Raw genomic sequence first — 288,358 nt, forward strand, 5'->3', positions numbered from 1 at the left:
CAAGTGTGAGACGCCCTGTTTTTTACATCCAATGCACTCTGCATACCTGCACATGCTCAATGAACGCCTTGATCGCCTGGCATCCATCTTGGACTAGGCACACCTAGCCATTAATTTTGCATTAAAGATCCCTTTATAAGCTGCTTAGTTCGTGGTAATTACCTTAGGTGGGGTTCTTCCTCACCTGTTTGTTTTAGTATAATGGCGATGTCATCCTCCATCCAGCAAGATCTGGAAAATGAAGAGTATTCCGAATCTCGCTGGGAAGATGCTCCCATCATTGTGCTGTAGAGAGATTTAGCATGCTCATAAATAAAGTGTAACCAAATGTCCTGCATGAATTAATTGGTAACATGGTACAACACTCACAATGAAAACTCTTTCCAGTAGTGTTCCAAGACAGTATATGAGGGACAGAGGCTCCACCTACCTGGAAAGGAAACATGCTGTAAAGCCAAAAGGTTATAAAGAGGGCCTTCTGTTGTCAAAAGCGGTCTAAATCTATAAGCAAAACAACACTAAGCAAGAGTGGGAACACTGCTGTTCTGGAAGACTACAGAAAATTAAGTTAGTTACGTTTACCGCTGGATTTCATCTGTTGGCTTCCAGGACAGCATGAGAGGATAAGTAAGATCTTACCAGAACAGAGAGGGACCACAGCCTAAACTACCTTTCAGAGATTTTATTGTCGTTTTTCAGAGAAACAAATTGAAGCAATATGGTCACACAGTGTAGATGGCCTATGCAGTGGAAGATTGAACATGGCTATGCGGATAACACATAGCGCATAGCTGGGCCAAATTCAAGTACAAGACAACTGGGGAAAAAAACCTGCAAATCAGGCAGGTGGAGGTGGAGGAGCGAGGGTTGTGTTTGAGAATGGCGAGTTATATAATGTGACCATGTGCCATGTCCTGTAAAATTTTTAAGATTGAGGCAATATCTGGAGACAATGCCATAATGTGGTTTTCAGAACCCTTTGATGACTAGAAATAAGAGTACTAATCACTTGGTCAGAAAGCTTCTGAGGAGAAGCTACTTGGCCTAAGCTGCTCATTACCAAGTTTGAACCAGAGAGTGAAGCACTGCTCTCTCTGGAAAAAATCTGGCTGGAGCACTGGCTAGGAGTAGAATGGAGAACCAAGGTCTCATTTGTGGAGCAATTCGATTTGGATATAAATTCTCTAGGTAGAATTTTCGAAGAACCCGTAGATGCAGTTTAAATGGGTGAATGCGATTGAAGTTCAAGGGATTTGTGAGAGCATCTATGCCAACTGCACAATCTTTTGGGCTGAGAGATAAAGGTTCCTCTTGGGATTGTTCTGTCAGGTGAACAGGTGTATTTGGCGAAAACTCAAAATTTCTGTGATCACCATGAAGACTCTTGGGTTTGGCAACCATTCTGCCTCCTGTAAGTGTTGATGACTCAAAAAATGAATCTGCCAGGTAACTAGAGAAACCCTTTGGATGGGTAGCAGAGAACTCTGATTATTTTCTGCCCAATGAAGCATATCATCGCCCCACTGCCTGCAAGGAAGGACATTTGGTGCCTCTCTTTGATACAAGTCCCCTATGTACGCCATTGCAGTGGAATTGCATGAAAAGACTAGAAGGGGATGCCCCCCAACTTCCTCTGTAAAATAGTTCAGAGCTCTTCACACTCTCCACTCTCTCCAATTGCACGACTGCCTGGAGTGGTGACACTCAAACTTGGCAAGTTTTTGATTAAATAAGGCATTCTTTTTTTGCATCATTTAGCCATTTCTGTGATATCTCAAGGTTCAGCTACAATTAGTCCTGAGACTGAGCAACAACTAGCAGATTGCCTAGATACAGTACAACTGTGATTTGAACCACATCAGAGAATATGTTTGAAGATGAAAAGAGTCTGAAAGGGAGAATTGAGAAAGTTTAATCTATTCGCCCAGCTTCACTGCTAGGCATAGAAACTTCTGTGAGCAGACTTCTATAGGTACAGGTTGATTCGTTTCTCTCAGAACAGAATAGTCAGCGCAGCAGGAATGATGGCCCTCCAGGTGATTCAGTCCATATGAGGCTCAGAGTAGACATCTCTTCAATCTTGTCAATATATTACACTGGAAATATCTGCCACTGACGACCTCCACCGCATGCATTAAAACAGCCTTGCTGCCCTATTCAATTTATACTAGTACTAGAAAACAAGCAGGAGGTGCATCAGCCTACTGCATTACTATAGGACTCTTTATTGGTACAATAAAAAAAAGCCACTATACTCACAAAATAAATAAGGTCAAGTGCATGGAACAGCACTCTTCCACAGAGCTACCCAAAGCCCCAATACTGCAACCAATATATAGGAGTATAACCAAGCCCAAATTTCAAAATCCCACCCTTAAATTAGAGTGAGGGGTCAAAACATGACACAGCACTTGATGGAATTAACTCTTGCATGGGAACCATCCTGGACATTTCAGACTAATGATATTAGTATGAATACAAAATCTTTAATGAATATACACCAACATAAGCCAAATCCACAGAGTAGTCTATAAATACACATTATTACACATAACATAAATATATATATATATCAGTAGTGGCCATGATGGTAATGGCCCCAGTGTCTCAAAAGATAAATCCAAAAGCAAATCTAAGTGTGTGTGCCGAAGGCTAAAAATTATTGAAAAAAATATTACATTTAGGAGAGGGCCATCGGCTATTGTCAATGAAGGACTACATATGATTGACAGTGGGCCTCCAGAGAACAACAGAGTAACCAAGGGGTCAAAAAACTAGTAGAAATTACATGACCCAGACCAAATCATAACCCTAAATGAACCTCCAGATCTTCATTGAAGCCTGCTGAAAAGAAAAACCCCAGGTGGTAATTAAAGAAAGTCTCTCTATTACAGAAGTCTCTGGTGTCGTCTACCCAAAACAGGGGATTTTCCAGAATGGCCTTAATGCCAAATAACCTCAAACCCATTGGATCCTTCCCATGATGTTCCTGAAAATGTTGAGGGATGGAATGTTTGCCTCTTCCTTTCAAGATGTTACACTTATGTACACCAAACCTAGTTCTAAGCAACTGGAGGTACAGCCCACGTGCAACAACCTACAAGGGCATATGAGACCATAAATAACATACAGTATTGGGACCCACAATTGATAAATTGCTTGATGGCAGAAGTGGACCCATCAGATCCAGTGACCTCCCTTTTGCAGTGCCACATGAATTTACACAAACCACAATTGGTGGTACTATTGCCTATAGCTGCCAACTTGGTCAAACACAGTGCACCATAAATTAGGTCCACTTTCTGAGGTCTTAAACGACTGGGAGTAATATAGCTATGCAAGTCGCGGGATTTTCTGAATACCTGCTGAAGTATTGGGGTTTAGTTAGCTCTGAGGAAGAGGGCATAGCCTTTGAAATACATAAGCTGTGTTCTTGCTGATGGACATGCCTCTGGTGGTGTTGTTACATGCACTTGACCGTATTTCCTTTGTGAGTGAATTGGCATTTTTATTGTACTAATAAAGAATCCTACAGTAATGCACTAGGCTGGTGTACCTCCTTCGTATACTTGTTTTTGATCAATTTTCCAGAAATCCAAGATTACCATGAATTTTCTTGCCGAATTGATCTTACTCTATAGATCAAGTCTGTGTGAATTTTTTTGTACCTTATGAACTTGTTTAGGGGACTGAGGTTGAGGATCAATGGGAACTTTCCTGATGGATCTTGACTGAACATAGTAGAAACTCCTGCCCTGCCCTGAATGAGATGAAAGAAGAGAAAGCACTTTTGACTTCTCTGCTTGCCAAAAACCTTTATAGGGGAGTGCTGTCAAATTCCAGCCTTTAGCATGATCCCCAAGTTAAACTGATTGGCAGTCACTTGCTTCAATTGTGGAAGTCTCCTATCCTTTCTCCCAAAAGGGAGCCAAGACCTCCTCTGTGTGAATAGAGACTGGAGGGTCAAGAAACACTACTCCACTAGCCCCAGTAAGGACTAAGGAAGGGCAGAAAAGAAGCGTGGGTAAGAAAACCACCAGAAATCCAACAACATGTCTCTTCAGCCGAAAACACAAAAAAAATGGTGAGGATGATAGAAGGACAACCTTTTACTTTACAGTGCGTTTTCTGTTCTGGTTGGAGGAGCCTCTGTCTTTTATATGCTGTCTTGGAGGGTGACTGGGAAAAAAATACAGGTATATAAAATATATTTAAAATATATCACACAAACAATCTCACACAAAATCAAGTCAGAATTTAAGTCCATGAAACATCTTTATTTAAAAAAAAAAAAAAATCAACATAGAATTTATCTGGGGTTGTTTAACAGCTCAATTTTAAGCCTCAAAATTACAAGTTGAATTTATTCCCCAATATCAATCTGCTGTCTCTTCAGCAAGAACAACTGACTGTGTCTCCCTTAAAGAACAAGTGTACAGTAAAGCAAAATAAGTTCCCAGACCCTCTCCCCATCTTGCTGATGGGAATGGCCTCCCACGGTGTTTACAGCCTCTCTGCAGAACACTTGTCCCTGCTACCTGTGCAGTTTTTTTTTTAACCACTTAAGGACCCTCCACTGTATATGTACGTCCTCTTTTTAAACATGGATATCTCAGTAACGGCAGCAGCTGCTGCCACAACTGAGATATCCATGTTTTCAGCGGGCGGCCGTGTAAACGATAACGGCGGTCTCCGCGGCGGATTCGCCGTTATCGGTGGCGGGAGAGGGCCCCCCCCTCCCGCCGCTTTTCCGCGCCCTCCGCCGCTTACCGGAGCCGTCGGTAGCGGCGGAGGAGATCCGATGCTGCCGCCTGGAGAGTGAGGACTTGAGTGAGGGCAAGATGGCCCCCACCCGTCCTCATAGCTCTGCTGGGCGGAAGTGACGTCAAAACGTCAGTCCCGCCCAGCCTCTTAAAGAGACAATTTTTTTTCTGTCATTTTTTTAAATGACAAATTTTCCTTTTTTTTTTGCATTTAAGCCTAAATATGAGATCTGAGGTCTTTTTGACCCCAGATCTCATATTTAAGAGGACCTGTCATGCTTTTTTCTATTACAAGGGATGTTTACATTCCTTGTAATAGGAATAAAAGTGATCATTTTTTTTTTTTTTATATTTTAGTGTAAAAAATAAAAAAATCAATAAAATTAAATAAGAAAACAAAAAAAAATTTTTTTTAAAGCGCCCCGTCCTGACGAGCTCGCGCGCAGAAGCGAACGCATACGCGAGTAGCGCCCGCATATGAAAACGGTGTTCAAATCACACAAGTGAGGTATCGCCGCGATCGTTAGAGCGAGAGCAATAATTATAGCCCTAGAGCTACTCTGTAGCTCAAAAAATGCAACTTATAGAATTTTTTAAACGTCGCCTATCTAGATTTTTAAGGGTAAAAGTTTGACGCCATGCCACGAGCGGGCGCAATTTTAAAGCGTGACATGTTGGGTATCATTTTACTCGGCGTAACATTATCTTTCACAATATATAAAAAAATTGGGCCAAATTTATTGTTGTCTTATTTTTTAATTAAAAAAAGTGAATTTTTTCCAAAAAAAGTGCGCTTGTAAGACTGCTGCACAAATACGGTGTGACAAAAAGTATTGCGATGACCGCCATTTTATTCTCTAGGGTGTTAGAAAAAAAAAATATATAATGTTTGGGGGTTTTAAGTAATTTTCTAGCAGAAAAAACTGTTTTAGTCTTGCAAACACCAAATCTGGTTAAAGATTTGAATGGACCCTGATTCCAAAGCAGGCCAGATGCAGCCTCTGAACTGACATGTGTACTGCTTAATTGAAGGCCATGGTATTTTGATGACGTACTTCTGCATCACAATCCCTTAAAAAATTTAATAAACTGTATCTCCACAGCTTGGCATGATGCTAAATGTGGTCTGCAATTTGTAAACAGTACTGACAAGGATGTATGAAACATATTAGGGGCAGAATGCTAGCATAAAAGCTTTAGGATAATGGGGAGATCTGGGTTTGTGTACTACAGTTTTCCAAAAAAAAACGAAAGATTAGACAGTTCACTTTACTTGGAGAATGCTTTAATATTCTGCAAACTCTCTAAAACTGACTGCAAAATGGGGAACTGTGGTGCACTTCCCAGTTATGCCTTTCCACTTCCACTTCCACCTACATTCTGTCATAGCCCTGTGTGTCAGTACACTTGAAAATGAGCAGAGGTGGAACCATCTTTCCACAAGCGAAGGGTTTCCACAGCTACAGAACGGCAGAGGGGGCAAGTTTTCTCTCTATCAAACCATAGGCAGAGGCACTCCTCACAGAACACATGCTGAAAGAAAAACAAAGAATAATTTCAAGCGATTGTAAACTCATATTTAAAAAAACAAACATGTCATTCTTAATTGTTCTGTGCAATGGTGCTCCTGGCTCCTCCCCCTGCCGAATGCCCACCATAGCAAGCCACTTGCTTTGGTGGCACTCATGCAGGATAAATCCCGAGTCACACTCTGTGTGTTCACTGGCACACAGAGCGTGGCTCGACCCCGAGCCATGCTGTAATTGACAGCAGCGGGGGTCAATGGCTCCCGTTGCTGTCTCCAAGCCTATGAAGAGGGAGAAAGCAGAGAGACCAGGTGCTCTTGTGCACAGCACTGGACCGAGATTGAGCTCAGGTTAATTTTAGGAAAAAGGGGGGGGGGGTGTTGTGATCAGAAGATTTTTTACCTTAATGCAGTTAATAAAACACTTTAAATAATGTTTACCTCTGTGTTCATGTGTGCAAGGTATGGAGCATAACACTTGTGGTAGCCTGTGCTCACTAAAGGTGGTATTGGAAGAGGCACATAAAGGGTTAGGCGATACTATGACAGATGGGCCACTATAGTGACGCATAGCCATGTGTAAGAGGATACAGCAGCATTTAAAATGGGCAGCCTAGAAGTGGCAATTCCTTCTCAGTGACTGCAGTTGAATTTGGAGAGAACAAAAACACATTAACTTTTTATCTGGTAGATAATAACACAAGCACTAGAATGTACTATATTAAACTCTGTCCCAACTGCCACCTGTGCCTGTTAGCTTGGTGTACATTAACTTTGTTTTGCATAAGTATCCACCTCCAATTTACATATATTGTAGAGCGATGATGTCATCCCTATATTCTACCTTTCTGTATGCATCTCCATTGCCAACACTGCAAATAAAAAGAGCCCTGACTGGCTCAAATTATCAACCCCCCCTCTACTGGTCTTAGTACTGCTGTGCATGGTCTTACAGGAGGCAAATATCAAGATATCAATATAATATTAGCAGCATCTAAAATACATGTAATGGTTTATTTTTAATGAGAACACAGCAAGAATAAATATGCTTTATCTGCATGAGCATAAAAAAAAATAATCATATTACCTGGCATATTAGGATTATGGGATCTTTAAAATCTGCCTGGCAAATAGCACATATATCCCCAGCTTCACTACATTGCTGGCTGCTGGCACGAACACCATATTTCTGTATTGGAGGGCAGAAAATATAGGAACGCATACTTTATTAAATACACATACATAAAATCATGAATAAGCTCAGAACTATACAATTTTAAGCATAACAAAAATGGGACATTATCTATATTGAAATGCCACTACACAATGTGCATTATTCAGCTGCACTATCCTATCATTAGTCGTGTCAAAGGCATCCTCCTGATTTACTGTGGATCTAGCTGTATGGCCTAAGGACAACAGTCATTTTACCCTTAAAGGCATTACCTACAGTGGATGTAAAAAGTCTACACACCCCAGTTAAAAATGTCAGGTTTCTGTGATGTAAAAAAAAGAGACAAAGATAAATAATTTCAGACCTTTTTCCACCGTTAATGTGACCTATAAACTGTACAACTCAGTTGAACAACAAACTGAAATCGTTTACGTGTACACCCTTAAACTAATACTTTGATGAAGCACCTTTTGACTTTATTACAGCACTCAGTCTTTTTCAGTCTATCAGCATGGCACATCTTGACTTGGCAAAATTTGCCAACACTTCTTTACAAAAACAAATCTGTCAGATTGCAAGGACATCTCCTGTGCACAGCCGTCTTCAGATCACCCCACAGATTTTCAATGGGATTCAGGTCTGGGCTCTGACTGGTCCATTCCAAAACTTTAATCTTCTTCTGTTGAAGCCATTCCTTTGTTGATTTGGATGTATGCTTTGGGTCGTTGTCGTGCTGAAAGATGAAGTTCCTCTTCATGTTCAGTTTTCTAGCAGAAGCCCGAAGGTTTTGTGCCAATATTGACTGATATTTGGAACTGTTCATAATTCCCTCTACCTTGACTAAGGCCCCTGTTCCAGCTGAAGAAAAACAGCCTCAAAGTATGATGCTGTCACCACCGTGCTTCACTATGGGTATGGTGTTCTTTTGGTCAGTGTTTTTGCACCAAACATATCTTTTGGAATTATGGCCAAAAAGTTCAACCTTGGTTTCATCAGACCACAACACATTTTCCTACATGCCTTTGGGAGACTTCAGATGTGGTTTTTCAAAATTTAGTTGGGCTTGGATGTTTTTCTTCATAAGAAAAGGCTTCCTTCTTGCCACTCTACCCCATAGTCCAGACATATGAAGAATACGGGAGATTGTTGTCACATGTACCACACAGCCAGTACTTGCCAGATATTCCTGCAGCTCCTTTAATGTTGCTGTAGGCCTCTTGACAGCCTCCCTGGATAGTTTTCTTCATGTCTTTTCATCAATTTTGGAGGGATGTCCAGTTCTTGGCAATGTCTCTGTTGTGCCATATTTTCTCCACTTGATGATGACTGTCTTTACTGTGTTTCATGGTATATCTAATGCCTTGGAAATTCTTTTGTGCCTTTCCCCTGACTGATATATTTTAACAATGAGATCTCTCTAAAGCTTTGGAAGCTCTCTGCGGACCATGGCTTTTGCTGTAGGATGCAACTAAGTAAATGTCAGGAAAGACCTACTAGAACAGCTAAAATTTGGGGTCAATATGAGGCACTTTAAATGATGCCAGGTGTGTACTGACTCCTATTTAACATGAGTTTGAATGTGATTGCTTAATTCTGAACACAGCTACATCCCTACTTATGCAATCACATGTTTTTATTATTTTACCCTCCCACCCCCTAAAAGATTTCAGTTTGTTTTTCAATTGAGTTGTATAGTTTATAGGTCAAGGTGGAAAAAGTTCTGAAATTAATTATCTTTGTCTCTTTTTTTTACATCATAGAAACCTGACAATTTAATAGGGGTGTGCAGACTCTTTATATCCACTGTACATAATAAAACAGTTATACAGTGCTAACTGCTCAGTTCATTAATTTAGGAATTAATAACTTTTTTGAAGCAAAGCTGTCATTACCTAAAAGTAGTAAAACTGGCATCGCAAATGGAATATAGGTACTTTCAAAAGTTCTTTGAGTGGAGTTTTGGTTCCAAATAAAAATTACCCCACCCTAAACTTAACCCAACTGTAAAGCATCCCCTTAAAAGGTATTAAAAACCTAACAATAAACTTCTTCCCCTTTGGTTTCTTAAATATACTGCTGAAAGCATTCTACAGTATCGGATAATTGTAAAAACCTGACCAAAATATAGCGAGTTTTTAACGTCATGTGCACTCTGCAGTGTTACATCAGTTTAAGAATTCCAGCCCAGGTTTTCTCAATTAACTACAGAACACCACCCTTCTATGTTATGAGGAGAGTGGGATGTATTTCATAGTCCCAACAAACTTTTGTCCCAGGGTGACAACACTGCTCTTCCATAGATACAGTACAGTAAGCATTGTCACCCTATGACAGAATCAGAAGTAATCTGCACACTTGATCCAGGACATTGTCCAAAAGCATTTAAATGGGATGTATTCAGGTAAATATGAAATATTACATTTGAAAGTTATGTAGTCTTTTATCGAGCCACCCGGTGGTGATTAGGTCTGCCTTTCTCAACCGAGTTCGTAAGGGGTGCTGCAGCATCCTGGTTGAGAAAGAGTATGAGCTCCAACTACTTTGACCAAACTGTACATCAGTACAGCGGGAGCTCAATCATGGGTAATGTTGGCCATACATGGCTTGTTTTTTTTCCTATTCAGCCAACCCGTTGAGCAAAAAAAACTGAACAGGTTTTCCCATCCACACATTTGAGGTGAATCTTTCTACATGTCACTGTATGCTGACAGCAGGTATCTTCGCCATCAAAATACTCTGATGAGCGCTCCAGTCAAGCGAAAATATCCCAAAAAGCCTGTTTATGTATAAGTAGATTGATAGATTGACTTCTCATGAACGGAACAATCATACATGGTTTGAAATGTGACAGATTTCTGCTGAACTAGCCAAATTTCGATCCATGTCTGGCCAGCTTAACCACTTCCCACCCCGCCTATATTCATATGACGTCCTCGGGCCTCCCGGCCTATACGTCACTTGTGTGCCGATGCGCGGCCACGATGTCTGCTAGGTACCCACGATCGGCAGTTACAGAGCCAGGGATGTGGATCTCTGTATGTAAACAGAGATCCACGTCCAGTCAGGGAGAGGAGACCGATGGTGTGTCCCTTGTACATTGAAGAACCTCTTTAATCTGTGGAGTTGTGTACTAAAAAATTTCGGCCCCCTAAAACTATTACCTATTGACTGACACAAGGACACTGCATGAGCTGTGCAGACAGAAAAGCAGTTTTGGGCAGAAAATATGTGAATGTCATACTTTTAAATGTTGCCAAACATGAAATATACAGAGAATTTGTATGAACGTACACTTGAAAATCTACTAGTGGAAGGCCAGCTTTAATCCTGTTATGGGCTGACAACACACAGCATTTTTGTGGACTGAGCGGTGTTAGCCCTTCCTAGTTTTCTTTTGCTAAACTAATTAATCCTCACATTCTTACATCCTTAAAGCTAATCACTCTGTAGTTGAAAAATAAAAGCTAGGAGGGCTGACTACTCTCATTGAGATAACACAGAAAGTGTGTACAAAACACAAGACAGCTTGAAACTTAAAGTGGTTGTAAACCTTATGCCCGGTACACACACGATAGGAATTTCTGATAAAAAAAGTCTGATGGAATTTTTTCATCAGAAATTCCTATCGTGTGTGGGCCCCATACAGTTTGGAAATAGAACATGTTTTATTTTTTTCAGATGGAAAAAAATCCCATGGGAAATTCCAATCGTATGTGTGGAACTCCGACGGAGACAACAACCATGTATTCTCAGAATCAAGTCGACGCATGCTCGGAAGCATTGAAATAAATTTTTCTCGGCTCATTGTAGTGTTTTACGTCACCGCGTTTTGAACGGTCGGAATTTAATCTGACAGTGTGTATGCAAGACTGATGGAAGACAACGTGAACGGAATTCTGACAGAAAATTCCATCAGATTTTAGCCCATAGGAAATCCCTATGGTGTGTGCAGGGCATTAGACATGAAATATGAACAAAACATATCCTTCTGTAGTGTGTGCTTGTCTTAATCCCGAGCACCAAGTGTCATTTCTGTCTGCTACCTCGTTCCTCTGCTATCAGCATGAGTCTCTTCTGACAAGTTTACCTGACGCCAAGAGAAAAATGGTGGCGGGAGGGATCTCCAGCTGATTGACAGTCTCAGCTCTGTTCCTGTGTGCTGTGTGAAGGGGGTGTGTCCCCTCTCTCCAATCAGCTCTCAGGAGCACTCCTCACTGATGTAATTTCAGCTCTCTGCTTTTTAGAGCTGAGAGATCCGGTTTAAATTCTGCACTTTGAATGGCTGTAGGGGAAAGACTTCCGTAGATAAACAGGTACAACATATGAAAGAGGATTTGTTTTATCTCTGTGTATCACCTGAGGCCAGTCACTTCACTGGGTATATGTGAGAGTTCACAACCACTTTAAGAAATGATTAGCAGATATTTTTGTTCCACTTCTTTCTTGAACAGATAGCACAAAATAATTTCACTGGTGAGCATATAAAACAAGTGAACTGCCAGGGTTTGCATACATTTTAATGTATAGTAAATTAAATAGCCAAACAAAGAGCAAAACCTCTCTGTAATAGCTGAGACAAGATGGTAGACCCAGTGATAAATCTCACTGCCAAAATCCCTGACATCTTCTGAAAGAAAATCTAACCACTTTGTTCAAAGCTAAAATATCCATTTCATTGGTCACAATCTTTATTGGTCAATGGAATAATATTTATATTATTAATAAGGGTACCTGCGGATGGCACAGTATTCTCAATGCTTTCCTCAGGCCTCCAATTCGCCCACAGATGTCAAAGGACTGAAATAAAAGCATGAATTAATTGATCACATGTAATCAATTACGGTTTAATATTGTTCATCCTAGTATAATGCCTACTATATATATTTAGATACAAACACAATTTAAACATCACTTGCAATAATCAGACAGTGTAAAGTATTCTGATCTCAGAACTGGATGCAAAGAAAACCAAATCCTTTGGCAAGTAAAACCTCCCCTCATATGTATTTCATGTGTGTTTTAAGTTGTTTGCATGAAGATTCGTTTTAGGGCCCGTTCACACTAGAATGCTGTGCAAGAAACCGGCACTCCATACCTGTTTCCATGCATCACATTCAAACTGTACTGCCCTTGCGATCTGCAGCGGATGTCAGTGCAAAGTTAATGACGTAAATGCAGTGTGTTTGCCCACACCAGATCGCATGATACAAAAGTACCATGCAATCTGGTTGCAGTGCATTTCCAAAAATAGTGCATGCAATGGGTTGAAATTGCACAGAACTTCATGCAAATCACACAGTAGCACACAGCGTGATCCTGTGCTATTCACGTGCTAGTGTGAATGGGCTTTTGAAGGATTGCTATTTACTTATTACAAATGGAATTTTTTTTACTGCAGAAATAAAAGGTCAGATGCAAAATAGTCAGTGTAGACAGTGGACAGTCCCTGCTGTCAGAATACTATGTCACCTTGACTAGTGAAGCGTCTCCCCACAGGGATGTAGTCCCAAGGGAGGAGGTGAGCACGCTGACCCAGCCAGAACGGCTCGGATGATGGGGGCAAGCTTACTGAGGAGGAACAGGAAGTGAGAAATTCAGACAAAGAAAAAAACATTTAGAAGGGAAATTGAAGAAAAAGGTAAGTGAACCAACAAATGCACTAGCTTAAAGGAACCTATTTAGAAAATAAAAAAACAAACCTTTACAACCCCTTTAAGTTGGCCAATGGCGGATTCAAATTCAGCTGGTTCAGCAGGGACTGGGCAATTTTCGATTTGTGTGTGGCTGTCCCCACGGACAAATGGAAAGACTTACATTAACCATTGGCTGCAGCCGTGGATCAGTGTATTCTGACAGTGATGACTCCTACAGTCAGAATACACTGTCCCAGAAGAGGTTGTTCTTCCATCCACCTCATTTGTGGGGATGGATGGACATACTGTATTTGTTTCCGCCAATTGGTCTCACAAAAAAAATAAAAAAATCTACCTAGCTTTACTAATAGTACAGGTCACAATTCACTGTACAGCACCCACATCAATCCTTACTGGCTAACAAAGTAAATGCATAGGCTAAAGGAGACCTACTCTGGAAGAAGAATATAGGCTGTCACTGTGATATCTCACTCCAAATTGCTAGTCTCTTGTCATCCTGATCTCATCAACTGAATATTTTCTAAAACAATGGCATGAAACAAGCATAGTGATCAGGGGTTCAAACTTCGCTGGGTGCAGGCTTCATTTTTCTGGGTTAGTGACCCCGAAAGTACCGAAATTGGATGCAGACAACCAGCATTTGCAATGTTTTCCTTTAAAGTGTACGTGTAGCTAATGGTTTTTGGGGTGTGGGAGGATTAGAACCCCTATCAAATTGTATTGCTTTCTGTGTGTATCTTCTCTGTTTGTCCTGGTGACCATTGTCATGAAGACAGAAAGTGATGGGAAATCAAAAATCTTATAGTCGTCTCCAGAACAAAAGTGAGGAGAAATTTTCCAAAGGGGATGTCTGTTTGGATGACATTTGTCTGAGCGGGATTTCCTTTCACTTCCTGTTACATCTTTGAGACAGGAAGTGGAGATAAATCTCTCCAGTGGGAAAGCCAGCAAACAAAATAAACTGACAGGGTCTATCCAAAACTACAAAAGCTTTGAATAAACATACATTTTTAAGAGTTCCTAAGGCCCCGTACACACGACCGAACATGTCTGCTGAAACTGGTTCGCGGACCAGTTTCAGCAGACATGTTCGGTCGTGTGGAGGCCCGAGCGGACAGGATTCCAGCGTACATTTTCCCGCCGGGCCTTTTTCCAGCGGGCAAATATTTCCAAACTTGTTTAGAAACAGCCCGCTGAAATCCTGTCCGCTCGGACATGTTCGGTCGTCTGTACAGACCTACCGTACATGTCCGAGCGCCCGCTATCCCTCGCATGCGTCGAATGACTTCGACGCATGCGTGGAAGCATTGAACTGGCAGGGCCGCCCACGTCGCCGCCACGCCCCGCGTATTGTTTACGCGCGGATTTCTGTATTTTTTAGTGGTGAGTACAGCCATCATACAGAAATCCCCGGGCAGACATGTACGGTGAAAACGGTCCGGCGGACCGGTTTCATCGTACATGTTTGCTCGTCTGTACGCGGCCTTAGACAAACACAGAATTACATTTTCTCCATAAGGTGCTGGCCAGCAGTACTACAAGTTCCTAACCTTCAGGTAGAGTGAGGGTTGGATGGTTTATTATTAGTTTGAGTATTCACAGTACATGATCTGAGAAACAAAGCAGCCTATCCAGCCCCCAGGAATCCCTGCAAGTTATTTTGCATTTATCAAGTTTTTATATACTAAGAATACACACAAGTTGCTGTCAAGTACCTTCTCTGGGGGAGGGGTACTTAGAAAATGTGCCACTCTCCTATTCCAGCTTGTGTGTTTAACATGTGTGAGATAGCCTCAGCCTTTCAGCCTTTCAGCACTCCACAAGCCACGCCCTCTGACATTTTTTGCCCCACCCCCTAGTCTATGACCAAGCCCCTGTGAGTAGGGCGAAACATGTTAGCGGGCATGGCTTGTGGAGTGGTGCAAGGCTGAGGCTATCTCACACATGTTAACCACACAGGCTGGATTGCGAGAGCAGTAATTTTTCTAAGTATGCTACACACTACCAGCGGAACTATACACATTCCCCTGCTTTGCTTAGAGTGGCACTACAAGTATTAGCAGCTCTCTGGGAGAGGGGCATTTGGAACATTTACCACAATGGACTGGAAAGAGTACAACTCACCTTACAAAGACTATATAGGATTATAAGGATGCTTCCTAAGAAGTAGGCGCTTGAAGGATCGTCCCCTATGATATATTTATACCACAGCTGGATGGGCACCAGGGAACGGACCAGCTGGCTCAGCTCTTCAATCAGTAGGTAAAACTTGCCCTGCGGAGACACAGTTAAACACTTAATGCCACAGAGACTAGGCAGACTCAAACACAGAGGCTTTCATTACTTCATGTGGTGTTATGAATCTTTTGAGACTAAGTAATGAGACATTACAACACTCAGAGGTCCAGAACATTTAATCTACGGTTAGCTAAAGATAATTAGAAGTGAAATTATACAGCAAGTAAACAAAAAAAGGGGTCCGCAGTGCAGTTAGTACCACACAAATGATCACTACTTTCACACTCCTTTAGTCTGTGTGACTTATACCAAACGTGCAGGATTTAACATCTGTATTAAATGAACATTAGTATCATAGTAATAATAATTATATTAACTACAACTGCAAAAATAACTGCAACATTTATTCAGTAAGAAAAATGTCAGAAAGTAGTTGACGTATTCATCTAAAAAATACTGTAAGAAACCATTAACTTTTAGAACTACAAAACAGTCTATTGCCGCGTACAGATGACCGTTTTTCATGAAGAGAAAATGCAATTTTTTTAATTGGTCGTTAACCACTTAACCCCCGGACCTTATTGCTGCCCAAAGACCAGAGTACTTTTTGCGATTCGGGACTGCATCGCTTTAACAGACAATTGCGCGGTCGTGCGACGTGGCTCCCAAACAAAATTGGCGTTTATTGATTGGATTGCGCAAAAGTTATAGCGTTTACAAAATAGGGGGTATTTTTATGTCATTTTTATTAATATATTTTTTTTACTAGTAATGGCGGCGATCAGCGATTTTTTTTCGGTATTGCGACATTATGGCGGACACTTCGGACACTTTTGACACATTTTGGGACCATTGGCATTTTTATAGCGATCAGTGCTATAAAAATGCATTGGATTACTATAAAAATGCCACTGGCAGTGAAGGGGTTAACACTAGGGGGCGGGGAAGGGGTTAAGTATGTCCCTTGTGTGTTCTTACTGTGGGGGGGGGGGGTGGCCTCACTAGGGGAAACACTGATCTTCTGTTCATACATTGTATGAACAGAAGATCAGCGTTTCCCCCGCTGACAGGACCGGGAGCTGGGTGTTTACACACACAGCTCCAGGTCCCCGCTCTGTAACGAGCGATCGCGTGTGCCCGGCGGCAATCGCGCCCACCGGGCAAACGCAAGGGAGTCGGGGGCGAGCGGGGGGCGAGCGTGCGCGCCCCTAGTGGCGGCTGAGAGAGAGGACGTTATACTACGTGCTCTCGCCCAGCAGAGCCAACTTGCCGACGTAGAACGGCGGTGCGCGGTCGGCAAGTGGTTAAAAACGGTCGTGTGTAGGCTCCAGAGCATTTTTCTCAACGAGAAAAATGGCCATTAAAAATTTAGAACCTGTTCTATCCTTTCTCGTAGTTTTTCACGTCTTTGTTTTTCTCATCGTGAAAAACGGTCGTGTGTACGCTTTAACGACGGGAAAAAAAAACACGCATGGTCAGAAGCAAGTTATGAGAAGAAAAATGGGTGGCGCTATTCGAATGGAACTTCCCCTTTATAGTGCCGTCGTACATGTTGTTCGTCACCGTGCTTTGCTTGAGCATTTTTTTATCACGATCGTGTGTATGCAGGGCAGGCTTGAGAGGAATCGCGTCGAGAAAAACGCCGGTTTTTCCATGACAATAAAAAAACGGTCGTGTGTACGCGGCATATGGGTTTCATTCAAATGAACATTAAACTGGCCAAATATAGGTTGCCAAAAACATGACTGCAATATGAATGGCCTAAAGTATAGAACCCTTTATAGGCAATTGGTGCCAGGCCACACTACAGTTTTAATTACAGGAGTAGCAATTCCTTCTTACACCCATTTCATATTATTTCATTTTAATATCATCTATGAACACAGTGAATAAACAGGCCTGTATCTAGTAAAGAAGGGCTGTAGGTCCCAAGAAACAGACCAGTATGCAGTGGTTACCTTGACCCAAGTTTCTGCGCGTGTTTTTTTTTAAATGACGCTGCACCCCTATTGATCCCTTAATGTGATGGGTCTACTCACTGACCAACAGGAAGGCTTATGTAGAAGAAGGGGGTTGAGATAAGGTCATATGTTATAGAAAACATTTGAGCTTTGCATGACATTTTACCTAATTAGATAGATTGATATACTAGCCAATTTTACTAAAGCTCCAAGCTAAAAGGTAGCTTCTCTGTAAGCTTTTTTTCCCCAACAAAATCTGAATTTCAACTGCCAGGGTTTGTGAATTTAAAGTGGTTAAAGGCAGAAGGTTTTCTATCTTAATGCATTTTATACATTAAGATAAAAAAACTTTTGTATGCAGCAGGCCCCCTCATACTTACCTTCCTCCAGCGATGTTGCACGTGTGCCTTGGCCAATCCAGGACTCTCCCTCCTGATTGGCTGAGACATCAGCAGTGCCATTGGCTCCCACTGCTGTCAAAGTCAATTATCCAATTAGGAGAGGGGGCGTGGTCGAAACTCTGCTCCATGTCTGAATGGACCCACAAAGCTGCAGCTTGGCTTGGGTGCCCCCATAGCAAGCTGCTTGCTGTGGGGGCACTTGACAAAAAGGAGGGACCAAGAGAGCCAGTGAGGGAACAGAGAAGAGGAGGCTTGGGTCTGCTCTGTGCAAATCCATTGCACAGAGCAGGCAAGTATAACATGCTTGTTATGTTTAAATTTAAAAAAATTAGACTTTACAATCACTTTAAGTTTAGAGATGCTCTGCACTTAAAACCAACTAAAGTGAGCCCATAAATAAAATAGAGGAATCAGGAAATGCTTTCACACACCTGCTATTATCTCCAGTGTGTAACTGGAGCCCCAAAATACTGGGTGACATATTATACTAATATTGAATTTACTCCATGAAAATAGTGCTTGGACCTGCTCCCTCCTAGAAACAAAGGACATGGGATGCTAGGGTCTAAGTGTAAATTTTTTGGGCATCATATTGATATTTGCATAATGCAGTGGCCCAACAATGTATTTGTTCCAAGAACTGGAAGTCTTGTACTGGTTGTTCTTGGCCCGAGTCTCCCAGTAGGAACTACTGTGCATATTATACTAGACCAGGGATTTTCAAACTACGGGCCCCCAGCTGTTGCAGAACTACATGTCCCATGAGGCATTGTAAAATCACAGACATGACTAGGCATTATGGCAATTGCAGTTCCTGAACAACTGGGGGGCCATAGTTTGGAGACCCTTGCCCTAGAATAGTACCCCCATCACTTAATGGTACCATGCCTGAGCACAAACCCTATAACACTAACCTGTCCCCTAAACGAAGGTCTAGATCACAGCACACTCACCTTGTCCTGGGGCAAGAGCCTCTGTGTTGGTAGTAAAGGTCCCAAAACTAAAGTATAAAGCAGTGGTCTCCAGACTGCGGCCCGGGGGCTAGATGTGGCCCATTGCTTGCCTTTATCGGACCCTATTTCACCAACTGACACCAATGATGGGGCACCATTCCCCCCACTGACACCATAAATGCGGCACTATTCTTCCATTGATGCCAACAATAGGGCACCATTTCTCCTATTAAAACCAACTATAAGGGCACTAATGTTGGGGCATTTACTACTTCCACTAGCTACTCATGGGGTGTTCTAAAAAGAAAGTAAAGTATATCCAAGATACCTCCAATATATTCCATTCTAGTTTATTTGTCTCTTTGGAGTATAAGTACATTTTAGGGTAGACCAATCCTTGGTTGAAAAAAAGTCAGATTTGTGTGGAAAAAAAATGAAAGAAAAAAAGCTATGTGTAACTGCCGTGAGAGTGAAGGAATTAAAACTCTCCCTGGCTACCAGCATATGATCACAGCCATTTGACAGTCTAATAAATTATTATAACCATTTAATAATTAAATAATGTTTTACCAGAACATACTAGCAGAAAACAATGAAAATAATGATGGGGGATTAATAAAGTAACAGTAGGTAGGACTACGATGATGTTATGCTTTTCCAACTGATGCTATCCTATCTGGAACGTCTCCAAAACATAAGGAATGGAAGTATAATTATTGGGGAAGTCAAGGAAAAAAAAAACTGGCACTAAGCAATTTGATTCACCTGCGTACTGAGGCACCTTTTGGGTTTAAAGAATCTTGTTCTGTAGGTTTTTACAGGATGCATCCTAATATTGGCCTCTGGTTTATGTTGCTAGTTAACTAATGATGGCACCAATTACCGAAGAGCATGTGTGCCTGGTATGCATGCGGGCATCAGCTCATTAGGATCTTAGGAAACTGGCACCAGAGGTACCTCAATCTTTCTGGTACAGGGACATGTGCTATCACATTGTGTAGAGTATTGCAGACACTGCTGTGCTGCAGATGAAAAGACCAGAGAGTGTGCTACGCTGATTAACGACTCAGATGTGGATTATAGCCTTCTCTGTCCGCTCTATCCCCTGAGGTCTTTGTAAGAGGAGGAGAGAGTGTGTGTTTGTGCATGTGTTTAGAGGCTGAGGGAGGGAGGAAGGTGAGATCATACTGCATGTCTTATGTTTTACAGTCCCGCTGCTAGGAATAAGTCTCATTGCTCAGAGCTTTGGCATTCTTATGATCTCATAGCCCTCCAGTGGGCTGACGGTGAAGCAAATTTTCATCTGCTTACTGCACCTCTCTACCGTTGTTTTCATTTACACTATACCCTACAGGTACAGGATCAACACAATAATACAATAAGAATAAGATTCACACAAACTGCTACTGCTAATACCTTTCTTAGATGAAAAAATAAATAAATGGAATGTAAATAACTTTGTTTAAGCGATACACATTACAGAAAAACTTCCACAATCCAATAAAAAAGGTAAAAACATTGTAATAAACAAATATACTTGAAGGCACGTTTATTTTGGCAATTTACAAAACAAATTATATTTCGTTTAAAATTCTACCTAATTTAGATTTTTTCTGCCTTGTAGTCACATAAGGAGGGTACTGATACAGCGTTTGACTAATTTGAAGGCCACATACATTAATTTCATGCTCTGAAGCCCCAAACCGTGAATGTATGATTAGGAGTTACAAGTGGATCAGTCCTGGGTTCAAAGCTAAGAATTCCATGAAAAATTACAATTAGTTGTAGTAACATGCTAGCCATAGAATCAACTATAGACATCAGGGAAATAGATTTAAGAGAACCAGTCAATTCTTGCCTAACCAATAGCATACAAACTTCCTAGCATACTCTTCTACACAGGAGCAAGGCTGTAATATAGTTGATTATTTCAGGGGTGACTTCCTCGAGACACATTTAAACTCAACAGCAATTCTTTAAAAATATAGGGGCAAATCCACAAAAACGTAGCCTAACTTTTACCATTTAAGTTACACTGGCGGAAAATCTCCACCTAAGTGCCCGATCCACAAAGCACTTACCTAGAAATTTTCGGCCGTGTAACTTAAATGTCTCCGGCGCAAGGCGGTCCTCTTCTGCAGGGGGCGATGACAATTTAAATGAGGCGCGCTCCCGCGCCGGCCGTACTGCGCATGCTCGTGACGTAATTTTCCCGACGGGAAGCGCGCAAAATTACGTTACGCCGGGCTTTGTGGATTGCGACGGGACAATAAAGTTGCGTCGGGTAAAAAAAAAGTTACGCGCTGAAAAATAAAATTCAAAATTTAAAAAAAATAGCGGCGATCGAAAAAAAGGTCTGTTTTTACATGGTGTAACTAGTTTACACTTTGTAAAAGCATCCCTAATTTTATGTATGCAAACGTAAACTTACGCAGAAAAAACAAAGCTGAAAAGCTTTGTGGATCTCCGTAAGTCCTCATTTGCATACGCAAAGCGGCATTTCGACGCGAAATGCCCCCAGCGGCGGATGCGGTACTGCATCCTAAGATCCGACAGTGTAAGTCTCTTACAGATGTCAGATCTTCTGCCTATCTTTGGAAAACTGCTTCTGAGGATCAGTTCCAAAGATAGGCACAGGGATACGCAGGCGGAACAGCAGTTCCGCCTGCGTATCCCTTTTGAGGATTTGGCCCATAATATGTAAAGAACAGCACAGTGGCTTTCACTTCTGTCTTCCTTGCCTTGTAAAAAATCACTGGCAGGGCACCATCTATATAGAGTTTCCATGTTGCCCCCTATGCTTGCCTGGGTATTCTCCAGCAATTCTTTAAAAATATAGGCCCGGATTCACAGAGAGCGGGCGCACATTACGCCGCCGTAGCGCAAATAATATACGCTACGCCGACGCCGAGCGCAGAAAGGCAAGCATGGAATTCACAAAGCCAATGCTGCCAAAACTGCGCTGGGTTTCGAAGGCGTAAGTCGGCGTAGGTGGAAGTAGGCGTGAGCCATGCAAATGAGGCGTGACCCCATGCAAATGATGGTCCGAGCGCCAGACAAGTACGTTCAACGAACTGCGCATGCGTTGTGCCGTGGACGCATCCCCCTGCGCATGCTCACAACCACGTCGGAACAACTGCCTAAGATACGCCGGATCACTGCCTACGCCATGAACATATCCTACGCCCAGCCAGACTCATGTCCAACGTAAACTACGTAAAATACGTCGGCTTGTATTCCTTGGTGCAGACCTTTGCATGTCTGTTGCTGAGTTACACCTCCTTTATGGGGCTTAACTTTACGCCGGACGTACAACTTACGCGCACATCATGTAGCCACGAACTTACGTTTGTGAATCGCCGTATTTCCCTCATTTGCATATTTGAATAGAATATCAATGGGAGCGCCACATGCGTCCAGCCTAAATATGCGCCCACGCTACGCCGGCAAGTTATGTCGGCTGGATGAAGCCTATTTTTAGGCGTATCTTAGTTTGTGGGTCCGGCGCACAGATACAACGGCGCATATTTGCACTTACGTGGCATATCTTGAGATACGTTGGCGCAAGTGCTTTGTGAATTCGGGCCATAATGTGTAAAGGGCAGCACAGTGGCTTTCACTTTTGTCTTCAAGTACTGGGGTTTAAATTCTGGGTAGGACTCGATCTACATAAAGTTTCTATGTTCTTGCCATGCTTGCCGGGGTTTCCTCCAGGTACTCCAGTTTCCTCCCACACTCTGAAGACAGGCTGGTATCTAAATTGGGCCTAGTATGTGCACGTGAGATAGGAACCTTAGATTATAAGCTCTGCATAAATTGTTGGCCCGTGGCTACAGGCCCATGAGCCGAAACAACATTACTTGCAGGTGCATTTCTGTGGCCGGGATAACCATAGTATTAAAATGCTGTATGCAGTTATGCACAGGTTTACACCGCTATTTGCATAAACATGTGCCTCTGCACAGGCGTACAGCCTGAATACAGCTATTCATTACTATGGCTGGCTGTATGTGACAGCTGTGCATCCCGTACACAGAAATACACCTGCAATTTAAGCTGTATGCCAAATTTGCCCGTGTACACAAGCCCTTAAACTGATGCAGCGTGAAGATGCCTGTATGTACCTGCAGCAAATTTCAGTGCCACTGCTTTTATCAAATGCCAGTCCATAATGGTATAAGATACATGTTGCTGTGCTAAGACAGTGATGATATACAAAATGTGCTAAATTAAAAAGTGCATATCAAGTGAAATAATACAAACGTTTTTATACGTGAATATATTAAAGTCCAAATGTGCGTCTTGAAAGAAAACACCACTTTGATGTTAAACAAAAGCCGTGCTAAATCTGCGGGGCCTACACATGCGACGTTGCCACACCTTCTTGGTTCTGGAATCTCTGCTGTACAGCTTGGAGCTGTGATTTTTCAATGCGCATATCTGGTTTTTTACCATGTGAGTAGAATTTGTGCTGAGTGCCTTCATTAAAGATTCATTATAGATTTTAGCCAATTCCTCCGCTTTGATTCCATGTGGATATTCAGTAATACATGGTCATCTATGATTTCACCTATCCTGGAGAGTAAGCCAGTCTGATGTATTGGTGTTAATTGCTGTGAATTGGATTCTACTCTAAGGAAAGTTTTTACTATAGGTAAAACAGACTCTGTATTGGAGATATTTCAGTCTGGTAAGAGTGCATTCTCTATAATGGTGATGGTTCATGTGGTGATCACAGTAATGGATTAAGCACGGCTTTCATTAAATATCACTGTGGGGTTTTCTTTTAAGACACACATTTGGATTTTAATATGTTCACTTGTATAACCTTTTGTATTATTTCACTTAATATGGACTTTTTCATTTATCTCATTTTGTATATCACGGTTTCAGGATGCCAATATACATGCTATTTATTTGTTATAGTTTGTCTTACTATCACCATCTTCCTCTACAGCCAGAGGCGTCTCTAGGGGGGGGGCAGAGGGGGCCCTGACCCCCCCAACATTATGCTGTGCCCCACCATGTGCCCCCCCAAAAAAAAAACATTTTTTTTTTTTTTTTTTTTTTTGCTTTTTTTTTTTTTTTTTTCGGGTCGCCGCTGGAGTAACAGTCTCTCCTGAGAGGGAGAGCGTCCCCAGTCAGCTCTGCGGGGCATTCCTCCCCCCTCCCTCTGCTCGCTGACACTGCATAATGCGAGCGTTCACACAACCACAGCCGCCCGATCTGCTCCTTCACCTGCATCGTCATTGGCACGGAGAAGAGCGAGTTGCAGAAAGGACTCCATGAGCACTGTGGGGGAGGGGGGCCCAAGCCTTCATCTCAGTTACTGAAAAAACAGACTGATTTCTCCCGTCCTTAGGACAGGAGAACCAGCCTGTAAATTCCGAGAGTGGTGACTGCAAGCTGAGCCAAGTGTCAGTCTATGACACTCTCTTACAGCCCAGCGAGTCTAGCCACCCCCCCCCCCCCCACTCTCCTCACATACGAGCAGGGAGGAATAAAGCTCCTCCTCCTTCTCCTTTCAGTCCCGCCCACACTATCTCGGTGTGCTGTATCTGAAGAGAGGGGATGTGTGTTCAGGAAATATGAAAATCAGCAGCATGTGTGTGAATGATGCCTGAGATTCTAGCCTGGACCGTGGGTATGTGTGTGCACTGCAGACTGCAGTACACTGTAATCACTGAACTGCATTATCTCTATCCCTTCTCTCCCCCATCTGTCTCCCTCCCCCTCTCCTGTTCTTTCAAGACATTCACAATTTACTTTCTGTAACGGTCACCACCGTTTACGATATTCCAATCCATCGCCCCACGACAGGTTATCCGACAGTCCGACAGACATCAGACACGACCCATTTCATTTCCCAGAATAAACGAGACAAAACAAGCTCTGGTACTGGCTCCAAAATGAATGAATGAATCCTTTAATGGTAACTCAGCTTTGTTATATACAGTACAAGCATGTTACAGTTAATCACAGGGACAAAGACACACTCCACCCACACATCACACAATGGGGGGCTTCATACACATTCTTTTAGATAATAACATTACGATGAGTTAATTACTACTTATTACCCAGACGGTCTGGCTCCGCATTTAGAGGGGTTAATTACTACAGCTTGACAAGTCACATTCCACACCTTAACAGTGTCATTAGCATACACAATGAACAGGTCTTAGGAGCAGACCTAATTAGCACAATGGACACAAAACAGTATTAGCATCACACAAAGGAATGTCTAGGAGCAGACTCAATTAACACCTCAAAAGCATGTGTCCCCCCATTGAATGAAAACACTCTATTGACCTGTCGGAGTCAGACTTTAACAACTTGTAATATTTCAAGATATCCTGCAATACATGAATTATCAGTAATGTCCCATCTCATGTAATTTATAATTATCATTTCTCAGTCACCCTATGCCCAAAAGGGGCACAGGATGACCCTAGACCCAAGAGTCATTAGTGACACTGGCACAGGAGTACCCCCCATCCTTCAAAAGTCTCTGGGTGTCACGGGCCATTCTGTTACACTTTCACTTTCGGTTAGGCAGGTAATATACAATGCAAATTTTTTTCCTACATCCACAGATTGCAGGAAAGAAACTTGCATGATTCCCCCATCAACACAAACAGTGCTGAAGGCAATATCCCTCCTGCCCAGCAATTGTATTCTATACAGCAACCACTGGTGATAATCATAAGAGAATCTGCTCATTAATGGTTCAAATCTCAGCCAGTTCCTGCTGAACCAGCTGAGATTTAAACTGTCTATGGCTGGTCTTAGCTCTTAGGCAGCCCATACATTGATCACTTTTTTTCATTCAACTATTAGGTTGAATAAAAAAAAAAAGAAATGATCCAATTCCCCCATCTACACATTATAGGTGGATGGGGGAATCGTCCCAGTGTGGACCAGTGCTGGAACAACCAGAGTTACTGTCCTGTCCCGGCTATTCACAGCGCTGGTCTCTGTCTCCATGGCAGCGGCGGCAGGACATTGGAACCCAGAGCTGGTTACTTTATGGGGCTGATGTACAGGAGGGCCAGCACAATTTGTTGTTAGAGATGGGCTGGGCATGTTCAAAATTCCACATGCCAGAGCCTGCCAGGAAGCCCACACTGCACAGCGCTAATCACAGGCAGTGAGACATTTCCCGGTCCGCAGCTGCACAGATCAGGAAATGTCTCACTGCCTGTGATTAGCGCTGTGGAGTGTCGGCTTCCTGGCGGGATCGGGCATGTGGGATTTCAAACACACCCGAGCCCATCTCTATTGGTTGTAGACAGTTGAGCTCCCTGCAGGTTGCTTAGCAGCAGTGGCGCTTCTCTGACATGCTGATCGTGATGCAATCCAGGTGATGCTCTTAGTCAAATCCTAGTGTTAAATATCAGAGATTTTATTGATCAAAGCCCACACTTTACAGGCATAGAGCCTACATGGCTGCGGAACATACGTTTGAGTATATATATATATATGTGGTTGTACTCCTGATGCTAATAAATACTGTGTTTATTAGATCTGACTGGGAGCATCACCTGGATCACATGCCGATCAGCATGTCAACAGAGAAGGTTATACAGCATTACTGCTGCTAGGTGACCAGCTGGGGGCTCAGCTCTCTATAACCAATAGTGCCAGCCTTCCCCTGCATGCACCAATAATGTCACCAGCACTAGGTCCTAATAGACTGCCGCCCCTGCCAAGGAGACAGACGCCAGACCAGCGCTGTCAATAGCAGGGACAGGACAGCTGGGGAACCCCACAGTGGCAGAACACCAGGCCCCGGTGGCAAGACAACCTTTGCAACCCTGAAAGTTCTCCCACTGCTTTGGACCCTTATATTTTCTTGGTGTGCTGGTGACATATATCTCGTGTTTTCATATATATACTGTATATATATAAAATTGCATTTTATAGTTGGCCCCCCTACTTTTTTCCCTGTCCCCCCATGTGCCCCCCCTAAATATGAAAGCTGGAGACGCCACTGTCTACAGCAACACATTTTCTACCTTTGTTTTTTTGCGCTTTAACCACTTAAGGACCGCCTCCTGCACATATACGAATAGCACGGCCGGGCAGAGGCACGTACAAGTACATCGCCTTTAAGAGCCCAGCCATGGGTCGCCCGCGCACGCAACCCGGTCCGAAGCTCCGCGGCCGCGGGACCCGATCTCCGCCGATGTCCCGCGATCGGTCTCAGGAGCTGATATAGGGAAAGACGATCAATGACATCACAAGTCCAGCCCCGCCCCCCTACAGTTAGAAACACATATGAGGTCACACTTAACCCATAAAGCGCCCCCTAGTGGTTAACTCCTAAACTGCAATTGTCATTTTCACAGTAATCAATGGATTTTTATAGCACTTTTTGCTGTGAAAATGACAATGGTCCCAAAAATGTGTCAAAATTGTCCGATGTGTCCGCCATAATGTCGCAGTCACGAAAAAAAAACGCTGATCGCCGCCATTAGTAGTAAAAAAAAAAAAATATTAATAAAAATGCCATAAAACTATCCCCTATTTTGTAAACACTATACATTTTGCGCAAACCAATCGTTAAACGCTTATTGCATTTTTTTTTTTTTACCAAAAATAGGTAGAAGAATATGTATCGGCCTAAACTGAGGAAAATTTTTTTTTTTTTTATATTTTTTGGGGATATTTATTATAGCAAAAAGTCAAAAATATTGAATTTTTTTCAAAATTGTCGCTCTATTCTTATTTATAGTGCAGAAAAAAAAACGCAGAGGTGATCAAATACCACCAAAAGAAAGCTATATTTGTGGGGAAAAAAAAGGACGCCAATTTATTTTGGGAGCCACGTCGCACGACCGCGCAATTTTCAGTTAAAGTGACGCAGTGCCGAATCACAAAAAGGGGCAAGGTCCTTAACTACTTGCCGACCGCCCACCGCCGTTATACGTCCTCACTTTAGAGATGAATATCTCGGTAACGGCAGCAGCTGCTGCCACAATCGAGATATTCATCTCTTCTGTGGGCGGCCGTGTTAACGATAATGGCGGTCTCCGCGGCGAATTCGCCGCGAGATCGCCGTTATCGGTGGCGGGAGAGGGCCCCCCCCCCTCCCGCCGCTGTCCCGCGCCCTCCGCCGCTTACCGGAGCCGTCGGTAGCGGCGGAGGAGATCGCGACCATCCGGCAGCTGAGCGGGGACGAGACTGAAGGAAAAATCTCCTTCGCCCGTCCCCATAGCTCCGCTGGGCGGAAGTGACGTCAAAACGTCAGTCCCGCCCAGCGTCTTAAAGAAACATTTTTTTTTTTTGTCATTTGAAAAAATTACATTTCCAAATTTTTTTTTTTTTTTTGGCATTTAAGCCCAAATATGAGATCTGAGGTCTTTTTGACCCCAGATCTCATATTTAAGAGGACCTGTCATGCTTTTTTCTATTACAAGTGATAATTTTTTTTTTTTTTTTTTTTCAGTGTTAAAAATTCTAAAATAAATCAAAATAAATGCGAAAAGCAAAAAAAAATTTTTTTAAAGCGCCCCGTCCCGACGAGCTCGCGCGTAGAAGCGAACGTATACGCGAGTAGCGCCGACATATGAAAACGGTATTCAAACCACACAAGTGAGGTATCGCCGCGATCGTTAGAGCGAGAGCATTAATTTTAGCCTTAGGCCTACTCTGTAACTCAAAAAATGCAACCTGTAGAATTTTTTAAACGTCGCCTATCAAGATTTTTAAGGGTAAAAGTTTGACGCCATGCCACGAGCGGGCGCAATTTTTAAGCGTGACATGTTGGGTATCATTTTACTCGGCGTAACATTATCTTTCACAATATATAAAAAAATTGGGCCAAATTTATTGTTGTCTTATTTTTTCATTTAAAAAAGTGAATTTTTTCCAAAAAAAGTGCGCTTGTAAGACCGCTGCGCAAATACGGTGTGACAAAAAGTATTGCAATGACTTCCATTTTATTCTCTAGGGTGTTAGAAAAAAAATATATATAATGTTTGGGGGTTTTAAGTAATTTTCTAGCAAAAAAAAAATGGTTTTGTCTCGTAAACACCGACTCTGAAAAACAGGCCCGGGGCTAAAGTGGTTAACCTGCATATTGGTCCGGGTCTTAAGTGGTTAAATCCGTCAGCAACTTTAATTTCTTGTTAAGGAGACAAAGTCCCTCTTAAAAGGACGCAAATTAACAAAAGACACCAACACCAACCAACCTCCTTGAGGTTAAAAAATACAAGATAATAATGATGTTGTGGTAACTTGACACACAAAACTAAAAAAATTTTTAAAAATATAAGATCTTGATTAAAAAAAAAAGAAAAAAAGATCACTATAAAAATAAATTCTAAACATTATTTTGGAGATTTGGAAAAAAATTTAAAGATTCAGGAGATCACGAGAAATAATAAAGAAATCAGTTTGCCAGAACTCTGTGTGAATATCAGCAGCAAAACAACTTCATTACTCTAGCATTATAAAGAAAAAGAGAATGCGCTGCATTAAAAGATTCAAAAAATGTGACGAATGTGCTATCTCCATTACGAACACTAGTTTTACAAGACTGATCGCTTCCGTTTCGTACTTGATTCAGAGCATGCAAGGAATTTTGTGCTTTGGAATTGTTCAGACAGCAAATGTCAATGGAGCCTACACATGGTTGTAAATTCTGACAACAAGCTCCCATCGAACACTTGTGTACGCGGCATTATTATGGGAAAAAGGTACCTTCACTGATGCTTTATCACCAAGGTTTGTTTCCACAAAGACCCAAAATTTTCTAAATCCAATTGTTATTGGCACAAGAAGTGAGGTGAAATCTTCTGAACAGGGGCACAGACAGCAAAACAAATGTTACAGGGGTGTTAACTTACAAACACATTCAACTTAAAGGTGTTGTAAAGGTTTGTTTTTTATTTTCTATATAGGTTCCTTTAAGATAGTGCATTGTTGGTTCACTTACCTTTTCCTTCCATTTCCCTTCTAAAATTGTTTTTCTTTGTTTTCTTTGTCTGAATTTCTCACTTCCTGTTTCTCCCCAGTAAGCTTGCCCCCATCATTGGAGCTGTTCTGGCTGGGGGCTAGTCAGCCAGAACAGCTTACTGAGGAGGAACAGGAAGTGAGAAATTCAGACAAAGAAAACAAAGAAAAAAAAACATTTAGAAGGGAAATCAAAGGAAAAGGTAAGTGAACCAACAATGCACTAGCTTAAAGGAACCCATTTAGAAAATAGGATTGTTTTTTGCCTAGAAGATAGATCACGATTCTTGCGGTGTAACATTATCTTTCACATTAAAACAAAAAAAAAATTGGGCTAACTTTACGTTTTTCTTTTTTATTAATTGAAGTGTATTTTTCCCCCAAAAATTACATTTGAAAGACCGCTGGGCAAATACAGTGTGACATAAAATATATATAATGTTTGGGGTTCCATGTAATTTTCTATCCAAAAATATTGATTTTGACTTAAATAAGTGTCAGAAAAAGATTTGGACTTTAACCACTTCCCGACCGCCGCATGTATATGTGCGTCCACAGAATGGCACGTACAGGCAAATGGGCGTACATGTACGTCCTTGCCTTCTAGCGGGTGGGGGGTCCGATCGGGACCCCCCCCGCTACATGCGGCGGTCGGATTCCCGCGGGGAGCGATCCGGGACGACGGCGCGGCTATTCGTTTATAGCCACTCCCCGGAGCTGAAGAACGGGGAGAGCCGTATGTAAACACGGCTTCCCCGTGCTTCACTATGGCGCTGCATCGATCGAGTGATCCCTTTTATAGGGAGACTCGATCGATGACGTCAGTCCTACAGCCACACCCCCCTACAGTTGTAAACACACACTAAGTGAACCCTAACTCCTACAGCGCCCCCTGTGGTTAACTCCCAAACTGCAACTGTCATTTTCACAATAAAGAATGCAATTTAAATGCATTTTTTGCTGTGAAAATGACAATGGTCCCAAAAATGTGTCAAAATTGTCCGAAGTGTCAGCCATAATGTCGCAGTCACGAAAAAAATCGCTGATCGCCGCCATTAGTAGTAAAAACATTTTTTTTTATAAAAATGCAATAAAACTATCCCCTATTTTGTAAACGCTATAAATTTTGCGCAAACCAATCGATAAACGGCTATTGCGATTTTTTTTTTACCAAAAATAGGTAGAAGAATACGTATCGGCCTAAACTGAGGAAAAAAACATTTTTTATATATGTTTTTGGGAGATATTTATTATAGCAAAAAGTAAAAAATATAGAATTTTTTTTCAAAATTGTCGCTCTATTTTTGTTTATAGCGCAAAAAATAAAAACCGCAGAGGTGATCAAATACCACCAAAAGAAAGCTCTATTTGTGGGGAAAAAAGGACGCCAATTTTGTTTGGGAGCCACGTCGCACGACTGCGCAATTGTCTGTTAAAGCGACGCAGTGCCGAATCGCAAAACCTGGCCTGGGCATATAGCTGCCTAAAGGTCTGGGGCTTAAGTGGTTAAACTTCCTGGGCCAGATTCACAGAAGAAATACGCCGGCGTATCTTCAAATTTGCCACGTCGTATCTTTAGTTTGTATCCTCAAACCAAGATACGACGGCTTTTGGCATCGATCCGACAGGCGTACGGCTTCGTACGCCTTCGGATCGTAGGTGTAATACTCTGGCGCGCGCTGGGTGGAGTTCGCGTCGTTTTAGCTGTTTACGGCGATCCACGAAGGTACGCGCGTTAGTCTCATTCTCTTACGTCGTCGCTAGTCGGCTTTTCCCGTCGTAAAGTTACACCTTCTATTTAGGTGGTGTAAAAATAGACTAGCCATGTTAAAGTATGGCCGTCGTTCCCGCTTTGAATTTCAATTTTTTTTTGCGTAAGTCGCCCGGGAATATGAAAGGACGTAACGCACGTCGCCGTTAAAAAAACACGTCGGGGCGCCGTAATTTCGCGCCTTTGCGGCGGGAAATTTCAAAACGGAGCATGTGCAGAACGTTCGGCGCGGGAACGCGCCTAATTTAAATGATACACGCCCTATTTGAATTAGGCGGGCTTGCACCGGACGGATTTACGCTACGCCGCCGCAAGTTTACAGGCAAGTGCTTTGTGAATCAAGTACTTGTGTCATGGTCTTACCTCTCTCCTGTCTCCTTCGTTTGACATGTGCTGGCGGCCATCTTGGTTTCTAGGTCTCTTGTAGCCTCCCACCCTGCGGCTCCTCCTTCCCACTGGGAGGAGCTGGATACCTGGCTCACATATATAGGAGGTCTGTGACTTCAGTTCCTTGCTTGGTCCCCCTGTGTGCACATGCTTCTAAGACTGCTGCTGCTTCTGGTTCTGATCCTGGCTTCGTCTGACTTCTCTGCTGGTTCCTGATCCTGGCCTCGTCTGACTTCCCTGCTGGTTCCTGATCCTGGCTTCGTCTGACTTCCCTGCTGGTTCCTGATCCTGGCTTCGTCTGACTACCCTTCTGGTTCCTGACCTCTGGTTTCACCATCCGTTGGACTTTTGCTTTACAGCTTGATTTTCAATAAAGCCTTCTTATTTTCACTTATCTCTTGTTGTACGTCTGATTCATGGTTCCGTAACATTAGGACCAAGCCATGAATTTTGACGGTACAGAGCCATCCTCGCTACCCACGCTGGTTGCCAGACTTGTTCAGCTGGAGTCCCTGATGAGTCAGTTCGCCGTGGCGTTGCAGACCCTGCTTGAACGCACGGCTCATTTCGCTCCCGTTGCCGATGGGTCGGTCGTCGCTCCTGGGTCCGCTCCTACGGCCGATCCGACTGTTGCGCCAGAGTCTACCTCGACACCTGTTGTTGCGCCTGCGGTGTTTCGGGGTATGTCCGGTTCTGCCCCCCTTCCACAGCGATTTGGGGGAGAGCCAACTCAGTGCCGAGGTTTCCTTAACCAAGTGGGCATTTATTTCGAGTTACTGCCACATGCCTTTCCCACTGAGAGATCAAAGGTGGGGTTCTTGATCTCGCTGCTCTCGGACAAGGCCTTGGCCTGGGCCAGTCCCTTATGGGAGAACAACAATCCGGTGGTTGCCGAGTTTTCCGGTTTTGTTGCTTCTCTTCGGAAGGTATTCGATGTGCCGGCTCGCGCCGCCTCTGCTGCGAAGCTCCTTATGTCCGTCAGACAGGGTTCACGATCCGTAGCCGAATACGCCATTGAGTTTCGTACCCTGGCAGCAGAGGTAGGTTGGAATAATGAGGCCCTGGTCGCTGCTTTCTCTCATGGCCTCTCGGATGCCTTGAAGGATGAGGTTGCAGCTAAGGATCTACCAGTGGAGCTCGAGGCTCTTATTTCTTTCCTGATTTTGATTGACACCAGACTCAGGGAGAGACCTTCCTTTAAGGTGAGCCTGCGGAGGCCTCCTAACAGTTTGGCGCCTACGTTTGCTGTCCCACCCGTGCCTCCCTCTCCTCCCACGCCTCCTGGTGTTGACTTGTCTGGGGGTGAACCCTCGCAGCTGGGGTTTGCTCGCTTGTCCGAGGGGGAGAGGGTACTCCAGAGACGCGAGGGCCGATGCATGTACTGTGGTCTCGATGGGCATTTTCGGTTGGCATGTCCGAACCGTCCGGGAAACGCTCGCACCTGAGATCCTGTCGGGGGCAGATCTTGGGTGGAGTCTCCTCGTCCCCGGTTTCCCGTGTTGATAAACCACTGATCACTGTTGTCCTCTCCTGGGTCGGGGGCTCGGTGACGACCCAGGCGTTGGTGGACTCTGGTGCTGGTGGTTTTTTCATTGATAGTGAGTTCGCTGCCGCCAATTCCATTCCTCTACAGGCTCGAGGTTCCCCGCTGGCTCTAGAGGCGATAGACGGCAGACCCCTCCAACCGTCACACGTGACTCATGAGACCCTTCCAGTGGGGGTAGCCATTGGTGCCGCTCACAGAGAGTCGGTCTGCTTCCAAGTTATTTCGTCTCCACACTACTCGGTGGTCTTGGGGTACCCCTGGCTCCAGAAGCATAATCCGACTTTTGACTGGAGATCGGCCGAGATCCTCTCATGGTCACCACAGTGTGGGGCTAAGTGCATCCATGGGTCTGTCAAGTTGCTGTGTACTTCCTCGGACTCTCTGTTGCCTCCTGAATATGAGGAGTACCGGGATGTATTCGATAAGGTACGCGCAGTTGCCCTACCTCCGCACCGCCCATATGATTGTGCCATTGAGTTACAACCTGGTGCCGTTCCTCCTCGCGGCAAGGTCTATCCACTGTCGGTTGCGGAGAATGAGGCCATGGAGGAGTACGTGATGGAGGCGCTGTCCCGTGGTCACATTCGCAAATCCTCGTCCCCGGCAGGGGCTGGATTTTTCTTTGTGAAAAAGAAGGGCGGTGAGTTGAGGCCTTGTATCGATTACAGGGGTCTCAATCGCATCACGATCAAGAACGCTTACCCGATACCCTTGATTTCTGAGCTGTTCGATCGCCTTAAAGGGGCCACGGTCTTTACCAAACTTGACCTGAGGGCGGCATATAACCTGGTAAGGATCAAGGCGGGCGATGAGTGGAAGACCGCCTTTAACACCAGGACCGGTCATTATGAATCCTTGGTTATGCCCTTTGGGTTGTGCAATGCGCCCGCAGTCTTTCAGGAATTCATCAACGATGTTTTCCGTGACCTGTTGCAGCAGTGTGTGGTGGTCTATTTGGATGACATCTTGGTATATTCTGAATCCAGGGAGGCCCACATTCTGGATGTCAAACGAGTGTTGCAACGGTTACGAGAGAACAAGCTGTTCGGTAAGCTTGAGAAATGCGAATTTCACCGATCCCAGGTAACCTTCCTAGGTTACATCATTTCCGCTGAGGGGTTCTCCATGGATCCTGAGAAGGTTTCGGCTGTCTTACAGTGGCCTCAGCCCAGTGGTCTTCGTTCCTTGCAGCGTTTTTTGGGCTTCGCCAATTATTATCGGAAGTTCATCAGGGACTTCTCCATGCTGGCCAAGCCTCTCACGGATCTGACCAGGAAGGGCAGTAATTCCCAGGTCTGGCCGCTCGAGGCCATCCGGGCTTTTGAGGCCCTAAAATCCGCCTTTGTGTCAGCTCCGATTCTGTCTCATCCCAACCCTGGGTTGCCCTTTGTCCTCGAGGTGGACGCGTCCGAGACGGGAGTAGGCGCCCTTCTGTCTCAGCGTAGGACACCAGAGGGTCCGCTGCTTCCTTGTGGGTTTTACTCCCGGAAACTGTCACCCGCGGAGTGCAACTATCAGATTGGTGACAGGGAGTTATTGGCCATAGTGCAGGCTCTCAAAGAGTGGAGGCACTTGCTCGAGGGCTCGGTGGTTCCGGTTCTCATCCTGACGGACCACAAGAATCTGACCTACCTTTCTGAGGCCAAGAGATTGACACCACGTCAGGCCAGATGGGCTCTGTTCTTGTCACGTTTTAATTACGTGGTCTCCTACCTACCTGGTTCCAAGAACATCAGGGCGGATGCCTTATCACGGCAGTACTCCGAGCTGTCCAGGGAGGAATCTATACCGACTTCGGTCATACCTCCGAATCAGATCCTGGCCGCCATTCGCACCAGCCTGACCTCTCCCCTTGGTGTGCAGATTTTGGCGGCTCAGTCTGGTGCTCCCTCTGGGACACCCAACGGCAGATGTTTTGTGCCTGAGGAGTTGCGCACTCGGTTGTTGCGAACCTACCATAACTCCAAGACCGCGGGGCATCCTGGTAAGAATCAGCTGTCCTGGGCTGTTTCACGCCTGTTCTGGTGGCCTTCCCTACGTTCCGACATCGCCGCATATGTAGCGGCATGCTCCGTTTGTGCCCAAAGTAAGTCCCCTCGGCACCTTCCGTTGGGCCTGCTGCAACCCATAGCCACCGGGGAGCGCCCATGGTCACACCTGGGGATGGATTTCATTGTGGACCTCCCTGCATCCCGAGGCCATACGGTCATTCTCATGATTGTGGATCGGTTTTCCAAAATGTGCCACTGTGTTCCTCTCAAGAAGTTACCCTCTGCACAAGAGTTGGCCACGATTTTTGCCCGGGAGGTCTTCCGGTTGCACGGTTTGCCCAAAGAGATAGTGTCGGATCGGGGGAGTCAGTTTGTGTCCAGGTTCTGGCGCGCCTTTTGCTCCCAGTTGGGGATTCATCTCTCCTTCTCCTCGGCCTACCACCCTCAGTCCAATGGGGCCGCAGAACGATCCAATCAGGCCTTGGAGCAATTCCTTCGTTGCTATGTCTCCGATCACCAGGACAATTGGGTTGACCTCCTGCCTTGGGCTGAGTTTGCCAGGAACACGGCTGTGAACTCTTCCTCTGGGACGTCTCCCTTCATGGCCAATTATGGGTTCCAACCTGCCGTGTTACCGGAGGCATTCTCTCCCCAGGATATTCCGGCTGTGGAGGATCACCTTTCTGCTCTACGTGCTTCTTGGGTACAGATCCAGAGGTCCCTTGAGGTCTCTGCGCAGCGCCAGAAACTCCAGGCTGATCGCAGACGAGCGCCTGCTCCTTCCTACCAGGTCGGAGACCGTGTATGGTTGTCCACCCGCAACCTCAACCTTCGAGTGCCCACTCCCAAGCTGGCTCCTCGCTTTGTTGGTCCCTTCCGAGTGCTTCGCAGGGTAAACCCGGTAGCCTATGCCCTTGCGCTTCCACCTGGCATGCGGATCTCCAACGTGTTTCATGTCTCCCTGTTGAAGCCACTGGTGTGCAATCGCTTCACTACCTCGGTTCCTCGGCCTCGTCCGGTCCAAGTGGGCAATCACGAGGAGTATGAGGTGAGCAATATCCTGGACTCACGCCTGGTCCGCGGTCGGGTGCAGTTTTTGGTCCACTGGCGTGGTTATGGTCCTGAGGAGCGTTCCTGGGTTCCCTCCGCAGATGTCCATGCTCCTGCCTTGCTCCGAGCCTTCCACGCACGCTTCCCTCAGAAACCGTTTTTTGCACCGCGGAGGAGGGGCCCTTGAGGGGGAGGTACTGTCATGGTCTTACCTCTCTCCTGTCTCCTTCGTTTGACATGTGCTGGCGGCCATCTTGGTTTCTAGGTCTCTTGTAGCCTCCCACCCTGCGGCTCCTCCTTCCCACTGGGAGGAGCTGGATACCTGGCTCACATATATAGGAGGTCTGTGACTTCAGTTCCTTGCTTGGTCCCCCTGTGTGCACATGCTTCTAAGACTGCTGCTGCTTCTGGTTCTGATCCTGGCTTCGTCTGACTTCTCTGCTGGTTCCTGATCCTGGCCTCGTCTGACTTCCCTGCTGGTTCCTGATCCTGGCTTCGTCTGACTTCCCTGCTGGTTCCTGATCCTGGCTTCGTCTGACTACCCTTCTGGTTCCTGACCTCTGGTTTCACCATCCGTTGGACTTTTGCTTTACAGCTTGATTTTCAATAAAGCCTTCTTATTTTCACTTATCTCTTGTTGTACGTCTGGTTCATGGTTCCGTAACAACTTGCCCGTAAAACTTGAAGCGGTGTAACGTAAATGCGATACGTTATGCCGCCACAATTCTACATGAATCTGGCCCCCTGCATTTACACATAGAAGTTTGATCTAAGAAGGAAGTGTTAGTTACAATGTTTCATGTTGTTAAAAACTTGGCAGACTGCCCAGATTTTTTTTCTTTATACACACAAGTTTTTCCATTTGCCCTAAGAAGGAAGCATTAGTTACAATGTTTCCTGTTAAAAACTTGGCAGACTGCCTGGATATTTTCTTTTGACAGCTGTGAAAGAATCGACAAACTGCATTGGAATATTTTCTTTTGACAGCTGATAAGTCTCTCCACTTGTTATGAGAAAGAATTGGCAAATTCTGCATTGGAGATCGTCGGGGGGGTAGAATCGAGATCACGATTTTTATAACGATTAATTGTGCAGCTCTAATTCAGATTGACAGCTGAATATGTTAGAAAGTTATAGGCGTCTAGATTTAGAGACAAAAAAGTTGTAGTCTTGTAAAATTATACTACAAAACATTTTATATAGTAATAATATTAATGTGTACAGAGTTCTCCTTTAAAATACTAGTCTTCAGACAAGGCGAAGTTCAATCAGTTTAAAGCATGGTTACATCTTTAAACAAAACAAGACAGCAAAACTGCTTATGATGGCTAGATATACAAAAAACACATTAAATATGTTATGAGATGTTACATATAGATAGGAACCACTCAAAGCAAAACAGGTAATCCTTGATCCAGTGGGATTATGAGACACTGTGGAGTATGAGAGGGCAGATATGCAGCAAAGTCTGAAGAAAATGTAAATGCATTAGGGATTGTAACAGCCTGTGATACTGCACTGCCAGTAGTAGACTAATCCCAAGTCACATCAATCATATCCATGACTAAAGTTAAAGGGTTGAAATTTGCAATGCACCAATCCACTGAGCACTCTGGTTGCTATCTCCGAGCAGCAGCATTAGGTAATTTGCTCCATATAGAAACCAGTCTCGACTCACACTCTCCCTCTATTGGACTTACTGCGGCAGCTCTTTTTTTCTCCTTTAAAAATCAATATTTATTGTATAATTTTCGTTGTACATGGTTCCTGCATCTTCAGCCAAAAGAAACCTGATTAGTAAGAACCAATATTTTAAAAGGCGTTTTAGAATGTTGTAAAAATAGCAATAACTTGTAAAAGGGTTTTCTTTTGTTTACTATTACCTAACTAGTCATGATGTGATCACTTCCAGTACAAGGCTGGACCATGATGGAAAATGCATAATGCTTTACTTTCAACGAAAGCTTTTAGCCATTGTCATAATGTGCAGAGAGAAACAAAATCCTGCAAATGGTCAAAATAAAGTTTACTTCTCTTCTTAATAATTCAAGAATAGATACATTTTAGAGGCTCTTTCCACTGAGCAGTCATATTAATTATCTATGAAAATGTATATAGGAGTAAGACTTTAAAACCACACCAAGTCCAAATGCACAATCTAAAACAAACAGACGTATACTAGAAGAACTGTATGATGGTCAGTGGTTAAAACACTAATGCTTAATGCTAGTTGTATTGGTAAGGCATTTTAGGTAAATCTACAAGCTGCTACATCGTGTACAGCGTTGCTGGAGTAGAACAAATATGTACAGAATACATACAGTACCTCCCAACTTTTTTAGATGGGAATGAGGGTCACCTATCAGCAAAAGTATGCAGGCATAGGACACACCCCTTGCCACGCCCCTTAAAGGAGAATTGTATAAAAACAAGATTGGGTAAGCCCACAAGTGCTTTTTTAACTGACTATTGCTTTATATTGGCTTTTGGAATTTACAAATGCAGCAACTTAGAAAAAAGATGAAAGGTTTGATGCTGGAAAACACTTTTTGATAGATAAAAAGTGAATTTTATATACATCTATATAAATCAGACAAAAATGAGGGACAAATGAGGAGGAATGAGGGACAAAGGGACATTGCTCCAAATAAGTCCCTCGAAATCCGAGGCTAGTTGGGAGTTATACAGTATGTACTGATAAAAAGTCTGAAATGCTTAGACATAGTAAAGGAACTAAGGCCCCTTTCAAATAACTGTCCGATCAGGTCTGTCTGAAAAACTGACAGGCAGACCCAATCTGACGGTCCATTCACCCCTATGGCCTGCAGGTGTAAATCGACTTGTTTCCATTTACCGGTACTTCCTCCTATCTCTGATCTGATCCGGTCCACTAAAAACAAACGTACAAACTAAAGTGGATTCATTCTCCTCCATGAAGGTGGATCATATCGGAGTGTAGACGACTTTAAGAGTGGAATAGAGGGTCTGACCAGGACCCTCTTTTAAAATATCATTCAGTTCCAGTTTGTAAATGTTGAACACATATTTAAATAGGAGTGTTCATTGCCACTTTAAATAAGCTGCTAGATGGCTTCAGAACCTTTTCAAAACGTACTGAAACCTGCTAGCTACTTGTTTAAAGCAGCAATCAACTCTCCTATTAGGATCTGTGCTCAACATTTACAAACTGGAGTTGAATGTAACTTTAAAAGCTTCAACAAAGCTTGCTAAAAGCTCTGCAAATGCTTTGCCAAAGCTTGCTGTTCACACGGCTTGAATACAATTTGAAGTCTGTATGCTCCCTACACCCCCCTAAAAATGAGTGTCACCACTTTCGATATTCTTCAAAGTCCATTATAAAAGATAAAAGAAAAAAAACAGAATAGACATCACAGAAAAATGTGGGAAAGAGAAATCAGAACCTATAAACAGAAGGCAGTCTAATGAATATTTTGCTTTTCCTGGCCTGAGTTGTATTTCTGGGGGTGTGTGTACTGTAGTATGGTGTAGTAGTTTAGGCAGCGTGGATACTGTAGTTCTATGGGGCAGTTCTTGTAGTGCACTTATGGTGCTAAAGAAAGCTACTTATAGTCTCCATCAGCAGCCTGTGTGACAGGATGATGATGTAGAAGCACAAGTTGGGGACAGTTTTGTCACCCTATAACAGGGAATGTTTTTCATAAAAACTGCTCATTTAAAAATATTGAAAATTACTTGCAATTTTCTTTTCTTTTAAAGTGTATTTGAGATTTTATTAAATGATTTATTAAAAAACTTAATGTAAAAGAAAAACCTATTGATATGAACATCAACAGTATAAAAAACATCTTAATAACTTTTAGAGATCAGACTTGATCACAAATGTAGCATATAAGCTACGCACCTTTTGTAAAGATGGGGATGGGTGAAACAAATGTATTTAAGCTCTGCATTATTTATTTTTATCATAAGCATTACTAAATATGTACAGACTACTTTATAATTATGTTTTATGTACCTTTTGGGTGTTATGAATCAGCCATGATTCTATCAGGCTCCCTAAAACCAAATCCAAGCCATCAAGTTTTGCTAATAACAGGGAATGACTTTGCAAGTCATCTGTCACCAGTGTACAAAAAAATAGAAATTTATTCCAAAAGACTAAGTGATCATCATCCCTCCCATCAGAGCAAATCAAGATGTAGCAGAGGAAACAATTGCTGTGTAAACAAAACATGGTCAGCTGGCAGCTCTGTGGAAGACTACTTATTAATCAAAACGTTGGCTAAAGGGACACCAGAATCACCATGCAGAAACCTGGAAGCTTTCAACCTTTAATCATCAAACAGCATCTGTGACTGTACAGGGCTCTCGGCTAGTGGCACCCAATAAGTTGGTATTGTGATCGAGTGCCGACCAGATGTGTTTATGTGGCTAAAATGGATATACCTCTATTATTTCGCTACTAAATTGTCTGCTTAGTAATTCAATGAGCCATTTTCTCCTGGTGTGAATATGCCCTCTGTGTTCCAATGAGCCGAGGCATAGAGCCCCCACAGACCCATGGCCAGCTGAAAAGATCAGTGTCCGCGTGTGGGTTACCAGCTGCAGATAAGGATGTCACTTGAAATTGGCCTAAAGAGTGAACAAAAGGATTCAACAATGAATTTGGAAACTGCAAGGGGAAAAAAGTGTACAGCATGGGGCACTCTGTTAGATTGTTCCAGGAAACACAGGCTTGAAATAGAAAACTGGTCCAAAGCGAGCTGAATAACTGCTGAACGCATAGCTGTTACATGTGTCAGTATTGTATGAATAGATGTAAAAGTTGTTGCCTATTCCAAACTGTAATTGATCGTAGGAAAACAGAATTTGATGTTACAAGACAACCAGTTCCTAGACACATAACTAAAATATATATCTACTGCATAAAAAACTATTTTATAGACAATCCTTGTCTACGCCTACTCTAAATAAATGAGAACTCATGGTGAACAGAATAAAAGCAATGCTTTTCCCGCCAATCTCATATAAAGTAAAGTCTGCTTTGTAATTTATAACTAGGGTTGCACTGATACCAGTATCGTTATCAGCAGGGCAGCCATCAGAAATTTTGGGCCTCCGTACAGAGCTTTAGGCCTGGGCCCCCCGGGGCCTGACCACCAACATTTCCCAGGGCCCACCCACTGGCTGTTCCACCGAATCCACCTACTGGCCATCCCCCGAGTTGTTTGGTGTGGTGTGATACATTCATTAATATATCCCCCATCCACATCCAACATCACCCATCCCTCTCCAGGATGCTGGGCATGGATGGGGATACACTGTGGAGACTGGGAGAGATGGACGATGCTGGATGTGGATGGGGGTACATTGTGGAGAGGGATGGATAATGCTAGGCGGGGACGGGCATACATTGTGGAGAGAGGGATGGGTGATGCTGTGCATGGATGGGGATGGGGATACACTGTTGAGACTGGAGGGATGGGTGATGCTGGGCGTGAATGGGGGTACACTGTGGAGACTGGAGGGATGGGTGATGCTGGATGTGGATGGGGGTACACTGTGGAGACTGGAGGGATGGGTGATGCTGGGCATGGATGGGGGTACATTGTGGAGAGAGGGATGGATAATGCTAGGTGGGATGGGGATACATTGGGATACATTGTGGAGAGAGGGATGGATAATGCTAGGCGGCGATGAGGATACACTGTGGAGTGGGATGGGTGATGCTGGGCGTTGGAGTTGCATTGTGAAAATGGATGATGATGAAAGTTACATATTGAAGAGGCACTCCACAATGTAACTAATCTCCATCCAGAGTACCCCATAATGGCGGCCCTGGTTATCGTGCCCATACTAAGCATTTGCACGAGTACACAAATGCTTCGATATCTGAAACCGAACAGGAATTCGCATGTCATTCTTTGCAGTGTTATTCGAGCCCATTAATTTTGTATGGTCTCAAATCGCACCGCAAAGGTATCGGTAATCGGTACTTGAGCACAAGTATCAGTACTTGTACTCACTAATCATAAAACAGTATTGGTGCAACCCTATTTTTAACTACAGGTAAGCTTATAATAAAGCTTACCTGTAATGTTCGCTGAAACTGACCTCTGCTCCAGTAATGCGACGTCTACAAGCACCCTTGAAAAAAAAAAACATCCTCTCCACTGAAAGCTTCTTCCAGGTGCAGGGTCTTCATCCGTCTTGATTGGCTAACAGATGATAGCTTAACTTCAGTCTATGCACACAGGAGTTATTCCACCGAGGCGAGAATGTACAATGTAGCAGACTGGGAACAGTCCTCCCAGGACGCGCAGTGACGTCACCACGTTGAGGAGGAAGGGCTCCTTGTACTTGCCGGCCGGCATTTCATTCATTACAATGCTGTTTTTATCGCAATGTTTGTGAGTACATTTCCTTTGTACTTTTAATAAATGTTTTTTACTTAACTGAATTACGCTATGGTGCATCCGTTTTCTTATTCTATCATTGGGCACTTTGGAGAGTATCACACACCGAGTTCCTGAGAGCTGCTTCTCCCCTGGGATTCCGAGATTTAAAGGCCGCTGCTGGGTTATAGCCAAACGCACAGTTTGCTTGCCCTCTGGTAAGCGGCTTGATTTATCGGTGAAGGGATCACTTCAGTTATATGGTTTACCTGTCACTGTGGTGGTGTGGCGTATCTGCATGAGTGTACCCAACAGAGGACCCATATTTACCGTTTATATTGAAGATTGCTATTTATGGACTAATTCAATGTATAAGTGTCTATATATATAGACTTTTTTCCAACAGTGTTTATCTAATGTGGCACAGCTTTATTTCTTCCAATACACCTGTGTGTATGGACATTAAAGCGGAGCACAGTCCAAAAATGGAAGCTTTGCTTGTTTGCCGCCTGGTTTTTACAGGTACCCGCTCCCACTTACAGCTGATCTCGCTGCCGCAAAGTCACCCAGAAGTTTGGCCCCCCTCCTCCTTCCCTCACCGTGGGACATTCACAAAGAGCAGCACACATGGACAGTAGGGAAGCGCTTGTGAAGCCGCAAGGCTTCAATGCCAGTTTCCCTTTTAAGAAATGGCGACGGCAGCACCTGAGAGACAACTGGAAAATCAGCTGGGGTGAAGACATTGCTAGATTCATGGACTGGTAAGTGTCCGAATATTAAAAGTCTGCAGCTACAGTATTTGTAGCTGCTGACTTGAATTTTTTTTCTGACGGAGCCTGGAGCTCCTCTTTAAAAATAGTTACAAACAGCTTAGGGCTCATGCACACAGACATAGAAAATGTACTTAGGTGCTAGATCTTACAATTCAAAGTTATCAGGAAAATCCAGGGTAAAATGGCACATAAGAGATTATACACATAAACAAGCACACAGTGTTTTCAAACATAGGATGTTTTTCTTGTTTTTACAACTACAATGGATTTACGCATATACGAATGCATTCCCAGCATTAAAGTAAAAAATATCCAAGTATTTAGTATCGCACACTGACACCCCCCTTATACTTACCTAGGTCCTCACTCGATCCAGTGCTGTGCCTGCCTCTAGCAGCTCTCTTTGTGCATTCACAGGTCAGAGAGGCAGCAGCGGGAGCCATTGGCTCTTGCTGTTGCAAATCAAATCCTGTGAGGAGGAAGTGAGGGGCAGGTGTTCTTGCACAAGTTGACCTCCAGTTTTATTTTTGGATAAGGGCCTTTTCACATGGATACATTTTTTTTGCATCTTTACCTTGCAAGAAAAAACGTAAGAAAAAGGTTTCCCTTTAAATCCTATGGGACTCTTCACACCACTGCGCTACGGGTGCGTCATGTTTTAGAAAATCCTGCATGCTGCATCTTTGGTGCAAGTTTCAAAACCGCACCAAAAAACAGAGCTCACCAAATCAATGGAAAACGCAGCAAAAATCTATTTTTCACAGGTGCAGGAAACCAAAAAAACGCTCCAGAAACGCACTGCAAATGCATCTGAAACAGAGCAAGATTGCAACAAAAATATTAATGCTTTTTTTTTTACCACATTTTTGCTACAGAGCAGTGTGAAAGTACCCCAATACAACACGTAGACCCTTAAAAGGGGTTGTAAAGGTAAAAAATTGTTTTTTTCATAAATAGCTTCCTTTACCTTAGTGCAGTCCTCCTTCACTTACCTCATCCTTCCATTTTGCTTTTAAAATGTCCTTATTTCTTCTGAGAAATCCTCACTTCCTGTTCTTCTGTCTGTAACTACACATAGTAATGCAAGGCTTTTTCCTTGGGTGGAGTGTCGTGCTTGTCCCCTCCCTTGAGGGTGGAGGGGGGATCAGGAGAGTCAGGACGCTCTCTATGTTGCAGAAAGGAGCTGTGTGTTAGTGGGCGTCCTGACTCTCCTGCTCTTTCCCTCCCCCCTCAAGGGAGGGGACAAGCACGACACTCCACACCAGGGAGAAAGCCTCACATTACTGTGTGGAGTTACAGACAGAAGAACAGGAAGTGAGGATTTCTCAGAAGAAATAAGGACATTTAAAAGCAAAATCGAAGGATGAGGTAAGTGAAGGAGGACTGCACTAAGGTAAAGGAAGCTATTTACCTTTACAACCCCTTTAAAGCGGTAGTAAACCCGTAGATTTTTTTTTTTAAACCTGTTAGGCCGGGTACTCACGACCAAACATGTATGGTGAAAGCGGTCCGTCGGACCGTTTTCACCATACATGTCTGCCAGAGGGCTTCTGTACGATGGTTGTACACACCATCGTACAGAAGTCCGCGCGTAAACAATACGCGGGGCGTGTCCGCGGTGTCGCCGCGTCGATGACGCGGTGTCGCCGCGACAATGACGCGGCGACGTGGGCGGCCCGCCTTTAAAATGCTTCCACGCATGCGTCGAAGTCATTCGACGCATGCGAGGGACGGCGGGCGTCTGGACATGTACGGTAGGTCTGTACTGACGACCGTACATGTCCGAGCGGGCAGAATTCCAGCGGGCTGTTTTAAAACAAGTCCAGGAATATTTGTCTGCTGGGAAAAGGCCCGGCGGGCAAATGTTTGCTGGAATTCGGCCCGCTCGCGCCCACACACGACCAAACATGTCTGCTGAAACTGGCCTGCGGGCCAGTTTCAGCAGACATGTTTGCTCGTGAGTATGGGGCCTAAGGCAAAAGGCATTAGCTCATTATCAAATACTTGCCTTAGAATGAGGCGTTGGCTGAAGTCAGCAGCTGCATGCAAGGGGAATATTTCCTAAACCGCACAGGTTTAGTAGATATTATTTTTACCTACAGGCAAGCCTTATTATAGGCTTACCTGTAGCTTAAAGTGAAAAAACGGTATACAACCACTCATATGGGCCTGCATGTCCATGTCTTGAGGGAAAGACTGACTAGGTTGGGTTTAGAAGATGATTTAGAAAACAAAAAGCCGCGCCATTGTTTTCTATGTTTATTTGTGTACTTCACACGATAGCTGCTGCCTTGAGGTTCATTGGGTTGTAGCGCAGTTTTTTGTTTATTATTTAGAAGATGCTTATTCTTCCGAGTAGTCCGGAGTACCATCTGAAGTTCTATTACTCCCATTGACAGACATTCATCACATGATGCTGACATACTTGCAACGATCGATCATTAAATGCCTACAGTACCTCTAGAGATGATACAACCCTGTGATGTCTTGTACACTGTAGCAGCTGGCTGCACTGCACAAGAGATGTGTGCATATTTTCAGATCCACGATAAGTTTACAATAAGGTTATTTATCCAAGTATACAAAGATTTCCAAAAACTCTGCCTAATACAACCCCAGGAAATCCATCAAAGAATACTGAACTGCTGAGAGTTAATATTGCCTCCCATCGTAGTAGCTCAGTCCTGCGCAGATTTCTTAAAAAGACAAATCCGTCATGCGAGACAAAGCCTTGGTGGGGATCTGGGGGTGTCTTTTTTTCCTATCATCCACAAGCAAGTTGACAAGGATTAATGACTGCTCCCATTTGTAGGTAGAACTGGTGGAGGGGGCTTGTGGAGCAACTCTCAACCTTTTCCGATGAAGCAATTTATCTCAGGAGAGATCATTTCTGTCTGTTCAGCTACAGCATATTAATTTTGTCTATAAACAAGGAAAGATGCTAGAGAAAAAAGGGGGGGGGGGGGGGTCGCATAGTTTGGAACAGGGCCAGGGACAAATGAAGACCTGCTTTCATTGTACTCCTTACGAGCCAAAGTTAATTGATCTGCCAATGGTAAACTGGGAATATTCGACCAATCAAAACAGATAATCAGCGAACTTCACAGGGGCTAGTCCTACTTACAAGTTCTACTTCTTTCAGGAAGCATAAAACAACGCAGAGTATAGTACAACGGCTTGAGATATCAAATACAACGTACTCACATACTTACTCTGTCACTGCTTTCAGAGCCCTTTCACACTGCCAGTGCCCGAAAAACACTGGTCAAGTGCTGCTAAGACCCCTTTCACACTGGGGAGTTTTTCAGGCGCTTTGGCATTAAATAAAGCTTCCTCAATGGGAAGGGGGCTTTAGGAGTGGTGTATTCAACGCTCCTAAAGTGCTGAAAAGAAGCTGCTTGCAGGACTTTTTTTGAAGCCCTGCCAGCGCAGCGCCTCAGTGAAAAAAGCACTCAGGCTTTCACATTGGGATTGCAGATGCCAGCTTCTTTCAAGCGCTTTTTTTTAACACTAAATCGGCTGAAAAAACGCCCCAGTATGAAAGGGGTCTTAAGAAGAAAATAAACAGAAGCAATGTAATAAACTAACCAGCAATTAGGCAACAAAGGAAAGCAATCAGCAGGATAATAAAGTTCTTGAGAGAACACTGCGCTAGAATCTGAGATTCTTCTCAGTTTACAATAATCTTCTGTGTAATCCACCCTGGCCAGCATAAATTATAAGGGCTTATTAAGACGTGTGGCAGTCTTCGCGGTTGACAAGCGGCTGGGATGAGTTGCCGCTTTACCGCTTGCTTTAATCCTCAAAATGAACCTTGTATCAGGGGCGGATACAGAGTCTAGTCTCAGGAGGGGCACTACCAGATTTTTCTTTTTTTGGGGGCGATTTATCAGGGAAATGACTGGTGTTAGTGCTTCAATGATCACAGCACCATGGTTGTTATGGTATCAGGATGATTGAAGCGCATTATTTCTATTACTACATTGTAATATAAAATTAAATAGTTCAACTCACCATAATCAGTGGGAATCCCGAGTGTGTCACTTGCCATGCCACCTGCCACCAGATGCAGCTTGTCACTTGCCACAAGTTGTGGAATGTCACTTGCCTGCCACCAGATGCAGATTGTCACTTGCAATGTCACCTGCCACAAGTTGCGGATTGTCACTTGCCACGTCACCTGCCACATGTTGCGGGTTGTCACTTGCCACATCACCTGCCACATGTTGCGGGTTGTCACTTGCCACATCACCTGCCACATGTTGCAGATTGTCACTTGCCACGTCACCTGCCACAAGTTGTGGATTGTCACTTGCCACGGATTGTCACTTGCCACATCAAATGTCACATGTTGCTGATTGTCACTTGCCATGTCACCTGCCACAAGTTGCGGAATGCCACTTGCCTGCCACAAGTTGCAGATTGTCACTTGCCACCTCACCTTGCCTCACCTTGCGGATTGTCATGTGCTAAGGTGGCGTTTTGCTTGTCAGAGTCAGGCAGCAGGGAGATGATGTAATCTCTCTGCTGCCTGCATATTAAGGGCGGAAGTTACTGCAGGGATGATGGCAGGCGCGGGGCGGAGAGAGATGATGTCATCTCTCTGCTCCCCCGGCCGCCGGCTTGTTGATTGGCCAGCCGCCCGCTCACCCACAGAGCCGACCAGCTGACCACCCGACTCTCACTCGCCACCTGCCCACACACACCGTGGCACCCGGCATCCCACTTTACTGTTTGTAATTGCATTGACTCAGTACGGTGCAACCCCGGTTATGTAAAAAGACTTGTGTTGTTTGCCTACATTTATACCGCCTGTTATTTTGCTTTTTGCTTTTGCACACTGCATTTTTTTTTTTACAAGGGCTCTGCATTCAGAAAAGCAATAATTCTTGGAATTTTAAAGTAATCTTCATGCCTATAAAAAGGTATAAATGTTTGTAAAAACTAAAAAAAAAAAAAAAAAAAAAAAGCTCAGGCAGTGAAATGGAAAAAGCACCCACACAAGCTGCAATCCAATAACAGTAAGTACACTGAGAAAGAAACACACACCAGCAGCTCTTACTAAAAGCTGGTAACCAACAAGGCCCTGTGATCATACCAGACACAGTGATCACATGATCAGGAAGTATGCTGATTGCTTCCAAATTGCTAGTTGATAAAGGGAGGTGTGAATGAATATTTCACAGCTAGGACAGTACTGAACACTTTTAGCTTTCAAAATGGAATGCAGATTAATGGTCCCCGGTTATGGGGAGCTGTACAGAGGAGCATGTATTTGCAGACTACGGATGGAAAGGGATTAATATTTTAAAATGTACATCAACATTAACAGACTGATAACCACTGGCCCTGACAAACTTAACATATAGCCAATTTATGAAATAGAGTAGTACAAGTCGTGTACACAAAACATTAGGATCTGCATTTACCTTGGATTTCACCGCTATAACAATCCTAGGGAGAGCGAGGATCAGACATTTTAAGGACACTGTTATGTATTTTAGAACAAAGTCCGAGATGCCAACTATCCACATGAGCTCAAAGAAGTCCATGCCCTCCAAATTGGGTTTCAGAAAGATAAGACTGTAAAGGAAACAAACAAATCAATCCTTAGTACACATATACTGTAGTGAGAATGTATAGCGAAATTTAGTAATTACTTACACTTTATTCTTACACTTGATTTACATGACTGTTATATATAGAATTCAAACATTTCTCCCTGATCCTGAAGTCATATCAAGACCGAAGATGCTAAAAGAGCCTACAGCACATGCTGGGACATTTCTGCAATTGCTAGAATTTTTTTTACAAAAATTAGAAAAAACAAATTATGGAAGCTAGAGCAAAGCGCAGCAATGTACACTCAAGGGATGTGGAGCACTCACCATTGCCCAGTATCTTATTGGTAAGAGAATGACATCATCCCCTGCACCACAGAAGTCCACAGAGAGGCAAGTACATAACCCCCCCCCCCCCCCCACTATAGAGGTTTTTTCTTGTTCAAGTAATTTATTGAAAGATAACAAGGTAACAGGTATAATACAGACTTCTGAGGCAACCCAGACAGAAGGGTTCATAAAATAGCATAAGTTCAGTAGGGATGCCACCCAAAGGAGACAATTAAACAATTACAAAGCCAGTCAGAGGTACAATATGACTTTGAGCGTATTAGAGTTGTCAAGGTTAACCACCATCATCCAACCAAACCATGCTGTAGCATAGTGGAGGGCTATAGTGTCCAGGTAATGCAGTTACACAATTGAGGCCACTACAGTTGTAGATAGTGTAAAGAGCATGATAAAGGTGGCTACAGGACCTGGAAATTGTGAGGTGACTAAAGGAATCACTGTGTGCACGTCGGGTCCATGGGCACCTTAACGTGGTGTACAACATAACATCTAGGGAAGCATGCAACTCAAAATGGGGGAGACCCGCAAGGTGTATATGGCAGAGAAAGAAGGAGAACAAATAGTGACAGGACGCAGAGAAGGGAAATGTTGGGAAAGGGTAGGGAAGAGGAAGGGGTCCCCAGGGGGAGGAGCAAATGAGGAAACACAAAGGGAAACTCCAAAAAGGTACATGCGCATACGTGGGTCATAGAGATAGTAGCGTTTCGTCAAAGTGGACCGATGGTTTCCACAATTGTTCATACTTATTCACCCTATCCGAAAGGACTGCCTCGACCCTAGTATGTATTATGGTCTACAGGTGTTTTTTTTAATGTTTATGCTGCTTTTCAGCCAGAGGAAGGGTGGTCCCAATTTAAAAAGCGTAGGACTGCTTGAGGCGTCAGCTTTTATCTATAAATTGAACTGGACACATTCTGTATGTAAGTAGTAACAATGGCAGTTCCTCCCCTAACAACCAATCATCTATCATGGCTATTTACAGGTAATAGTTTATAGACTTCAAACAGTCCTCTGCCCTTCCACAGAACATTATTGAGCAAACTACTGTATCTCTGAGAAGAAGAGCAAATTGTTACATTCATTTATTTTATATTTGGTGTTGTATGATTATAACAGGTCCACTTTAATAATTAAAGCAAAAGCTTATTGTTAGCCATAAAGGGGGGAAAAAGTTGGATGTCCCTGAATGCCTTGGTTTGCAGTTCATGACATCATCCACAAATAAGCCAATTAGAGCATTACAATGTGAGAAGGATACCCTCCAGGGATTTCTTGCCTCTGAAAATTGCCCATTACTCTTACACTTGTAATCAAAGTTGTTGTAAAAGACTAAACTATCCTATTTGACAAGATTTAGTCTCAGGTATATTGCACACTCCATTGCACAATAACCTGTCAAATGAGACAATGAAATTGCCTGCATCTGTTCCACGGCTTAGATATTAAACGGAGGGGATCAGAAGCAGTGAGGAGACAACTAAATGAATTGTCAGTGTGATTGTCTGTCTGTGAAGCAGAACAAAACATAATGCATGTTCAACACCGTTAATAGAGGCCAATCTTACCCTAGCGTCTCTCACAAACAAAGGATAAAAAGCATATTTAAGTTATAACTTTTAGTGGTAAATAGAATTGTTAAGGGAGTTCGACTACCCAGCAAACCTCCTAACAAGGACAACAAAAAATAATTCCATGCAAGTGAAGAGTTTTGTGAAATTAGCCTAAAATTGTAGCAGATACTGAAAAGATTTTACTTTAGCGTGTTAAAGCTGTGCTGGAAACAATTTTGTAAACTTTTTTTTTTTAAAGCAGAACTTTTAGTAATATTACACATCCGTACAAGAAAATTCCTGACCCTTCAATACAGCAAGAGTATAAGACTTTATTTACAAGAAGGGTCAACCGCCCCCCTAAAGGCTGCAATAGCAGAAATGGTGTGGTCGCTATGCATTTACTTTGTGCCTGCCGCAACGTCTACCCGACATGTACTGATTAGTGGAGGGCAAGCCCGCTGAACACTACACACTCAAGCAAATAGGGAAGCCACCGCAAACGCCCCACAACCGCATGCAATGCACATTTGCGCCACATTTGTTGCCAATAACGTGTCTTAAACAGATGGTCAGGAGGCATCACATCGCTTTTTTAATGCCCATTAGTAGCCTCTGAAGTGCGATCCGCATGCGGTTTGGGCTTTAGAAAGGAAAATGTAGATGCACATCTAAACCTACCCCGTTATTAAAAACTGCCTTAGAGCTTCAGTCAGGTGACTGTGCTTAGGCTTAAAGTATATGTCAACCCAAAGCTCTGTTTCACATAGGCTTCAGCTTGAATAAGAGCAATGTGAACAGCAAGCTGACAAAGCATTTGCAGAGCTTTCAGCTAGCTTTGTTGAAGCTTTTAAAGTACCAGTCAACTCCTGTTAGTAAATGTTGAACCAAGCTCTTAATGGGAGTGCTGATTTTCATTTCAAACAAGTTGCTATCAGGCCTTCAACAAGCTGAAGCCTGCTAGCAGTTTGTTTAAAGTTGCACTCCCAGTAGTAAGGATGAGCTTATTCGCATAGTGTTCGTATAGTACACTTGCAGAGCCCGTCAGGAAGTCTGCACGGGGCTGCGCTAATCACAGCCAGGGAGACATTTCCGATCTCTGCAGCCGAGCATCGGGACAATGTCTCCCTGGCTGTGATTAGCTCAGCGCCGCGCAGAATTTCTGGCGGGCTCTGCACGTGTACTATGCGAACACGCTGGAGTTCATCCTTACCTAGTAGGATATGTGTTCAACAGCGGAGTTGAATGTTACTTAACCTTCCCGTCCGGCCTATAGCAGACTGACGGTCGGGCGGGAGCTTTCTCCTGAGTGGATGTCCAAGCAGAAGGTGCCGTGCAGCCTCCGGATACAGCTGAGAAATAATCAGAGTACCAGCTCGCTGCAGGTAACATGTAACAAATCACAGCAGATCACATGACAGTTGTAAACAATGGATGGCTTCCTTTCATTCCATCCACTGTTTACAATTGTGTTGCTAGCTGTGATTGGTCAATGTAATCCCATGGTACAGACATGGCCAGTGGTACATGCACCACCCTGACCACTTTTATCAGAAAGACCGGCACCAGAGAGAAAAAATTATACTGTAAAGTAATTATGTATTTTTCCAGGTATGTGGTCGGCAAGTGGTTTCACTATAAAGGAAATTACAACCAGAGCTGCTATGGAAGTATAGAGTTCAACACATGGCCCTGATCTGCCTGGAGAGAAGCTGGGGATGGCCTGCAAACATAGCAGCTGTGGTAGCCTACATTGACAAGCCAGGCAAATGTATGCCGTGCAAACCTGGTTGATGGGTGCAGGGTGTGTGTGCTAATGAGGTCAGCTGGTAAACTGCATCCTGTGTCTTACTGGTTTTCACATCTCAAATCTATATACCAGGAAGTCATGGTTGTGCTCTCAACCAAACTATCAAACCATGGAAATTGCTGGTGTCATAACTAATCACATGTGCAGCATCATGGCAGTTGAAGATTAATGACGTGCCAACCAGGGGTATATCCAAATGACGGCTACAGCGTCCTCTCAGAATTGCGCTCCCTGAGCCTTGCACACGGGAGTGTCTGTGCTCGGCGGGTTCTCGGGACCCGGCGCATCACGGATTGGGGTAAAGGGCCAATCCCAGCGATCACTGTCAACAAACCGGCGTAATGTCCGGTTCTCTCCTCACACTGATCATGTGAGCAAAGGAGGGAAAAGCTGCAGGTTGGGGCTGCTTGAGTTTTTTTTTAACATATTGCAAGTGCCCAGCAGTAAAAGGGCCAATCCCAGCAGTCCTTTACCATGTGATCACGCTATCCAATGATGGAGCAATCACTGCCAACAAATCGGCGTCATGGCCGGTTCTCTCCTCTCCTCATACCGATCGTGTGAGCAGAGCAGGGAGAAGCTGCAGCGTGAGGCTGCTTGATTTTTTTTTATATATATTGCAAGTGCCCAACAGTGCCATATCTGGGCACCATTAATGCACATCTGTGTGCCAGAAGTTCTCTACAGTGCCCCATCAGTTCACATCTGTGCCTCTTGTGTACCCCCATCGTTCCTCATCAGTGCACATCTGTGCTCTACAGTGCTCAATCAGGTGCCACTATCCACATTAGTGCCAATACATTGCCCATCGGTAAGTGCTCATCAGTTGCACCCTATCATTGGATTCTCATCAGCACCCGTTAGTGCCGTAAAAATGTGTAAAAAAATGCGTTCATTTTCTTTCCACAATTTCGAAAAACTTGTGCAAAAAAAATGACATGATCAAAAGACTCATTATGCCTCATAGAATATATGTTGGGGTGTTTTCTTTCCAAAATGGGGTCATTTTGTGGCCATTTCCATTGTCCAGGTGCTCCAGGGCTTTTAAAAGTGTGATAGGTTGTCAGAAAATGATGTGTCATTTATGTCCCTAGAATGCCTGACGGTGCTCCCTGCATAGTGGGCCTCTGTATGTGGCCAGGCTGTGTAAAAGTCTCACACACGTGGTATCGCAATAATCAGGAGTAGCAGCAGAGTGTGTAGTTGTAAGTATGCATATGCCATGTGAGAGAAATAACCTGTTAACCGCTAGCCGACCAGCCGCCGCAGTTTTACAGCGGCAGGAATACGACATTTGAAGCCCATGTCCAGGATCCGTCTGTGTGTGGTGGCTCTTGATGCACTGACTCCAGCCTCAGTCCACTCCTTGTGAATGTCCCCAACACTTTTGAATGGCCTTTTCCTGATAATCCTCTCCAGGCTGTGGTCATCCCTGCTGCTTGCGCACCTTTTTCTTCCACACTTTTCCCTTCCACATAACTTTCTATTAATGTGCTTTAGGAAAATCAAACTTTGTTTGCAATTACCTTTTGAGGCTTTCCCTTCTTATGGAGGGTGTCGATGTTTTTTTGCACAACTGTCAGGTCAGCAGTCTTTTGCATGATTGCGATTCCTACTGAACCAGACTGAAAGACCATTTAAAGGCTCGGGACCCTTTGCAGGTTGTATGGCTTATAGCTGATTAGAGTGGGACACTTTGAGCCTAGAATATTGTATCTTTTCACAATATTCTTATTTTCTGAGATTGTAAAATTTGGGGTTTCATGAGTTGTAAGCCATAATCATCACAATTATGACAAATCAGAACTTGAACTATCTTGCTTTGCATGTAATGAGTCTATATCATATTAGTTTCCTTTTCAGTTGCATTAGTGAAATAAATGAACTTTTGCACAGTATTCAAATTATTCAAGTATCACCTGTAAAAGGCAGGCTTGATCCACCTGCTGGCTTGTAATACATTTTTGATAATTTTTTAGGCATTTTACCAAGGGACCCCTGAAGAAACCTCAAGGCATCCTGGTTGAAAAAGGCTGATCTAATAAACTGAATCATCAATCCTTTCCCTTTCCTATGCAGTTCCACACAATGCACTAATTCACACTCTCTCTTTGGTGGCCTTTATTAAATAGGCAACATAATTTCATCCCCAGCCTGTAACAATAGCACAATAAAATGTAAACATGCTTAGAACTATTGCACTACCACATAAGAATAAGCAGGGGGCATCGAAGTACTAAGCTGCTGAAAGAAAAAAAGAAGAAGAAAAAGGCCTTTTTTTTCTTTTTTTTCTAATATTTAATGTTGGTAATGAATTGAGATAATATGTGCAATGGAATTACAGCCAATAGCTTTCACAGTTTTGTTTATTTTAAAGTTGAACTTCTGTTTGTCAAAAAGCTGTATATTTGTTTGTTTATGAAACTTGGTTTTATTTATAAAGACGTTATATAACACAAGGCTAAATCTGCATCTGTAGTGCATGTTCAAACCTTAAAGTGATTGTAAACGCTAATAAAAAAATGATGAAAAAAAATAGGAAACATATTATACTTGCCTCCTCTGTGCAGTGGTTTTGCACAGAGCAGCCTGGAATGTGCCTCTTCTCAGGTCCCTCTTTGCTGCTCCTGGCCCCTCCCTCCTGTCGAGTGCCCCCACAGCAAGCAGCTTGCTTTGGGGACAACCGAGCGGAGCTGCAGCTCTGTGTGCCCATTCAGACGTGGAGCTGCCGCTTGGCCCCACCCCCTCTCTCCTGATTGGCTAACTGACTTTGATTGACAGCCGTGGGAGCCAATGGTGCCACTGCTGTGTCTCAGCCAATCAAGGGGGAGAGTCCTGGATGGCCGAGGGACTCGTGGACATTGCTGCACAGAGATTGGGCTCAGGTAAGTATTAGGGGGTGCTGGGGAGGCTGATGCACACAGAGGGCTTTTTATCTTAATGCAAAAAATGCATTAAGATAAACAAACCTTCTGCCTTTACAACTCCTTTAATACCCTAAATAACAACATGTTACTAGATTTTTACTCCAGGAGTATATACCGTAATCAGTTTGGAAATTCTAGAGAAAGGCTTAAATTTAACTAAACCCATTTGATTTTAGATGACTAAAATGTACTAGAGATTTTAAAGATTTTAAAGTATGACTAAATCTAAAACAATTCAGATGACCAAAATACAACTAAAACTAAAAATGGCATTCTAGTCAAAAGACCATGACTAAAACTAAATAAAAATTTGACTTCACAATTGGCACTGGATTGACAAGAAGTGTTAGAAAAAAAATATATATTAATACAGGCACCACAATTAAGGACTAGCAAGTCACAGTATATTAGTGTTCTTGGATTTAGAAATAAGTTACAATATCTTTCACAATGTCAGGAAGTACGGTATATTATTTAATTATCAAAGAGTCCCAGATTTACCTTGATTAATTTGTACTTCAAGAGAACTGCCTGCTCTGTTTATTTTGTTGTCCTAATGAAAGGTCTCCTTACATTTTTCATCTATGTTTTATCATCAAAGTATTGGATGTACCAAGACAGTGAGTGATCACCACATGTCGCTGAACCTGCAATGAAAGGCGCCACAAACTCCCAGACTGGGCGCCTTGACACTTCTGTCCCAGTTACAACGTTAGAAAAGAACAGAGGCGACCTTCACTGAATGTTGAACAATCTGTACAACATTTGTCTGACAGTTGTGTTCTTAATCTCCCCTGACTGAGCTTTGACTCTGGACTCATCCTTCCTCTGAATACAGCTCCCCACAAGACACTTACTATACCACCCTGAAATAAACTTGTACAAAAATCATGAAACAAGGAAAAAGAAAATCAAAGGATGAAAAAACAAAAACAAAATAATGGAAATACTCACACAATATGGGACTAAATGACAACCTAAAAAAAAAAGTGAAAATAAAATAAAGCATGTGTAAGAAATAAACAAACAAAAATGGCAAATTGTTTAAACAGCATTTCATTAAATAAAACTTTCTGAAGGAACAACAGTCAGTTCTTGCAGATGTTTTAGTGCACATTAACAAGAATTTAATTTTTTTTTTACGAAATGATATTGGACGATTTAAAAAAAATAAATAGGATTTTTTGTACTCACTGTAAAATCTTTTTCTCTGACGTCCACGGACAGACACAGCTCCTTAAATCTTGACAAGTGGGTTATATTCCCTGTTTACAGGAGAGGACTAGGCAGAAACATGTTATATAATTAAATACATGTTACTTTAACAGAGTTGAACAGCCCCGCCCAGGGGGGCGGTCTCTCCAGACATAACCCTCCTCCCTGCAGTATGCAGCCTCAATTCGTAAAACAAGCAGTACAAACCTAAAAAGGAGGGGAGGGTGCGGTGTCCATCCATGGACGTCAGAGAAAGGGATTTTACGGCGAGTACAAAGAATCCTATTTTCTCTTATCGTCTATGGACGGACACAGCTCCTTAAATCTTGACAAGTGGGACATCCCCAAGCAGTATCAAAAACGAGGGGTGGGAACAGTATCAGTAAAAACAATTTTAACTTCACCCCAAAACAAGCAGAGCTCCTCAACAGAGGAGGTGCAACAGTAAACAGCCGCCTGCAAAACCTAGCGGCTGAAGAAGCATCAGAAGATGCACTCACAGCAACCATGTAAAATCTGAAAAAAGTGTGAACGGACGACCAAGTCGCCGCCCCACACACCTGTGAGACAGGCGCATAATGTCGGAAAGCCCAGGAAGCACCAATTGCCCTGGTCGAAAGAGCAGTGACCAGAAAAGGGGCGCCCGCCCCCTAAGAGCATAGGTCTGTATGACAGCCTGCCTGATCCACCGAGAAATGGTGGTCGACGAGAACGCCAGGCCCTTTTGTGGACCAGACATCGACACAAAAGGAGCGTCAGATCTCCGAAACGGAGCCGTAGGAGGCAGGTACACCCGCAAAGCGCGTACCACGTCTAAAGTAGGAAACTCAACCTCCTTAGGATGCGCCGGCGGAGGACAAAAGGTTGGAAGAACAAAGTTCTCATTCAGGCGAAAGGCCGAAACCACCTTCGGAAGCACCACCACGTAATCCTAATGGAGGATCAAGCATGGCGACTTGCAAGGCAAGACCACCAACTCAGAAACCCTTCTAACAGAAGTAATGGCCACTAAAAATGTCACCTTTCGAGATAGTGTCAAGAGAGGAATCTCTCTGATGTTTCCAAAAGGGAAGGTTCCTGAAGAACCAAGAGCACCAGAGTCCAAACTCATGGGGGAAGAGGTGAACCAAGAGGGGGGATATACGACAAACCCCTAGCACAAAAAGGTACACTGTACAAAGGTACAGTGGCCTTTTGCGGAATGAGCCGCAAAAGGCCACTGACAAAAAACACAGCCAAGGCTGAAATCTGCCCCCAAACGTTGCTTAAGGCAATTTTTAGATCCATTCCAAGCTGTAAAAACAGCAGCACCCTGGAAACCAAGTACGTCCGTGGACGTCACCCCATCTCTTCGCACAAAGACACTTAGACCTTCTAGGTGCGATGTTAAATCCTCCTGGAAGGAGACTACCTTGCTTTCAGCATGTGTGAGATGACCGAGACGGACAGACCCCGGTCTCTTAAAGTCTGGCTTCCAAAAGCCATGTCGTGCAAGCCAGCGACTGTACCACAGGAGGAAGTATGGGAACTTGAGACAGAAGGTCCTCCCGCCCTGGCACCCGCCAGGGTACATCGACCACCAGGCGCCCGAGATCGGTGTACCAAGGACGCCGAGGCCAATCTGGAGCGATTAGAATCATCGGGATCCCCTCGGCCTCCACTCTGAAGCAGCTGAGGAAGCAACTACAATAGAGGAAAGACATAAAGTAGCCGATACAGACCCCACAGGACCACCAACGCGTCTGACGCGTCCGTACAGAGATCACTAGACCTGGCCACGAACTCCGACACCTTGTGGTTGACCCTTCAAACTAGGACATTGATCGGTAGACAGGAGTCCACTAGAGTCCAGTGACCCTGGGCATATGGTACCACCTCGAAGGAGGCTACCAACAGGCCCAGGACTCGCATGAAAAACGGAGAAATGACCGATTGCATGAAGCCAACACCCTCACTGCAGACGGTCGAGTTTGCAATTTCTCCAGGGGAAGAAAAACCTTTGCCACTGAGGAGTCCGGATCAACCCTAGGAACTCCAAAACGCTGAATCAGAACCAGGACCGACTTCAAAATGTTTAACACCCACCCAAAATTGGGTCCACAATGGCTATAGACACATCCTCCACTAATTCTGAGCCAGAAGCTGCTCTCAGAAAAAGGGCGTCTAAGCAGCCCATGATGGCAAAGCCTCGCTGTCCCAGCAAAGCTAGGATAAGTGCGAGCACCCTGGTAAAAACTCTTGGTGCTGACGCTAGATCAAAAGGAAAAGCCACAAACTGACAGTGGACCTCCCCAACTGCGAAGCACAGAATCTCTGTAATTTGCGCAAAATGGGACATGCATGTATGCGTCCTTGATGTCCAAGGATGCCAGAAAGTCCCCCGTTGACAATGGCATTTCAGGCCCTTGAAGCCCAAAATCGGACGGATACCGTCCATCTTTGGAACCGAGAACAGAGTCGGATAGAATCCCTCAAACCTCTAGTCCTGCAGGACAGGTAAAAAATTACCCCGCAGCTTAGCAAGCCCCACACTGCCTCAGGGCAGACCGACGAGCCGCAAGACTTGAGGAAAAAAATCTGTTCGGTGGATAGGAAGGAACCCTATCTAATACTCCGAAGAGACCACCCCGCAGACCCACTGGTCGGCGAGCAGGGAGGTTCACCGAGCTGTAAATCTCCAATGCCGTGCCCCCACCCAAGATACGGACAGGGGGAGGCTACATACATTGGTGGGATAGGGTGCCGGCGTGTTCAGCTTACGCACCCAGGGACATTTCAGTCCCCCCAGTTGAGCCTTTAGTCGGCCCAGGAGGGTCAACCCACAGGCCCTGACTGATGCAAAAATACTGCTTCTGAGCGGGGACTAAACTCTCCTTAAAAGGGGTAAAACCCCAGGCGCTGAGGAACTAAAAAGACTGCTGCGGCATTTCCCATTTCTTATAAATGAACTAGTCAAAGAAAAAAATAAGAAAAAGTTTTCACAGAGCGGTCTGATTTGCACAAAAAAGACCGAGCCCTCAGAGGAAACCTCCGTTGCACAGACAGCATAAACTGTGAGGCAATTCGTGAGGAAACCTGTGCTACGTACCGTAGGGACCAGCACTAGTGCAATAGTAACCTGCACCATAGCGCGGCTACAACAAAATGGCCGCCAATGGGATTTTCAATAGTAACTGAAAACCACCCAAAAAATGGCGACAGCGCTGCAAAAATGGCGGCAAAACGCAGCATTTTGAACAGTGAAAGCCCAAAGAGGCTAAACAGTGTCCAAACTCCTCATTGAAAAAGACCCCAGCAGAAAAAAGAAACACAGGCCAGACGTACCGCAGTCCCCTCAGTAAGGTGCCCCCCCCTCCCGACAGCAGTAATGTAATGCAGCAGAGGGAAAAGGAGCAGGGAAGGGAGGATAGGAGGACCACCGAACCCCAGGAATGCCCAGCCATACCAACCCACCGAAGCGGGAGAGACTGTACTTACCCGTCCAAACTAGGACTCACTGACGCATTCCTGACAGGCCTACAACCGCAATGGAGGTAGCTGTCGGCCCGGTCCACTGTGAGTGAGACAACACCACAGCCCAGTCATGTGTGGACCTCGGAGCAAAGCTCACCGGCCACCCCAGGAGTCATGGGGTATGTCGTGGCAGACCCAGCCTCTTTTGCAAAGGTCTGCTCATGCTCGCTGGCCGGACTGAGTAGACTACAAGGATCTATATATCCAGCCTGTCTCTCAGCCGACAGTTGATAGAAGATTCTTCAAGAAAAAAAAAAATGTTCCTCAGGGCGCTGGGCCCAAAGGGAGCCATACGTCCTTCTCCTTTGCTAGGCAGAACGAAACTGAGGCTGCATACTGCAGGGAGGAGGGTTATGTCTGGAGGGACCACCCCCTGGGCGGGGCTGTTCAACTCTGTTAAAGTAACATGTATTTAATTATACCCCCCTTTTTCACTCTTTGGCTGGTAATGACCTTGTCCATGTTGTCCATGGTCTCTTACCTCCACTGCTTGAGTGGCATTCCACCACTCAGATCCCCCCCCCCCCCCACCAGTCAATTTTTTTCATTTCTTTAATCACACAGTTCCCCCATGCCCCACCCACTCACCCCTTCATTCATCACCCAGTACACATATTTTGTCCTTATTCACACTAGGAATGCTTGAGAAGCCTGGACCCGCTGGGCCCCCCTGCCCATTTTGAGCGTTGCCGCCAGGCGCACCCCTTCGGCTCCCACCCCTGATGCCCTCGGATTGCCTATGGCTCTTGACAGTGTGTCTTTTTGTGCACACTCATCTGTAAGTTATCTGGTCCTAGACGACCCCTTTGCTTTGGGGGGGGGGGGGTTAACCACCATCTCTTCTTTACCGTGACCTAGCTAACTTACTTAGACCCATTCTCCTCTGCAGATACTTGACACGTCTGCTCCTGAAGAGCGGTTGAAAGCCGTGAAACGCATCGAGCTATCAGACACCGTATATCCCAAGTTACACATTTACCCAAAATGATGTGCCTATTTTATGTTTACCATGATAGGGAATAGAAAGACTATGGATTGTGCAGATGCTATTCTTGTTATGTTTATACCTAATCATGAATACTGGTGGATCCTCTGAATTTTACCATATCATTAATATGCATAAACAGGTTAGTACCAGATATTGCTAGCTTGGAAACCGGCACCTCTTATGAGGTGCATTTCTTTGTATGCCCAATATGTTTATTGTATGATATCATTCAATATTTTATATTCCACCATTGTATCCATTTTTGGCATCATGGGTTTCATTCAAAGTCCCACCCCTCTTTTTTGTTTGCAACCTTGCTGCTTCTGCTGCAATTTTGCTTCCGCCACTAATTATCCAACATGTTTCTGCCTAGTCCTCTCCTGTAAACAGGGAACATAACCCACTTGTCAAGATTTAAGGAGCTGTGTCCGTCCATGGACGATAAGAGAAAAAAAAAGGTACACAAATTACAGATATAGAAAAACATAAAAATCAAAAGATATTTTGTACTATGACCAACTTCTTGTTAAAAAAAAGAAAAACCTTCAACCCTATAGCCACGTTGACTTTGAAAAGAGCATACACAACACATCCTTTAACCACTTGTCGACCAGCTGCCGTCATTATACTGTGGCAGGTCGGCATGATCCCACGAGCCGTCGTAGCTGTACGTCGGCTCCTTTAAGCGGGATAGCAGGTGCCCGCTGCACTGCGGGGGTTGCTGATGTGCATGATCGGCGGTCGCGATGACTGCCCGCCACGCACAATCACCGGCATAAGAGGCAGAACAGGGACGTGTGGGTGTGTAAACACACAACCCTGTTCTGAGAGGAGAGGCAAATCGTGAGTTCCTACTAGCTAGACTGGAGGAAACACAATCTGTCATTTCCTCCAGTCACTCCCATCCTCTTACAGTTAGAACACTCAGGAGGGAACACACTTAACCCCTTGATTGCCCCCTAGTGGTTAACCCCTTTCCTGCCAGTGGCATTTACACAGTAATCAGTGCATTTTTATAGCACTGATCTCTGTATAATTGTCAATGGTCCTAAAAATGTGTCAAAAGTGTCTGATGTGTCCGCCATAATGTCGCAGTCCCGATAAAAATCGCAGACCGCCACCATTACTAGTAAAAAAGATAACAAAAATGCCATAAATCACGCCTACAGGTTTCTACTGGATGGAAAAATGACAGTATCAGGATCAAAAGGTATGCTGGGTAATGTGGTGCATTATCCCAGGCAAAGCATTTAGATTTAAATGTTCAGAATGACTGACAGGATTCATTAGCAGCAGTGTGATCCACAAAGAACACTGAAGAGTTGTGCAAAAATGTATCACATCAATGGGTAACTCCACACCAAACACATTTCAATCTGCAGAGTACATGTACATGTTTGTACATCTTTCCTTTATAATAATTTAATAAAATAAAACCTAGCTGCGCTAAATAATGTAAATCTTGTATAAAGCATCAACACAAATAATAGGGATTAATAAGATATTTTACATCAGTGTTCCCCAACCCCCGTCCCACTACCGGGCTGCGGCACTTCTGCAGCCGGGCCGCGAGCAGGCGGCATGAGAGCGCCCCACATGCGGACCGCGGCACTCTGCCATTCGGACCATAAGGAGACTTTTCTTCCTCCTGCGTCGCTCATAGAGCCGACAGCGGGAGGCGCAACAATTCTGGGTGGGGGATGAAACCGAGGACTGTAATGTGTGGGGGATGGAACCGAGGACTGTAATGTGTGGGGGGGGGGGGAGGCTGAGGACTGTAATGGGGGGGGGATGCTGAGGACTGTAATGTGTGGTGGGGGGGAGGCTGAAGACTGTAATGTGTGTGGGGGGGAGGAGGCTGAGGACTGTAATGTGTGTGGGGGGGGGGGAGGCTAAGGACTGTAATGTGTGGGGGGGAAGGCTGAGGACTGTAATGTGGGGGGGGGGGGAAGGCTGAGGACTGTAATGTGTGGGGGGGAAGGCTGAGGACTGTAATGTGGGGGGGGGGAGGCTGAGGACTGTAATGTGTGTGGGGGGGGAAGGCTGAGGACTGTAATGTGTGGGGGGGGGAGGCGGAGGACTGTAATGTGGGGGGGGGGGAGGCTGAGGACTGTAATGTGTGAGGGGGGGAAGGCTGAGGACTGTAATGTTTGGGGGGGACTGAGGACTGTAATGTGTGGGGGGGGGACTGAGGACTGTAATGTTTGGGGGGGACTGAGGACTGTAATGTGTGGGGGGGACTGAGGACTGTAATGTTTGGGGGGGACTAAGGACTGTAATGTGTGGGGGGACTGAGGACTGTAATGTTTGGGGGGGAGGCTAAGGACTGTAATGTGTGGGCGGGGGGGAGGCTGAGGACTGTAATGTGTGGGGGGGACTGAGGACTGTAATGTGTGGGGGGGACTGAGGACTGTAATGTGGGGTTATGATATAAATAGGGGCAGATGACAGTACTGTCAATGGGGGAGCCCAGAGTATGACAACACTACCAGTGACAGGGTGAGTGTGAGCAGGGCCTAGTGGGGGCACTAGATTCTTCTGTTGGGGCCTTACCACATCTGGTGGCAGGCAGCATGGCAAGTGACAATCCGCATCTGGTGGCAGGCAGTGTGGCAAGTGACAGACTCAAAGCTCCCACTGATTCTGCATTATGGTGGGTTTAACTTTATTTATTACTACAATGTAATAAATAGAAATAATGCACTGACACATTGCCCGCGAAAAATCGCTTACCCCCAGCATGCCATCCCCAACCTCCCCCCAACCGGGCCTTGGAGAAATTGTATCCATGCAGCCGGTCCCCGGTGCCAAAAAGGTTGGGGACCACTGTTTTACATGATTGTTAATCAACTTAAAGAGGAATTCTGCCCACCCACATACTGTAGCTGCTGACATTTAACATTAGGACACTAACCTGTCCTGGAGTCAAGCAATGTCGGCACTGCAGCCGATGTTTACGTCGGGTGCTGCCGCTACTGCTGGTAAGGGAACCCGGCAGTGTAGCCTCTCAGCTTCAGGACGGGGTCCCTACTGCGCATGCGCAAAGCGTTCTCTCACTGGCCCTGCAGAAAAGGAGGGGGCAAGGGGCCGAGCTGCTGACGTACTTTGCCACAGCCCGGTCTCCCAGAAGTTTTTCACATTATACAAAACAATTGGGCTATCTTTACCATTTTTTTTTTAATTCATTAAAGAGTATTTTTTTAAAGATGTGTATGGGTAGAGACGCATGGTGTAATGAGACGCTTAGTTATGCATTGCAACAGCACAGAGCTGTTGCAGTGCCTTGGATTTAAAAAAAAAACTCTGTACATAGGTGGTGCACTGGAGCACCCATCAAATGTGAGTATAACACACACGTTTTAATAAAGCCATGTTTTAAACAGTTTAAGCGCTATATGGGTCTCCTTCTCTTTTTCATATATCGGTTAAACAATGTCATTTGAAGACACACACAGACAGATTGGAAGGAGGCAATATATCTGATTAGTCCTGGGAGACTAAAAAGTCTTGTCCAACTGAACTTATCTGGGAAGTCACACTAATTGAGGTGAGCACACACCTGATGGGGGAGCACTGGGGTGCAAGTTTGGCACATGCATGAATAAGAAGATTCAAATACATTTTTATAAGATATCACTTTGCACTGAAGCACTTTACATGATTTAAGAATTTGGACTTTTGATTATCAAGGTTTCACACTGTGTGTGTGTGTGTATATATATATATATATATATATATATATATATATATATATATATATATATATATATATATATTACGGTGAGGAAAATAAGTATTTGAACACCCTGCTATTTTGCAAGTTCTCCCACTTGGAAATAATGGAGGGGTCTGAAATTGTAATCGTAGGTGCATGTCCACTGTGAGAGACATAATCAAAAAAAAAAATTCCAGAAATCACAATTTATGATTGTTTAACTATTTATTTGTATGATACAGCTGCAAATAAGTATTTGAACACCTGTCTATCAGTTGGAATTCTGACCCTCAAAGACCTGTTAGTCTGCCTTTAAAATGTCCACCTCCACTCCATTTATTATCCTAAATTAGATGCACCTGTTTGAGGTCATTAGCTGCATAAAGACACCTGTCCACCCCATACAATCAGTAAGAATCCAACTACTAACATGGCCAAGACCAAAGAGCTGTCCAAAGACACTAGAGACAAAATTGTACACCTCCACAAGGCTGGAAAGGGCTACGGGGAAATTGCCAAGCAGCTTGGTGAAAAAAGGTCCACTGTTGGAGCAATCATTAGAAAATGGAAGCTAAACATGACTGTCAATCTCCCTCGGACTGGGGCTCCATGTAAAATCTCACCTCGTGGGGTCTCAATGATCCTAAGAAAGGTGAGAAATCAGCCCAGGACTACACGGGAGGAGCTGGTCAATGACCTGAAAAGAGCTGGGACCACCGTTTCCAAGGTTACTGTTGGTAATACACTAAGACGTCATGGTTTGAAATCATGCATGGCACGGAAGGTTCCCCTGCTTAAACCAGCACATGTCAAGGCCCATCTTAAGTTTGCCAATGACCATTTGGATGATCCAGAGGAGTCATGGGAGAAAGTCATGTGGTCAGATGAGACCAAAATAGAACTTTTTGGTCATAATTCCACTAACCGTGTTTGGAGGAAGAAGAATGATGAGTACCATCCCAAGAACACCATCCCTACTGTGAAGCATGGGGGTGGTAGCATCATGCTTTGGGGGTGTTTTTCTGCACATGGGACAGGGCGACTGCACTGTATTAAGGAGAGGATGACCGGGGCCAAGTATTGCAAGATTTTGGGCAACAACCTCCTTCCCTCAGTTAGAGCTTTGAAGATGGGTCGAGGCTGGGTCTTCCAACATGACAATGACCCGAAGCACACAGCCAGGATAACCAAGGAGTGGCTCTGTAAGAAGCATATCAAGGTTCTGGCATGGCCTAGCCAGTCTCCAGACCTAAACCCAATAGAGAATCTTTGGAGGGAGCTCAAACTCCGTGTTTCTCAGCGACAGCCCAGAAACCTGACTGATCTAGAGAAGATCTGTGTGGAGGAGTGGGCCAAAATCCCTCCTCCAGTGTTTGCAAACCTGGTGAAAAACTACAAGAAACGTTTGACCTCTGTAATTGCAAACAAAGGCTACTGTACCAAATATTAACATTGATTTTCTCAGGTGTTCAAATACTTATTTGCAGCTGTATCATACAAATAAATAGTTAAAAAAATCATACATTGTGATTTCTGTTTTTTTTTTTTTTTGATTAAGTCTCTCACAGTGGACATCACAGTGGCACCTACGATAACAATTTCAGACCCCTCCATGATTTCCAAGTGGGAGAACTTGCAAAATAGCAGGGTGTTCAAATACTTATTTTCATCACTGTATATGCACTGATAAGCACTCTATTTGCCAAGTTGATTACCAATCATGTTAAATATCTTATAAATCACTATTATTTGTGTTTATGATTTACACAAGATTATCGACATTCCTCATTGGACAAAACGCGTAGGGTGGAGCCTGAGATCTGGTTTCACGATGCTACACGTGCAGACCACGGCCATCTTGTGGGTTGGAAACATCTAATTGATCATACCATGTGACACACTCATTTTAATTGTTTTAAATGCGAGTATTCTGAAATTCTTTTGGAATAAAACGTTACACTGGCTTAATATGCTACACCATGAGGAGTTGTATTCTCTTATTTTAATGCACGATACCTGTGGACCTTCCATGAGGGTTATACAAGATCAAGCTTCATGTTGCCTTAGTGAAGAAATTACCAGTTTGTCGATAAACATTATGCCTGTTTGACCACCTAAAACCTAGCGGTCCATACTTTGGGGTAAGAGGCCCGGTGTGTTGATGTTATTTGGAGGATATCATTATTCACTTCAGTCTGTCTGACTATAAACCTCAGGTGATTTCAATAAGAAATATGGACTTTTGTGCCAGTGTTTACGGACACATTTGAACTTTTTAGATTTATTTATAGCGCTGCATTTACCTTTTCTTTTATGTTTTTATCGTCACCAACAATTTCATGCTAGCTGCTCCCTAGAACCCAAGTGCAGTGAATATTCTCCATCTCTACAAGATTAACATTATTTAGCGCAGATGTTTTATTTTATTTATATATGTTTTTTTCAACATTTATATTGTGTGTGTGTGTTACCAGTTTCCTAATTGGTTCTTTAATCTTAGCTGCTCGCAAGATTTTATTTAATATTCCTTTATTATAAGCAGTTCTATATCAAATAAACTAAAGCAGCCAATAGATTGTGCAATTTTATTTCCTTCCACCTTGGGTGGAAAAAAAGAAAATTGCATGTTTCCCCCTGCGCTATTGTATTCTGCTGGTGGTAAGCCTTCCCTGCCGGCAGAACACGGTGATATACCACAATGATAATGACAGAACACAATGATATAACCACCCACAGTGGTAACATGAAAAAAAACAGACAGGCTGGTTGTACTGAAGTCAACTGATGAATCAACTTCAGTAAAACTAGCCTACCCATGGATTGAATCTTGGCCGGTGCAGCAGGCATCAACTGAGATTTGAACCATCTATGACTGGCTTTAGTTTTTTTGCATTAATCTTTATAGTCAGAGAGGATTGTTTTCCTGAAATTACCTTCACACTACACATTAACACGAGCAACAAGATGGATTAGGCTAAATACAGTGACAAACATATTCAGTAGTACAATGTGCATTAGAAATCCATACTGACCAATCAGATTTTGGTTCACTGAAATGAGATCAGTGAAAGATGATTTCTGGTGCATTAACAGGTACAGTAGTTGCACATTGCCCTACTGAATAAGCTAGTATATGTTTGTCCCAGGTAAGTTTTGAGGAAAAGCCAAAACATGATGGGATAGAGAATCATCCACAAGTTTAGGAATTTACCTTATAGGCCCCCTATGGCATCATCAGATGACTCAAACTTTGGTTGATTCCTGCTGAGTTGGTCATACAAGCACCACAACTGAACCAGGTGGAGAATTATTGGCTAAATAAAATCTGCATTCCATCAGAAGCAGCCACTATTCAGCAGCTGCGGATATCTGAATGCAATGGATATTCCTCCTTCCACGCTTTTCCTCCATCTCTCATAGTCTGAATGGCAAAAATTCGAGCAGCTTATGTCAAGCTACAAACAAGGAATCTACATTATTGATTGAAGTATAGTACACAGTCCATGTACTTCCCCTGCACCCCTGAACCTTTCTTTGTAGTTTAAAGATGGGATGCTTATGCGTTTCAAATTAAATAGACAGTCAGCCCCGGAGCTCAATAGACAGTAACTCATTTACAGGCCAAAGAGCAGGCTGGACGCCCAAAATGTGACATACTGTAGGAAGCTACAATGCTGAACCAGGAAATAAGTGCCGGTTTACGCAAGAATCTGCATTCCTGTGCGATTCAGTGCAATGCGTTTTTCAGCCCATTCATTGAATTGACTAAAATTGTACTGGGTCGCACCAAAAAGTAGTGCATGCACTACTTTTAAAAACTCAATATAACTGGATTGCAGTGTGGGCCGTAGTGTGTCACCTACTTTGCTGTGGATCATGGCAAAGGTGTGTTAACCACAACAGTGGCTGACCATACAAATATTTTAACATGCAAAACAGTAAATATATACATATTTCAAATGTAGCCATTTTCCCGGTTTCCTTTCCAGCATATTATGTATGCTATGTGATGTCATTTTTTGCAGCAGATTTCCAAATTGTTTATAGAAAAATAAATATAAAAATGTGTGATTGATAGATATACACACACACACACACACACACACACACACACACACACACACACACACACACACACAGTATATCCTATTGCAACACTGCAATTCATTTGGGAATGCTACAAGTGATGGGATAAGGGGATTATTCACCTGAAATACAGTTGTTGGGAGCGAAAGCTATATAGAAGGTAAAATGTGTTCCCCATCAAGAATACAATAATCCAAAACACTGTGACAACAGAGCGCTTCTCCTGAAGAGATAAAAAAAACATAACTAGTGAAATGACTGATTAATGGCTCAATGGCTACAGATATTTATTAAAGTGTATAACTGGCCAAAATACAAAAATATAAATCAGTACATCTCTACAATACAGGCACATCTCCAGGGCAGTCTTATCAAGCGGGCACCCCTGGGCACTGCCCAGGGACCCCAAACGCAATTGGGGCCCCATCATTTTCAGGTTCATCGCTCCAATTTTCTAGGATAGTCCTGGGCACCTTCATTCCGGGACACTACATTGTCCCGGAATGAAACTGACAGAGCAAACCCCGGCATAGCGCTGGCTCTGCGTCCATCCTTAGTGGCCACTGGTCGCTACAGCCGCCTAGCGTCTAGCAACGAGTGACATCACGGCCACGAATCCTGCACACCATTCAAAGCGGAGGAGGACAGCCCCTTGCCTAGTGCTTCCACCTCTCCATCCCACAATCAGCCAGTCTGCTTTTTCAGAGCTCCCCAGCCTGCCTGCATTATGCTGCCCTAGCAGCGGCAGTGAGAAGAAGAGGGGAGAGAGCCGAAACATGGCCAGAAGTGCTGCATGATACATGGAAGCAGCCCAGGGCAGAGGAGATGGAAGCCCTGCATGTTAGGTCCGGGCTTGCCGCAATTTCCCCTCCCTCTTTCTGAACTCTCAGGGATCTGTGGTGGGAGGACAGGCAGCAGCGCCGCTCTCCTCGAGGTGAGGTCACCACCTCCATTGAATTTTATTGTATACAGAGGGAAACAGGTGTGCGGGGGGAGGTACAGAGGGGAACAGATTTGGGGGGGTGCAGACGAGAACTAATATGTGTGTGGGGGAGGGGGTACAGAGGGGGGTACAGAAGAGAACAGATTGGGGGGGGGGGGGGGATTTGAGGTGTGGAGGTTCAAATTCAGCTGTGTAAAAAAAAAAAAAAAAAAATGCAGATATTTTTGCAGTTAAAAAAAAAAGTGCATTTATTACCCTAGCCTGTCTGTATGGTACCCTAGCCTGTCCGTATGGTACCCTAGCCTGTCCGTATGGTACCCTAGCCTGTCCGTATGGTACCCTAGCCTGTCCGTATGGTACCCTAGCCTGTCCGTATGGTATGGTACCCTAGCCTGTCCGTATCGTATGGTACCCTAGCCTGTCCGTATCGTATGGTACCCTAGCCTGTCCGTATAGTACCCTAGCCCAGGGCTCGACAATATCCAGGCGCCCGGTCGCAATTGCGACAATAAATTGTGACCTGGCGCCCGCCGGTAATTGAGGCCGCGGCTTTGCTCCGCTGCGATCGCACGGCGGGGGAGGTGGGGGCGCACGGAGGCACAGGATCCTGTGTCTCCGTGCGCGATCGCGGCGGGCCCACGATGGCCGCGGCTTTGCAGCCTTGTGAAGGCCCAAGCTTACTTCTGTGACCTGGCGCCATCTGGTGGTGGCCGTTGGCATTACAAGTAAAACAGCAGTTCTTAAAGTGTTTTTTCACTGTTTTCACTGCCATCTCCTTCCCTCTAATTAGAACCCCCAAACATTATATATATTTTTTTATCCTAACACCCTAGAGAATAAAACTGCAATCGTTGCAATACTTTCTGTCACAACGTATTTGCGCAGCGGTCTTACAAGCTCACTTTTTTGGGGAAAAAAAATGTAATTAAAAAATAAGACAACAGTAAAGTTAGCCCAATTTTTTTTTTATATTGTGAAAGATAATGTTACGCTGAGTAAATTCATACCCAACATGTCACGATTCAAAAATGCGTCCGCTCGTGGAATACCGTCAAACTTTTACCCTTTAAAATCTCCATAGGCGACGTTTAAAAAATTATACAGGTTGCATGTTTTGAGTTACAGAGGAAGTCTAGAGCTAGAATTATTGCTCTCGCTCTAACGATCGCGGCGATACCTCACATGTGTGGTTTGAATACCATTTACATATACGGGCGCTACTCAGGTATGTGTTCGCTTCTGCGCACGAGCTTGGCGGGACGGGGCGCATTTCTGGCTCCTAACTTTTTTAGCTGGCTCCTAGATTCCAAGCAAATTTGTCAACCCCTGCCCTAGCCTGTCCGTATGGTAACCTAGCCTGTCTGTATGGTACCCTAGCCTGTCCGTATTGTATGGTACCCTAGCCTGTCCGTATCGTATGGTACCCTAGCCTGTCCGTATCGTATGGTACCCTAGCCTGTCCGTATCGTATGGTACCCTAGCCTATCCGTATCGTATGGTACCCTAGCCTGTCCGTATCGTATGGTACCCTAGCCCACCGTACACATAGACAGGGATAAGGGGTGGAGCCAATGGGGTGGCAAAATGAGTGTGTGCAAAAATTGGGACAGGCTTGTAGGGGCCCCAGAGCATTACTATGCCCAGGGGCCCATGATACTGTAAAATGGCCCTGCACATCTCCCCATGTATTTTTAACTTTTAGGGCTTGTTCTCATATGTGCCAGGCCACATTGGGTTGTGAGCCCCAAAAGGAAATTTAGGCGCACAGTGGATTTCTGGCAGGATCAAGGAGTATTTTTTTGTATTTGTAGCCTTTTTAAAGAAATAAAACCTAGGGGAATGTGCAAATATTGCAGAAATGTACTGATTTTTCTTGGCCAGGCATGTACCTTAAATCAAAAAGAATTTTAAAAGAATTAAAATTAATTCATACAATTTGTCAACAACATAAACAGAGATAATGCATCATTTAAAGCAGTTACTGACTGACTTTTTTGGAGAGATTTTCAAATCCTTTGGTCAGTTTTTTCTGTTTGTGTTCCAATGGGGCAATTGTCCATCTATTTTTGTCCAGGAAACACCAGAGGAAGTGAGTGGAAATCTCCCCAAAGTGAGAGGAAATCATCTTTCAGTCAGTTGTCATAGAAACTGGGAAGATTTACTGTTCTGGTGACATCTGTAAAAGCCGATTCACACAGCAGCACGACTTTGGGGGCGACTCTGCAAGGCGATCTCAAGACGACTTGAGAGGCAAAATTACTTCTGTATTGAAGTCAATGCAAGTTGCCCCCAAAGTCAAACAAGAACCTTTTTCTAAGTCGGAGCAACTTGCGTTGTTCCTATTAGAACCGTTCCATTGAATATAGCGGACCGCGACTTGTCAGGCGGCTGAGTCGCCTGATAGGTCGCCCCTGTGTGAACCGGCTCTAACACTTTTAATTTGACATCGCTTTCATGGTGACAACAGACACCAGGATATATACAGTACAGAGAATAGATTTCCTTAGTGTGGACACAAAACACTAAAAAAAACTAACACAGGCTTCAGAAATTAAAGTGGTTCTAAAGGCAGAACGTTTTGTTTACCTTAAAGTGGTTCTAAAGCCTACATATTTTTTACCTTAATGCGTTCCATGCAATACGGTATAAAATGTTTAGGTATCAGCATCCCCCCCCCCACCCTTTTCCAATAGTTACCTGAGCCCTCACTCAGAATTGTGCACTTCTGCAACTCTTCTCTCCCCTCACTTCTGGGTCTTGCTAGCTTTGCTGGGTCACCGGGAGCCCTTGGCTCCCAGTGCTGTCAATCAAAGCCAGTATGGAGGGAATGGGGCCAAGTCCTGCTATTTGTGGGAGCGAGCCTGCACGAGCCCCCCCATCGGAAGTGGCTTCCCATGGGGGGCTCTGGACAGAGAGGAGGGGACAGGAGTGCCAGCAGGGGACCCAAGAAGAGAAGGTTTTCCGTCGCTCTGTGCAATTCCATTTCACAGAGCAGGCAAGTATAGACATGTTTGGTATTTAAAAACAAAACATTTACCTTTACAATCACTTTAATGCATGTGTCAAACACAAGTCCTGCGGACTAAATCTGGCCTTCCAGGCCATTTCATGTAGCCCTCACACCTTTCCCGCAGCTGTCGTACCCCCCTTATCTCTTCCCCCACCTTGTCTGAGCAGTCGGCCGCAGAGAGGGGGGCAGAACTCCTTCTACATATGCTGTGCCTCTCTGTGCAGTCGCAGCAAACCCCCATCTTTGCCTCCTTTGGTCATAGCATTCAGCAGACTCCAGCAGTTGACTCTAGCCCTCCAGGTATTCCTCCAGACCATGCACTTTATGCTCCCCAGCTCCTCCCCCCAACTTCTTTTAGGCAGCAGCACAAGGTAAGGGGGTGCACTGTGATGTAGGGGAGGGTGGGGGGCTCTTGGCATCAAATGTTAAAGGGTTGTGTGCTCTGGATTTCTAGTCTTAGATACAACTGGCCATTTGAAGACAACCATAATGCTGATGTGGTCCTGGAGTTTTTACCCTTCCCCCTCCCCACAGTTTTAAAACCGCCCCGCTTGCAGCGCTTTAGCTCTAATGCTCAGTGCTTTACATTGTGAAAGTAGCCTTAGTTGGGCTGCTGCACACAGAAGGATTTTTATTTTAATGCATGAACATAAAAAACATTCTACCTTTAGAACTACTTTAAATTTATCCTGCACATATGCCTACTGTAAAGTAAATAAAAAAGTACTGCCGGTTATTGGAAATAGGGTGGCCACACAAAGAAGCACCTATCCCTGAGAACTACAGATGGTGACAGATCTGCTGTGCTCATTCTGACCATTGTACTACTGTTTATTTACTTCCCGACTTGGCCTATACAGTTCTGATACTTACAAATGCCAGTTACCACCCAGTAACGAAACCTAAACGATTTGATCACTGCAGGCAATGATTAAATCAATTACATCACTTGCAAATAACAGGCTGTATGTGGCCACTCCGAATCTATGCTGTACTAGAAATTCTCCATATAAACAGAATTGTGCTTAATTATATTTACTCCTGTATTTAAATAGGTTATCATATATGTAAATAGGAACCATATCAAAAAAGATCTCAGTACAAGATTTCCAGGGGCTCAAGCATTCAAAGTTAAGGTACAATATTCCCTTTATTAGACCGTGTTGGTTAGATGATTTCCTTACCTTTAGGGACACCTGGTGTTTGACAGAAGAATTAGCATAGGCAAAAGTACTGGCCATTCCGATGCAAACAGCTATGCCTGGAGGGTTACATTATTACAGAAGTTAGTTAGGTAAAATATCAATAGATTTTAATTTAGAGTTGGGCATATCTTTAGCCAAGCAGTCAATGTGCCAAAACGCTGCTACTTTTCTGTGGCATTGTAGCCATCACTAATGCTTTTAAGTGTGTCCTGCTTTCTGTATATGACCTAGTGGCTTTAACTAAAAAAAATAAAAAAATAAAATATATACTGGTAGATATAAAGTGCCACCTATATGCTCGACTGCCACACCAGCTCCTACACTTTCTGGGGGGTGCCCACATTCTCCTTACCCTCCCCCATATATTCCTACTGACCCACCATTATGATGGACGGTCTTAATGGCTCTGAGAAATGTTTGGGAGGCAGGAGACAGGCAAGCTTTGACCTTCCCAGGGGGTTTTGAAGCTTTTCCTGATCAGAACAGCCCGGCATATGGGCATTGCAGAGCCACCAAAACCTTCTGCAGTACTTTACTTGTCAGCAGCTTTTTTTTATTTTTTTTGTTCACAGTTCATGTGACAAGAGAGTCACTTTGCATGTATTTGCAAATGTGTGCAAACAAAGCCCCCTGTTTTTAATGCAAACTGTTAGGCAGGGCAGTTTTGGTTGTTTTGCAGACTGGCTGGTAAGTGTACCGGGAAATCTTTTGCTTGTTTGTGATGCGCATTTCCTTTCCATGTGCACCTTTCTGCAAAGACTAGTTATAGGTAAGGGTGGTTGCTATTTTGTTTTGTTCACTTTAAAGAGTGGATACTGGTTCCTAAAACCTAGATTCAATTGCCCATGTTAGCTAATTATTAAGTAGGAAGATGGCTGACCAGTAACACACTATTTACTATGGAAAATTTTACAGGGCCTCAGATGTCTGACAGAACTCTCTGCGTTGCCTATAGCAAGCAAAAAAATAATGTACAAAGTACTGGACATGGGCAACATAAACAGTTACTCTTACAGACTTTATTGAAAAAATAACATATACAGTAGGGAAAATACTTACGGTATTTGATCCCCTGCAGATTTTGTAAATTTGCCCAAAGAAATGAAGGGTCTATCATTTTTTTATCATAGGCGTATTTTAACCACTTAAGCCCCAGACCATTATGCAGCTTAAAGACCAGGCCACGTTTTGCAATTCGGCACTACTTCGCTTTAACTGACAATTGCGCGGTCGTGCGATGTGGCTCCCAAACAAAACTGGCGTCCTTTTTTCCCACAAATAGAGCTTTCTTTTTGTGGTATTTGAGCACCTCTGCGTTTTTTATTTTTTGCTCTATAAACAAAAATACATTTTTGCTATAATAAATATCCCCAAAAATATATAAAAACATGTTTTTCCCTCAGTTTAGGCCGATATGTATTCTTCTACATATTTTTGGTAAAAAAAAAAAAAAAAAAAAAATTTGGTTTTGATTGGTTTTTATAGCGTATACCAAATAGGGGATAGTTTTATTGCATTTTTTTAATAATTTTTGTTTTCTAGTAATGGCGGCGATCAGCGATTTTTATCGTGACTGTGACATTATGGCGGACACATCAGACACTTTTGACACTATTTTGGGACCATTGTCATTTTTACAGCGAACAGTGCTATAAAAATGCACTGTTACTGTAAAAATGACACTGGCAGTGAAGAGGTTAAGCAGGAGGGGGCGCTGTAGGGGTTAAGTGTGCCCTAATATAACAGGGAACAGACGATCAGTGACAGGCTCACTAGGAAGCACGGGGAGAGGTTTGTTTACATCTACCTCTCCCCGTTCTTCCTCTTTGTGACCCGATCGCGGGACACCAGCGGCGATTGGGTCTGCTGTTCCCGCGGGGACGATCACGGAGAAGAGGACCGGGTCGCGATCTCACGACCCATGGATGGGATCTTAAAGGGGACGTGTACGCCCTTGTGCCCAGCCGTGCCATTTTATCGACGTATATCGTCGTGCGGCGGTCCCCAAGAGGTTAAATGACGACACAGAATATCAACCAAAAATCCAGAAAAACACATGATGTTATAAATTGAGTTGCAGTTTAGTGAGTAAAATAAGTATTTGATCCTCTACTCACCAACAATAATTCTGTCTCCCACAGACTGGCTACAGTATGTGCTCATGTGGTACACAGACTAGTCCTCTCAATTTAAGAAGGTGATCCGAATGAAAAATTGTATATAAGACACCAATCCACAGAATTTCTTTCTTCCATTCAAACTAACCATCAGGGGCAAAACCAAAGAGCGACTGTCAAAGGACATCAGGGACAAGATTGTAGACCTGCACAAGGCTGCAATGGGCTACAAGACCATCAGCAAGAAGCTTGGAGAGAAGGAGACAACTGTTGGAGCCAAACCTTGCAAATGGATAAAATACAAAATACCCATCACTCCCACTTGGTCTGGAGCACAATGCAAAAGTTCACTTCATGGGGTAAAGATGATCATGAGAAAAGTGAGGGATCATCTCAGAACTACAAAGGGGCAGCCTGTGAATAATTTCAAGGCAGTTGGGACCACAGTCACCAAACAAACCATTGGTAACACAATACGCCATCATGGATTGAAATCGTGCAGCGCACGCAAGGTCCCCCTCTTTAAAAAGGCACATCTACAGGCCCATCTAAAGTTTGCCAATGAACATCTAAACGATTCAGAGAAGGATGGGGAGAAAGTGCTGTGATCAGATGAGACCAAAATTGAGCTCTTTGGCATTAACGCAACTCGACATTGTGACGGTATCGGTATGATATCCCCGTCAACGTTCCCTTCTTCCCATAACGAAAATCACCCCAATATTCCACGAGGAGGGATATCCCTGGAATCGCCCAGAAAGCCACACATGAGACAAGCTTACTGCTTGAACAACACAGACTTTAATGTTATAACACACAGCTTATATGTCATTTCCAAAACTGTTACAATGACAAATCTCCGCCCCCCTCACACTGGGGCTTCCATACAGATGAGTAGGTAGACACGACGGGGCCGATGCTGAAACACATTTTCTTTAGACAATGACATCAATGACGCTGAGCACTAGCTGTACTGAATACATCAACCAGACCGCTCGACCCCGCATATAGAGAGATAATTACCACAATGAAGCAATCAGAATAATTAACACAAGCCACTTAAACCCAGCTCTCCTTCACACAACACAATAGATCAATTAACCTTTAGAAATAGTGAGGGGACATTAGCACATCAATAACCTGGCTAGCAGGGAGCAGTAAACTGAGACATAGGCAAATGTATCACAGACATGTTTGGAGGAAGACAAATGCTGACTACGACCCTCAAGAACACCATCCCTACAGTGAAACACAGAGGTGGAAACATGATGCCTTGGGGCTGTTTCTCTGCTAAAGGTACAGGCCGACTGTGCTGCTCTGAGGGGCCAATGGATGGGATCCATGTATTGTAAAATCTTTGACGAGAACCTTCTTCCTTCAGCCAGAACACTGAAAATGGGTCGTTGATGACAATGACCCAAAAAATACCAAGGCAACAAAGGAGCGGCTCAAGAAGAAGCACATTCAAGTCATGGAGTGGCCAACCAGTCCCCAGACCTTAATCCTATAGAAAATTTATGGAGGGAGCAGAAACTTCGAGTTGCTGTCATGGTCTTACCTCTTGCTGGCTTCTTTCATCTGACATGTGCTGGCGGCCATATTGGTTTCTGGGCTTCTTATAACTTACCACACCCTGCGGCTCCTCCTTCCCACTGGGAGGAGCTGGATGCCTTGCATATATATAGGAGGTATGTTGCTTCATTTCCCTGCTTGGTCCTCTTGTATTCACATGCTCCTGAGATTGTGCTGCTGCTTTTGGTTACCGACCCAGCTTCCACGGACTATCCTTCTGGCTCCCGATCCCTGCCTTCGTTCAGACTACCCTTCTGGCTCCTGATCCCTGGCTTCGTTCGGACTATCCTTCTGGCTCCTGATCCCTGGTTCCGGTGGAAGACTCTGCACTGTTTGATCATCCGTTTGGACTTTTACCTTGCTGTTTGGTTTTCAATAAAGCCTTCCTATTTCATTTATCTGTTGTTGTACGTCTGATTCATGCTTCCGTGACATTAGGACCAAGCCATGAATTCTGACGGTACAGGGCCACCTTCGCTACCCATGCTGGTTGCCAGATTGGATCAGCAGGATCACCTGCTGGGTCAGTTCGCTCAGGCGTTGCAAACCCTGCATGCACGCACGGCTCATCTCGCTCCCATTGCCGATAGGCCGGTTGTCGCTCCTGGGTCCGCTCCTACTGCCGCTCCGGTTGTTGCGCCAGAGTCTACCCCGACACCTGTTGTTGCGCCTGCGGTGTTTCAGGGTATGACTGGTTCTGCCCCCCTTCCGCAGCGCTTCGGGGGAGAGCCAACTCAGTGCCGAGGTTTCCTCAACCAAGTGGGCATTTATTTCGAGTTGCTGCCACATGCCTTTCCCACTGAGAGATCAAAGGTGGGCTTCTTGATCTCGCTGCTCTCGGACAAGGCCTTGGCCTGGGCAAGCCCCTTATGGGAGAACAACAATCCGGTGGTTGCCGAGTTTTCCGGTTTTGTTGCTTCTCTTCGGAAGGTGTTCGATGTACCGGCTCGCTCTGCCTCTGCTGCAAAGCTCCTTATGTCCGCCAGACAGGGTTCACGATCGGTAGCCGAATACGCCATTGAGTTTCGTGCCCTGGCAGCAGAGGTGGGCTGGAATAATGAGGCTCTGGTCGCTGCCTTCTTCCATGGTCTCTCGGATGCCTTGAAGGATGAGGTTGCGGCTAAGGACCTACCAGTGGAGCTTGAGGCTCTTATTTCTTTCCTGATATTGATTGACACCAGACTCAGGGAGAGACCTTCCTTTAAGGAGAGTCTGCGGAGGCCTGCGGAGGCCTCCTAACAGATTGGCGCCTACGTTTGCTGTCCCACCCGTGCCTCCCTCTCCTCCCACGCCTCCTGGGGTTGACTTGTCTGGGGGTGAACCCATGCAGCTGGGGTTTGCTCGCCTGTCCGAGGGGGAGAGGGCACTCCGGAGACGCGAGGGCCGATGCATGTTTCCCCGCTGGTTCTCGAGGCGATAGACGGCAGACCCCTCCAGTCGTCGCACGTGACTCATGAGACCCTTCCGGTGGGGATAGCCATTGGGGCCGTTCACAGGGAGTCGGCCTGCCTTCAGGTCATTTTGTCTCCACACTACTCGGTGATCTTGGGGTACCCCTGGCTCCAGAAGCATAATCTGACTTTCGATTGGAGATCGGCCGAGATCCTCTCGTGGTCACCACAGTGTGGGGCTAGTTGCATCCATGGGCCTGTCAAGTTGTTGTGTACCTCCTTGGACTCTGTGTTGCCTCCTGAATACGAGGGGTACCGGGATGTATTCGATAAGGTGTGCGCTGTTGCCCTGCCTCCGCACCGCCCATACGATTGTGCCATAGATTTACAACCTGGTGCCGTTCCTCCTCGTGGCAGGGTCTATCCACTGTCGGTTGCGGAGAATGAGGCCATGGAGGAGTATGTGAAGGAGGCGCTTTCCCGTGGGCACATTCGCAAATCCTCGTCCCCGGCAGGGGCTGGATTTTTCTTTGTAAAAAAGAAGGGCGGAGAGTTGAGGCCTTGCATCGACTATAGGGGCATTAATCGCATCACGATCAAGAACGCATACCCAATACCGTTGATTTCCGAGTTGTTTGATCGCCTGAAAGGGGCCACAGTCTTTACCAAACTCGATCTGAGGGCGGCATATAACCTTGTAAGGATCAAGGCTGGTGACGAGTGGAAGACCGCGTTCAACACCAGGACTGGTCATTATGAATCCCTGGTTATGCCTTTTGGGTTGTGCAATGCGCCCGCAGTCTTTCAGGAATTCATCAACGATGTTTTCTGTGACCTGTTGCAGCAGTGTGTGGTGGTCTATTTGGATGACATCTTGGTATATTCTGGATCCATGGAGGCCCACATTCTGGATGTCAAGCGAGTGTTGCAACGGTTACGAGAGAACAAGCTTTTCGGTAAGCTTGAGAAATGCGAATTTCACCGGTCCCAGGTAACCTTCTTAGGTTACATCATTTCCGCGGAGGGGTTCTCTATGGACCCTGAGAAGGTTTCGGCAGTCTTAAAGTGGCCCCAGCCCAGTGGTCTTCGTTCCCTGCAGCGCTTTTTGGGCTTCGCCAATTATTATCGGAAGTTCATCAGGGACTTCTCCATGCTGGCCAAACCTCTCACGGATCTGACCAGGAAGGGCAATAATTCCCAGGTCTGGCCGGCCGAGGCCATCCGGGCTTTTGAGGCTCTAAAATCTGCCTTTGTGTCGGCTCCAATACTGTCTCATCCCAACCCTGGGTTGCCCTTTGTTCTCGAGGTGGATGCGTCTGAGACGGGAGTAGGCGCCCTTCTGTCTCAGCGTCGGACAGCAGAAGGTCCTCTGCTTCCCTGTGGGTTTTACTCCCGGAAACTGTCTCCCGCGGAGTGCAACTACCAGATTGGTGACAGAGAGTTGTTGGCCATCGTGCAGGCTCTCAAAGAGTGGAGGCACTTGCTCGAGGGTTCGCTGGTTCCGGTTCTCATCCTAACGGACCACAAGAATCTGACTTACCTTTCTGAGGCCAAGAGATTGACACCCCGTCAGGCCAGATGGGCTCTGTTCCTGTCACGTTTTAATTATGTGGTCTCCTATCTACCTGGTTCCAAGAACGTCAGGGCGGATGCCTTATCACGTCAATACTCCGAGCTGTCCAGGGAGGAATCGAGACCGACTTCGGTCATACCTCCTAATCAGATCCTGGCCGCCATTCGCACCAGCCTGACCTCTCCCCTTGGAGAGCAGATTTTGGCGGCCCAATCTGGTGCTCCCTCTGGGAGGCCCGACGGCAGATGTTTCGTGCCTGAGGAGTTGCGCACTCGGTTGTTGCGTACCTACCATAACTCCAAGACCGCGGGGCATCCTGGTAAGAATCAGCTGTCCTGGGCTGTTTCACGTTTGTTCTGGTGGCCTTCTCTACGTGCTGACATTGCCGCATATGTAGCAGCATGCTCTGTTTGTGCCCAGAGTAAGTCCCCTCGGCACCTTCCGTTGGGTCTCCTACATCGCATTGCCACTGGGGATCGCCCATGGTCACACCTCGGGATGGACTTCATTGTGGACCTTCCTGCATCCCGAGGCCATACGGTCATCCTCATGATTGTGGATCGGTTTTCCAAAATGTGCCACTGTGTTCCTCTCAAGAAATTACCCTCTGCACAAGAGTTGGCCACGGTTTTCGCCAGGGAGGTCTTCCGGTTGCACGGTTTGCCCAAGGTGATAGTGTCAGATCGGGGAAGTCAGTTTGTGTCCAGGTTCTGGCGCGCCTTTTGTTCCCAGTTGGGGATTCTGCTCTCCTTCTCCTCGGCCTACCACCCTCAGTCCAATGGGGCCGCAGAACGGTCCAATCAGGCCCTGGAGCAATTTCTTCGTTGCTATGTCTCCGATCATCAAGACAATTGGGTTGACCTTTTGCCATGGGCTGAGTTTGCCAGGAACACGGCGGTTAACTCTTCCTCTGGGACGTCTCCCTTCATGGCCAATTATGGGTTCCAACCTGCCGTGTTACCGGAATCATTCTCTCCCCAAGATATTCCGGCTGTGGAGGATCACCTTTCCGCTCTACGTGCTTCTTGGGTACAGATCCAGAGGTCCCTTGAGGTCTCTGCGCAGCGCCAGAAACTCCAGGCTGATCGCAGACGGGCGCCTGCTCCTTCCTACCAGGTCGGAGACAGTGTATGGTTGTCCACTCGCAACCTCAACCTTCGAGTGCCCACTCCTAAACTGGCTCCTCGCTTTGTTGGTCCCTTCCGAGTGCTTCGCAGGGTGAACCCGGTTGCCTATGCCCTTGCGCTCCCACCTGGCATGCGGGTCTCCAATGTGTTTCACGTTTCCCTGTTGAAACCACTGGTGTGCAATCGCTTCACCTCCTCGGTTCCTCGGCCTCGTCTGGTCCAGGTGGGCGATCATGAGGAGTATGAGGTGAGCAATATCCTGGACTCACGCTTGGTCTGTGGTCGGGTGCAGTTTTTGGTCCACTGGCGTGGTTATGGTCCAGAGGAGCGTTCCTGGGTTCCCTCCGCAGATGTCCATGCTCCTGCCTTGCTCCGAGCCTTCCACGCGCGCTTCCCTCAGAAACCGTTTTTGCGCCGCGGAGGAGGGGCCCTTGAGGGGGAAGTACTGTCATGGTCTTACCTCTTGCTGGCTTCTTTCATCTGACATGTGCTGGCGGCCATATTGGTTTCTGGGCTTCTTATAACTTACCACACCCTGCGGCTCCTCCTTCCCACTGGGAGGAGCTGGATGCCTTGCATATATATAGGAGGTATGTTGCTTCATTTCCCTGCTTGGTCCTCTTGTATTCACATGCTCCTGAGATTGTGCTGCTGCTTTTGGTTACCGACCCAGCTTCCACGGACTATCCTTCTGGCTCCCGATCCCTGCCTTCGTTCAGACTACCCTTCTGGCTCCTGATCCCTGGCTTCGTTCGGACTATCCTTCTGGCTCCTGATCCCTGGTTCCGGTGGAAGACTCTGCACTGTTTGATCATCCGTTTGGACTTTTACCTTGCTGTTTGGTTTTCAATAAAGCCTTCCTATTTCATTTATCTGTTGTACGTCTGATTCATGCTTCCGTGACAGTTGCCAAGCGACAGCCAAGAAACCTTAAGGATTTATAGAAGATCTGTAAAGAAGAGTGGACAAAAATCCCTCCTGAGATGTGTGCAAACCTGGTAACCAACTACAAGAAACGTCTTACCTCTGTGCTTGCCAACAAGGGTTTCTCCACCAAGTAAAAAGTCATGTTTTGCTTGGGGATCAAATACGTATTTTACTTACTGACCTGCTATTGAATTTATAACATTTGTATCATATGTTTTTTCTGGACTTTTGGTCAATATTCTGTCTCTATCATTTAAAATACACCTATGATAAAAAAATATAGACCCTTCATTTCTTGGCGAGTGGATCAAATAATAATTTCCCAGCTGTAGGTTTTCTTTCCATATAGTCTGCTATCTGAATCATGTAATTAAGTTCTATTCTCGAGCGCCCCATTGCAGATCCTGTGCGTCTATTGACACAGACAGCGGGACTCGGCCCCGCCCCCCACGTCATTGGATTTAATTGACAGCAGCGGAAGCCAATTGCTGCGCTGCCATCAATCTATCCAATCAGAACCCGAGCCACCGGCTGGAGCTGGTGTGCTCGTCCCTGTCACTGAAAAGACCAGGTTCAGGTAAGTACAAGGGAGGCTCTGGGGGGGCAGTTGCATCAAAGGAGGTTTTTCACCTTAATGCATAGAATGTGTTAAGGTGAAAAACCTTGAGGGTTTACAACCCCTTTAAGTTAGTTTGTATAAAAATGAAACAGCATTTTGTAGTAATGCTACTTGCATTAGTAGCAAGAATTATAAAAAAAAAAAAAAAAGCAGGTTCAAATTTCAATAAAATTTGATTATGCAAAAAATAGGGAGCCCGGCAATGTAGGTTTTTGTTAGAAGAATGTTAGTAATTGTACACTATATATTTGCTTCAGTAATTTTTTTTAGGTTTAAATTTCACAAAACAGTAGAAAAATGTGCATTGTGACAAACATCAATGGCTGTGTAAATGGTCTTTAACCACTTCCCGACCTCATGTACATATACGTCAGCAGAATGGCACGGACAGGCACATGTACGTACCTGTACGTCCTCTGCTAGACGTGGGTGGGGGGTCCGATCAGGACCCCCCCCCCCGGTACATGCGGAGGTCGGGTCCGCTCGGGGAGCGATCCGGGACGACGGCGCGGCTATTTGTTTTTAGCCGCTCCGTCGCGATCGCTCCACGGAGCTTAAGAACGGGGAGGGCTTCCCCGTGCTTCACTGTGGCGGAGCATCGATCGAGTGATCCCTTTATAGGGGAGACTCGATCGATGTTGTCAATCCTACAGCCACACCCCCCTACACTAGTAAACACACACTAGGTGATCCCTAAATGTTACAGCGCCCCCTGTGTTTAACTCCCAAACTGCAACTGTCATTTTCACAATAAAGAATGCAATTTAAATGCATTTTTTGCTGTGAAAATGACAATGGTCCCAAAAATGTGTCAAAATTGTCCGAAGTGTCCGCCATAATGTCGCAGTCACGAAAAAAATCGCTGATCGCCGCCATTAGTAGTAAAAAAAAATAAAAAAAAAAAATGCAAAAAAACTATCCCCTATTTTGTAAACGCTATCAATTTTGCGCAAACCAACCGATAAACGATTATTGCGTTTTTTTTTTACCAAAAATAGGTAGAAGAATATGTATCGGCCTAAACTGAGGGAAAAAAAAAAATTATATATGTTTTTGGGGGATATTTATTACAGCAAAAAGTCAAAAATATTGCATTTTTTTCAAAATTGTCGCTCTATTTTGGTTTATAGCGCAAAAAATTACAACCGCAGAGGTGATCAAATACCACCAAAAGAAAGCTCTATTTGTGGGGAAAAAAGGACGCCAATTTTGTTTGGGAGCCACGTCGCACGACCGCGCAATTGTCTGTTAAAGCGACGCAGTCCCGAACTGTAAAAACCCCTTGGGTCTTTAGGCAGCAATATGATCCGGGGCTTAAGTGGTTAAAAGGCCAATTAAGTCCTCCTTGCACTGTGCTTCATTTTGTATAATGCCATGGAGTGTTTATTTCTCAGCCCAATGCAGGCAAGGCTTGGATGGCCTCTGAAATGGCCCTCGTCATGAGCCTTAACCACTTAAGAACCGGACCAATATGCAGCTAAATGACCCAAGGGGTTTTTATAATTCGGCACTGCGTCGCTTTAACAGACAATTGCGAAGTCGTGCGACGTGGCTCCCAAACAAAATTGGCGTCCTTTTTTCCCCACAAATAGAGCTTTCTTTTGGTGGTATTTGATCACCTCTGCGGTTTTTATTTTTTTGCGCTATAAACAAAAATAGAGCGACAATTTTGAAAAAAATGAAATATTTTTTACTTTTTGCTATAATAAATATCCCCCAAAAACATATCTAAAAATGTTTTTTTCCTCAGTTTAGGCCGATACGTATTCTTCTACCTATTTTTGGTAAAAAAAAAAAAATCGCAATAAGCGTTTATCGATTGGTTTGCGCAAAATTTATAGCGTTTACAAAATAGGGGATAGTTTTATTGCATTTTTATTATTTTTTACTACTAATGGCGGCGATCAGCGATTTTTTTCGTGACTGCGACATTATGGTGGACACTTCGGACAATTTTGACACATTTTTGGGACCACTGTCATTTTCACAGCAAAAAATGCATTTAAATTGCATTGTTTATTGTGAAAATGACAGTTGCAGTTTGGAAATTAACCACAGGGGGCGCTGTAGGAGTTAGTGTTCACTTTGTGTGTGTTTACTACTGTAGGGGGGGTGGGGCTGTAGGACTGACGTCATCGATCGAGTCTCCCTTATATAAGGGATGACTCGATCGATACGCCGCCACAGTGAAGCACGGGGAAGCCGTGTTTACATACGGCTCTCCCCGTTCTTCAGCTCCGGGGAGCGATCGCGAGGGGGCGGCTAGAAACGAATAGCCACGCCCTCGTCCCGGATCGCTCCTGAAGCCACGAGAACCGCCGCATGTACGGGTCCTGATCGGACCCCCGTCTAGGCAGGCACGTACAGGTACGTTGATGTGCCTGTCCGTGCCATTCTGCCAACGTATATCTACATGAGGCAGTCGGGAAGTGGTTAAAAACATGATTGGACATACTTTTGTGTTACAACATATCAGTAGTACACTTACCAAGCTTATGTTGAAAGCAGACTTTGGCTAGTAGGATAAGGATGAAAGGAAGCCCTTTCTGTAACCATGAGACAATGGCCCTAAGTTCAGACAAGGCTGGTGCTGGCGTGCCTGGTTCCTCACTGTTCTCCTCTCGGTGACGTTCCCCAGTAGCTGCATGCAGCAGTGATGACCGGGAATGTGAATGTTGGAAGTGATGCTGCTGGTGATGAGCCGGCGGTTGTGGCTGCTGTCGGTGATGAGGATGGTGGTGATGATGATGAGTGAAGTTGCTGGTTTCAGAGCGACCACTTGCTTCCTCTCTGAGTGGTGGAGACATTTGTATAAATACCTCACCCCCTCCTGCTGAGGATCCCAGTACTAAACCAGACTGCACTGTGATTGGCCCAGGCTGAAGACCAGCTAGACTTGAGAAGAGATGCTGAGATGATGTTGGGTCCTGCTTTAATCCATTAAACACACCATCTTCCATACTGGTGTCAGAGCTCAAGTTTTGACTTCGACTCCTACATAATTATAGAATGAAACAGAAACAGGGTATAATGTTAATAAGCTTGTAAACTAATGCATATATTACCGTTGCTCAACACATATCCCAACAGTACATACATAGACACAAATGGCTTATATATTTTGCTAGCTATTGTGGTCATATCTCTCTTTGTTCTATAGTTAGCCATTGTTGTGTAGTTGTCCCTACTGAAGAAACTAAAAGTGAGATTAGAGAGTGCCACAAAACAGGATTCAGTTCAGTAAATTTACACCAAACAGTAATCAAAAGGCCAATACATTTCGGGGACTCAAATCTTTTTCTTCTTTGGGGTCAGGAAACAGAAGTAGCTTAAAACGAAAACTTTAGTGAAGGAACTGTATCTGTTCTAAAACTATAGTCCAGTTATACAATGATTCTGACTATAAAAAAATAAAAGCAAACATTAAATTCAATAAAAAATAGAAAATCACCTCTAAAATAAAATAATGAAAGATGATCCGCACAATCACTATTGCTCTTAGTATATTAAAAAGCATACAGCACTATACTGTCTTTAGTGAAAAAAAACTCAATGTACCGTATTTATCGGCGTATACCGCGCACTATTTTGCCCTGAAAATCAGGGCAAAATCGTGGATGCGCGATATACGCCGATACCCACGCCGAGTTTGAATACTGCGCTGACATATACTGAGCGCAGTACACTCGTGTATAGTCGGGCAGTCTCGGCTACACTCGCGCTCACGTCCTGTACGTCCAGGACGTCAGCGCGAGCATTGCCGACTATACGCGAGTGTACTGCGCTCGGTATATGCCGGCGCAGTATTTAAACTCGGCGCGGGAAACGAGCGAGGAGGACGCCGGACCCGACGAAGAGGACACCCGAAGCCACAGACGGACGCCGGACCCAACGAGGCCGCCGATGGACGCCGTGCAAGACACCAAAACTGTAAGTACAAAAATCTTTTTTTCACAGGAATTTCGGGGCAACTTTAGGGGTGCGCGCTATACGCGGGAGCGCGCTATACCCCAATAAATACGGTAATCAGTTAAAAAAATTTTTTAAAGACAACTAATCATAAATTCATTTGACATTGGTATTGATGTAACCAGCAGGAATATCTGTACTATTGTGAAGATCTTCTGACAATAAGTCTAAAACCCATATGTTACAAATTATTCCTATACTTAAAGCAGCAAAAAATTCCCTAACTGATATTATTGATATATAATAATAAAATGCACTCGGTACCTTGTGTGCTGGCAGTGCATTTAACACTGTACTTGAGTTACAAAATCAGCTACAATATTATATACACTGACTTGAAAAAGTATTCATACCCCTTGAAATTTTACACATTTTGTAATTTTACAACCAAAAACGTCAATGTATTTTATTGGGATGTTATGTGATAGACCAACACAAAATGGCACATAATTGTGAAGTGGTAGGAAAATGACAAATGGATTTCAAATACATATGTGTAAAGTGTGGTGTGAATTTGTATTCATTTGGAATCAATACTTTGTAGAACCTCCTTTCACTGCAATTACAGCTGCAAGTCTTTTTGGGGAACCCATGGTTGCAGGAAAGAAATGTCCACTGCTTTAGTGTCAACTATGTCAAGGCAAACCGGCAGAAAAATGTGTTACCAGAAATGAGCAACAGTGAGCAGTTACCTTTCCGGAGGAGGGTTATCTGTCAGGCTGCTGTGTCTTCTCTGCATTGTCCTCAGGACCTTAAAACAATACATTAAGGTGTACTGTCTATAGTAAAAGGGAAGCAGTAGGTGAAATTCTTGCTCGTAGAATTAGAAAACATGAGTGGTCTTCAAGTAGGTGAGACTGTAGTTTGCATTCAGGGACAAAGTAGCAGAACCTCTTCAGAGATGACCATCCAACATTCTGGACATGATAACTAAAAAAGAAAAAAAGAAATAACTATAGCATGTAATACAGAGTTGGACATATTGCAACCTTCTTTGAAGACCAGCATTGTGGGGGTTAAAATGTGTTTTGGTGACTTTACTATTATGATACACCATCTATATCATTAAACAACTCTGTTCTGTTTTGCTCTGTTGCAATGTTTTTTATAACACTGTAACACTGCGTCAGTACAGTCTTCTGGGCTATAGGCTTCTTCTTTACTTGTCACATTGGACTTGATGAATGAACTTTGATAACGTATACCACAGGGCTCAAAATTTCAAGTCCTGAGCTACTAGCCAGGCCTCAAGGCGTACTCGCCACCAGTTGCCCCGCTCAACCCCTACCATGTCCCACCCCCTAATCCCGCCCCTAGAAACGCCCTCATAAATCTCATGAAATGACACTTAAATGTTTTATGCAGAATTAAGTTATAAAAATAAATATTAACAAAAGCTTTATCCGTGCCCAAAAATGCAGCCTGCCCATGTCTACCAATGCAACATGTGTCCCCAGTGCAGAAAAGTGTCCCCAGTGCAGCAAAATGTCCCCAATGCAGAAAGGAGTTCCCCCTCACATTGCAGCCAGGAGTTCCCCCCCCACATTGCAGTCAGGAGTCCCCCCCCCCACATTGCAGTCAGGAGTCCCCCCCCCACATTGCAGCCAGGAGTTCCCCCCCACATTGCAGCCAGGAGTCCCCCCCCCCACATTGCAGCCAGGAGTCCCCCCCCCACATTGCAGCCAGGAGTCCCCCCCCCACATTGCAGCCAGGAGTTCCCCCCCACATTGCAGCCAGGAGTCCCCCCCCCACATTGCAGCCAGGAGTTCCCCCCCCCACACTGCAGCCAGGAGTCCCCCCCCCCACATTGCAGCCAGGAGTTCCCCCCCACATTGCAGCCAGGAGTTCCCCCCCACATTGCAGCCTTCCTGTACTGGGTAAGGGAGTGGAGCCGCTGCCGCCTGTTTTTTCAAAGCGTGGGGAACATAACAGCTTTCAATTCAATAACTGTGTTCCCCGCCGCGAGCCGTCATATACAGCCCCCCCCCCCCTGTCCGGGAAACTTTGATAGACAGATCACCCGTCCAATCCTGGGATGGGTGATCTGTCTATCAAAGTGCCCGGACAAGGGGGGGCTGTATATGGCGGCTAGCAGCGGGGAACACATATTTGAATTGAAAGCTGTTATGTTCCCCGCGCTTTTGAACAACCAGGCGGTGGCGGCTCCTCTCCTCGCTCGCCCCCAGGCAGCCCACACTAAATTTTGAGGGCTGGCATACCGTACACTGTACGAGTCAATTCCGAATTTATAAGGTGTGTTGTAGAGATGCCGCTATGTCTGCTATCTCTCAGAAAAAGTAGGGGGATGTGTGTTTTTATTGGAGTTTTTTTCCTTTTTTTTAACCTTTAACCACTTCAGCCCCGGAAGATTTGGCTGCCCAATGACCGGGCCATTTTTTGCGATACGGCACTGTTTAACTGACAGTTGCGCGGTCCTACGACCCAAACAAAATTGATGTTGTTTCTTCCCCACAAATAGAGCTTTCTTTTGGTGGTATTTGGTCACTTCTGCGGTTTTTATTTTTTGCGCTATAAACAAAAAAAAAGAGTGTCAATTTAAAAAAAAAAAAAAAAAAACACAATATTTTTCAGTAAATATCCCAATTTTTTTTTTTAAATACCTTTTTCCTCAGTTTAGGCCGATATGTATTCTTCTACATATTTTGGTAAAAAAAAATTGCAATAAGCGTGTATTGATTGGTTTGCGCAAAAGTTATAGCATCTACAAACCATGGGAAAGATTTATGGTGTTTTTTTTTTACTAGTAATGGCGGTGATCTGCGATTTTTGGCAGTATTGCGTTGTTGTAGCGGACGGATTGGACACTTTTGACAATTTTTTGGGGACAATTGACATTTACAGAGTGATCAGTGCTATAAATGTCACTGGCAGGGAACGGGGTTAACACTAGGGGCGATCAAGGGGTTAAATGTGTACCCTATTGTGTTTTCTAACTGTAAGGCCCCGTACACACGACCAAACATGTATGCTGAAACTGGTCCGCGGACCAGTTTCAGCATACATGTTCGGTCGTGTGTAGGCGCGAGCGGGCCGAATTCCAGCAAACATTTGCCCGCCGGGCCTTTTCCCAGCAGACAAATATTCCTGGACGTGTTTTTAAAACCGTCCGCTGGAATCCTGCCCGCTCGGACATGTACGGTCGTCAGTACAGACCTACCGTACATGTCCGAGCGCCCGCCGTCCCTCGCATGCGTCGAATGACTTTGACGCATGCGTGGAAGCATTTAACTGGCAGGCCCGCCCACGTCGCCGCGTCATCGTCGGACACGCCCCGCGTATTGTTTACGCGCGGACTTCTGTACGATGGTTAGTACAGCCATCGTACAGAAGCCCTCTGGCAGACATGTACGGTGAAAACGGTCCGACGGACCGGTTTCATCGTACATGTTTGCTGGTTAGTACCCGGCCTAAGGGGGATGAGACTAACTAGGAGATTTGACAGATCATGTTTTCCCTGCCGTGCCCTCTGGTGGCTCTCCTGGGCGAAGCCGTATATATACGGGATTTCCCCCAGGAGAGCCATTCTGACGCAGTATATCTGCGTGAACCAGTCGGGAACGGGTTAAAGATTCACATGCCCAACCCCCCCAAAAGATGATTTTTTTTGTTTCGTTTTTAACAGCAAATGACTAATGCCATACGGGACATGCACAAGTACATGCGCAGCATGAGAATACTGCAAGATCTTGCAGCTTAGTATGAGATCTCCCTGAAAGCACTAGTGACATTGCCTTCCCATTGGGAATCCATTGTGTGGCCAGGGCCACATCACTAGTGCCTTCAGGGGAAGCATGAACTGGAAGCAAAGAAGGGTAAGTAAACCAAAAAAAAAAAATTTTTTTTCAGTGATGCATGCTGATGTGAAATTTAGAAACAGAGGCAAAGGTTCACTTTAAGTGTAATTAAACCCCAAATATTTTTTTTATATATTTCAACTTATCACTCCTGTGATGTGATGCCCGCACTCGTTTTTTTTTTTTTTTTAAAGATTTCTTGGCCATACTTCTCCTATGGATCACAGGAGTGCAGTTTGTTTTGCTGCAACCCATTTTCAGCCTGCTCCCGGCTGATGTCACATAGCTGGTCCAGGCTCTGAAAAGACCTCAACCATATGGTCGAGACCCACCCAGAACCCTGGACTGGTACCTGGAACAACCTCCCAGTGATCCACCCCCACCTGCCCCCTTCACAGCCCAGCACTCCAGCGAGCAATGGAGGGGACAGCAGAGAGCTGCTGACTGATAGTCCCAGGTGAGTATAAGTGTTTTTTTTTTTTTAGAAAGCTATCACTTTCTTTTTGTCACCTGGTGATCTGGCCACACACTTCCGGTATTGGGTGGCTACACTCTATAGAGGGGCAGCATAGCCACCCTTGCATCGCAGTACTCTCAAATTGTGGACACTGTAGCTTCAGATGGACTTTACATAAGTGACTAACAAGCCTAACTCCAGCTACCCCTTTATAAGCAGTTACAACAACATTTTGTTCCTTTTGGGATAAAGTTTTTACATAAATAAATAAATACATACATACAAGCTGACCACTATAGGCACCCCTGCTAGTGTTAAAATGGAACTAAACCATCCTATCTATTTCAGCCAAGGAAGCTGCCATCTTAGCTTCCGTTTGATCTGCAACTGCCATTATGCTGCACATGTGATCAGTTAGGACACCAGACATTTGATCATTTAAAGGTCCTTTCACACTAGCGGACCGTTCGTCTGCTCATTACAAGTCCGTTAACAGACTTGTAATGAATCCCTATGGGATCGCGTCCGTTAGCGGATGGAGCATCCGCTAGCGTCCGCGTTCGTCGGGACCTGCTTTTCCGAACGGAAGAAACCCTATTTTTCTTCCGTTCGGCGGGACGGACCGGATGCAGACGGACAGACGGTCCGTCTGCATCCGGTCCCCCATAGGGGACAGCGGAGCAGAGACAGGGCGGTCCCTGCACTGTGTGCGGGGACCGCCCTATCCGCCGACAGCTCAGCGGGGATCCCCGCTGAGCTTTGGCGGACACACGGAGCGGACCCAGAAACGGTTTGGTTGAGAGAACAAGCAGATGTGACAGTTAGTATTCCCAGCATGCCAGGAAATCAACTGTGTTTTGAACAGGCTTACCTTTAGGGTACTGTAAATATCCCCTAAACGTGCGCCGTTTAGAAGATATTCAACTTGTAGTGCGCCGATAATGTCATTGGTGCATGCACTGTGAAGAAACGGTCCTCCATGCCCTTTCTTCCCAAGAAAGTGCTGTGACTGGTGGCTCCGGGGCGCATGCGTGGAAGTGACGTTAGGCAGCTCTGGCCAGCCACAGCCCCCCCCAGAAGGAAGAGGGGCGAAGATGGATACGGCCACCAGCAGGGTTAGCACAGGCTTTGTTTGCAGGTAACTGCCACATAATGGGCTAGTATGCAATGCATACTAGCCCATTGTGCTTTTACTTTGCAGGGAACAAAAGAGGAAGTAAAACCCATCAGGGTTTACTTCCTCTTTAAATTGATGGGTTTAGTTCCACTTTAATGTCTCAACCCTTTAACTGCCACTTTGTCTAGACAGCTTGTTCTGTTAAAGGAAGTTTAGAAATAACAGACTTACTGGACATCTGGATCACCAGGTGAAAGAAAAGAAAAAGGGTTTGGGGCATACATTTTTAATTTTTTTTTCTAATTTCTAATGTAGAAATATAAGTTCAGCGCTGGACAGGTCCTTGAACTACTGTATATGTAAACTGAAATGCTGTGGTATCTGACACCAAGCTATCAAGTAGCAGATCCTTTAGGTCCTGTAAGTTGGGAGGTGGGACCTCCATGAGACGAGATCTGGGGAACTTGGAGGCCAAGTCAAAACCTTGAACTTGTGTTCCTCAAACCAACCATTTTTGCAGTGTGCATTGTCATACCTCAAAGGGGCCACTGCTAGCAGGGAATACCGTTTCCATGAAGGTGTGTACTTGGTCACCAATAATATTAAAGGGGTTGTAAAGGTAAATGTTTTTTCACCTTATGGCCCTTTCACACGGGGCGGATCAGTAATGATCCGCCTCCGTGTGTCCGTCAGCTCAGCGGGGATCCTCTGTAAAATCCCTGCTGACCTGGCGGCTGACAGGGTGGTCCCCGCACACTGTGCAGGGACCGCCCTGCCTTTTCTCTGCTCTCCCCTATGGGGGGATCGGATGAACACGTGTGTCCGTGTTCATCCGATCCGCAGACGGAAGAAAAAAAAGGATTTTCTTCCGTCCGCAAAATCGGATCTTTGCCGAGGCGGGTGATTACGGGTGTCAGCGGATGTTCATCAGCAATCACATAGGGACCAATGTATGTCCAGTTTTCATCCGCAAACGGATGAATGAAAATGCGGACATACGGTCCGCACATCCGACGGTACCGCCCCCCCGAACCCCTGTTTTACTTACCTGACCCCTCAAAAGTCCTGCGCGCGTCCACATGATCCTCTTCGGTTCCTAGCCTGGCCATTGATTCGCTAGGCTGGACGGATTGATAGCAGCGCAGCCATTGGCCCCGGGGGGGGGGGGGGGCGAGTGATACAGTCGACGTCTATGCCCGCCGCTATATCACGGGAGTGCGCTCGCAAAAGCTTTCCACCATGCTCGCTCGCATGTAGGTGGAAAGCTTATGCGAGGAGGAGCCGAGAGAGCTGCCGAGGGACCCCAGAAGACCGGATTCGGGGACACTCTGTGAAAAACTAGCTGCACAGTGGAGGTAAGTATAACATGTTTGTTATTTAAAAAAAAAAAAAGTTTGCCTTTAAGGTAGGTGGCGTGTGTCAAATAATATTTAAATGAACGTCAGGACCCAAAGTTTCCCAGCAGAACATTGCCCAAAGCATCACTGGTTTGCCTTCTTCCCATAGTACATCCTGGTGCCATCTCTTCCCCAGGTAAGTGACACACACACCCGGCCCTCCACATCATGTAATAGAAAACATGATTCCTCAGACCAGGCCACCTTCTTCCATTGCTCTGTGGTCCAGTTCTGCTGCCCATTGTAGGTGCTTTTCACTGTGCACACGGGTCCATATGGGCACCACGACCGGTCTGCAGCTACGCAGCCCCATACACATCAAACTGTGATGCAAATTTTTTTTTCTGCTTTCAACACACAACTTCATGGACAACATGTTCACTTGCTGCCTAAAGCGGTTGTATACCCTCGGAAATTTTGTTTTACCCCTGTAAGGCAAAAGGCATAATGAGCTAGTATGCACCGCATACTAGCTCATTATGCAATACTTACCTTAGAACGAGGAGTCGGTAACTCACCTGTTCCACGTCGAGGTAGCTGACATGGTTGCCTCGGCGTGTGTTCCGAGTGGCTGTAGCCACAATGTCAACACTCCCACAAGATTTCTTTCCGGCAAGGTCCGGCGTCTGCCAGGCTTTCATCCGAGAATCCCCTGTGCACATGCGCCGCTGCAGTCAGCGGATCATTGTGAGGGGAATATCTCCTAAACCATACAGGTTTAGGAGATTTTTTTTTACCTACAGGTAAGCCATATTATAGGGTTACCTGCAGGTAAAAGTAAAAAAAAAATGACTATACAACCACTTTAATACATACCAACCACTTTCAGATGCCATAGTAATGACAATCAATATTATTTACTTTACCTGTCAGTGGTCATAATGGTATGGCTGATTGGTATAATGGACACACTGCCCTGGAGACATTGCATCCTAATATTTTATATGACAGTAAATCAGACCAGGGCAGTACATGCAAGTGTGCAATGACACATACATGGGCAGACTGCTATGCATTATTTAGACTGCCCAGTCTACCTCATTGGGGTTTATTTACTAAAACTGGACAGCGCAAAATCTGGCGCAGCTGTGCATGGTAGCCAATCAGCTTCCAGGTTGTTGTTTTTTTTGTCAAGCGCTTAAAGGGTCGCTAAAGGAATTTTTTCTTTTTATCTAAATAGCTTCCTTTACCTTACTGCAGTCCTGGTTTCATGTCCTCATTGTTTGTTTTTGCTTTGATGTTGATGTAATTCTGCTCTGTTCTCCACACTTCCTGGTTGTCTGGCTCCTTATAACCACAGTACTGGGAGCTTTTCACGATGGTCTAGGCCAGGCATCACTAAATGGCGGCCCGCGGTCCGTGTCCGGCCCGAGCTGCTGCTCTTTCCGGACCGCGGCGATCTCGCCATTTAGCTGCCGCTTTTGTCCCCAGCCTTCTCCGCTATTTGTTAGCAGAGAAGAGGAGCAGACGGCGGGAGGCGGGACAATCCCGGACCGTGGGCGGGACCCAAGAGGTAGCTGCCTGTCATGTTAGATGGAGGTGATTGGTTGCTAGGAGGCGGTCCTAGCAGCCAATCACCAGTTCGCCGGAAAGTCAACCCGACAGCTCCCGCGCCTTCAGTCCACGACTGTCCCGCCTCCCACCCTCCGCTCTGTGAAAGGTAGGAGTGGAGAGGGAAGGGAGGAAAATGTATGAAAATGTTAAGGATGGGGAGCGGGGCAGTGCTGTGTGTGTGTGTGGAGGGGGGGTCATGTAAAGGGGGCAGTACTGTGTGGGGGGGTATGTGATGGGGGCAGTACTGTGTGGGGGGGTATGTGATGGGGGCAGTACTGTGTGTGGGGGGGGATATGTGATGGGGCAATACTGTGTGGGGGGATATGTGATGGGGCAATACTGTGTGGGGGGATATGTGATGGGGCAATACTGTATGGGGGGGATCTGTGATGGGGTAATACTGTGTGGGGGGATCTGTGATGGGGTCATGTAAAGGGGCAATACTGTGGGGGGGGGGATATGTGATGGGGTAATGCTGTGTGGGGGATATGTGATGGGGCAATACTGTGTGGGGGGATATGTGATGGGGTAATACTGTGTGGGGGGATATGTGATGGGGTAATACTGTGTGGGGGGATATGTGATGGGGTAATACTGTGTGGGGGGATATGTGATGGGGTAATACTGTGTGGGGGGATATGTGATGGGGTAATACTGTGTGGGGGGGATATGTGATGGGGCAATACTGTGTGGGGGGGATATGTGATGGGGCAATACTGTGTGGGGGGGATATGTGATGGGGCAATACTGTGTGGGGGGGATATGTGATGGGGCAATACTGTGTGGGGGGGCAATACTGTGTGGGGGGGATATGTGATGGGGCAATACTGTGTGGGGGGGATATGTGAAGGGGCAATACTGTGTGGGGGGGTAATACTGTGTGGGGGGCATATGTGATGGGGCAATACTGTGTGGGGGGCATATGTGATGGGGCAATACTGTGTAGGGGGGTAATACTGTGTGGGGGGATATGTGAAGGGGGGTAATACCGTGTGGGGTGATATGTGAAGGGGGACAGGGCTGTGGTGGGGGAGATGTGAAGGGAACAAGCAGCTGCGCACAAAATGAGGTGCTGCACAGAAGACGTGAATGCACTAAAATGCAAAGTGCAATTTTCTGCACATGGAAATCGCATGGTACAAACGCATCATGCAGTTTCCATGTGGCTGCCTTTTTAAAAAGATGCCAGGACCTTTTCCCAGCAGAAACACAGGCGCAGCAGCCCATTCAAACGAATGGTGTGTCGTGCCTGCACCCCTGGGCTGCGATGTAAAGTATCGGGTTAATCGCACAAAACTGCGATGCGGACCTCGGCTGGAAGAAAATTTTACTAATCGGACCTCCATGAATTTTAATTCAATACCCCTGGTCTAGGCTGTCATTACTGTGTGTCTAAAACTTCCCAGAACCAATCAGATTCATTTTAAAAACAAAACACTGCCCTGGATTTTTTTGTTTTTGTTCTGTGTGTCTCTCTAGTTCACAGAAACATTAAGCCAGTTTAAAAGTGAAAGTGAAACTAGAGGCACATTATATGATTGATTTTTATCTAGTTTTAATCATTTTTAAAAGGAATCAGTTAACTTTTATGTCTCTATACCCTGTAAACAGTCATTTCAGCAAAAAAAAAAGTTTCCTTTAGTGACCCTTTAAGCCTCCATTCACACTAGGCGTTTCATATCGCGGCAATTCGCAAGATGCGTGTCGCCCAAAAGAAGTTCCGGAAGATCTTCTGGGTGATACGAGTCCCATGATTCTGTTTGCCCGATTTTGCCACGAGACAATTGTGGCAAAACTGCACAACGATTAGGATGCCATTAAGAAGTAATCGCAAACGCGTTTTACTGCGATTTGGATTATGGCGATTCCATACGCCTAGGAGCGAATGAAGCCTTACTGAACAACCTGAAGTTAGAAGCTGATTGGCTACCATGCACAGCTGCACCAGATTTTGCATTCTCCAGTTTAAAGCGGGGGTTCACCCTAAAAAAACTGTAGACTGTTCTATCCAGCATACTGCTGACATCAACAGTATGCTGGATTTTTTTTTTCGGTCTGTACTTACCTTTTTCCGTCGTTTTCACTCGGCTTACGGGTTCTCGCTCCCCCGGGGAGTAGGCGTTCCTAAGCTCTGCATAGATGATTGACGTGCGCGTCATCACTTTACAACGCCTGCGCACTCAGCTCTACACGGCAGGCACAGGCGCTGTATAGTGCCGTAAAGAGCCGAGTCCCCGTCAGATATTTTCGGAAGGCGATGACGCGCACGTCAATCATCTATGCAGAGCTCCCTGTCGGGGAAAAGGAGTGACACGCCCACAAGGAAGAAGACCCGCAAGTGCGGCTGAAGACAGGTAAGTGTACACATAAAAAAAAAAATGACAATGCTACAAGCCTTTATTAAGGCTACAGATGGGTTAGCCAAAAAGTTAATTTTAGGGTGAACCCCCACTTTAACCACTTAAGGACCGCCTCCTGCAGATATACGTCGGCAGAATGGCACAGCTGAGCACAAGCACATACCTGTATGTCCTCTTTAAGTGCCCAGCCGTGGGTCGTGGATGCGCGCCCGCGACCCGGTCCAAAGTTCCGCTCCGCTGGAGTCCCGCGATCGGTCCCCGGAGCTGAAGAACAGGGAGAGGTGTGTGTAAACACAGATTCCCCGTTCTTCACTGTGGCGCTGTCATCGATCGTATGTTCACTGATATAGGGAAACACGATCAATGACGTCACACGTCCAGCCCCGTCCCCCTACAGTTAGAAACACAGATGAGGTCACACTTAACCCATTCAGCGCCCCCTAGTGGTTAACTCCCAAACTGCAACTGTCATTTTCACAGTAAACAATGCACTTTAATAGCATTTTTTGCTGTGAAAATGACAATGGTCCCAAAAATGTGTCAAAATTGTCCGATGTGTCCGCCATAATGTTGCAGTCACGAAAAAAATCGCTGATCGCCGCCATTAGTAGCAAAAAAAATAAAATATATAAAAATGCAATAAAACTATCCCCTATTTTGTAAACACTATACATTTTGCACAAACCAATCAATAAACGCTTATTGCAATTTAAAATAGGTAGAAGAATACGTATCGGCCTAAACTGAGGGAATTTTTTTTTTTTATATTTTTTTGGGGGATATTTATTACAGCAAAAAAGAAAAAATATTGCATTTTTTTCAAAATTGTTGCTATATTTTTGTTTATAGCGCAAAAAATAAAAACCGCAGAGGTGATCAAATGTCCACCAAAAGAAAGCTCTATTTGTGGGAAAAAAAGAAGGCAATTTTGTTTGGGAGCCACGTCGCACGACCGCGCAATGGTCATTTAAAGCGACGCAGTGCCGTTTCGCAAAAACTGGCCAGGTCCTTTACTTGCCTAAAGGTCCGGGTCTTAAGTAAATCCCCCCCCATTGTGTTCTAAGACTGCATGAAATCAGAGCAGGGCTGTACTGTACATGTAGGGTGACAAATACGTGGGCAGACTGCTATTTATTCTATGTAGCCTGCCCACTGCTATAATAATACCAGGCTGTACAGGCAGCATCCAGTGCCAGCCACACACTTCCATTCATACAGTAGTCCAGTGTCTCCCATTGTCAAACAATAGAACGGAGCCTCCTGTCACTCTCACCTTATCTCTGGCCGCACCTCACGGATGACACCGCCCACTGCCGAGCCGGCGAATGACTTCCGGGTCATTGGTGGACGGCGTGGGGAAGGAAGCGCCTGTTACCATGGAGACGGGGTCCTGCACAGGAAGTGTACTGTGCCCTCCATGGAGTTCCGGGGCAGACTGGTGCGCACAACAAATGTTCCCGTGACTGCAGATGAGATGAGGATGTTGAACGCAGTGTGACCCGGAGTATAGAATAGAGGCATCGCCCCCCTCGAGATATGTCCTATGTGTTCCTCCATGACTATGGTCTGTAGATACACTTCCCCCGTCCCCTGATACGTGCACATTGCCGGGACTCTGCCACTGGAATGGTCAACCTACTGTCTATGGTGTGGAGGAAGATCTTACGGAAGAGATGGGTTCTGGGGGTTGTCTTTGGACTGTCTCTCATTTATTTTCTCACCAGCACCTTTAAGCAGGTGGGTGGGGATTGTATTATGACAGCTCCACTCAAAGCTGACATTTCATTCATGACTATTTATATAGCACATTTTATATTGTATATCCTCCATGTTCCCATCGCACACGTTCCTGGAGAAAGATCAGGGGCCCTCAAAGGGCCAGTTTGTTGTGCTTCTGACTTTAGCGGGGCCAGACCATGGCCAGTGGGGGTAGAAAATGTCTCGTCTTTGTTATTGGGGGATATATTAGTGCCCCATCGTTGGTGTCGGCGGGAAGAATAGTGTCCCATTGTTGATGTCGGTGGGAAGAATAGTGTCCCATTGTTGATGTCGGTGGGAAGAATAGTGTCCCATTGTTGATGTCGGTGGGAAGAATAGTGTCCCATTGTTGATGTCGGTGGGAAGAATAGTGTCCCATTGTTGGTGTCGGCGGGAAGAATAGTGTCCCATTGTTGATGTCGGTGGGAAGAATAGTGTCCCAATGTTGGTGTCGGTGGGAAGAATAGTGTCCCATTGTTGATGTCGGTGGGAAGAATAGTGTCCCATTGTTGATGTCGGTGGGAAGAATAGTGTCCCATTGTTGATGTCGGTGGGAAGAATAGTGTCCCAATGTTGGTGTCGGTGGGAAGAATAGTGTCCCATTGTTGATGTCGGCGGGAAGAATAGTGTCCCAACGTTGGTGTCGGCGGGAAGAATAGTGTCCCAACATTGGTGTCGGCGGGAAGAATAGTGTCCCATTGTTGGTGTCGGCGGGAAGAATAGTGTCCCAACGTTGGTGTCGGCGGGAAGAATAGTGTCCCATTGTTGGTGTCGGTGGGAAGAATAGTGTCCCATTGTTGGTGTCGGCGGGAAGAATAGTGTCCCAACGTTGGTGTCGGCGGGAAGAATAGTGTCCCAACGTTGGTGTCGGCGGGAAGAATAGTGTCCCATTGTTGATGTCGGTGGGAAGAATAGTGTCCCATTGTTGATGTCGGTGGGAAGAATAGTGTCCCATTGTTGATGTCGGTGGGAAGAATAGTGTCCCATTGTTGATGTCGGTGGGAAGAATAGTGTCCCATTGTTGATGTCGGTGGGAAGAATAGTGTCCCATTGTTGATGTCGGTGGGAAGAATAGTGTCCCATTGTTGATGTCGGTGGGAAGAATAGTGTCCCATTGTTGATGTCGGTGGGAAGAATAGTGTCCCATTGTTGATGTCGGTGGGAAGAATAGTGTCCCATTGTTGATGTCGGTGGGAAGAATAGTGTCCCATCGTTGATGTCGGTGGGAAGAATAGTGTCCCATCGTTGGGGTCATTGGGAAGAATAGTGTCCCATCCTTGGGGTCACTGCAAGTTTTGGAGATCGATAATCACTGTACCTTATAGGCTTACCTGCAGGTACAACTTAACAAAATAATTTTACTACCACTTTAGGTCCTGCTAGATCACTTCATGTTTTCCCCTTTTGCAGGTATAACTATGTAAAACATAAAAAATAAGTGCCTATACTGTTTAAAATCCAGTAATGCACTGTTTCACCCTGCTCTGCACATGCTCAGTTGCTCTCCATTTTTTGGCATTGTGCCGAAAATCAAAGCCAGTAGAGTCTGATCTGCTGATAGCCTAAAGATTTACTGCTGTTTAGGGGCTCTGGTCTTTAGGAAAATGACAGCAAGAAGAGACAGGAGCAATAGAGGCAATTTACAGCACACACTAATTGTGGTAGCATAAATATTAAAGGGATTGTAAAGGCAGACATTTTTTTTTATCTTTATGCATTAAGATAAAAAAAGCCTTCTGCGTGTAGCAGCCCCCCTAACACTTACCTGAGGTCCCTCCCTGTCCACCAATGTTTCAACCGTCCGAGATTTTCCTTCTGCATTGGCTGAGACACAGCAGCAGCAGCAGTGCCATTGGCTCCCGCTGCTGTCAATCAGTCGTGTTGCTAATCAGGGGAGAGAGGGGGCAGGACCGGGTCAGGGCTCCGTGTCTGGAAACAGGGAGGGAGCTGTGACTTAGCTTAGGTGCCCCCATAGCAAGCTGCTTGCTGTGGGGGAACTGAACAGGAGGGAATGGCCAGGATCATAGAAGAGGGACCCGAGAAGAGGAGGATCCGGGCTGCTCTGTACAAATTCACTGCAACAGAGCAGGTAAGTATAACATGTTTGTTATTTTTATAGGAAAAAAACAAGACTTTACGATGACTTTAATGTAGAATGTATGTTTCTTGCTAAAGAACATTATTATTTTATCAAGTTGTTGTGGGTAATGTTCAGTTGTAATTGAACAATACAGTAAGTTTCTTTGTCATTGCCCTCCTTTTTGTTTTTTTAACACCATTCTTCTACATGTTACATTAGGCTGACTGCTGGCAGTTCCTGCCGCATTGGCGTAGAGATGATGGTGTCTTGTTTAACTCTCCCCTAGCTTTCTCAGAAGGACCAGTTCATAGGTGGAGGTGGACCATCTACTGATAGTACGGCATGTAATTGCACATAAGCGCAGTCCAATAACAAAAAAAAAAAAAATTACAATATAAACCCCTGTTTTTCTGTAACCATGATGCAATCCCCTACTAAAAGTCACCAAAACACTTTTTATCCCTTAAATGTGTTCCATCCATCTTTAATTTTATCTCTGGCCTCATCTGTTTTTTTGTCAAGATGTCCCTTAACAATGACTTCATGATCAGATATGTATATACAGCAGTCAATGTGAATAACCTCACACATCCATCCCGAGGTGCAGCAAGATAATCTAATGTCATTCTGTGTTACAAGACCTCTTTCCCAAGCTGAGCTAATTTCTCGCTATATCAGTGGCAGTAAAGTTAAATATCTTATCTAAGATTCTTATGTAATTATTTTATTGATGATCAGGGGTATGACACGCTTGCTGTATATTAACCACTTCCGGACCGCCGCGTGTACATTTACGTCGGCAGAATGGCACGGACAGGCACATCAACGTACCTGTACGTGCCTGCCTAGACGTGGGTCCGATCGGGACCCCCCCATACATGCGGCGGTTCCCGTGGCTTCAGGAGCAATCCGGGACGAGGGCGCGGCTATTAGTTTCTAGCCACCCCCTCGCGATCGATCCCCGGAGCTGAAGAACGGGGAGAGCCGTATGTAAACACGGCTTCCCGTGCTTCACTGTGGCGGCTGCATCGATCGAGTGATCCCTTTTATAGGGAGACACGATCGATGACGTCAGACCTACAGCCACACCCCCCTACAGTTGTAAACACACACTAGGTGAACCCTAACTCCTACAGCGCCCCCTGTGGTTAACTCCCAAACTGCAACTGTCATTTTCACAATAAACAATGCAATTTAAATGCATTTTTGCTGTGAAAATGACAATGGTCCCAAAAATGTGTCAAAATTGTCCGTAGTGTCCGCTATAATGTCGCAGTCACGAAAAAAATCGCTGATCGCCGCCATTAGTAGTACAAAAAAAAATATTACTAAAACTATCCCCTATTTTGTAAACGCTATAAATTTTGTGCAAACCAATCGATAAACGCTTATTGCGAATTTTTTTTTTTTTTACCAAAAATAGGTAGAAGAATACGTATCGGCCTAAACTGAGGGAAAAAAAATGTTTTTGGGGGATATTTATTATAGCAAAAAGTAAAAAATATTGAATTTTTTTCAAAATTGGCGCTCTATTTTTGTTTATAGCGCAAAAAATAAAAACCGCAGAGGTGATCAAATACCACCAAAAGAAAGCTCTATTTGTGGGGAAAAAGGGACGCCAATTTTGTTTGGGAGCCACGTCGCACGACCGCACAATTGTCTGTTAAAGCGACGCAGTGCCGAATTGTAAAAACCCCTTGGGTCATTTAGCAGCATATTGGTCCGGTCCTTAAGTGGTTAAATGCTTCCATTACCTCTTTCATTACTTCTCCTGTAAAGTCGGTACCCCCGCCGCTCTCGGGAGTTTCAGGAGCTCGATATCTGCAAACTACTTTACTCTGAATTTTCTTTGCTGTCGTTTTTGCATTGGCCTTGGCCTAACCTGAGGACATGTCAACGCAAACTAAAGCATACTACTAGGTGTCTATCCTAGGCATACTTTTAAAAGGGAAATCTGTCTTGAGAAACATCTTTTGGGGAACCTGGACAGGCCTTCCTACTATTTACAGAACACAAGTGAGACATGGACAGCAAATCTTCTCAATCCAGCTGCAATCCAATAAGAACGTGCCACTAATGTCTTTTTGCGAAGTGACTGATGTATTGTGCCAGTTATTCTAAAACTGGGTATAAATTCCTGGGTAGGCACCACTTGTTCTCAGTGCTCCACATGACCTGCTAATTTTGAATCGTTTATCTTTCTCATCCTCAGGCGCTTGGTTCTGCAACTGATTTAAAGTGGAACTTCACCCAAAAGGGGAACTTCTGCATTTCTCTACCCCCCTCAATTTTAGAATCAGTTTTTTTTGGGTGGAGCGGGTACCTGATTTTGACAGGTACTTGCTCCTACTTCCGGTCAGATCACCGCAGTGGAAGTTTGCCCCCCCCCCCATGCAGCCTCTTGAGAGACGTTGAGGTCCCAGGAGACTGGGGGGGGGGCATTCATGGGGTCTCAGCATTGCTTATGCAGTGACAGCTGGCTGTGAAGCCGCAAGGCGTTACAGTTGGCTGCCCACAGTTATGATTCCGGCGCCTTGGCCAGAAGACCAGCAAAGAGCTGGGTCGGGTGAGGACATTGCTGGCTACAGTGAGGGGTAAAAAAAAGTATTTGATCCCCTGCTGATTTTGTATGTTTTGCCACTGATAGAAATGATCGGTCTAATATTTTAATGGTAGATTTATTTTACTAGTGTGAGAGAGAGAATAACAACAAAAAAAATCCAGAAAAATGCATTTCAAAAAAGTTATAAATTGATTTGCATTTTAATGAATGAAATAAGTATTTGACCCCTTCACAAAACATGAGTTAGTACAGAGGTCAGACGTTTCTTATAGTTGGCCACCAGGTTTGCACACATCTCAGGGGGATTTTGTCCCACTCCTCTTTGCAGATCCTCTCCAAGTCCTTACGATTTTGAGGATGACGTTTGGTAACTCGAACCTTCAGCTCTTTCCACATATTTTCTATGGGATTAAGCCCTGGTTCACACTGGGTACGATTTGGAACGATTTGAGATGCGATTTGACATGTCAAATCGCATCTCAAATCGGCGGCAATTGTCGGCAATGGCACTGTCCTAATCAGTGCGACGCCGCATCTGCGATTTCAAAAAGTAGTTCCTGTACTACTTTTTTGCGATTTCGGGCCGCGATTTACATTAAATTGCGGCCGAAATCGCGGCAAAATCGCAGCCGCAAAATCGCGGTAAAATCGCACATTTTACCGCGATTTTGAATACGCAGCAGTGTGAACCTAGGCTAAGGTCTGGAGACTGTCTAGGCCTCTCCAGGACCTTTTAATGTGTTTTTTCTTGAGTCACTCCTTTGTTGCCTTGGCTGTGTTTTGAGTCATTGTCATGCTGGAATACCCATCCATGACCTATTTTCAATGCCTTGGCTGGGGGAAGAAGGTTCTCACCAAAGATTTGATGGTACATGGCCCCATCCATCGTCCATTTGATGTGGTGAAGTTGTCCTGTCATAATGTTTCCACCTCCATGTTTGACGGTGTGGATGGTGTTCCTGGGGTCAAACGCCGCATTCCTCCTCCTGCAAACACGGCGAGTTGAGTTGATGCCAAAGAGCTTGATTTTGGTCTCATTTGACCACCGCACTTTCACCCAGTTCTCCTCTTAATTATTCAGATGTTCAGACAGGATTCTCTTGTGTGGTTTTGGGCTGATTCCTCACTGTTCTCATGATCATTGAAACTCCATGAGATGAGATCTTGCATGGAGCCCCAGACCGAGGCAGATTGACAGTTGTTTTGTGTTTCTTCGATTTGTGAATAATCGCACCAACTGTTGTCACCCTCTCATCAAGCTGCTTGGCGATGGTCCTGTAGCCCATTCCAGCCTTGTGTAGGTCTACAATCTGTCACTGACATCCTTGGGCAGCTCTCTGGTCTTGGCCATGGTGGAAAGATTGGAATCTGATTGATTTGCTTCTGTTGACAGGTGTCTTTTTTTTATACAGGTAACAAGCTGAGATTAGGAGCACTGCCATTCAGGCTGGGTTCACACTACTACACTACTTTCATCCTACTTTGCTCTGCTACATTGGTCCTACATTTATCCTACATTGGTCCTACATCCATCCTACTTTCATGAACAGGATACTACTTTGGTCCGACTTCAATGATATTCAATGGGCCTGAAGTAGGATCAATGTAGGACCAAAAGTAGTACAGGGAGCATTTTCAAAGTCGGACTGACTTGTGTAGGACGCTACAAGACGCTCTCATAGGGAAACATTGAACACAGAGCAAAGTAGGATGAAAGTAGTGTAGTAGTGTGAACCCAGCCTAATAGAGTGCTCCTTATTTCAGCTTGTTACCTGTATAGAAGACACCTGGGAGCCAGAAATCTTTCTAAATTTGATCAGGGATCAAATGCTTATTTCACTTAATAAAATGCAACTCCATTTATAACTTTTTTTTTTTAATTAAATGTTTCTGGATATTTTTGTTATCCTGTCTCTCACTGTTAAAATAAACTTACCATTAAAATTATTGACTGATCATTTCTTTGTCAGTGGGCAAACGTACAAAATCAGCAGGGGGTCAAATACTTTTTTTTTTTTAGGGCTATGTAAATTAAAGATTAATTCCTTGATTAATCGTAAAAAAAATTTGATCGATCAAAATTCTTTAATCCGGGACTAGTGGTGTAACGTGATCCGAAGGGGTCACCATATGTGGATCGGCACACCACGTGATCCACGGAGCTCCGCTGCTGCCTCGGCCATAGAAAAGGCCGCGGCTTCGGCCTAGCTCCCAGAACGCCGGCCATCTTGGTCCACCCGGCGGCGGCCTAGGTGAGCCTAGAGTGGCGCGCTGACGTCATCACCCGGCCTCAACTGCTCATGTTCGGCCGGCTTCTCTAGTAAGACTAAGCAAGCACTAATCTTCCTATACAGTGGGGGGAGATGTCTGTGGATATTACAGTGGGGGGGAGATGTCTGTGGATATTACAGTGGGGGGATATTGCAGTCGGGGGAGATTTCTGTGGATATTACAGTGGGGGGAAGATTTCTGTGGATATTATTGTAGGGACTGTATGGTGGTGGTCCGAAAAATGTATGTGCGTTATAATTAATCAAAATTACTCGATTTAATCAATTTAAAAAAAAAGATTAATCAAATGCGAACATTTTAATCAGTAACAGCCCTACTTTTTTTTTTCCTCGCTGTAAATGTTTTTTTTAAGTCCGCAGCTACAGTATTTTTAGCCGCTTACGTTTAAATTTTTGTTTACAGGTTGAAGATCCTCTAAGGCAGGGATATGCAATTAGCGGACCTCCAGCTGTGGAAAAACTACAAGTCCCATTATGCCTCAGCCTCTGGGTTCATGCTTGTGGCTGTCAGTCTTGCTATGCCTCATGGGAATTGTAGTTCTGCAACAGCTGGAGGTGCGCTGATTGCATATGCCTACTCTACGGTTTTTATATCCCACTTCTCTTGCTTAAGGGAATCTTTCCCTGCTACCTAGGTGACCCCTAAATTGGATGTAACTTCATGTGTCATAAGGGCAGAATTCTTAGCTGCTTGATCTACTGATCCGATTTCCTCTGGCTGGCATGTCAGTTCTGCCGGTTTTTTCGAAATGCTTCAAATGGCTGCTCTGTATGTTTTGCATGTCTCGCTGGTTTCCCAGCGCTAGTCAGAAAGTTCTGGGCTTTCCATATGGGCCCAAAATCACAAGCTATTCCAAAAGCACATCTTCTCTCTGTATAAATGTTTCCTGTAATGCAGATGTTGGAGGCAGGTATTTCACTTGGTAAAGAGTAAGGATTGGGCACTATAGGAGTGTCTCCATCGAACATGTTGATGATGGCTCTTAAACCATTCACCATGCGATACGTTATTTGACAACCCTCATCTGACTTCTTTTCAATTGGAAACAAGGGTGTATTGCTGGGGTCTCCAATGGCCATCCAGTTGTTCAGGAACTACTATTCCCATCATGCCTATTCATGTCTTTGAATGTCAGTTTTGCAATGCCTCAGGGGACATGCAGTCCTGCAACAGCTGGAGGGCTGCATTTTGGAGATTCCTGGTGTATTGGCTTGAGATTTATTAGGCACAAAAGCCACAGCTTCTTTCACCTGAGTGATCTGACCTTTTATCCCCTCAGGTTGAGCCAAGCTCTGTAAGTACTGTATAATATGCTGGAGACTGGCTTCTAATTTTACCTTTATCATTACTGGGATACAATCCAGTAGTCCTACATCAGATTACTTGGAGACCCATAAATCAATTGGTATCTCCTCTAGTTCTGGTCGGAAAGGCAGAATTGAGTCTGAAGTTAAAAGTACTCCACAGGCAGAATTTAAAACTTCTCCCGACCGACTACTGACAACCTGTAGGCTTGTAGTCTATGTTAAATTTTGGCACAGATTGTCCGCTTCTTAATTATTAGTGGAAACTATGGCCCGGATTAACAGAGAACGGGTGCACATTACGCTGCCGTAGCGCATCTCAATGTACGCTACGCCGACGCAGCGCAGATAGGCAAGCATGGAATTCAGGAAGCCAGTGCTACCAAAGTTGCTTCGGCGTGGCGTAGATTTCGAAGGCGTAGGTGGAAGTGAGCTTGCCCCATGCAAAGCCATGCAAATGAGGCGTGACCGCATGCAAATGATGGTTTGAGAGCCAGACAAGTACGTTGAACGAACTGCGCATGCGTCGTGTCGTGGACGCATCCCGGTGCGCATGCTCATAACCACGTCGGAACAACTACCTAAGATACGCCGGATCACTGCCTACACCATGAATGTAATCTACGCCCTTCCAGACACTTGTCCAACGTAAACGACGTAAAAACCACCGGCTTCTGTTCCCTGATGCAGACCTTTACATGTCTGCTACTGAGTTACACCTCCTTTATGGGGCTTAACTTTATGCCGGACGTACAACTTACGCGCACCTCTCGTAGCCTGCGTCGGGCGTACGCAGGTTCGTGAATCGCCGTATTTTCCTCATTTGCATATTTTAATGGCTAATCAATGGCAGCGCCACCATGCGGCCAGCGTAAATGTGCGCTCACCCTACGCTGGCGTAGGCAGGTTACGTCGGCGGGATTAAGCCTGTTTTTAGGCGTATCTTAGTTTGTGGGTACGGCGCACAGATACGACGGCGCATATTTGCACTTACGCGGCGTATCTGGAGATACGTCGGCGCAAGTGCTTTGTGAATCCGGGCCTACGTGTTTGTCCCAGCCTGAGTTTAAGTGGCTTGGACAGTTAGGCCTATGCCAGAGATAACTTTTTCTAATAATACATTTGGAGGCAAATCGTCTTTATTAAAAACAGATCGGGGCTGTAATTTTTGTAGTAATACTTTTACTCTGGCCTCAGGACCATTATCTCCTTTAATAAATGGCTTGTCATTTTCCTATGCCTGTTCCCAAGTCTTTTATTAAGAATCTGATAAATGTCACTAACTGAAGCTTCTAGTACAGCACGAGGGCTAGCCATGCATTATACAATTTTCCTTTAGATTTACCAAAACCATAGAATATGAGGCCAAATCTAAACACTTTCAATTTGTATGCAATCAGGCAGGGCCTTGCACTACATAGTTGAAGGTAAATCTAAAGGAAATTGAACAAGAAAATTGTATAATGTATAGCCAGGTTAAAATGCTTTGCCAAGGTTTTTGCTAGGGATGCACTGATACCATTTTTTTAACTAAGAGTACCGATACTTTTCTGCAGGTACTCGCCGATGCCTATCGCCTAGGAAGAGGGGGTGGTTTGGGAGGTGGCGGGGGGGTGATTGTTCAGGAGTTGGGTGACGGCAGGGTGGGAGGGGTAAGTGAGGGCAAGATAGTGAAGGGTGGGGTGAAATGGAGATTGTGGGGTGGGAGCGTTGGGATGGCTGTGATCTCTGGGGGGGAAGAGGATGGGGATAGGAGAGTTATTGGGAGACATGGGGGCAGAGGTGACAACTGGTAGAGGGAAGGAGAAGGCAACAAGCATACGTGACTAAGCATGGTACAGGAGACAGTCAGTGACTGCAGGCATGGTACAGGAGACAGTCAGTGACTGCAGGCATGGTACAGGAGGCAGTCAGTGACTGCAGGCGATGGTACAGGAGGCAGTCAGTGACTGCAGGCGATGGTACAGGAGGCAGTCAGTGACTGCAGGCGATGGTACAGGAGGCAGTCAGTGACTGCAGGCGATGGTACAGGAGGCAGTCAGTGACTGCAGGCGATGGTACAGGAGGCAGTCAGTGACTGCAGGCGATGGTACAGGAGGCAGTCAGTGACTGCAGGCGATGGTACAGGAGGCAGTCAGTGACTGCAGGCGATGGTACAGGAGGCAGTCAGTGACTGCAGGCGATGGTACAGGAGGCAGTCAGTGACTGCAGGCGATGGTACAGGAGGCAGTCAGTGACTGCAGGCGATGGTACAGGAGGCTGTCTCCTGTACCATGCCTGCAGTCACTGACTGTCTCCTGTACCAGACAAAAGTCTTTCCCGGCGGGAAAAAAGAGAACTATTTTTTTTTTTTTTTTTTTTTTTTGTCCGGTGGTTTTTGGGGCAGTTTTCCCGCCTGAAAACCATCTCCTCACAGTTTTCCAGTCAGGAAAACTGATCGTGTGTACGAGGCATTAGGGCCAATGAAAGGAAATGCAGAAGTCTTTTCCTGTTTCAGCCTGTGAAGGAGGACACAAACACATTCTCGCACACACACGTTGCCAAACCAGGAAGGTCAGAGAGTGGCCACAAAGGAAAGACAGAAGTTTAAGCAAGCCTAAAAACAGCTTTCTTGGACAGCATTTACCAGTCTGCATTCCCAATTCTCTCCTGATCAAGGCACGGCTCCTTCTGCCTTGTCAAAATGTTGTAGATATTTCTGGTTGAGACACTGAAAATATAACAACTTTGCAATTGCGTGAGAACAGATAAACAGAATTTTTTTAAAGAATAAGCTCTGCCAAATGATCTGTTCTGCTCATTTGTTTTTTTACTAAAGGAAGAAGATGTTATTAAAAACTAGCAAATCGGACAATATTCTATTTCAGAAGTCAGAAGCTATCTCTAAAAGCAGTGTTAAACACAAAAACAAACATTTATTATCAATTCTTAGATGCAATCCTTAGAGGCTGCATTAGTTTTTACAGTTTGTTTCTGTGCATTTTTTATTGTGAACCAGCTCTGAACAGGTACACCTTTTCTTGTAATTAACAGCCCTAGTAATCTTGTTGGTCTCCTGCATCTAGCACATATATAGACTTTGAAGTTGATTTACTAAAGGCAAATAGACTGTAGACTTTGCAAAGTGCAGTTGCTCCAGAGCTACAGTAAGTAAATGAGCAGAAGCTCTGCTATCTTCCATCATCCAATCATGTGCAAGCAAAAATGCTTTTTTTATTCTATTTTCCTTGCACGTGATTGGTTATTCTTTGCAAAGTGAACCTTTGCCTCATTTACTAAGCTCTGGCGCAACTGCACTTTACAAACTGCACAGTCTGTTTTGCCTTTAGAAAATCAAGCCCTGTATGTATATCCTTGATGACTGAAAATCTCAGTCCCTGTGGGACCAAAGTCTGCTCAGAAACATTTTTTGTGGCTTTAATCTCTTTAAAATGAAAGTAAAAAAAAATAGAATTGTGCTTGAATATGTTTAATTTGATTATCTCACTATAGACGATAGGAATTACTTATTCTCTCCCTGCCATATGCAATTGGGCTCACAATTAAAAAATCTTGCCTGGCATCCGTTATAGAGCAGTTCCTGATTCTGTAGTGCATTCTGCAGAGTGCTCCCAAACTCCCAAGTGCAGCAATTTAGATGCGCTTTACTATTTTTACTTCTGTTTTCTACATAGAGGTCAGAATAAAGCCTTTATCGGGAGGCATAGAAAGAATTCGCTGGATATAACCAACACATTTCAACTGACATTTACATGGTTCCAACCACATACCTTGACTAGACATACGGTATTGTTTTGCAGTTGCCCTGTGAATCATTCAGTGTGACAGTCCAATTCTGAGTGGACCATGCTCTAATACAGGGGTTGACAAATTTGCTTGGAATCTAGGAGCCAGCTAAAAAAGTTAGGAGCCAGAAAACGCGCCCTGTCCCGACGAGCTTGCGCGCAGAAGCGAACACATACGTGAGCAGCGCCCGCATATGTAAACGGTGTTCAAACCACACATGCAAGGTATTGCCGCGATTGGTAGAGCGAGAGCAATAATTCTAGCCCTAGACCTCCTCTGTAACTCAAAACATGCAACCTGTAGGGTTATTTAAACGTCGCCTATGGAGATTTTAAAGGGTAAAAGTTTGACGCCATTCCACGAGCGGACGTAATTTTGAAGCGTGACATGTTGGGTATCAATTTACTCGGCGTAACATTATCTTTCATAATATTAAAAAAAATGGGGATAACTTTACTGTTGTCTTATTTTTTAATTAAAAAAAGTGTAATTTTTTCCCAAAAAAAGTGCGCTTGTAAGACCGCTGCACAAATACGGCGTGACAAAGTATTGCAACGATCGCCACTTTATTCTCTAGGGTATTAGGATAAAAAATATATATAATGTTTGGGGGTTCTAATTAGAGGGAAGAAGATGGCAGTGAAAATAGTGAAAAATTACATTATAATTGCTGTTTGACTTGTAATGCTTAACTTGTAATACCAACGGCCACCACCAGATGGCGCCAGCTTACACATCTGGTGGTAATAACTTGTAATACCAACGGCTCACCACCAGATGGCCCCCCTTTTAAGCCAAGTCGCCAGGACCCTATTTCTAGTCGCCCTGGCGACCGGGATTTGTCGAGCCCTGCTCTAATATATAAACTGGAATACATTGGGTTGGATTAAAAGGTTTTGTGGGCTCAATTTATTAGAAATAAAAACTGTTGTGGGACACCAAAGATTCAGTCTCAGCCTATGGGGGTTGATTTACAAGCTGAAATCCCTGGCAGTGGGGCTGCATGGTAAACTTCTAATTTTCTAAGGTTTCAGAGAGCCGAGATATACTCACCTAATCCCCACAACACAACACTGGTTCCTTTGACTACTGTGCCCCTCCCTGCGATCCAGCAGCCTTGTGCGGTGACCTGTTCCTGACATCATCACCGCCATAGACCAGCTCAGGATGTAAAGATGTTACGAACAGTCCACTACTGGACACGGGGGAGTGAATTTTTCCGGAAGATCGAAGGATCGGGTGAGTATAGGCTATGTGCACACCCCTAGACAAAACAAGCTGTTAACCCAGGGAGTTGGACTTTATACTGAAAAACAGAAAGAGAATGAAAATGTTAGTAAAAATGAAGCACATCTTTTATTGATTTTGGTGATATTTCCAGTTTGTAATAGGTTTCCTTTCTCCATGGTTAATGAATTAGTCCCAAAACTTTTCAGATTCTGCAAAGAATACTTGAGAGCAGACAGCAAATAAATAGAGGCGTATGAGGTTTTAGATTACATGCATGCTGTTCATTCTCTGTCCCTATACTTGCCCCCTATTCACGCATGGCATTATACTGACTCTCGCTGACAAATATTGCAACTTATTATTCTCACCGACAAATTAAGTGCTAAAATTCTGTATTCAGCCTATGTTAACAAGAATAGCCATTTCTTTATATACAGAGATGGAAAACTACTGTATGAAAGACCATTACTAAAACCAATCATTTAAATTGGAAGAGCCCCTGTGCCTCCCCTGAGACTTCTGGAACTCTGGGAGCTATGAAGGGCATGTTTGCTACATTCTGTTCAGATTCCTGGCACCCGTCCAGTTCCCTGTGATGGACGCATAAGCTTCAGCAGATTCCATCGTACTCTGTGCTCCCTCTGTCCCAAGTGTTCCAATTGACTTTTTTAAGACAAATATAAATATGCAATATTAAAAATAGAGTTGCTCTCTTTATAAACATCCCCCGTATTTTTGTGCAGTATTGCTTTAAATGTTATTTTATTCCTCCCTCAGGAAGAAAGAACAGTGAGAGACCGAACACTTCTTGAGATGAGAGATGAAGAGCAAAGCATTCATTGGAAAATTCAGTTCAACCTGGGAAACAGCAGCCGGGTCAGAGATCAATGTCGGAACTCTGTGCAAGGAAAACGACTTATTACAGATGACTTGGGTAAGTCTTAACCTTCCTATCCTTTACAACCACGGAAGCTGCCATCTTGGCCTCTGTTTGATCTGCGGTTGCCATGATGCTGCACATGTGATCTTTTATGACACCGCACATTTGATGGCTTGACAGTTCGGTTGAGACTAGGGCCGAAACAACGAATCGATTATTAAAATTGTCAACTATTTTCATAATCGATTAGTTGGCCTGCATACAGAATGCATTATTTGTTTACATATCAGGAAATACAATGCAGCACGCATACAGCTCAGTACACCATCCATACATGTCAGTAAGTGTCTGTCTGAGCATGCCATAACCACGCAGTTGCAGCTGCACTGCACACTGTTACGAGGCGCTTGCAGATCGACCGCATTCACTTAAATGAGTCAAACTTGCCGGGGGCGCTACACCCTCCAAAAGCAACAGGGGGTATAATTCCTGCCACAGCTGCAAAGCCATCGTGTCCATGACGTGTACACCCCCAGCCACTGCCTCTGCAGCTAAAGGGGGAGCAATGGGAAGGAGGTGAAACTGTGGCCCAAGAGTGGGGCCTTACACACCTTTTTTTTTAGGGTGACTCTAGGGTAGGTAGTATGGCCCAGATTCACAGCGGAGATACGACGGAGTATCTCAGGTACTCCGTCATATCTCTCAGAGTATCTATGCGACTGATTCATAGAATCAGTTACGCATAGATATCCCTAAGATCCGACAGGTGTAATTGTTTTACACTGTCGGATCTTAGGATGCAGTACCGCGGCCGCCGCTGGGGGAGTTTGCGTCGTAAACCAGTGTCGGGTATGCAAATTAGAAGTTACGGCGATCCACAACGGTTTTTCGCGTTGGCTACGTCGCCGCTAGTCTAGTTTCCCGTCGCAAAGTTAGTCGTCGTTTTGGGTGCCTTAACTTTACCCAGCACACGTATTGCTGTCTAAAGTATGGCCGTCGTTCCCGCGTTGAAATTTAAAAATTCACGTCGTTTGCGTAAGCCGTGAGGGAATACGGAATTACGCTACGCGCGTCGCCGTTCGAAAAAATTACGTCACTTCGCGCAAAGCACGGCGGGTAATTCAAAAGGGAGCATGCGCAGAAGGTCCGGCGCGGGAGCGCGCCTAATTTAAATGGCACACGCCCCTTTGAATTACGCGGGCTTACGCAAGTGCTCTGTGAATCAGGCACTTGCGATGAAAACTTGCGGCGGTGTAACGTATCTATGATACGTTACGCTGCCGCACTTCTACCTGAATCTGGCCCTATGTTACTTGCTGGATCACCAGGTGAAAATAATACATTAAAATCTTTAAAAAAATAATAATAAGAGAATTAATGCAACCAGCACATCTACTGACTGGTAAGGTACAATATATATAATTTTGTTTGTTTTACAACCCTTTTTTTTTTTTAAGTTAAAAAAACTACTATCCTGTGAGCTGTAATAAAAAAAAAAAAAAAAGGGCTGATTCATACTTGTCCAATTTAATTACATTTTTTTTAGGCAAAACTTTTGCATTTTGCATAAAAATGCACGTCAAGTAGAAATCCTATTCTTTTCTACATGGCTCCTTCATATCTGTATGCTGCAGTTTGTTGTGAATGGAAAGGGGAAACGATATGGGCCCATCCATTCACATCATATGTTCATATGCACTCATGCTGCATGTACATGGATCGGTGTAAATCCAGGCTAAATAAAGCTTAGAGGATGAGCAAAGTGCCACAGACCAATTTGTATTGTCAAAGCTACAATAAAAACCACAAATCTTTCTCTCTAGCAGCTGTAAAGCTGTCAGGATGCAAGGAAAGGCGGATTTCTAGATGACTACAATCTATAATATTTTAGGGAGGAAAACACTAAAAAAGCTATTTTAGGATGAGTAATAATAATCAAATTGGCACACTTCTCTTTTAAAAAGTTTTATTTTTTAAGTCTCTTTGGAAAGTCTCTTTTTATATAAAATTGTATTCAACAAATAAACAAACATAGTCCATGTGTGCCCGCCAGTTTGTAAAGAATGCTGGGCTTCTAATCAGGAATATCAGCACTGTCCACATACTTTGAAGCAGTAGGTATAGATCAGGGGTAGGCAACCTGGGGCCCTCCAGCTGTTGCGGAACCCATGAGGCATTGCAAGGCTGGCAGTTACAATTACTGGGGCATGATGGGACTTGTAGTTCTGCAATAGCTGGTGGGCCCCAGGTTTGCCTACCCCTGGTATAGATGATTGTCCTGTTTCTATTAGGATAGAGATGGGGGTGTGTTTTTTTTTTTGTTTTTTTTGCATCGTCATCGCACAGCTATAGAGTAAATTGTAAAAAGATGTGACTTTTTTTTTGCTAAATGTAAAATATTCAGATATTCAGTCATTTCTGACAATTTTACGTTTTTAATTCAATATTACCTTTTTAATAAAACTCACAGGGGGGCTGGAGGAACTAATTTATTAAGAACTTCAACAAACATTAACCACTTCAGCCCCAGGAAGAATTGGCTGCTCAATGGCCAAAGCTTTTTTTTGCGATTGGGCACTGCGTCGCTTTAACTGCGTGGTTGTGCGACGTTGTACCCAAACAAAGTTGATGTCCTTTTTCCTCAGTTTTGGCCAATATGTATTCTTCTACATATTTTTGGTAATAAAAATTTCAAAAAGCGTTTGGTTTGCGCAAAAGTTTTAGCGTCTACAAAATAGGGGATAGATTTATGGCATTTTTATCATTTTTTTTTTTTACTAGTAATGGCGATAATCTGCGATATTTTTTTTTATCTGAACGGACATATCGGACACTTTTGACACATTTTTGCGACCGCTATTAAAGGGACCAACGTACAGCTATGACGGTCTGCGGGAACGAGCCATCCTGCCGCAATATAATGATGGTTGCTGGTCAGCAAGCGGTTAACCTTACACTCCATGGAGAAGAGGCACATAAGAGGGAATATGATCACAATGTACAAACATTTAAAGCGGATGTACACCGCTGGACATTTTTATTTTCTATTTTTTTACTATAGGCTTACCTATAGGTAAAAGTCAGTAAATGAAGTTTACTTCCACTTTAAATGGTAACTGAAGCAATAAGAGGAAACCATTTAAAATGGTTCTATAATCTAAGTGTTTTTTTTTTTTGACCTTAAATTGGAACTTTAGACAGAAAATAAAGTCCTGCTAGATCAATTCAGGCTGGCCGCTTTTGCAGGTTAAGTAAAACTTAAAAAATAAGTACCTATACTGTTTAAAACCCAGTAATATACTGTCTCACCCTGCTCTGCATATGCTCAGTTGCTCTCCATTTTTAGGTCCTGACAAATTTGTAGAGGCTGATCTTCTGACAGCCTAAAGATGTACTGCTACTCAGGGGCTCTGGGCCTTGGCAAAATGACAGCCTCAAGCAGGAAGAAACAGAAGCAATGCTAGAGGAATTTTACAGCACGCACTAATTTTGGTGGCATAATTATTAATGAGGAATGTATAATAACATTTTTATAAAGTTGTTATGTGTAAAGTTCCATTTTAATGGAGTCTATGCATTAAGGTAAAAAACATGTCACTACCTGTTTTTTTTTTTTTTGAGAGCCATTGGCAACTGCTGCTGTCGGTCAAATCCTGTGAGGAGGGAGCAGGGGAGCGTAGCCAAGCATCACTGTGTGGGTCTATGGATGCACACAGCTTGGTAGGAAAGCACGCTCAAACAGATGGCTGAGGGGCATCCACAAAAAAGTGGACAGTGCCGGTGGATGACACCAGAAGTGGAGGATCTGGACTGCTCTGTGCAATACCATTGCATAGAGCAGGTTAAGTATAACTTTTTTTTTTTTTTTCAAATAAAAAAAAAAAAGTGTTTACAATCCAATTTAATCTTGGGTCTCTAAAGAAGACACACAGCCTCGCAATGAAGTTGGATGAGAAAGGAGTCCTTCTTAAAAGGGTTGTAAAGTCTCAAGATTTTTTACCTTAATGCATTCTATGCATTAAGATGGTGAAAAACCTTCTGTGCTGCAGCTGCCCCCGCAGAGCATCCCCCCTTTTTTACCTGAACCTGTTCATTCCAGCATGAGCCCGATGGCTCCAGCCTCTGTCTCGGATCCCCTTCGGACAGATTGATAGCAGCAGGAGCCGTAGGCTCCTGCTGCTGTCAAATCAAATCCAGTGACGCAAGCAGGGGGCGGAGCCAAATCCTGCTGTCTGTGTCAATGGACGGAGCAATGGAACTTTGTGAGCGAGCCTTTACGGGTGTCCCCATGGAAAGCAGCTCTCCTTAGGGGCACCCAATGAAGAGGAGGAGCCCAGGGCGCCACCGGACACCCCTGAAGAGAAGAATCGGGGCTGCACAGAGGAGGTAAGGGTAACATGTTTGTTATTTTAAAAAAGAAAAACAAGCCCCCGAATCACTTTAAACTGCATAAAGGGGTTATTTACTTTTAGAGCAGTAAGGATGTGGAACTTTCTTGCACAGCTGGTGTGGACCTGTGTCTTTATTCAACCTTACCAACTAATGTGATTCAATATTTTTACTTAAACTGTTCACAGTTGAGATATATAATCAACAGTAATTCGCCATGTATCATGTGATCATTTATATTTTCAGATAAATTCTGTACGGCGAAACTTTTATACAGTATTTGAATCCTTTTAATAAGGTTGTGAAAACACTGCACGAAAGCAGTTCTATGGTCACAGCCTACACTTTCATTTTAGAACATCGACATTGTGATAACAATACAAACAATAGTTTATATTTGAAAATCTACTATAAGCTTGCGTGAACAATCTCCTTTTATGCAAGTTTGGTCTGTCTGCTGGCCATCATTTTCCTCAACTTCCTGGATTCCCTGCATGCTTTGCAGCTGTCGATTTGTAAGGACTACATATCCCATGGTGCCTTGCTGCTTACAAGTGATTGCTGTACTGACTCCACCTCCTAAAACTCCTCCCGCAGCACCTCTGTAGTTCAGAAAGCAGGCTCTGTAAATTCTGTGGCACAGCAGGGCATAGTGAATACGTGTCACAGAATTCAAGTAAGTGTACAAACCTCAAGAACATTTGGATCAATGGGAGTAGGCTAGCAATAAGTGAAATAAAATATGGAAATTTAATATTTTTTGTTACATTCTGACCATAGAGAAACTTTAAATCAGGGATCTTCAAACTACGGCCCTCCAGCTGTTGCGGAACTACACATCCCATGAGGCATTGCAAGACTCTGACATTCACTGACATGACTAGGCATGATGGGAATTGTAGTTCCTGAACAACTGGAGGGCCATAGTTTGAGGACCCCTGCTTTAAATGAACTAACCTAGCAATATTGTTGGGCGAAGGGATCACCGCAACAGCACAGGGTGAGAATACAAAACTGAATGCAGATAAGGATTCTTGTATAAAATGTGTCTGTCTATTGATGTAGTTGTTTAATTTCCATATGTTCCTCAAAGTAAATAGTTACTTTTATCTCCCAGGTTATGTCTGTGAGCGCAAAGAGCTGCTAGCAAATGGATGCTGCAACATCAATGTGGCCAGCACAAGGCAGTATAACTGTGAAAGCTGCTTGCGCAATGGGTGCTGCAGTGTATATGAGTACTGTGTATCATGCTGCCTTCAACCTAATAAGGTAAGTAATGCAATTACTTTTTATTTGGTTTATGCACTGAGAGTTATTTTTCAATGAAGAGTTGGGTTTGGTTTTTTTTCAGGTTTACAGATAAGTGTAACCCCTTTGCACCTAAGGGTAAAACAAATCTTAATGCTTAAAGCGGGGGTTCACCCAAAAATCAACTTTCTGCAATTAGATCCAGCATACTGCTGACATCTGCAGTATGCTGTTTTTTTTTGTACTTATCGTTTTATCAGCCTTTGTTATCCGGCTCAGAGCGGGGATTCCTTCCGGGTATAGGCGTTCCTAAGCCAAGCGGAGTTGGATTGATGGGCTGCTAAAGCGCGTCACGCCTTCCGAAAATACTCAGGTGTTTACGGCGCCTGCGCAGTCAGCTCTACACGGCAGGCGCAAGCGCCGTAAACACCCGAGTGTCACCTCAGGTATTTTCGGAAGGCGTGACGCGCTTTAGCAGCCCGTTAATCAAATCCGCTTGGCTTAGGAACGCCTATTCCCCGCAGAAATCCCCGCTCAGAGCCGGATAACAACGGCTGATAAAACGATAAGTACAAAAAAAAAACGGCATACTGCAGATGTCAGCCGTATGCTGGATCTAATGGCAGAAAGTTGATTTTTAACCCTGGCACTGACCTAGATTAAACATTGATCTAGGTTTTTTTTTTTTTTTTTTTTTTTTTTTTTTACACACACTTTTTTTTTTTTTTCCTCTCTGCAAGGAAAGAGGGGAAACATTGTAGCTTTCCTCTCCATTCACAAAGAGAGAAAAACACAGGGGTGGGCTTCACAGAGACTGATCACTGTGGTAACCAGTCGGAGGCTACAACAGCGATCTGGAATTGGGAGATCCAGGTCCCGGTCTTTTGCACGGGCCCGGGGCTCTCGGTTAGACACCGGTCAATGTGCTGGGAGCGCGCTGTGTGGCGAGGCAGGGTACAGGGGCTCAGGAGGGCACATTACATAGAGAGGCACATTACAGTGCCTTGGAAAAAGTATTTATATCCATTGACATTTTCCAAATTTTGTCATGTTACAACCAAAAAAAGGTAAATGTATTTTATTGGAATTGCGTGTGATAGACCAACACAAAGTGGCACAAAGTGTGAAGTGGAAGCAAAATGATAAATGTTTTTCTATTTTTATACAAATAAATATGTGAAAAGTGTGGCGTGCATTTGTATTCAGCCCCCCTGAGTCAATACTTTGAATACTTTGTCAATACAATGCTGCCACCACCATGTTTTACAGGGGGGGGTTTAGCCACAAACAGCATTTTGCTGACCAGAGCACCTTCTTCCACATGTTTGCTTGTCCCCCACATGGCTTCTCATAAACTGCAAATGGTACTTCATATACCTTTCTTTCAACAATGGCTTTCTTTTTTTCTTTTTTTTTTTTAAGTGTATTTTGTGCGTGTACTCGAGAGAGGAGCCGGACTGCAGGAGTTGGGAGTAGGCAGGCCTCCCCCAGAGGCAATCTGCCACCTTTCTCCATGCCCCGGGTGGCAATGTCGGGTGTGTGAGGCGGTCCTCCCACACAGCCCACCCTACCTGCTCCGCTTTGAAGCCCAACGGGGCAGAGGGACTCCTTATAAGGGAGTGAGAGGATCTAGCCCGCTGAACCAGCCCCGTTAGTCCTTCGCCTCTCTTTTTTAGAGACCGCGTAGTCTAAGTGCGTGCATGTTAACCCAATTTCGAGTGAGTGTAAGTGTGGTGGTTTTTGTGGGAGGGGGGTGGGCATACTAAGCGCAAGCTTACCTCGCATAGCACACCCACCGGGAGCCGGGCTGAGACCACCAAACTCAATTCACATGTAGCTGAGACCGGGATCCGAACCCCTAGCTGCAGAGGTGAATGGCTTGTCAGCGCAGTGCCAATCGCATTGAGCCACCACAGCTCCCCTTCAATGGCTTTCTTTATGCCACTCTTCCATAAAGATTTGTGCAGTTTCCAAAACGAATCCTTGTCCTTTTGGACAGATTCTCCCACCTGAGCTCTGGATCCTCTTGGCTGCTTTTCTAAATAAATAATCTCCTTGCCCGGCCTGTCAGTTTAGGTAGACGGCCATGTCTTGGAAGGTTTGCAGTTGTGCCATACTCTTTCCGTTTTCAGATGATGAATAGAACAGTGCTCCCTCCGTGAGATGCTCAAACCTTGGGATATTTTTTATAAACTAACCCTGCTTTAAACTTCTCCACAACTTTATCCCTGACCTGTCTGCTGTGTTCCTTGGCCTTTATGATGCTGTTTGTTCACTAAGGGTTTTCTAACCTCCTGAGGGCTTCACAGAACAGCTGTATTTTATACTGAGATTTAATTACACACGGGTGGACTCTGTTTATTAATTAGGTAACTTCTGAAGGCAATTGGTTCCACTAGATTTTAGTTAGGGGTATCAGAGTAAAGCAGGGCTGAATACAAATTCACGCCACACTTTTCACATATTTATTTGAAAAAAGTTTTGAAAACCATTTATCACTTTACTTCCACTTCACAATTATGTGCCACTTTGTGTTGATCTATCACATACAATCCCAATAAAATACATTTAGGTTTTTGGTTGTATCACGACAAAATTTGGTAAATTTCAAGGGGTATGAATACTTTTTTAAGGCACATTACGCGAGGGCAGGGCACATTACGCGAGGGCAGGGCACATTACGCGAGGGCAGGGCACATTACGCGAGGGCAGGGCACATTACGCGAGGGCAGGGCACATTACGCGAGGGCAGGGCACATTACGCGAGGGCAGGGCACATTGGATGGGAAAGACTGTTGTGGGGAGCATGGCACATTGTGGTGGACACAGCTGGGCACATTGCAGTACCGGCTTTCTTCTTCTTCTGTCTTCAAAAAATCCTGCTTTCATAACTCTTCCAGTGGTGCATTGTTCCCTGCCGGCCCCTCCTGCCCTCCTCCTATCTTGTCCATCCCATATGATGTCACATACAAGCACCCGAGATGGATAGGAGGGGCCAACGCGTAACAGCACTTCAGTCAATAGCATGTCAATGCGATCTACCTGTCGGCTGCCTTTGACCGGTAGATCGCTGCTAAACCCTGGTTGAGAAACACTGGTCTAAGAGCCGGTTCACACTGGGGCAGTACGACTTCCAGCACGACTTTGGGAGGCAACTTGGACACGACTTGAGTATGAATCATCAGGCAACTTACAAGGCAACTTCAAGTCGCCTCCAGGACAGGAGGCTTTCCAGTGGCTAATCAAACAACAATCGGCTCTGTGGGAGGGAGGGGGAGGGAGGGGTTTGCCTGAGAAATGTATGTTATCTTCCTGTATTGTTGCTTCAGTTAAGACAGTGATCCGACTTCTGAGGCAACTTCCATTGAAATCAATGGGTACAAGTTGCCTAGAAGTCGGATTAAAGTAGTACAGGAACCTTTTCTGAAGTCGGAGCGACTTCAGTAGTGTGTATTGAGACAGCTCCATTCACTTCCATTGATTTTTCTCAACCACACGACTTGGGGCAACTTCAAGTCGGATCCCAGGTCGCCCCTGTGTGAACCGGCTCTAAGGAGTTTTACAATTCTAAATATATCATGTATTTTAGATCTTGGTTACATCCTTTCAATGATTACTAATAAGAATGAAAAAATTGCCTTTCTCCTTATTTTTTGGGTTTAGCAACATATCTTGGAGCGTTTTCTAAACCGAGCTGCAAGAGGGTTCCAAAACTTGTTCTTAGCAGTAGAAGATCACTTTGAACTGTGTTTAGCCAAATGTCGTACATCCTCGCAGGTAACAAAATTAATATTCAAATGTACCGTGTTTATAAGCTCTATATGTAAATTATATTGTGTTTGTTTTGCTTTATTTTTTATTATTTTTCTCAAACAGCTAGGTGGGTGGGATCATGACACCCTGAATTTTCAGCATCTCCTCGGTCTTCAGGTTAAATGACACTAAGCATAGTTTAAGTATAATTCTGGACTTTTACTAACAATGATTAAAAATGCTCCCTCCTTCCTTCTAACATCTATACTAACTAACCTTTGAAAAAAAAAACATATACGGTGGAACCTCAGATTACGAGCATAATTTGTTTCAAGAGAATGCTCGTAATCCAAAGTACTCACATATCAAAGCGAGTTTCCCCACTGAAGTCAATGGAAACTAAAATAATTTTTTACCGCATTGACTTCGATGGCATGCAATATCGCATGCGGCCAGGGATGGGGGGGGCGCCAGAGAGCCTCAGAAATGTCCGGAAAGGCCCGAGCACACCTTGGCTGACCTCGGCAAACCTCAGACTCGGTTCCCGAGGTTTGCAGAGGTCAGCCGAACTGTCCTTTCGATGCATTTCCGAACGGCTGCGATCGGTGCTGTTCGACTCCGCTCAGCTCCGGCGCCCCCACCTCAGGCCAAACGCGGTACTGCACATCGCTTTGGCCCGAATCCTGCTTGTTTTGCGAGACAACACTGGCAAACCGAGTTAAGATTTTTTTTTGTTAATACAGTGCTCGTATTGCGAAATGCTCGTTAACCGAGTTACTCGCAATCCGAGGTTCCACTGTAACCGACCTATTTTCTGGCCACTCCAGTCCAGTCCTGTGATTTCCCCTAAGCACATCTCAGGTTGATCCAGGGCATCCATCACTTTAGAGACCAAGAAAAAAATCAAGGTCCCAGATGGTACTCACCAGGTAACCAGTATCCAAATGCTGCCGGCACTGAAGTGAAGCCGCAACAGGTCCCCATGGGCTAGGACAGCCCCTACCCCCATGTAGCTCCCCAGTGCTGGCAGCACTCATGCAGCCCCAGACCATGACACTCCCACCACCATGCTTGACTCTAGGCAAGACACGCTTGTCTTTGTACTCCTGACCTGGTTGCCATAACAACACACGCTTGACACCATCTGAACCAAATAAGTTTATCTTGGTCTCTTAAGACCACAGGATATGGTTCCTTATGCCACATACACACGATCGGACATTCCGACAACAAAACCGTGGATTTTTTTCCGACGGAATGTTGGCTCAAACTTGCATACACACGGTCACACAAATGTTGTTGGAAATTCCGAACGTCAAGAACGTGGTGACGTACAACACTACGACAAGTCGGAAAAATTTGGAACCAGGTCTCGAACATTTGTTGTCGGAAATTCCGACAGCAAATGTATGATGGTACATACACTCGGTCGGTTTTTCCGACAACAAGCTTGCATCGAACATTTGTTATCTGAGATTCCGACCGTGTGTACGTGATATTGGTTTGCTTGTCTTCAGCAAATTGTTTGCAGGCTTTCTTGTGCATCATCTTTAGAAGAGTCTTCCTTCTGGGATGACAGCCATGCAGACCAATTTGATGCAGAGTGCGATGTATGGTCTGAACACTGACAGGCTGTGCAAATTTTCTGGTGGTAGGGTGAATGGCGCTGCCTGCCACTTTGTGATGGAAGTAGAAAATATTAGGTAATGGGTATCAGTGCAGTGACTATTAGTGAGAGTGTTACCAGTGTGAGACCCCTACGACAGGGAAACAACAGTTGGGTCGCCCTTAACCAGTGTCACTTGCTGGTAACAGAAATGTTAACTGAAGTTAGTGAAAACAACAATTGCTATACACCAGGGTCTTCATACAATGGCCCTCCAGTTGTTCAGGAACTACAATTCCCATCATGCCTTGTCATGTCTGTGAATGTCAGAGTTTTACAATGCCTAATGGGATTTGTAGTTCTGCAGCAGCTGGAGGGCCGTAGTTTGAAGATCCCTGCTATACACCATTTTTAGTTAGTATGCAGTGTAAATAAACTTTCAAAACGATTAGTGCCAGCCCCTAATCCAGTGGTGAACAAACATCCATAGTTTAGTAAGTTCAATTTAAATATCCTCTGTATCAGTCCGCTAGCAGGATATATATCCCACACTATACAGTAAGTGTCCCTGTTGAATAATGTGAAAAAGATTTAAAAGGTATTAAATATAAATCGGGTGAGAAGAGAATATTTCTCTCTGTTCTTCCAGCACTCAAAACAGCATAATCAGAACAACGTGACTTTTGTGGCTGTCTTCGGTAGCTATTGCACACTTTATGCAGATCAAAGATGACTTCTGTGCTCCCCCCTTGGCTCCTCACTTACCAAATCCAGATACCCCTGCTGGGGTAACAAGCGTGAAGTGAGTGTGTTTTGTCTTTCTGCCAGGCTGCTCCTGTTCCGTTCAGACTCCAACTGCCCCAAGCCTCCGTTCAGTTTCACTGAATACACTTCCTGGTTTCAGCTTCCTGATTCCTGGTGCTCAGTATCCTCCTCTGCATCCAGTTCCAGCAATGTCTCCTCTCTATCTCCTGCTACTTCACTGGAAACTATTGGTCAACCATGGTGATGCCTGTTCTGAGTGGAACCTGTCCTGTTAAACCGCTGTATGTCCTGGCAACCGTGCTGCAGCTCAGTTTTAGGCTCTTGGCAATCTTTTAGCCTAGGCCAGTGATGGCGAACCTTGGCACTCCAGACGTTTTGAAACTACATTTCCCATGATGCTCTTGAACTTTGCAGTGTAGAGGAGCATAGTGGGAAATGTAGTGCCAAAACATCTGGGGTGCCAAGGTTTGCCATCACTGGCCTAGGCCATCTTTGAGTAGAGCAACAATTCTTTTTTTTTTTTTCAGATACTCAGAGTTCTTTGCCATGAGGAGCCATGTTGAACTTCCAGTGACCAGTATGAGAGAGTGAGAGCGATAACACCAAATTTAACACACCTGCTCCCTATTCACACTTGAGACCTTGCAACACTAACGAGTCACAAGACATTTGGGAGGTAAAATAGCTTATTGGGCCCAATTTGGACATTTTCACTTAGGGGTGTACTCACTTTTGTTGCCAGCCAGTTTAGACATTAATAGCTGTGTGTTGAGTTATTTTGAGGGGACAGAAAATGTGCACTGTTATACAAGCTGTACACTCACTACTTTACATTGTAGCAAAGTGTCATTTCCTCAGTGTTATCACATGAAAAGATATAATAAAATATTTACACAAATGTGAGGGGTGTACTTTTGTGGGATACTGTAGGTATAGACATGTGTTTTTTTTTGGGGGGGGGGGTAAGTTAGTATAAGTGTTAGAAGGGAGAAAGGAGCGTTTTGTACGCAGAGTTAGTAATAACCCAGAATTCTACTTTAAGCTTGGAGACTGAGGACCTCTTGTGGCAAAAAAGAAGTTGTCTGGGGATGACTCTGGATTGAGTATTGCAGCCTAACTTGCTTTATAAGTTAAACACTTGTTGGGTGTTCTGACAGCAGTACCAGTAGCTTTCCTTCTACTGCGGAGTATGCAGAGTCTCCCATACCACATCGTCCCTATATAAGAGAAACCCTGTATTTTTATCTATAAATGCAAAGCTTCCTATAATTGGCCAAAGTGGAGAGTGTAACATCATCCACCTGCCTCTCCACCTTTTGCCAGTCAGAGGAAGCCTTGTATTTTATTGATTTAACCACTTGCTTACTGGGCACATATACCCCCTTCCTGCCCAGGCGACGGTCATGCGACGTGGCTCCCAAACAAAATTGACGTCCTTTTCCCCCACAAATATAGCTTTATTTTGGTGGTATTTGATCACCTCTGCTTTTTCTTTTTTTGGCGCTATAAACAAAAAAAGAGCGACAAATTTGAAAAAAAAAAACACACTAAATATGCCATATTTTTTAAAAAAAATATACGTTTTTTTTTTTCTCAGTTTAGGTCGATATGTATTCTTCTACATATTTTTGGTAAAAAAAATCGCAATAAGCGTATAGTGATTGGTTTGCACAAAAGTTATAGCGGCTACAAAATAGGGGATAGAATTCTGACTTTTTTTTTTTTTTTTTTTCTAGTAATGGCGGTGATCTGCGATTTTTGTCAGGACTGCGATATTATGGCAGACACATCGGACATTTTTGGGACTATTCACATTTATACAGCAAACAGTGCTATAAATATGCGTATTATGTGTATAAATGTGACTGGCAGGGAAGGGGTTAACACTAGGGGGCGAGGAAGGGGTTAAATGTGTACCCCGGGAGTGATTCTTACTGTGGGGGGAGGGGACTGACGGGGGGAGGTGACCAATCTGTGTCCCTATGTACAAGGGACACAGTATTGGTCTCCTCTCCCTGACAGGACGTGGATCTCTGTGTTTACACACAGAGATTCACGTCACCGCCAATCGCGGGTACCTTGCGGACATCGTGGCCGCTAGACACGCGCATCGGCGGCATCTTGAAGACGCGCCGGGCACGGCACGCACGCGCCCCCCAGTGGCCGAAGACGGCCTTCCGGCATTGTAGAGCCACCTTGTGGCCATCTTTTTACTATGGCCCGGGTCTGAAGATGTTTTAAAAGCAAAACAATAAATTTTTCACATAAATGGTGAAAATGCAGTACAGGGGACTCTGTCTCTATCCAGTAGTAGCAAGTACTGCTACTGGAACACAGCTTTGCTTGCCTTACGTAGCACAAAATACTACAGTATATTACAGCTAAAGCAGTGACCAGTCTTTTCTGGCATGCACATAATTTGTCTGGTCCAAGCTAGCCCAAACAAAGTGCCAGTAAACCTGGAATTCTCTAATTCCTCTTCTTCTTTAAGTTTTGAATTCTACATTTTCAACGGTACAGCTATCATTGAATGTGGACATGTGTGGATGAATCTGATAGTTCAGCACAAACAGTTTGGTTCCTGTTGAGCAATCTTCCCACTACTCACCCATAAGGCAGTAATGGGAGGACCAGATTGTCCGTATTCATCTTTTTCTTTACTGCCATAAATAAGCAACAAAACAACTTGACATTGTGTTCTTCAATGTCAAACCAAGATGCTTTTTTTAATTATAAACATATATGATGATGATTGGGAATATGAAAGTCCCCTGCAGCATGCTGACGATACAGCTGAAACCTGTATGCCTGTCCAGGCTAGGAACTACACAGATGGCAACTGAATGTGAACACTGACATGATTGATTCTATGTATACATTTTATGCCAAATGCTTGCAATTAGTGGCAGCCATCCTCAATTAAGGGTAAGATAATGTGATTATTTTAGGGCCTGATTAGAGGCAATTTGTGTATAGGAATAAATACTGCGCTGGTCAATTCAATCGTAAATGGTATGAGACCAGTCATGAAAGAATAAAAAAACATAAAATTAAAATAAAATTAACCAAATAAAAAACAAAAAAACAAGCTGCTGCAACTCATATGTTAGATGGACATAAATACAAATGGCTGTGAAAAAAGCTGCGCTGCGAAATGTGAAACAATATCAACGTGACGTTCAAATATAAATAGGTGCTAGCATGCACAATCACTAGTGAATTCTAAGAAAACCAAGAAAACAAATGAATAGTGCAAAGTCCATATGAATGGAGAAATCGCAGAGAATATCAAAAGAAGGCAGAAAATTCTCCAAATGGGTGAAAAGTATCCTGGCAGTATCCCGTGAATCTGTGAGACAGATGATAGTGTCCTCCACCAGTAAATCCTAGCTGCTTACCAGATAGTTGAAATAATCAAGCATGTAGCCAAGTAAAAACCACCGAGATAGTTTCCAGGATCTCCAGGGTACTTTTTCCACTTTCACAAGTCAGACCACTCAATCTCCATAGTGTAACCCAAAAGAGAGAAGGCTGACATAGTGTTTTACCATAAAAAGGGTTTTTATTAATAAAAATGGTTGCACTTACAATTATGCAGTAAAAATCGTGCGTGTAGTTTGTTTAGCCGGCCGGCTGTACTGTCCGCTCGTCCTTCCGGATAGGCAGCGCAAATCGTGGTGACGTCAGCACGTCGCTCTTCCCAACGCCGTTTCGTCCAATGACTTCTTCCAGGGGTACTCCTGGAAGAAGTCATTGGACGAAACGGCGTTGGGAAGAGCGACGTGCTGACGTCACCACGATTTGCGCTGCCTATCCGGAAGGACGAGCGGACAGTACAGCCGGCCGGCTAAACAAACTACACGCACGATTTTTACTGCATAATTGTAAGTGCAACCATTTTTATTAATAAAAACCCTTTTTATGGTAAAACACTATGTCAGCCTTCTCTCTTTTGGGTTACACTATGGAGATTGAGTGGTCTGACTTGTGAAAGTGGAAAAAGTACCCTGGAGATCCTGGAAACTATCTCGGTGGTTTTTACTTGGCTACATGCTTGATTATTTCAACTATCTGGTAAGCAGCTAGGATTTACTGGTGGAGGACACTATCATCTGTCTCACAGATTCACGGGATACTGCCAGGATACTTTTCACCCATTTGGAGAATTTTCTGCCTTCTTTTGATATTCTCTGCGATTTCTCCATTCATATGGACTTTGCACTATTCATTTGTTTTCTTGGTTTTCTTAGAATTCACTAGTGATTGTGCATGCTAGCACCTATTTATATTTGAACGTCACGTTGATATTGTTTCACATTTCGCAGCGCAGCTTTTTTCACAGTGATTAGAGGCAATGTCCTATTATTCTGAAGATTTCTCTATCATAGCCTTTTTAGCTCGATATGTCCTTTGTGTATTGAAGCCAAAAAAAAAAAAAAACTACTGATAGGAATGTATATTTTATTTGCAAAACAAATATGTTATATTGTACTGCACTGCTGCTACAAAAGCTGACCATACCCAAAGGAAAACATTCAGATCTGAGTTCTACTAACATGCACCGAATCACCAAGGCAGGCACTTGACGCTTATGCAAATAAACTCTGTACAGTGCTATTGGTCTATATCAGGGGTCTCCAAACATTCTAAACAAAGGGCCGGTTTATTGTCCTTCAGACTTTTGGAGGGCCAGATTTTGGCCAGCGGGGGTGGAAATTTTCCTGGCATCAGTGGGACTAAACATCTGGTATTAGGGGGAGGAATAGTGCCCCATCGTTTGTATCATAGGGAAGAATAGTGCCCTATTAGTGGTGTTAGTGGGAGAAATGGTGCTTCACTGTTGGTGTCAGATGGCAGAATAGTGTCTCGTATCAGTGGGAGAGATATTGCCCCAAGGGCCGGATAAAGGCAAGCAACGGGCCGCATATGGCCCTCGGGCCGCAGTTTGGAGACCACCGGTCTATATATTCAGGTCTATGTGCGCTAAACCAAAATTAAAATGAATATACTATTCAATAAAGTGCACCAATAAAGTGTCCATGTGTCAAAATTCCCCAAAAGTGTCTCCAACAGGTTCAGGCTCTATGCCCTTTATAAATACATTAAATCCCATAAAAGTGCTCTTGTGCAAAATTCTCAAGCAAGTAAGGGCACTATGCCTTTAACGCTCCAGTGATCCTCCATCACCAACACAGAGAACTCGCCAAATTTATTTGACCACCCACTACAGGCAAGTCACAAAGCACTTGTTATTTATGCACAATATTTATTATATTCATTTTAAATTTGGTTTAATGCACATAGACCTGAATATGTAGCCCAATTGCGCTGTATAGAGTTTATTTGCATATTCAGACCTGAGTGAAGCTTCACTGATTCATCTGGGATGAATCTATTGGTATCAGGCTTGATATACTAAATTCTACTGTTTGTAGCTGATAGGATACAGATGAGTGAACTTGTATTACTCCTGTGGGCACAGCTTTTTTGGATCTGCCATTGCATAATTATTTAAAAAAAATTCAAGGTCTGGTGCCCTCCTCCTGATCCTGACTGCACATCCTACTCTGCCACAGGCATGGAATAAGCAAGTGGGATTAAAGTCGAGACTTTTTAGGCTCCATTCACACCTAGGCGTTTTTATGCCCGACGCTATTGCAGCCTGAAATACGCTGGAGGGGTGATTTAACATTGTCGGCTATGGAGATGGTTCACATCTCCACGCCGTACACCTGAAGCTCAAAACAAGTCCCTGACCCTTTTTTTTTTCAGGCGGCTTCGGCGTTCGGCCATAGCCGACAATGTGTAAATCGCCCCTCCAACGAAAACCGCTGTAAAAAACGCCACGTTTTGTCGCGGCAAATCGCGGGACAATATGCCGCGTTCAGGTGTGAATGCAGCCTTAGACTTCATTGGATGCATGCTTGTTTTGGGTCATTGTTTCACTAGGTAGTAAAGCCAGGAGTGACAGACTTGGCGCTTGTAAACAAGTCAGCAGTGATTGCTCCCATATTCCTACCCATAGGTTTAACATAACCTGTTTGCTTGGACTGAAAGAGTTAATACAAACTACAGTACCCACTTTTTGGTAATGTGCATAATACCACATGATGCACAGCAGTGAACTGCTAGTACATTGCAGTGCCATTATGTTTGACAAGCCAACAAATGTCCAGAATGCACCTGTGCTGTCCTGCACTTCATCATTGTGTCCTGCACTGCATTCCGCCATGAAAATGTGCGTGCTACAACACATGTGATTTAGTGTGAATCGGCCCTAAATGTGCCAGAGAAATAGGTCCTATCTGCGCCTACTAATTTATTTATGGTCCTTTTTGACGTATTAAAGTGACTGACTTCTTGTTTTAACTGTTTATAGCTTTCATGATGTTATAACCACTCTTTTGATATATCGGCCTCTTAAGCTGACCATACAGGGTTAGATTTTTTTTTATTCAAACATTTGTAGAAAAATCGCTCATCATAAAATTGATTCTTGCAAATGAAATGGAAAAGCAGTATTTTGTCCAGCAAGCTCTGCAAGCCATACGAAGAGAAATCCCAAGTATCTGACCTTGCCTACCCTTTCTACAGGAATTGGTTGAAAATTGTTATGACCTTTTAACTAAGGTCGGCCCTAGGCCTCACATGCATTAACTAACTATCCTCTGCCAAAGGTACAGCAAATAGTGGCTCAACTAAGTAAGCTCATTTCCTCTATGTAGAAGAAAGGCAAAGAGAGTAACAATGGTGATCTAATTGTGATTCTTAAAGTCTAAAACTGCCTTTTAAATAGTTTGTTTGGGTCAAGCTATTTCCTTCACTAACAGGTGTGCTTGCTGGGTGCACTGTATAAGCTGTATATGTAGCCTCAGCTACATTCAGTATACAGTGCTGTGTTCCTGCCCCATTCCCAGAACAAAATAGTTGGTCAGCCATTCATAAGAAAGCTGTGTATTGTGGTAATGAGTACAAAGCTTCCTCTGATTGGCTGTGGTAGAGATCATGACGTCATCTGGCTGCCTCAGCCAATCACAGGAAGCTTTGTATTCATTCATAGAATACAAAGCTTCCTACGAATGGCTGAGTTCCGGCCTGATTTTATTCTAGGAACGGGATGGGAAGTCATCTTCCCACTGTTGGTACACAGCGGGGCATACTGTAGATACAGTGCTGACAGGAAGCACTTCTGTTTATGTAGCAAATAGTTTGTTTAAGCCAAATACACCAAAAATGAAAAGGGACTTTAAAGGTGCCCAGATATTGCCTTAGAAAATTACCTACCACAATATATTAAAATCACCAATATTTATTTAATACAAAATGATAAAATCATTTCAAGTAAAATGTCTCCCTAATTGTGTCATTCCTCCTGCCATAAGAACACTGCACCTACATATTTAAGATGGAAAGACCATTGAGTATAACGTAATACAACATATTACATCAAGGAGGTGTAGCAAATGTATATCGTGTAGGGAATAGTCCAGCAGGTCCCAAAGTGTTTATCAAAATGCTTCTTGCGGGGAGCCTGATACACTGGGAGACAAATATATAGCTCATATACGTGGTGTAAAATATTTTTTTTGTAGGTTTATTTTGACATTGAATGTGTAAAATCTTTATTTTTTTTATTTTATTTTTTTAACCATACATGTAATTGCTTATTTTATTTGCAGAGTGTCCAACATGAGAACACTTACAGGAATCCAGTTGCAAAATTCTGTTATGGGGAAAACCCCCCAGAACTTCTTCCTCTCTAAAAGAAGAAAAACAAGGATTAACAAGCTTTTTGTTGTTGTTGTTGTTGTTGTTGTTATCCCACTTGCATGTGATAAATGCTCTTTATTCAAGGTCTGAGTGGGCCAGAATGCTACAGGTAGTTCTGCAGAAGGAGACATTGAATGTATGGTAGCAGAAAACATGGACGATTTATAAAATGTGGCATTTGTGATTGGATTTAAGGCGTTTTATTATTGAAGCCAGTATACAATATATTGGTGATGTATACACAATGTTTACATATCAATTGGTATGCACTGAGTGCAGCATACAAAAGAACAAGCAATGGGCAGTTATTGACGGACTTTAAGTTTTAAAACAAACTTTTTTTAATTTTACTTTTTCGTAAGCCAGAATTACGTATGTTTTTGTTTTTCAGACTTTAATTTATTAAATGTATCTTGTGTTTTTTTTTTTTCTCCTAAGCAGTATTGTTTAAACCTAATGTCACAAAACATATAATAAAAGTGAAACTGGGAATAAGGTGATTAAATAATTGTTTGGGGGAAATTACATGTTTCTACAGGCTTTCTTCTTTTTGTAATAAAAACTTCAAAACGAATGTACTTTCATTATAAGTCCATCTTAGTTTAGCACAGTTACCAGTGCTGTAAGCAGGTTTTTCACAAAGTGAATGCATATACTGTAGACGTGTGTGTATGTATGTATGTGTGTGTGTGTATATGTGTGTGTGTGTGTGTGTGTGTGTGTATGTATGTATGTATGTATGTATGTATGTATGTATATATATATATATATATATATATATATGTATGTATGTATATATATGTATATATGTATGTATGTATGTATGTATATATATGTATATATATGTATATATATTAGGGGTGCAACGGATCACAGTTGATCCGTGATCCGAACGGGTCACCCCCTTCGGATCGGATCACACTGTGATCCGCGGATTGCCACGGCTCCGCAGCTAGGCCGAAGCCGCGGCCTTTCCTAATGTTACGGCGGCGGCTCCGGAGTTAGGCAGAAGCCGCAGCCTTTCCTAATGTTATGGCCGCGGCTTCGGCCTACCTCCGGAGCCGCGACCATAACGCTAGGAAAGGCCGCGGCTTCGGCCTAGCTCCGGAGCCGCCGCCGTAACATTAGGAAAGGCCGCGGCTTCGGCCTAGCTCCGGAGCCGTGGCCCTCCTCTGTTTACACCCACAGAGGAGGAGCCCGCACTCGGACACACCGCTCGGGGAGTGCCTGTCAGTACTAGCTGAGGGGGGGGTCACTGTACTGAGGGGGGGTCACTGTACTGAGGAGGGGGGGTCACTGTACTGAGGAGGGGGGGTCACTGTACTGAGGAGGGGGGGTCACTGTACTGAGGAGGGGGTCACTACTGAGAGGGGGTCACTACTGAGGGGGGGTCACTGCTGAGGAGGGGGGGTCACTGTACGGAGGGGGGGTCACTGTACGGAGGGGGGGGTCACTGTACTGAGAGGAGGGGGGGTGTCTGCACTGAGGGGGTACTATAGTTGGTGGGGGGGGGGGGACATGTGGATATTACAGTGGGGGAGATTTTTTTTTTTTTGCCGATCCGAAAAATGATCCGATCCGTGTCTCCTGATCCGAGGAACGATCCGAACCGTGAGTTTTTTGATCCGTTGCACCCCTAATATATATTATACACACACACACACGCGCCCCATCCAGAAATGACAAGGTTTTTTTTTTAATTGTACTATCCAAAAGGAAGTACTAGTATTACATTTTTGTTATTTTAAAGAGGACCTGAACTATGGAACAATGTAACTTCAAATAACATGTTAGAGCTTATATGAGATTGTATTGATTGGTTTGCTAATTATTTTAAATATTTAAAGAAATCCAAAGTAAGCATGTAGCATATGCAAGTCAACTAAATGGCAACTTTCCTTATATGTATGGCTACTTGAGCTCAGTGACAAGTAATGAGACTACATTTTTAGCATGGCTGTTTGCAAACATCAAAAATGGACTTTAATGGGACCCCATCATGGGGCGAATCAGCCGATGTATCAAAACACCAAGGATTGTATTTGTTTCACAATTGGCTAAAATGTCATCAAATGGCCTAGTTATACTATATAGTCTACTGTGTTTTGAAATGTTGATGCCTTTTTGTTTATAAATATATTACATCATACCCACCAAAAGACTTAGTAGAGTCTCTTAACTATGATATCTTCACAAAGTAGTGGTCTGGTGAATTCATTTTGAGGCTATTTACAGATTCTTTAGAAAAGTGCTAGTATCCGCTCTAATACTGGGGGGACACTGTATTATGGATCGACCGATATAATTTTTTTGGTGCTGATACAATACCGATATTTCGGCCACCTCTCCTGCAGATAGCCGATATTTAGTATATTTACAATATATATATATATATATATTTACACTGTCATTTTACATTGTTATGCTTTTAATCACTGTTATTTCTGTCACAAGGAAGGTAAACATCCATTGTGACAGTAATAGGCAGCACGTGTACTCTTTATGGAGAGATTGGGGGTCTATAAGACCTCGAACCCCTCCTTTGCATGTCAAAGTATTCAAAAAGTCAAGATCGGGGCGTGGTCTAGCCGAGCTCAGGTATGGCAGCTTGAACGGAAAGCTCCCACCGCCACGGACGAAGCTCTGAACATATAGGCGCCGGTAAGAGGACCGATCATCCCATATTGGCCACTTGACATCCCGTAACCCCAGGGAATCTTTTGATACCATTTTTACCCGAAACGGAGGAATTTTTAACAACTTATTAGGACGACCTCCGCAGACTACCATCAATATGGAGCGCATCCATAGAGCGCTTCGACCGAGAGGCAAACCATCTGATCCCCCCCAGAGACATAATCTGTCACATAGACGATTTCTTACTTAAGGAAAACATACTCAGAAATGCTAGACTAAGAGCTAAATACGTGTATGAAGGAAACGTCATCTCCTTTTATCAAGACTTGTCTCATATTACCCTGCAGAATAGGAGGGATGTGAAACCACTCCTAGACAAATTGCGTGACAAGGGGATCATATACAAATGGAAGTTCCCATTCGGTCTACAAGCCAATAATCAGGGTCACGTTGCGGTTCTGAGAGTTCCAGAGGACCTACGGTCATTCTGCAAAACAATGGATATAGAGTATATGGATCTGCCAAATTGGTATGCAGACTTTAGAGCTAAGACTCCCGCAAAAGACGAAGCTAGAGATGATCTGATGGAAACATCCTCCTCCAGGGTCCGGAGACGACGTTCCCAATCATCGGACAACAGACTGCCACCCGGCGCAGATTCGGTGAACGATCCTCGAGCTACAACTACACCTAAGCCCAGGAGGGCGAGGAAAGAATATTAATATTTTGAATTGTTTTGTTTTACTTAAGCCTAGAACTGTTTTCCGTTCTCCCTTTTCTCCTAATTTTCACATTAATTCTAGGTATAATATCTGAAGGGTTATTGAAAAGTAACTTCGTTTATACTGACAAGGCACTTTTCAAATAATATGTCTTATTTATTGGCATATTAGGTTTAAAGTGCCCTTTTATATCCACATTTTCTGGACTACTAGTTATACCAGTCTTGTGCATTATTTTCCTTTAGTGAACCCGATTTGCATTATAGCAGTGAATTCCCTGCATTGGCAATGTGCTTGTTTACACACCAGCTGATGGTCGGCATGACTACCAGTTCTGTGATAATCAAACTGAGTGAGATGACCTGTACATGTACGCAACACTTGTGGTTCTTGTTCAATATATGTTTATCTATTTTTTAGTAGGGTGAATGGTTAACTTTTGTAATATATATGTGCCTCTTACGGTAAATATTTATTATAAACACAGTTGTGGCGGCGGGTAGTGATTTAGTCCTGTTGTTGATTTTGGACTTAGTTAGATTTCAACACCCAAGTAGCAACAATCTTTGCCTATCTCACCTTTCAGGTATAGGGCATAGAGACATTGCTACATATTATATTTTGATTTCTATCCTCCTTCAGGAGGTTTCAAAGATACAGTAGATTATCTCTTTTTATTATTTTATTTTTGTTATTTTTCTTCCCCCCTTTTTTTTTTTTCCTTTTCCCCCTTCTTCCAGACCTGATCATTCAATTCTATTCTATTTACTGAAATGTCCTTTTCCGCTAATAATATGAATGCTGCGAAAAGGAGGATCAAATTATACTCCTTGAACACCAAAGGGCTCAATATACCAGAAAAAAGGTCAAAACTTCTGCTACTTCTAAAGAAATCGGGCTCTGACATAATTTTCCTGCAAGAAACACACTTTAAGACTGATAACTATACCATCTTTACCGATAAATACTTTCCCCACATCTTACATGCCACTAACTCCGATTCCAAGAGCAAAGGGGTTTCTATTTTGATATCTAAACACTGTCCCATACAAATTTTGGATACTAAGGTTGATAGGGAGGGTAGATTCTTGTTCATAAAAGGTACACTATACAACCAATCTGTAACCCTGGCTAACATATACGCCCCAAATAGACTTCACGCCCCGTTCTTTACAGACATAATAGAATCACTAGAACTCTGCTTCGGGTCTAGTGATACTAGGTGGAGACTTCAATTTAACAATGAACCCCCTTTTAGACACCTCATCGGGCTCCTCCAAGACCCCATACAGAACATTGAATTTAATTAAAAAATTGCTACACCGTCTATCGTTGCACGACTCCTGGCGCACCATGAACCCCTCTTCTAAAGACTATACCTTCTACTCCCCCCCACATAATTCCTACTCTAGGTTAGACTATTTTTATATTTCGCAAAACGGCCTGGAATTACTGGACAACACTTCTATAGATCCCATGATCCTATCCGATCATAATCCCATTACGATGTGTTTGTCCTTTGAAGACAAACCCCTTTCCCGGAAACCTTGGAGACTGGATAATTCATTATTAAATGACAAAAACATAATCCGAAAATTAGATTCTGCAATTTCTTATTACTTCAAGGAAAACTCAACGTCTGACGTGCATCCTCCCACATTATGGCTAGCTCACAAATGTGTGATAAGAAGCGAGCTGATTTCCTTGTTGGCAAAAAGGAATAAAGATAGGTGGGAACGTATAAAACTACTTACTGACCGAATAGAGATGTTAGAAAGAAGTCATAAACGCTCACTCGCATCAGATGTACTAGCTGAATTAACTACTGCCAGGAATGAATTACTTCAAATATTGGAGGAAAAAATTAAACGTAACAAGGTTTACTCGCAGAAATTCTTTTATGAATATGGTAACAAAACGGGCAGACTTCTAGCTAACTCCCTGAATGCTTCTAACAAGAAATTTGACAACATCCACTCAATCAATGATCCAACAGGTAAAAAATTAACCTGTACTTCTGATATTACCAGACAGTTCCAAAAATTCTACTCTAATTTATATAATTTACGTGACACAACGCCGAAATTCGACTCAAGATCAAGGAGATCCATGATCACTGATTTTCTAAGCTCATACTGTCCCAAACCGATTGACCCAAAGATAGCCAAAGACTTGGATAAGCCCTTGGAAACAGGTGAAGCTCTTGGAGCTCTCAAACAACTTAATGTTGGGAAAAGCCCGGGCCCTGACGGTTTCTCAGTTGATTATTTTAAAACCTTTAAAGAACTCCTAATCCCCCATTTTATAAAAGCATTTAATTCTGATCCAGCCCAATGGACATCGACCAAAGATCTGCTCGAAGCACATATAGTGATGGTCCCAAAACCGAACAAAGACAAAAATCTAGTTTCCAACTACAGACCCATTTCACTGCTGAACGTGGATGTGAAGCTGTATGCGAAAATATTAGCGAACCGCCTATTACCCCTTCTGAATAACCTAATCTCTTTGGATCAAGTGGGATTCACTCCTGGGAGGGAGGCCAGGGATAATACCATCAAGGTCCTTAACATTCAAAATTGGTTACTGGTATCGAAGTTCCCGGGATTTGTACTTTCATTGGACGCAGAGAAGGCCTTCGATAGGATAGCTTGGGATTATATGCACGCAGCATTGGGATTTATGGGACTAAACGAACGTATGCTACAATATATCAACCTTCTCTACTCCTCCCCAACAGCAAGGATCAAAATAAATGGCAACCTGTCGGAGGCTTTCTCTGTGTCCAATGGAACTCGACAGGGATGCCCATTGTCACCGATCATATTCATTCTAATATTGGAACCCCTCCTATGTAGGCTCCGAGCCAATCAAGACATTGTGGGGATAACCATTGGAGATAAACAATATAAATTAGCTGCATTCGCTGACGATGTGCTATTATTTCTGACTAATCCTATCATTACACTCCCCAATCTGTTAAAAGACTTTTCCATCTTCCAAGACATGTCCAACCTGAAAATTAATTTTGCAAAATCCAGAGCCCTCAATATCTCCCTACCTCCAGACCAGGTTAATCTATGCAAAAAGAACTTCCCATTTGTTTGGGAAGATAGAGTTTTGTCCTACTTAGGCGTTAATTTGTCCCCCCATTTAAATGACATATACTCTAATAATTTTGTACCATTATTGAATGTGGTTAGATCCGATTTAACAAGATGGGATAAGGGACTATTCTCATGGTTTGGCCGTGCGAATATAATTAAGATGAACATCCTACCGAGATTTTTATACCTATTTCAGACACTGCCTATTTGTATCCCCAGCTCTTTTTTCACATCCTTTCGTAAGATTTGCGTAAACTTTATATGGGGTGGGAAACAACCTCGAATTAAATGGGACAAATTGGTGGAACCCAAGCATCTGGGAGGTATCGGAGTTCCGGATTTGCGCAAGTACTACTGGGCCTGCCACCTATCCAAGATAATTGACTGGCAAGTGCATGCTCGATCCAAAGATTGGATAGCATTGGAGGAACTTTCCTGTTTTTCAAGTGCACCTATAAGACACCTACCATGGATCAACCCCAAAAAGATCCCTCGTATAACTAAAACACATCCCATGGTAGGAGCGTCCATGAAGATATTCAGGAATTTATGTAAGACGAAGAAAGTGTCTTCCATGTATGGACCAGTTACCCCAATCACAATAAATCCTGAAATTTATCTTCCTGACAGTAACGCATCGACACCCGATACTCTTCCAGTAACGTTATACAGAGCTACAGATTTCTTTAAGAATAATATCCTTTTGTCTCTTGAATCCTTCCAATCTACTGACCCTAATTGTAAAATCTCCAATATCAATTATGTTAAAATCACTAGATTTCTTGAAAGGCTAGAACCAATGAGTGGATGGTATAGGCCAAAGACACTATTTGAAACAATTTGCCTTAGGGAATCCCCTCAGAGCCACCTCATCTCCTTCACTTATAACCTTCTAAATTCTGACGTAGACCCTCAATTGGACAACACAAACCTTCATTGGGAAAAGGACCTTCAAGTTTCTGTGACGAATGATCAATGGGCGAATGTATTTAAACGATTGCACAAAGGCACATTGAACATCTGTACACAAGAAAACGGATACAAAATCTATTCAAGATGGTACAAGACCCCGTTGGTCATTCACAAATTTAACCCAGACACATCGCCCCTTTGCTGGCGATGTATGGTCTCGCCGGGAAGTTTGATACACATTTGGTGGGAATGCAATGTATTGGTTGAATTTTGGACGGGAGTACATAAATTGATAGTACAAATAACTACTTACTCTCCCGATTTCACGGCGGGACAATACTTACTACACTTGTCTAGCCTCTCTCACTCCGTTTACAAAGACACCATTATAATACACCTCATCAACGCAGCGAGGCTTTGCATCCCAGCAAAGTGGAAACAAAATCTCCCACCTACCATTCCGGAATGGATACGTAAGGTAAACCATATTTCCAAAATGGAAGAATTAATATATCAATCTAGAGACTCTTCAAGATCATATCTTGATAAATGGTCCTGTTGGACACACTTTGTGAATTCCGCTGAATGTCATGCCTTACTGGAGTCCTGATGGATTGTTCTGGATAAGATTGACCTTTTTTCTGGACGTTTTTAGTCAACACATAACAAAATGAAATTATAGAATATGCCTATTGATACGTAATATTATTTACTAATTTCAGTAAACAGAAAAACCTTTCTCTCCTCTCTCTTATCATTTCCCCTCCCCATTTACTTAAGTTCTGCTTTAAATATATATACTTATTAAAGTTTATAATATGTCTGTTCATTTAAACTTATGTAAGACAAGAAGTCGGCGTTTCTCAATGCAAAAGTTTGATGTGTAATGCTTTATTGAAAATGCTTGTACACTAATATTTTGAAAAATTCAATAAACATAATTTGAAAAAAAAAACAAAAAGTCAAGATCAACGTTTTTGAATACTTTCTTTTTTTTTAAAAACTGGCACCTTTAAGATGTCAGTAATCCGGAAAGTATTGTCATGACATCATTTCTGGGTTACTAGATCCGGCCAGCCGACGGACATGTTAGCTGGTTGCTCAGGCATCCCGGTGAGATGGGAGAGCCTGGGCGAGTGGCGGAAGCCGGCGATGTCTCCTCCCTTTGCTTGTAATAACAGCTGAGCGGCTGCTGAGCTGGATCGGTTGTTATTACAATAACTGACCGTCCACTCTAAACAATGGTACTCATGGATGCATCACCCTGGTAAAACCCCTTTAATTAATATCGGTCTAGTTTGAGACAGATTTTTCAGAAAATGCTGATATTGGCCGCTGATAATCAGCCTTTCCGATAATCGGTTGGTATGCCCATACTTGCTTCACAGTCACGCTTAGGTAGTGTAAAGGGATTAACTGCTACATAAGGGCTTGACCTTAACCAAAGAATGGCGTTCGGTGGCACATGAGGCCAGTGGTTAAGTGAGGGATATGGAGTCAGTCTGCTGATTACCTACCAGTAGGTGGAAGTAGCATCAAAGACCACAGCCAAACATCCCCCTCAGACTTCGATAACTGGAGTGCTGGAGTGCAGGGTGAACAAATAATACTATGGCTGCTAGAAAATTAGAATATCTTATTTTTACAATAAGAAGATTTTTTTTTTTTTTTACTTACCTGTAAATGCCATAACTTGGAGTATAGTACAGGACACCATAGCTTCTATTTCTTGGTTACTTTGTATTGCTTGCTCCAAAATTGAGAACTCAAGGAGTTGGGAAGGGTTATGGGGGAAGGCGCCCATGTGGAGTCCTCAAAAGCTTTGCCAGTGTCCAGTCGCTTGAAGGTTCACGGTGGCTGTAACCCAGTATGCATAAATACTTTGCCTGTGTTGTACTCCAAGTCATTGATATTACAGATAAGCCAAAATGTATCTTTCCAGAAGGAGTTATTGGCACAGGAATAGCCTACATTTTTCACTCCTGAGAAAGTTCCATTCATTCTGTACATGTACAAGTGATCTGCTTTACTGTTAATATTATTGTGTGTAAATCTGTATTTATCTCCATTATTAATTTGTAATTTTATAATATATACCGTATTTATCGGCATATAACCTGCACAGGCGTATAACATACACCCTAACTTTATGAGGGAACTTTCAGGAAAAAAAATATCCACAGCCCCCTGCGTATAACATGCAGGCACAGTTTACCCTCTATTTTCAGGGTAAAAAAGTGAGTGTTATACGCCAATAAATAATTAAAAACAAGGGATGGTTTACTACAGTATTTCTAATGTGCTTCACCTTCTATAATCAAAACCAGGAGTGTCCAACCTGAGGCCAAGACGGCTATGAATGTGGCCCAAAATAAAATTGTAAACTTAAAAATGTTGTTTGCACTTAGCGAACACATGCAGCCAAGGAAAAATTAGACAGTGTCTCTCTACTGTATTTTTATAAGTTTTAATCTTCCCAAATAAAAATATTCCATTCTTTACAATCATGCCTTATTCATGTTTTTAGCAACACCTATATTTGTAAGCAACAATTTTCAAGGATGAAGCTCACTAAGGGCAAGATTAGAACCAAAATATCTGATGAGCACCCTAGGAATTGCTATCCAGCCGGATATTGAAGGGTTAGTTTATAAAAAAAAAAAAAAAAAAAAAGAGTATCAAATATCGCACTAGTTTTCAGATAGGTGCATTATCTATATCAGTTAGGGTTGCACCGATACCGAGCATTTGTGTGAGTACTTGTACTCGCACAAATGCTACTGATACCTGGGAATGAAGACGTGGCATTGCTCGCAACCGGAAGTCATTGGGTGGAGAGTGCGGAGCGGAAAGTCATTCCTTAACAGGCTGGCAGCAGCGGAAGGTAAGCTGGCAGGGGTGCAGGGCGCAGCTGCATGTTTCATCAGAATCGGGGACCGGGGCCATCACATTCCATAAAGGAAGTGATGTTCCTTGTCTCTGTCAGAGGCTGAACATCCCGACGCCCATCTTGGTACACCCTGCACTCGGCAGTAAGCCAGCAGCAGACATCTTGTTATACCCAGTCCATATAGTTTGGGCTGGGTGTACCAAGATGTGCGCTGTTCCTTATTGCGGCCAAGTGCAAGGTGTACCATGATGGGCATTGCAGTATAAAGCATTGCAAAATCCTTTCCTCTCATCATTCATTTAATTAATTATGCCAGGCCAGCAATTACCAATCAGTGCCACCTATCGATGCCCTATCACTGCCAGCCATCAGTCAGTGGCATCTGTCAGTGCTGCATAATCGGTGCCACCCCATTAGTGCCCTTCAGTGCTGCCTTATCCGTGCCACCTAATCCTATCAGTCCTGCATATTAGTGCCCCCCATCAGTGCAGCCTCAGCGCACATCAGTGAAGGCAAAAAAGTACTTATTTACAGAATTTTCTGATAGAAACTAAGAAAGACATAAAAAAAGTATCCGTAATCGGTATCTGCGAGTTCTTGGGAAAAAAGTATCGGTACTTGTACTCAGTCTGAAAAAAGTGGTATTGGTGCAACCCTAATATCAGTGATTAATAACTTGTGATCTGCTTTCATTTGTCTGCGTATCAGCTATCGTTATTGTAATGTCGCGTAAACAAATGTACAATGGGAGCTTTTGGTCGGAAATTCCGACCATGTGTAGGCCCCATCGGACATTTGTTGTCGGAATTTCAGACAACAAAAATTTGAGAGCTGGTTCTCAAATTTTCTGACAACAAAATCCGGAAATGTTGATCATGTGTGGACAATTCCGACGCACAAAATTCCGCGCATGCTCTGAATCAAGTATGAGATAGAAGCGCTCGGTCTGGTAAAACTAGCGACTGGCAAGCATGAGGCATAAAAGCATTGTTTTACCAAACTTCTAATAACATGACTGGAATTGAATTATCCTTTTCTAGTGCAGTTTTTCCGACAACATTTGTGTGACCGTGTATATGCAAGACAAGTTTGAGCCAACATCCGTCGGTAAAAAATCCACGGTTTTGTTGTCGGAATGTCCGATCGTGTGTGCCCGGCATTAGTATATTTTATGTCTGGCCCAAGACAATTCTTCTTCCAATGTGGCCCAGGAAGGTCAAAAGGTTGGACACTCCTGCTATAAACTTTGAGTTTTAGCACTTCGTTCTCTTTGTACCGTGTTACAAATATGTTAAGTTGTATTTCCGCTATGAAATATAGTGAATATTTTGACTATACATTATTTGACTTAAAAAGTATTCTCTACAAAAATTACTATTTGATCTAAATTCAGTACCTATTTTCTATGACTGCTAGAAGATAATGCAGTTCCGAAATTAATGGATTTTCAAAAGCCTTCATCATTATTTTTAACTGTTTGATGAGTACACATTTTGCAGCGCCTTAAATCTCCATCTCCTAAAAAACAGATTAATTTGCTTTCTAACACAAAAGCTTCACTTTCTTCCTTTTTGTTTCTGCCGCACAGTTGATTAATGACAGGGACAGATTTTCAGGTTCATCCTCCCTACATTCTCTCACGTCTGCTTGTCACTGTTTATAATGCAATCTTTCCTGGAAAATGATAATGTTCTGCAATAGTAACTTGGCAATGCCTTTGGCATTCTTGGGTCATCAGACAGATGGAAGTAGATGGACGTGTCATCTTCAAGAATGTCCACCTGCAATCCATCATAACATCACTGGTATATGAGAACAAAACATGTTGGCCTCCATTAAAATTAGATTACCATAATGTTGTAAATTCCATGTGTTTGCCAGTTTTGCATATTTGTAATTACTGCAAATGGCATGTTTGCTCTGGATGAATAGAAAAATATCCTTTTAATGACTTTGTGCTGAAGAGGAAAATGTCATTACTTTTTTTGGCAGTGTTTACTGGAACACCTATAGGTAGTGTATTCACAATGTAAAAATACATGGCGCTAGTTCGATCTGTTACAAACTGATTCTAATATATACAGTATATATAGTTTAGTTGTAGAGAGGTGGTAACAGATAACCAGAAACAAGTATAGTAGGCACATTGGGCCAGATTCACAGAAAAACTACGCCGGAGTATCTGCTGACTACTTTCAAATTTGCTGCGTCGTATCTTTATTTGTAATTCACAAACAAAGATACGACGGCTTTTGGCTAAGATCCGACAGGCGTACGGCTTCGTACGCCTTCGGATCTTAGGATGCAATACTTCGGCGACTGCTGGGTGGAGTTTGCGTCTTTTTCCGCGTCGGGTATGCAAATTAGCTGTTTACGGCGATCCACAAAGGTACGCGCGTTCGTCGCATTCTCTTACGTCGTCGCTAGTCGGTTTTTCCCGTTGTAAAGTTGCACGTTCTATTTAGGTGGTGTAATATTAGACAGCCCATGTTAAAGTATGGCCGTCGTTCCCGCGTCAAATTTAATTTTTTTTTTGTGTAAGACGTCCGGGAATACGAAAGGACGTAACGCACGTCGCCGTTCATAAAACACGTCGGGGCGCCGTAATTTCGCGCAAAGCACGGCGGGAAATTTCCTAACGGAGCATGCGCAGAACGTTTGGCGCGGGAACGCGCCTAATTTAAATGGTACACGCCCCATTTGAATTAGGCGGGCTTGCGCCGGACGGCTTTACGCTACGCCGCCGCAAGTTTACACGCAAGTGCTTTGTGAATCAAGCACTTACGACGAAAACTTGCGGCAGAGTAACGTAAAGGGGATACGTTACGCCGCCGTAATTGTTCGTGAATCTGGCCCTTAGAGGCTCCATAGAGAAGGGGTAGGCAACCTTTGAGAGTTGGAGTTCTACCTAAACAACATAAAAATGATCAAAGATCATCAGGGTTTATCGCCCCCCTTTTATTTTATTTAACAAATGAACTAACAAGGCCTAACTAAACAGTAAGGAAAACTTAGAAAAATATAATAAAACAAATGTCACTGGAAAAATATAAACTTGGGTTATCTTAAAAATGCAAAGTGATAGTCAGTAGGACAGAGGACGGTTTCAGTTTTTTTTTAATTTGTATTGTTTTTTTTTACAATTTTATTTTTATAATTTTTTTACAATTCATTATTTTAACAGCCTTGTTGGGTGGCTTTGGTAAAATATCAGGGGTCTAAACAGATCCCTAACGTTTAACTTTTGAGACAAAGAAAGGAGATTGAGGACCCAGTCCTTTCTCCCCCATCTCTGCAGCCTGAGCTGCACAGAATTAATGGACAGAAACAGCTCTGCACAGTCTCCCTGTTAATTCACAAACTGAGGCATAAAAAACACAGTTTACAAAGTTTCAGTTATGAATGAATACAGTGAGTGATCAGTCCTGATCTTTCAGTGTGTTCATTCAGAAAAAGAAGGGGACGGTAAATTACATATTACCGACCCCTTTCCCCATTCCATATCCTTAAACGATTTCCTTCAGCATCCGGCGGGGAAGGAGGGGAAGCCGGAATCGTTGGGTGGGGGGCCAGGGGAACACACTAGGGGCCCCAAGCAGCAGAATAAAGGAGAACCATGGCAGGGGTGGCATTTACTGAAACCTATCCTCTGTAATTTCCTCCTGCAGCAGCTGAATGCCAGCGTGAAGGAGAGGAAGAGAAGCTGGATTTCAGATGCTACAGGAGAAAATTGGTTCTAGTAAATGCCCCCCCTCCTGTCCGGGGTCGGCAAAAAAGGGATGTGATCGACGGCTTGCTGACCCCTGGCCTAGAGAGACAAAGATAATAATACAATTGTTTTTATTGCACTTTTTTGATTTATCTTCTGTTTATCTATGGAAGTCATTCAAGTTCTTACTATACTTATTTAATATATTTTGTATAAATCAATATTGCAGTATTATAGATTTATTTCTTACACTTTCAAACAGAATACTTATTGTGTATATGGCTTTACAAGTGATATGAAAGACTTTATCCTCCCGTGATACTAGTTTCTACAATTCAACATGTCTTTTTGACTTTCCGCTGGAGACTTCAAGAAAACATTGGAAAAAACAGGAAAACAAAACAAGAAAGTGACTATGTTACGTAAATAACGTGTTTTAATAAAGCAAGCATGTACTTTTAAAGAAGAGCGAATACTTACCTCTCCTACTGCCCACAACACTGAACTCTGCTCTGTTCATAGAAAATCTGCTAGAAAACTGATTATTTTGGTTCTGACTGTTGACCTATGTGACGGGAGTCACTTTGGGTGGGGGGGGCTTTTGAACCCCAGCTTACCTTTGTATGCTCTGGAAACCCATTTTCCAGCTCTCCTAAGCCCTATTATGTGTAAGTAACCCTGTGTCTTTTTAGGGGCACAGTGTGACTGAGAAACCCAGTCAGATCTGATCTAACCAGACTCCCAGTATAACCACACTGAGTTCTATATGTGTGGTTTGTGTTAAAAGTTGAAGGGTCTCTTTTACTTGGGACATTAATATTTATGAACAATCTCCCTCAAGAAATATATGAAGATAAATATTTCCACCTTTCAGACTGCAAGAATATTGTAGTGTATAGTGTCTCATAGACCAGGGATCTCCAAACGACGGCCCTCCAGCTATTGCGGAACTACACGTCCCATGAGGCATTGTAAAACTCTGACATTCACAGACATGACTAGGCATGATGGGAATTGTAGTGTCCAAACAACTGGAGGGCCGTAGTTTGGAGACCCCTGTCATAGACCAACCATAGGTAGTTTGAGGTGAAGTGGGGGTTGTTAAGTGTTTATTGTTAAGTGGCTGTATTCCATTGTTCTATTGTTTCTGTCTGCCTTGGGAGAAACTTATTATAGGATGTATATGGTTATGTGGATTAGCTTACGGGTTAATGAAATCACTGTCTGCTATTAGTTGCTAGAGGGGTGGGTGGGATTTCTCCAGCAGGCCTTCCTAAAGGCTGTCTGGGTGCCCAGTTACTGATTGCATTATTTGTTGAAAAGTCTGAATATACCTGTGTGTCATGTTACTGAATGTAGTTTACCCTGCCCTGTGTCAATATGCAAAGAAGGGGGGATTGTCCCCTGAGTGTATATCTTTGTGTGCCTGTGTTTCAATAAACAGTTGATGTTTTTTGTGCCACCCTGCACTGGTGTCTCAACAAGTGGATGGGTGAGCTAAGGGATCTTGGATTGTGCTGGTACCAGACAAGGGAAGCTTATATGGCGGACATACTCCTCTTAAGTACGGGGTCTGTCACAACCTCCATGTCATTACTGTCTTCTGCATTGATGTGGAGGTCAGCAGGAGTAACCAGTAATAGGTAGGGGGGAAAAAATGAATTTAACACTTTTGAAAGTGTTTATTTTCCAGCAGCCTTTGGTGGATAACTGATTGGTACACCTATGAGTTTGTTGAACACCCATTCAAAAACCTTGGGCATTAAAAAGGAGTTGGCCCCCTTTTGTGACTAAGACAGCCCCTAATCATCAAGATTTTGGAGTGCATCTTTGAGAATGTGTGCCCATTCAGCTAAAAAAAACATTTGTTAGGTCAGTAACTGGTTTTGGATGAGAAGACCTGGCTAATGATCAGAGTACTTGACTGCCTCTCTACCAAGCTTGTCACACCATGTCTATATGATCCTGACTTTGCATCAGTTGCACAGCTATAACGCAACTGTTATTACAAGTGCACAATTGCCTAAAATGTGTTTCTATTCAGTGGCATATTAATATCCTTCACTGGAAACACTTTGGAGTGCTCTCTACATAGTATGGCCATTAGGTAGACATGAGTAAGGCCCCGTACACACGAGGAGACATCTCCGATGAAAACGGTCCGCGGACCGTTTTCATCGGACATGTCTCCTGGGAGCTTTTGGTCTGATGTGTGTACACACCATCAGACCAAAATCCCTGCGGACAGAGAACGCGGTGACGTAGAAGACACCGACGTTCTCAAACACGGATGTGCAATGCTTCCACGCATGCGTCGAATCAATTCGACGCATTCGCGGGATTTCGGGACGCTGGTTACACGTCATAACCAGCGGACATGTCCGATTAGGTGTACTAACCATCGGACATGTCCGACGGACATGTTTCCAGCGGACTAGTTTCTTAGCTGGCTAAGAAACTTTTTACGCTGGAAACCTGTCCGCTAGGCCGTACACACGGTCGAACTGGTCCGCGGCCGTTCGACTGTGTGTACGCGGCCTAAGAAGTCCACAAACTTTTAATCACACAGTGTATTTCTATGAATATTAATGTGAACATACTGAAAATCTTCAGGCAAATATCAAACAGGCAGCACATGCAAGGTGACCTGAGAATATTTCTGTACTAGAAGCTTTCAGCTACATCTTTTCATTAATTGTGAATGGGAGGGTCAGCCTTCATTACAACCACCTGATCAATCTCAGCATTGTAAAAATTGTTGCAGGGTGTCTGTATCCCTTTTTTTGTGTGCATGATGCAGAAGATGCCTGCAATTTTGGTTGAAGCTCAGTGCAGACTTCCTAAAACAGTATGTGACCCCAGGTAAACCTTGCCTACTGAGCATGTACATGTTATTACACTGGAAAAGACTCTAGAATATGCTGAGCATTGCCAACCACAGCAATACTCAAAAACTCCAGCATTTCAGCCATCTTTATCTATTTATGTCTTAAGCGTTTGATTCTAGCCTTTATATTATTCAACTTCAACCTCATGTTTTGTTACTACAGAATTCTGCTCTGAATTTAGGTAGACAGAGTATGCTCTACCAGTAAGATTCCACGATATACACAACACTTTCTATACTCGTTCTGGCTCAGTCACACAGTTTTAAGAGTCATTTACACTTGTGATGGTGTTCAATGTCTCAGTTGACAGGCAGTTAGTAGTCAATAGGTCACCTCCGCATTACCTGTTTTAACCCTTAGGCCCCGTACACACGGGAGGATTTATCCGCGGATACGGTCCAGCGGACCGTTTCCACGGATAAATCCTCTCGAGGATTTGCGTGGATTTTGATGCGATGGAGTGTACTCACCATCGAATCGAAATCCGCGCCGAAATCCTCTGGCGATGACGTGCCGCGCCGTCGCCGCGATGATGACGCGGCGACGTGCGCGACGCAGTCATATAAGGAATTCCACGCATGCGTCGAATCATTACGACGCATGCGCGGGAAACCTTTGGACGGATTGATCCGGTGAATCTGTACAGACCAGCGGATCAATCCGTTGGGATGGATTCCAGCGGATAGATTTGAAGACATGTCTTCAAATATATATCTGCTGGAAATCCATTGCATGGGAGAAAAATCCGCGGAAACAGATCCGCTGGATTGTACACACCATAGAATCTATCCGCTGAAACCGATCCGCTGAGATTTTTCAGCGGATGGATTCTATGGTGTGTACGGGGCCTTAGAGTTTTGGGTGAGTTAGAGAAAATTAGGAGCACCACTTCCTGATCTTTGTGGAATTTTGAATCTACTTTAGTAAACTACATAAGATCTGGTTTTCATTTCACCCGGTCATTTAGAATGCTCAAAAATGAGTCTGAAAAAAAGGCATTGTAGATGAAAGATGGCAAGTAAGAAAAACATTTTGAAAGTTAAATTTCTGATCAAGCAACATTGAGTCTATTTAAACAGATCCTATGCATGCAGTATTTTCTAGCCACTAACAAGCTATTGATCAGAGGATCTTCCATTGGTTTTATGCCTAAGAATGCTGATAAAGCAAATTTTTGCACTTTAGGAGTACTAAATGATCACCTATTCCCAACTCCTGTTTGGAGAATATTTACAGTAACACAATAGTTTGTTGGCAGGGGCCAAGTGAGCATACCAGAACTCAGACGAAAACACCACATCAATTAGCTGGCCCTATGTTTTACTTGTCAAAACTTGAAGTAGATTTAACCAAGCAGATAGTTATGGAATTGGTATGAGACGACTATACACATTTTCTATTCATCAAGAGACACTGTATAAATGTAAGTGGCAGCTTTGCAGCAATGTTATAAACTGACTCACAATTACAGGTGCTGGAGGAGCGCTTATGTTAGAGGGGTGGTTACACTGCCGCTAAACACTGTGATATCCCAGAGTACTGCAGCCTATGTCTAGCAGTAGGACATGCTCCAGAAAGCGGTGTGAAGTAACACCCTTAAAGAAAAACCCGCTCTGTCCCTTCTCAACAGGAACCTCTCCATTTGCTACTCATATGCTATCCCTAGCCAGTTAGTCTCTATCCTTGACTTATTACCATGCTGTAAGAGCGCAAAATGATGCAGGATCCCCCATGTTTTTTTCTACATCAGACTCAACCAAGAAGCTGGTGAACGGGACATGCTCACGGTAACTCCGCCCTTCACGTCTCCTCTGTGGTCTCGCATCACATTGTTTTTCTTATTTCATATAATTGTTTTTTTTTCCTTTTTTTCTCTTTCTCTTTTTTCTATATATTTCCTTTCTTTCAGCTGTGTACCAAGAAAAATCACTCTTAAATAAACATTATTAGTTATGACCCTCATTGCATAGAGAGGATCCTACCTGAGTTACTACTCTTCTTTCATCTTTTTGTTCCCCCCTAGTCCTAACCCCCCCTCCCTGCGGTTCTGTCGATCACTGTCGATCTCTGTTTATACCTAGGTCTCACCTGTCTATTTCTATCATTGCCTGTATGAATTTTTCTGACGTTTTGAAAGCTCTCCATTTCTCCCAGACTGTTCTGCTTCTAGCCTCTCCTCCCATTTCTCCTTGTAACAGATATTGAATTTCTGATATATAATCAACTCGGTGTATCCATTCTTTTATGGATGGCCTCTGTGGGTGTAGCCAGTTTTTTGGGATTAAGCCCTTTGCTGCATTCAGCAACACCGGAACCAAAGTCGATTCATACTGTTTTTTTGACCTATCCGTTCCGTGGAACAAACAGGTCCAGGGATTTCGTAGTATATTTTCACCTGTAATTTCTTCTATATGTTCTAGGACTTCTTTCCAGTGCTCTTGTATTCTCGGGCAGTCCCACCAAACATGCATTGTGGTTCCTACTTGATTACATTCACTCCAACACAACGCAGAGTTATTTGGATGTATTTTTTTCATTCTCTCAGGGGTCAAATGCCAGCGAACCATAAATTTATAATTTGTCTCAATTGTGGTAATGTCAGTAGCATAGTTGAACACTGCCCCTATCATTTGTGAGTCCTCTAGGTTTTTCCCAATGTCTTGTCCCCACTTTTCTACGCATGTCAATGTTCCCTGCATCTCTAAGTCTGTTAATATCCCATATAGTACCGCAATTCCATGTTTTAATGGTTTTCCGATGGAGCATAATTTTTCTATTGAGTTTAATGTTTTATCATCTCTTATCGGCTGTGGTAGAGTGCTCACAAAATGTTTTAATTGAAAGTTTTCCCAATCACTAAAATGTTGAACCCCTTCCTGTGTTTGAAAATCATTTCTTGGCCTCATTTTCCCTTGTGTAACCAATTCCCCCAATCTTTTAGTACCCAAATACTTTCCCATTCGTGTCTTGTTGCCTGGTGGAAAAAAAAATTGTGCCTGCTAATGGGATTAATGGGGAGTTATATTCCCATTTTTCCCACCTATATAGTGTGTCCCATATTTTAAATACATTCTTCGTTATACTGTGTGTATCCGTGCCCATTTTTCTAAATTTAGGTGGAATCCATACATTCTTGTGTAATTGTGTCGAACTTTTTGTGTTTTCCATCTTTGCCCACTTCTTTTTAGTGTATATGTTTGTCCATTCAGCTAACCTTGCTAAAATTACGGCCTGGTAATATATCTTTTTATGTCTGGGAGCGCCATCCCCCCATTTTTTTTTTACGACTTAGAATAGCATAGTTTACTGGCTTTTTTGCCTGCCAAATATATTTCAAGATTATAGTTTTTATTATCTTGAAGAAGCTTTGTGGAATTCTTATAGGGAGCATTTGGAACTTGTAGATTATTTTCGGTAAAATCATCATTTTAAATGTGTTGTTCCTACCTACCCAGGAGATCGGTCTCTTTGCTAGATTTTTCAAATCTTGTTTTATTTCATTGACTAATGGGATATAATTGGCCATGTATAGTTTTTCTACTCTGGGTGTAATCTTTATTCCTAAGTATGTTAATGTTTTTTTTTTCCCAGATAAATGGAAATTCTTTCTGTAAGTCTTTTTCTTCTGTTGCATCTATTCCCAGGTTTAGGATTACCATTTTTATAGGATTAATTTTAAAATTAGAAAGTTCCCCATACTTTTTTATTTCTGTCATTACATTGGGAAGAGAGAGTCCAGGCTTGGTCACATATAGGAGTATGTCGTCTGCGTACGCCACAACCTTGTGCTCCTCCTCTCCCACTCTCACCCCCCCCCTATACCTGGATTACTCCGTATCCTGGCCAGTAATGGTTCCAACGATATCACATACAGGAGGGGCGAGAGCGGGCAGCCCTGTCTGGTTCCGTTCATCATTTCAAACACAGACGACACACTCCCGTTGACCTTCACCCTTGCCGTCGGGTAATTGTATAGGTTTTCCACCCATTTCATGAATCTAGGTCCCAATCCTATAGTTCGCAAAGTTTCCATCATAAACCCCCAGTCGACCCTATCAAAAGCTTTTTCAGCATCTATTGACATGAGTAGGATCCCCCATTTAAAGAATCTGCAGTCAAGATGGTTGATGAAATCTCGTGGGACTTCAGTATCCAATAGGATCACTGTCCTTCACAAGATGGCTGCTTCCCTCAATGAACTCCATCCAACTGGAAGAAATAGAGCAGCTTCAGTGCCAAAGGGTTGTTTCTCAATGCGATATGGACAGGGTTCCCAGGGAGACTGCAATTTACTACCCCATCATACCTAGGATTTTGAACAAGCTCTTTAGCTTCAAGGGTTGAAGGGGTAAAACATCAACCATAGACTCATCTGCCAGGTTTTGTTGATGCTCCAATACCTCCTACTTAGCCTTATCCCGGCACCACCAGTGCTCCTGAACCCACTTGTTAGGAGATCACTTAAACACAGGTTTGGGCGCATGCAAACATTAAGAAAAAGGGGCTTATACCTTGTGGCTTTATGCATCATATGATTGTAGGCCCAAACCACATCGTCCACATTTTGCAGCCAACAGTCACGATGCCCCTGCTTCAGCATACTAATCATTCCCAGAAGCATTTGGTTAATGCATTGACCAACTCAGTTCTCTTGTGGATGGTATGGAATAGTATACGTTTTATAAATTCCACTCAACCAGTACAACTGAAAAAAAACTAGGGCTGTTACTGATTACAATTTTTGTGTTCGATTAATCAATTTTTTTTTTTTAATCGATTAATCGACTAATTTCGATTAATTATAACGCACATACAGATCCAACTACTTTTAGCTGATCTCCTTGCAGGCTGATTCCCAGTGCAGCTACCCACCACTGGAAAAATGGATAGCAGGATACAAAAAACACACAAAAGCAGCGCTCGATGGGAATAGCATTAAAACTTTTATAGTCTTCAAGTAGGTAACAAAATAAATATTGCACTGGAGATAAAATCGATGTAGCTACATAAACTGTAAAAATGGTGCGAGTAATACCAAACGGTAGCAAAATCAGTCATAAAGACATGTAGCTAAGTATGATACTGGTATAAAAATGTGTACAACGATACCACTGCTGAATCCAGATGAGGAGAGGTTAACATCAGTCCATCGGCATGTAGATGTCCCGTGAAGGGAACTATCACAACTCCCAGCGGATGGCTGTAGAATCCCAGGTTGATAGAGGGAAGTGATAGAGGAACAGCCCTTGCGTGTGGCAGATAGTAAGGTCCCGCCGGCATGCAGATATAAAGGCACAGCAAAGGAGCCCTTCAGATGGACACGGCAAGCCCCGCTGGTGTCCGTGACATCACCGGATCTCCGACGGAACTCCCTAAAGGCCCGGAAGCCGGCGTAGAGGTGAGTACCAATCAAAAGAATTTTGATCGATCCAAAAAAATTAAAGATTTATCGAGGAATTAATAGTTAATTTCCACAGCCCTAAAAAAAACACTTGCAATTCAAAATTAATACCTTGGCCAGAGAAGTCCATTTTGGACAGCAATGTGGCTGCACTACATGTATCCACAAGAGCTTGGCTATGGTGATGTCTGTTTGATCCCATGGGAACCACAATGGCAAATTTAAAAAAGTGATCCATAAATACTGAGTCATACCGATACCTGGCATTTGTCTCATCCACAGTCAGAAGTTCACGGTTAGCAACTCAAACAGTTTTGCCATTGTAATTATGAGAGGAGTTGTGTGTTTAATCTGTTCTTTATGAAGAGCACAACTTAAATATCCTTGTCAGGCCTGCCGCACCCCGGCTGACAACCCAAGGGGTACCTCTGGGCATATACAGTACCTCTGTGCTATCTGCATGAAAATGGGCACTGATGCAGTGTAGAATCTGGCAGACTCTCAAAGCGATTGACTGTATACTCTCCAACTGACAAATGTCTCACTGTTCAGTAGAAACACTGGACCATTGATTGGAAAAACCCATCTCATACCTCAAGCAGGTCCCACTGCCGAAGCAGCTGTTGAACAGGGAGGCAGTCAGATCCACTCTTAAAAAATGGACTTCTGATTCTTGGATAGGAATTTCCAGGTCTTGCCATTGCAGCTTGGCCCATTCTGCTAAAGTGTATATTTTAGGCAAATCTTGCAGCTGCTGCCCACTCTAAACAGCTGACAAATCTTAATTTTGTCCAATTCCCTTACTCGGGAGAGAGCATCTGAATTTTCCAATTCCCTTACTCTGGAGCGAGCAACCTCCGATTTTTCTAATTGCTGGACTATATCTACATCTTAAATCCAACTCCTGCAAGACATTCATGCTAAACACTTTCAGGACATCTGTTAAGACTGAACCATGTGTCACTACTACTCCAATATGATCTATTATCAAATCAAACACTTGGATGGACATCCAAGTGACCCCTTCTATTGGGATGGGGAGATTGTTGAATGCCTTCAATGTTTCAGGAACCATGCATCAGACGGAGAGAGAAAATTCTGTAAAAATCATACCTTTTAATAAAATGGTACAAATAGTAAAAGTAGTCAAAACATAGCCAGAGTACAGTAGCCAAAGTGGGTAGTCAGAACCGAACCCTATGTTTCGACTACGTTTACTGTTTGTACCATTTTTACCACTATATTAAAAGGGGATTTTTATTGCATTTTCTGTCTCCCTCTGATTCATGGTTCCTGACAGTAGTTGAAGACCATGAATTCAGAAGATACAGGCAATCCACCTAGTGGTAATATTTTTCCAGATTTAATAAGCAGGATCACTGCATGGATCAGTTTGCCATAGCGTTACAGATGCTGGATGCCTATGAAATTGCAGAGACGTTTTCCCCAAGGTACATAAGTATTATTATACCTAATTTGATTAAAATTCTATCTGCACATATACTTTAAATAGCTAATTGTTATGTGTATTATAGTATATATATTTTATTTATTTAGAATAAATTACTGGATGTGTACTCCCGAGAGCTCCTGTGTCTTCCGGGGTGGGTCATCATTTTGATCCGGCCCCTGGTGACTTTTGGTTTGGTGCAACTCCCTATGGTGAGACATCTGGGTGATACTGGGGATAATTCATGGGGTGCCTTTCTTTATATGGGAAAATGTAATTGTTTATATCCACACTGTAAAAATATTGCTAATACATGTTTTTTTCTTATTTACTTGTAGTCACATGACAAAATCTATGTATGTACCAAGGGACAAAAATATATATATATATGTGCAAAGCTCCTGAAGAAGCGGTTGATACGAAAAATCAGTGAAACACGTTGAGCAACTTATAATCAATATATTGTGGATGGTTTGATATTCTACTGGGTAACATTAGGATGTTGATTAATTAGCTATCTCATGGTTGTCATGATTAAATATTTTATTCTATGAATATGTGAATAATTCTTCTTATCTTGTATTCAAATTCTTTTGTAATTTCTTAAATCTCTGACTGGCCATCAGCTTAATACGGTACCATTAAAGTCCATCTCTAGCCTCCTTCCAATCCCCAGCCTACATTTTACCGGGACGAAGGTACCATTTAAATAACCCAGAACAGGGCTCAAAATTTCTATAAATTACTAGAATTTACAAGCAAAAGACAAACAGCAAACAAACATGCATCAGAATAAATGTGCTTGTAGGGAGGAAATATATCTTGTTATACGTACTGTACATCTGTCTGTAAATATATAATTTGTCTAATCTGATGGTAATACATGTTTTTTTAAACATAATTTTCACATAAGTAGGATAATTTATATGAAACCAAACATAAATAAATATATTTAGTCCGTCAGATGTTTTTGACATCAGTGTCCCATTGCCACAACAGGAAATGTCATGATTTCCATCTTTTCCTGTTCTGGTGACCACTGCAATTTTGGAATTTTCTTTCACTTAAATTTTCAGTGATAACTCTAAACAGGACAAACAAAGGTGAATCTCCCTAATGGAGCACAAACAGCAAAAAAAAAAAAAAAACTGTGTACTATTTCCTCTACTCTATCCAAAACTTTATAAAAAGTCTCTGCCTTCAGTTATACTTTAAGAAAAACATGAAGATTAACCGATAGATGAAAATACCTCTACGCACTCTGGGGCAGATCCACGTACCTTCGCATAAGAATCCGCCGGGCGCAGCGTATCTAAGATACACTACGCCGCCGTCATTTTTTTTTTTCGAATCCTCAAAGAATTTGCGCCGTAAGTTACGGCGGCGTAGTGTATCTTTGGCGGCGTAATGGCGCGCCATTCAAATCTCTGTGATGGGGGCGTGTTTTATGTAAATACGTCGTGACCCGACGTAAACAACGTTTTTTTTAACTGCGCATGCGCTGTCCGTGGGGGTATCCCAGTGCGCATGCTCGAAATTAAACCAGAACCAGCCAATGCTTACAACGGTGACGTCATTCTACGCAAATTCCTATTCGCGAACGACTTACGCAAACGACGTAAAAAATTCTAAATTGTACGCAGGAACGACGCCCATACTTAACATTGAGTACGCCACCATATAGCAGCTTTAACTATACGCCGGAAAAAGCCGAATGCAAACGATGTAAAAAAATGCGCCGGCTGGACGTACGTTCGTGGATCGCCGTAACTAGCTAATTTGCATACTCGACGCGGAATTCGACGGAAACGCCACCTAGCGGCCGGCGGAAAAAATGCACCTAAGATCCGACGGCGTTTTTACTGTTAAAAAAAAAAAGATCCGACGGCGTACTAAGACGTACGCCTGTCGGATCGACCCGAGATGCAGTTGTATCTTGTTTTCTAGATACAAAACAAAGATACGAGGCGGGAATTTTAAAATGACGCCGGCGTATCAATAGATACGCCGGCGTAATGCTTTTGTGGATCTGCCCCTCTGAATGCAAAGTAGCCAAAGCATCAAGGTTAGTACACACACACTTCCTGGGCTTCCTTTGGCATTTTCTTAAGCTCAATGTCAATGTCAGGGGAGCAAGTAGACAGAGGCCAGTTAGAAGACAACCAACCAAAAATAAATTGTTGCTTGTCCTGTACCTCTGAAAATACGCCAACAAGCTGGCAAAAACTCAATGCGGCAAACTCCCTACACACATATAAGCTGCTAATATTTACAAACTATGAGGTCCTACCTCTGACACCCTTATGCCTCGTACATACAACCGTTTTTCTCGGCAGGAAAAAAAAAAGAAGTTTTTCCCGACAGGATTCATCTCAAGCCTGTCTTGCATACACATGTTCAGGCCAAATACCGCCCATCCAAAGCGCGGTGACGTACAACGCGTACGACGGGACTATAAAGGAGAAGTTCCATTCAAACGGCGCCACCCTTTGGGCTGCTTTTGCCGATCCTCGTGTCAGTAAAAGTTTGTTTAGAGACGATTCGCGCTTTTCAGTCTTCGTGCTTTTCAGTCCGCTACAGCATGACAAATGTGCTATCTCCATTACGAACGCTAGTTTTACCAGAATGAGCGCTCCCGTCTCATACTTGATTCTGAGCATGCGCATTTTTTTCCCCCTCACAAAAGCATACACACGGCCGATTTTCCCGACGAGAAAAAGTCTGCCGGAAATCCCGACGGGAAAAAAGAAAGCTAATTCTCTTTTTTTTCTCCGGCAGTATTCCCGTTGGGAAAACTGCAATGGAGCATACACATGGCCGGTTTTCCCGGCCAAAAGCTCTCATGGCAGTTTTCCAGACGGGAAAACCGGTTATATGTACGAGGCATGAGCCAGTAAACTCTACTTTCCAGCAGATGACTAGACATGTTTTTGCAACAGACACACAATGGCCTATGAGACACTAAGAGGTTTATTTACTAAAGTTAGAGAGTGCAAAATTAGTCACATTTCTGCATAGAAACCAATCAGCTTGCAGATTGTATTGCCAAAGAATAATTGAACAAGCTGAGGTTAGAAGCTGATTGGTTTCTATGCAGAAATGTGACTAATTTTGCACTCTCTAGCTTTAGTAAATAAACCCCTTAGTGTCTCATAGGCCATTGTGTGTCTGTTACAAAAACCTGTCTAGTCATTTGCTGGAAAGTAGAGTTTACTGGCTAAGAGTGTCAAGGGTACGAGCTCATAGTTTGTAAATCTTAGCAGTTTATATGTGTGTAGGGAGTTTGCCGCATTGAGTTTTTGCCAGCTTGTTGGCGTATTTTCAAATAAACCCCTAAAGGACAAAACAGAAAGCTCTCCAGCATCATGTGACACCATCATAGAGCATTTATGAAAAAATAGTAAAGACTGGCACTAACAAACTTTTTATTTTTTATATTCATTATTGTTAAACGGTAGATACTGTAGAATAAATCTCTATAGCTGATCATATTATATAAGTACCTGAAATAAATAATATATAAATAAATATTAGAAAGCATGCAGCCACTGTCTCTGTGTTTCTTCTGACATGTTTCAAGGCCAAACCTTCACCAGAGTTCCTGGACATTTTTATTTGACAAGACAAGTTTGTAAAGAATGTTTATGAGAATATCCTAATTAAATGTTAGGCTTTAGCACCATTATATAAAAAAAGCTATCTCTAGCTTCTCCAACTGACCTTAGCTTACCTACTTTGACAAGAAGAAGTTGTCACCAGTATAACTGGGTAGATCAGTTTGCCCAAACTGGTATTTTACCAGTTCAGTCTAGACTTCAGTGACTGCGTGATTTGATCTTCTTGGTGAACTCGTACCTCAGTTTACTGTGTCCTGCCCAGGTGTTCCACCCACACTTGGTGACATACAGTCAGTCAGCCTGACATTGAAGGATTTTTTTGTGTGACCCTAAGGGTGCACAGCATCATAATAACATAAACAACCCTTTTTTGGACTGGAGTATACTAGGCTAAGTAGGGCCTTTTGGCTCTGCAGCAACAATTTTTATTAGGCAAATGCCCATTTATTTAATGGCCTTGGGAAAGTGTAGTCAGGGATCCTGACTACTTGGAAACAAGTGGGTAAGTGGTGCAAAAGATAACTTTGTTGAATCATTTATATTTACGCTGATTATCATAATGTCTCTGTAAAACAGATTGCACAGTGCCTGATCTGGCAACAGAACAAATCTTTATGAAGCTGCACTTCACTAGTATACTGCAGCAGGTTGGCTCCCCTGGGCGAATCGCTGTACCTGTACATTGGCCACTTTAAGAGCTCTAGAGGGCACGTGCCCGTGGTGTGACGACGGCCGATGCGTGTGGCCCGGTGACCGCAATGTCTGCTAGTACAGCATCTTGGTACAGCGTCGCACGACTGCTCAATTGTCAGTTAAAGCAGTGCCGTATCGCATAAAAATGGCCTGGTCATTAAGGGGGCACCCCATCATCCAAAAGCAGATTTAATGGGGAACTAATATCACTAATTCAAAACAAAACATAGAAGTTCCACCCATCCAAAGGGTTGCATTGCAAAACAATATTACACCAAAAGCAAGATCTGCCTCACTCTTCAGAAATGGACCTTATGTGGAACTAGTTCTACACTGTTCTGCAGAGGGACTCCAAACCTTGCCACACAAAAGCAGATCTGATGGGGGACTCAATGTCTTATACCTGGCACTTGGAAAATGCCACAACGCCACTGCAAATATAGCAGACCTGATGGGTACCTTATTGCCACATGCCAACCCTTACGGCCGAAGCCTCACTCACCACTACCTAAGAAGCAGTCTGGTGGGAGACAAAAGGATTTCCGTGCCAAATATATGACTACGATAACATAAAGCAAACAAGCCATTCATTTAATAATTACCAGTTCAAAGGGGGAAATGGAAACAAAATAGTTAAAAAAAGTATGAAGGAGAAAAAATTTTGAATGAAAAACATTTTAGAAAATGTAAGGAAATGTAATGGAACAAAATGGACAAAAATACCTCCCACTGAATGTCACACACCATAATCCGTTTTCTAGCAGTGCTGGCAACTCAGCCTGCTCTGCTCCAATGATCAGACTTGCCCTGAACCCCCCCCCCCCCCTTCGCGCAGCCTTCCACTGTTCAGTGTGCTGCTGCTTCTCCCATCAGCTGTTATGCAGCTAAGAACAGAGGGAATGTGATCACTTATAAAAAAAAACGTATTTATAATGTTTTACCTTTCATTTCTTTTTTTTTTACTGAATGGGTTGTTAAAGAAGGTGATTGTTTACAATCACTGGTCACATCAGTCTACTGAGTTTGTTTCTATTGGGGAGTGATGGAAAAAGGTGCCATCTGATAATAAATTAGCTGATGCTGCTTTTCACCTGATTGAAGAAAAATCATATCTTTCCAGAGAACTTTGGGATGAAGTCATTGAATGACTTTTGTGCACTTTATTTAACTCATTTATCATGTTGTATATGTTTACACCAAAGTTTTGTTTATTAATTTAGTTAGTAGCACTATTTTTGCACATTATGGTTTCTGAAATGCTGTTTTATAATTTATAGATTTAAAAGTGCTGATCCCAATGTATCATGAAAACATGGCCAAATTTACAATTTTCTTTTTACATTTTAAATCCTTTTTAACTTTATCTTTTTTATTTTTAGAAATATGTTTTCATTCGGTGTATACTAGAGCTTTATTATCATTTGAGCAAATATTTTGTGGGAATGAGATGGGCAAATAAAATTACCACTTTATGTTTGAATTAAGATTTAAAGAAAAAGATTTCATGCAATACTCTTAAATTCCAGAAGATGTCACTGTTATACATAGAAAGTAAGAATACGACTTGCATAACTTGTTAAATCCCACGCGTTGTTTGAGGGAAATATAGAATAAACAATAAAGAGAACACATACATAATTTGACAATGTATTGTGTATAATAGTGTAACATATATATGTGTGTGTGTATATATATATATATATATATATATATATATATATATATATATATATATATATATATATATATGTATATTCCTTCTGATTTTATCATATTCTGTTATTTGTTATTTTCCCTATTCTGTATTTCCATAGCTTAAACAGGATGAAGGAAAAAAGCATAGGTTATATAAAAAAAAAATGTAAACATTAAAAAAAAATATGTTTGGGTGTTACTGTGATTGTCAGTCTGGGGAATGTAATGCAGATGATATCTGTCTGTCTAGGTGAACAGATAAGGTTGCCCACTAGCGGCAAAAATTTGGCTTATTGATAACATTATTAATATCAAAGAGATCATGAGGCTGTTTTTTTCTATAGAAATAGTTGTAAGTTTAGAAATAGGATTTGCTTGTAAATGTAATGAGTGAAAGGGCATGCTGAGACTGATCTACAATGATAAAAGACGTGCATGTGAGAGATGTCGGAAGTAGGAAATGCTGCAATGTGTATTTCTAAAAAGAGAAGTGGAAATTGTAGTTCTATAAATCTAGGTAAAGGGAGTAGAGGAAACTGGTGACCCGGCTTTTCTATACTGACGTTCATCAATACAGCTTGGCCCCTTCTGTGCACAAAGGCTGTAACTGGACAGTAAAACCCAAGCAAAAAAAATTATTTGGCCATCTCATTGCTTTCTCATCCTGTCAGCATCTTGCTAGTCAGCGCTTGTATACTACAGCACATCTTATAGGCTCTAGGCTGTCACTGGCATAGAAGGAAGCAAAGGCCGCACATCCACCAAAGCCCGACAGTGTCTGTAGTGAAGGCAGCGGACTCCATCAAGGTCACGCCCTCAACAAATTTCCCCCTGCCCACAAGGGGCTTAAAGGGGTTGTAAAGGTACAATTTATTTTCCCTAAATAGCTTCCTTTACCTTAGTGCAGTCCTCCTTCACTTACCTCATCCTTCGATTTTGCTTTTAAATGTCCTTATTTCTTCTGAGAAATCCTCACTTCCTGTTCTTCTGTCTGTAACTCCACACAGTAATGCAAGGCTTTCTCCCTGGTGTGAAGTGTCGTGCTCGCCCCCTCCCTTGGACTACAGGAGAGTCAGGCCCCTATCTACATTGCAGATAGAGAAAGGAGCTGTGTGTTAGTGGGCGTCCTGACTCTCCTGTAGTCTAAGGGAGGGGCGAGCACGACACTCCACACCAGGGAGAAAGCCTTGCATTACTGTGTGGAGTTACAGATAGAAGAACAGGAAGTAAAGATTTCTCAGAAGAAATAAGTACATTTAAAAGCAAAATCGAAGGATGAGGTAAGTGAAGGAGGACTGCACTAAGGTAAAGGAAGCTATTTGGGGGAAAAAATTGTACCTTTACAACCCCTTTATTCCAAAAGGAAAAAAAAAGTGTTAGCTGTGGTTTGGATTTCATTTGTTAGTCAAGTCCAGTTTATATTTGCTATTGCATCCAACCCTACCTTCTCCCCAGATTGACAATGCTGTTATCCAAAAGCGACCTTGTTGCTCTTCTATCCAGAGTGGAGACACCCTAACACAGGAAGCGTGTTACTGGCCGACCCGGTGAAAATAAAGAAAAAAATGTCTAAACAATAAATCTATCTCCTTTAAAACATCGATGCACTTGCTCCTGATGAGTGGATAGAAGTCCACGAAATGTGTCAAGCCCATTTTGATGCATTAATTTCATATCAACGATTTTACCTTTGTACTAATCCTGATAATGTGTTAATGTTTATCCTATCTGGGGGATCATGATGTACAATACTCATTCTCATGTTGGCGACAATTTATACTATGTATATTGGTACTTTAGATGCTTTTATGCATGTTTTACTGTTCTATTTATGCCATTATTTGGTTTATCAATAAATATACAAATGTTTACATGTATGCGGATTTGTTTGGTTCCACCACACGCACCTCATTCAAAGTCCCACCCTTCCCCTCTTTTTTTTTGCATACAAATTAGGGATGGAGGCGCAAATCTTCCCTTGCGTTTCATTCAAAGTCCCAAATATTCCCCCCTTTCTTGATAAAAAAATAAAATGAATGCAGCCCCCCACATTTAATGTTAATTCTATGCATTAAGATAAAAAACCTTCTGTGTGTAGCAGCCCCCCCCTGCCCCCCTAATACTTACCTGAGCCCCATCTTGATCCAGCGATTTTGCACGCAAGACTTAGCTGTCCAGGACTCCTCATTGGCTGAGACAGCAGCCATTGACTCCTGCTGCTGTCAAACTCAGTGAGCCAATGAGGAGAGAGAGGGGCCGGGCCGAAAATCCATGTCTGACTGGACACAGGGAGCTGCCGCTCATTGCCCCCATAGCAAGCTCCTTGCTGTTGGAGGCACTCAACAGGAGGGAGGGGCCAGGAGCTACGGAGAGGGACCTGAGAAGAGGGGGATCTGGGCTGCTCTGTGCAAAACCACTGCACAGGGCAGGTAAGTACAACATGTTTGTTAATTTTAACAAAAATAATTAGACTTTAGTATCACTTTAAGGATTTGTAAGTTGCAATATGTAATTTTTTGTTTTTTGGGTTTATTACTGCTTTAAATTCAGAAGAGAGAAGAGAGAAGAAACCCAGTCTCAGTCTGCTGGGCCAAACTTCATAAATCTAATGTCAAGTTCGCTAGTTGGTCATAACTGCACAGGAACCAGCAAGTCCAGATAAGAAACAATTACATGAAACCAGAATGCTGTGACGGCATGATTGAGTGGACTCTGGGCAAACATTTTCTTGGGGCCCCCCCCCACACACAGACTTAAGCCAGCCATAGACTGAGGCCGGATTCACAAAGCACTTACACCGACGTATCTCGATATACGCCGCGTAAGTGTAACTATGCGCCATCGTATCTGTGCGCCGTGCCCACAGAACTAGATACGCCTGAAAATCGGCTTCTTCCGACCGACGTAACTTTCCTACGCCGGCGTATCGCATATTTACGCTGGACGCATCTGGATGCTCCCATTGATTTCCTATTCAAATATGCAAATGAGGGAGATACGGCAGTTCACGAACGTAAATGCGCCCGACGCAGGCTACGCGATGTGCGCGTAAGTTATACGCCCGGCGCAAAGTTATTCCTCATAAAGCAGGTGTAACTCAGCAACAGACGTGCACAGGTCAGCTGGAGAGCAGCTACAGCAGCACCGTTACGGACGAGCTGAGCAACCACAATTGCAGGACAACACATCTGTCTGCCAACATGCCAGGGGCAGCCCTGGTCATAGCACTACTACTGTGTCCACAGGCACGTAGGAGGGCACGGGAGAGGATATACCGAACGAGCATGAACGTCTTTGGAATGGGGGAATCGGAGGTGTATCGCATCTTCAGATTCAGCCCTGATGCCATCCTGGAATTAGCCACAGCCCTGCATGATGACATCACCAGCCAGACACAACGCTCAGATGCAGTGCAGCCACTGGTCAAGGTACTGGCAACACTCCATTTCCTCGCCAGTGGGTCGTTCCAACGTACAAGTGGAGTCGTGTCTGGGATGTCACAATCCACCATGAGCAGATGCGTGTACCAGGTTGTCCCCGCGATCCTCACACGCATGTCCCACCACATTATCAAACCCACCCATGAGCACCTGCGGCAGAAGGCAATGCAGGATTTCTACAGAATTGTCAGATTCCCACGCACCGTGGGGGCCATTGATTGCACACATGTGGCACTACGGCCCCCCCGTGCCACAGAGCACATATACCACAATCGTAAGCAGTGGCATTCCATCAACGTACAGGTGATAGCCGATGCCCAATGCCTCATATGGCACGTCCGTGCCAAACACCCAGGGGCCAGCCACGACAGCTACATATACCGTCAAAGCACCATCCCAACAGAATTCAAGCAGAACGTGTACAGGGACAGCTGGCTGGTTGGTGTGTGACATGGGAGTCAGGCATGACTGTCCGACCCCATGATGCAGACATCACGAGGGGCACATGCACGACTAACATCCTCCTGTCTTTTCCCTTCCAGGTGACTCGGCATATGCAAGGGGATTTCTCTGTGTAAACAGAAAAAAACACTGCGCTAACGTGTAAAATCAATTAAATAACAGTGAAAAATTGAATATAAAAATATCTGTGAAAAGCTGCCAGTATTAATTACTAAAATACCATAGTAAACAAAGAAACAAAAAACAAAATAATACAGCGCTAATAACTTGTGAGAAATAAATATGAAATATATAACCAAAAAATATGAATAAACACAATAAGTGAATTAACGGTGTGATAATCAATATAACAAATCCATCCAAATGAATAAATAAAGTGAAAAAAAGGTAGTCCATAAAAAATCAGTGCAATTGAGTCCAATTAAGGTGAGCATCAATGATTAATCATGAAAAGATCCTCCACCAGAAATGAAGTGAAAAGTCACCCAATGTGTGGGAAATGAAATCTCCTTACCAGAGAAAAAGACCGGGCTTTCAACGGTCTAATACAGCATAAGGATGTTTAACCACTTGCCGTCGCTGCACCGCCGAAATACGTCCACAAGGTGGCTCTCCTAGGCGAGACCACGTAAATGGACGTCCTGCCTATTAGCCGCCACTAGGGGCGCACGCGCGCCGCCGGAGGCGCGCGCGCGCGCCCCCCGCTCGCCCCCGACTCCCGTGCGTGTGCCCGGCGGGCGCGATCGCCGCCGGGCACACGCGATCGCTCGGTACAGAGCGGGGAACGGGAGCTGTGTGTGTAAACACACAGCTCTCGTTCCTGTCAGCAGGGGAAATGCTGATTTTCTGTTCATACAATGTATGAACAGAAAATCAGTGTTTCCCCTAGTGAGGCCACCCCCCACAGTAAGAACACACCCAGGCATACTTAACCCCTTCCCCGCCCCCTAGTGTTAACCCCTTCACTGCCAGTGGCATTTTTATAGTAATCTAATGCATTTTTATAGCACTGATCGCTATAAAAATGCCAATGGTCCCAAAAATGTGTCAAAAATGTCCGAAGTGTCCGCCATAATGTCGCAATACCGAAAAAAAAAATCGCTGATCGCTGCCATTACTAGTAAAAAAAATATTAATAAAAATGCCATAAAAATACCCCCTATTTTGTAAACGCTATAACTTTTGCGCAAACCAATCAATAAACGCTTATTGCGATTTTTGTTTACGAAAAATATGTAGAAGAATACGTATCGGCCTAAACTGAGGAAAAAAAATGTTTTTCTATATATTTTTGGGGGATATTTATTACAGCAAAAAGTAAAAAATATTCATTTTTTTCAAAATTGTCGTTCTATTTTTGTTTATAGCGCAAAAAATAAAAAACGCAGAGGTGATCAAATACCACCAAAAGAAAGCTCTATTTGTGGGAAAAAAAGGACGCCAATTTTGTTTGGGAGCCACGTCGCACGACCGCGCAATTGTCTGTTAAAGCGACGCAGTCCCGAATCGCAAAAAGTACTCTGGTCTTTGGGCAGCAATATGGTCCGGGGGGTAAGTGGTTAAAGTCTTCCTTGAAAAGACTATTCCGGACACTGCTATAAATCACCAGCATGAAAAGCTCCAAGGGACAAGATCCTATTCAAATCCGCTCCAGTTTAGCAATTGGTGTTCATAAAAATAAAGAATGGTGGGAAACCACATAGTGCATTACTGTGTAAACATTTCGTTTTTAATAGAAACAGATGTGCACTTACAGCAAAGACTTGTAAAACTCGCGTATGGGATATGGTGTGGAGAGGATGGCGTTTCCTCGATCCTCCGTTTGCTTCGTACCTCCGTCCGTCACGTGTCTCTACCTCTAACGTGATGACGTCACTGTGGCTAAGCTCCTCCTACGCGTTTCGTCGCAATACGGACGTCTACGGGGATAGGCAGCCCCTTTATTACTTTATTTATTCATTTGGATGGATTTGTTATATTGATTATCACACCGTTAATTCACTTATTGTGTTTATTCATATTTTTTGGTTATATATTTCATATTTATTTCTCACAAGTTATTAGCGCTGTATTATTTTGTTTTTTGACTCGGCATATGCACTTGGGCCCCATCTCCTGACTCCATACCGGAATCCCCAAACCAGAGGCCAGAGAAGATACAATGCTGCACACATACGTACCGGTGCAGTGGTGGAGCGCACATTTGGCATTCTAAAGTCCCATTTCCGATGCCTGGATAAGTCCGGGGGACCCTGTTGTATTCCCCAAACTTCGTGTGCCAGATCATCGGTGCATGTTGCGTGCTGCACAACTACGCCATGAGAAAGGGCCTGGAGATTGACATATGTGATGAACTGACCCCCGAACCACACAGTCCCCCCCTAACCGAGGCTACCCTGTCTGCTAAGGGAACAGTAGTCAGGAGTAGCCTCGTGGAACGTATCTTTGCACGTTAAACACACACATTCATCATGGCACACGGACAATGCACGCATGCACACCACTGTGGTCCCTAGCTCACACACACCACATCCACCTCACATTGGATTAGCCCAAGTCCACCATGCAGGACTTGGGAGCAGCAATGCCACGCCAAGGCCCCAATGATGTTGCTGTCCATTCATACCACATTCACACGGTCGTGGGGATAACCTCTCCCCGACGACCCAGGGTGACACGCCTTGCTGGCAGGTATGTCACCCACGCATTCACACACCAGTCACACTGTAGCCTGCACTACTGACCATGTGCAGTCACTACAAAAACAAAAAAGCTCATACTCTGAGCATAAACAAAATAAAATAAGCTCATACTCTGAGCATAAACAAAATAAAATAAGCTCATACTCTGAGCATAAACAAAATAAAAAGCACTCAATTGCCCTGTCGTGGGCCAGGCCTGGTGCCACGGCTCCGGCTCCTCAGTTGTCTGGAGGGAGCCTCGGGTGGGGGGGTGGTGCATCAGGAGGAGGATAATCCCCTGGTCTCTCCCTGGCTGGCTGCCTGCCCTCCAATGCAAGGACGATGCGGGGGAGGACCGCGTTTGTCTAAGCCTGCATCCGCAACTGGCGGGTGGTGGTGTGCCGCTGGTGACGTCTGTTCAGCCGACCCTCTGCCTGGATGGCAGCAGTGTTTGCCTGGATCACCTCCCCCCAGGCTCTTCACCTCTTCCTGTAGCTCCACAATTGCTGCAGTGGGCCAGTCCAGGGTGGCCTGCACGTCCCCAGATGACGACGGAGCCCCTGCTGACATCTTCTGATGCATGGCATCCAGGGTCTGGCTCTGGTCACACAGGCTTGTGGCCATGGCTGCACAGTTTGCATTAATGTCATGCAGGCAGTCCGTAATGGCCTCGGCATGGGCAGCCTGCTGGCTGATGTACTGCCGCATGTCCGAGCACCCAGCAAGAGAGCCCAGGCTGTCAGCCAGTCGATGTAGGTCGCCGGCAATATCGGCCATGTGGCGCGTCTGCTGTGCCTGCTCCCTCTGAAGCCCCTCTTGGAGGGAACCGGCTACACCCCCAATCTTGGCCAGAGCCTTCCTAGGGGAAGTAGCCGGTTGTGTCCGTCTGGACGTAACAGGCCTGGATGGGGTAGCCCTGGAGGGGGTTCCCCTGGATGGGGTAGCCCGGGAGGGGGTTCCCCTGGATGGGGTAGCCCGGGAGGGGGTTCCCCTGATGGGTGTGGAGGTCTGTGAGGGCCCGGGGAAAAGGGAAGACTCCTCAAAGTAGAGGCATTCTTCCTGTTCCAGACCCACCCTCTCCTCCTCAACCACCTCTAGAGGAGAGGTGTGGCCACTCCCCTCCACCGCTGTCTCATGGCTTCCCAGGGGGTCAGGCTGAGCCAGATGTTCCGGGGATGGCGTGGGACGGCCACCGGCAGCAGATGGCCCCGCTCCCTCCAGCACATCTGTGGATGACACAAAGCATTCACATGTTGGTGGACCCACACACTTGTCACATATTCCCTTCCACCCCCTCACATGCTACACACCGAATGGGGGATAAAAAACACTTCCAGGCCCTCCACTTGCTCCCTCTCCAGACACCTGGCGATCACATCCTCCTCCGGGGTCAACCTCACAGCAGATGGTGGTCCGCCCCCGTGCCCCTGTGGTCCCTTCTCATGGCGCCACTTTACCCCGGACAAGCCGACGCAAGTCATTTATTTTTTTTCCTATGTCCTTAGAGGTCCGGGACTTATGACCAAGGGCATTAACATCCTGGATGATCCTCTCCAGGATCTGTTGTTTCCTGTTGTTTCCTGGCCCTGCTGGTCTGGGCACTCTGGGCGCCATGGAGGAAAACATCAAACTTCTCTATAGCAGAGATGAGGACAGCCCTCTCATCTGGTGAGAAATTGTTCTTCCTCCTGTCCCTCTCAGTCTGAACATCAGCCATGGCTCCGTGCAAAAGTACTCTGCTCCAGGGGGAACAGAAGAAAGCTGGTGTACTTTTGCACCCGACGGGCGTATGACTGGGCGTATTTATGCGCTCGGCGTAAGCCGGTGGGCCGGCGTATCCCAGGAAGTTGCGCCCGCGTGGTTGTGAGCATGCGCACAGGGGAGCTGTAATACGTCCACGTCACTGCGCATGCTCCGTTCATGATACGCCGGGCGTAAAACACTGCTCCACGCTCGATCAAGCACATACAGTTCACAGCTGTGCCTCTCTCCTGTCACAGTGTGACCGCTTGAATTTACTGTCCAGGAGAGAAATCGGGGAGATAGGCTGCACCTGCTACACCTGGAAAAATATTTGGAGACAGCGTGGGCTCAAGGTGCAGCTGCTTTGGGCCCCACAACAATGACTGGGCCTGGAGCAGCTGCCTCTTTTTCCCTGCGTTAAAGGCGTTCCTGCTCATAGGGGTTGATTGACTAAAGGCAAATAGACTGTGCACTTGTAGAAGACTTAAGACTTGTGCAGTTGCACTCTGTAAGTGCAGTTGCTCCAGACCTTAGTAAATGAGGTTTAATGATAATTATGTGGCACCCCCGCTTTAAATGACTACGTGATCAAAAATTGACAGTGCAATAATATTCTATGTGTATAAAGTGAACATATATACAGCACACATCAAATAAAACAATATAGATGTAAATAACACTCCACATCCACAATAAATAACAAAAACGTTTGTGATGTGAAAACAGTCCATAAGGAGTATAACAACAATCCTATTTGAAATCAAGTCCCAAAGTGAAATATCCACATTGACTCCTCTTTCACTGCATGCACAAGCGTTACAATTGTAGCACCTCCTAGCGAATGTGCTAGATTAGTGTACATAGTTGTAAGTGTAGGTAATTTAGTCTAGCTGAGAGCCAGGCTTGAGTTGAATCTGGGTCAGGGCTGAGTGACTCAGGGAGGCTGGATTACTCATCAAGCAGCACATTTGGTAACTCCTCCTGCTTCCTGGAACCTTGGAGAAGCTTCCAAAAGTAGAGGGTGGAGTTTAGGAAGAGCTGCTTGTAGTATTAATTGGGACCCAGCCAATTCCCAGCAAGTGGGCTGGCAGGGAGTGGGTACCTCTTAAATACTCTTGGGTCACGCCAGCAGGGGCAAAGATGGAGAAGTAGTACTGTTGAGGCTGTGGTGGCCCTTGAGGGTGCCCCCTAGTCTGGGGGGTGACCTTGGACCTGGGGCTTGGGTGCTTGAGGAACCCTCTACAACACACGGAGGATATCCTTCCTGGAGGCACTGGAGCAAGTGTGAGTACAGCAGGAACAGGTCAGCACGTCCAGGAGTTCTCCAGGAAAGGTCAGCCTGGTGGCCTGGGAGGACTGAACACTAAAGTGACAGTCTGGGAAGACTGTGGAGAAGTAGCCAAAAGGGCTAGTAAAAGGGGCAGCTGCAGCCAGACAGGCAGTGCCTGAAGAAGTGGTGCTGGGATCAGTAGTCATGCACTTTACTACACAACCAGGGGGCAGGGGGTCCCTGCCTGTAAAGGGCTTTTGCTTTGATCTGGCTGAGTCTTTTACCAGATTAACTAAAAGTGTCCCAGCTGAGTCTGATTGTGCAAGCAAGTGAGTGCTGGAGAAAGAAGAGGAGTGTACATAGAGACTGTTTATAGCTGTATAAAGGAAGAGTTGTCCCTGAAGTTGTCTGATGGGCATCCCATAATAAAAATTGTAGTGCAAAGTGGATTTGCCTTTTCGTAAATAACCCCCAGAGTACCATTGCACTGTCAATTTTTGATCACGTAGTCATTTATAAAGGGGGCACCGCATAATCATCATTAAACATTATATCCACTTGCAGGAACACATATGTATGTGAGCAGCACCCACTATATACAATACTGTGAAAAAGTAATTGCCCCCTAAACCTAATAACTATTTGTGCCACCCTTGGCTGCAACAACTGCAATCGCTTTAAGCATTTGCGATAACTGGTCTTTCACATTGCTGTGGAGCAATTTTGGCCCACTCCTCTTTGCAGATATGTTTTATTTCAGCCACATTGGGGGGTTTTCCAGCATGAATGGCCTGTGTAAGGTCATGATACAGCATATCAATTGGATTTGGATGGGCTTTGACTAGGCCACTCCAAAACCTAAATAACCTTGGCATAACCCAAGTGCACTTGAGCTTGTGGCCACAAACTGATGGCCGGATATTCTCCTTTAGGATTTTCTGGTAGAGTTCAGAATTCATGGTTCCATCGATTATGATAATGCAAAGCAGCCCCAGACCATTACACTACAACCACCAACATGTCTGACTGTTGGTATGATGTTCTTGTTATGAAATGCTGTATTCGTTCTATGCCAGATGTAACGGGATGCACACCTTCCAAAAAGTAGAATTTTTGTCTCATCAGTCCACAGAATATTTTCCTAAAAGTCTTGGGGATAATCAAGATGTTTTTTGGTTATTGTGATGAACCTTTGTGTTCTTTTTGGTCAGCAGTGGCTTTGGCCTTGGAACTTTCCCATGGATACTATTTTTGCCCAGTCTCTTTCTTATTGTTGAATCATGAACACTGATATTATCTGAGGCAAGTGAGGCCTGCAGTTCTTTAGATGTTGTTCTGCGTTATTTTATGACCTCCTGGATGAGTCGTCGTCATGCTCTTGGAGAAATTTTTGTAGGGCGGCCATTTGTGGATAATGGCTCTCCCCGTGGTTCACTGGAGTTCCAAAGCCTTAGAAATAGCTTTGAACCCCTTCCTAGACCGATACATATACATTACTTTGTTTCTAATCTGTTCTTGAATTTTCTTTTCGATTTTGGCATGATGTGTGGCTTTTTGTGATCTGTTAGCGTGCTTCACTTTGTCAGACAGCGTCTATTTATGTGATTCCTTAAATTCAACAGGTCTGTCAGTAATCAGGCATGGGTGGGGCAAGTGAAATTTAACTCAGCCTTCCAAAATATTGTGGTAAATCACAGTTCATTGATGATTCAGCATGGGAGGGGGCAATAACTTTTTCACATAAGGCCAGCCAGGTTTGAACAGCTTTTTTCCCTTACTAAATTAAATAATAATAATTTAAAAACTGCATCTTGGATTTATTCAGGTTATCTTTGTGTAATATAAAATTTTTAGATGTTCTGAATCATTTAGATGTGAGAAATATGCAAGAATAAAATAAAAATCAGGAATGAGGCAAATACTTTTTTTACAGCACTGTATATAGAGTTTCACATTAAAGGTAGAGGTAGCACGGAGTTGTTCATAATTTTACTTCGTAAATGAGGGGAAGTGCTACTAACCCCCATCATCCAATCATGTACAAACACAAATTATGTTTTTTTCCCTTGCATGTGATTGGGTATTCTTTGTAAAGTGAAGCTTTACCTAATTTACTAAGCTCCAGAGCAGTGGTCTCCAAACTGGCCTGGGGGCCAGATCCGGCCCTTTGCTTGCTTTTATCCGACCCTTAGGGTGCAATTTTATTCACTGGCACCAATGAAGGGCACAATTCCTCCCAATGACACCAATAATGGGGTACAATTCCTCCTAATGACACCAATGGTGGGGCACAATTCCTCCCACTGTCACCAATGATGGTGGATTTTGTACTCCTGATGGCAACAGTCCAACCCCCTAATGTCTGAAGGACAGTAAACTGGCCCTTTGTTTAGAAAGTTTGGAGACCTCCTGCTATAGAGCAACTACACTTGCAAAGTGCACAGTCTATTTGCCTTTAGTAAATCCACCCAGATCCATAACACATGGAAAGCAATAGACTTGATTATGATGTACTGGACTGCAACTTTCATATTTCAGTATATTATGATCTTTTCTCCAGACTTAAAGGGGTTGTAAAGGCTTGTGTTTTTTCACCTTAATGCCATTCCTCTCTCCACGGAGTCCCGGCTTTGATTGGCTAGAGTGATAGCAGCGCAGCCATTGGCTCCTACTGCTGTCAATCAAAACCAATAATGCGGCCGCTGTGGGGCAGGGCAACGTCATACACTCTGCATCTATGAACGCCAAATTAATGACCCAGGAGCTCGGGAGATCGCTTCTCCTAGGGGGTTATCTAATGCAGGAGGAGCCACGAGAGACCCCGAGGGACCCCAGAAGAGGACGATCAGCGCCACTCGGCAAAACGAGCTGCCCAGTGGAGGTAAGTATGACATGTTTGTTACTTTTTTTTTTAAAACAAAGCTTTAGTATCACTATAAGACTGGAGGCTTTAATATTTATCCTGCATTGACTGTACATGTTCTACCTGTAACCTATTTACAGAATAAAATGTCTCTTTCCTGAATAAATTAATGAATCTGGACATTGTTATACAATCAAAGGTCTTCTGAACACAGCATTTCTATACATTTTTTTTTACAACTGTAATGCACTGCAAGAACGAGTAGAAGGAAAAGCCCTTGAAGTCACATTTCCATCAGCAATCATTAGGGTTGTCCCGATACCGATACTAGTATCGGTATCAGGACCGATTCCGATTTTTTTCGGCGGTACTCAGACGCCGATACCCCGCCCCGATACATAAATAGAATACTTGCCGCCGACCGCCGCCCGCCGCCGAACGCCGCCCGCCGCCACGAAACGCCGTAATCCGCCGCCATTCGCCGCATCCCCGCTGCCGCCGACTGTGTAATACGGGCGGGAACATTACAGCTTTGAATAGCTGTAATGATTCGCACCACGCATAGACACTCCCCCTCGCTCGGGTGAACTGTCCAATCCCGAGCGAGGGGGAGTGTCTATACGCAGCACGGCGCCAATCATAACAGAGATTCAAAGTTGTAATGTTCCCGCCCGTATTACAGAGTCGGCGGCAGCGGGGATGCAGGTAAGCGTGACATGGCTGGATGGGGGGAGACGCTGGATGGGGGGAGACGCTGGCTGGATGGGGGGACGCTGGCTGGATGGGGGGTGACGCTGGCTGCATGGGGGGACGCTGGCTGGATGGGGGGTGACGCTGGCTGGATGGGGGGTGACGCTGGCTGTATGGGGGGTGACGCTGGCTGTATGGGGGGTGACGCTGGCTCGATGGGGGGTGACGCTGGCTCGATGGGGGGTGACGCTGGCTGCATGGGGGGTGACGCTGGCTGCATGGGGGGTGACGCTGGCTGCATGGGGGGTGACAATGGCTGCATGGAGGGTGACAATGGCTGCATGGGGGGTGACAATGGCTGGGGGAATACATTGCTGGATGGGGGGTGACAATGGCTGGATGGGGGGATACATTGCTGGATGGGGGGTGACGCTGGCTGGATGGGGGGTGACGCTGGCTGCATGGGGGGTGACGCTGGCTGCATGGGGGGTGACAATGGCTGGGGGAATACATTGCTGGATGGGGGGTGACAATGGCTGCATGGGGGGTGACAATGGCTGCATGGGGGGTGACAATGGCTGGGGGAATACATTGCTGGATGGGGGGTGACAATGGCTGGATGGGGGGATACATTGCTGCATGGGGGGAGACGCTGGCTGGATGGGGGGTGACGCTGGCTGGATGGGGGGTGACGCTGGCTGGATGGGGAGTGACGCTGGCTGGATGGGGGGTGACGCTGGCTGGATGGGGGGTGACGCTGGCTGGATGGGGGGTGACAATGGCTGCATGGGGGGTGACAATGGCTGGGGGAATACATTGCTGGATGGGGGGTGACGCTGGCTGGATGGGGGGTGACGCTGGCTGGATGGGGGGTGACGCTGGCTGGATGGGGGGTGACAATGGCTGCATGGGGGGAGACAATGGCTGGATGGGGGGATACATGGCTGCATTTGGGGACACATTTTAAAAAAAGTATCGGTATTCGGTATCGGCGACTACTTGAAAAAAAGTATCGGTACTCGTACTCAGTCCTAAAAAAGTGGTATCGGGACAACCCTATGTGTTTCTTTGACAATGACTTGTAATATTTTGATGCAGATATCCTTTGGCTCTTGTGTCATGAGCAGCAGGCACTCTATGGTTATAAGTTATACAATCCAGACAGACACTGCTCTAAAAAACATTCAACAACTTGAGCTGCTGAACTGTTCTATTTAGATTAAGGAATTTTTAGTTTGTCTTATGGCATTTGTGTTTTTGTATACATGTAACATTGTAACATGTGTAACATGTAACACGTGATCTCTGCTGGATGTAAGCATAACCTTTGACTAATAATCACTGGCTTAAAACAGTTGTAAACCACCAGAAAAAAAGAAAAAGCAATGGCCACCCTACTAGCACATTATGACAGACTTACTTGTACACAGAACCTTCCATCGCAGCGCTGTCACGGCTCCCCAATGCAGCCATCTTCATCCAGTCTTCATTCTGGGTTTGCGAGCTGCGGCTGAGTGGCCATGATGACATCACTGCCGTGTGTGCACGCAGGAGCCCTCAGCTTCTGCATAGAGTTCTGAAGGTCCGACATGGTATGCCTTCAGAGCGCATGCACTGGTGACATCACCATCTCCATTATGTGTGAATATCCCCTAAACAGTGCTAAAGGTAAGCCTTGTTATAGGCTGACCTGTAGGTAAAAGAAGTGGAGTTTAATTCCACTTGAAGGGCTGAAATTTAGAAATGACAAAAGGGCAAATGTAGTTCCTTGTGGTTTATCATAACAAAGAAAAAACAATTCCAGCCAGACAATTAATGCCAGTAGAGTAGCTCTGCTGAACACTAGTAGAGATTAGTGAAACAAAATTGTATTCTATATGGGCAACAAAGAATAATGCTAGCCAGGAGAGTTTTCATCTAACCTGACAGAAGTGAATTGCATTTTTTGTCTTCAACCTTAAAAAAAATAAAATAATAATCTTTACAACCCCTTTAAAGTTTATGTCAGGGCAAAAAAATAAAAACGCTGTACATGTCAGGATGGTTTCAGAAAAAGAAGCACACATGTATGCCAATTCGCAGAACAAGGATGTTTGTTGTAAAGTTCCATGTGCTTGCTAAGTGACGTCCATGCGCTAACTAACATGCACATGCTAATACATGTGGGCAAGTTGTATGGATGCCTGAGTGAGGAGGTCCTGGACACACATGCCTAAATCCAGACTTTCTGCCAGATAGCTTAGTTAAAGAGCTGACCTAGGAATTTGCTGGATGATCCTCAGCTGTTACCCTGCAACCTGAATCTGTCCTTGAGTTTTGCCTTTTCTATGCTGACTCAGTCCACCCTTGGACTTGTCTCTGTTTAACCTGCCTGCTACTGACCATGGCTAGTTCCTGACCATAGCTTGTTCTGCTGATTCCCAGCTTGACCTCGGCTAGTTTCTCAACACAACTTGTTTATGCTGATTCTCAGTTTTGACCTTGGCTACTTCTTGATCACAGATTGTTTCTACTCATTCACATTTTTAACCTCAGCTCGACCTAGACTGCTGCTGATCCTCTGGTGTGACCTCGGCTTTTCTTCTCTTCTGATCACTACTCTGCCTGCCATCTGTCTTTTCAGTTGCAAACCTGTCCAGACTATGCTCTGTGCCTGTTGTGTGTTCCTGTTGCCAGCGAACTGCCTTCCTGTTGACATACATGAGCATCTCATGGGCAAGCCTACCTTAGCAAGGAAGCCTCAGTGGACTGAACTCCTTGGACATGTGCCACTCTCTGCTCTCTTGCTTCTTATGCTTCGTTTCAGGGTGTTTTGACCAGAGGTGTATAGGAAGCTCTCCTGTCACTTTGGCCTTTAACCAGGTACACATAGTACATTTTTGCAATACATGCTTATTCAATTTTTTTAGCCCTTTAACCACTTAAGCCCCGGACCTTTAGGCAGCTAAATGCCCAGGCCAGGTTTTGCGATTCGGCACTGCGTCGCTTTAACAGACAATTGCGCGGTCGTGCGACGTGGCTCCCAAACAAAATTGGCGTCCTTTTTTTCCCACAAATAGAGCTTTCTTTTGGTGGTTTTTCATCACCTCTGCGGTTTTTATTTTTTGCGCTATAAACAAAAATAGAGCGACAATTTTGAAAAAAATGCAATATTTTTTACTTTTTGCTATAATAAATATCCCCCAAAAACAAATCTAAAAATGTTTTTTCCTCAGTTTAGGCCGATACGTATTCTTCTACCTAGTTTTGGTAAAAAAAAATCGCAATCAGCGTTTATCGATTGGTTTGCGCCACAGTGAAGCACGGGGAAGCCGTGTTTACATACGGCTCTCCCCATTCTTCAGCTCCGGGGGGCGATCGCGAGGGGGCGGCAAGAAACGAATAGCTGCGCCCTCATCCCGGATCGCTCCCCGAGGATTTCCGACCCGCGGAAAGGCGGGGACGTACATGTACGCCCATATGCCTGTACGTGCCATTATGTGGACGTATAAAAACATGCGACGGTCGTTAAGCGGTTAAAGACCCAAGTACTGAAAAATACCTGCTGATCTGCCAGAAATGCAGCCAGCTTCTAAGTCTTGTTGTTGGTTGGCAACACACAAAAATTCTGTGGACTGAGTGGTGTCAGCCCTGCCTAGTGCTAAACTACTCTTCAACCTAGAGTTTAATGATTCCTTAGTCCCAGGATAACAACTATGAGGGTCAATTAGACTCCTTGAGATAACACAGGAAGCATGCAGAGGACACAAGACTGCTTTGAATGTCTGACATAATTAGCAGATTGCTAAATCTGCTTGATAACTGCAAAAAACAAACACTTTCTATGAATATGTAACAGACCAGACGAGAGCAAAGAAGAGACGTCTATTGTTAGGATTTACATACACTTTAAAGTCTGCCCAGCACCACTCTCCTTTGTTATTTTGTTATTTGTATCTTATCTTACTTTATTTTCTTGTTAAAGTCATTGGCCCAGAATTACGTAGATGGGCGCAAAAATGTGCGGGCGTAACGTATCTCATTTACGTTACGCCGCCGCAAGTTTTTCAGGCAAGTGCTTTATTCACAAAGCACTTGCCTATAAAGTTGCGTCAGCGTAGCGTAAATCATCCGGCGGAATTCAAATTAGGCGGGTAGGGGGTGTGTTTCATTTAAATGAAGCGTGTCCCCGCGCCGAACGAACTGCGCATGCGCCGTCCGTCAAATATCCCAGTGTGCATTGCTCCAAATGATGTCGCAAGGACGTCATTGGTTTCGACGTGAACGTAAATGACGTCCAGCCCCATTCACGGACGACTTCGGGAATTCGCGTATCTAGCTAATTTGCATACGCGACGGGGAAATCGACGGAAGCGCCACCTAGCAGGCAAAAAAAAATTGCATTTAAGATCCGACGGTGTAAGAGACTTAAGCCTGTCGGATCTAATGAATATCTATGCGTAAATGATTCTAAGAATCAGTCGCATAGATACGACGGCACTAGGCAGAGATACAACGGCGTATCTGGAGATGCGCCGTCGTATCTCTTTTGAGAATCTGGGCCATTATTTGTAGACAAGATCAGTTAGGACTCACACATTTTTCTCAATAGTGTGCCACCAACACTAGGGTGTTGATTTAGGCCAGCCATACACAGAGCGAATTTCTGCAGAAATACCTTCTTTAGCAGCCGCTAGCGATAATCAAAGGCAAAACCCAACATGATAGTTTTACCCAAGTTGATTGGTCAATCAACTTGGTACATTCAGCCTACACATGCACAGTTTGAATTTTTAGCTGGTTCCTGCTGAACTGTCCAAGATTCAAACCGCGTATGGCCTGCCTAACTAAAACTTGAGCAATGAAAAAGATAACCACTCACCAAGCCTCTGATCCTTAGCTGTGCTCCCGCCCTACTGAAAGCAAACAGGTGCTGGCTTTGCACAAGTCTATGAGGAAGGAAAACATCCTGGACTGCCGCACTCCGTGGAAGATGACTTTATTGAGAATAAAATCTAATCCAAAGCAAAAAAGTCAAATTCAAAGCAAAACAGGGACAGTAGGCTTAGCACCTGGTATTCCCAGGCGGTCTCCCATTCAGGTACTAACCAGGCCTGACCCTGCTTAGCCTCCGAGATCAGACGAGATTGGGCACTTTCAGCACGATCACCCTAAAAGCACCCAATATTGTCTGATCTCAGAGGTTAAGCAGGGTCGGGCCTGGTTAGAAACTGGATGGTAAAACTGGAGCACTCAGAATCTGGTGCAGCTGTGCACAGTAGCCAATCAGCTTCTAACTTCAGCTTGTTAGATTAAGCTTTGACAATAAAACCTGAAAGCAGATTGGCTACCATGCACTGCAGCCGCTCCTGCTTTAGTAAATCCCCTCCCCCCCCCATAAGTGTTATATCCTAGAGATCAGTTTATACACCCCGTGAATCCTTTAGGTATTCAGCCAAGTGTTATTCAATAGCATTCATCCATCATGTTTTGCCTGCATTCACTTGGTTTGATGGCAAAAGTTGTCAAGTCAAATGTGTTCAAATGTAATATCAACTAAATGTTGAAACCCAAGTGGCCAAGATGCACAATACTAAATATGGAAAATATTCTCTAATAAAAATGGATGGATTTCAAGAGAATGTTGGCTAAAGAGATGTTGAATCCTGTTGAACCTTTTATAAATAGACCTCTTAGTGTCACAAGTACTCCTATTGTTCATAATTTTGAGTATTTTCAGTTTACAACTTACATTAGCTTTAGAGTGTTTTTCCTTTGAACTTAATATATAAGCCCCATACACACTATGCGTTATCCTGCAGGTTTTTCTCTTCAGGTTTGACAAAACCATCTAATATGAGGTCAAACCTTAAGAGTTTCAATTAGTATGCAATCAGGCTGGCCCTTGCACTACATGGTTTTGGTAAACCTGGAGAGAAAAACCTGCAGGAAAACTGATAGTGTGTATGGGGCTATACAGAAAAATGGATTTAACAACTGAAAACTTTTTTAAAGGGGAAGAAGTGTTATCTATGGACTATCCTTGATTCCAGGCCAGCCCTTGTCAACTAATTGAAACTTGCCTCAGAGCCATTGCTTAATAGATTATCCTTCAGGTGAAACTAGCGACCTACCACCTGTGTCAGAGAAGTCTTGCTAGCTGACTGACACAGACAGATGCACGTGTTCATGCCTTTGTTGTAAAGCTCTTCAGTTAGGGTCGTGGTCTAATGAGCAATGTCAAACTAAAGTGCATGCATTCACATGCATGTTAATCAGCATGTGCATGTATGTGCATGCATTTCTGGGTTGGACTTCACACCAAGCATGCTAATTCAGGCTCAGCTCTAGTAGGAAAAAGTGCTGACTGGTCTTTCACTCTACTTCTATGTCCTTAACTGAACTTTGTGAACTACTGCTGTCCCACCTTTTTATTAACTCTGCATTTTTGAAATTCCAAATTTGCCTTGCCTGAACCCTAGCTTTCCCGTTTCTGTCCTTGGCTTGCCTCCTGATCCTTCTACCATTTCTTGATCTGGTTCATTGTTGCCTGCTCATACACAGACCCTGCACTTGTTTGTCAGTTGGATTGTGCACTGCCTATTTATTTTCCAGGAAAGTTTTGGATTGGAAAATTAGGAGAGCTTGCCCCTTATATCCACAGCTCTACACCATGTATACAACATCTTGCCTCCTAAGCAATTGCTGTGCTACCTTTTTTTCCCAGTTCAAAAATTTGCGAAGCATCCCTAATTATTCATGATGTTCTGAAGTGGAGTCCAATCAGTTAATAAGTGGAAGGATTATTGAAAACTTTTTTCATCAGAAACTGAAATACCCTTTTACCGCTCATTATCAAGTAAGGCTGCTTAGAGGGGTTAAGTTACATATAGATCCCAGGTGTGTATTCTGTTTAATATGAGCAGATTAACCTTCCAAGCAGTAAAGTGTTCCTGGAAATTGTTTTCTAATGCTGGCATCTGTGAAAATCATCTTATTAGGCATAGGCAGCACAATTAACTATGACCTGTAAGAAGCAAGAATCTACCATTGACTCTTAACAAATTAAAGAAAAAAAATGTTTTTTTTAAATATAAAAAGCTCAATATCCCACAGAAAATTAGGTTATCAATCTAAATATATCTTAAAGATCACACTAATCATACATTTATTCAGTGTTCAAAAGATGAAAGTCAAGTTTGATGGTGAAAGCATAAGGAGGATAGCAGCGTCTCTGTGGAGTATCCTTCGTGTTATAATACATCAGATTTTATCCCAGTAATAAAGATTCTGGGCCTCTAGAGAAACAATTAAAGACTATGTTTCTTCAGAAAAAGTGATACTGCAAGTTGAAAAAGGGTTTATGCAAATTTATGTAAATTACTCAGATGCAATGAGAATTTAGACAGGAAAATAAGTCACCTGGCTTATTTTCCACACAACAAGGCTAGATGTAAAGATTGTATTATAACTTTATAATAAATAACTAATAATGGCCTCACAGAAATCAGTTAGCCCATTTTGGATATCCATAGTAAAAACAAGGTGTATAGCATTCACAATACTAAGCACAACACTAAGCACATACCTGTAGTTCTTTCATAAATTGTCCAGTAAGTCAGCTGCAAAGAAATAAAACATTACTCTAGTTAAATCTTACAAAGGCATGAGAAACCTTTCTCTGCCCCAGTGTGACAGTGATGCTTCAAACCATTACCACTGTCCTGTAAAAGGAATGGGAGTAACTTATGCCTTGTTTCCACTGAGAGGATCGTTTCGGTACGGTTTGGTACTGTACGCTACTTTGGGTGTTTCCATTATGAAAGTGTGCCATAAAACCGAACCGTACCGCACCATTCTGGGTCCTACTTCAGATGTGGGGCCATAGAAAATGGAACGGTTCGGTTAGGGCGGACCTACAATACAATCCACTGATTGGTGGACACCCTAGGGATTTTTTCTAAACTCTGACGATCCGACTTGCAGTGGAAACGCTCACCAGAATAGACCGGTCCATTCTAACCATTCCGAACTGTACCGACCCGAACCGTTCCGTTCAGTGGAAACAAGCCATTTGATGACTCTCCAAGACCATAATTACTGGCATTTTCTCTGTCTTAGATGTCTGAACAGAGAAGAAAAGGAAAGGTAAGTATGCACTGTTAGGTAAGGGGGCAATAAAGATAACTTGTTGTTCTGCTCTTCTTGGGAAAATAATATTTTTCTTTAAGGACTGTGTTGATGGTAATGCAGAATGCTTTTGACATTTGTTACAGCAGCTTGCTCTTAATTGAACAAAAGCCCATAAGCATTGATCAATTGTAATAAATGGACCTTGACCTTTAGGCCCCATTCACACCTAGGCGTTTTTACGCCTGAAACGCACTGCTCACGAACGCGAGAGGGCAGAATTAACATTGTTTCCTATGGTGCCTGTTCACACCTGAACGCCTGAACGCCTGTCGCGCGAAGCTCAAACTAGTCCCGGACCTTTTTTTGTCGCGCGAATCGCGCGACATAGGCGTTTTCGAGCGTTTTTTTTCCCCATAGAAAGTAATGGGAAACGCGCGAATTGAGCGTATCGCGCGACAGCAAGCGTTTTTACGCGCGTTTTTACGCGCGTTTTGACGCCCATACAGCTCCAAAAAAAAACAGGAAATGACATATTTTTTTACAGGAACTTGTGAAATCACCATTTTACTTTACTTGCAATAAAGAAAAGTCACATTTTTATCAATGGAGGAAGAATTTGATAGAACCCTTTCCATGCTGGAGCCTGAAAATTTCATGAGGATGGTGAAGGAGCACCCCTGTCTTTATGACAGCAGGGCACCAGGCTACAAAATGAGGACCACCCGTTGGGACGCTTGGTGTTCAATTGGGAGCCAAATCTATGAAAACTGGGCACGGATAAATAAGTTCCATGATAGCAAAGGTAAACTCTATCAAAAAACATAACAGAAATACAAAATGCCACTAATGAAATAATGGAATGATTGTTTGTCGTTACAGTAGGCATTTATTACCGTACCAATATGCTGTTAAGTTTAAAAATGTGTCTTTACAAATATGACTATTGTGCGGTCATGCGACATGGCTTATAAACATAAATTGCGTTCTCTTCTTCCCACAAATAGAGCTTATTAATGGTGATATTTGATCCCCTCTGTGATTTTTAGTAATCCAACAATGTAGTGACATTTTTCAAAAAAAATATTATTTTACACATCTTTAATCTAAAAAAACAAAAAACAAAAATTCAATCGACCTAGCGACTACAGCGGCAGGTGGGGACGGGGGCTACCCAGGACCTTACACTAAACTGCCTGCAGTGATCAGTAAATATATGATCACTGCATTCATTGATACTGTGACAAGGGGATGGGGGAGTGGATTGGAGATCCAAAAGGGGATTGTGCCTACGTGTACTGGTGTCAGTGTCATCACTTCCCTCTTCCTGTGTTTACACAGGAGGAGAAAGTGACACGCAGGGGGACACATATAGAGCCACTTAACCCCCGGATGTACCCTGGGGGTCCTGATCGGACCCCCAACCCACGTCTAGGCGGTCACTTACAGGCCCTTTATTAGACCACAGAATAAATACATAAACTAAGTTTACAATTGATAGAATGTCACTAATATAAAATGGCACACAATATCATAGGGCTATTGAACCCAATGATAAAACTGTATCAAAATAAAATTAGAATGAGACTTCTTATAACATGAATCATTTTTTATTTTGTTTCCGCAAAACAGCATAGTAAAGATTATATTTCACAAAATAAGCGTGTCAAAAGCTGAAAAGTTCAATAAATTAAATGGAATTGAGCTGCCAAGGGACCTGCCCTTCAGGAGAGACAAAGTATGCCGCATACTGTTCACGGACATGTGTCCCCTGTGTGTTCCCACGTACACCAGTCCAATGAGCTCTTTCCAGAGTCTCATGGACTGGCTCCTCGTAATCTAGACCATCGCGCTGCCTGACAAAATTGTGCAAGGCACACGCCGCTTCTACAGCACTAATGGCATTTTGCATGTTGAGGACAATCGGTGTGTGGAGAACCCTCCACTTGTTCGCCAAAATTACAAAAGCACACTCAACTACGCGTCGTGCTCTGCTAAGCCGGTAGTTGAATATGCGTTTGTCTTCGTTCAGATTATGTCCTGAATAAGGCCGAAGTAGGTGTGTGTTCAGAGCAAAAGCCTCATCACCCACAAAGACACTTGGTAGGGGAGGGCCGTTTGTGCCCGGGAGTGGACTATTTTGTGGAAGGTCCAGACCATCCGTTCGAAGTAATTGCCCAAAAGAGGAGTTCCCAAAAATCGCCGAGTCTGCACTACTTCCATAGGAACCAATGTCAATATAGGTAAAACAATAATTGGCATCAGCCACAGCCATTAAGACGAATGAAAAGTATTTCTTATAATTAAAATACTGGCTTCCAGTAGCCATGGGCTTAACAATCCTGATGTGTTTCCCATCGATCGCTCCTAGACAATTCGGAAAGTTACAGCGTTCCCAGAATAATTCGGAAATTTTTTCCCAGTCCTCTGCTGCCGGTTTTTTAAACACAATGGGTTTCAGGACTTCCCAAATGGCACTGCAGGTGTCCCGAATTATATAACTGGCAGTAGATCTTCCAATACGAAACGAGTAATGCAGACTTGCAATCGATTGTCCAGTTGATAGATACCTACAAAGAAAATAATATATATTATTTTATTTTATTTTTTACAGTGAAAATGCTAAAGCTGAAATGGAAGAGCATACGGGACGCCTACGCTCGCCAGCTGAGGGCACAGCGGGAGCAGCGGCGAAGTGGAAGTGGAGCATGTTCTGTAAAAGAATACGTTCACGCAAAGGAACTGGAGTTTCTGAGACCGGTGCTGGATTTGGGGAGGTAAACCATTATCTGTACTTTGCTCGGTAAACCAAATGTTTAAAATTATTTTTGAATACATGATTTCTTTTTTCAGTACTGAAAGCTGCTGGGACGAGGCTGCCACAGCTGTAGTAGACATTGGGGACAGAGAGAGCGTGGCATCGGGGGATCAAGCGATGGCTACTCTGGAGCCGGAACCGCAGCACTCCGAGGCATCAAATTCGAATGCGACGAGACCACTTGCAGAGCAGTCCCCAGTTAGCATCGCGCCTATTGGACCTCCACGTGCGGAGGTGGTGCTGGCCTGTACGGTTAGATACATATCGACATTTATACCCCCGACAGAAGCTGACGATTTATCAGAACCACCACCACCCTATGGCCCATATGCCAATAAACGGACCGAGCATGTCCCAGCACCACCCACGACCCATTTCTCCCCACCACCCGTTACCCTTTGGACAGGACCACAGCTTTCCGACCAACCTCCTCGACCAACACCACCACCGACTTCTGCTCACCATCCTTTGACCACCACTCTATCTCATTTACCTCCTGTGCCAACACCTTCCACTCACACTTCTCTGAATCCTTTTCCTTATACACAACCTTCTTCTTACCACCCTCATTCTCCTTTTCCTCATCTCTCAACACCACCTGTCACATACACTACTCTGCCTCCTACAACACTTTCTTCTTACCACCCACCACCTTCTACTTACCCTGCGACAACGACTACACCTACATCACATTACCCACATCGACCGAGACAATCGACTTTCCGCAATGCCCCAACACGAACACCACCACCACCACAAGCAACACCACCTTCCAATTGGTCAGGGGAAGACAGCACCACCTCCACTTGGCCCCCTTTTGCCCACGCACTGTCGGTCGCCATGTCACCGCACGGGGAAGAGGACTCCTCCCCAAATTTACATCAATTGTAATTAAGGAATATGTGTAAAACATATAGGCACTTTGTGTATATTTTCCTAATAAAAAAAAAACGACCCAATGTTTTGGTTGGTTAAAATATTAAAATAATTTTGTTCCTACAGAATTTTTGTTTGATTTTTATTCCGGCAGGGTTAATGGCTGCAGGGGATGAAAACTTACAACCCAGCAGCCACAGATATACCAGGATGAGATGTGCTATCTGCCAAGGGGTGAGTGAGCTCACCCTCCATCGCTGTCTGACAGAAGCCCCCCCCCCCCTTTCTCTATCCTGCCTCTTGGTGAGTACACTAGGATAAATCAGAGTTCTCACATTGGAGTCCTCTCCGTACATCAGAGATCTCGGTTTCCCCCTTAGATCATGGTTCACAGAGCATCCCTTATGTCTGAGTATCTTGAGGTCTCGCTTCAATCAGATTATGTTGGTTAACCCATACAGTGAAAGGGAAATCTGGGAGTTGATATGCAAAAGGGTGACTGTAATGTAAAGGGGGACTCTGTGCACTGTAATGTAAAGGGGGACTCTGTGCACTGTAATGTAAAGGGGGACTCTGTGCACTGTAATGTAAAGGGGGAACTCTGTGGACTCTAATGTAAAGGGGGAACTCTGTGGACTCTAATGTAAAGGGGGAACTCTGTGGACTCTAATGTAAAGGGGGAACTCTGTGCACTGCAATGGAAAGGGGACTATTTTTATTATATTCATATGATTAGAAATGTAAAATACTAACAAAATATATGTATAGTTCATAGTATTAAAAAAAATAGTTGTGCACCGCAGAAGTGTACATGTTTGACTTGAAGAAAAGGTGGCAACCCAAATGGTACAATGTAAAAAATAAATGATTCCAGATCATTTTTTACTAACCTTTTTATGGACATTCTGGTGTAGTCCAGAAATTTGTCTTCATGGTCACGGAGGTCTTGGTACATCACCCAAAATTGCCCTCTTTCTTCCCGATCAGCAATGACGGGTTGTATCCAAAATCTGTGTTGCCTCTTCCTTTTTCTCTGCCTCTCGTTTATAAGATATTGGCTAGCAGTGGCTGCTGCCATGAACAAAGCCATCTCGTCATCACTCATTTTCACAATGGAGTCAGAAGCACAAGGATGACCCGGAAGAGGAATTATCACCCAGGAAGAGGAAAAAAAAACCTTTAACATAGCAACAAATGATGACAGAGGTGATCTATTTTACTATTGGTCAAAAAAAAAAAAAAAACGCTGGACGTCGCTCTGCGCAAACGCGCGCAAACGCGCACAAACGCGCGCAAACGCGCACCAAAACGCGCGTAAAAAACGCGCGTAAAAACGCCTGTAACGCCTACGCCTAGGTGTGAATGCAGCCTAAGTGCAAGGCCTGCTTTAACTCTGTGTAAGTTCCAAACAGAGAAATTTACCCAGGTCTTCACACAGACAAATAGAGCTGAACGGAGTGAAGAAAAGGTAAGTAACAGAAGGTAAAGCTGACAGGGCTGGCATATAAGTGAACCTGTTTCTTCTTCCTTCATGTGCTCAACTACAAGCTTTTCAGAGTTATCAGTGATTTTTTGGTTGCGTTTTATCTTATTTATTTTGACTTGTTCACTGAGGTGTGGTAGGGTAGACAGCCTTCTTTGTGTCATGATTGTGCCATCATTTTTACATTTTTTATCAATAGATTCAATTGTGTTCTGGGAAGTAGTGCTAACCAAACTCTGATCGGCACTTCTCTAGATCATTAACTTGGGCTTGTTCAAATAGTCCCTTGGTCTTTATGAAGTTGGGTTTTCCAGAAAGTGTATTCATTTTGAGATATTTGAAACTTTAATTCTATAATTAGATTTAGCTCAGCTAGTAAAATTTGTTCAAATATATTAATAGTGAAAACAGTCTAGGTCAGAACATAATGGCCCCATAAAAGATGATCAAGGGAAGTTGCCCTCAATTGACAGGGAGAAGGCAGCTGTATAAAATATATCACCGGGTCTAGATGGCCTACAACCCAAAGTTTTCAAAGAACTTAGCCATGTTATAGCCAAATCATTGTTCCTACTTTTTAAGGACATCTTAAAGGCTGGAATGGTACCAGTTAGTTGGCAAAAAAACAAATATGGTACCAAATATTTAAAAAAAGGGCAGAGATATATATCTGGTAGCTACAGACCAGTCAGCCTATGTCACATACCTGGTCTTGAGGCTGAAATGAGGAGAGAGCTTTCCTTGCGGCTAAGTGCTCCATACCCCCAAGAATGGTAACAGGGGATGCTGGGCACAAAGAAGCAGGGATTGCTAGCTGTACTGAACACAAGTAGTGGTGGGATTTCTGAAGAATGGAAACTAGATGACAAGGGTAGCTGGTCCTTCAGGTGAATACAGAATCATGCAGTCAGGCACAGCAGAGGGCAGATTACAGCAAGCAGGTCACAGCAGGCAGGGCAAGGCAGGAGACAAAGACAGAAACAAGTGCCAGGGTCAGAACAATGTAGTCAGAAAGGGAGAGATCAGCAGTGTAGTTAGAGGCTAGCCGGGGTCATATGCAGGAAGCAGGCAGGGGTAGATCCATGAAGCCAGCTGAGGTCAGAGCCAGAAGAGAACACAGGTAATCCAGGAGCTAGCTGAGTCAGTAACAGGAAGTCAGAAATATTAACACACCAAACACAGGTAACAGGGAGCTGAACACCAGTCAGCAAAGTCTGTGAGCATCGGTTCTCCTTATAAAGGCCCGAAGGCGTGAAGATCAATCACACGTGGCATGCATCAGTGCGCACAGGTGGGCGATGCGAACAAATGTTTGTGTGCTGTGAACAAATGTTAACGCCCCGGGCGTAACCATAATTGATGTTGATAATTGTGCCAGGTCCTGACCCAATCTTCTCTTGCTTATCCCCTGACAGCCTAACATCAATAGTATGTAAATCGTTGAAAGGAATGATAAAGGACCATATTCAAGAATTTACTGATGAAAAAAACTACCAATAGTAGTAACAAACATGGAGTTATAAAGAACCATTCTTTCCAGACCAACCTTTTAACATTCTATGAGGTGATGAGCAGTAATTTGGATGGAGGAAGGCCACATAGTGCATCTAGATTTCTCTAGAACATTTGACACAGTACCCCACAAACAATTAATTTACAAATTAATATCCTTCGGCATTGATGACATTTTATGTACCTGAATGGAAATCTGTTTACAGGAGAGAGTCCAGAGCGTGGAAATTTGTGGCATATTTTCTGAATGGTCTAGAGCAGTGTTTCTCAACTCCAGTCCTCAAGGCACACCAACAGGTCATGTTTTCAGGCTTTCCATTATTTTGCACAGGTGATTTGATCAGTTTCACTGCCTTAGTAATTACCACAGCCATTTCATCTGAGGGAAATCCTGAAAACATGACCTGTTGGTGTGCCTTGAGGACTGGAGTTGAGAAACACTGGTCTAGAGATGTGAGTGGGGTGTCCCAGTGTTCTGTCCTGGGACAAATTTTGTTTAACTTGTTCATAAATGATATAGAGGTTGGAATAAAAAGTTCAATGTTGTTGTTTGTTGATGATACAAAACTAAACAGGGCAATAACTACACAACAGGATGCAGACATTTTACTAGATAAAATAGAGGGGTGGGTAGCTATATGGCAGATGAATTTCAAGGTTTGAAAATGCAAAGTTATGCAATTGGGATCTAAAAATATGCATGCAAATTACACACTGGGGGCGAACCTCTGGGGAATCAAGGATGGAAAAGAATCTGGGGGTCCTAGGCCCTAGTAGATTACAGATTCAGCAATAGCATGCAATGCCAAGCTGCAATAAGCAAGGTCAGCAGACCTTGTATCATTTAAAATGGATATTTACTCAAGAGATAAAACTATAGTTCTACTATTATAGAAAACTCTGGCTCAGCCACATCTCTTGAATATGCTATCCAGTTCTGGTAACCAATCCTTAGGAAGGATAAGCTTGAACTGGAGAGAGTCCAAAGTAGGACAAAAAGCTAATAAGGGGCCTGTAAGGCCTCAGTTATGAGAAACAACTATAAATATCAAACATTTTCCCTGTAGAAGAGATGCTCAAGAGGGTATATGATAGCAATATAGCAATCATGTATCAGCAAAGAGTGTAAATAAGGCAAAAAAACATATATCCCTGTATATGAAAAACAGTAGTCACAAACACACACATAAACTCTCTCAGGTTGAACTAGATGGATGGACCCGTCTCTTTATTCAGTCTTACCAACTATATAGAGTGCCTTAAAAAAGTATCCATACCCCTTAAAATTTTCCACATTTGTCATGTTACAACCAAAAACATAATTATATTTTATTGGGATTTTATGTGATAGACCAATAAAAAGTGGCACATGAGGCTCGATTCACACCTATGCATGTTGCTTTTGAGCGTTTTTGCAGTGCTTTTTGCGGTGCTTGCTGCGTTTTTTGACACACGTTTTTACCGCGATTTGCATTTTTTTTTTTTTTTTTTTTTTACATTTCCTTCAGTAACCAGCTAAAAACAGGTTAAAAAAAAACGCAAAACGCAAATTACGGCAAAATCGCATCAAAAACGCGGTAATTGCGTTTTGGATGCGGGTCCATTAAATTCTATTACATGCAAAACACTGCTTTTTGCAGGAAAAAAAGTACCTGACCCTTTCCAAAAACGCAGAGGCACAAAAAAGCATTGATATGAACATGTTCCATAGGAAACCATGTTAAAAAATGTCCCTGCATTTCTGCAAAATGCATCAAAAAACGCATTAGTGTGAATGGAGCCTTACTCTGATACTCCTAACTAAAATCTAGTGGATAGAGAGATGGGCCGAACGACCCCCTGTTCAGCCCGCGGCAGAACTTTTGAACATCGCAAATGTTCAGAACCGAATTACAAACCCCCATTGAAGTCTATGGGACCAGAACTGGAAGAATCTAAAGTGACTATTTTGAAGGCTTATATTCAAGTAATTGGGCATACAATGGTTATGGGGATCTGGGTACTACCCTGGTGGACATGTATCAATGGAAAAAAAGTTTGTAAAAAACATAATTTGGAAATTAACAGTGATTTACTGATGCTTAAACAAACAAAATGAGAAATAATAATACAAATTCAAAATTATTTTAAATATAGTGCCTGGGGGATGGCACATCTGTACCATGTATAGAGCCTGCTGCAGCAATAATGACATTTATAAAGCCCAAAAAATTTAAATTTTCCACTCAAGCTTTCTTTATGTTAAAAACAACAGTCTGTATGATGAGGCCACAATTTAGTGCACACGGAATAAGATTAGAGATTTTTTGGATAAATTCTGGTGTCTCTTTTGCAGACTTTGGATAGAAGTATCAGGCATGAAATTGGGCTTTGGGTGTTGTGGGTGCCTTCCCATCGTAACCCTATAGAGGTACTCTTGATGAAAGTAATAATTGGCCTTGCTGTCATAAATTGAAATGGTATAACTGGTAGTCAGCTCTCTTACCCCAACCCATTGTTTATCATTTGCTCCAATCACAAAGGTTACCAATTACAGATTCGATTTATTCATACAATCTGCTGGTCGCTCTGCATTGAAAAACCCAATTGATACCACTCTCCCAAGTTAAACTCCTGATAGAGTCCATAAGCAGAGGAAAGACTTTTCTTTTACCACACAATGCCCTATTATGAAAGTAAATGGTTTTGAATGATTCATTTTAGCTATTCAGAACTACATATATATTGCTATGTTATTGTTGATGTCCTTTTATTTCTCCATTTGGAAATATGCGGGTTATTAGCATCAAAGTTCCCAAATTGACATTGATTTCTGTGCACTGTCATTGATTGGACTATCATGGTCATGACAAATTCTTGACAATTTTTTTTTTGTACTAAGATGTTATGATGATATTTGCAACTCACCTTTATTAAAGAAATAGAAATACATTATATATAAAAAAACATAAACAATGAACTATATGACCTGGTGCATTACAATGAAATGAGCAGGAGAGAAAGGTAGACAATATCCAAACAAAAATCAAGCAGTGAAGCAATGTTTAAAAAGACATTATACAGCGGGGCAAAAAAGTATTTAGTCAGCCACCAATTGTGCAAGTTCTCCCACTTAAAAAGATGAGAGAGGCTTGTAATTGTCATCATAGGTATACCTCAACTATGAGAGACAAAATGTGGAAACAAATCCAGGACCTTGAAATGCTTCTTAGGAAGCCACTCCTTCATTGCCCAGGCGGTGTGTTTGGGATCATTGTCATGCTGAAAGATCCAGCCACGTTTCATCTTCAATGCCCTTGCTGATGGGAGGAGGTTTGCACTCAAAATCTCACAATACATGGCCCCAGTGATTCTTTCATGTACATGAATCAGTTGTCCTGTTCCCTTTGCAGAGAAACAGCCCCAAAGCATGATGTTGCCACCCCCATGCTTCACAGTAGGTATGGTGTTCTTTGGTTTCAACTAGGGTTGTCCAGATACCGATACCAGTATCGGTATCGGGACCGATACCGAGTATTTGCGGGAGTACTCGTACTCGCGCAAATACCCCCGATACCTAAATAGAATACTTCCCCCCCCTTCCCCCCCCGCCGCTGCCGCCGCATCGAGGGACATGGCTAGAGGGACATTGCTGCATATGTGAGGGACATGGCTAGAGGGACATTGCTGCATATGTGAGGGACATGGCTAGAGGGACATTGCTGCATATGTGAGGGACATGGCTGCATATGTGGGGGACATGGCTGCATATGGGGGGGGGACATGGCTGCATATGGGGACACATTTTAAAAAAAGTATCGGTATTCGGTATCGGCGACTACTTGAAAAAAAGTATCGGTACTTGTACTCGGTCCTAAAAAAGTGGTATCGGGACAACCCTAGTTTCAACTCAGCATTCTCTCTCCTCCAAACACGACGAGTTGTGTTTCTACCAAACAGTTCTACTTTGGTTTCATCTGACCATATGACATTCTCTCAATCCTCTTCTGGATCATCCAAATGCTCTCTAGCAAACCTCAGACGGGCCCGGATATGTACTGGCTTAAGCAGGGGGACACGTCTGGCACTGCAGGATCTGAGTCCCTGGCGGCATAGTGTATTACTGATGGTAGCCTTTGTTACGTTGGTCCCAGCTCACTGCAGGTCATTCAATAAGTCCCCCCGTGTGGTTCTGGGATTTTTGCTCACTGTTCTTGTGATAATTTTGACCACACGGGGTGAGATCTTGCGTGGAGCCCTAGATCGAGGGAGATTATCAGTGGTCTTGTATGTCTTTCATTTTCTAATTATTGCTCCCACAGTTGATTTATTCACACCAAGCTGCTTGCCTATTGCAGATTCCGTCTTCCCAGCCTGGTGCAGGTCTACAATTTTGTTTCTGGTGTCCTTCGACAGCTCTTTGGTCTTCACCATAGTGGAGTTTGGAGTGTAACTGTTTGAGGTTGTGGACAGGTGTCTTTTATACTGATAACAAGTTCAAACAGGTGCCATTAAAACAGGTAATGAGTGGAGGACAGAGGAGCCTCCACATTTTGTCTCTCATAGTTGAGGTATACCTATGATGACAATTACAGGCCTCGCTCATCTTTTTAAGTGGGAGAACTTGCACAATTGGTGGCTGACTAAATACTTCTTTGCCCCACTGTATTCCCAATGGGCCGATCCCAAAATGATACTATCAATTGTACAGGGGAGACAGGACACATGAATTCACTCTATTGCGAGGTCCAGGGCAACCATACCTTGTCGAATTTCCAAGGGCAGCCATGATTAATGTACGTCAGCTTATAAAGAGGCAATGAAGCATCCCAGGATGATGCAACTCAACTTTCTAATAAAAAGTTTGAAAACAAATTTTTCTTTAAATGATATGGACCTGTTAACAGGTGCGGATAAATTGGTCTTTGGGTGTCGGTGGCGCCTTCATTCCGTAACCCTATCAAGTTATATTTAATGAAAGCAAGAATTTGCCTTGCTGTCAAATATGTTAATGTTATGCCCCAATCAAACAGTTGTGGAAAATGTGGTCTTTGGGTGTTGGTGGTGCCTTCACATCGTAACCCTTTAATGATATGTATCTGTCAAACAGGTGTGAAAAAATTGGTCTTTGGGTGTCGGTGGTGCCTTCACACTGTAACCCTATAGAGGTACTCTTGATGAAAGCTAGAATTGGCCTTGCTGTCAAAAATTGCATTGACATGCACCTGTCAAACAGGTGCGGAAAAATTGGTCACCTTGGGTGTTAATTGTGTTCATGAGACCTACAGTAAAAAAAAATCTTCCAGATGAAATTAACACCCACAAAGCTAGGCAGCCTAGACAGTCTTTCAGAGATTCAAGATTTAGAAAGCACCTCAACAGCGACATTGGCATCAGGGGCTTGATAGCTTCCGCTAATCCAGGACTGATTCATTTTAATACATTCCAGGCGGTCCACAGAGTCTGTGTACAGACCTGCTCTCTTATCTGTCACAAAACCTCTGGCAGCACTGAATACCCATTTACAAAGTACACTGGATGCAGGGCAGCCCAGCAGCTCTATTGCATACTGGGCAAGTTCTGGCCAGAGGTCTATTCACATGACCCAGTAACCCAGTGGATCGTCAACTGGAAAGCTAACAGCCCTGGGCGCCGAGGACTAAACATTTTTTTAAAGGCATCACTGAGGCGGCCCCTTCTCCACCGCTCCTCTCTTGACCAACAGAAGCCTCAAAACAACGTTTTCCACCAGACTGTAACCTACCAAAGTCGGGAAAGGCAGATGTGATGAGTTCTGAGACTTTCCTCTTGTAACGGTGGTTAAGGAGGGTTGCCAACCAATACTGATCCTTCTTCTTGATACCACGTATTCTCAAGTCCTTTTACAGGCTTTGAAGAATGAGAGAGCCTATGCACCGCAAGTTTGCGAAGTGGTGTGGGGTGAACCACCTCTAGACCTGCCCCTCCAGAGCTTCCAGAATCTCTGTTCTGGTGTGGCTCCTGTCCCCTAGACAGACCAGTTGAAGCACTGCATGACACCTTTCAGCCTGACTCATTGAATACCCCCTGATTGTAGATGGACCCGATGGGGAACTAAACATCCCAAGGGCCATCTGTCAAGCAAACACATTAATATGGACTCCCCATCAAAACACAAAATATTTGAATAACCTTATTAACCACTTGACCTCCGGAAGATTTCCCCCCCTTCATGACTAGACCATTTTTTGCTTTACGGTACTGCGATACTTTAACAACGCTGTACACAAATAAAATGAATGTCCTTTTTTCCCTACAAATAGAGTTTTCTTTTGGTGGCATGTGTTTACAACTGCATTTTTGTGTGTGCTATAAACAAGAAAAGACCGACAATTTTGAAAAAAAAACCTATCCAAAAAATGGAAAAAAATCTAACTTCTTCATAAATTTAGACCAATATGTATTCTGCTACATATTTTTGGTAAAATTCCAAGAAGTGTATAATGATTGGTTTGCGCAAAACTTATAGCGTCTACAAACTATAGGATAATTATTATTTTTTATTTATTTTTTACTAGTAAGGGTGGCAATCAGTGACTAACAGCGGGACTGTGATATTGCATTGGACATTCTGAGACTAACTGACACTTTTGGGGGCCAGTAACACTAATACAGTGATCAGTGCTAAACATATGCACTGTCACTGTAATGATACTGGCTGGGAAGGGGTTAACATCAGGGGTGATCAATGGGTTAACTGTGTGCTTAGCCAGTGTTTTACTATATTGTGAAAGGTGCTTTTACTAGGGGAAGAGATGGAATTACAGGTACACAAATTCCATCCCTTCCCTCCTGTCAGAACAGCACTCTGCCTAATGATCGGAGGGTGCCGGAGGACATCGGGTACTGTGCACCCGCCAAGCTACCGGAAGTGTCAGATTACATATATATTCATGATCTGGCGCAGTAAGACTGCTATAGGACGGACCTGAAGCGGATAATCAATCACCAATTCACATTTCCACTTAAAGTGTTTGTTACCCCAGCATGCTATCCCACCTCTCCACAGCAAATGTAGAAGACCTGATGGGGACCTTAATGCCACATGTCAACCCCTACAGCCGAAGCCTCAGACACCACTACCTAAGAAGCAATCTGATGGGAGATACAATTATTTTGTGCCAAATATAAAACTATGATTGTATAAAGCAGCTCCAATGTTAAAAACACTTAACAAACCCATTAGTTTAATAATTAACAGTTAAAAAAAAAGAAAAAAAAAGAAAATATTTACAAAAAGAAAGAAGGAGAAAAAGATCACAATGAAAAACTTTTTAAAAATTGCAAGGAAATGAAACAAGGGCAAAAATATCCTCAAAGACAATCATAGGGTACTAGAGATCCCAAACTCTTAATTTTGATAGCCTCTTTTTTCAATAAAAAATATACATAATATATCTAATAAACCAAATGGAGTTGTAAGGTCGTATTTTCCAAAGATGACAAGAAACTACTTGATTTTTTGAACAGTTATGTATAGCTAACTTGTGGGAAGAAATTCAACCTTTATCCGTATGTGGTATTTCACTGTATACAACCTCACATAGGTACTTATAGTGATTGAAAAGTCTATTTTTTTTTAAAATAACAAACATGTTATACTTACCTGCTTTGCGCAGTGGTTTTCGCTGGAGCTCCTGGCCGCTCCCTCCTGCCGAGTGCCCCCACAGCAAGCAGCTTGCTATGGGGCACCTGAGCAGAGCTGCAGCTCCGTGTATCCATTCTGACATAGAGCTTCAGTTCGACTCCGCCCCCTCTTTCTCCTATTTGGCTTACTGAGTGCCAATGGCACCACTGCTGTGTCTTAGCCAATCAAGAGGGAGAGATGTCCAAGGGACATCGCTGGATAGAGATGGGGCTCAGGTAAGTATTAGGGGGGCTGAGGGGGGCTGCTGCACACAGAAGGCATTTTATCTTAATGCATAGAATCTTCTGCCTCTACAACCACTTGAAGAGAAGACAGTATACAACATACTGAGACTTATAGGTGAACAAACCGTTGAATGTATGAGAATAAAAAGCAAGGAAAATAATTGGAAGAAACTATCTAGAGGCTAATCCTGAAAACCCTTGCCACATCCCAAAATACTTGGACGAAATAGAGGAAGTGCCCCAGGGATAGTGGGCAAGGGACCATAACAGGATAGACAGAAAGATGGTGCAGAAAGTATATAAAAATATATACATTTTATTCCATGTAGAAAAATATACACATTAACATCTAAAACATTAGATGGAACAAAGCAAGTATATAAATATACAATTGCTAAACGCTGCGACGCACAATATTTCTTGACGTCAAGTCTAATGTGGATTATGGTCACAACAGAGCCCAACATGTTTCGGAAAAAAACAAGAGGTTTTTCTATTTATAGCTTGTGCACGTCCTTCCCCAGGGGTTAAATGAAAGCATGCTGGTATATTTCTATTGAAAAAAAAATATATATATATATATATATAACCATAAAAGTGATTATGTATAAATAAACAAAAGTAATTCTAAATATAGCAATCTAATTAAAAAAAGGCAGAAAATATAGTATTTGCACTGCTTAGTATTCACAAATGGTATGTCCCTTTAAAATTAGATATTGCACAACATCATTGCAGGTAGGTGGGACCCCATGTCTTGAAATCCGCTGAATCGCATAGTGACACTTCAAGGGTAATATCTTTCCCAAGTCAATCGAGTCTTAATAAACTCCTTATTATCAAGCAGGCATAATGTGATCCAGATTGCATGGATGGCTGGAGCAGGCTCTGTCCCGAGAGCAGAGCGGCAGATCAAAACTCATAGGGACCACCAAAGAGATTGCAGGGGGCGCAGATCTAGTGGGCAGAGAAATAATAAATGTTATCTATTTGTAGATGATGCCTTTCATAACAAAATCATCTCCAAGCACTTCATTCGCACCCCCTACCCAAGAGTGGTGATTTTCTACGCACTCCCAAAAATACTCAAAAACGCTGTTTATCCGCCAGGTAGAACAATACTTTCCGGTAATGGCTCCATTACTGAAGATTTATCAAGACTAATAGGTGAACATATCAGACTCTTTGTTCTTACAATACCATCATACTATTCATCTTTTACAGATTATAGAGGATGTACAAGTCCCTGAGAAATGCATCCTTGCGACTATTGATGTAGAAGCCCTCTACAGTTCGATACTGCACTCAAGAGGGCTTACATGCATTCGCAGGGTGCTATCTCAAATTAGCCACCATGAAGCGTCTTTCAACGACTTCATACTCCTCTCTTTCGACTACATATTGAATCATAATGTCTTTTTTTTTGATGGTCGGTTTTTCCTCCAAGTGCAGGGAGTAGCCATGGGCACCTGTTGTGCCCCTGGCTATACCAACCTGTACCTGGGGAATGGGAAAATGTGATCTTTAGCGACGAGGATCTCTCTATATACCTGTGCCATGTTGTCATGTGGCACAGGAACATAGATGACATCTTTGTCGTTTGGGACGGATCCCAGTCTCTTCTAGATGAGTGTCTGATTGCTTTACACATAAGTTAGTTCAATCCCAAATTTACGATGAGCTCCGACATTTCCAAAGTCACCTTTTTGGAAGTCAACATTTTCAAAAATATTACAAACCTGCAGTCCTGTACATTATTCAGGAAGTCTACCACAGGAAATACAATCCTACACTTATCTAGTTTCCACCCAAGAACACTTATTAATTCTATTCCATACGGGCAGTATTTGCGCATCAAGTGCAACTGTTCAAATCATTCGGATTTTAAACGTGAGGCCAAGACATGGGGTCCCACCTACCTGCAATGATGTTGTGCAGTATTTTATTTTAAAGGGACATACAATTTGTGAGTACTAAGCAGTGCAAATACTATATTTTCTGCCTTTTTTTAATTCAATTGCTATATTTAGAATTACTTTTGTTTATTTATATATAATCACTTATACGTTTATATATATATTTTTTTTCAATAGAAATATACCAGCATGCTTCCATTTAACCCCTGAGGAAGGAAGTGAACACGCTATAAATCGAAAAAAACTCTTGTTTTTTCCCGAAACATGTTGGGTTCTGTTGTGACCACAATTCACATTTGACTTGACGTCTAGAAATATTGTGCGTTGCAACATATAGTAGCTGTATATTTATATCCTTGCTTTGTTCCATCTAATGGTTTTATGGTTTATAGTTTTAGATGTTAAAGTGTATATTTTTCTACATGGAATAAAATGTATATATTTTTATATACTTTCTGCACCATCTTTCTGTCTATCCTGTTATGGTCCCTTGCCCGTACTATCCCTGGGGCACTCCCTCCATTTTCTCCAAGAATAAAAAGCAATGTCACCAGGTACATTGTTGCCCTAGACACAACATAAACAATGTTATGTGCCCTTTTGCTTACTACCAAAGATACTCTTAGGGCATATGTCTGCCTTCACCAATTTAGCAGAAAGAGAAGGAGCTCTTTTACATGATGTCCAAAGATTACACTTAAACACTGGGACAAAATTTAAAGCTGAAGCTTATGTATGGATTTATTTTATTTTGAATAGCTACATTGGTGCAGCATGGACCAATCTAAGTATACATGTGCCATTCCTGGCAAATCCCTGTGGGAGCTGGAAGTCATTGTAGTAGACACTGCTACTACAGTGATTGCTGCTAGCTTCCAGGTCCTACTGCACAGTAGACATGTGCATTCGTTTTCGTCTGAATGCATTTTCGTCCGAATTTCAGGTATTTTCGTTATTGTTTTAACAAACGATAACGAAAGCACAGAAAACGAAAACCGAAAGATCCGACATAAACAAATGCTTTATTTTCGTTTTCGTTGCGGTCGAATGTGCCTAACCTTAACTCTATTAGTCCAATATTATTCTACATAAAGAGAAAATATTCGACATAGAGAGAAAAGATATGACATTATAGAGACATGAAGAAGAGTCGACATAGAGAGAAAAGATTAAAACATAGAGACATGAAGAAGATTCAAATTTTTTTTTTTCTTAGAACATTTGACAGACACCATAAGCTTTTAATGACAGATCCGATCTTAATTTGGATTTTCGGACGAATGAATTTTTTTAACGAAAAACAAAATAAATAAAAACTAATTTCGGGAGTAACTAAATAAATTTATTTTTCGGAGGAAAACGAAATTACGAAACAAAATATTTCAGTGTGCACATGTCTACTGCTCAGTAGTAGGGGTCGTTTATTATGCACAGGCCCATTCAAAGAATGTCTTGCATGCTTCTCAATAAATGCAAGGCATTTTCTGATTGGACCTCATCCAATCAGAGGATGCATCGCACTCATTGAGAAAATTCAAAGTGTTCTGTGAATGTTGCCTGTGCCAAGCAATCTACCTTGTTCACTATGCAGCAGGGCATTCGCTTGGTGACCTAGTAGTGAACACTGTAGAAGTGGTGCAAGAATCAGCCAGGTATGTCACATGCAAACTTACATCCAATTGGTCCAAGCTATATCAATGCCATCATGCAAAAAAAAAAAGTACCAGTAATGTCTAAACTTTAGCTTTAAAGGATAAGTTCACCTTTTGGAACATGTTACATGTTCCACCCTTATTTAGGGTGGACATGTAACATGTTCCAGCAGCTGCAGCATTTCACCCCAGTGACAGTGAGTGGGCACTTTCTCTGGGCATCCAATGTCACCGTTTGAAAATAATGTGGCTATGCGGGGCTCTGCCTGGCCAGCCACGCCATTCATTCACAGTGCTATGTGCATGGGAAACTACAAGTCTTGCCAGCCTTTGTGGCTGTGGGATTGTAGATTCAATGAACTACTATGGCGCTGTTGGACGCTTTGGTAGTTCATTCTCTCATCCTGTCGGTGTGTATCTGCCTGCCTTCACGAGGTACTAGCAGACAGATACACAGAGTCACCTGCAGGTGTCCTGTATGGCACCTGCGATCTGCTGATCACGGGTGCAATGCTTTACAGCCTCCAGGTAAACATAATAATACATGGAAATGTTTTTAACAGAAAAATGATGTACATTTATTTTTATGTTTTAAAAGGTCAATTTATCCTTTAAGATTATCCCTAATAATCTTTCATATTTTCTGAATATATTTACTAATATGAGTGGACAGAATACGTGACAAATGAAAACGTAGTTAAATGGGATCTTCTTTTTTCTCTCTCTCTATCCAGATTAAGTAAAGTCAAGTGAAGGAGCTTCTCCTTGTAAATGTATGTTACATATCTCCCAGTCTCTCACAGCTTATGTCAAAACCCATTGCGATTTTATCCCCTGTCAAAATCTAAGACTCAGGGACAGTATATGATTTTTCGATCAATCGGTTTCACAAAAAGATCCCTCTTGAGAACATTACTGACCCTATCAATTAATGTGTCCAAGAATGCATTTCCACAACGCTCCAATGGACTGAAAGCTTAATAGCTGGATACTTCTCTTGCATACTTGTACAAAATATGTTAGGGTTGAACATTGCCCTGACCGCATCAGAAATGTATCATAATTATAATCTCATTGAAAGCTGGGCAGATTGATGAAACAAAATACCAGTGTAAAAAATTCATACATTTCTAGAACCAAATTAGCATCGGACAGGGCTGCATTAAATTCCTTAGCTGCACTTTTACCATTTCTTAAGTTAGATTTGATAGATAGAAAACATTAACGCATTAAAACAATACAGGAAATATTTCTGCAACCCTAAGTAATTGGAATGCCCCAACAAAGACGTCTGCAATCATTTCAATTCTTTTTGTGTGGGGCATTGCTGGATAAAAAAAATTCTACACCCAGGGGCGTGGCTTGCACGCGCACGTGAATGGACGCCTGAGCTGTGAGCTCCGCAAACCGGACCGGACAACGAGCGAAAAACGGGTGCACACACCGCTCCAACCGCCACCACGGACACCTCCCCAGCTCCCCCGGGTCCCGCAGACACGATGCCCCGCAAGAGGCCGCAGGATCGCGGCCCAAAGAAGCTGGAGACCTTCTCCTTCCAGCCGCGCCGGAAAATCCAAGATGGCGCCGGCGGAGGTACAGCGAGGCAGATGCTGGACTATACAGCTCTCCCCACAGCACAGCCACACGAATTAAAATTACCTCAGCACGCCTTCCCGCCTGACACATCACCTGCCACACCAGGGATACAGAGCCCGGCGAAATCCAGGATGAGGATGGACAACCACGAGCAGGCCGCGGTCACAGTGAGTACAGGCCTGCATAATGAATCTGCCATATCAGCCTTACAGTCCTCCATTGCCCAATTTCCAACCACAGGACAACCAGTCCTAGACACTACAATGAAGGACATGTTAATGACCTTGCAGTCCTCCCTCATGACTAATCTGTCATCTCTGATCAACACATTCTCATTAGAGATGAAACACATGGACAATAGAATGCAGTTCATAGAGAATAAAATGGAGGATTGTACTGACACAGTAAACGAACTAGTAGACGCCTATGCTGAGCAAAAGGAGGACACATCCTGGATCAAAGCAAAACTCACGGACCTCGAGGACAGATCCAGGCGCAATAATCTTAAGATCCGTGGGGTCCCAGAGTCAGTCCAACCAAAAGAGTTGCATGCCTATGCCACTGCATTGTTCTCTAACATGCTCCCCGAACTCACCCCTATTGAACTCACTGTTGACAGGATCCATAGAATCCCTAAACCCCGCCATCTTGAGGCCGATGTCCCACGGGACGTGCTGCTAAGGGTTCATTTCTACCAGGCGAAAGAGCAGATTCTACTGAAAGCAAGGGAAATGTCCCCGCTCCCAGAGCCCTACGCCAACATCCAGCTGTACGCAGACCTATCGCAGTACACACTCCAGATGAGAAGGCAGCTCAAAACCATCACAAAGGCATTCCACAACCACAAGATAATATACAAATGGCGACATCCAGCGACCATCCTAGTCACACATAACGGCATACCCCATGCCATCTCCACCATGGAAGGGGGCTTGAAGCTCCTGCACGCCTGGGGTATCCTACCGGAAACCTCCCGCAACGCACCAGAACATAACGGGCAACCTAATCCATTCACCTTTGGAGCTGATAAAGGGAGACCCAAACGCAGCACCCAAGACAACAACCACGCTGAGCGACAATACAGTCCGGTTCGGTCATGCGACCCACCACCTGCTCACCAGACTCTCCCCCATACTTAGTCAGCCGCTCTCACAGAGCAGTTAGTAGCTGACACCTGCTGGTCCCCTTAATAAGGGAACACTTCTCAACTTGTTCTACACTTTTTGTGCCTTCATTGGTACCTGTTCTCACGTTTGCATTTCTCTTGTTTGTTTCTACTTGTCTGTTTCTATATCGAGTTTACCCACCTGTGCAGGACTCTCCCACCAGTGGAACTGTGCTTCCCTCAACAGCACCAACGGCACGAACTGCTCCCATCGAACCACTGAGGGAACCCACATCTACCACCTTTTTCCACACTCCAGCACACAGGAAAGATCCGGATACCTGCCCAAGGAGTCGACTCACCTCCCCGGCACCCCCGCCCAGCTTCCTACCTACCACAAAGAACTGTAAGTAAGTTTTGTATTACCACACCACCACACACAAGGACATGGGTATCAAAATACTCTCCCTTAATGCCAAGGGCCTAAACCACCCAGCAAAGAGAACTTCTCTATGGTCATCAGCTCTTACCCACAATTGTGACGTATTATGTGTACAGGAGACCCACTTTGCCCAAAATGCTGCCCCCAAATGCTCCCACAAACAGTTTCCACATGTGTTCCAAGCCCAATACACCAAGAAACAGCGTGGAGTGATGATAGCCATCAGAGACACGGTCACCTTTCTCCTGCACCAATGTGTAACTGACCCGGAAGGTCGATACATCTTTCTAGACTGTGAAATCAACAAAGTGCACTACACCTTAGTGTCTATCTACGTGCCGAACCACGGCCAAATGTCGTTTCTTAGGAAAAGAATAAAAGCAATACAGCAATTCCAAACAGGACACCTGCTTATCTGCGGGGATTTCAATAAGGTACCCAATAACACGTTGGACTCTACCGCTGCTCCACCACGCTGTACTTCATCTTTGGACTCATTTATTTCTTCTCATAACATGTATGATGTGTGGAGGTGTTGTCACGCGAGCGAGAGGGACTTCACGTTCCTGTCGCCCCGTCACAACACCTACTCAAGGATCGACCTGTTCTTAGCCGATAGCTGGATACTCCAAAGGGTTGTAGACGCAGAAATACACACCACCACCTGGTCAGATCATGCCCCCATAAGTCTCACTCTCTCTGACGATTCCTCCCACTCCACTCCCTACATATGGAGGGTCAACAACTACCTCCTTAACACCCCCAGCTACTCAGACATCATTAAACAAAAATTAGAAGAGTACTTTGAACTCAACCAGGCCTCTGTCTCTGACCCGGTGGTGGTGTGGACTGCCCACAAGGCAGTAATCCGAGGGGTCTTTATCCAAATGGGAGCAAGAGCAAAGAAAAATAGAACCAAACAGATAGATGACCTCACACAGACCCTGACTGCTACAGAAGCCCTTAACAAATCCAATCCCTCCCCTGACTTACAGGCAAAGATATTTACCTTACGACACGACCTACGGGCGATACTTCTCGAAAAACACCAAAAGGCATATAAAATATTTAAAGCACAATCCTACTCCACAGGGAACAAAGCAAGCAAAGCAATGTCCCTCAGAATCAAAGGGCACAGGACCAAAACGAAAATCCCCTACTTACTCCACCCCCTATCAGGTGAAAAACTTCTTAAACCCCAACTGATTGCGAATGCATTTAGTACCTACTATGAGGGCTTATATAACCTTAAAGATGACTCTGCCACCGTCCAACCCTCCCCGACCATGATCCGACAGTTCCTGGAAAATGTAAATCTACCATCAGTTACCCCTACACAGCTGACCACGCTAAATAGTCCCTTCACAACTGAAGAAATCTTCAGAGTGATCAACGAACTCCCATCCTCCAAATCCCCAGGCCCAGATGGGTTCACAGGGGAATACTATCACAAATTCCAACACATCCTAGCCCCCACAATGCAGCACATGTTCAACAGAGCCACTGGAGCGGCCTCATTCCCAGCAGAAATGCTTGCAGCCACAGTAGTGACCCTACCCAAACCGGGTAAAGACCCCGTCACCCCGAAAAACTTCCGCCCCATTTCCCTACTAAACGTGGACCTAAAAATATTTGCCAAACTGATTGCCAAAAGACTGGAAAACATTCTCCCCTTGCTCATCTCCCCTGACCAATCAGGATTCACCAAAGGGCGTCAGGCATCTGACGCCACTCGGCGAATGATAAACATAATACACCATGTTGAGACTACTAGAACGCCTTCTCTGCTCCTTTCCCTGGATGCAGAGAAGGCATTCGACAGGGTCCACTGGGGATACGTATCAGCAACGCTGACCAAATTTGGCCTAGTGGGCAGCATCCACGACGCCATTATGGCTCTTTACTCCAACCCCTCAGCTCGTGTCCTCTCGGCGGATGCCCTCTCTACACCCTTCCAGATCACCAATGGAACGAGACAAGGATGCCCCCTATCACCCCTAATATTTAACCTTGTAATGGAACCCCTAGCAGAAACTATACGATCAAATAAAAACATTTCAGGAGTAAGAATAGCAGACTTAGAACACAAAATCAGTCTATTTGCGGACGATGTGATCCTTTCAGTCACAGACCCTGAACGCTCCCTCCCTGAGATCCAAAGGATGCTAGCCTGGTTTAGCGAGGTTTTCTTCTACAAAGCGAATGAAACCAAATCATACATGCTTGACCTAGGAATCGAAAAATCTTCTAAGAACCACATAACCCGCAATTTTCCATATGTATGGGCCAAAGATAGTATTACATATCTGGGGATTCAGCTAACTCCCACCACTAAGGCCTTATTCGCCACCAATTTCCTACCGATTCGATCCAGATGGCAGGCGGATCTCGCCAGGCTGACATCCTTTGAGCTCTCATGGTCGGGCCGCTTGGCGGCCTTTAAAATGCTCTACCTCCCGCAAATACTGTATCTGTTCAGGACACTTCCCATACCCATACCCCGTAAATACTTTACATCATTGCAAACAATACTGTCAAAATGTGTTTGGAAAGACAAAAAAGCTAGGTGTAGTCATGCTAGAATGGTGAAACACCGCTCAGCAGGAGGCATGGGATATGTCGACTTCAGAGACTACTATATAGCCTCTGTGTTAACACAAACTAAAGATTGGGTAGCCCCCGGCCCTCCCTCCACACTATGGGGTAAAATAGAAGAAGCCTCGGTCCCGCATCATAGTCTACCAGCCTGGCTATTTGCCACCGCACTGGGGGCGAAACCCCCCCCCCTTATGTCCCCTACCATCTACGCGACCCTATCGGCCTGGTACCAACTCACACGCTCACTCACGACCCACGACATACGATCCACACTACCTATCCCAGTAGAAACACTACAGATATTTATGGTGTCCACATCCTACTCTCGCTGGAAGGCACTGGGGATAACCCACATCTCCGATCTGATAACAGGTAACGACATGAAGTCCTTCCCAGTCCTTCAAACACAATTCCACATCCCAGAATCTGACCAGTTCCTCTATCTCCGTACCCGACACTGTCTCCTCTCAGTAGCCACATGGACTTGCTCTCTCCCTCAAAAAGCGTGGATCTATTACAGATCCCCTTCGGCCCACAAAAAGGGAATCTCAACCTTTTACACTCTGCTTGGCTCCAAAACCACATTCACCAGCTGCAATGCAATAATTAAGTGGGAAAAAGACCTAGGACAAGAATTTTCCTTGGCACAATGGGAAAAAGCAGGCTAATCTACGTACAAAGCCACGTGCTGTTCCACCCTGTGGGAACTGGCATTCAAACTGACCTATCGCTGGTATATTACCCCTGACAGAATCTCCAAATTTGACCCCACACTTGACAATACCTGTTGGAGGAAATGCGGCCTGAAGGGCGACCTACTACACACACTTTGGGGATGCCCGAAACTAGACCACTATTGGACCTTAGTATTCAAACTCCTCAAGGACGTCACAAAGGTGTCTTTAGACAAACAACCGGCCGTGGCACTTCTTTCACTGACTATAGAAAGCGTCCCTACCCCATCAAGGATGATCACAATGCATATCCTCTTGGCTGCACGCCTTAACATCACCAGAAAATGGAAAGACCCAGACCCTCCCACACTCAGAGACGTGGTACATACCACACATACCCACTTTATATATGAAACCACCCTAGCACTCCGCCACGGCAATAAAATACAAAACCTCAAGAAATGGCAACTATGGACCGACTGGGTAGGATCATCAGGATTAAATGATACACTCTCTTCCCCTCTTTGATTAACCAGACGTAGTGACTTGCCACACAGTAATGGGTAATACTCCTAGCTTCCCCGGGAGGGGGGGGGGGTCCTCACCGGGGCACAGTATAGTTCCCGAAAGGGGTGCCCCGGGAGGGGTCCTGCCCTACCCTTCAACAGAACCCATGCATTGATCCTTTAATGCCTTGTATGTTTACTTAAGATGTTGAAAGTTCGACCCACGAACACAGGGCGGAAAGAAAACCTGCTCTATTCTGCTTGTTACTTCATGTATGTTATCGCATGTGCTTCTTGACAATGATCACAACGGATAGAGGTACTACGTGTTCTGTTATTGAAAGCTATTAATGTTCCTCCTCCGTAAAGAATATATGTAAAAAAACTGTATGGCACATGCAATGTTGAAATGTATGACAATTTAATTACCAATAAAAATCTATTGAGTTAAAAAAAAAAAAAATTCTACACCCAGTGTAACCAATAAATACTCTTTGTGTGTGAGCTATAGATGTTCAACAGCTCTAAAAACATCCCTGTGTTTTGTGCAATCTTTTCAAAGAGACATAGGGGCATAATACTGCATCTAGAAGTTTAGAAAGTGGAACAATGCCCGAGTGACCTACATACAATATTCATGGGCGGCACACTCACAATAACTTTTTGTACTTTTGCTAAAATATACAAAACTGGTGTAATTGGAATTCAAACCTGTAATTATTTTGCAAGCTTTCCATCAATAATGACCCTCTGTAGCAGGAGCGGATCCAGAGTCTAGTCTCGGGAGGGGCACTACCAGATTTTTTTTTGGGGGGGCAACTTATCAGGGAAATGACTGGTGTTAGCACTTGACAATGATCACAGCACCATGGTTGTTATGGTATCAGGATGATTGAAGCTTGTTATTTATATTATTGCATTGTAATATAAAATTAAATGGTTGATAATGCAGAATCAGTGGGAGCCCCGAGTGTGTCACTTGCCACACCACCGGCCACCAGATGCAGCTTGTCACTTGCCACGTCGCCTGCCACATGTTGCGGATTATCACTTGCCACACGTTGCGGATTGTCACTTGCCACGTCACCTGCCACACATTGCAGATTGTCACTTGCCACATCACCTGCCACAAGTTGCGGAATGTCACTTGCCTGCCACAAGATGCAGATTGTCACTTGCCACATCACCTGCCACAAGTTGAGGATTGTCACTTGCCACGTCACCTGCCACATGTTGCGGATTGTCACTTGCCACAAGTTGCAGAAGGTCACTTGTCGCTTGCCACGTCACCTGCCACATGTTGCGGATTGTCACTTGCCATGTCACCTGCCACAAGTTGCGGATTGTCACTTGTCACATCACCTACCACATGTTGCGGATAGTCACTTGCCACAAGTTGCACAATGTCACTTGCCTGCCACCAGATGCAGATTGTCACTTGCCACGTCACTTGCCACAAGTTGCAGATTGTCACTTGCCACATCACCTGCCCCATGTTGCGGATTGTCACTTGCCATGTCACCTGCCACAAGTTGCGGATTGTCACTTGCCACGTCACCAGCCGCAAGTTGCAGATTGTCACTTGCCACATCACCTGCCACATGTTGCGGATTGTCACTTGCCACATCACCTGCCACATGTTGCGGATTGTCACTGGCCACGTCACCTGCCACAAGTTGCGGATTGTCACTTGCCACGTCACCTGCCACAAGTTGCAGATTGTCACTTGCCACATCACCTGCCACATGTTGCAGATTGTCACTTGCCACGTCACCTGCCACAAGTTGCGGAATGCCACTTGCCTGCCACCAGATGCAGATTGTCACTTGCCACCTCACCTGCCACACCTTGCGGATTGTCACATGCTAAGGTGGTGTTGTGCTTGTCAGAGTCAGGCAGCAGGGAGATGACGTAATCTCTCTGCTGCCTGCACAGTGAGGGCAGAAGTTACAGCAGGGATGCAGGGCGGACGCCAGGCGATGAGAGATGATGTCATCTCTCTGCTCCCCGGCCGCCGGCTTGTTGATTGGCCAGCCACCCACTCACCCACAGAGCCAACTAGCTGACCACCCACTCTCTGACTCTCACTTGCCACCGAGCCGCCCACCCACCAACACACAGAGGCACCCGGCAGCCCATGCTGTCACACGCCCGCTCTGTCACTCACACACGAACTTCCCGGTGCCTGCAAATTCCGCAACTAGAAATTAGCTAATTTCTCGGGGGTGGCAATTGCCCTGTTGCCCCCCTGGATCCGCCACTGCTGAGATAGAAGCAGGTGATGGCACACACTGTAACAGAGTTTGTTAGGCATGGCAGATATTTCAGTTAGTTTACAACAGGCTGCTCCTTAATCATAGTGGCTGGTGTTCAGCATAACAAATGCCAATAGGTTCAGATCAGGCATACAGTATATGCTGTAATGGCACAAGGGTAGTTCAGAGCCCCAGTCTGGCTCGATATACTAACAGCTACCTCAAGCCAAAGCATCTGGTAGAAGCTCTGTTTGTTCTGGCAGTTTCAAAGATGGTTGCATACACGCCACATGTAGGGGCCTCCTTTCTGGCTAAGTCCTCCACTCAGCAGCAGTGGTCTTGGGAAGTTCAGTCGATAGGTGTCAGGGGCTCCATATAGTTACCTATAGCCCACTCAAGGATCTCCCCAGCCAGGAAATCAAAGCATGGCAGCGTGATGGATCAGCTGCATAACATGCCTGGCACCGTAGTCACGTCAACACGTTTTGCTTAGTGGTCACATGAACTTCAGCAAGTCACAAGTTCATTCCTACTTCATAGCTTCTACAAGTAGTGCCTGGACAAAGCCCTTTAACACCTAAAGTAAACAGGGCAAAAGAAAAAGGGGACAGGGGTGATAAATGGGTATGTAAACTTTCTATATGGTGCCCTGACAAAGCAGCAGGGGAGAGACTGCCTGACCACAATGCTGGGGGCTGCTGGAGGTTCTTGGCTGTTATTATTTCAGATAGAGCAGCACACTTCAATTTAGGCATCTGCATTGTAGCACATCGGTAGTGTCCCCAAGCAAAGAGGATGCCTGATCCACTCCATAATTTAGGGACACATGAATGGTGGCACTACATTTTGGGACTGATAGCTCCTGCAGTTTCCATGTGGCCTCAGCAGGAAGGGGAGAGTGGAATTTTGGAAGTCTACGTGCCCCCCCAGTGGCTGTGCTAACCTAAACCATGGTGCTAAAAATCTGATCCTGTTTGTCTTTGACATTATGAGCTAAAAACTCAAATTTTAACAATATAAATCACAGGGTCTTTTTATTTTCTTCTTCTGGAATAGAGCTGCCAGAGTTCCAAAAAGTCGAATTTGATGGACATTCGTCTTTTTTACTAGATAATCCAAAGTGGTGGTGGGGAAGGAGCTTGAACAACTTTTTAAAGCACAAGTACAATCTAATTTTAGAAGTGTGAAACTAAAGCTGTGGCAGGACACCTGACTGCTGCTGTGGGACACTTTGGTACTAAGGTAACTTGAGTGTTTCCAGGTCAGTTAGCGCTGTTGTAGATTTACAATTGCAGCCTAGTTTCAGGTACATTTAAATTGCAAATGGGATTACTCCTGAGTTACATCAGATAATGCTAAGTTACATCAAGGTTTCTATATGGGTGCTTCTGACATGTAGATGACCTCAGTCTCCCCTGCATTTGACCCCTTTCTAAGATTTTTCAAGTTGCCTTTGAATTCCCATTGATTTGCATCGGCAGAATTTTTTTTTTAAAAAGCCTATATGAAATAAATCTATGCCACTGTTCTCAACGGGTCAAAAATAATGTCCTCAAATTCAACACAGGATTGGATTGGCATTCATTGGAGAAGGACTGAGGGGTGTATTTGACAAAAGAAAAACAATTAAATGCTATCTTAAAATGCCGTTCTGCTCTACTAATAGAAATCCATAAGACCAATCTAGACCATCACTTGTCATACTGTCTAGCCTTTCTAGAACAGTGTTTAGTTTGTCTTTCAAATGTGTCATTATGTCATCTTCCATCAGCACTTGATTAATTCTGTGCATTAAGTGACAGTCAGACAACTCTTAGAAGAACAGATGGGTAGAGCTTTTTCAGCTTTCAGTGGATAACCTAGCATAAAGCTTTTAATGAAGCTTAAATAATCTTAAATTGGGTTTTACAGACAATGACTGATTAGCCTCTATGTCAAAAGAAATAGATTGCTGTCCTGTGTAATATAGACTCATTTATTTTTTTAATTTTCCCTGTACAACCTTTTTTTTTAAGCAACAGACCCTCTTGTTAATGTCTGATAAAATTAAAATGATTTATTTTTAAAGTAGATCTATTGCAGTACTGGACAATTAATACAGAGGAAAAGTGACGAAAACCAAAAGCAAAAGATAAAAAGAAAACAACATGCCAAAATCATGAGTAGATCTAGTGATATAAGCAGCTGATAGCATGTGGGAAGCATGACATTTCTGTAAAAGTTTAACTTGAGCTCTCCCCGTGCTACCATCTGGAAGCTCCCTATTGGTCAGTGTGACTGTCAGTCAACTTATAGTATCAAAGGAAAAGCTTAAAAGAATAGAGTGGCAGGGCCAAGCTCATTTTTTTTTACAACAAATGTGAAAGTTTGAATATACAGTAAATTCACCTTCCTATATCCTTGGATATTTTCATCATTTTGACATATAGGGCCAGAATCACAGAAGAGATACGACGGCGTATCTCCTGATACACCGTCGTATCTCTTGTCGTATATATGCGGCTGATTCATAGAATCAGTTCCGCATAGATAGCCCTAAGATCCGACAGGTGTAATTGACTTACACCGTCGGATCTTAGGATGCAGTACCTCGGCCGCCGCTGGGTGGAGTTTGCGTCGTTTTCCAGCATCGGGTATGCAAATTAGCAGTTACGGCGATCCACAAAGGTTTTAGCGTTCGTTACGTCGGCGCAAGTCTTTTTTTCCCGTCGCAAAGTTAAGTGTGCTATTAACATGGTGTAAAATTACTCCACCATGTTAAAGTATGGCCGCCGTTCCCGCGTCGATTTTGAATTTTTTTTTTCGGCGTAAGTACGTTACGCACGTCGCGATTCACAAACACGTCGGGCCGCCGTAATTTCGCGCAAAGCACGTCGAGAAAATTGCGAACGGAGCATGCGCAGAACGTCCGGCGAGGGAGCGCACCTAATTTAAATGGTACACGCCCCATTTGAATTGGGCGGGCTTGCGCCGGACGGGTTTACGTTACACCGCCGCAAGTTTACAGGTAAGTGCTTTGTGAATCAGGCACTTACACTGAAAACTTGCGGCGGTGTAACGTAAACGGGTTACATTTCGCCGCCGCAATTTTACCTGAATCTGGGCCATAGTTTTCACTAAGGCCCCTTTCAGACTGGGGCGGGAGCTGCGGTGGCGGTATAACGCCGCTAAAAATAGTGGCGCTATACCGCCGGAATTGCCGCGGGTATCAGCCGCTAGCGGTGCGGTATTAACCCCCGCTAGCGGCCGATAAAGAGTTAATATCGCCCGCAATGCGCCTCTATAGAGGCGCATTGCGGGCGGTATTGCCGCGGTTCCCATTGTTTTCAATGGGAAGGAGCGGTATACATGCCGCTCCTCTCACCGCTCCAAAAATGCTGCTGACAGGAGATTTTTTTGTCTCCCGCCAGCGCATCGCCTCAGTGTGAAAGCCCTCGGGCTTTCACATTGAGTCTGCAGTGCAGGAGTTTTTCAGGCGGGATAGCAGCGCTATTTTTAGCGCTTTACCGCCTGAAAAACTCCTCAATGTGAAAGGGGCCTAAAGGTTTCATCTGCCAATGCATTTTTAAAACCTGAATAGCTTAGATGTGTCACAAGTCTTTTTTAAAATGTGTCCTAAACCCTACCCAGTCTGTCCAAAACTGGCTGAAGTTCTAATTTAATATTTTTGTAAAACACTTCTGCACCATGAAGCACACAAATGTTAGATGTGTAATTTCTAACTTCTTTATGGAGAAGCACAAATAGAATCTGAAATCCAAATGATATTTTCATATTATATTATTTATCATCTTTGAAGACACCGGATCCTGAAAAAACACCAGGTTAGGTCATAAAAAGAAATATGTATCAATCTTGCAGGTCCTACGAAAATGCCATTTCATCACCTCTGGCTTCTCAAACCTTCTAGATCTAGAATGACCCCTCCAGAACTTTTAATTTTCTACACAAAACATTCCTTTTATTTGGCAGAATCTAAAACCAGTAGGTACAAAGTCAATCAAAACACTTTGCTTTGCTAACCCTTCTATTTGGAGAAGCGAAAAAAGATTAAAGCCCTCTTAAAATATAACAATAAAGACAGAAATGAAGATGCCTCTTATAATACATAGAATTCACCACAGGTTTAATAACAAAAAAAAAAAAAGCTAGAGTGGCTGAAATTGTTTGTAGTTATGATGCATAGCTCCCATTGGAGTCACTGAAGCATGAACACAAAATAAAAACGCCAGGAATTTAATAAGATTCCAAATGGCTTTTCTTCTGAATTTAAATAGGTTCATATATTACAGAATGTTCACAATAACTATAACACTTCTGTTTTCTTCAGTTACTTTTTGGTATACAATATATTTCAATATATTCTTGTGTTAATGAATTTTAGATTTTCATTTAATAAATGTTTCCTACAAAATCCTCATTATTTGTGGCTCATCAGTCTTTAGTGGAGACACAAATTGCCCCTTTGTAAGTACCTGTATGCCATACGGTATGATCCTCACGTAGATGTGCTGTGCACGGTTCCACCGAGAAGAATTCAGTAATTGAAAAGACGTTATAAATCAATAGAACTAAATTGGAAACTCGGAGAGTATTTCACATAATTCACAGGGTCTCTTGTTAAGACTTCTCCTAGTTTCATTTGAGTTTGCTCGACAAAAAAATTAGGATGGTTAAAAAAGTGATGATGTTTCTAATGATTCATACAGCTCTATGGATATAAACACCAAGGCTATGTTCACATGGGGTATGCGATGCAAAAGCACCTGTGTTACCTGGTGCTGTGGACATGAAAGCAACTGAAATGAGTGACCTGATGGGGCCCAAATGCTGCATATATTGTTTGGGAGACCCATAGGCTGGCAGGCAGATACCATTATGTATACTGAGCCATCTGGTTTAGTATACCTTGTTGGAGGCAGTGGTTAGGAGTTATAAACCCTCAGCAAACACCCCACTTACACTTATTTATAATATGTACACCAACTAGTAGATGTCAAGGGGTTATTCAAACTTATTCAAAGCTAGAAAGAACTTTGCATATACTGTATGAGCTTATTTTAGGTGAATAGTATAACCATTAAGGTCATGGTGAGGTCCACCTCTAGAGCACAGTGAGATACATCACTGCCATCTTATTAAGGAAGGTATTGACCCCCTTCTAGCACAAAAGCCAAAAACAAGGTGTTCAGTCTCTGCTTCTGTGTATGTGGACAAAGTCATGCAAATCATTCTTTTTTGCCCCTTTTAGACTCCTGTGCTCCTGCCCCCTTTAGACTCCTGCTGGTGTATATCACATATATAACCATCATTTTACAGAGCCAGTATTACTAACTTTCATGTAGCCATTTTGGACTTCTTAGCCCCCAGAGCTAAGTGCAAAAACCAAAGTAAAGGATGCATTGCTAAGAGCAATCCGATTAATTTTCCATTGCCTATTTGCCAATGTATGTTAGAGAATGAAAGTAAACGCTTAGGCCCGGATTCACAAAGCACTTACGCCGACGTATCTCGAAATATGCCACGTAAGTGTAAATGTGCGCCGTTGTATCTCGGCACCGTGCCCACAAAACTAGATACGCCTGAAAATAGGCTTCCTACGTCCGACGTAACTATCCTACGCCGTCGTATCTTGGACGCATATTTCCGCTGGGCGCATTTTCCGCTCCCATTGATTTTCTATGCACATATGCAAATGAGGGAGATACGCCGATTCACAAACGTAGTTGTGCTCGGCGCATAATATACGCGGTTTGCGTAAGTCGTACGTCCGGCGTAAAGTTATTCCCCATATAGGAGGCGCAAGTCATGCTAAGGTATGGACCAGGGAACACGTCATAGGCAGTGATCCGTCATATCTTAGGGAGTAATTCCGACGTGATTCTGAGCATGCGCACAGGGATACGTCCACGGGACGGTGCATGCGCCGTTCATTTTAAGTACTTCTATGACGCTTGGCCCATCATTTGCATTGGGTCACGCCTCATTAGCATGGCTCACGCCCACTTCCACCTACGGTGGCTTACGCTGAGGAAGCCCAGCGTATCTTTAACAGTGAGTGGGAGCGAGTGCTTTATGAATCCAGTGCTTGCCTCTGCGCCGGCGTAGCGTATATTAGATACGCTACGCCGGCATAAATATGCGCCGATGTATGTGAATCCGGGCCATAGTTGGTTGCTCCAGACAACTTCTTTGTTCCCTGTTTTAATGTGTAAATTTGGTTGGCTAAGGAGATAAATACATTTCTTAAAGCTCCTCTGTCCGTAGCTGGCATGAGTTTAAACTATAAAAAAAAACTTTGAAAAAAGAACTGAAATACTTACTTTTTTGGCAAGTGTTAAATCTTCGCTTTATACAAGAGCTACCGCCATCACTATCCAACACTGGGTGTGTTGAATAGTGTGTCTTCTGCTTACTGCTGTGGTTACTGCTGCTAACTCCTACATCAATACAGGTCACTGTAGTAAAGAGGGAATAATGGCAGTAGGAAACATAGTATGCAACGGAGGACATGCTATACAACACACCTGAAAGTGCTGGATAGCAAAGATTATAGCTCAGTAGTAGAGTGAAGGTTTTAGTACACTACATACGTAGTGTACCTCTTTTTTTAAAGGGTTCTTCTAGTCTTATGTGCTGCCAGTTTGCAATAGGGTTGCTTGATAGAAGAAATTCAGGCAAATAGCTCAAAAATAGCTGCAATATACTAAGGGCAATTTCACACTGGGGCATTGGGGGCGTCGGTGGTAAAGCGCAGCTATTTTATCTTTTTCCCCCCACTAGCGGCCGAAAAAGGGTTAAAAGCACCCACAAAGTGCCGATGCCGAAGCGCTTTGCAGGTGCTTCAGCGGCGCTGCCCATCAATTTCAATGTATAGGGGCGATTTAGGAGCGGTATATACAACGCTCCTAAAGCACCTCAAAGATGCTGCTTGCAGGACTTTTTTTAACGTTCCGTAAGCGCACCACTCCAGTGTGAAAGCACACTGGAGTGACAGGAGAGGAGCTTTACAGACGCTTTGCAGGGACTATTTTTAGTGCTATAGCGCCTGTAAAGTGCCTCAGTGTGAAAATGGTTAACCAAAATTACCAACCAAAAAGCACTAAACCAAATTAATCTGTCTAGCTGTATGCATTAAAAACTGCAGGCCAACGTCAAGGCACTCCATGTTTAGGTTATCACCTGCCCCCTATCTATTGATTAGCACACCTGTCCTCTTTTTTAGGAGACTTTAAAATTCATAGTTAGGAACTGCAGTACACGGAGTGCCTTGACGTTGGCCTGCAGCTTACACAGGTATTTGCAAATACATGCAACTAAACCTCTGTTTTTAATGCATACAGCTAGACATATTAATTTGGTTTAGTGCGTTTTGGTTGGTAATTTTGAGCCTGGCCATTATGGAAACATTTTTTATATTCCATATATATATTTAATCGCATACTGCTAAAAACGCATCTCATTCAAAGTCCCAACCCTCCCCCCCTTTTTTTATAGATTTACAGGGATGGAGGCCTGTGGTAGTTTTTATCATATGCCTCATCTAAAGTCCCAACCCTATCCCCCCTTTTTTCAACACAATCCAGGGATGGAGATGCGTTTCGGGAGTGAAATAGAGTGCCTCCACAGATCTACCACCGACAGTTAATTATGCATTGTCATTTTTGGACTAGCTGACCCAGGTTGATGTGGTCTGCCCTTAGTTTGGTGGTATTTTGGTTTGGTAGGCATGTTTGGTTCCACTCTTGCATTTTTTTTGTTTTCCAGTGCTCTTTTTTGCTAGACCAATTATAGGTAGGGGCGGGTTTAGGTTATCACCTGCCCCCTATCTATTGATTAGCACACCTGTGCTCCTTTTTAGAAGACTTTAAAATTCATAGTTAGGAACTGCAGTACACGGAGTGCCTTGACGTTGGCCTGCAGCTTACATAGGTATTTGCAAATACATGCAACTAAACCTCTGTTTTTAATGCATACAGCTAGACAGATTAATTTTGTTTAGTGCTTTTTGGTTGGTAATTTTGAGCCTGGCCATTATGGAAACATTTTTTTAGATTCCATATATATATTTAATCGCATACTGCTAAAAACGCATCTCATTCAACGTCCCAACCCCCCCCCCTTTTTTATAGATTTACAGGGATGGAGGCCTGTGGTAGTTTTTATCATATGCCTCATCTAAAGTCCCAACCCGATCCCCCCTTTTTTCAGCACATAATTTTCAAAAAAGAAAAAAAATGTCATGCATATTCACATTCCACATACTAAGCCCTCTCATAATCTCTCTTCGTTGGTTAGATGGGCTTGCAATAGCTAGAAGAGTTTAATGGCACATATTCCCCAGTACTGGGGTTACTAGGTCAAGAAGGGCGGTGTGCTTGTAGATGCATTGAAACAAAGGCTAAAAGGAGAGAGGGAAGAAAAGGAAGGGAAAGTAAAGTAAAAGAAAGGACAACAAGAACAAGAATAACCATGTGCACCAAGTAGACATCTCCATTTTTCATAGTTTGTCATTGTGTATAAGAACTGTTTATTAAAGTGGGAGTAAACTCCCATGCATGAATTTTACCTATAATAAGGCTTAGGCCCCGTACACACGACCAAACATGTATGCTGAAACTGGTCCGCGGGCCAGTTTCAGCATACATGTTTGGTCGTGTGTAGGCGCGAGCGGGCCGAATTCCAGCAAACATTTGCCCGCCGGGCCTTTTCCCAGCGGGCAAATATTCCTGGACATGTTTTAAAACCGTCCGCTGGAATCCTGCCCGCTCGGACATGTACGGTCGTCAGTACAGACCTACCTTACATGTCCAGGCGCCCGCCGTCCCTCGCATGCGTCGAATGACTTCGACGCATGCGTGGAAGCCTTTAAATGGCAGGCCCGCCCACGTCTCCGCGTCATCGTCGCGGCGACGACGCGGACACGCCCCGCGTATTGTTTACGCGCGGACTTCTGTACGATGGTTAGTACAACCATCGTACAGAAGCCCTCTGGCAGGCATGTACGGTGAAAACGGTCCGACGGACCGCTTTCACCGTACATGTTTGTTCGTGAGTACCCGGCTTTACTTGTAGGTACTGTAAATATCTCCTAAACATGCACCGTTTAGGAGATATTTACTGTACATGCAGCCAGTGATGTCACCAGCGCATGCACTCTGAAGGAACGGCATACCCATTCTGTTCACATCTTTACAGAGGTGTATGGTTTGACATAATTAGGTCACCATTGAAGGATAGTAGGGAAACGTATTTAATGCAATTAAAAATTTGGTGTATACTGTATATCATAAAAGAATGACCCAATAGACCCAGTGGACACTGCCTTATTATCCAAGGTAAACTATCTTATTAAACTGCATGTCTGTGGATGATTAATTATATTGCAAGACCTTATGTGATCAACACCCTAGAAAACAGATGGATACACAGAGATTAATTACTTTTGTTATTTGCAGCTCATGTATGTCAAAGCATATACCAGCATGACTATAAGCTAATGCACGAGCTATTATAGCAAAATCAAGTTAAGTTACTTACAAAATTAACATGGCCATAGGATTTCAAAAGTTTGAGACTGTATATAGCAGTGTACATCCTAGGGTTTGGCCATCCGTGATCTGTTAATTCTGTAAGTGAAAGTTGTGACATTCAAAATATGACCTTGTAACTGTTTTTGTGCTGCCCCAATTGTTTTGTACATATGCATTGCAACACTTTGAGTATACACATTGTACAGTATATATACCTGCCCTGTTAAACCACTGTATGGTCTTGGCCACCGTTCTGCAGCTCAGTTTCAGGGTCTTGGCAATCTTCTCATAGCCTAGGCCATATTTATGTAGAGTAAAAAAATTTTTTTTCAGATCCTCAGAGAGTTCTTTGCCAAGAGGTGCCATGTTGAACACCCAGTGACCAGTATGAGAGAGTGAGAGCAATAACACCAAATTTAACGCACGTGCTTCCCATTCACACCTGAGACCTTGTAAAACTAACGAGTCATGTGACACCAGGGAGTGAAAATGTCTAAGTGGGCCCAATTTGGACATTTTCACTTAGGGGTGTACTCACTTTTGTTGCCAGTGGTTTTTACTATTATTATACAGGATTTATATAGTGCCAACAGTTCATGCAGCGCTTTACAATATAAAAGAGAGACAATACAATTATAATGCAATAAAATACAAGAGGATTAAGAGGGCCCTGCTCAGAAAAGCTTACAATCTAATAGGGTGGGGCAGGTGGTACAAAAGGTTGTAACTGTGGGGAATGAGCTGATGGAAGTGGTAAAAAGTTAGTTGGAGATGTGATAGGCTTCCCTGAAGAGATGAGTTTTCAGGGATCGCCTGAAGGTAGCAAGAGTAGGGGATAGCCGTAAAGGTTGAGGTAGCGAGTTCCAGAGGATGGGAGAGGCTCTGAAGAAATCCTGGAGACAAGCATGGGAGGAGGAGACGAGAGAGCTTGAGAGTAGGAGGTCTTGAGAAGAGCGGAGAGGGCGATATTTGGAGACAAAATTGGTCAGGACACTCTACGTTGCAGATAGAGAAAGGAGCTGTGTGGGCGTCCTGACTCCCCTGTAGTCCAAGGGAGGGGGCGAGCACGACACTCCACACCAGGGAGAAAGCCTTGCATTACTGTGTGGAGTTACAGACAGAATAAGGACATTTAAAAGCAAAATCGAAGGATGAGGTAAGTGAAGGAGGACTGCACTAAGGTAAAGGTAGCTATTTAGGAAAAAAATTGTACCTTTACAACCCCTTTAAGGAAGTGGTGCGATCCATGCTGATATGTCAGTTAGCAAATTAGTAATGTGAGAGGAGACTGAAGGAGTGAGGTGAGGAGTAGACAGATCGCTTTGGGTGTCATCACCGTATAAGTGGTATTGGAAGCAGTGGGCAGTTATCAAGTGACCAAGGAGGTGTAGATAATGAAGAGAAGAGGTCCAAGAACAGAGCATTGGGACCCCCACAGAAAGGGGCAAAAGAGGGGAGGAGACAGAGTTGTAGGTAACACTAAAGGAGCACTGTGATAGATAGGCAGAAAACCAGGATAAAGCAGAAACTTGGAGGCCAAGGGAATGTAGTTTATTGAGAAGGAGCGGGTGGTCAACAGTATCGAAGGCCACAGAGAGGTGTATGGAGTACTGGCTGTTGGTTTTAGCAGTTAGTAAATTGTTAGTGAGTTTTAGTAAGGCTGTTTCGGTGTAGTGCTGCGAGCGAAAGTCAGAATGTAAGGGGTCAAGAAGGTTATTTTCACTGAGGTAGGAGCTAAGACGGTTGTAGACTAAGCGTTCCAGAAGTTTAGAGGTGAATGGGAGCAATGAGATGGGTCTTAAGTTGTTCAGGTTGGTGGAGTCCAGTGAGGGCTTTTTAAGTATGGGAGTGATCTGCACATGTTTTAGAGGGGAGGGGAAGGTGACACTAGAGTGGGAGCGGTTAAAGATGCCAGTGAGGGAGCATAGGATAGAAGAAGAGGGTGACCGTAGTAGTTGTGAGGGAACAGTATCCAAGGGACAATTGGTTAGGTGAGCACCCGAGAAAAGTTTTGTAACCTATTCAGTAGTAGCCAATTCAAAAGAGGAGAGCGTTGAATGTGCTGTTAGGCAAGGTATGTTGGGTGGAAAGATGTACGCACAGTGGAGGTGTCCTCACAAATTGTATAACTCTTGTCTTTGAAGTGATTGCCAATCTCTTGGGCAGTGAGTAAGTTAGTGGGTAAAGGGGGTGGGGGACGAAGCAGAGAGTCAAAGGTTGAGAAGAGGCAATAGGGTCTGGATGACAAGGTATTAATAAGACAGACAAAGTAGACTTGTTTGGCAGCATGGAGGCAGGAATTGTATTTTAGAATTTATATAGGGTGAAGTCTTTCAGGCATTTTGAATTTACGCCACAGTCGTTTAAAAGCATGGCAATGTCTCTTGAGATTTCTAGTGTCAGGGTTGTAATGGTCGGGGCCTGATTCTGCGTGTGGTTAGAAGAGAAAGTGTATCTAGTGCTGATGAGAGTGTACTATTTTAGACAGAGGTGGTCAGGTCAGGACAGGACAGGGCAGAGGTTATGTCATATAGGTGGTCAGTAGCAGAATAGAGAAGAGAAGGGTCAAAGTGCCGAATTTTCCTAAAAGTAATTGTTTGCTGCTTGGAGGGATGGGCGGTTGGAGGTAAGGATACAGTGAAACTTATAAAGTTGTGATCAGAGAGAGGAATGGGGGTATTACCATTGGAGTGGGTGGAAGTGTGTGTCCATTGGGTTAGGTCAAAAGATGAGGTTAAGTTGAGAAGTTGAGCTGTAGTTGGGCTGTTAACATTGACAGAAATGTTGAAGTCACCAAGAATGATAGTGGGTATTTCAGAGGAGAGAAATTAGGGTAGCCTGGCAGCAAAGTCATCAAGAAAGCACAATACCGGTCCGGGAGGCCGATAAATTGTTGCAATCCTCAGAGAAATGGGAGAAAACAGATGAATACAGTGCGAAAGAAAGAAGAGCGGGATAGAGAGGGAAGCATAGGAAGGACTTGAAAGGTGCTTTGTGGGGATAGAAGGAATACAACGCCACCTCCTTTCTGTCCATTGGGTATGGGGGAGGGAGTCCAATGGAGGCCACCATGGGAGAGAAGGCAGCAGGAGAAGGCAAGATGGAAGTGTGATGTGCATGAGCGTTTAGACCAGGCATGTCCAAAGTCCGGCCCGTGGGCCAATTGCGGCCCGCATCCCGGTTTAATGTGGCCCCCCTTGTAATTTGGATATATCTTTTGTGGCCCCCAGGGCCACAAAATATATATACTGTATCAGCGATGCCTCGGAGGGGGCGGGACGGGCACCATCAGATTACATACAGGAGAATCTCCTGTCTACTCGGCTGCATCTGTAATAGCTAGTCCTGTCTACTGGGCTGCCATGATGGGCGCTAACCATTATTTTGCTTCCCAGTTCTTTATTTATTTAAAACACGTTTTTTTTTCCTGAAACTTCCCTCAAAGTGAAGGTGCATGTTATACACCGATAAATACGGTATATCCAAATAACACGCCCAAGCTCAACCTTAATCTTGAGCAGCGCTCTGGGATTCGCTGGGGCCACAAAACATATCTATCGCCACAAAGGTAAGATAATTCTTGTTGGGCGGTGTATTAGTTGCTCGGATGAACACACTTAGACCGAATTTTAATGGTTCAAAGAATGTCAGGCAAAATGGTCAGCCCTTACGCACGTTCACTTCATCAAATCTGGTCCTCTCTGAAAAAAGTTTAGACACCCCTGGTTTAGACAGTAATGGCTGTGTGTTGAGTGATTTAGAGGGCACAACAAATTTACACTGTTTTACAAGCTGTACACTCATTACTTTACATTGTAGCAAAGTGTCAGTTCAGATTCAATAAAATCTTCCAAACTAAACTAGTAAAACTTTTTAGTTTGCTTGTCCTTACCTTTGACGAGCTGATTGCAGATTTATAAGCTGGAACAACATGTCTTATATTTTTTCTTTTAGATTGTTAAAGCTCATCATCATAAAATCTCACAAGCCATCAGAATCACTACAGGAAGGTTTTTTGAATGTGATGATACACTAAAACTCATTAATGAATTCAGGTTTCACTTGGCAAATATAGACATTCAAGCTTAACCAGTTCCCGACTGACTCACGTCTCTTACGGGGGCAGAATGGCACCCCCGTAGGGTACGGGGTTCCCTTTAAGAGCTGCCAGAGGGCACGCGCGCCGCCTGAGGCTCCAAACGCGGTCGCAATCGTTGGCCGGCCACGCGTGATCACGTGCACGAGAGCCAGCATTGGGATTTGTGTGTGTAATATAGGAACAACAACGATATATCTCCTCACCTAGTCAGTCTTATCCCCATACAGTTAGAACACACTGAGGGAACACACATTTAACCCCTTCATCGCCCCCTAGTGTTAACCCCTTCTCTGCCAGTGACATATATACAGTAATCAGTGCATATTTATAGCACTAATAGCTGTATAAATGTCAATGGTCCTAAAAATGTGTCAAAGTGTCCGATCTGTCTGTCGCAATGTTACGGTACCGCTAAAAATCGCAGATCACCGCTATTACTAGTAAAAAGAAAATATTAATAAAAATGCCATAAAAATTCAATAAATCTTTCCCATAGTTTGCAGATGCTAGCACTTTTGCACAAACCAATCAATATACGCTTATTTTTTTTATACCAAAAATATGTAGAAGAATAAATATCGGCCTAAACTGATGAAGAATTTTCTTTTTTTAAATTGGGGATATTTATTAAAGCAAAAAGTAAAACATATTGTTACTTTTTTTCAAAACTGTTGCTTTTTTTTTGTTTATAGCGCAAAAAATAAAGCCACAGGGGTGATCAATTACCACCAAAAGAAAGCTCTGTTTGTGGGAAAAAAGGACCCAAATTTTGTTTGGGTACAGCTCTGCAAAGGCCTGCGCAATATTCAGTTAAAGCAATGCAGTGCCAAATTGTAAAAAGTGCTCTGGTCAGGAAGGGGCTAAAATTGTCCGGAGCTGAAGTGGTTAAAGTAGTTGTAAACCCTTATAATCCACTTTTTACTACAGGTAAGCCTATAATAAGGCTTACCTGTAGCTACCCCTGCACGGTTTAGGAGATATCCCCTGTATCAGCATGTGTCGACGTCATCGGCTCATGCGCACTGAAGCAATGGCACGTTGCTTCAGCTACTGTGCCGTTACCGGCGGCTCCCGCACGCATGCGCGGCAGTGACGTCATTGCGACTCCAGGTAGTCACAGCGCCGGACCCCGCGATACCTGGAAGTAACGCCGGGAGTGAGACTGCTGGGGACTGCTGGGGCTTCGATCTAAGGTTAGAATTTCATAACGAGCTAGTATGCTATGCATACTAGCTCATTATGCCTTTGTCTTGCAGTTTTTTTTTTGTGGATTAACAACCAGTTTAAAGGGTAAGTCCACTTTCGTAGGGGAAAAAAAATGCATATAAAAACAAATATAATATAGCCTATACAATTGCAACGCAAGTCATATTGTAATTGAATATTATTAAAAATTTCCTCTTCAATCTGCAGCTCTGTTGTTTTCTGTAAAATGCAATGCAATATGGCTATCTAGAGGTCCCCCCTCCATTCTGAGACATACAAAAAATAGCAGATAGACTCAAAATCAATTTACTGCAGCAGATCACGCAGCAATTGCAATTGTTTGCCAGAGGTTACAGCCTATCCTTACCGCTCACTGGCTGGTTGCTAGAGGTTACAACACATAATTTTTGCTTGCTTATTGGTTGCAAGAGGTTACTGCACATTATTAGAGCTCACTGATTGGTTGCTATAGGTTAATACACATCATTACCACTCACTGAGCAGTGGAGCAATCCCAAATAATTTAGCAAGTAAAGCGGCACATTAATACACATACTATAGGAGAGGGTCAGAGCTGCGGACATACTGCACGAGATTACCAGAGACTGCGGACATACTGCACGAGATTACCAGATACTGCGGACATACTGCATGAGATTACCAGAGACTGCGGACATACTGCACGAGATTACCAGATACTGCGGACATACTGCATGAGATTACCAGAGACTGCGGACATACTGCACGAGATTACCAGAGACTGCGGACATACTGCACGAGATTACCAGATACTGCGGACATACTGCATGAGATTACCAGATACTGCAGACATACTGCACGAGAATACCAGAGACTGCGGACATACTGCACGAGATTACCAGAGACTGCGGACATACTGCATGAGATTACCAGAGACTGCGGACATACTGCATGAGATTACCAGAGACTGCGGACATACTGCACGAGATTACCAGATACTGGGGACATACAAGACGAGATTACCAGAGACTGCAGACATACAAGACGAGATTACCAGAGACTGCGGACATACTGCATGAGATTACCAGAGACTGCGGACATACTGCACGAGATTACCAGAGACTGCGGACATACTGCACGAGATTACCAGATACTGCGGACATACTGCATGAGATTACCAGATACTGCAGACATACTACACGAGAATACCAGAGACTGCGGACATACTGCACAAGATTATCAGAGACTGCGGACATACTGCATGAGATTACCAGAGACTGCGGACATACTGCACAAGATTCACAAAGACTGCGGACATACTACACAAGATTCACAGAGACTGCAGACATACTGCAGAAGATTACCAGAGACTGCGGACATACTGCAGAAGATTACCAGAGACTGCGGAAATACTGCATGAGATTACTAGAGACTGCGGACATACTGCATAAGATTACCAGACTGCGGACATACTGCACAAGATTACCAGAGACTGCGGACATACTGCACGAGATTACCAGAGACTGCGGACATACTGCAGGAGATTACCAGAGACTGTGACTTATTGCATGAGATTACCAGAGACTGCGGACATACTGCACAAGATTACCAGAGACTGCGGACATACTGCACAAGATTACAAGAGACTGCGGACATACTGCAGGAGATTACCAGAGACTGCGGACATACTACATGAGATTACCAGAGACTGTGATTTATTGCATGAGATTACCAGAGACTGCGGACATACTGCATGAGATTACCAGAGACTGCGGAAATACTGCACGAGATTACCAGAGACTGCGGACATACTGCAGGAGATTACCAGAGACTGTGGACATACTGCATTAGATTACCAGATACTGTGGACATACTGCATTAGATTACCTGTGATTCTGTGAATTAGGGCCCTGATGACAGACTTTGCAAAGTGCACTAAGGACACAGGAGGCTGTATTCGCGTGCTAGCCAGCAGAGAGGGGTGGGGCCGGGAGCTCCACTCGGAACAGAGTGTCTGTAGTAAGAGCCAGTGATCAGAGTGGGCGCGTCAGTGGAGCTCCCGGCCCCACCTCCGGACCTCTGTATTCCCCAACCAGTATAGAGGGGGCGGGGCCGGGAGCTCCACTGACGAGCCTCGCTGCTCTTACTACAGCCGCTCTGCATACAGGCTACATGGGACAGGGTCATTGCGTCAGTGGAGCTCCCGGCCCCGCCCCCTCACTGCTAGCTAGATCGGGAATACAGCCTTCCGTGTCCTCTGTGCACTACTGCACTCTGCAAAGCCGTCATCGGGGCCCTAATTCACGGGTAGCGCGGGGCCCCCTACAAAGATTGGGCCAAGGGCAAGTTCTCCGTTTGCCCTGCGCTAAAGACGGCCCTGCCCTAGAGCTTCCACTTTTTAAATCAAGCCAACAATGGCAACTTTCATACTCCTATCCTGACAGATTCCTTTTAATCTATCATTAGTCATGCTTCTGTGGCTAGCCTGTTTCAATATTGCATAAAGAAAGACCATATCTGCAGGGAGACCCTATGCTGTGTACCAAAGGAACCTCTATCCACAATAGTGATGAACAGAAGGTCATTGACATCCATAAAGCTCATGGACTTTACAGAAACCCACACTTATCTAATGTACGGCGACAGGCTTAATCAATAACACAGTGCAACAGCAAATGATGATGCGTGAAGTGCATTAACTGATAGCAACCAATCAGATTTCAGTTTTGTGAAAAAAAAAAAAGTGGTTTTCAAATGGTTGCTATGGGTTATCACATTTTGCATATTATTTTCTCTGCCTACTGAATGAGGGATACATTTCTTATATTAATTCATGCTCATGCTAATTGACTTCTCATATTTTTTGATGAATGGAAAGCTCTTTATCTCGCTGCTTACTGAAAAAATAATCCCAGAACAGGAGTAGTTTACCTGAAATACATATCATCACCTTCTCCTGAAACTACTCAGCAAGTGCCTCTGTGATGAGATTTGAATACTCAATTACCTTTTTAAAGTGAGAAAAAAATGATGTTTGCTCGACAGTCTGAGCTGACAAATACCTTTTATTGTTAAAGCGCATGCAATTTACAGGAGTGTTTCAGAGTTGTTATGAAGAAGAAGTGACAGGCTAATGATAGCAGACTGAAAGCATTGTGCTTCCTCAGTGTATTTTATTGCTGTTACATGATATTGCTGGATGTGTAGTGAGATTGTTTGTTCTGGCTCTCTTGTAGAAAAGAAAGTTTGGCCATTGAGACATACACATTGCCATCTGTATGGTGGAAAAAATAAAATTACCTCCAAAGAAAAGAGCTTCCTCTTCAAATCAGAATGTAGTAAAATGACAGAAGCTTTGTGCACTGCAGAAAACCAGTTCTACAAAATGAAAGGTAATGGAAATACTATTATTGCTTAACCACTTAGGCTGCATTCACACCTAGGCGTAGGCAATAGTGGCGTTTTCCGGCGTTTTTTTCCGGCGTTTTGTCGCGCGTATTCATGCTAATATGCGCGTTTGCATACAGCGTTGTCCGACGTTTTTGTACTTTGACGTTTTTTTTTAGCCAATAGGAACAACTATCATCTTTTCATCACTTGTTGCTATGTTGGTAGATTTTTTTAATCTTCTGCATGGGCGACAAGTTCTATTGACGAAACGCCCGTAGCAAACGCCCGTTGTCGCGCAAGTCGCTTGAATCGAGCGTTTCCATTACTTTCTATGGGAAATGGAAACGCTCAAATACGCGCATATCGCGCGATATGCGCGACAAAAAAAGGTCCGGAACTTTTATTGACTACATGCGATGCGCGTTAGGCGCATCGGCGTTCAGATGTGAACCATGCCCATAGCCTTAAATGTATTCTGGTCCCTCTGGCGTTTGTGCGCGTCGCGCTACAGGCGACAAAACGCCAAGGTGTGAATGGGCTCTTAGGCCCCGTACCTTTAGGCAGCTAAATGCCCAGGCCAGGTTTTGCGATTCGGCACTGTGTCGCTTTAACAGACAATTGCGCGGTCGTGCGACGTGGCTCCCAAACAAAATTGATGTCCTTTTTTCCCCACAAATAGAGCTTTCTTTTGGTGGTATTTGATCACCTCTGCGGTTTTTATTTTTTGCGCTATAAACAAAAATAGAGCGACAATTTTTAAAAAAATTCAATATTTTTAACTTTTTGCTATAATAAATATCCCCCGAAAACATATATAACATTTTTTTTCCTCCGATACGTATTCTTCTACCTATTTTTGGTAAAAAAATCGCAATAAGCATTTATCGATTGGTTTGCGCAAAATGTATAGCGTTTAAAAAATAGGGGATAGTTTTATTGCATTTTTATTATTTTTTTTTTTTACTACTAATGGCGGCGATCAGTGATTTTTTTTGTGACTGCGACATTATGGCGGACACTTTGGACAATTTTGTCACATTTTTGGGACCATTGTCATTTTCACAGCAAAAAATGCATTTAAACTGCATTGTTTATTGTGAAAATGACAGTTGCAGTTTGGGAGTTAACCACAGGGGGCGCTGAAGGAATATGTTTCACCTAGTGTGTGTTTACAACTGTAGGGGGGTGTGGCTGTAGGTCTGACATCATCGATCGTGTCTCCCTATAAAAGGGATCACACGATCGATGCAGCCGCCACAGTGAAGAACGGGGAAGCCGTATTTACATACGGCTCTCACCATTCTTCAGCTCCGGGGAGCGATCGCTAGTGTTGCTCACGAATATTCGTATTGCGAATATTCGGCTCGAATATGGCATATTCGAGTATTCGCAATATATTTCGAATTTCGCGGTGAATATTCGCAATTCCGAATATTCGCATTTTTTCAATTTTATTTTTAAAACAGATCACATCCTATCGACGTCTAAAAGCATTGCTGGTATGATTAGAGACCCTGGGCCGAGTAGCTAAGCTGAGGCGATCCTTTTATGTTGCCAAATTAAAAAAAAAAAAATTGCGAATTTTAGCTAATGCGAATGCGAAAATGATTGCGAATTTTCGATAACTGTGGTAGGAGAACTCTGATTGTCTCTGATGCAAAAGGGGGGGGGGGCTTTGTGTATGTTTCTGTTATGAATATTTGTATGTTTGATATTATTTTTTTTTGTAAGAAGGAAAAAATTGCGCATACCTTAAAAAAAGGGGAGAATACAGCAGCAACTCAAAAATGTTATACAACATAAATTAATACAAGACAGAAAATGGAGTCGCTCTACAAGAATAAAAAATATGTCTAGTGACAAGACATGTGGGCAAATTATAAAATAAGCAAGCGCAAATAACTTGTGAAATACTCAGTGAAACAAATATATAAAGAAATATAGTCCCAATAATAGAAAAATAATCTTTCATAAAAATGTCTTTGATATGTGAAGTGAAAAAAAGTCCAAAGCATGCAGCATGAACGTGTTCAATCTTCAAGGTGTTTGATTGACAAACGGCTGTGACAGATGGATAGAGTAAAGAATCACCACCAATGCAAAACACTTTTTATTTTCTATTGTAAAATATCAAGAATATTCTGAGCCAATCAGAGTGCTCCTTCCGCATTTGCCGAATATTCGCAATTATTTTGTATTGTAAAATATCAAGAATATTCTGAGCCAATCAGAGTGCTCCTTCCGCATTTGCCGAATATTCGCAATTATTTTGTATTGTAAAATATCAAGAATATTCTGAGCCAATCAGAGTGCTCCTTCCGTATTTGCCGAATATTCGCAATTATTTTGTATTGTAAAATATCACGAATATTCTGAGCCAATCAGAGTGCTCCTACAGCATTTGTCGAAATTGCGCAGTAAATATCGCATTCGCATTTTGCGAAATTTCGAAAAAATATCAAGAATATTCTAAACCAATCAGAGTGCTCCTACCGCAGTTATCGAAATTTCGCAATTATTTTCGCATTCGCAATAGCGAAAATTCGCAATCATTTCATTTCGATAAAATATCACGAATATTCGAATTTAGCGAATATATCTCGAATATTCGACTATATATTCGAGATATATCGCGAAATCGAATATGGCGTATTCTGCTCAACACTAGCGATCGCGAGGGGCGGCTAGCAACGAATAGCCGTGCCCTCATCCCGGATCGCTCCCTGAGGCTTACCGACCGCCGCATGTACCGGGTGGGTCCCGATCGGACCCCCGACCCGCGGAAAGGCAGCGACGTGCGGGCACGTCGTTCTGCCTGTCCGTGCCATTTTGCCGACGTATATGTACATGCGGCGGTCGTTAAGCGGTTAAAGGAACACTAAAGGCAAAAATGTTTTAAAAAAAAAAATAACAAACATGTTATACTTACCTCCACTGTGCAGCTCGTTTTGCACAGAGTGGCCCCGAATCCTGTCTTCTGGGGTCCCTCGGCGGCTGCTTTCCACCTTCATGCGAGCGAGCGAGCATTGTGGAAAGCTTTTGCAGGCGCGCTCCTGTGATACAGCGGCGGACATAGCCGCCGACTGTATCACTCGCCCCCGCACCCCGGCGCGCCCCATCATCGGATGTGATTGACAGCAGCGCCAGCCAATGGCTGCGCTGCTATCAATCCGTTCAGCCTAGCCAATCAACGGCCAGGCTGGGAACCGAAGAGGATCACGAGGACGCGCGCTGGACTTTTCGAGGGGTGAGGTAAGTAAAACGGGGGTTCGGGGGCCGGTACCGTCAGATGTTTTTTCATAGGATGCATTAGGGTGAAAAAACATTTACCTTTATAACCCCTTTAAATATTCTTAAATAGATTACAATATGTAACTCTAGCCCCAGCTTGTTTGAATAAAAAAGGGAACAGTTAAAAAAATATTTTTACAAATTGAGGGCATATGCCCTTAGAACAGTGGTTCTCAGCCTTTATAGTGCCGTGACCCCTTGATAACATTTCTCAAGTTGTGGGGACCCCTAACAGTAAAATGTATTTTGTCAGCTCCCAAGGCAAGACAAGTAATTGCACCCCTAACCCATGGACATATATCGCTCCCTGAGTCCCTTCCACAGTATTAAAAGCCCTTATGGTACATTTTAGAATGTACCACTCTTTCACATTGTTCTCCTTTCTTTCCCTTTTTATCTCTCTCTATCCTAATTTCTTTTCTTTTTTTTCCCATTCCTCTCTTTAGCCGTCTTTCTTGTTCTTCCTGTTATTCTTTCTCTCCCTTTTTCTTTGTTCCTCCCTCTATTTTCCTTTCCCTTCCATGTATTCTCTATTTGTATTCCTTCTCTTACTTCTTGGTGGGGGGGAAGGGGGATAATGGGATGAGTGGCAGTGCTGGGGAGATTTCTTAGACTTTTAATGGGAAATCTAATCACAGGTAGTGTTACTTACTGTGTCTCCGACTTTGTGGTGTCTCGTAGCAGTGACACCTCTACCGAAAGCCCCTCCCACTTCGCATTGCTCACCAGTCAGCTGACCTCTAGTCTCTGCCCCCAGCCATGCCATGAATTGAATGTGCGGCTGCAAAGAGGCTGAGTGGGCATCCGCGGGCTCCAGAGAAAACCCTGCTGGGTGGCCGCAAAAAGACTGGGAGAGAGGTGCAGGCTTCAGGAACAGCCCAGGATTTGGTGACCCCCTGGCAAATCATCATTCGACCCCCGAGGGGGCCCCCGGCCCCCAGGTTAAGAACCACTGCCTCAGAAAGTCATCACCAGAACAGGTGTCCCTTTTGGAAGTTTTACAATACCCTCACCTCTTGTTTCAGTGTCTGCTGTAAAAGTATGGATTTCTCAGTGTCGGACACAGACAGCAATAAAAACTTGGCAAAGGAATGGATCCCCATGACTAAGCTCCGAGGGGCGGAGTGAAACATGATGGGGGCGTGGCCTGGTGGGAGTTCAGGCTGAGGTTGTCTCTCTCATAAGTTTGAAGAGAGACACGTGCACACAACGGGGAACTCCCAGTACAATTCGCAAGATCCTCGTTCAGGTGCTCAGTGTGTCCTTACACACTACAGCAGAAACAAGTACTGTATATACTCGAGTATAAGCCAAGTATTTCAGCCCTTTTTTTAGGGCTGAAAATACTCCTCTCGGTTTATACTCGAGTCAGTGTACCTTGGGCGTCCAATTTTTAAAACTTGCGGCTTCCTCTCGTTCCGTGATAGGTGTTTGACACTGTGTTCAGTCTTCCATCTATCACGGACGCTCTTTCATTCTTGGACTTCTTGGACATTCTTGGGTTTCCCAGCAGACACTGTGTTCAGTGTTCTGCCAATCACGGACCTTCTCTTGTGCGAGGATGAAAGAAAATCCGTGATTGGCGGAACACTGAACACAGTGTCTGCTGGGAAACTGAGTCCAAAAATGAAAGAACGTCCATGATAAGCGGAACACTGAACACAGTGTCAAACGCCTATCACGGAACGGGACGGGACCATGAGGAAGCTGCGAGTTTTAAAAAATGAACGCCAGCAACGCAGCCTGTCAAAAATTTCAGGTATGTTGTAATGAGCACAGTGAGGTAATGGGCACAGTGAGGTAATGGGCACAGTGAGGTAATGGGCATAGTGAGGTTGTAATGGGCACAGTGAGGTTGCAATGGGCACAGTAAGGTGTGCAAATGGGCATTGTTGACCCTCTTTTCCGCTTACAGTGGCTGCTGCATTCTCACCCTAGGCTTATACTCAAGTCAATACGTTTTCCCATTTTTTTGTGGTAAAATTAGGTGTCTCGGCTTATACTCGGGTTGGCTTATACTCGAGTATATACAGTAAAAGGATTGATCTGGCAGCTTTGTAGGATTACAAAAAGTGACAAAGCTTGTCACTTTTTGTAAACCACCATTAAAATTGCTATATGGACTAAAGAGTTGCCGGCTCAATCCTTTTACTTGTGTCTCTCTCACATCACCATAGGACTCAGTGGATGTGCAGCACCATGGATCTTTCCTTTCTTCCTTCAAAGGAATTAAAGTATTACTAAACCCAGGAGCCTGCATTCACTATATCTGGTCCCCCACAGTACACAGAACATGGGAATGCAATTATGTTAGTAAATATAAACTGCTAAATACCTTTTCTTATCAGCAGTATGTAGTAGTCTTGTGACTTTTATCAGTGTCTGGTTAAAGCTTGTAGGAGGAGTTTTCATTCTTCCCTGATTGTCCTATAAGGCTGCAGAACCCCTGACCCTCTGTCTGGACAGTGATGATTGGCCCTGTGCTGATCACATGCACTCTCCCAAGAAAATAAAAACTCTCTAGCAATACACACCAAACTGAGAATGTGCAGCTTGCCCCCAAGGCTCTGTTCTATCAGGAGAAGAATTGGGGACAGTGGAAGAAGGGGAGGATCAGAGAAGACATGATCAAACAGCCTTGTTATAAAATACAGAGGGTTACCCCCTTAGGTTCCACAGTGAATATAACAAGCATGCTTTACTGCATACAAAGTCTGATTTTACTGTTGTGGGTTTAAGTGAACAAAGAAATTTAGAAGCGTGGTCTATAGTATTTTTACAAAACCTTAAAGGAAAAGTATAGCCAAATATATTTTGGCTGTACTTCTCCTGTATGTCGGTCACAGAAGGCCACTCAATTCTGCCCTTCTGTGACCCGTTTTCAGCCGACAGCAGGCTAAAGCCTATTGTCGGCAGACATCAGAGAGATGGCCCAGGCTCTAACCTTGGTCAGGATCCACCCAAATGCCTGGACAGGCAGCTGGTTCTACCTCTCTCTGTAATCCACTGAGAGCCTGAGCCAGAATCTCCCGCCCCCTCCACAGCCCAGCGCTCCAGAAAACTGATCGATCAGTGGTGTTTGATCACTCAGTTCTCAGTGCAGAGTTGTTAGGGGACAGATGCAGCATTGGATTGATGCAGCATCCACCTAGGTGAGTATAAATGTTTAAGAGTCCATACTTCTCTTCTAATTACTTCCCACTCAGGCCAATTCTATCTGTTCTTTCCCACATGTAAAAAGCATAACTTTTGCTAGGAAATGACTTAGAACCCCAAACATTATATATGTTTTTTTTTTTTTATCAGAGGCCCTAGAGAATAAAATTGTTGGTTTTGCAATTTTTTTATGTCACACTGTATTTGCGCAGCGTTTTTTTAAACACACATTTTTTTATATACTTTATAATACCCATTTATTGGTAAAACATAAAACACAAAGTTACTCTGAGTAAATAGATACCTAACATGTCACACTTTAAAACTGCGTACATTCGTGCAATGGTGACAAACTACTGTATCTCAAAATCTCTATAGGTGACATTTTACAAGTCTTTACAGGTTACCAGATTAGAGTAAGGCCCTGTACACACGACCTAGTTTCTCGGCAGAATTCAGCCAATAACTCGATCGGAGCCGTATTCTGCCGAGAAACCCGGTCGTGTGTACACTTTTGGCCGAGGAAACCGACGAGGAACTCGTCGAGCCAAATAGAGAACATTTCCTCATTAGTCAATGAGGAAACTTGGCTCACCGAGATCCTCGGCGGCTTCACAAGGAACTCGACGAGCAAAACAATGTGTTTTGCCTGTCGAGTTTCTCAGACGTGTGTACGGGGCCTTACAGTACACAGGAGGTCTGGAACTAGAATTATTGCTCTTGCTCCAATGTTCACGGCGATACCCCATATGTGTGCTGCGAACATCGAACTTACGCAAGCATTTGGCTTTGTGTAGGGGCAGGGGCGCTTTACATTTTAAAGATTAAATATATATATATATACAGTACAGACCAAAAGTTTGGACACACCTTCTCATTCAAAGAGTTTTCTTTATTTTCATGACTATAAAAATTGTAGATTCACACTGAAGGCATCAAAACTATGACTTAACACATGTGGAATTATACATAACAAAAAAGTGTGAAACAACTGAAAATATATTTCATATTCTAGGTTCTTCAAAGTAGCCACCTTTTGCAGCAGACACATCTCTAGAACTGTTAAGAGGAGACTGTGTGAATCAGGCCTTCATGGTAGAATATCTGCTAGGAAACCACTGCTAAAGAAAGGCAACAAGCAGAAGAGACTTGTTTGGGCTAAAGAACACAAGGAATGGACATTAGACCAGTGGAAATTTGTGCTTTGGTCTGATGAGTCCAAACTTGAGATCTTTGGTTCTAACCCCCGTGTCTTTGTGCGACGCAGAAAAGGTGAACGGATGGACTCTACATGCCTGGTTCCCACCGTGAAGCATGGAGGAGGAGGTGTGATGGTGTGGGGGTGCTTTGCTGGTGACACTGTTGGGTATTTATTCAAAATTGAAGGCATACTGAACCAGCATGGCTACCACAGCATCTTGCTATTCCATCCGGTTTGCGTTTAGTTGGACCATCATTTATTTTTCAACAGGACAATGACCCTAAACACACCTTGTAACGCCATCAGCGTTATTCCTTACAGAGCGAGCGCAGCTGTACCTCGCAAACAGCTGCGCTCCATTCAGTAAGACGTCCGCGTCACTTCCGGTGCGCGGACGTCTGCGATTCACGCTGGAACGCGGAAGTGCATCCCAGCGTGCGGCGCTCGGCTCCCTTCAGAGTCCGGGCTATATAACCCCAGGTTCGGCGGCAGGGTGTTCGGTAATTCTTGTTGTACCCTACCGCCACCCGGGACCGGGGAATCACTCCTGAAGGACCGCTCCTCCCTGTTTAAACCTTGTCTGGAGACCCCCGCTTTGGCCAGCACACCAGGACTCATCCACTATCCCTCTGCCTGTCGCAGATGACTTTCCGGATGATCAACCTCCACCTGCTCCCTCTGTAACACCTCAACACAGAGTCCTACTGCTGAGAACCAGTTTCCACACCATCAAATGCGCAAGTATCATATCACTTATACAAGAAGTATTGCTTAAGATGATTGTTGTGCCTAGGATGGACTGTTCTACTGCTCATTATACCCATTAATAAGTCTAAGAGACTTCTGATGAACTTTACCTGTCCCTACCAACTCAAGTGAGAGTGGAGCGAACCTACAGTGTTTTCATATCTTGTTTCCAGTAACTATAGTGACATATGATAAACGGAGGTGTTTAATACAAATTATAGAGACTGTACATATACAATATTGGCCTAACTTGCTTATGAATTAATAAGCTGCCTATTATATATCTTTTGTTCTCACTGGAGGTTGTGATGACCTAACCCCAAACTCTCTATATAAACACTGAGAGTGAACCGGTGGTTGAGACCTGAGTAGCCTCCACAGCTGAGATCCAAACTTATATTTTAGTTTTTAAAATACTGCAGAGTCATAACATAATTTCCGAAACCCCAAAAATGGATCCAGCGGAGCTTGCAAATCATTTAGTGGCACTTTCCCAAAGGGTGCATAATCTTACCGCTAATGTGAATGAGTTGCGTTTAGAGAATGATGCCTTACGAAATCAAAATTTTGCACAAGCCAGAGAAAGACCTGAACCTAAGGTCTGTCCTCCAGAACCTTTCTCTGGTGATAGGAAAAATTACAGGCAATTCATTAGTTCATGCCGCTAGATGTTTGAGCTGCGCCCCCGTACTTATTACTCCGATAGGGTTAAAATCCTCACCCTAATTACTTATCTTAAGGGAGAACCCAGAGTTTGGGCCGACACTTACGTAGAGGAACACAGGGACATCCTTGGAGCTTTTGACACTTTTCTTGATGAAATGTCTTTGTTATATGAAGACCCCTACAAACAGTTAACTGCAGAGAACTCTATCAGGAATCTTAAACAGGGAAAAAGACCTGTGGAAGATTTCATTTCTGAATTTAAATGTTGGAGCAGAGAGACCCAATGGTCAGATATCGCTCTTAGAAACCAATTCCGTTTAGGCCTATCAGAAGCCATGAAGGATGAACTTGCTCGTGTTGAGCTTCCCTGGAAGATCTTATGCACCTCTCTGTGACTATCGATCATCGCCTTCGGGAAAGGAAAGCCGAACGTGCCAATACTTACCCTGCCACACCTTTTAAGAGGTCCAGATCGCCTCCCAAAGATGCTCCAATGGAACTAGGTGCCATTAAAGGACCCTTGACTTCAGCAGAGAAACAACGCTGCAGAGTCAATAATCTCTGTCTGTACTGCTCAGCTCCAGACCACATCGTATCCAGTTGTCCTCTCCTTAAGAGGAACTCTGAAGGTAATTTTTCCCACATTAGTAAACTTAATTCAACTGGAACTACATCTAATCGTTATATCCTTATTCCTCTTACTTTACAGTGGGATCAAGAAAAGATTACCATTGAAGCAATGATCGATAGCGGAGCCTGCGGCAACTTTATTGATTCAAGTGTTGTAGAATCTAATAAAATCCCCTGTGTGTTCAAGCAAATCCCTGTGTCACTCATTTTTATTGATGATTCTAGTTCCTCTTCTGGTCCAGTCTCTTCTCAAACTTCTCCCCTTTTGGTTACCTGTGTGAGTGGTCATACCGAGACCCTCGTTTTTGATATTATTTCATCTCCTGTTTTTCCTATAGTTTTAGGTCTCCCATGGCTACTTCTTCATCAGCCTAGTTTTCTATGGTCCACAAATTCTCTTTCCTTACAGTCCACTTACTGTAAACAAACCTGTTATCCTTCTTACTTTGTCTCCTTCACAGAAGCTCACCATGTTAATCTTCCAGTTTATTTACATGACTTTGCAGATGTTTTCAGTAAGACCAACGCAGACATTCTTCCTCCACATAGGATTTATGACTGTCCTATAGATCTTATTCCTGACAGTCCAATCCCTACCGCTCGGATTTACCCTCTTTCACAACCAGAGCTTGTACATCTCAAGGAGTACCTAGATGAGAACCTCAAGAAAGGATTTATTAGGGCCTCCACTTCTCCAGCAAGTGCAGCAATGTTCTTTGTTAAAAATAAGGATGGTTCCCTTCGCCCAATAATTGACTATCGCTCTCTCAATAATATCACTATAAAGAATAGATATCCGTTACCACTCATTCCAGAACTCATTGAACTTCTCCAGTCCTCCAAGATCTACACAAAACTAGACCTCAGGGGTGCCTATAACTTGATAAGGATCCGTCCGGGTGATGAATGGAAGACTGCATTCAAAACTCGATATGGTCTTTTTGAGTATACTGTTATGCCCTTCGGGTTATGTAATGCTCCAGCAACCTTTCAGTGGTTCATTAATGATATTTTCCGCAATCTGCTTGACTTTTGTGTTGTAATTTACTTGGATGACATTTTAATTTACTCTGACACTCCTGAGGAACACAACAAACATGTGCGTTGGGTTCTGGCTAGGCTCAGAACACACTCCTTATATGCAAAACTTGAGAAGTGTGTTTTCAGCCAAACTTGTATTTCCTTTCACGGTTATCAAATCACTCCTAACGGAATTCAGATGGATCGCTCCAAAGTGGACTGCATCTTGTCCTGGCCGGTTCCTCAAACTAGGAAGGCCCTCCAGCGATTCCTTGGATTCTCAAATTACTATAGAAAGTTTATCAAGAATTTTTCTTCAATTGTGAAACCACTAACTAGTTTAACTAGCACAAAAACACAATTTTCTTGGTCCAATGAAGCACAGAAATCCTTTGATACGCTCAAAGTCAGTTATACCTCAGCTCCCATCCTTCAATTGCCTAACCCACTATACCATTTTACACTGGAAGTTGATGCCTCACATTTTGCTTTGGGTGCTGTACTCTCCCAACGACCAACATTATCAGAACCTTTGCACCCAGTTGCCTTCTATTCCAGAACCTTATCACCAGCTGAAAAGAACTATCCTATTGGAGAAAAGGTACTCTTAGCTATAAAGGACGCCTTGGCTAACCGGAGACATCTATTGGAGGGTTCCACACACCCTATTACCATCCTCACAGATCATCGCAATCTGCAACATCTAAAAGCATGTAAAACTCTCTCCGCTCGCCAAGTTAGATGGAGTTTATTTTTTGATAGATTCGACTTCATCATCTCCTACCTCCCGGGTGCACAAAATATTAAAGCTGACTCCTTGTCCCGCATGTACGAAGACCAGTCCATGGAGATTCCTCCTCTTTCCATTATTCCATCCAACCGATTCATTGGTACCACTACCTCTTTTAAACAGTTGCTTATTCAAACCCTTTCTAAAAAGGGTTCCCAATTACCTAAAGGTTTAATAAAACAATCTAATGGAATATTTACCTTCAACAACAAAACTTACGTTCCACCAAAATTACAACTCATACTGCTCAAGCAACTCCACGATTCTCCACTCGCAGGTCATCCTGGAGTCAGTAAAACCATCCACCTCGTTAAGAGAGACTACTGCTGGCCCCATTTGACAAAGACAGTTCAAGATTATGTTAGTTCCTGTCATATTTGTGCCACCAACAAACATTCAAGAAAGCCTCCCTACGGGCTGCTAACTTCCATCCCAATAACCAATAGACCCTGGGACGTCATTTCCATGGATTTCATAGTTGATCTCCCTAGGTCACAGGGTGCTAACACCATCATGGTCTCAGTTGACGTATTAACGAAGATGGCTCATTTCATTCCTTTAAAAAAATTACCAACTTCTCAAGAAACAGCAAAAGCTTTCATCTCCAATGTTCTTAAGCTCCATGGATTGCCTTCCCAGATCATTTCAGACTGTGGAACGCAGTTTATTTCTAAATTCTGGAAAGCCCTCTGTCACACTTTACAAATAGATCACCGCATGTCCACTGCTTACCACCCTCAGACAAATGGACAAACAGAACGTGTCAACCAGACACTCGAACAGCATCTACGTTGTTATTGCACACATCTTCAAGATGACTGGTTCCATTTGCTTCCCCACACTGAATTTGCATATAACAACGCCACCAGTTCATCTTCCCAGTTCTCACCATTTTACGCGAACTACGGATTCCATCCCAACAGTTTGCCATCTACCTTCCTCCCAAATAATGTTCCCGCCGTGGAACACTATCTTTCAACCATAAAGAACACTTTGAATATACTCCGTTCTAACCTTGAGGCTGCTCAGCAGAAGCAAAAGAAATATTATGATTCCCATAGAACAGTACCTCCTACATACAAGGTTGGCGATTTAGTTTGGCTATCCACTCGGAACTTACGACTTAAGATTCCTACAAAGAAACTTGGCCGTCAATTCACTGGACCCTTTCCAATTTCTCAGGTTATCAACACTAACGCTGTCAAATTACTTCTACCTCCAGATTGGAAGATTCATCCATCATTCCATGTCTCACTTATCAAACAGTACAAACCTAATCCCTTTCCTAACAGAGATCCTCAACCCCCTCCTCCAGTTGAAGTCCTTGGTGGAAACGAATATGAGGTAGAGAAAATTCTCGATTCCAGGAAAAGAGGTTCTTCCCTTCAGTATCTCATACGTTGGAAAGGCTATTCTCCTATCGATGACTCCTGGGAATGTTCTTCAGACATTCATGCTCCTCAACTCATTAAGCAATTTCATCGCAGATATCCTGATAGACCAACTCTTACTAGGTGTACCGGAGGTGCCCCCTTGAGGAGGGGAGTATGTAACGCCATCAGCGTTATTCCTTACAGAGCGAGCGCAGCTGTACCTCGCAAACAGCTGCGCTCCATTCAGTAAGACGTCCGCGTGCGGCGCTCGGCTCCCTTCACAGCCCGGGCAATTTAAACCCCCAGGTTCGGCGGCAGGGTGTTCGGTAATTCTTGTTGTACCCTGCCGCCACCCGGAACCGGGGAATCACTCCTGAAGGACCGCTCCTCCCTGCTTAAACCTTGTCTGGAGACCCCCGCTTTGGCCAGCACACCAGGAATCATCCACTATCCCTCTGCCTGTCGCAGATGACTTTCCGGATGATCAACCTCCACCTGCTCCCTCTGTAACACCTCAACACAGAGTCCTACTGCTGAGAACCAGTTTCCACACCATCAAAAGCGCAAGTATCATATCACTTATACAAGAAGTATTGCTTAAGATGATTGTTGTGCCTAGGATGGACTGTTCTACTGCTCATTATACCCATTAATAAGTCTAAGAGACTTCTGATGAACTTTACCTGTCCCTACCAACTCAAGTGAGAGTGGAGCGAACCTACAGTGTTTTTATATCTTGTTTCCAGTAACTATAGTGACATATGATAAACGGAGGTGTTTAATACAAATTATAGAGACTGTACATATACAATATTGGCCTAACTTGCTTATGAATTAATAAGCTGCCTATTATATATCTTTTGTTCTCACTGGAGGTTGTGATGACCTAACCCCAAACTCTCTATATAAACACTGAGAGTGAACCGGTGGTTGAGACCTGAGTAGCCTCTGCAGCTGAGATCCAAACTTATATTTTAGTTTTTAAAATACTGCAGAGTCATAACACACCTCCAGGCTGTGTAAGGGCTATTTGACCAAGAAGGAGAGTGATGGGGTGCTGCTCCAGGTGACTACCTCTTGAAGCTCCTCAAGAGAATGCCAAGAGTGTGCAAAGCAGTAATCAAAGCAAAAGGTGGCTACTTTGAAGAACCTAGAATATGAAATATATTTTCAGTTGTTTCACACTTTTTTGTTATGTATAATTCCACATGTGTTAATTCATAGTTTTGATGCCTTCAGTGTGAATCTACAATTTTCATAGTCATGAAAATAAAGAAAACTCTTTGAATGAGAAGGTGTGTCCAAACTTTTGGTCTGTACTGTATATATATATATATATTTTAAATCTTTTTACACAGTCTTTTATTTTTTTCACCTTTATCAACTAACTGAAACACTATGACAAGGGGATGAACAAGTGATAACATTGGCAGTGACAGGTACTCTTTACTGAGACATCTGGGGTCTTTCCTCTTCCCTTAAAAGAAGCTGATCAAACTGAAATTTTATTTTGATAAGATGCTTTTACAAGCCAGTAATGCCAGTAACCCACCCTCAGTTACTTAAGAACTGTCAGACGGATCGCGCGTCATTCGGCGGGCGCCTCCTATGGAGGCTGTATCGTTCGTGGCGGCGGGTCAGGGTCGTAGAAGGATAACAGCGCTGCAATTTTTTGGGGGATTTTTTTATTAAAGGACTTGTCCCAAGCTGTGTGTGTGTTTTTTTTACCTTTTTTTGTCACTATTTGGGGTAAAATTGTAGGGGTATAATGTACCCCGTTACCAATTCACATAGGGGGGCTGGCATCTGGGGGTCCCCTTTGTTTAAGGGTAATTCCAGATTCCGATAAGCCCCCCGCCGGCAGACCCCCACAACCACCGGGTAAGGGTTATGGGGATGAGGCCCTTGTCCCCATCAACATGGGGACATCCTCCCCATGTTGAGGGCATGTGGCCTGGTATGGTTCAGGAGGGGGGTGCTCGCTTGTCCCCCCTCTTTTCCTGCGGCCTGCCAGGTTGTGTGCTCAGATATAGGGTCTGGTATGGATTTTTGGGGGGAACCCCACGCGATTTTTTTTTAATTTTGGCGCGGGGTTCCCCTTAATATACATACCGGACCTGAAGGGCCTAGTAATGGAAATTGGGAGTACCCCCACATATTTATTTTTTGGTTAGGGGTTCCCATTAATATTCATACCAGACCCGGGATCCAACAATTAATTACAGCCGCGAGCAGTTTTATTTTTTTTTCCTTTAGAAATGTCATTTTCTTCAGGGACTTTTCTAAGCACGGGAAACATGCGCTACTTTACAGGCATACTATAGACACCCCCATGTATGAAATTTAAAGAAATATTTCACTTTTATTTCACTTCAAGCATTTAAAAATCATTTTTGAATTGATACATATCCCCTGGGGCAGAACCCAGGTCCCCAAACACTTTTTATGACAATAACTTGCATATTAACCTTTAAAATTAGCATTGTTCTGCTGCGAACCGAACCAGGGTGTGTTCGACTAATCCCTAAAAAGAACTAACAGAATCTCATGAATTGGTTCAAAAGGTGGTGTAAAACAGACAAGACCAAATTAATGTCCTATGGATACAATGGTGACCTAACATGCGGAACCATATGGGTTATGCCCCGGAATAAATGTGCATACCAATGAATGAGAAGCAATTAGTCTAATCACATATTTACGGAGATGAAACTTCCTAACCTCACACCAGGCCGCATAAGACCTCCATGTCCTATGTTAAATTTTCCTAGAGAAGGGCTCTTTGGCTTTCAAAAATGTAGAAATAAACAACTCAGACCAGATCTAACTCCTCGATTCTTCAGCTGGGTTTCAATAGTCAAGCTGTTAAAACCAGCAACTTTAAAGCAGGATGCAATATTGGACCTTGTGGCAGGAAGTCTGGTCACATTTAGCATATCTGGGCTAAGCCAGCGCAATCAAAATCCTCAAAGTCGAAAAGTGGCCACGCAGCATCCTGTTCGTAAGTAGAAGTCGTTCACAAGTCGGATGTTCATAACTCGGGGACTCCCTGTATGCCCAATTGCACAGCCTACAATCAGAGACTCTTTTGTGCAATTACAATGAAGTCTCTTTATGCCCATCTCACAATTAGTCTGAAGGTAAAAACTTAGGCCCCATACTCACGAGCAAACATGTCTGCTGAAACTGGCCCGCAGGCCAGTTTCAGCAGACATGTTTGGTCGTGTGTGGGCGCTAGTGTTGAGCAGAATATGCCATATTCGATTTCGCGATATATCTCGAATATATATTCGAATATTCGAGATATATTCGCTAAATTCGAATATTCGTGATATTTTATCGAAATTAATAGAATGCGATTTTTCGCTATTGCGAATGCGAAAATAATTGCGATTTTTTTAATAACTGCGGTAGGAGCGCTCTGATTGGCTTAGAATATTCGTGATATTTTATCGAAATATCGCAACATGCGAATGCGATATTTATTGCGCAATTTCGAGATATGCTGGAGGAGCGCTCTGATTGGCTCAGAATATTCGTGATATTTTATCGAAATATCGCAACATGCGAATGCGATATTTATTGCGCAATTTCGAGATATGCTGGAGGAGCGCTCTGATTGGCTCAGAATATTCGTGATATTTTATCGAAATATCGCAACATGCGAATGCGATATTTATTGCGCAATTTCGAGATATGCTGGAGGAGCGCTCTGATTGGCTCAGAATATTCCTGATATTTTATCGAAATATCGCAACATGCGAATGCGAAATTTATTGCAGATATTTCGAAAACTGCTGTAGCAGCACTCTGAAATCGAATATGTATGATATTTTAACCAAAATACATATTGCGATTGCGATTTTTTCGATCGCGCATGCGCAATTGCGCGAACAACACGCGACCATTTCCTGGAGCCTTGCCAGTTTCCCAATATTACAGCAACATGGTGGGAAGCAATTTCTCAAAGTCTGAGGAAAAGTTGCTGATTTGTGTAAGTATTTTGACCACTGTTATTTCATCATCTTCAACTGCATTTAAGTCTAGTTTAAAAGTTAGTATATATGATCAGATATTAGTATTTAACCAAAAATGTGTCTCCTGCTTTTACAAAACTACAAGTCCCAGCATGCCTGGACAGCTGCAGACACCCTGGTTGGCAAATGTGTATTTAGGCACTTTTCCTTGTTATTTAGCATAATGAATTTAAAAATTTTTTGGACATAGGACGTATGCGAACGTCCTGACTTCAGTGTCCTCAAGGCCCAAGGACGTTCGAATACATATTGCCCTTTAGATGTTGCAGAACTACAACTTCCAGCATGCCTGGGAATGCTGGCACTTCTAGTATTGTAAGTTCTGCAGGCCCACATTTTTCAGGCCTTTATGCACGGGTCTCTAAACTGTGGCACCCTAGATGCAGCAAAAGTAAAATTCTTAGCATGCACTGAAAGACCGTGGCTGATGGGAGTAGTAGTTTTGCAACAGCTGGAGGTGGACTGGTCTTGAAACCCAGAGTTAGGTAACAAACCCGTAGTGTTTTGCAACCATTCTGCCTCCAGCTGGTTATTTTCTGTTGAAAAGCCTGTGGCGTGCAAAACACAACCCAAAAACTCCACCCGGTGCAAGGAAAAATTTGCACACACCTAAAGAGTGACATCACAAAAAACTGCGACGGTTGCATACGTCAGTGGTCCTCCGAAAAGGTCCCGTCTCTGACCCCCCGGGGCGTTAGGCTCCTAGGCTCCTGACAGGGAAAAGAGTTACTGTGGTCCATACAGCCGAAGCCATATGGACCCATCTCGGTCCAAGCAGCGCAATCAACACGCGAACAACACGCGACCATTTCCTGGAGCCTTGCCAGTTTCCAACTTATGATCGCAGCGCAATCACACAGCAACATGGTTGGAAGCAATTTCACTAAGTCTGAGGAAAAGTTGCTGATTTGTGTAAGTATTTTGACCACTGTTATTTCATCATCTTCAACTGCATTTAAGTCTAGTTTAAAAGTTAGTATATATGATCAGATATTAGTATTTAACCAAAAATGTGTCTCCTGCTTTTACAAAACTACAAGTCCCAGCCCAGCCCAGCATTTAAGTCTAGTTTAAAAGTTAGTATATATGATCATATATTAGTATTTCACAAAAAATGTGTCTCCTGCTTTTACAAAACTACAAGTCCCAGCATGCCTGGACAGCTGCAGACACCCTGGTTGGCAAATGTGTATTTAGGCACTTTTCCTTGTTATTTAGCATAATGAATTTAAAAATTTTTTGGACATAGGACGTATGCGAACGTCCTGACTTCAGTGTCCTCAAGGCCCAAGGACGTTCGAATACATATTGCCCTTTAGATGTTGCAGAACTACAACTTCCAGCATGCCTGGGAATGCTGGCACTTCTAGTATTGTAAGTTCTGCAGGCCCCCATTTTTCAGGCCTTTATGCACGGGTCTCTAAACTGTGGCACCCTAAATGCAGCAAAAGTAAAATTCTTAGCATGCACTGACAGACCGTGGCTGATGGGAGTAGTAGTTTTGCAACAGCTGGAGGTGGACTGGTCTTGAAACCCAGAGTTAAGTAACAAACACGTAGTGTTTTGCAACCATTCTGCCTCCAGCTGTTTTTTTCCTGTTGAAAAGCCTGTGGCGTGCAAAACACAACCCAAAAACTCCACCCGGATGCAGTGAAAAATGTGCACACACCTAAAGAGTGACATCACAAAAAACTGCGACTGGTACATACGTCAGTGGTCCTCCGAAAAAGGTCCCGTCTCTGACCCCCCGGGGCGTTAGGCTCCTGACAGGGAAAAGAGTTAGCAACGCATATCTCCCCTATACGTGTATCCTGTGTTGTTAATAATATATTCATAATTATGCAAATGATAATGGCTGCTATATTTATGCAAAAAAGGTGGCGACCGAAATGGCAGGATATAAAATCTTTCATGTTACCCCTGTCATTGATTAATAAGGCGAGAATGCTTCCAATTGTTGAATAGCATACATTTACGTCATATATCCATAAGGCTGTCAACAGAAGTATTACAATATACTTTGTTCTTCATCTTGCAGAAGTTCCTGGAAACAGGATATGATGACCTGCGGCGGCAGCCACAGAAAAGGGCTGTGGTCAGCGCCCTAATCGCTGACTTTGGCGGCCAACATGACCACAAGGCCATTGTTAAGAAGTGGTCTGACCTCAAGAGGCGCCAAATGGGTAATGTCAGACGTCTTCGGGCTAAATATCATCCAGGTAAGTTATTGTTGACAGTTATGTTTTTTTTTAAAAAAGTGTATTTTGTGCGTGAACTCGAAAGAGAGAGGAGCCGGCCTGCAGGAGTTGGGAGGCCTCCCCCAGAGGCAATCTGCCACCTTTCTCCATGCCCCGGTTGGCAATGGCGGGTGTGAGGGGGTCCTCCCAACCCAACCTCGCATAGCACACCCACCAGTGGCGGGGCTGAGACCACCAAACTCAATTCACAGGTAGCCGAGAGCGGGATCCGAACCCCTAGCTGCAGAGGTGAATCAGTTGTCAGTGCAGTGGCAATCGCGTGGAGCCACCGCAGCTCCTTTGGTGACAGTTATGTAAGGTCATATGTAATTCATGTAAGGTCAGATGTTGTTAACCAAGATGCCATGTTGTGCTAACATATATCACCACCGGCCAAGGTATTCATAGTACTGTTGAAAAAAGACATGGGGCAGCAGACAGGAACACAGAAGTTATGTGGGAACATAATTTTCCCATTGCTTTGCATGGGACTTTAAAGAAAAACCCCGACCATGGCAAGTGGGGGTGGGTAAGGTTTAAACCACCTATCCTATGTTTGTGGCTGACATATAAGTAACCTGTGTGCCAAGTTTCATATAAATATCTTTAGCCGTTTGTACGTGATGCTGGAACATACATACATACATACATACATACATACATTTATGCACACACACACGTTGAGTTTTATATATATAGATTACCACTAAATTCCTGTGTTAGGAGTGGGGTTGTTATAGTAATCCCGTGTGCTCCATCAGGCCCTTTTTTTAACATGAGATGGTCTGAACAAAACAAAGGAGACAAAAACAGCTCATTTTAACATGGTTGCATCCCAGCTCACGCTCAGTCCCCTGTAGTGCCCACAAGACCCTTTAATATAACATTGTCCCATTGGTTAACTGTCTATATAAATCAATTTGTATTCATATACAATACAGCAGAGTACACAGAATTTGCATACGTCATTAGAAAACATTTTTATAATATATGAACATTGTGTTATTATAGGAGCTCCAATGCCAGTTATCCGCGCCAAGCGCAGAAGGCGCCAGGCCGATGAGGAGGAGGAGGAGGATGCGGCAGAGGAGGATGCGGCAGAGGAGGAGATGGATGAAGAGGAGCAGCCAGGGCCCTCCCACTCCCCAACCCCAGCTCCTGCTGAGGAGCAAGCTGAGGAGATTCCCCCCCCCACCACCCCAGCTTCTCAAGCGGAAGAGCAGGAGGAAGAGAGCGGTCCTGTGAGCCTCGCTCAGGAAGGTAAATATGTGCACAATGATTAATAACATTTCAACAACAAAATGTAGATATAAAAATGGACAACATATAAAGCGCACCTGTCAGATTGTAGAACCATAATATGGTATTGATGCTAGAAGTATACAGGTAGTGCATAATTATTAGGCAAGTTGTATTTTTTGAGGATTCATTTTATTATTGAACAACAACCATGTTCTCAATGAACCCCAAAAACTCATTAATATCAAAGCTGAATTTTTTTGGAAGTAGTTTTTAGTTTGTTTTTAGTGTTAGTTATTTTCGGGGGATATCTGTGTGTGCAGGTGACTACTATTACTGTGCAGAATTATTAGGCAACTTAACCAAAAAATAAATAGATACCCATTTCAATGATTTATTTTTAACAGTGAAACCAATATAACATCTCAACATTCACAAATACACATTTCTGACATTTAAAAACAAAACAAAAACAAATCAGTGACCAATATAGCCACCTTTATTTGCAAGGACACTCAAAAGCCTGACATCCATGGATTCTGTCAGTGTTTTGATCTGTTCACCATCAACATTGCGTGCAGCAGCAACCACAGCCTCCCAGACACTGTTCAGAGAGGTGTACTGTTTTCCCTCCTTGTAAATCCCACATTTGATGATGGACCACAGGTTCTCAATGGGGTTCAGATCAGGTGAACAAGGAGGCCATGTCATTACTTTTTTTTATTTAATACCCTTTCTTGCCAGCCACGCTGTGGAGTACTTTGACACGTGTGATGGAGCATTGTCCTGCATGAAAATCATTTTTTTCTTGAAGGATGGTGACTTCTTCCTGTACCACTGCTTAAAGAAGGTCTCTTCCATAATCTGGCAGTAGGATTGGGAGTTGAGCTTGACTCCATCCTCAATCCGAAAAGGCCCCACAAGCTCATCTTTGATGATACCAGCCCAAACCAGTACTCCACCACCACCTTGCTGGCGTCTGAGTCGGACTGGAGCTCCCTGCCCTTTACCAATCCAGCCACGGGCTCTTCCATCTGGCCCATCAAGACTCACTCTCATTTCAGTAGTCCATAAAACCTTAGAAAAATCTTTCTTGAGATATTTATTGGCACAGTCTTGACGTCGCAGCTTGTGTGTCTTGTTCAGTGGTCGTCGTCTTTCAGCCTTTCTTACCTTGGCCATGTCTCTGGGTATTGCACACCTTGTGCTTTTGGGCACCCCAGTGATGTTGCAGCTCTGAAATATGGCCAATCTGGTGGCAAGTGGCATCTTGGCAGCTGCACGCTTAACCTTTCTCAGGTCATGGGCAGTTAAGTTTGCGCCTTTGTTTTTCCACACGTTTCTTTTGTTTGATGATCACGCTTCAGAAGCTTTGCAATTTTAAGAGTGCTGCATCCCTCTGCTAGATATCTCTCTATTTTGGACTTTTCAGAGTCTGTCAAGTCCTTCTTTTGGGCCATTTTGCCAAAGGAAAGGAAATTGACTAATAATTATGCACACCTGATATAGAGTGTTGATGTCATTAGACCACACACCTTCTCATTACAGAGATGTACATTACCTAATATGCCTAATCGGTAGTAGGCTTTCGAGCCTATACTGCTTGGAGTAAGACAACATGCATAAAGAGGATGATGTGGTCCAAATACTCATTTGCCTAATAATTCTGCACTCCCGGGATGTGTTAGACACATAACAAGTGTATACACATGATAATGATTGATTAATAAGCAAAAAAAATATTTTATTTATTTGGTAACGTTCTTTGAAATCCAAATGTTTTTTTATTATATCCTAACAGTAGCAAGAAAGATGATGCAGCAGCACGCGCTGCTAAAGAAGACACATCAGAGGATAAAGGCAAATCATGAACAAATTAAATACCTGGTCCAGCAAAATACGCAGCTAGACCAGCAGCAATTAGAATATCTTGCTGAGCTGGAAAGGCTTCAGAAGCTCATGCTCAGCTATGTCTGAATTAATTTTTTGATTAAAAAATGTTATTTTTTGGAAATGTTTCATTTCTTTTTGAGATCGATTTTTAGGTTTTTCAACACATCTAACTTCACATCGAACAAATCAACATCAACACATCTAACTTCATAATAAGCAAAAACATTTTATACTATCATTTTATTTAACACAAACCTAGGACAAACTAAAGCACACGGACACAGACACGACGAACACAAAATAAACTGTTGAAAAATGAACATAACAAAAGCAACAATAAATATATATATATATATACAGAGAGAGAGAGAGAGAGCAAGAAAGAGAGAGAGAGTGCAGATTTGCTCTTGCAGACAGCCTAATGGTTGCAGTATAAAGGCCGCAAACCAGGGTTTAACATAAGGTTAATTGTTTTAGTTACACTTGCTGTTACGATCCGGTCTGGTAGCTTGAAGCGGAGGCTGTTGGTGAATCCGCTGTGCCAGAGAGGTCATGAAGCTTTACTCAGCATGGAGGCAGCAGCAGTAGTATTAAAATATAATGTAACTAGACAATGCATTTCCTGAGGAAAATGCGAGTGGGAATGCTGAATAGCTTAATTGCTGAGCCCCTTGCCAAAGACATTCACCATAACCACTACACTATCTTTAGGACACACAGCTTCTTTCTCTATCTGCAAAGTATAGAGTATGCTGACTTCCTGGTCGCCCCTCCCCCCTCAAGAGGTTTCCCCTCCCCCCCAGGTCAGTGAGGAGGAATATTGCACTGAGGTCAGGAAAGTTATTTATGGAAAGAAATAACATTACAAACGCTTTTAATTCACAGATCAAATACATGATTTAAGCCTCCAAACAAAGCTTAATAAATCCTCAACCGTACATGCGATCGATACAACGACTACACCGTTTGAAATACACGGCCCTTGTGAACGCATTGATATGAAATTTATGTTGATAAACTTAAAAATGTGGCCATGTCTGCGATTTAGAAAACAGCGTCTTTGTGAGTTTTGCAGCAACATTTTTTAGATAATTTAACATGAGAGTCTATGAGACATAATTTCTGGCTGTTGCTCCAATAACTAAAACTAAAATACGTATCGCAGAATTGATCACATTGCCAGAAACCAGACAAGCATAGCTACGTTTTGATATAAAAATTGTGTATGAAAAGTAGATCTTGTGGGCGTGAGACCATTTTGTTTCCCCTTTTTGTAAAGATATTTTTAATTACAAAGATCTCCAATGTTAAGGTCACATGACAGACTCTAAATCCCCTCCATAGGATTACATTATAACCTATCGCATTTTTGTGAAAAATTCGCAAAACGTAAATTGCGTTTTCAACAAAAAATTGTAAACGATGAAGATCTGAAAAGTCATAGCCGGATAGCTAAATATTTTGTGACCGCTTTACAGTTTTTTCAGTGTCTGTAAGTGAAAGTATGAAGTAGCTGAAACTTTTGGCAGGGCATGTGAATTCAAAGGGGAAAAGGATGTTCTCATTGACTTCAATGTTAAAAAAAGGGTCTAAAAGCTTAAAATTTATAAAAGTGTAAAAAGTAGAAAAAAACTTGAAGAAGTCCCATCATTAGCTGAAAGAGACGAACATTTTTACAGTTGAATGGTCTCAATAGCTGAAAGTATGCCGAAGTTACGCAGAACCAAAAAACGTAAGGAATAATAAGATTACTAAATTTACGTATATCAATACTGGAAATGTTTATTAAAGCATTCACACTAATTAAGATTAATACATTTACGGGTATCCATACTGGGAATGCTTATTAAAGCATTCCCACTAAGTATCACACAGGCATGATTTACAAGCAGTAGTGGTAATAGTAATACATAGCATAAAAACACTTGGGGAATACTGTACAGCATCAGTAGTGGTCATAGTAGTCAATAGTGTACCAAAAAATTGGGACACAGGTGTCTTGACTGAGCTGTAATAGTAGTAGTAGACATTGACAATACAGTGTCAAATCACTCGGGCAAGAGGTGCCATGATGAACAGCAGTCTTAATAAGAGTATATAGGGTGTGAAATAACTGCTGACATAGGTGTATTGACTGGGCAGCAGCAGCAGAAGCAGCAGTAGTATTAACAGTAGTAGTTGATACAGAGTCATATCACATGGGCAGGAGGTGCCATGATGAACAGCAGTAGGAATAGGAGTATATAGAGTGTCAAATAACTGCTGACATAGGTGTCTTGACTGGGCAGCAGCAGCAGAAGCAGCAGTAGTATTAACAGTAGTAGTTGATACAGAGTCATATCACATGGGCAGGAGGTGCCATGATGAACAGCAGTAGGAATAGGAGTATATAGAGTGTCAAATAACTGCTGACATAGGTGTATTGACTGGGCAGCAGCAGCAGAAGCAGCAGTAGTATTAACAGTAGTAGTTGATACAGAGTCATATCACATGGGCAGGAGGTGCCATCATGAACAGCAGTAGGAATAGGAGTATATAGAGTGTCAAATAACTGCTGACATAGGTGTCTTGACTGGGCAGCAGCAGCAGCAGAAGCAGCAGCAGTAGTATTAACAGTAGTAGTTGATACAGAGTCATATCACATGGGCAGGAGGTGCCATGATGAACAGCAGTAGGAATAGGAGTATATAGAGTGTCAAATAACTGCTGACATAGGTGTCTTGACTGGGCAGCAGCAGCAGAAGCAGCAGTAGTATTAACAGTAGTAGTTGATACAGAGTCATATCACATGGGCAGGAGGTGCCATCATGAACAGCAGTAGGAATAGGAGTATATAGAGTGTCAAATAACTGCTGACATAGGTGTATTGACTGGGCAGCAGCAGCAGAAGCAGCAGTAGTATTAACAGTAGTAGTTGATACAGAGTCATATCACATGGGCAGGAGGTGCCATGATGAACAGCAGTAGGAATAGGAGTATATAGAGTGTCAAATAACTGCTGACATAGGTGTATTGACTGGGCAGCAGCAGCAGAAGCAGCAGTAGTATTAACAGTAGTAGTTGATACAGAGTCATATCACATGGGCAGGAGGTGCCATGATGAACAGCAGTAGGAATAGGAGTATATAGAGTGTCAAATAACTGCTGACATAGGTGTCTTGACTGGGCAGCAGCAGCAGAAGCAGCAGTAGTATTAACAGTAGTAGTTGATACAGAGTCATATCACATGGGCAGGAGGTGCCATGATGAACAGCAGTAGGAATAGGAGTATATAGAGTGTCAAATAACTGCTGACATAGGTGTCTTGACTGGGCAGCAGCAGCAGAAGCAGCAGTAGTATTAACAGTAGTAGTTGATACAGAGTCATATCACATGGGCAGGAGGTGCCATCATGAACAGCAGTAGGAATAGGAGTATATAGAGTGTCAAATAACTGCTGACATAGGTGTATTGACTGGGCAGCAGCAGCAGAAGCAGCAGTAGTATTAACAGTAGTAGTTGATACAGAGTCATATCACATGGGCAGGAGGTGCCATCATGAACAGCAGTAGGAATAGGAGTATATAGAGTGTCAAATAACTGCTGACATAGGTGTCTTGACTGGGCAGCAGCAGCAGAAGCAGCAGTAGTATTAACAGTAGTAGTTGATACAGAGTCATATCACATGGGCAGGAGGTGCCATCATGAACAGCAGTAGGAATAGGAGTATATAGAGTGTCAAATAACTGCTGACATAGGTGTCTTTACTGGGCAGCAGCAGCAGAAGCAGCAGTAGTATTAACAGTAGTAGTTGATACAGAGTCATATCACATGGGCAGGAGGTGCCATGATGAACAGCAGTAGGAATAGGAGTATATAGAGTGTCAAATAACTGCTGACATAGGTGTATTGACTGGGCAGCAGCAGAAGCAGCAGCAGTAGTATTAACAGTAGTAGTTGATACAGAGTCATATCACATGGGCAGGAGGTGCCATGATGAACAGCAGTAGGAATAGGAGTATATAGAGTGTCAAATAACTGCTGACATAGGTGTATTGACTGGGCAGCAGCAGCAGAAGCAGCAGTAGTATTAACAGTAGTAGTTGATACAGAGTCATATCACATGGGCAGGAGGTGCCATGATGAACAGCAGTAGGAATAGGAGTATATAGAGTGTCAAATAACTGCTGACATAGGTGTCTTGACTGGGCAGCAGCAGCAGAAGCAGCAGTAGTATTAACAGTAGTAGTTGATACAGAGTCATATCACATGGGCAGGAGGTGCCATCATGAACAGCAGTAGGAATAGGAGTATATAGAGTGTCAAATAACTGCTGACATAGGTGTCTTGACTGGGCAGCAGCAGCAGAAGCAGCAGTAGTATTAACAGTAGTAGTTGATACAGAGTCATATCACATGGGCAGGAGGTGCCATCATGAACAGCAGTAGGAATAGGAGTATATAGAGTGTCAAATAACTGCTGACATAGGTGTCTTGACTGGGCAGCAGCAGCAGAAGCAGCAGTAGTATTAACAGTAGTAGTTGATACAGAGTCATATCACATGGGCAGGAGGTGCCATCATGAACAGCAGTAGGAATAGGAGTATATAGAGTGTCAAATAACTGCTGACATAGGTGTATTGACTGGGCAGCAGCAGCAGAAGCAGCAGTAGTATTAACAGTAGTAGTTGATACAGAGTCATATCACATGGGCAGGAGGTGCCATGATGAACAGCAGTAGGAATAGGAGTATATAGAGTGTCAAATAACTGCTGACATAGGTGTCTTGACTGGGCAGCAGCAGCAGCAGAAGCAGCAGCAGTAGTATTAACAGTAGTAGTTGATACAGAGTCATATCACATGGGCAGGAGGTGCCATGATGAACAGCAGTAGGAATAGGAGTATATAGAGTGTCAAATAACTGCTGACATAGGTGTATTGACTGGGCAGCAGCAGAAGCAGCAGCAGTAGTATTAACAGTAGTAGTTGATACAGAGTCATATCACATGGGCAGGAGGTGCCATGATGAACAGCAGTAGGAATAGGAGTATATAGAGTGTCAAATAACTGCTGACATAGGTGTATTGACTGGGCAGCAGCAGCAGAAGCAGCAGTAGTATTAACAGTAGTAGTTGATACAGAGTCATATCACATGGGCAGGAGGTGCCATGATGAACAGCAGTAGGAATAGGAGTATATAGAGTGTCAAATAACTGCTGACATAGGTGTCTTGACTGGGCAGCAGCAGCAGAAGCAGCAGTAGTATTAACAGTAGTAGTTGATACAGAGTCATATCACATGGGCAGGAGGTGCCATGATGAACAGCAGTAGGAATAGGAGTATATAGAGTGTCAAATAACTGCTGACATAGGTGTCTTGACTGGGCAGCAGCAGCAGAAGCAGCAGTAGTATTAACAGTAGTAGTTGATACAGAGTCATATCACATGGGCAGGAGGTGCCATCATGAACAGCAGTAGGAATAGGAGTATATAGAGTGTCAAATAACTGCTGACATAGGTGTCTTGACTGGGCAGCAGCAGCAGCAGAAGCAGCAGTAGTAGTATTAACAGTAGTAGTTGATACAGAGTCATATCACATGGGCAGGAGTTGCCATGATGTACAGCAGTCTTAATAAGAGTATATAGGGTGTGAAATAACTGCTGACATAATTGTCTTGACTGATCCAAAGGAGTCATGGGAGAAAATCATGTGGTCAGATGAGACTATAATATAATTTTTTGATCATAATTTCACTAACCGTGTTCGGAGGAAGAATAATGATGAGTACCATGCCAAGAACGCCATCCCTAATGTGAAGCATGGGGGTGGTAGCATCATGCTTTGGTGGTGTTTTTCTGCACATGGGACAGGGTGACTGCACTGTATTAAGGAGAGGATGACCGGGGCCATGTATTGCAAGATTTTGGGCAACAACCTCCTTCCCTGAGTTAGAGCTTTGAAGATGGGTCGAGGCTGGGTCTTCCAACATGAGAATGACCCAAAGCACACAGCCAGGATAACCAAGGATTGGCTCTGTAAGGAGCATATCAAGGTTCTGGCGTGGCCTAGCCAGTCTCCAGACCTAAACCCAATAGAGAATCTTTGGAGGGAGCTCAAACTCCGTGTTTCTCAGCGATAGCCCAGAAACATGACTGATGTAGAGAAGATCTGTGTGGAGGAGTGGGCCAAAATCCCTCCTCCAGTGTGTGCAAAGCTGGTGTAAAACTACAAGAAATTTTTGACCGCTGTAATTGCAAAGAAAGCCTACTGTACCAAATATTAACATTGATTTTCTCTGATGTTGAAATAGTTATATTCAGCACTGTAAATACATCAGGTCCGGGGCTTCATCAGGGAATGCATGGCAAGGGACCCTTCAGCGCCCTGAACCGACGACGGGTGCCAGAAAGTCACCGCCGATCCAGGACTCATTCATCTTTATGAATGTGAGTCTGTCCACGGACTCTGTGGACAGACGGGTCCTCTTGTCCGTGACCACCCCACCTGCCGCGCTGAATGTCCGCTCAGATAGTACGCTGGAGGGGGGGCAAGACAATAACTCCAGCGCATACTGAGCGAGCTCGCGGCAGGTGTCCAATCTGGCAACCCAGTACTCCATGGGGTCGTCGGTGCTCATACTGTCAGAAGCACCGACGGACGCCATGTAGTCTGCCACCATGTGGGCCAGCCGCTGGTGGTGACTGCTGCTGCTGCTGCTGGTGGTGGTACTGGGTCGCTCGGTTTGGAAGAACATCCTCATCTCTTCCATTAGGTCCCCTGCTCGGCTGCAGCTGGGTGCAGCCACCTGCTGGGTGAGATGAGGGGGGACAACTGGAGGCCGGGGAGTTGCCTGCTCCAACCGTCTGACAATGGCTGCCTGCAGTTCCTCCATCCGGTGCTGCCTCCGGCTGGCTGGGATGAACTGCTCCAGTTTCCCCTTGCACCTGGGATCCAAAAGGGTGGCCATCCAGAAATCATCCCTCGTCTTGATGGTCTTAACCCGGGGGTCCCTCCTGAGGCATCTGAGCATGTGGGCAGCCATGGGGAAGAGCACAGCCCGCTGTGACTCCTCAATGCTGGCCAGGTGAATGAGGTGCGACTCTTCTTCCCTGAGGCGCTGCTGGTCAAACTCAGACATGCCCAACCCCCGGACTATCGGTGCCCCCAACACCGGCTCTCCCTCCTGACCAGGCCCTGACTCCGGGACGACACCAGCAACCACCTCCTCCTCCTCTTCATCATCATCCTCCTCCTCCTCCTCCTCCTCCTCCTCCTGGTCCTGGCCCTGGTCTCGGTGGAGCATTGCTGACTCCTCCTGCTCCACCAAGGCACTCTCCCCAGCCTCGAGCAGGCGATCTAGTGTCCTCTCCAGCATGAACAGTATTGGCAGCACGCTATTGAGGCCAATTTGCTCACTGCTGACCATCTTGGTCGCCTGCTCGAAGGAGGACAACACTTGGCAGACCTGGTTTATCTGCCCCCACTGCGCACAGGCGATGAAAGGGAGTTGTGGTGAAGCCCTCTGAGTGCCTAGTTCCATCAGGTACTCCCTCACCGCCCTTTGCTGCTCCCACAACCTCTTCAGCATGTGGAGGGTGGAGTTCCACCGCGTCACACTGTCCACAATCAGCCTGTGAAGGGGCAGATTGTACTTCCGCTGCAATTTGGACAGGGACGCGGTAGCGGTTGGGGAGCGCCTGAAGTGGCTGGCAATCCTACGCGCCTTTGCCACAATGTCACTCAACCCTGGATAAGTGCGCAGGAACTTCTGCACCACCAGGTTGAGGACATGTGCCAGACAGGGCACGTGCGTCAGACTGCCAGCATGGAGGGCGGCGAGTAGGTTGCTGCCGTTATCGCAGACAACCATACCTGGCTGGAGCCTTCGGGGTGTCAGCCACTTCTGGACCTGAGCTTGAAGTGCTTTCAGCACTTCTTCTGCAGTGTGTCTCCGGTCCCCTAAACTAACAAGCTGGAGCACGGCCTGACAGCGCACGTGCCCCACACTTGAGTAGCTACGGGGGCGCTTGCTGGGAGGCTCAGCAGCTGCGGAGACAGTGGCTTGAGGGAGACCAGCAGTTCTCCCCTGGACACCCCGGGGCGGCACCACAAGATCGGTTGCCGACGATCCCTCACCGACGCCTCGGAGGGAAACCCAATGGGCCGTGAAGCTGATGTAGCGTCCCTGCCCATGCCTGCTGGTCCAGCCATCCATTGTCAGATGAACCCTGTCGCTGACAGCGTGATCCAGCGACAGGGTTACATTCTGAACAATGTGCTGGTGTAGGGCAGGGACACCAGTCCTGGCAAAGAAATGGCGGCTGGGGACACGCCATTGGGGTTGGGCCTGCTCCAACATCTGCCTGAAGGGGTTGCTGTCAACTATGTTGAAGGGCAGCAGATGTTGGGCAATAACCCTTGCCAGGAGCCCATTGAGGGAACGCACACGTCGGTCTCCAGGGGGGAAGGGAGTGGTGCGGTCAAAGGCGTCTGAAATCGACGCCTGGCGCCGGACGGCAGTGCGGGACACAGACGTGGAGGGTGCTGTGGAAGTAGAGGTCTGGCTGCCGGTACCAGTACCTCTACTAGAGGGAGCGGGGGGGCATGACCTGCTGGAAACAGATGAAGATGTGGCAGGGGCTGCTGTACCCTGCTCACTTGTGGTGGTGGCGCTGCTACCACCACCACGCTTCATCTCCTCATACAACGCCCAGTGGTTTATCCTGAGGTGCTGGTTCAGGGCTGTGGTACCCACCCGAGCCAAACACTTCCCTCTCTTCACCCTCACTTTACAAATCCGGCAGATGGCCACGGTAGGGTTGTCTGCCACCAGGGTAAAGAAATTCCAGACAGGTGACTTCAGCACCGCCCTCCTGTCAGATGGGGTGACGCTTACTTGCACCTGCTGGGATTCGGTGCGCACAGGTGGAGCTGCCTGCTGCTGCTGCTGCTGCTCCTCCTCCTGACACCTCCTGCTGCCATCACCAGTGGAGACCCTGACGATGGTCTCCCTGGTGGTGACCTGGCGCACCGTTTCACCAGGGTGCCTACCTTCCCCGTCGTCACTGACGTAGTGAGCCGACGCGTCAGATGGCAACCATGATGGGTCACCCTCTTCGCCCCCAGAGATGTCAGACCAAGGGCTGAGATGTGTTGGTCTGAGGGAACCACGTGACATGGAGCCTCTAGCCTGGCTCCGCTGTCCCCTCACCCACGCCTGGGTCTGACTAGGTGCTGCTGTTTCCTGCACCAAAACAGCAGCACCAGTTTGAAGGGATGTCTCTGGGATACTGCCAGCAGGTATCCCATCCTCCTCATCCATCCCTTCAAAAAGGTCCTGACCATCAGGACAGAGCTGGAGGTCTGCCTGATGCATGGCCTCCCCCAAGAGATCCCTATCACTGTCGCTGTCGAACAGTAAGATGCTGGACTCTTGGGGGCTGGGGGGGGGTAGTACAGGCAACGGTGTAATGGTGGTACTACTGTGAGTCGGGACCGACGACTCAGTGGCACTGCTGTGCCCCATGTAGTCCACCACTACTTGAGCCTGAGATGGCAATATCGGGCGGCTGCCCGATGGGAAGAACTCCCGGATCAGGCGTACTCCCCTTGCACCCGATCCTCTACCACTAGTAGGGGCACGAGAGGTACCCCGTGCTGGCAGCGATCCAGCACTGGGAGTAACTCCCCTACCCCTACTGCCACGGCCACGGATGCCGCTCATAATTGCTGATATGTGTGTGGGGGGGTTAAACTTTATTGGGGGGGAAAATGTGAACAAAATGTGTTTTTGTGTTTTTTTTACAAGACAGGCACGCAGACAAAGACGTACACAGACAGCTACTAAACTATAAGAAAAGTAGTACACCAGACAAGGACTACAAAATTAAAGAAAAAAAAAAAAAGCACTAAACAAACACTAACTTTTTTTTTTTTTTTTTTTTTTTTAAACACAAAACACAGACACTAAACACACACTAAGCTAAGCTAGATGAAATAAATGTACACTAACAGTGTGTACACTTACTACACAAAATTTAACTAAACTGAACACAAAACTTAGCTTTTATAAAAGCTCTTTAGGGAAAACTAAACAAAATTTGAACTGAGATGCCTATCAAATATCACTGAACAGTGAACCTGCAAGATCTGACAGTAACACAAGATGAACAAAACTTAGCTTTTAGAAAAGCTCTTTTATAAAGCTCAGATCAATATGTGTTCTGAAATCTCTTGCAAATATAACTGAACAGGGAGGATTGCAGGATCAAACAGTAACACAAATGAAAAAAACAGCACAAAACAGCACAAAACGTAGCTTTGAAAAAAGCTCTTGGGTCTATTGCTTTGAAAAAAGCAGTTGATATACTGGAAAAGATCCACTGGAATCACTAAATAGCAATGCTGGTGATGATCTAAATCAATCAAGAACAAAGACACAGGAAACCAGGAAACCAGGAACACAGAAACAGCCTCCACACTCTATAGCAAGCTTCTGAATCTGCAATGAAATGGTGCTGGGAGTGAGCTTATATAATGTCCATGCAGGCAGGTTCCTATTGGTTGCTAACCTGTGACGAGTGTGGAAGGAGAACTCTGATTGGCTCTGATGCAAAAGGGCGGAGCAAATAATCGCGCAATATTCCTATTGCCGAATATTCGCATTGCGATTATTCGGCAATATAAAATGATCGCTTCAGCTACTCGGCCCAATGGCTCTAATCATACCAGCAATGCTTTCAGACGTCTATGGAGATCACTAGGATGTGATCTGTTTTAAAAATGAAACTGTAAAAATCGCTCTGATGCGGAAGATCGGGGCGAGGAAAATAATCGCGCGATATTGCGTTTGCCGAATAATCGCATTGCGATCTTTCTGGAAAATTCAATGAACGCTTCAGCTACTCGGCCCAGGGTCTCTAATGATACCAGCAATGCTTTTAGACGTCGATGGAGATATCTAGGATGTGATCTGATTCAAAAAAAAAATTGTAAAAAATCGAATATTCGGAATTGCGAATATTCACCGCGAATTTCGAAATATAGCGCGATTTCTCGAATATGCTATATTCGAGTCGAATATTCGCAATGCGAATATTCGTGAGCAACACTAGTGGGCGCGAGCGGGCCGAATTCCAGCAAACATTTGCCCGCCGGGCCTTTTCCCAGCAGACAAATATTCCTGGACTTGTTTTAAAACAGTCCGCTGGAATTCAGCCCGCTCGGACATGTACGGTCGTCAGTACAGACCTACCGTACATGTCCAGGCGCCCGCCGTCCCTCGCATGCGTCGAATGACTTCGACGCATGCGTGGAAGCATTTTAAAGGCGGGCCGCCCACGTCGCCGCGTCATTGTCGCGGCGACACCGCGTCATCGACGCGGCGACACCGCGGACACGCCCCGCGTATTGTTTACGCGCGGACTTCTGTACGATGGTGTGTACAACCATCGTACAGAAGCCCTCTGGCAGACATGTATGGTGAAAACGGTCCGACGGACCGCTTTCACCATACATGTTTGTCCGTGTGTACCCGGCCTTACATTTACCATACAAATAAAACAAAAACCCTATACATTTGCATCTGAAATTTAATCAACTCTGAGAAACTATCCTGTCCTCTGTACAAACAAACAATACCCCCGCATACTTTACCAGCTAGTCTGTGTAAAAAAATATTTCAACTCACGTTAAAATCAGAGAGTTTAGTCACACATATTTGCAAATATATGTGAAAGCCGCAGTGCCTCGAGGGTCAAGGCTCCTCTGTATACTGTGGTTCTAACTCTGATTGTAAACCTTTATGTTTTATTTTTTTTAAATAACAAACATGTCATACTTACCTCCACTGTGCAGCTCATTTTGCACAGAGTGGCCCCGATCATGCTCTTCTCGAGTCCCTCTCGGCGGCTCTCGCGGCTCCACCTTGCATTAGATAGCCCCCTAGGAGAAGCTCCCTCCCAGGGGGTTACCTTGCGGGGGTGCTCCTGAGTCCAGCATTTGCGTCCATAGATACGAATGCCGGTCTCGGTCCCGCATCATTAGATTTGATTGACAGCAGTGGAAGCCAATGAGTGCACTGCTGTAAATCTATCCAATCAAGAGCCGGAACCCCATGCAGAGAGGGAGAGCGCGTATCCGCCGAGGGAAATACGGGGCTCAGGTAAAGTAAAACGGGGGGCTGGTCACTGCCAGAAGTTTTTTCATCTTAATGCATAGATTGCATTAGGGTACAAAAACATGAGGGTTTACAACCCCTTTAAGGGCAGGCATGCCTGGAGGGAGCCCACCCCTCCTTACCCACTTCAATACTGGGCACTTATACACCTTCCTGCCCAGACCAATTTTCAGCTTTCAGCACTGTTGCACTTTGAATGACAATTGCGCAGTCATGCTACACTGTACCCAAACTAAATTTGTATAATTTTGTTCCCACAAATATAGCTTTCTTTTGGTGGTATTTGATCACCTCTGGGATTTTTATTTTCTGTTAAAAAAATAAAAAAAGACCAAAAATTTGGAAAAACAAATGTTTTTTTTGTTGCAGTTACAAAACTTTGTAAATAAGTAAGTTTTCTCCTTCACTGATGGGGCTGCACTGACAGGCACTTACAGTATAAGGCGGCACTGATGGGCACCGATGAGGTGGCACCAATGAGGTGGCACTGATGAGGTGGCACTGATGGGCACTGATGATGGGCACTAATATGCAGCACTTATGGGGCACTGATAGGTGGCACTGATGGGCACTGATAGGTGGCACTGATAGGTACAGATAGGCGGCATGGATGAGCACGGATAGGTGGCACAGATGGGCACGGATTGGCGACATGGATGGGCACTGATAGGCAGCATGGATGGGCACTGATAGGTGGCACAGATGGGCATGGATGGGCACTGATAGGTACTGATAGGTGGCACTGATGTACTGTAATATAGTGTACTGATGGATGCCAATCAGTGCCAAACAATAATTCCTGCCAATCAGTGATGCCCATTGTGGGCACTGATTGGCATCCATTGTGGGCACTGATTGGCATCCATTGTGGGCACTGATTGGCATCCCTGGTGGTCTAGGGTGGCACACCTGGTGGTGGGCATCCCTGGTGGTCTGGTGGCATCCCTGGTGGTCTGGTGGCATCCCTGATAATCGATCAGCACAGACCCCCCTGTCAGAGGAGCAGCCAATCGGCTCTTCTCTACTCGCGTCTGACAGACGGGAGGGAGGAAAAGCCGGTTCTTCTTGTTTATATCGTGATCAGCCGTGATTGGACATGGCTGATCACGTGGTAAAGAGTCTCCTTCAGAGACTCTTTACCTAGATCGGTGTTGCGGGGTGTCAGACTGACACCCTGCAACAACGATTGCCGCGATGCGCGCCCCCGGGGGTCAATATGAGATGTCGGGTCAGGATATTGAAACCACTTTGCCGCCGTCATTTTGTAATGGGGCGGGCAGCAAGTGGTTAAAGTCACAGGGACATATTAGAAACCCAGCAGGAGCACAATGAAAGCTGAAATTATCCAATGTTTCCCCATGCCAAATCCAGTACAAGCTATACAAAACCATGGCAGCCACCCCAATTTATAACTAGCCTTTGCAGTAAGGTGCACATGGAAGGGCTTTGCACATGGCAAAGAAAAAAATTCCCAGCACGATTACCAGCTAGCCTGCAAGAAAAACAAATTGACACTGTCTAACAATTCACATTAAAAACAGAGGGTTTAGTTACACATATTTGCAAATATAAGTGAAAGCCGCAATGTCCTCTGTAGAAGAGAACACGGTGTTCCCCATTTTGCAGTTGTGCCAATGCAATCAGAGTGACAGCAGTGAAGAGACTCATAACTGACTTAGAGCAATCAGCTCAATTGCACTGATTACAATCAGAGACACTTCTGTGCTATTACAATGAAGTCTCTTCATGCCTCACACAAATTTACTCCGATAGAAAAATCTTACATTTACCATACATGAAAAAAAGGCATCTGTGTCTATGACCTGATCTACTTTGACAAAATCTTCTGAATTGGTATTTTTCAGGCAAAAAACTCTGGCTGTCTATCATCTATAAAAGGTTACGCCTTCCTCCCCATGTTACAGTTGTGCCAATGCTATCAGACTAACAGCAGTGAAAAGACTAATACCTGATTTAGAGCAATACGCTCAAATTACACTGTCTACAATTAGATACACTTTACCACAATTACAATTACCGTAAATCTTATTATACCGGTCACATATCATACTCTGATTGAAGCATCTCACATTTATAATATATAAAAACAGACATTTGTATGGCCTAATCTACTCTGACGAAATCTCCCAAATTGGTCTTTCAAGGCAAAACATTCCAAATGTCTGTCATCTCAGGGGTACACCTTCCTCCCCATTTTACAGTTGTGCCAATGCAATCAGACTGACAGCAGTGAAGAGACTCATGATTTAGAGCAATAAGCCCAATTGCAGTCTACAATCAGAGACACTTTTGTGCAGTTACAACTAAAATGATTCTAAACCTTAAAGGGGTTGTAAACCCTTGTTTTTTTCACCTTAATGCAATCTATGCATTAAGGTGAAAAACCTTCTGTCATGGAGCCCCCCAGACCCCCCGTTTTACTTTCCTGAACTCATTCTTTATCACCCTGGGGAAGAGCACACCAGTTCTAGCCATTGTCTTGTGTCCTGATTGGATAGATTGATAGCAGCGCAACCATTGGCTCCCAGTGCTATCAATCAAATCCAATGACGCGGGCGCCGGGGAGCAGGGCCGAGTCCTGCTGTCTGTGTCAATAGATGCAGCAGTGTCACAAACTACGGTGAACGAGAGTGAACCACAAATGCGGGTTAGGAAAGATTTCAATGCACCTCTCTATGCAATGTGAATATCAGTACTGGACCCCAGGCGTCACTCCAATAAGAGAACAGGAGTTTGGGGGTTCTCTACATCATCTCTCTCACATATAAGAATGCATTGAGCTACTAAGGGTGGAGGTATTACAACATACCTGCAACCCCCTAGCCTTAAAAGGTTACGGTAAACGTGAGTGAAGAAAAACTGCATTAATAAAAAGATTTCAATGCACTTCTCTATGCGTAGTGATTATCAGTATTGGACCCCAGGCTAGAGTGTTCTTCTGTAATAGCAGAGTATTGTAGCAGTAAAGGGAATCTGTAGCGGATGGTCTCATTGTGCTGAATATCTTAGGGTGTCCCCAGCAAGGCAATATGCATGGCAGCGTGGATCCAGGTAGGGGATTAGCTTAATTGTGGCATGGATCTGGGTGGGATGCTTTCCAGCTTAGGGATACATAGTACCAGTAGTTTTGTAGCATGGTCCGGCTACGGCTGACAATAATAGAACAGCATGTAGTAAACACACTGTTCTATTTATTAGAGTACAGCATATGTGCCGAATTGAGCGTTGATTACGCTCGGCACTTCCGCGTTCCACGCTGGAACACACGCGGCGCCGGGTGATGACGTCAGTGCGCGGTCGCCTAATGCATTCCAGCATGGAACGCAATACGGTGACAAGCGCCGTTTACAAGCAGCAGGACACGGGAGCATGCCCACACCGTTGTCCCGAAGGAAGGCGCTTCTCCAACGGAGCCACGAGCACCGCTGAGGGTCCCCAGTAAAGGAAGATTAACTGATCAAACCAACTGCACAGAGGAGGTAAGTATGACATGTTTGTTATGTAAAGAAAAAAAAAACAAGGGTTTAGAAACCCTTTTATTTATTTTTTTAATAATAAACATGTTCTACTTACCTGCTTTGTGCAATAGTTTTGCAGAGAGCAGCCCCGATCCTCTTCTTCTGGGGTCCCTTCCTGTTCACATAAATGTCAGCGCTTACCGCGGTCACTTCCCTTTACAAGGTAACAAATTGTGGGTTCAGTTAGCGCAAAACCAAAGAACAATCCTAACATAAACAGTTGAACACTCAAGGTCATATAGGAATCCTTGGATGAAAAACAGTGCAGCGCTAAAAACAAAAAATCATAACACTAAAAATACATTAGAATAATATCTGGCAAAAGAGAGCCATATAAAAAGTCCCATTTCATATAATATGAGAGCAAAGGATGACGTATAAACATGACACCAAAGGTAAGTATATTTTCCTCAGTAGTGATCAGGGTGCTCGTAAAACATTGCAATTTATGTGCGATGGCATTCTTTCACCCTTGATTACCCTTATGGGAAATACTTGATTGACCAGCTTGCTATGGGTGCACCCGAGTGGAGACGCTGCTCTGTGTGTACATTCAGACACTGAGCCACGGTTTGACCCCATCCCCTCTCTCTCTCCTCATTGGCTCACTGACTTTGATTATATACAAGAACAAGTCTCCTGCGCTCTGATATTTTAAAAGGAAATGCTATGCAGTGGTGCAGTTCGATTAAAAGTTATCATCTAGAGTCTTGCAGCCCTCCTCAGAATCGTGGGTATTCATAAAACTATAAAAGAGAAGAAAAAGAGCGGAGGGCGCACCGACCTCGTGTGATACTGATAAAAAAATATTTATTTGAATAATAAAATCAATGGTTCTACTCACACATTAGGAGTTAAAAACAGGCTTTAAAAATGAATACAGCAGGTCTCCAGCATCGTCAGTGGAACATGAGTGATCGTTTGGACCAATCAGTGGAAGTAAAAGCTGACGAGTTTCGGGGGCGTACCCCTTTCCTCAGAGCTGACGTGGTCTGCAGTGCTCCCTTGCCGTGGTGATTGTGGGACCCACAATCACCACGGCAAGGGAGCACTGCAGACCACGTCAGCTCTGAGGAAAGGGGTACGCCCCCGAAACTCGTCAGCTTTTACTTCCACTGATTGGTCCAAACGATCACTCATGTTCCACTGACGATGCTGGAGACCTGCTGTATTCATTTTTAAAGCCTGTTTTTAACTCCTAATGTGTGAGTAGAACCATTGATTTTATTATTCAAATAAATATTTTTTTATCAGTATCACACGAGGTCGGTGCGCCCTCCGCTCTTTTTCTTCTCTTTCACTGACTTTGATTGACAGCTGCAGGAGCCAATGGTGCCCTAAGAATGCATTAAGATAAAAAACCTTCTGCCTTTAGAACCACTTTTAGGCTGGTGGTTGATATTAAGCCCCTACTAGTGGCTCACTAGACCAACCTTCTTCAAGCTTTCATCCCATTAAGCCAGAATGGAGCTCTTGTGTGCAGTTATGAACATATATATATTCTTTCATTTCAAGGACCTGTAGTAGAACGCAAAATCTAAGCAGAAAGTGTAAACGATTACATGTTGATATTTGAACCAGTGGATTTTTAAGTTTATTGTTGTTTGTCTTCAGAATAGATTTGCTTCCAACTTGCAGTGACTTCCTATCACAGTCAGGCTACTTTGTAAGTTGTCTTATATTGGCTGTCAGTTAAAATATGGCAGAAAATATGTGTAATGCTCTTAATATCTAAAATGTCAATCAGCAGTAAGATAAGTAAGTCACGGTTGCAGATAATTATTTATTCCTGTAAGCTGACTAAACACTACCTTTGTCCATGGAGAGGTTAATATCTGATCATCTGAAAGCTGTGGAAATTGCCTTCCTTAAAATAGGACTTGACATTATTGATTACAGATATACATTATGTTACAGAAGGTCAGAGATGACTGAGTTACAACTTGTCAGCATTTTATTGCGCAGCACAATGGACAAACTATTCTTCGCTCAGGATGTAGGGGAAAATAAAACTATCTACATCTATAAGGGCAATAGAAGTCTTCTTTTTAGTTTTAGTGATGACATTTAAAAGCCATTTTAGCAAAATAGCATAAAAAGAATCTACCTACAAATTTAATTAAAAACTGGAGAGTGAAAATCTGGCTAAGCTTTTCATGGTAGCCAATCAGCTTCTAATTTTAGCTTGTTCAATTAAATCAGAGCTTAACCCAAAATGGGAAGATCTGTTTTAGGCACTCTTCCCTCCCCTCCCCTCCCCTACCAGCAGGCACAACATGACTCGCACATGTGCAGTGCACACCTGGCTGTAAAGACGCAAGCTGTCACAGCCAGGTGCCCAGAGTTGAAATGCTGGCGCCGTGAAGAGGAGAGGAAGAGAAGCTATGGTTCGGGCGAAGACATCGCTGGATCGTGGCACAAGTAAGTGTGTTTATTAAAAGTCAGCAGCTACTCTTTTTATAGCTGCTGACTTTTTTTTTCTTTAATTATTTTTATTGGATTTAGCATGAAAGTACAAAAACGTTGTAGTCTTATACATCGTGTAACGACTAAAGTACATTATGTAGAGAACACACAAAACGTTCCTAGCAGAGTAATGACAGTTAAACAAAATTGCAGTTGCTGAGTCTATGGGCTCCTCTCCCACTGAGCCACCCCAAACGGGATCACTTTTGTGGCCCAGGAGGAGAACAGGCCATCTTCCCTGGAATTGATGAGGGATTAAACCCCTCTAAGAAGTGGTTTCTAATAACCATATAGTAACAATAACACTTAAACACAAAATCAAAAGTTACACATATTGCTAGGTCAAGAAAGTTTGAATGCTAAACTAAATGGTTCAGAATATTGGCATAGCTCTAGTCTCAGATGCCCAGGGACTCCAGGCTTTCCGTATTTTTTCGACTTGACCATTGCTGGCAGCCATTATAGATTCGTGACAGTAGTTCAGGTTAACCAGGTCAATAATTTGGGCTTAGTGGGGCCTCTTCTGACTTCCACATCGGTGTTATACATAATCTGGAAGCCAGAAGTATGTGAGATGTAACGTATCTGGAAGGGGGGGGGGGGGTGTATATCCTCAATCTGTAGATTCAGTATCGCCAGTTGTGGAGAGGGGGTTACCCTGGTTTTAACAGTTTTAGATAAGAGTTTGAAAACATCTTCCCAGAAGGGTTGACTGTGGGGACAGGACCAAAAAGTGTGTATCATGTTGCCGTTAAAGGATTTACACCTCCAGCATAGGTTGGGGGCTTGGGGGGTGATGGATGCAAGTCTGGCTGGGGTCATGTACCAACGGAGGGTCGTTTTTTGCGTTAGTTCCCATAGAGCGGAGCATTTCGTGGATTTGTAGATGGGGCGAAGGGCCAGTGACCATTGTTCATTGGGATAGCAGGAAGATAGATCTGCTTCTTATTGGAGATATGCAAGCAATTTAGTGAAATGATGCTTGTGGTGGAGGAGATTGTAAAAATGGGAGATGCCTTTAAATTTGGTGCCCACATTTGTGAGGTAGTCCCAAGTCATTGTGGGAATGGCGTACAAGGGTAGAGGTACCTTTTTCAGACAGTGGTATATCCGTAAATGGGTGAAGAAGTCTGATGTAGGGAGGTTGAACTCCTTTGTAGTACAGAAAAGGGTTTGGGATGTATAGTCGAAAGAAGGCTCTGCAGAGATCGGATTAAGGGACCCCTGTGAAAGATTTAGATCTGGGGAGAGAAAGTGGAGGGATTCCAAGGGTATTTGGTGGTTATGAATGGGGGGGGGGGGTATAGTCTACGAGGGTGACTAATTTTTTCCACGATAAGGCCGAGGCTCTCATCGTAGGAGGGAAGGAGGGCGGAATACTCACCCCAAGTGATGGAGGAGGGAGTATTCTATTTGGCCCCAGGGAGATACAGGCTGGGGCCTGAACTATTCTGGCAATTGGGCGAGGATACTGTAGAAGCAAGGTAGTAGTCTTCGAAGGCAATTAAGCCTACTCCACCCGCTAGTTTATTTTTAATCAAGTTAGAGTGGGCACATATGGGTTTCTTCCCTTTCCCTTTTCCATAGAAGGGCGTTCAATACAGTTTGGAGGGACCTAAAGTATGATGAGGGGATTGGGATGGGCAGGGTTCTAAAATAATATACTGTAGTATTTGTGGTAAACACTTCATTTTGAAGGCCGCTAATCTACCTGACTAAGAAAGTTTGTGCTTCAAAATTTGCTGGGATTCATTTCGTATGTCATGAATATGCAGTAGTCTCTCAGCTTACCTGTTTCCTTCTGTTCTTTAGAGGCCTGACCCTGTACTGGTTTCCGTTTTATCACTTCCTCTTCCTGTATGGCCCCACCCAGGCCATTCCAGGAAGTCTATATTAACTGTTGCACTACAGGTCTGCAGTGCTGTTCAATAGTGTAGTTTGCTAAGTTCCTGTTTGCAGTGTGCTACGATCATCTTCCTGTGTACCGTTTTTGGCTTGTTCCTGACTTCTGCTGTTTGCCTGTGCCCCTGACCATTTGCCTGTCCCACGGTTACCCTTGTCTGCCTGTTGCCCTGACCTCGACCTACCCATCACCACCGTTTGTCCTGCTGGCTGCTTCCCCTCTCTCCCTGCAGAGTGTGACCTAGGGGACCTGGATCCAGTTGCGACCAAGGCCATCCTCACCACTAGAGGCTCTGGTGAACACAAAACTGGGTCTTAGACTCCGCACCCTGGGTGATCTTGGGTTCACGCTTCCTCTCTGCTAGCAGCAGTCGGCTATAGGGTTCACTACCCTGTGGTGCATCCCTGACCCCAATGGGGTGCACTTGTCACCTGGCCTCAGGTGACCTGACACCGTATTTTAAGAAGCAGGGTTAAAAAGATGTCTGAGAACAGAGATTTGATTGCTCTGGTAAGTTGGACTCCTAGATAGGAGAGCTCCTTGGGGGCCCATTTGTATTCATATTGCATTTGTAACAGGTTTTTGGTAGTAGCATCCAGGTTAATGTCGAGAATATATTGACTTTATAGTAAGAAGTCTTGCTAAACCAATGGAGTAACTTTTGTACCTCCGCCAGGGAAGAAGTCGGATTTGTAAGGATTAGAATCACGTCGTCCGCGAATAAACTGATTTTGTGTGAAGCACGGCCGATTTGTATACCCGAGATGGAAGGATTGGCTCTAATGTGCGATGCCAGAGGCTCCATGAGGAGGTTAAAAATAAGGGGGGATAGGGGGCAGCCCTGTCGGCTGCCATTAGTTATAGGGAATGGGAAGGAGGTCATGTCTTCTGCAAACACTAGGGCCGAGGGGGTGGAGTATAATGCCATGATAGCGCTGAGAATATGACCTGTAAAGCCAAATTTCTGGAGCACTGATATAAGGTATGCTCAGTGTATCGAACGCCTTCTCTGCATCCAGGGAGAGGAGCAGAGAATGCGTTCCAGTAGATTCTGCGTGATGTATGAGATCAATTAATCGTCTGGTGGCATCCGATGCCTGTCTGCCTTTTGTGAAGCCAGTTTGATCTCTATGTATTAGAGTGGGCATTATATCTAGTAGCCTCGTCGCTATCATTTTAGAGTAGAGTTTAACATCAAGATTGAGTAGGGATATCGGGGGAAAGTTTTGGGGGGTGGACGGCTCCTTCCCTGGTTTCGGTATTGTAATAACAAGAGTATTTAACATTTTGGGTTGGAAATGCGAGGAGGAGGCAGCGACAATAAAAACGTCAACCAAGTGTGGGGTTAATTGGTCAGAGAATTGTTTATAGTATTCCCCGAGAGGCCATCGGGCCCTGGAGCTTTGTTCAAGGGAAGAGATCGAATTGTCGCTTGAATCTCTTGTTCTGAAAATGGGGCATTCAGGAACGAGAGTTGGTCAGCGGTCAAGGTAGGTAGTTGTAGGTTTTAAAGAAAGCGGTTAATGTCATTCTGAGAGGGTTGGGGAGTTAAAGGGTGCTTTTTTAGATTGTACAGGTCGCTATAATTGTCATTGAATGCGTTGGCAATGTCTTGGGGGTTAGTGAGCGGGGCTTGGTCATTGGGATGATATAGTCGACATATCTTGGTTTTGGCACGTTTGCCCTTAAGACGTTGTGCCAAGCGTTTCCCAGCCTTATTGGAAGTGGAGTAGGTGGTGGCTTTTAGCCTCGTTTGGAGGTGGTCATAGAAGTGAAGGAGTAAGGACCGGAGTTCCTGTCGCAGTGAAGAAAGTTGGTTAGGCGGTAAGGACTGAGGGTTAGTCTTATATTGTATTTCTAGGGTAGCAATTTGAGACGAGATCTCGTCTATTCGCTGCGTCCTCTTCCGTCTATGCACAGCACATGCACAGCACTAAGAATACCTCTTATGAAGGCCTTGTGTGTACTCCACACCACCCCAGGGTCAGACACCGAGACTTTGTTTAGTATAAAGAATTTCTCAATGTGATTCGCGATCTCCGGTGCATAGTCTTTATGTTGCAAGATATAATTGTTGGCTCTCCAGATATAAGAGTTGTGGATACGTTTAGAGTCTTCAACAGAGAGCGAGATTGGGGCATGTGTGGCGGTGTGGATCACAGAGGATGATATTTTTTGTAACACTCATTTGTCTGACAAAAATAAGTCGATTCGCGAGTAGGAATTATGTCTAGAGGAAAAGTAGGTATAGTCCCTCTCGGTGCCATGGTGGCACCTCCATATGTCAAATAAGTCATGTGTAGAGATGAGTTTCTGTAGTGGGGATGTCTTCCTTTTTTTGGCAGGTGAGGTGGAGTCTATAGAAAAATCAGGGACTAGGTTAAAGTCTTTGCATACTATAAGGTGTCCCTTTTGGAGAGGCTTGGCCACCCTGAGAACTTTATGTATGAAGTTGACCTGGTGAGCGTTTGGGGCATAGAGATTGATGAGCATATATGCTGTTTTGTTAATAGCGGTGGGTGGGTCGGTAGCAACACTTACAGCTAGTCAGATGGTTGCCGGGGACTGATACTGATGGAAGATCGCGGTATGGAAGGGCAGCAAATTTCCAGAAAAGTCCTGCACAAAGAATACCAGGCTGTGGATAGAGCAATATGTTAACAGAAAGAAAACAATTATGCATAAACAGCGAATTAGAGAGCAAGAACTTAAAGCGAAAAAACCCACACTTCAAAGTAGCAGGCTCAGGCTAAACAAAAATATGGTTAGGTGTGTATCTCTCAACGATAACTCAAAGAAAGAGGTGGAGCGAGGCTCCGCTGCGATCTCCGCCAGGGGGTAAAAACATAGTTCAAAACGGTGAGAAGTAAAACAAGAAGTACTCTTTATCAGAGCCCAGGGGAGTGCAGGATCTGTAGGTTGGCCCACCTTGGAGGTGAGGTTTCAAGCCATCTGAGTATGGTTTTGATCCAGGTTGCGACGGGTGGAACATGTGCCGCTGTGAGGTGGGAGGGGAGCGGGTGGGTCAGAAAGTATGCCCCAAGTGTGGAGTAGATTGAGCCCCGCCATAAGGTCACTGACTACATGGGATTTGCCATTGTTGGTTATGAGAAGTGTAACCGGATATCTCCATTTATATTGGAGTTGATTTTGAAGCCCTTTGGTCACCGGACTTAGTTGTCTCCGCAGTTGAAGGGTGAACTTGGATAAGTCAGGAAAAAGTTGAACATCTGTGAAGGGTGCCGGGAGGGGGGTATTAGCTTTGACCCCAAACATGAGTTTTTCCTTTATGTGGAAAAAATGCACCCCCATTAGAACGTCTCTGGGTACAGTGGCAGCCAGGTGAGACGGTTTGGCGAATCTGTGAATCCTGTCAATTATTAGGTCGCTGGGTAGCGCTTCTGGCAGGATGATATGCAGAAGTTCCTTTGCATATTTGGGCAGGTCAGCAGGCAGTATGGCTTCAGGCACCCCCCTCAGCTTCACATTGTTCCTGCGGGACCTGTCCTCTAAATCGGCCAGCTTGGTGAGCATCCATTTTTGTTCCTCTCTAATATCCTCATATGTGTCAATAACACCGTTAACCGTGGAAGCACAGTCTGACATGCCGCCCTCTAGATGTGTCACTATGGCGTCCAGAGAATGTATGTCGGACGTAACTTTGTGGAATAGAGAGGACAGGTCTGTCCTACGTGATGACTGCAGTGATAGCAGCATGTCCCTAAGGGTAGAGTCCAGCACCGGCTGACCTGAGGTGGGGAAGGAGGCCATAGAAGAATGTAGGGCCTGGTTGGAAGTGAGGGGATTGAAAGCCGGGGCCTCAATTAGTGGCTGTGGCGGCCGCTGCGGCGGCGTGTCTAGCAGCATTTTAGCTTTTGCAGGGCTTCTGGTGAAGGGGGCCCCCCTCTGGGGGGTAGTCGGAGAGGCCTGGGGACACAGGGGTGATCGGGGCAGCCGGAATTTCATCCGGTAGGTCCGTGTAAGAGTCCCGGGAGTCCCATGGCACCATCTTTGGTTCCACTGACTTTCTCCGCCGGTTTGAAGGAGAATTCAGTGAGTTTCAGCAGCTTATACTCCGTCAGCCTCTTCCTAGACATCTTGAATGGATTCCAGGGTGCCTCTGGAGCAAGGATGGCTGTGGATTGTGTAGCGTTGTGGGCCGTAGTCGCTCTGATGTATCCCCTGGGTTGACAAGCTCTCAGCTTAAGCAGCCATCTTCATCACCAGTCGGCCACGCCCTTCATAGCTGCTGACTATTAATAAACACAAAAACAACTGGAGCTCTGCTTTAAGCTTTGACAAAAAATAAAATAAAACCTGGAAGCTGATTGGTTTCTTTGCACAGCTGCACCAGATTTTGCATCCTCCAGCTTTAGTAAATCATCCCCACAGTATATTAGTATATTTTAAATGTTTATACATAGTTAAGTCAAGATTTCTAACAGGAGAAGAATTGCTTTCTTACAGAAAATAAATGCTGGTTTTGGATACAGTATATTTTCTTTATTAAAAAAATAAAATAATCATAATATTAATAATATATATATATATATACATACACACACACACTCACAGCAAAATTTAAAAAACGCAACACTTTAGTGTTTGACCCTATTTATGAGCTGAACTTGAACGACTTGTATTACGTATTTTGGACTGCAAAATCGCATGACAAGTCATTCTCCATGATTTTGAATGACTACCATTCATATTGGCACGACTTTAAGTCGTGCCGACTTCAAAATAGTTCCTGCATTACTTTTTTCTAAAGTCAGAAAAAAAAACGGATTCCGTATTAACGGATCCGACTTTGGCATGCGACTTGTGCATAAGGGGGAACTCCACGCCAATTTTTTTTTTTTTAAATGGCATGGGTTCCCCTGTCATGAGTATGGATCGGTCTGGTATGGATTTTAAGGGGAACCCCACACCGAAAAAACTGCGTGGGGCCCCCCCAAAATCCAAACCAGACCTTTATACGAGCACCAGCACGGCCGGTCAGGAAAGGGGGTGGAGGCCGCATGCCGACCCAACGCTAACCCTGAACTACCCGTCATCCACCCGGCTCCCTGTGTGACTGAGGCCCCGGAAACACCGGCGAACACCGGCGCAACCAGCTCCACTCCACCAGCACAGAGCCAATGGATGGACTGTCCTCCCGGACACATTGACAAACTTCTGTCTAACATGCCTGTTACTATTTGACTCTTGTAAGTATGTACATCTATATTGCTAAATAAAAATCATCTAATCTACTACGCTTAGAGTGGCGCCTTTGTGCTTCTCTCTCAGCCATCTCAAGAATTGCTTCTCTACTTCACTGGGCTGAATTCAAAGCGTGTTGTTATTATGGACTATATGGACTTATCATAGTCACTTGATTATTATTCCTCCCAAATATCTCCCATTGTTTTTACTCCTTGTTCTAGATTGTTACCTATACATTGTGGTTGGTGCAAGCGCCAACTCTTTTCTATGTGTTTCTTCTATGATTGTGCTGTATTTGGCTTATACATTTTCCCATCAACTCCGACCAGCTTCCCTGGCCCTGCTGATGAAAATAATTCCCACAACATGATGCTGCCACCACCATGGTGGGGATGGTGTGTTTTAGGTGATGTGCAGTGGTAATTTTCTGCCACACATATTGTTTTGCTTTTAGGCCAAAAAGTTCAATTTTGGTCTCATCTAACCAGACCACCTTCTTCCACATGTTTGCTGTGTCCCCCATATGGCTTCTCGCAAACTTCTTGCCACTCTTCCATAAATGCCAAATTTGTGGAGTGCACGACTAATAGTTGTCCTGTGGACAGATTCTCCCACTTGAGATGTGAATCTCTGAAGCTCCCCCAGAGTTACTATGGGCCTTTTGGCTGTTTCTCTGATTAATGTGCTCCTTGTCTTGGTAGGTTGGCAGTTGTGCCATACTCTTTCCATTTTCTGATGATAGATTGAACAGTGCTCCATGAGATGTTCAAAGCTTGGGATATTTTTTTATAACCTAACCCTGCTTTAAACTTCTCCACAACTTTATCCCTGTCCTTTCTGGCGTGTTCCTTGGCCTTCATGATGCTGTTTGCTCACTAAGGTTCTCTAATGACCTCTGAAAGCTTCACTGAACAGTTGTATTTATACTGAGCATAAATTACACACAGGTGGAGTCTATTTACAAATTCGGTGACTTCTGAAGGCAATTGGTTCCACTAGATTTTAGTTAGGGGTATCAGAGTAAGTGGGGCTGAACACAAATGCACGCCACACTTTTCAGATATTTATTTGTAAAAAAATTGAAAAGCATTTATAATTTTCCTTCCACTTCACAATTTTGTGCCACTTTGTGTTGGTCTATCACATTAAATCCCAATAAAATACATTAAATTTTTGGTTGTAACATGACAAAATGTGGAAAATGTCAAGGGGTATAAATACATTTTCAAGGCACTGTACCTGAGCCTAATCTTGATCCAGCAATGTGCATGAGAGCAGCTGCTCTTCTGGCTCTCTCCCTCCTCATTGGCTCAGACACAGCAAGGGGAGCTGCTGCCAATCACAGCCAGTGAGCACGGAGTGGGGGGCGGGGCTGAGCCCCATTCTGTGTGTCAAATGTAAACACAGAGCGGGGCTTGGGAGCGAGCATGTACAAGTGTCCCCATAGCAAGCGGGGGCACTAGCTATGGGGGAACCTGGTAGGGGGAGAAGCTCAGAGCATCGGTGGACTGCTATACACCCTTTCCAGCAAACAAAAAACATGGATTTTTAGTTCACACATATTGCAATACATGCTTAAGCTGGGCAACTGTATTGCAATATGTGTGAACTAAAAATCCCTGTTTTTTCATTGCAAAGTTGGTGGAGAGGGTGTATAGCAGTGTGCAGAGGGTTCATCCATAATTTGCAGTGTTAATATGGGGTGACCTAAGAGATAATATACATGTACAGTGGGGAACCTAAGAACAGGCGGATTGGGGCTGCTCTATGCAAAACCATTGCACAGAGCAGGTAAGTATAACATGTTTGGTATTTTTTTTCATGTTTTTTCCTTTAGTATCACTTTAAGCTCCAGGGAAATTGAGTGCAGCTCAAGTCAGCTTAGTCAGCTATGACTAAGCACTGAACCCTAGTGCGAAACGCGTCAACTATATACCCCACTGCTTGTTGTGCTTTGTAGTGCTTTTTTCCTTTTGACCATTAAAGGCTAACTTTTTAATTTTTTTTTGGTGTGTGGCTGTCCATATCTCCTCTTCGAGTTTTGAAATTGAGTGCAACTTGTACTTGCAAAGTGCACGGTATATTTGCTTTTAGTAAATCAACCCCACAGCCTCTTTATATCCTCTGGTATGATTCTTCTTTAAAAAGTTTAACACCCCCCCCCCCCCCCAACAAAATCTTTCTATGCATTACATTTTTTTTTCTTTGCTTCCCTTCTATCTGTAGGTATACTTTCCTAAGAAAATGTGCAAATAAGATGTCCCTGTTTGATAAAAGATGATAGACTTGTTTTAAGTGACACTGTTGTTTCATAATGTGGCTTCAGACAAAAATTGAAAACTCAGAGCCAACCACCTTACTAAAAGAATACAACTGCCAAAAAAAGGAGAGAGAATGAACGAAAATGAGGATCTGATATTTACTGTATACCTTTATTTGTTTCAACGTTTTTAAAGTATCCATATATGTACCGTATTTATCGGGGTATTGCGCGCTCCAGCGTATAGCGCGCACCACTAATTTTGACCCTAAAATCCTGTAAAAAAATGTTTATTACATTTTACTACTTACAGTTTTGGTGTCTTGCCCGGCGTCCATCGGCGGCCTCGTCCGGTCCGGCGCCCGTCTGCGGCCTCGTTGGTGTCCTCCCGGCTTCTCCCACACTGTCTTCAAGTCGAATCCCCGCTTCCCGCGCTCAGTTTAAAGCCTTCGCCGACGTATACCGAGCGCAGTACACTCGGGTATTTTCGGCCAGGCTCGGCTTCTCACGCATAAACGTCACAGAGCGTGAATACTAGCGAAGCAGAGTCTGGTCGAATGTACCCTAAGGGGAATGTGCTCGGTATATGTCAGCTCAGGCATTCAAACAGGGCGCGGGAAACGGGTATCGGCGTATATCGTGCACCCACGATTTTGCCAGGATTTTCAGGGCAAAAAAGTGCGCGGTATACGCAGATAAATACGGTATATGCACTCTTATGCCACGTACATGCGATCATTTTTCAGCCTCTAGAAAAAACAATTTTTTTTCCAACTTCATCATTTAAAACGACATTGCCCACACACGATTGTTAAAAAAAAACGCTCTAGCAAAGCGCGGTGAAGTACAACACATACGACGGCACTATAAAGGGGCAGTTCCATGCGGATGACGCCACCCTTGGGGCTGCTTTTGCTGATTTCGTGTTTGTAAAAGACAATTCGCGCTTTTCTGTCTGTTACAGCGTAATGAATGTGCTTACTCCGAATTTTTTTTGTCGTTTTTCAGTACATATATACATATATATATATATATATATATATATATATATATATATTGTGAGGGGTTAGCTCGGTAGCGGGGTGTGCGACCCCTTGGATGGGTTCACCACACACTGAACTTATTCAGACTGGCAATCAAAAACGGTTGAAAACAAAGTTTCTGGTTTATTTTTCCATCTTGCTGGAAAACAATTGCAAGTATCCAAACAGCATAAACAAAATCAAAACATAAAATAAATCCTAGCCACGCTGGGTGTCTACCTTCCACACAGGAACCTATCTATGAAGTCTAACACAGCCTAGCGCTGGATAGACAGTGCTGCTCATACAGCAAACAATAGTCTTTTGGTTTTGTTATCACACAGCAAAAAAAACAATGGTCTCCTCACCTCATCAGGCACTGCTCTCCTACTCACACAGCCTTAGGAGTGATGCAGCAATCAAGTGGTAACCCTCTGGCTATTTATAAAGGCCTTGATTGCTTTATTCTGAACAGCTGAAGTTTTCTAAAGGCCTCTAGCCTTCCTCTGTCTATGTTTGTAGCCGACGCCCGATAATAATCTGTGTATCGTCTAAACAAGGCAGAAATGTATGTCCCGGCAGTGACAACACCCACAGATTTACCTGACTTCCTGTCACATACCCCCCCCTCTTGTTTCAACCCTAGGGTTGGGACACAGGTTGCTAGGCAGGCATGCACTCGGGACAACCCATCTGCATTCCCCATTTCAGCACCAGGACGATGCGTCACCACAAAACTAAATTCTTGGAGGGCCAGGAACCACCTATTTATCCTCCTATTGGTCTCTTTGTTCTGTGCCATCCACTTCAACGGGGCATGATCCGTCACCAGCTCAAACTGTCTACCCACGAGGTAGTACCGGAGAGAATCCAAAGCCCATTTCACCGCCAAACATTCTTTCTCAATGGTGGCATAATTCTCTTCATGGGCCTTCAACTTTCGGCTGAGGTACATAACAGGGTGTTCCTCCCCCTTGATAACCTGAGACAGTACAGCTCCTAAACCCACATTTGACGCATCTGTCTGAACCACAAAGTTCCGTGAGAAATCGGGCGAATTTAAAACTGGCTGACTACATAAGGCCTGTTTTAAAGCTTGAAAAGCCGTTTTCTGCTTCGGGAGTCCATTGGTCATTACAGACTCCTTCCCCTTTGTCAAATTGGTCAGGGGAACAGCCTGTGAGGCAAAATGGGGGATAAAGCGGCGATAGTAGCCCGCGATCCCCAAAAATGCACGAACCTGTTTCTTGTTGGTGGGACGTGGCCAATCCTGAATAGCCTCAACTTTGTTTATTTGGGGCCTAATTAGACCTCTTCCAGCCCAAGGGTACATTTTTTTGGATTAGCTGTAAATCCGGCTTTCCAGATGGAATCCAACACAGCCTGAACTTTTGGCAAGTGTGATTCCCAATCCTCACTGTGAATGACAACGTCATCGAGGTATGCAGCAGCATAGGCTCGATGAGGCCGAAGGGTCTTATCCATGACACGTTGGAATGTGGCGGGAGCATTTTGTAACCCAAAAGGCATTCTCCGATATTGGAAAGATCCGTCTGGAGTTACAAATGCTGTTTTTTCCCTGGCCGACTTCGAGAGAGGAATTTGCCAATAACCCTTGGTAAGGTCTAATGTTGTCATGTACCGAGCAGTGCCTAGGCGATCAGTCAGTTCATCTATGCGGGGCATGGGATAGGTGTCAAACTTAGTGATTTGATTAAGGCGGCGAAAGTCATTACAAAACCGCCAATTTCCATCGGGTTTGGGCACTAAGACAATGGGACTTGACCAATCACTATTTGACTCTTCTATCACCCCCAGCTCAAGCATTTGTTTTACTTCCTGGCGAATTGCCTCTCGCCGGGCTTCTGGAATTCTATAGGGCTTCAACTTGACCTTATCCCCTGGGGTGGTGATAATGTCATGTTCAACTCCAGAGACCCAACCTGGCAGGTCTGAAAACTTCTCCTTATTACGGAGCACAAATTCTTTAACCTCCTGTTTCTGAGTTTTGGATAGAGTCTCCGCTATCCCAACTTCAGGGACAGTCCGGTCAAATGGAGCATAAACTCGGGCAGTCTCAGCGACCAAGGACTCTCTATCCTTCCATGGTTTCAGCAAGTTCACGTGATAGAGCTGCTCAGGTTTTCGTCTTCCTGGTTGGCTAATTTTATAATTCACCACTCCCACTTTTTCCAACACTTCATATGGACCCTGCCATTTGGCTAGGAATTTACTCTCGACGTGGGGACCAACACCAACACCCTATCACCAGGTGCAAAGGAACGGACCTGGGCCCCACGATTGTAAACCCTTTGTTGAGCCAATTGGGCTTGGGCTATATGTTCCTTCACAATCGGCATCACTTGGGCAATTCTGTCCTGCATTTGGGCCACATGTTCAATCACACTTCGATGGGGTGAACTCTCACTCTCCCATGTTTCCCTGGCAATGTCCAGTAGGCCCCGAGGGTGCCTCCCATACAGTAGCTCAAACGGAGAGAACCCTGTGGACGATTGGGGAACCTCTCTTATTGCAAACATTAAATAAGGGAGCAGATAATCCCAATTCTTTCCGTCTTTATCCACCACCCTCCTCAACATTTGTTTTAAGGTTTTATTAAACCTCTCCACTAACCCTCTGTCTGAGGGTGATATACGGATGTACGTAGTTGGGTCACTTTCAGGAGTTTACAAAGTTCTTTGGTCACCCTAGACATAAACGTGGTGCCCTGGTCAGTTAGGACTTCCTTAGGGAGACCCACACGGCTGAAAACCTGAAATAATTCTTTGGCAATTGTTTTAGCAGAGGTGTTTCGGAGAGGAATCGCTTCTGGGTACCGGGTGGCCATAGTCCATTATTACCAAGATGTGCTGGTGCCCTCTAGTGGACTTCAACAAGGGGCCAACCAGGTCCATGGCGATCCTCTCAAAAGGGACCTCTATAATGGGCAGGGGGTACCAACGGACTGCGGAAATGTGGCATTGGTGCAGTAATCTGACACACTGGACAGGAAGAGCAGTACAATTCCACTTCTTTAGTGATCCCAGGCCAATAAAATCTCTGGGTGATCCTCTCCGGGTTTTTTCCGCTCCCAAATGTCCCCCAAGAATATGCCCATGGGCCAGTTCCAAAACCATCTTGCGGTACGGTTTAGGCACTACCAGTTGCTCAATGGTGTCATCTATCCTCTGTGACACTCTATATAACAGGTCCCTTTCAATAATAAAGTAAGGGAGGGCAACCCTCTCGTCAGGATTAACTAACTCCCCATCTACCTTCACTGCATTCTCTCGGGCTCTTATCAATGTGGGGTCCCTTAATTGCTCAGTGACAAAGTTTTCTCTGTGCACCTCGAGGTCATCAAACCCTATCGGCCGCTGTTCCTCTTCTGAGGTGGCAGGCTCCTCCCTAGGGACTGGTGTTTCCCCTGCTAATACTGAGAATGGAAACTCAGGAGAATCCTCACAGTTAGAGGTTTCTGGAATAGATGGTTCAGACTCAGAAGAACCACCTACTGAGGAATCTGGGCAGTCCCAGAGTTCCCAGAATTTTGGGAAATCCCTTCCCACAATGGCGTCATGTGGCAGTTTGGGAACTAAACCTACCTGGTGACACAAGTTACCGAGAGAGGTTTCAAAGGAAACGGTAGTCACCGGATATTCTCGAGTGTCCCCATGTACACAAACTACAGCCATTTTCCTCGGATGTAAGGTTTTTCCTACCACTAGGTCACTTTTCACTAAGGTGACCAGGCTACCTGAATCCAACAATACCACAACATTTTTACCATCTAAGCACATTCTATATAACGGTTTCTTATTTCCCTTTACTGCAGTGCATGTGGTTGCAAAAAGGGACTGTCGTCTCTCGGTAAGAAAGTCATATTGCATGGGTTCATCACCCGCTGGGCAAACGGCTGCTACATGTCCCTCTTCATGGCAACGGTAACAGATCAGCCTTCTGGTCCTCTCCTGTGGGATGGGTCTTCCAGGCCGCTCTCGCCAAACATTAGCAGTAGTCCTGATAGTTCCTCTAGTTGCTCCTTGGTAACTCTCTCCACCCCCGTCCCTTGATGCAGTCTTACCTATAGGTGGGGACGGTCTGGTCTTGGGGTGAAAAGTCTGTGTGTCTCGGGTGGAAGAGGACAAACTCTCCGTTGTTAGGTACCTTTCGACCAGGTCTACAAGTTTGTCTGCAGTATCCGGACCACCATGGTTCACCCATTTCTGCAGGGTGTTAGGAAGAGACCTAAGAAATTTGTCCATGACTACTCGCTCCAAAATTTTTGGTCCGGACAGAGTTTCTGGCTGCAGCCACTTCTTAGCCAAATGGATAAGATCATACATCTGTGACCGAGGTGGCTTCCTCTGCTGATAACTCCAATTGTGGACCCGCTGGGCACGGACATCCAGGGTTACACCAAAACGGGCCAATATTTCCTCTTTTATTCGATCATAGTTCTTTGCGTCTGCAAGTTCCAAATCAAAATATGCCTTTTGGGCTTCTCCAGATAATAGGGGAGCCACTAGTCCAGCCCACCGGTCTTTAGGCCAATTCTCTCTTTCCGCTGCTCTCTCAAACGTGGTCAGAAACATCTCAGGGTCCTCATCTGCAGTCATCTTTGGCAATAAGTGTCGCACCTGAAAAGTCGGTACGTTACCGGCCTGACTCCCAGCCTCGGTCTGCTGTTTCTGAAGTTGTTTCACGATGGCCTCCATTTGCTGCTGGTGTCTCTGTTCCAAGCCTGCCATGCTTTCTTGGTGAGCCTGTTGTTGCTCTGCAATGCTCCGCTGCAAAGCTGCATTCGTCTGTTGTTGACTTGCATTTGCTAAAGCCAGCTGTTTCAGTATCTCCTCCATTTTGGGTTCACTTTAGTTGCCCGCGGCACTCCACCATATGTGAGGGGTTAGCTCGGTAGCGGGGTGTGCGACCCCTTGGATGGGTTCACCACACACTGAACTTATACAGACTGGCAATCAAAAACGGTTGAAAACAAAGTTTCTGGTTTATTTTTCCATCTTGCTGGAAAACAATTGCAAGTATCCAAACAGCATAAACAAAATCAAAACATAAAATAAATCCTAGCCACGCTGGGCGTCTACCTTCCACACAGGAACCTATCTATGAAGTCTAACACAGCCTAGCGCTGGATAGACAGTGCTGCTCATACAGCAAACAATAGTCTTTTGGTTTTGTTATCACACAGCAAAAAAAACAATGGTCTCCTCACCTCATCAGGCAGTGCTCTCCTACTCACACAGCCTTAGGAGTGATGCAGCAATCAAGTGGTAACCCTCTGGCTATTTATAAAGGCCTTGATTGCTTTATTCTGAACAGCTGAAGTTTTCTAAAGGCCTCTAGCCTTCCTCTGTCTATGTTTGTAGCCGACGCCCGATAATAATCTGTGTATCGTCTAAACAAGGCAGAAATGTATGTCCCGGCAGTGACAACACCCACAGATTTACCTGACTTCCTGTCACAATATATATATATATATATGTGTATGTTTAGATATTTACTGATTGCACAATGTCAAATTCTAAGTTTATATGCCCTTTGGAAAAAAAAAATCTATATTATGTTAGCCAATTTTTAAGTGACATTTCAACACCACAAAATGTATCCATTCTAAGTAGATGATTTTCTGAAAATGCTCAGAAACTACAGATGGTTGCTGATACTCAATTTATTTTTTCATTATCATAGGTTTTACTTGTCTGGCAGGCAGAATCAAAAACTAATTATTTTGTTCCTTGGATATCTGTCTTAATCAGCTTAGCCTGCCTACTCTGCTGGTCTATCTGTGACTGTTTTTCTGCATGGAAAACCTCATGATTCTCATTTATCATGCTTGAACTATGCTGCACTTCACATAAGTCTCACAAACTGGAACTTCTTTTTATTGGCATTTTAGTTTAACCATCATAGTGTCACATACTCCAGGCACCTTCCCGAATGTGTTTTGACTGTAGCCATATGAGTCATATAGCCCAGTTCGACTTCTGCCTCAGTTGCTGTGCTGTTGAGAGCATAGAGTTCTCAAATAAGAGAAATGCAAAGTTGCTGGCAGATATGTTCTGTTTATGGAACTTCCCCAATAGAGAGTTCCTATACTTGATGAAAGTGTGTATATAAGGGTGTTTTTTTAACAAACAATAAACCCTAATAAACCCTAGCCTGTCTTCCACAAAATATGATTTTCACTAAGTAAAAGGACCTTGGGCCGCATTCAGGTAGATCGGCGCATAGTTATGCAGGCGTAGCGTATCGAATATACGCTACGCCGACGTATAGCAGAGCGGCGAGCACAGTATTCGCAAAGCACTCGCTCCCAACGTTGCGCCTGCGTAACGTAAATTCCTTGGCGTAAGCCCGCCTAATTTAAAGTAGGTGGAAGGTGGGAGTGATCCATTTAAATGAAGCGTGACCCCATGCAAATGATGGGCGGAACGAACGGCGCATGCGCCGTCCCGTGGACGCATCCCAGTACGCATGCGTCAGAATCACGTCGTAAATACTCCATAAGATACGTTGAATCACTGCCTACGACGTGACGTAACCTACTCCCAGCCCTATTCACGTACTACTGCGTAAACGACGTAAAATACGACGGCTGTTCCCTGGTCCATACCTTAACATGACTTACCCCTGCTTTATGAGGCTTAACATTACGCCGGACGTACGACTTACGTTAACAGCGTATATTAATGCTCCGGGCGCAAGTACGCTCGTGAATCGGCGTATCTCACTCATTCGCATTTGGGAATCGAATTTCCCATATGCCTCAAGCGTAAATATGCGCCCAAGATAGAAGCCTATTTTCAGGCGTATCTAGTTCTATGGGCACAGCGCACAGGTACGAAGGTGCATCGTTAAACTTACGGGGCGTATCTCGAGATACGTCGGCGTAAGTGCTACGTGAATCCAGGCCCTTGTGTCTAGCTCCACAAAATATTTGTTGATCCCATGCACAAAAGGCAGTGACCCCACAGAACGTTACCATAAGGCCAAATGCTCAGGCTCTCCCAGAACTTTAGTCTGAAATGAAGTCCTGATAGATCACTTCAGGCTGGCCCCTTTTGCAGGTAAAGCTATGAAGGTAAAAAACCTTACCCTTTACAACCACTTTAAACCCAACAAAGATCCCTAATTGGATTATACGGACTAACCACAGGTCACAAAACAGTTTTAGAATCCAT

General features: G+C 44.0%; 2 protein-coding genes across 3 annotated transcripts; one reads left to right on the forward strand and one right to left on the reverse strand.

Moving 5' to 3' along the window:
- Positions 1-5,716: 5,716 nt before the first annotated feature.
- RNFT2 (ring finger protein, transmembrane 2) lies at positions 5,717-99,745 on the reverse strand. The gene is made up of 10 exons (XM_040345973.1): positions 99,666-99,745; positions 88,385-88,622; positions 86,212-86,717; positions 74,377-74,453; positions 69,362-69,462; positions 48,953-49,106; positions 15,241-15,390; positions 12,194-12,259; positions 7,376-7,477; positions 5,717-6,296 (listed from the first exon to the last, which is right to left on the reverse strand). The coding sequence occupies exons 2-10, from the start codon at positions 88,456-88,458 to the stop codon at positions 6,162-6,164; spliced, it is 1,365 nt and encodes a 454-aa protein (XP_040201907.1). The 5' UTR covers positions 88,459-88,622; positions 99,666-99,745; the 3' UTR covers positions 5,717-6,161.
- A 28-nt stretch (positions 99,746-99,773) lies between these two features.
- On the forward strand, positions 99,774-134,390 carry SPRING1 (SREBF pathway regulator in golgi 1). Of its 2 annotated transcripts, XM_040345995.1 has the most exons (6): positions 99,774-100,129; positions 114,183-114,339; positions 119,792-119,943; positions 123,586-123,699; positions 123,799-123,802; positions 133,726-134,390. In XM_040345995.1, the coding sequence occupies exons 1-6, from the start codon at positions 100,019-100,021 to the stop codon at positions 133,737-133,739; spliced, it is 552 nt and encodes a 183-aa protein (XP_040201929.1). In that variant the 5' UTR covers positions 99,774-100,018; the 3' UTR covers positions 133,740-134,390. The 2 variants fall into 2 exon arrangements, with proteins under 2 accessions (XP_040201929.1, XP_040201921.1); XM_040345987.1 differs by lacking the exon at positions 123,799-123,802 and having other exon boundaries at positions 99,776-100,129.
- The last annotated feature ends 153,968 nt before the right edge of the window (positions 134,391-288,358 follow it).

The sequence above is a fragment of the Rana temporaria genome, chromosome 1 (genome assembly GCF_905171775.1).
Source record: "Rana temporaria chromosome 1, aRanTem1.1, whole genome shotgun sequence".
NCBI lineage: Eukaryota > Metazoa > Chordata > Amphibia > Anura > Ranidae > Rana > Rana temporaria.

Excerpts from the sequence above, each read along its gene's own strand:
- RNFT2 (XM_040345973.1), bottom strand. The coding sequence starts at position 88,458 with ATGTATTGTTTTAAGGTCCTGAGGACAATGCAGAGAAGACACAGCAGC. Across the intron at positions 86,718-88,384 it reads GATAACCCTCCTCCGGAAAG|GAGTCGAAGTCAAAACTTGA; the intron begins GTAACTGCTCAC and ends ATAATTATGTAG. Across the intron at positions 12,260-15,240 it reads TCCTATATAGTCTTTGTAAG|TCCTTTGACATCTGTGGGCG; the intron begins GTGAGTTGTACT and ends CTTTTATTTCAG.
- SPRING1 (XM_040345987.1), top strand. The coding sequence starts at position 100,019 with ATGGTCAACCTACTGTCTATGGTGTGGAGGAAGATCTTACGGAAGAGA. Across the intron at positions 114,340-119,791 it reads ACTTATTACAGATGACTTGG|GTTATGTCTGTGAGCGCAAA; the intron begins GTAAGTCTTAAC and ends TTTATCTCCCAG. Across the intron at positions 123,700-133,725 it reads AATGTCGTACATCCTCGCAG|AGTGTCCAACATGAGAACAC; the intron begins GTAACAAAATTA and ends TTTTATTTGCAG.